Genomic DNA, 288358 nt, shown 5'->3' with positions numbered 1-288358 from the left:
GGATCTGAGTCACCGTGGCCTCTCTTAGGTGTAGAGTATTAGCAAAACCAGTGGTGAATAATCGGAGTTAATAATAATGCTTGCCTAAGGTACTTGGTGCACTTTGCTCCCAAATAGTTGTTGAACGAAAACACCCTGTCTGCTAGGGACATGCAGTGGCTGTGCAGCATTGTGAGATTTAACAACATCTGACAACAGCCAGCCCCCCGGCAAGCTGTGGGTTTCACCCAGTCATTGCTGAGCCCCTTTTTTCCGTGAAAGTGCTGAAAGTCAGCTAAGTAATGCTCTTCCAGCAAATGAATTCCCCCAGCGGCATGCAGACCAGAGTGGTTCCATTCCCTGGGTGCTCACCCAGGAAGTCATTAGCAGCTTGCAGGCAGAGGTCGATCCCATTACCATGGTTTTGTAACGCTTTGCTGGAAAAAATAAGCTGGTGCCTTAGGACTGGAGCTGACCTTGAATGAACAAGAAGGAAAAGCCATTGTATCTGTGGCTTGTCTCTTTGCAGGCTGAAATGTGCTTCTGTTGGGATGCTAATTATGGAGAAAGCAATTTAGGGGAAGAAGGCAAGGTGGGAGCAACATTTTGGTGGTGGAACAATTGTTTCATCAATGTATTGACTGCCCTTAAAGAGCATTTCTGTGACTTCTTGTATCCTCTGCAGTATGACTGTAAGACATCTGGAAAAGGACCTGATTAGCTAAGGCCTCGTTCATTGTTGTGATGATCTCTGTGCAGATGTTCTGGCTGTGAGCAGGTAGCAGTCAGTTGCCTATATGGACAGCCCCCATTTCTCATCTTGACATCTCATTTTGATGTCTTTCCTCTAGGATGAAAAGAGCTCTTTCCGTGAATGGAAAGTAGATTCTTTCCACCAGTAGATCCTGGATAGATGACAAGTACCCAGACAAAAAGAATGAATCCAAAAGAAGTCAGGTAGAGCATCCAGCTACACGGGTTGCACATTAATCCATGCTTCTTCTCAGTTGGATTTTCCGGCTCTCTGCAGTTTTAGTTTTCAGAGTACAAGTGTTGGGCACTGGAGGTGTTTGTGGAGAGGGAGAAGGCTAAGACGCCTCTTGCTGTGGGCCCATTTGCCCTTTTCTGTGGTTTAAGCAGATCGGGGGAGCTCCAGCCCAGATAGCTACGTGATGTGCAAGGGGATCTGAAGAAAGAAACATGCTGTGGTTGATACTTGCACAGCTTTGGAGATGGCTCCTGGTGTCACTAGCTGCTTTCTCATCCAGATCTGGACTTCCTCTGTTCTGCCTAACAGGCTCTTCTCTGCGATGGCCTCTATTAGATGAGTCAAAGCATACCATTGACTTTGATGCAATAATACAAGTATAAGCTGCTTCCTGCTTAATGTGGGTCCATTTGCTTCCATTTATGATGAATTAATATTTTCTTCTGTGCCGTGAATGGTAGTACTAAGCATACAGCAGGTAGCTGCTAATTTTGTCAGCAAAGCTGTTTAGGGAAGGAGGTAAGAGGGGAAATAATGACTCACTGAAGGGAGTAGCTGGCTCAGGCACTGCCATGTTATCATCATGACTGCACAGCAGTGTCTGTGCCCACTCACCCACCTGGCATGAGGTCCATTTGGACCCGCAGAGACACACTGTGATATTAAACTGTCTCGCCTTTAAGCTTCCCAGCAAGCGCTGGGCTCAAATGAGCTGTCAAAGAGGTAGCTCGGTCCTGATCTCCAACCACTGGGAACCCTCAGAGCATTCCTGACAGCCAAGTACTGCTTAATCCAGTAGACAGAAGCAAATATAATGGCTGGAACCAGATGTGAAGCAGGTTAAGAAAAGACAGGAGATACCTGGTTTTATTACCTGGGAAGGAAATGAAATCCTGCGACAGCTCATTCAGTAGATTCTCTGAAGAGAAGTCTGTGCCCTGCGAGGAGGTATCACTTTCTACATAATCGCATCAGATGAGATTTGTCTGAAGATGCACACTGATATGGGTGAGGGGAGAATGGGGTTTGAGCAGCTGACCAAAATGGGAAGAAAATTAAATGCTATTTGGTAGTTCTGGATGGCCAAAGACCTCTGTAATATGAAGGTGAATAAGTTGTAGTAGAGTCCTTGCTCTCTGACCTTAACACTTCCTAGTGCTACTACTGTTGGGTCCTTCTGGCTCCTCAAATTGCGGTATTAGACATTGCAGGTATCACAGTGGGGCTCACATGTTGCCATGGCTTTGACTGTGTAAAACTCCCTTTGCAAGGCAGAAAGAAAGGGACAGGACAAACAAACCCTTCAGCTCACTTTGCTCTTGTGTACAGCAGCAGATAACAGGTGATACCAACCCAGGTCCACGTCCAACACCTCCAAGCTCATCTGTAAAACACCTTGAATTGCTGCAGAAGTGCAAAGTGTTGTTTGTTTTTGATTAAACAACAGGGGAAGTTTCCTTCTTCTTCATTTTTCTTCCCCCTTCTCATCCACAAGTAAAAAAATCAAGGAGGATAAAAAGAGCATCCTAAGGGGCAGAGTTGCCACATGCAGCTCTCAGTGTTAGGAAAACAGTATTGAGTCACACAAATAATTTTAGATGATTCTAAATACACTGTGCTCTCAGCAGGCAGCCTTTCCAGCTATAATCTTGCCTGCTGCCCCTAATTCTGAGCACACAGTATACTCTGCTTCCTTCCTTGTTGCAAATGAGTCAGAATTTCGCTATGTCACTCACCTGAGCCAGAAGTTCACCAGCTTGGCACTAATACATAAGTAGAGGATGTATTCCCTCTTCTTGTAAAAAAAAGCCCTCGCAACCCTAAACAAAAAACGCAAGGTACAGTTGTGATTCTCGACTGAAACGCCATAGCTGGGGAATGGTTTTGGCTCTATTGGTGTGGTAGGATGGGACAGCTGGTGGGGCAGCCTGCTATAAAATTTTGCTTGCTAAGTTTAGGAGGTGTCAGCTCCCAATGGAGGCTACAGGTGGTCATCAGACCCGCACCCCCCCCCCCCCCCGAAATTCAAGCCACATAGCTCTCACTAGCTGCATACAGAAGTGAGGAACAGAGCTCTGGAAAAAAAGGAAGTGGAAGAAGGAAAGGCTCGGTCTGGGAGCCAGGATGATTTTAGGAATCTCAGGAGACTGGTTCAGCTTTGCATACCGCTGTCTGGATGATAGCAGTGCTGGGAGGGTAAGAGGAGATGTGTCTTACATTTCATAGTCAGGGTTTTTCTGTAAGAGGGAGCAGAGCAGAGATCAGCCCGGTTTCAGGAGCCCCTCTACTGACGACGCATTTATTTTGCATGCTGCCTGCTAGAAAGGACAGGGCTGCAGAAGTAACCTGCAGCCCAAGTACAGTACCCACGCTTCAGCAAAAACCATAGCACATACCATGACTAGACCACAACTTACATCTTGAACATATAAAGCCCAGAAGAGCCACAGGCTAGTGAACATCCCCTTCAGAGCCTCCTGGATCGTCAGGGAAAGCTGTCTCCTGCGATACTACAGGTATGACATCCTTGATGCATTGATGCACTTGGGCAACGGCAGCCCAACAGCCCCTCTGCAAACAAAGCAACAGCCTCCAAGGGATGGCTTTTGCATACAGCAAGCAAAATAGTTTTAGGAGTCTGTTGTGACTTCTTGCTTCAAAGTACTGAAATATCAAGCAGACCACAAACAGTGCGCTGGTACCAAGAAAAAATTACCTGGGAGAGAAGGAAGGATAGCAAAGGACCATGGTGGCCAAGGGTCTGCACTCTGGTAATACCTGCCTAGGGAAAGTCCCTTGCTGCTCTGAGAAGAACTGGTGATGAAAGAAGAAAGGATAAGAAGAGGTAGGACATGGAAGAGGAGACATCTCTCTTTGGAGTCACCAAAGGAAACCATGGAAGCTGAGCAGACAGCTCAGAAATGCTGCCGAGCTCCTCTGTAGGCTTCCCTTTGGTGTTTCCCTCAACACTTTGCATTTTCATCTCCAGTAACCAATAACTCAGTCTGGAATTTTCAGAGCAAAATCTTGGTTTAGGAGGTGAAGTGAGACTGCTGCTGTAAAGCAAATTCCAGCATTGCTACCTTTTGCAGTATTAGTTTGAGCCTTGTGCTTGAAGTCTTTCTTCAAGCTTCAGCTTTAGCAGGCATGTGATGGAGGAAATCTGAGCTTCTTTTTTTTTTTTTTTTTTAAATATTTTAAAGGAAATTTGAAAAATTCTGTTAATCCCCACATGGAAAAGACAGACAAAAATCAGTTTTAGGTGAAGTGATACATTTGCCCAATTCTGTATTTTTATCAGATTAGAAGAACTTTGCTTTATTTTCGCCTGTAGAAGTTGGCTAAGTGAAAGCACTCTGATTTTGCATTCATTTCCTGCTCTTCTCTCCTCTGTGCATTGCCTTAAATATAATCTTGTCCACCTGTTCCAATTATTTAACAGAGATGAATCTTCAGGTTTATTCATATTTGTCCCTTTCTGTGTTCGGTATCCACAAATCCTTTTTATTGTCTCAAACAAAACTGATAAAAGTTTAATTAGAAAAAATAATATTTTTTAATCTTTTATTATCTTTGTTTTTCAAAGGCAAAAGAAAAGGGAGTACCAGAAGTAAAGATGTGAAGTGAAATTCAAGGAATGAAATGGAGATTTCATGCAAAAAGAATGCAAATGAGAAAAGAGCAGTGCTAAGGTGCTAAGGGGAAAAGTAATCTTGGGTAGTAGTAAGCGTTCTCCAGAAGAACAGGATCATGGCTGAGGGGTTGTTCTGTCATCAAATTGGACTGATGAAATGGCAAGGGGGCAGGCGAACATGAAGCCATGGTAATACCCAGAAAGAGCAAGAGGTCACCAAAGGAGACGGAAGTGCCTCCAAGGGATATAAAGAGCAATTTATTATCAAAAGATGTTGAACTTACTTAAAAAACCAACACTACTAAATGAAACATTGTCCAAATGTTCTCAGGGGAAGGAGAAAGACAGATGGCAAACAGACCCAATAGCTCCTCCGGGAAGGCTGGAAATTGCTAATGGAAATGACAGTGATGAAGGAGCAGGTGATGAAAAAGTAGTGCATCTGAAGACAGGCTGAGCTCCATGAGCAGATGGGACATTGGGCATCTGCTGGCAGAGACTGAAGACACACTTTCAGCAACTGTTTCCCAAGGAAAGTGGATCAGATCTTGCCCACTTTGTGCAGGGAGTAAACAGGGAATGTCCTTATGGTGGCCACCTGTTCTGTGGTCCTGTACGGAGAGCAGTGGCTGGCCATGAGCTCCAAATGGTGTGGGGGTCATGCAGTCAGCCTGGGTTACTGAGAGCTGGCCTGCTTTTTAAATTCCTTCTCATTAAATTGCCACCTTGGAAAAAATACTTTATGTCTTTTCAAAGAAAAAAAGATACCAACAGCCCCCAAAAGAGTTTTTTACTAAAATAGGAAAGCCAAAAACCCCCTAAATTTGGTGGCAAGAGCTGGAACCCCTCTGATCACCTCAAGTGCATGACAGGGGTGTGGAAGGCATAGGTATGAGCTGGATACTTCATATAAGCAGTGGCTTATGTGGGGAAGTGTTCAATGCCAACCCCGCTCCTCTACCACTGTGATGACTCAGTTTTCCCATTGCCGTAGGAACCCTGACATCAGGATAACAGGCTTTTTAGGAAGCAGCACCAGAGACCCTTTCAGCATCTCCCACCCCACAGGGCTCACTTTGAATGCAGCTTCTGCCTGGAAAAGCTCTGAGCAGCAGAAGACAGGGGTAGTGTTCAGGTAGCTCCCTGTGCATTGCAGCTTCTTCTTTCTCTTTGAGACTTGAGCATCAGAGCGAATCAAGTTGGAATTAATTTTCTTTTAATTATCTGCATACTAACAGCTTCCCACACCTCCCTGAATCTATAGGAAAATGGAAAAAGCTAGTTCACAGAACAGGACTAGAAACCACTTCCCCCTGTGCTTTAATTAATATCGTAAAAATGGAAAACACTTGTAAATTTTATTTTCTGAGAAGTGCCTCTCAGTGCAATTGATGCCTCTGTCTTGGAGTGGTTTGTGCATTTTCAGGGCAGTATCACTCACTGACAGATGGAAACATAGGAATTGTTTCCATTTGTGATGGGAAAGAAAAGTCTTTTTGCCTTTAAATGGTGCAGCAGAAGAAAATACCCAAACTTTTTTTTTTTTTTTTTTTTTTTGTTTCCAGGTGTATTTTTGGCATGGATTTTGATGTGAGATTAAAGAATGTTGTGATGGGAAGCACTGTGCTCCTGTAGTGGCCACAGATGTTGTAAAGGAGAGCTGAACACTTTGCTGTGGGGACACCCTTGCTGGTGGCCTCTGGGATGGTGAGCAAGTAGGAGTGGGTGTCATGTGGGTGACCAAGATGCATAATCTGTTTTTCTTTGGCTCTGTCATACCATTTAATGAATTATATACTGAATATGGTCAAAATCAAAACCTGTGCTTCCACTGAAGCATTTACTGAAAAGCAGCCTGATTGTCAAGAGCCTTCAACAGCAAATGTTGCATGAAATGAAAATTCTATGGAAACATTTCAGTGCTGCCAATACATTTATGGTTGGTATGGGAGATTATACCAAGTTAACCTAATGTTCTCGTATGGTAGGTCAGCTGGCCTTGAAACCAGGGCAGGTTATAAGTGTGATGCGTCTTGACAGAAGATGTTTCAAGGTTGCCCCAGGTGGCAGTCTCAGGATCAAGTCAGGAATTATAGCACAGGTTAGACTCTTGTTAAAAGTATAGAATAGCATAGAATAGATCAGAACAGAACAGAATAGTTCAGTTGGAAGGGACTGATGATGATCATCTAGTCCAGCTGCCTTCAGGGCGGACCACAAGTTAAAGCATATTAAAGCATTGTCCAAATGCCTCTTCAACATTGACAGGTCTGGGACATCAACCACCTCTCTAGGAAGGCAGCTGTAGTGTTTGACCATCCTCTTGGTACAGAAGTGCCTCCTAATGTCAAGTCTAAACCTTCCCTGATGCAACTTTGAGCCATTGCTGTGTGTCCTGTCACTGGATACCAGGGGGAAGAGCTCAGCATCTCCCTCTCCACCTCCCCTCCTCAGGGAGCTGCAGAGAGCAACGAGATCGCCCCTCAGTCTCCTTCTCTCCAAACTAGACAGGCCCAAAGTCCTCACCTGCTCCTCACCAGGCATGCCTTCTATATGCATCCTTATTTAAAACAGAGGAAAAAAAGTAGTTACCAGCAGTTTGCTGGTAACTGTCAAACTGGAAGAATTTTACAGATACACCTTCAACAGATGTGCCACAGCCTAGATGCCATTTCAAATTTCTGTTAATAATTTGGACAAAAGACTAAGGGGCATGTATTTAATTTGTGGGGCCAGATCACAAAAATTTTGACAGCAAGGATTAGAAGTCCAGCACGATCAGTTTAACTGCAGAGGTCTGAAATCAGTGAGAAAAGAATTTAATAAAAGACAGGTGTAGCACTTTGTACTTCAGAAGAAATTAAATTCCCAATGCCATGCTAGCTGGATGGAATTAAAGACCTTGTGAGTGTGTGAGCTATGATTTTTTTATGAATGGAAAATAACTGTCTGAGCAGTACTTCAGAAAAGCATCTGGGGGTTGTAGAGGAATACACACCAAATGTGAGCTGTGAGTGTCATTCTGCTGTAAAAATCAAGGCAGGGCTCAGGGACGCACTAGCAGCGTTGTTGTCTGCCTTTCAGCTTGTGATCCTGAAGAGTCAAAAGAAAAAGAAAATGAAACTTTGATTCAGGAGGAAGAATGTAATATGCTGCCTGGACAATGTGTCCTCTTGTCTCCATTAAACAGAAAATTTCCCTCCTCCCAAGGTGAGATGATGATGGGGTTTCTTTGGCTAACAGAGGTTGGACTAGGTAAATGAAGCTGTCATCATACCTCTCCAATCCTGTGAAATAAAATCACAAGAAATCTTACAAAGTAAATCATTTGCACAATACAAATAAATGCAAGCCTGCATCTTTAACAGCACAGATGTTTAATTACTCACAGGAACAGCACACCTCTACAGTTTGAAGGACCCTTTGCCCTGTGGACTTCTTGAGTCAAGACCAGACAGTCATTATCTTCAGCTCCAGCAGGAATTTCTATCCTATGGAAACCACCATGTTAACTGAACAAAAGCGCTCCCTTCTTGCTTCAGAACTGGGAGCAAGGATAACAGCTTGTGCTGTGTGCACCTTTCCTAGCAGATCAAACTGCTCTGTGTAGGAAAAAAGACACTTTTGTGGTGCTTCAGTTGCAAGGTCACATTTTTATCTGGATCACTGTGCTAAAGAAGATGTGTTTTTTGGTTGGCCTTGGATAGATAAAACAATGAGATGGAGCAGGAATTGCTGTAACACTGACATTGTGCATTTTGGGGAAAAGATGCATTGCAAGCCCATTACCTTCTGGTTTATTTGACTGGACACATAGAGTTTGCCTCTTTTGATGACAGTAATAAACCTTAAAAAAACCCACAGCCTCCTTTGTACAAGAGGCTGTAGAAGAGTAAGATGCACACCTGTGTTTTGGAGTGGAAGGAGAACTATGAATTGTCATCTTCCTTGAGAATTAGACCTGAGAGGCTCTTAGGCATGGTGCAGGAGCAGTAGGATGCTATCAGTGACATCCACCTGTCCCACTGTTCAGTATTACTGTGGTGACAGCTCCAGAAGCCACATGATGTGAGCCTCCTGGGTCTATTTTTCACCTGAGATATGGTCTACCATATCTCAGGTAGGCTCTGGGTGAAAATCTGAGGTGAAGTTTAGGTTAATCTCTGGCTGAACTTTGAGTCCTGGTTGGCTGCGGTCACATGTAGGTTAACCTGGAAATGCACCCAATCCAGATTTAGCAGATGAGGCATTTCTGTTAAAATCTGTGAGCCTCCTTAAGCTCCCAACGCATTCAAAATTACTGTGTTGCCTGATACTGGAAGCATCAGCTAGAACTTCTTCCCTGGCAAACTGAGAGAAGGACAGCAACAAATATTGGGAACAGAAGACTGTTTGGGGTTTTGCATCAATTGGTCTGTGGTGTAAACGTTCCTGTTCCGGCCAAGCAGAGATGTCTGCTGAGGTCAGCTCTGAGTTCCGTCCTTGGTGTGCATTGCAGGATGGCAAAACCCATCCAGGGCACCTCCCCAAATCCTCTTGTCTTTCAGGGATACAAGGGCCTTTACTTGGCTCTCATTGCCACAAGAGGGCTCTGGAAGAGCAGCCCAGCAACCCTCAACGAGCAACTGTGCCCTCCAGTTTGGACCTTAAACTGAGCTACACAATTGCAAAAGTCTGTAGAAAGGCAGGTGAGACCAGCTTAGCTCGGAGCAATAGGTTGGAAAGGGTCTGGAACAGTCCACCAGTTTTGAACTTGCTATGTGTCCACACAGCTGTTGTTTGTTAGGAGAACAGAAGAATCAGAGTGGCATGAGTCAGACAGGGGAGTCAAAAAGATGTGTTAGCACCTGCAAGCAGGGGCTTTGCACAGGAAACCTAGAAGAAACCATCCAACGTGAAATCCTGCCTTCTTAGGCTTGATGCTACTTGTTCTGCAGCAGGTTGGCTGCAGATCTCCACTTGGAAATTTTGTGGGTACAGCCTGGACAGCAAGATCCCTGCTGGGCTTTGACTACCCTGATGCTTTTGCTGCTAGAGGCTGATTTCCCAGAGCAGCCAATGCACAGACCGATACCTGGCTGAAATGGGCTTCCTCCTCACGGCAGGGCAACATGCTGAATCATGGCTTACGCACCCACGGAGAAGAAGCTTCCACTGAGGTGACAGTAGGATGGGCTAGGGCAAGAGGAAAAATGTACACCAGATGCCATTTTAACAGTATGCATTTGGGAGAGAAAAATATATCTTTTATTTTGCAACCTTCCCACTCCAAAATTAGCAGAAGGTTTGATTAGATAAGTGGTTTAAAGCATATGCATGTCCCTCTTCTTCCTGTTTCTTGAACACATCAGAAGATGTAATGAGGTAGTAAATTTGGGACTTAGGTGGGGTATTGAAATGGAAGACAGCAAGACCGTTTTCTCCCCTCTCTCCATTGTTATTTAGCTCAATTCACTTATTGTATAGTAATTTAAGTAAATGGCTGGGAAATTATAAACTCTTTGCTGCACACCATGTTGTGATGATGAATCCATTCAGCTTCTTCTTAAATGTCACAGATGGTTACAGATGCAAGCCCAGAATGAGGGGACTCACTCACCAGAGATGCAGGCTGGAGTGGAGACGAAGAATTCCCCTCACAGTAGAAGTTCCTCTTCACTCAGCAGACTTAAATTATTCTCAAACCCTTTAAGCGGATGTATTTGAGGGAAATACCAACAACATAGGATGATGTGACCAAAGATGACTGTGGATGCAGGGTTGTATAAGAAAAAGCTCTCGTCATGTCCCAAACCAGTATCATGATAAAGCCATGAGATGGAGGCAAGGGGAAGAAGGCAGGAGCCTTGCACACAAGGCATGCTGTTGTCTAGATGTGGATCTTAAGGCAGCAGAAGGTGTTTGGGGCAGCAGAGGGACAGACCATGTCTCAGGAGCGGCATCTCAGGAAGGTCAGCAACGGAATGAGGCCTCTTTCAATTGCCATGGAAGTGGACGGGAAGCTTTCCATTGAGTAATACTGCTTGGTTTTGTCGTCTGTTGAATAAAACTTGCAAGGTGGAAGGAAGCCAGACTCATGACTTGGAAAACTAACCCCCAAATCACCATCTGTCCTGGAGATGGGACCTTTCCCTTCAGAGGGATGGCCTCTGGGACAGAAGAAGGGACAAGTTTGACTCTTCAGAATTGCAGCATCCTGTGTCATTCTGAGAGCTGTGTTAAATTGTTCCCTTCTCTCTTCTCTGAGGTTTTCCTGTGGCTAATTAATTACAGAGAGAATTCAGAGGCCTTTGTGGCTAGTTTGTCAACTTTGTGCTATGAGTCAAGAGGAGTGAACCTCAACCAGGCTTGGAATGTGGGCTGGGCTCCACAAGGCATTCCCAGATTTGGTAGTTTATCTGGATTTGTCTGGGACATTTTGCATCCTTTCTTTATGGCCAGTCCATCTTGCTCTCGAGGCAGCGCATGGCATGGAGCAAGCAAAGAGAGTGGTGGCAGCCATCAAGTCCCAGGGGCCTTGGGTTGTTTCCATATTCATCAAACCGATGGAATATTGCAACGCCTCTTCTCTGGCTTGCCCTTGATGTGGTAAAGAGCAGCAATGCAGAGGGAACGTCAGTATGCAATTCTTCTTTTCCTATGATTTATATATATATATATATATATATAATAACAACAACAGTGACAAGAATATGAACATCCAGACTTGACATAAATATTCTTCTTCCTTCCTATTAAGCAGAAGAATGAAGGGGCAGCTAAGCATAAACATCCCTTTGATCTCCAGAATTCACTGTTAAGCCCAAACCTATATCAAATATTAGCCCAGGAAAAGCCATGTCCTTCCAAAAAACTGGGGCATTTTCTGGCATGACAGGGGTTCGTCTCCTTACCATCTCTTCAGAGGCCACTTCTCCAGAAAGAGTTTCCTCCTGCTTCTTTATAATCTTGTGGCGGAGGCTTATGGCATTACTGCTGTGGAAATTGAAAATACTTGGTGTTCAGCTTGCAGAGGTTTGATCATAACTTGTCAAGTATCCCCCGGGGAAAGGCTGTCTTATTTAAGAACCTCAGGTCTGTGGGCAAGCTCAGGTTGTTTCAGCAGGAACTGGTCTTATTTGTGGTTTATTATTATGCAGTGAGCTGGAAGAAATGATAGGTGACATCAGTGACCAGTCACACAGTCTAAATAACAAATGCAGTCGCACTCAGATGAAGATGAGGGTCCACTGGCTGATACACACCTAGCAGATATTGGGCTGGAGAAAAAATAGGCTTCCAGGTAATTCAGAAGCAGTAAATTGGCGAAATTATGCCAGAAAGAATGCAACAAGCCCCATTCCTTGTCTACCCGACTACTTGAACGGTGCAGTCTATGTTACATGTGTTTGTTTGTCTTCTGTCCTGCTTATACCACTGTGAAATCCAGCCATGTGAAACAGTCTTAAAAAAAGGAAGGAAAAAGATTAATAAGAAATGCAAATGAAATAGCCCGTGTGTGAAGAAAAGAAGGATGTTTAAGGATCAGTATTAGAGTCTCAGGAGCAATGGCTATTTGGGGGTTTCTGTGGTTTTTTGGTACTGTATATCTTTTATCTGTGAGCTTTTTGGAAATGTTCCCATGTTACAATTGTTGGTCTTGGACCTCAAGATCACAAACAGGAAAAAGTGGTAGTAGGAGGACCTTAGTAACCACAGGCTTAAAACAAGAAAGAAACTGGGCTTATTTCTACCAGCTGTCAGCTTCCAGGCTATCAGAGTGACACGGATTCAGCCAAACCCTGACCAGGTATCTGAGCAGACTTCATTTGTCAGTCACAACAGATTTGAGCTAGTTGTGGCTGTACTGTTAGCACACAGCAGGGCTCAAATAAAATCCCAGGTCTTTGTATCCTCTTGGCTGCCCTTTCACCATGACTGAGCCCTCTCACCAGAAGGCAGAACTTTTCGATCTTTTCTAGACTTGATTCACGGCGGGATCCTGAAGTCTGCAAGACGGATTCCTGGGACTTCTTGCTTGAGAATGAGTGTGTGACAGTCACTGGGGAAACAGGAGAACAAGACTTGGGCTGAAACACCAGCAAGAGCTGGTGACACTGGTGTGCGTGGAATGGTGGCTGTTATTTGAACGTATGAGTATAGAAGCTCATGTCTGAACCTTGAACCTACCACCCAGTTTTGTTTCCAGGATGATTTTCCAAAGCCTTTGAATTGAGTGGCATTGTCAGAGGGCCATTTCATCAGTGTGGCTGCATATTTTTAGATGCTTTTCCTAAGCTGCCAAGAAGATGGGATGGGAACTTGAATGTGCAAACAACCCATATGTTAGGGGAAGGTTGTGAACATGTGTTGGGCTTACTTTCCTGGGGCATAATTATTACAGATACTTAGTAGCAGAGTGGTTGCACAACACTTTAATTACTGTGTTTAGATGAAGCCTGTTCATTGTAGGAGTCATACTCCGTGGCTCTACTTTCTCTTCAAGGTGTAATTTGACCAGTCATTGCTGAGATACATGGGTGGCCAGCATGCACTGAAGTTTTCTGTATGGTTTATATAGTTCATAAATGGACATTCTTTACCCAACATTTCAAGGCACAGCACTTTGTGAACTTGTGGCCTGTTGTGTAAAAGGTGCCAGTCCTCTGAAGTAGAAAGAAACTAAATTAAAATACACGTGCAATCGGGATATGATGATTACTCTTACAGGCACCTTTTCATTGTTCCCTCTTTGTATCTGAAACATATGTGCATCTGCACGTACCTGTACTACCGAATCTGACTGGTCTCTGAATTGTTAGGGCAGCAGAAGGAAGTTTTCAGATTAATCTGAGCAAAAATCTGGGATGATGCACTCCAAATACAACTGGTACCTGGTACACGTGTGTCCACTGTTTGTTTTTCCTTTGGAATCCTGAATGAAACTTAAATGAAACAAAAAAAAAAAAAAGAGAGAGAAAGAAAAGAGATGGCTTCAGTTTCACATAAACCCCATGATGCAGACCCAGGACAGGGGGTCATTCTGCCTGGCTTCAGCGGTCTGCAATCTAAAACTGCTGCTTGTGCTTGGTGCCAACATAGCTAGTGATGAGAAGCAGGCATTGTAGGAAAAAAACAACAAACTTCTTCAGGGACTTGTCTCACCCCATCAGCAAATCTGTTGGCTGGAGAGGAGTCTGCAGTCCTTGTTCTTTCTTATCACAGTCTTCGGTAAATTAAACCAAGGAACTTCATCCCTGTTTCAATTCCCTAACAGAGCACTAAGGGTGAAGAAACATCTGAGGATGCCTGAAGAGGATATCTGAAAATGGAAGATTGTCAGGTGGTTGCTCACTTCTCAACTTTGGAAAGCAACTGGCCAGAGCCATGTCATAGAAGATAAGGAATTTGGGCAGGGGATTAGTAGACAAAACAGAATAACAGTACACAAAAATGACTGACAAATACTTCCTGATAGAGGCACCCATGACTGGAGTACCTGTGTTGGACCTCAAGGACTTATTTCAGCTTCTTTCAGACACGTCAATGCTGTCAGCCACAAGTAGATTCACTCTGCCGTACCTTAGGCTTATTCAGAGGAGCTTAACACCTACAGATTTGGTGCTTTCTCTGGAGCCAGTCCATGCTCAGTATCCCAAAACGGGCCATTTCTTAAACCATAGATAGGTTGGTTAGGAGCGCTTCCCTTTGGGGCCCTTCACTGGGGACACGTCTTCTGGATCCTGCTGCATGGCACAGGCCTGAACAAAGTATTAGTGTCTCACCTCATCTCATGCTGTTTGCTCAGCTGGCTCTTCCCCCAGCTATTTCTTTCTAGCTGAATGAGTAAACACAGCCACCCAGTTTAAATGCCTGTGTTACAATTTTTATCTGAGCAAGAGAACATTTCCCAGTAGCTATAGCCACGTGCACAGGAGTAAGGACCTGTGGCAATTAGCAAGTGCGGGGAGAGAATAGTGGGTCATGTTGAGGCAGGTTTTTCAGTAATTGTATAGGGGCAACAATTAGAAGAGGCAGGAGACTCATTAGATACGCTAATCCCCCTAGAGTAGGCAGTGGATTGCAGAACAGCCATCCAGTCCAAATGATTGCTCATAGCTCATGGTGTGCCTGAAGTACAGTGAGAAAACCTCATCCTCTTCTGAGAGGCAACTGGTATGGATGAACACCAGTGATGGGGCTCGGGAAGCAGTTCGGAGCAGAGCGGGTTCTCTGCCTCTTCTAGTCACAGCCCTCAGCTTCTGCAAAGCGAAGGGATCCTGGTGCAAAGACTGACATCAGTGCTTCATTGGTGACTTCATTTGCTCCTCGTCCCCCTAGCCCCCAGCTCTTTGCCCTGCGGTGGCATTCACAAACTGCAGTGGTGGCAGCTCTCACAAGTAGGACAGATGCAGTCAGCTGGGATATGAGGAGAAGCTCATGATGTACATGGAGATGCTGAGGGAGCTGGGTATGCTCAGCCTGGAGAAGAGCAAGATGTGTGTGTAGGGGTGGAATCTAGCTGCTGTCTGCTTCTGCCAAACAGGGGATTATAGGGACGATAGAGTCAGAGTCTTCTTCATGCTTAACAAGGACAAGTCCTTCAGCTTCTGTCCTCATATGCCGTGTGCTCCAGGTCCTGACCATCTCGGTGGCCTCTGCCAGACTTGTTCCAGTTTGTTGATACCTCTCTTGCATTGAAGGGACTCAAAACTGGACACAACCCTTCAGAGGCAGCCTCATCAGTGTGAAACAGGAATAATAATTTCTTTCACTCTGCTGGCTGTGTTTTTGCTAACGTTAACTGAGACGCAGTTGAGCTTCATGGTTGTGTAGGCACACTGCTGACTCATGTTCAACTTCTTGTCTACCAAGATCCTCAGGCCTTTTTCTGCAGAGCTGCTTCCCAGTCAGCCAGCCCCCAGTCTGTCCTGGTGTGAGGGGTTGCTTCACCCCAGGCTAAACTTCCTAAGATTCTTGCTGGCACGGTACTCCAGCCCATTGCAGTACCCCTGGATCACAGCCCTGCCTGCCTGCCAGTGTATCAGCTGCTCCTCCCAGTCTGGTGTCATCCTTGAAACTGGAAAGAGTAAGCTCAGTCTCACAAATCCAGCTGATGAACAAGGTGGTTTATGTCTTGCCAGCCCCTAAAACCTCACAAGATCTAAAACAGGTAATAAATGCCTTTAGAACAAACTCAAGTTTTTCCACAAGGTGGGAAATAAATTTCTATCTTCTGGAGGTATTTTAAATAAAATACTGAGATTTTCTCAGATCCACAGGGGCCTCGGGGCTTCAGAGATTGTAGGAAATACCACGAGACCTCATTACATGTTAACACTTAAGTTTCTGGTTTAACTACATGCTTTTTGGTGTTTTGTAGTTTTATAGTCACCTGTTCTTTGTGGGATTATTATATACCCCTAATACATTGCACATGGGCTACAGTGATGTGCAGTAGAGTCACAGAAAGGTGAAAGTTGCTTACTATGCCTCTACTCTGCCCAGAACTGGTTCCTGTGATTTTCACAGGACAGGCTGTTTTTTGTCAGTGCTGCTGTTTTGAAGCTCCAGTTCTCTGGGATCTTTGGTCTCTTTTTGTCCTGAAAGTGGCTAGTATCACCAATGGCATTGTTTGTATCCCTCTGCAAGAGCAAGATGCTGGTTCATCATGAAGCCAGTGATGGGTACCCTACCAAGGACACTCCAAAAAGAGTTGTCTTTGCATGTCCTGAGATAGACTTTGTCAGTGCCTGAGGCAGTTGCCACAGCTAGGACTGCCACATGAAAAAGGCAAGCAGAAATCGTGCTTGACAGAAAGACTCGAAACGAACCTTGCTTGAACATTGGAGATTGACCTCAGCTAAGTATGGAGGAGGATGCTGCATCTATGGATGCTAGTGAGCTTGCCAAGTGCCTGGCTGGCATGTTTTGCCCAGAGTTCAACAGACCATCAAATCTGGAATCAGGAAGGAATTTAAAATCAAATTGGCTAGTAAAAGCAGGGTTGGGTTAGTTGTTTTGCTGTCTGTTACATGGGAACTTCAGTTACAAAATTCCTCTCCCTTGCAGGTACTGAGGACATTGGCAATAACCTTCAACTCTCTTGCTGTCTTTCTGGAGTAGGCTTTTTTGTTGCTTTTGGGGGAGGGTTTTGTTTGGGGGGGGGGGGGGGGGCAGGGGGAGGAAAGAATCTTAAGCTTGCTTAAGAGTGTTAGAACTGCTCTATAGCTTATGGAGCGCAACCCTGTGTCCCTATCAGGACTGAATGACTACTCAGTGGTTGCCTCTGACTGCAGGAGGCTGGATTAGACAGCCTGAGATCTCCTGCTGTATGTTCCACGTCAAGCCAAGCAGAGCATATCACACTCTTGTATAACGGACAAGTGCTGCTTTTCTGAACCAAGTTCCAGCAGGAAAAGTTGTGTCTTAGGGAGTTCTCAAGACCAAACTACCAACATCCGCTGACTAACCCTTGCTGAATTGCTGTAACAGGAACAAGAAGTACTGTTCATGCCCTCTTTACAGACATATAACCTCTTAGCAAAGTTTTGCCCTCAGCTGTTTGCTGTGTGATTGGAATGAAAATTTTAAGGGCTTCTAGAACCGATCTCACAGATTTGGTCCAGATGGAGTAAAAAATAACCTAGAGCCTGTGTAAGCTCCCTGTGTATCAGAAGAGAAACAGGTATGCCACCAAGCTGCCAGACTGACTGTTCCGAGGCTGTCTACACATTCTCATTGCCACAGAAAAAGCCCAGATGCTTCTTTGAAAGGCAAGCAGGTATATGGCAGACTCCATCTTGTGTAATACCTAATAGAAAGTCTGAGCCACCTCCCAAAAGATGAGTGTCATGTCTCCCCACCTTTGATAAAACATTGTTGACAAATAGCAGGTTTGCCATAATTAGAAGCATAATAACTAGGAAGTGCAGCTCAGAACCCATTCAGGCATCTAACTCTCTCCAGCTGCTATTAAAGCTGATGTCTCAGGCAATCAGCTGCAAATGGGTATTATTTTCTAATTGAATCCACAGCTCCCTACATGTGAGATGTGAATGAATGAGGTAAACACACGTGCAGCCAGCAAAACTCACAGCTGGCTGTCATCCCTTCAGTGCCGCTAACATGGCCCTCATTCATCCCAGAAGCTGTGGGGACCTTACTGCAGTTTTCCAGAGTCCTCAGGGTCCAGCACAGCTAGCTAGAGAAATTACGTCTGCTTTGCTTCGGATGTTTTGATCAAGGGCCTGCTTAAAGCTGCACAGACACTGTGCAGGCACAGGGAACCTTCACACACCCAGGGTGAGTATCTGCAAGCCAGGCAAAAGGGCTGAGCTGGGAAATATGAAATAGCTATTCCAGCACGATAAATCACTCCACCTGCTTTAGCTGGCTTTGGCTCAGCCTCCATTCTGGTGGAGGTTATCCTGTCTGCCAAAACCTTCTCCGAAAGGAGCTTGCAAGAGACATACATCACTGTGTTTGAGTCCCAGATCGAGCACTGCGGGGAGATGAGCAGCACCCGCCTGGCCTTTCCGAGTTGGAGTGCCCTGAACATATCCCACGGGAGGTCTGCCAGGGCATCCTGTACATGTGAATGGATAGTGTTTTTCTTCTTCACTCCTGGTAGAGCTGCAATGCCTGCAGGGATGAAGGAGGGGGGGGGCTGTAGGGTTAGTGTACCCTGAGTCTTGCAAGGGTCTCACCCCTTTTGGGAGTGGTTTGGAGCAAAGGTACCATATCTCTGGCCTTTACTGACATAATATGGTAAAGTTTGACCAGAACACAAGGAAGGACTAAGATTTCACTAGAAGCACATAGCAGGGCTGCTTCTGAGATTTCATATATAGTGTGCCTTTCTCCCTTCCATGACAAGTACTTACTTGAGATGTTAAATAATGGAGGGCTCTCCACGCTCCCCAGGTACTCTGCTACCTTGTATAGAAAACATTTGGCTTTGCTTTCAGCCTACATTCATCTGGTATCCATGTCCAGCCTCTAGATTCGGTTTTGTGTTTGCCTATAAATTAGAAACCTCATCTGTCAGAAACTTTCCTTCCATATGGATGCACACAAAGGCGTGAGGGCTTTTTCTAAACTAAACAGATGAGCCTCATTCACCTCCCATTGGGAGAGAAGCTATCAGAGAGAGGCTATCCAGCCTGCATCCTACTATTCTTGCCACTTTTCACGTGAATGCTCTCTGTGAGTCAGCAAGCACTGTGTGACTCAATGAAAGTACACATAGGGCAAAACAGCCATGAACTAAAGTCAGTGCTTGCTAAAGAACATGCAGGTATTATTCTGGGGATCAACGAACCTTCTAATGATGATACTGGATGGATTCTGGCCAGAAAGGTGTGCTGTGCTGAAGGAAGGTGGGAGGAGGGCCTGGGAGCAATGCAGCAGGATTTGGAAACAAGATCTGGCTCCACGGAGGGACGACTTTACAGGACTCACAGCAGAGCAACAAGAAGAGCTGCTAAAGGAGGACTGAGTCTGTGGGTAACCCTAAAGGGACAGCTGCATGTTGTGGGGGCACCAGATGCACTAACTTGCCCCTTGGAGTTGTCTTCTCCAGCTCAGCTGTGAGGTGCTACCATTGCTCTGAAATGGTCAGAGATACCTAGAAGCAGACCAGCTCCCCTAGTACCACAGGGCTTGGCAGGCTTGTTGAAGGGAGAGCACAAGGTGCCTCATGAACAGGGAGAAAGGCCTGAGGAAAACAGGAAAACCCTCCTCATTTTGAGAGAAGCAGGTCAAGGTAGAGAAAGAGGTACTGAAATGGCTGGGATGGTGAGATACTGATGCAAAGGACCTGATGCAATCACCTCAGCACAGTTCCTGTTCCTCCTGGCTTGTGTGAGTGTTTCCTCAATGCATGAGACATACATTGAAGAGGGCGACACCACTCCTTTCTCTACCCTTCCCATGCCCAGGAGCACTTCTGACCGTGAGAAAGTTCTGACATGTAAAGAAGACTCCTGTAACAACGCCTTGCTTGCTGTCAGCTGAAAGCAAGTGACACCCTCTCTAATGACTAGTTTCAGAAAGAAAGCAAATACACAGGGATGCGCTCACCTGTCCCAGGTGATCACTGCTGTCTCCCATGGGTGGAACTGGTGGGGCTTTTCAGTGCCTGTGTTGCTAGCTGTACCACCAAGGTGAGGACACATCCTAGCTGGGGGATCAGAGGGGCCTTAGAGACCATCATCCTGGCAGATGCTGCTCTGAATATTACGCATCTGGACACTGCTTGTGTAGTGCAGGCGTATTTCCCTGAGACTTCCCAGTTCTTTGGTATGAAGGTGCAAAATCCCTTCAAGACCATTCACTGGTGGGAAATGGAGGAAAAAGTAGCTCCAAAGCTTGCTTTCTGCATATTTTTGGAGGTTGCTGCCCCATAGACTAGAGCCAATGCACATGCTGAAGACCCTAATGCCACCTTTGCTTCCCGTCCCTCCCTGTACTTGGCAAATCGCCCCATGGGAGCTTCTGGCTGGCAGAAGGTGAGAAAGCCACGTTGCACATGTGAGGGTGGTTTGGGAGCCTGGTTCACAGCATCCAGAGGGAGTGTCTGCCACCGTCGATAGCATTTCCAAAGAAAGGAGCCAAATCCACCCACATGGGTCACGGAGACTGTGTCTTTCTGCCACACACCTTCCCTCTTGCTCAGCCCTGGCAGGGCCCTGTCACTCCTCACGTGTTGCCCTGTGTGCTGAGAAGACCCACCAATATCTGCTGGGCTCCCTCGCCTGTGGATCTGTCTTCGGATCCAAAACATCTCTCCAATACAGGCATTTTGGGGGAAGGACTGGGATTTGGGCTTTGATTTGGTTTGACAGGAGGAGTAGAAGTTGTAAGGTCAATCAAAAATCTGCAGATCCCCATAATGTGGTTGACAGCATATTTTTTTTTTTTTAAAATCAGTAATATGTAGCGTTGTGGTTCATGGAAAACACAGAATAAAAGAGGGCTTTCTGGTCCAATTCTGTGATTATTTTTTTCTGTTCTCTAGACATTGCATGTTTGTTTTCCCCATGGCACAGCTTCGTGATTCTCTGCAGAAGCAAAATCTTCATTATTTCAGCATCGCCTCCAGATGCACCAGCCTTTGTTCCAGCCTCAGAGGCCAGCAGGCACTTACAGGACACAGAGAGAGCCCAGAGTGAATCCCAAGCAGCTCGGCTTCCATGTTTATTCATCTTCTCAAACCTGAGTCTTTTAAAGAGGTCTTCCTTCAGCTCCATTCAGGGATATTCATTCAGAGATCCCCATGTGGCTTCTCTCGCTCTGGGTATGAACACGAAACTCTTCTTTTAGGCAGGGTGTATGTGCTTTTTAAGCTAAAATAAGAATTATCTTAAAGTTTTAAACTGCTGGTCTTCTTTCTGCAGAGGGGGCCACACGTGCATACAAAGGCAGTCAAGAAGTTTGGCAGAAACAGACACCATGGGAGCAGCCAGGAGAAGCCGTGGTGTTGCTCACTGCACCAACCTCGCCCTCAGAAATTTAGATCCAGATCCAGCAATGTCCTTAACTACAAGTTTAAATTCAAACATGCTCACGATGCAGTCTCTGACACCAGCTTGTCCTCTCCTGTTTGGTGAGAGGGAGGCGAAACAACATACCAGACCAGGGTTTAGCCTTCTTGATGGGCAGAGAAGAACTGCTCCCACAGGTGAAGAAGTGATCTCCTCTCTGTCTATTTGCATCACTCAAAACCTAGAAGTCCTTCCATTATCCCACATTAAGCAGCATCCCCTGGTTTTGTTTTGGAAGGTCCTTTCTTCTTAGGTACCTTGTCCTTGCAGGGCATTAGCTGACACCCTGCACTGCTGCTGATTTACTAGACAACATTTTGAAGCTGAATCACTGGCTCTGTGCTGCCCTGCCAGCAGCACGGTGGCACTGAGCAGTGCTTGCTTGCAGGATGGCACTATTTTTTTTTTTAATTATTCTGGCTTTAAGTTTTGCCTGAATGTATTCAGAACAAGGATGCTGTTACCTGTCCTGAATGCTGCCTGGCAAAGCAAACTGGCTGCACAGACCTGGCACCTCTCTGCTTCCTAGGGAACGTGATCTGGCAGTGGTGATGCTTAAAGAGCATCAGCCAGAGAAAAGGCAATGCAAGAGACAGCTTTCATAAAACAGCCTGTGACCCACATTGCAGCCTGCTACAGAGCTGGAAGGTGTCCAGCATCACCACGGTTAAGCTCACATTTCTTTTCTTTCACAGACACACTAGTGCACACACAGAAACTTGTTTATAGGAACAATGTCCCTGGCATTTTCAGACCTGCCTCTGCCACCAAATGACAACACAGATGACATACACACACACACAATCCCATGCCTGCAATTCCAAAAAAACCCCAAATATTTTCAGTGGGAAGGAAATATTGATGCTTCAGATGACATGCCTGAGGTATTTTGGACAGAAAAAGGAGCATTTCAGAGCTGGGTAGAATTATCCCGTGGAAAAGTCATCAATTTTGACACACACACCCCCTACCTTATTTTGACAGAAAATACCCCAACGAAGGCCATGTTGAACAATGCCTTCAGCTGGTACCACATTTCTCAGCAGGCCTCAGTATTTCCAGCCCTGGACTTCATTTTGAGAACTCAGCCAGGTGACAGCATGCTGCAGCTGACATTGCCAGATAAAATAAAGAGGTGGCCGTACACCCCAGCATCGACAGCCACTCCAGAGATCTGAAAAAAGGCGGTGGAAAGTAATGCTGTATGGTGGATACTAACTTGACAAGGATGCTAGTCTAGCTCAGAGGTGGGCCTAGAGATAAAATTTACTGATGCATCCAAAGACAGTGCTGGACTTGGAAAAGATTTTCAAGTAAATTGGCCCTGAGTTCTTTTATTTTGCTTGTACCTGGAATGGGGGTAGTCACTGCAGGTGTAGTCTCCTAGGGATTCATGAGGTGCAAACCTTTCTGTGACCAGTTTCTCAGCTGCATTCAACCAAGCAAAAATAAAGATGTGGAGCTCAGCCAGGAGCCCTTTAAAAATACTTCTCCCCCTTCAACTGAAAACCCATTCTCCTTAGTTGTTGCACACTGCTGAGCATCCACCCATCTCCCTGCCTCAGCACTGATTTGGTCTACGTTGACCAAATTCTGTGCAAAATTTTGAGTCAGATTTGTGTTTTTTTTCTCAGCTCCCCCCACCCTGTGGCCACTTTTGAGTTGAACCCTGGTTTTAAGCACCTGTTGTTCAGAAGGCAACCCAGCTGTTGTCCAGGTGTCTAGATGAACTGAAATGTCTTAACCAAAATGAAAAAGAACTTTTTCATTAAGAAGACATGCCATATTTTCGTTAAGACTTTCATATAGCACCAACTTATTGGTGCTACATGAAATTACCAGCCCACCATATCCATCTTCTTTGTCTCATTTTGCATGTTAGGATCTTGAATCTTATCAGGAGAGCAATTCGTGACAAAAGTCTCAAGAATAGGGTGACAGAGCATGTCACTGGAGTCCTACTGAAAAAAAAAACCCAGCAAGGCTTCATGTTTAGGGGAAACATGATTCTTTTGACAGGTAATTTTGGTATAAATCTGAGCAAACAATTTAATTTTTTTTCCTGATTTTTCCTTTTAACTGTCCCTTGCCTTCCTTGCAGGATTTCTTCTGTGCACATTTCCCCCAAAGGCAGAGATCTGGCAGTGATTTCCAAGGATTCTGATCATGGGCTAACTCTACTTTGGATTTGGTGAAACTTTTGTGAACATTTCAGATTTTTCAGTGAACATACATTTTTCAAAGAAGCCAAATAGCTCTCTACCTATACCTGAGGTGTCATCAGCACACACAAACATAACCGTGCACACCGATAATGCACGGGTACTCATACAGTAATTAGAGAGAGCTATTTTCAGATGCACAGAGGTTTATTACTAACAGTGGAAAATAAAATAAACAACTATTAAGAGTAAGAGCTCTATTAACTCCGCAGGAAATATTTGTCCTTTCTGACAGAATGATAGGTTTATACTAATGCTCAAGCCAGTCTTCTAATACAGTCATTTTGTTTCCACAGCTCATTTCCATGAAAATTTTAAGGCCAAAGTTTTGCTGCTTAGATGTCATTTTCTGGTGCATTCAACCCCATCCTTTGGGGCAGATGTGGGCGGCTCACGGGTTTGTAAAATTACAGAAGTGTTTAGGTGGGAAGGGTGCTCTAGGGGTGTCTCTGCTTCTCCTCTCCCCAACACCCTCACAGCCAGGTCAGGTCTGATAGTGGATGGTCCCCAAGGATGGAGATGCCACCATGCCTCTGGACCCTGATCCAGGGCTGCCCTGCTCTCCTGCGACAGATTTCTTTCCTCCTACCCCATCAGTGTTTGTCTTACTTTATGTCTTTGCCCTGATCTCAGCTGGCCTCTCGAGCATGGGCTGTTCCTTATTCTTCTAGATCAAACAGCTCTGGTTGGGCTGTCTACCACCTCCTTTCTCTTGGCTTTGGGGAGAGGAATTATGGGGTTGTCCTAGCACAAGAAAAGAAACAAGGAATGGCAGAGACACCACATTGAAATCTAGCGAGCAGTGTGAAGATCTGAACCTGAGATGCATTAAATGTTCCACTTGTATCCAGGCATACTGTATGTCCCATTTGGACAGCTCTGTATATAGCCTGATTTTTCTAGTATGTGAATCATCTAGGTATGCTCGTTAAAAATGAGGTCATTTAATTGAAATGCTAAATATGGCCTAGGATTCAATTTCTATTTTTACCACATCTGTGTTTAGCACAAATAACATTTTTCTCTTTCTTGACGGTGAGCAGAAAGGTGTTCAAGACATATCACATGGGAATTTTTCTGTCACTTAATAGTGAGCACTGATAGAAAATTCACCACATCAGTTTTGTGTAAGCTCTCCACTACTATGCTGGGGTTTTTTCAACATTTCAGGCACAGGATTCACGTTTGAATGTAAAAGAAACCAAATTGTATTATTAAAAAATAGAAGAGCACCTCAAACTGCATACAGTTGTGCACACTCCAACATGCCTGCTTGGCTGGACAGGTTGTACTTGGCAAATGGTGACTGAGGAATCTGTGAAACCCATGTTGGGAAAGGAAGTTTGGTGACTATTTTTATGTGACTCCTTTCTGGCGAACCCAGTGAAAACACAATGTTCTCCTGATGCAGAAAATCTGCCTTGCCATCAGGAACAGGTATTCATTGCTCACGTTTTAGGGATAGGCTCTGTGCCCGGGGAGGGGTGGATACCAGCTAGGCTAATGTCAGACGTGCTTGTTGGCTGGGTGGGACAAGTGCCTGCTGACTTTTAAGAAAGAACAAACAAGAGATCAATAAAAGCAACAGACATCTAACCTGGTGCACAAGGCGCATGGGGAGAGAAGGGTACTATCAAAATTAACATTTCCAGCCCAGATTCTCAGCACTTTACTGAGACATTTGAGATCTCTCTAGATCACTGGCAAGACCAAGACTCTGCCATAGCAGGTGCCAGGCTGGGATTAAAAACATTACCCTCCAGGAGGAGTTGGTCAACAGGGTCCTTCTGTCAGATACAGACAGATTTTGCATTCAGCAACAGGAGAGTCTTAAATTCAATGAAGGTCAAACCCAGACAGTGGCACTGGAGGAGTCACAGACCAAATGTTGGAGAGGGGCTTGCATAAAACTTAGTGTCTGGAGCATGTCCAGCTTGCTCCCGCAGCTGAATATTCTGGAATCAAACCAAGCTCTGTTACTCAGGTAACACCTGAGCATCTCATCTACTTGCTTCTGTGTGTCAGAGTGCAGACAGACAATGGAGGGGGATAAGACAATGTGGACTTCACTCCTGCCTGGGTCTGCAGGGTTGCTTCCCTTTAACCAGGCTAGTTCCCTCTGCTCTGCTCAACGGGGATCTCTCAGATAAAGGTGATTAAGAGAAGGTGCTAAGTAAAGAAACAGCTTGAATCGGTAGAAGGACTGAAAGACCAAAGTGTTGGAGATATCTTCTCAGGTTCTAGAAGTGACACGTGGGCACCCAATCTCATCATGACAAACCTCATCTCTTGTGCAGGAGCCATGATAAGCCCTCTTTTATGGAAAGAAGAGCCACAAAAACTGGATCATGATGCATTTCTTCTCATTCTCCTGCTCTGTGCATATTTATCCCTTATCTCTATACCCTGTCATCACAGGCATCTGTAAATGTGCAGATGCAGAGCAAATCCAGCCCTGCTGCAGGTAACAGGAATTTCCACCCCAACAACAGCAACTTAATATTAATTTGTGGAATCACATTGGCTCAGGATAAATTATGCAAACCATGATAGCGCACACGGGCTCTACGAGCTTGTTAGTGACTCATGTGTGTTTTAGCCCCTGGGAAGAAAAAATCAACAGGAGGCAGATGGTGCCTTCAAATCAGAGGGGCTGTTGAGGCAAAATGGCATAGCTTTCTTCTCTGCCTCCTCACATTAGCAACAGATCTTGCTCCTGAGGACTGCTCCCTAGGGTTCACAGATTTGGTCCAAAATAAGAAGAAAAGTGGTTTGGTTTTTTTTCTGGGAAGTTTTGTTTGTAGTCTTGCTTGAATATTGCTGCTTGGAGTTGAAGAGAATTTGCCTCATAGGCAGGAAGCTCTGTGCAGGTCTGTGCTATTCCCAGGTCAACGTCCCATGGGCGCATATTGACGCCAGACCAGCAATACTCAGCTCATCCATCCTCTCTCTACTAAGGGCCAGGAAGAAAAATGCCCAACAAGAAGTAAAAGCATGTTCTGATACTACCCCAGGGTACTGTCCTGCCCTCCAGGCATGTGGGACCGAGGGAATTCCTGAAGCAGAGACTCTGTCTTTGCAATTAATAGACCTCAATGGATTTTTCTGTCATGAATTTGTCTAATTGCTCTTTGAACCTGTGTGAGCTTTTACCGTGCACAACATCCTGTGGTTCAGTGTGTCTATGCTTTACCTATGTACTGTGCAAAGACGTCTCTTCTTTGGAAACTGTCACTTCGTGTCAGTTGCTTCTTCCAGCCCCTGTGCCGCCCTGGCTTACCAACATGCAAGCCAGACAGCACAGCCTGGGTGCACTTCCCTCGGCGACGCTCCTCCTGCCCACTCTCCTTGAAGAAATTAACCACAAGCACACACAAAAGACAAGATGCTGGATCCAAAGCGGCAGGGAAAGTCAACGTATTTTTAGGACAATTGATCAGTTTTGCAGCTTGGAGCTGGACATCACTGTGGGTGTGATTCAGCCACGTGCTAAGAGTGTGCATGGCTCTGCGTCTAAAACTTTTCCTTTTGTAGTCCTACTGTCTAAGTCAGCTTTAGTAACAGCTTGTGGAATGAGCAAGTCCAGGATAGGATCACAGGAATATTCATAGATACTAGAGAAGACAATCTTTGAACCATGAAGGAAACTGAACTGCAATGAGACATTTTATTCAGAACAATCTCTTCTGAAGGGAGCCCAACTCCTGGCTCACGAGTCTGGGAGAGAGCCTTAGTAGGTTACTTCACTTACAACCTCCGTAACAATACCTGTAGCATCAGTCAGAGTCCTCACATCCAGGGTTTGCTGATGGCAGATTGAAAAGGTACATGGTAGGTGATTGGAGATCACTGATAAGAGTAATGACTGTGGCTTAATCCTCTTTTTGCAAACTAAACCTCTCACCTTGTTGGTGCCATCAGCTTCAAGCAACCCCCGTACACTAGCTGCAATGCACTGCATGGTAGTAATGGGGCAAGTGCAAAGCTGAGCTGCTGCAATACTCTGTCCTGTTCTCATCAGGTTAAGAGCAGGATCAGGCAAGGAGAAAGACTCACCTTAGAAGGACGTTTGTCAACAAGCCTAAATATCCATCCTCTTTAGAAAGGTGATTTTCTGGTGTAGTTAAAAACGATCAGCCTGGCTGAAGGTGGAATTTTTTCTGTTCCACAGGTAACCTTCATTAAATACACCGATGTCCTCCATGTCCCCGGCTTCCTTTCCACCTGGTTTCTCTGTCCTTTCATTATCTTATAAACTGTTGCATAGTTTTGCAGAAAACTTGTTGTAACTCCTAATCCATTTGGAGAATTCAGGAGGCTTTACCATGTTGCTGAAGGTGATTCATACATCAAATAAGCTTTTGGGGCTTTCTGGGGACACCTTCAAGGATCATGCCTATTGACCTGCACTGTTTATTTCTCTTATTTGTAGAGGAAAGAATGGACCACTTTTGCTGAATGTGTCTATAGTGGCTCCAAAGATCAATGTCTTGGAAGTGGCGCGAAACTTCTGTGATGTTTTCTAGCTGGCTGCATTATGTCTGTAGCAGCTTCTCTGCATTTTCTTCACATCCTGCATGGCCAATCTGACTTGCCTGCTAAATCTGATGCACTGAGGGCCCTTTACCAAAGTCTGAGAGAGCTGAGCAAGGATAACTGCATTTTGTGGGCTTGGATTTTAGGGGTTTAGGTTCTGTTTTTAATGATTCAGTTGTTTTTCCAATAGGTTTGCAAATGCTGTGCTGACTAAGCAATGTCACAGGTGGGATGAGCTATGCTAGGGAGAACAGGAGATGTTTTGGGATTACCTCTTCCTGTTCCCTGGCCAGGCTGGTGTGGCCACCTCAACCCGAGCTCCTGCCTAACTTCCACAGAAGTTCAAGAACAGGGTTTTGAAAAGTGTTCTTACTAAGGACAGGTCAAAGGACATTCCTCATGTGAGAACAGCCCTCAGCTTCTGTGCATTTCTGAAGCTGGAGCAGTTACCCTTATTGGACAGATGGGGAAAGTCAGGTAAAGTCATGACAAAAAAAAAGACTTACCTGAAATTACCCAACAAGCCAGAGTGCTGGCCTCAAACAAGCCAAGACTTCTCATTTGAGCCAGCTCTGGTTATTTATATTGGTGTCTGACCCAAAGCAACATAGACCAGTGGTAGAGGTGCTCCAGCTGTAGCCAAAGAAGCCAGTTCAATTGCATTAATAATGAACCTTCAAAGAAGACTTGCATGGAAAGCGAAGTGTTGGTTAATAGGGTGAGTTTTCTACTGGTCTGAAGAATGCTAAATTAGCCACCTCCTCCTTTTTTGTCTTCCCTGGCAGGCCACTGTGGCTTGTAACTTGAGTGACACCTCCAGCCTGGGTGCCATCCATAATGCAAGCCTCTTCGACTGAAGTGTGGTGGTGCTTAACAGTGACAGCTAAAGGCTAGCCTCCAGCTAAGGTGTTTAACATCACAAACCCACTGTCCCAGCCCAGGGCTCAACACCCTTACACTGGTGTGAAGGCCTGTGTGGAAGATCAAGTCTCAGTAGCTCCTCAGAGTCTTGGGTCAATCTAGACTTAATCTTGCTAAAGGTCTCACATGAGACGGGTAACACCAAAGAGCCAATGTCTCAAAGCAGGACAGCCAAAATCCTGTTGTGGCTGGTGCAGAGGAGCAGACATCTACATCAGATGATTCATCTGAAGTATCTTAGGAAGGATGAATCACTGGCTGGTGGTGGCTGGGTCTCTCTCTTGCCTATGACGTGTGAGATGGCAATCGCAGCCTGGGACTTCAATGTCCCCCATGTCTGCAGATGGACTTTCGCTCACCTCCTGGGACACAGGCTGAGCTACCTGTGCTTTGCTGTCCTGGGAGACAGCAGCAGCCTATGGGTCCCAGCCATGACTTATTTCTGGGTACTGCCTTGAGGAGATCTCTGCCCATGCTGGGTTTTCCATCCTAGGGTACAGAAGGATAGCACACCCCAGGATTTGAAGCGATGGAAGGATAAAACCAGAGAGGAATTGACCGCTGGATGAACAGCTCGTAGGATTGAGCGGGCTCTCTGTCCTGCAGACCTTTACCAGAGCCTGCACATCTCTAGACATGGTGAGCAGTCTTGCCATCACATGCCAAGTACTTCTCTGCCTCACTGGGGTAACAGGAGGCGTCCTGAGTGCTCTGAACAGAGGATGCCCTTCCTAAAGTACTGGTTATTTGCCAGTGATGGGTATTGTCTAGCAACAGCTGACATTTAATACCAAGGCTGAGCCACTGCCTGCCTGGGAAGTACAGAGCTGGGTTCCTGTCAGGTTGTGCTGGTTCTTTCAATTTTATTTTCCTTAATTAGGTGAGCAGTAAGTCTCCAGTGCCTTTTTCCTGATGTCTGAATTAATTACCTACACGTGTGTAAAAAGAGTGTCTTGCCTGAGTTTGATGAGTGGCTGGATGTAAGCAAACGTTGGTAGGAGCCCTGTCCCTTCACTCATTCACTCGTTTAGCTTTGAGTCAATGCCGTGGCAGGGTCTGACTCTGCCTGTGCTTGATCCTAAGCTGAATCAACTCATTTTATATTTCTTCATCACCTCCTCTTTCTTCTCTCTTCTTCCATCTTTCTTCTTAGCTTCACGCTCATCTGTGAAGAGTCATGCATCGTTTTGTGGCTCCATGCTGCATAAGGAGCTGGCAGATGCAGTCCTGGTTCATTTGGCCCATTATCTCATTACAGGTTCCTTTTATGGTCCTCATGTCATCTAGCCTACAGAGAAGCACTCCCATCATCTCGATGAGACGACAGTGACTAGCATACCGGTGATATTTATCATTACTCTTCAATTATTTTTCCTTGGATAGGAACGGCTGTGGCAGCAAATTCCTCTGAAAGCTCCGTTTCCTCCCTGTGCATGCATTTCGGGCACATCCTACCTTGTCATACCGGCACACCAGAGCCCAGGCACTGGCATATTCAAGAAAGTTGTGAAGGCACGCCTGCAGCAAACAGCTCTGGGGGCTTAGACCACTTATGCTGCAAGGGTTTGGTGCTTATTGAAGGGCAGGATGAGGCAAAGTCAAAGGAAAATCAAACTTCCGTATCGTCCAGAGGAGGAGGAAGATGGAACACATAGAAAAGGAGGGTGTCAGAACACACTTTGGACCGTAACCTAGAGCAGCGATAGAAAACAGACTAAATACTATGGCACCTGGAAAAGAGTGCTTGTTTCACATTTTAAGTGACTCTTGAATAACATTACCAACACATCAGTGCAAAGGAAACTAGAAGCCACATCCAAGGGCTAGAGAGATGTTTGCGCTGTCTCATGACAGCAGTGCAGAGCAGTGAGCTGCAGCACTGTGTCAGCCCAGGTTCCCCCCTCACTTTCTCTCGGTTCGCCTCCATCTCTCTGCTCCAGTGCCTTGAGGTGCATTGTTTCAAAGGATGATTTAACTCTCAGTGTTTTTCTGCTTGCAAAAAGCACATCTTGTCTCCTCGGGTCAAAACAGACCCTTGCCTGTTGATGGTGAAGGTGTCAAGGTTACAAAGACATCTTATGTGTCAAGACAAGACAGGACAGGATGTCTCCATCTGACTTCAAAATGGGGTTGACTGTCAAAGGGAAGTGGCGACATAGGACACTTCGGCCTTTGAAGGGTGCAGTACACAAGGACACAGCATTGTGCAGGAGCATGAGTGCCATGTAACTCCTCTCAGTTCTCCCCTCTTCTCAGAACCTTTAAATCGGTTGCACATATCAATTAAGCACAGCTCCCACACCCTATGAGGCAACTAAGAGCTGTTTTACTTATTTTATTACAGATGGGGAAACAAATGTGTAGGAAGACCTTCTGACACGTGGCTTCAAAGCCTCTGGCAGGACAGTTTGCTCGCCTTTGCTGCATCCCCTGGGTTACCCCCGTCCCCTGTTGCTCCTCCAGGTGAGACAGGCTCAGTCCAGCACCTTCCCACTGCAGAAGTGCCCATCTCCATGAGTGCTCTAGGTCCTTCTTACACAGCCCTGGCTGAGCTAAGGGTGAGCCCCGCACGGCTCGGGCACTGCTTTCCTCGGGCAGCAGAGCATCACGCACCGGCCCAGCAGCCTGTGCCTGGGTCTGCACCGGACCGTGAGGGCACCGGGCACACGGCTGTTATTGCTAGGGGCAGGATAATTGCTTGTACTGATTAACTCTGGGCCTAGTGGGGGTCACATATCAACAATAAACTGGAAATGCCAACTGGGCTGCCTTCGTGCTTGATTGATGTGGCTTGACTTAATTAACCCAGGCTTACATTTGAGCATTGCCCATTAGCACCTGGTATTAAAAACTCTCCAAACTGTCTGAGCTTAGCAGCTACCTTAAGAAAGTCATTTGACATCTATTCAGGAGATTTAATTGTGCCATTATGTGCCTATGTATGGTACCGAGTGCCATTTAGCCATTGCCCTTGCCAGTTGATTAATTACTAAGCCCGAGCGAATAAGTGTGAGAGCTCTCTGCGCGGCTGTCCGTGGCTGAAGCAGAGACAACACCACATCCAAGACAAACACCAGCCTGGCTGTGGCATGCAATGGATAAGTTGGGATCTGCAGGCAAAACCTGTTTGTTTTACTGGAGAGGCAGAAAGTATTAAGAACTGGCATAAGCCAGACAGCAGTGCATGCGGTAACCCAAGAAGCTTTCCAGCTCCAGGGCTTTTTGGAGAAAGAGGCCAGCACTTAAAATAGCTAATGCAAATTAATTTCAACACCAATAGACTATCCCCAGGGAGGGGGAACATTTTAAACCGCATACTATGGACGCCTGTGAGCCTTAGACTGTCAGGATGTCTCCTCCTCCTTTGCTTTCTAGTGCTGCGCTCCCAGGGCTAATGAGACAGCTTCATTCAGTGGCCACCGCTGGGACTGGAAGATGCTGTGGTGGCATCCCCACTTGGGGAGCCAGGCAGAGGCTTAGCGGGCATGGCCATGGCAGAGGGGCGCTCCAGCCTGCAAGCTGGGTGCTTTCTTAACAGCCAAGGCTGTTATTTCTGCAGGCAGTCCCGCTCTCTGTGTTTCACCCTTAAGCAATGCACCTGTAGGAGTCTGTCGAGGCGGTGACCTCGGCAGGTCTCCCGGCATCACCAGCTGACTGACGCCCACCGCAGGGCAGAACCAGCTCCCAAGCATCCCTGCCAAACGTGAGCAGGTCCTGCCCCGCGCACGTGGAGGAGCCCAGGCAGCTGCATGGGCTGTGGGCGACGGGTGGGAGTGGGGTGCAGCGCCTTGGGGCTGGGGCCAGCCGTGGAGGTGCTGGATGGCACTGAGAGCCTCCCTCTTTGGGAATCTGACCCAGCACCTAATGAAGGTGCACAGGCTGGAGTTGCCATGTGTACGATAGAGGCCTGAAATTTAGCAGGCTTCTGCAAAAGGAGGTACATGTGCACGTGCCTCTGCTGGGCTGGACAACTTCTGCCCATGTGCATTCAACTTTCCTCCTCAGATAACGTTACTCCTCTCTTAATTTTTCTGGAAGGAAGCAGATAGCAATTTGGCAGGTCACAAGAGAGCCCAGCATCTCTCCAAGCCCTCAGCAGCCCGTTTCCGGCTGCGGTTTGATCAGGTTTCTATATTCATCACTGTATTTCCTGTGGGGGCATTTCTGATAAGCTTTGCATTTTGCATCCTGTGGTCCCCCCCCTCGCCTCTGGTGCTCACAGGATGTTCGCTGCACTATGAGCAACTCGAGGCTCCTAAATAGGTTGCAAAAAATGAGTAATCGCTGGGTGCTATGGGCATTGTCCCAAGGATGGGGTGAGCTGAGGCACTGGCAGGCAGGGTGGGCTCCAGGGGCTGGGGGCTGGAGGCTGTGCTGAGGCAGTGCTGGGTACTTAACAGCTATGCCCTATGGACTGAGGAGGGTCCCAGGAAATGGTGACTTCAGCCCAGATTTTGCTCAGTCCCTCTTGGGTGTCCCTTTGACTTGTCTCTGCGGAGGCCCCCCGCTCCTGCTGCAATCAGGGACATGCTGAGCTGAAGGTTTCAACCCGGACTACCAATGTACAAAGGCAGAGGCGGAGAAGTGCAGGAAGCAGGGAAATAATGCAAAGAGAAGAATTACGACCACATTTTCAGATGAACCCCATTCTCTCCTGGCAGGTCCATATATCAGTGAATACCACTGACTTCCTCTCATTGCAATTCCAGCAGTGATATTTAACAGCGGAGCTAAAAGTCATCGCCAAAGGGAGATTTAGGGAATTGATGTGATTCCCAAATTGAAGACCGTGGAAAAGCATACTACTTGCTTAATTGACTTTCAGTACAAATTTTTATTCCTCACCACTGGAAAAACATCATCTTCCTTTGACACCTATTACATTTACATGGGATTTCCTTGACTTCTTTCTTTTTTAACCAAAGCCTGAATTCTGTTCTCTCATGCTGGTATAAGCCCAGGCAAGCTTCACCAGTGCTCCCAGACTTGGCTGAGTGCAGTGGCTTGTATGTCAGTGACGCTAGGCATGTCTGCACCCTCCTGCAAATACTTTGCGATGTACTTTCAGGGTCTGAAATGAGGAGTGGGTTTTATCTTTGTGAGACGGCTGGGAAGAAGTTTCCCAGATGGGGACCTTAGCAATGGGGTGCGGTGCTAGGCTGTCGGGAAGGAAATCTGGTCAGCAGTTTGGGTGCCCTGCTCTGGTGAGAAACGGAGCTTACTAGGATGGATGTGAGCAGACTCTGCCACGGGCTGCTCTCAAGGGCAGAGGAAAGGGCATGCAAAGGACCTGGCATTTTTTGTTTTATGAGGCTACACGTAGCTGCCATCCATCATAGGTACTACGGTCATGGGCTCATAGGAGAAAAGTCATGTCAGACGTTGTAGTTCCCATTGAAAACGGAAGAAAAGCCTCATTAAACAGCTTCTAATTTGTCAGAGGAGATCAGGGGAAAAGCCAAATAAACAACCCCTGATTTCCAAACAAATGCAGTCTCCCACTTTTCCAGGGTGTAACGAATAGCTGTCACACCACCCAAAATCTTGGCGCAGAGAGCCAGGGACTTAGCAAGTGCCAAATATTGTAAGCATTTGTGGAGGAGTGCGCCTTGGCCAAGGGAGCCACCTCTTCGGATGGGAGCCAGGGTGTGACCAGCTCCAACACAGCCGTGACTGCGAGGGCTTAGCCACAGCCCTGCCTTCATCAGCATGTTCCCAGCCCAGGCAAACCCCTTGCACCCCAAACCTGCCCAAGATCTGGGAGGCAGGGCCTGGCATAACCCTCAGGCTGGCTCTGGGCAGGTTCCTGCTGGGCAGCATGACTCCGGTCCATGGGGTGGGGACACAGCTGGGCACGGGCAGAGGCTGGGTGCCTCACATGCCTGGAGCACGGGCACCTCACTGTCCTGCTGGACCCTGCCAGCTCTCCGGGCTGGGTCCCACACACCGGGCAGGTGTGCCCAGCCTTGCCTTCTGGCTTGCCCGCAGAGCATGGATTACTGCACAGACACCAGTAATTAGGGTCATGTGCACTGAAAACAAACAGCCCGTTTCATCAGCACCCGGCCCCCAGCCCTGGCTGTGGTCAGATGCCCAGGAAGCTGCTCGCTGGGATGCATGGCCTCCTTCTCCCACGTTTTACAGCCCGTGGGCAGGGACCATGCTATTTGTTTCCTGGCTCCATTGCTCGCAGGGTTTGCCAGGCACTGCAGAGCCAAAAGGAGGTGCCACTTTACCACTGCCCTGCTGCAGCGGGCTGTGAGCATCTTTGGGGTACACAACGGGCAGTGCATGGACATGGACCTTGTACAGCTGTCGGCAGCCAGCTAGCAGAGGTTTTTAAGGTGAACACTATGTGTCCTCCATTCAGCACGAGTGGACCTGGAGCAAGGTCTGGGTTAACCTGGATGTTGCCCTGCATGAGGCAGGTACTGAGCCAAAGTGGGTTTTCGCAGCCCTAAATAGTCCTCGTACTTCTAGCAGCCAAAGAAGCGCAACCTTCCCCTTCTCTGCCCCTCTTCAGGAGTGAGTTTCTCCTGAGAATCCTGCGATGCCCTGGGGATACACTTGGGCTTTTTTGCTGCCCTACACCCAAGCCATGAGAGCCATAGCCACTGGCCTGAGGTGTTGAGACACTTATCTGAATTTGGGATCCTAAGCAAGAGACTGCAACAAAGCAGGCTTAAGCCAGGGACTGGCTGCAGGTGACAGAGGCCAGGCAAGGGCTCTTTCGGGCAGGCACAGAGATAATGATCCAGGAGCCAGAGAGTGAGGCGGGCACGCAGTTATAGCTGGGGACAGAAGAACAAGCCCTGCCTCACTGGCCAGCAAAGGGAGGAGAAAGCAAGGCACGGTCTGGTTGCAAGGCAAGTCCCCTGTAACATCCTTCAAGATGTGACGGCTGAGCAAATAGGAAATACAATGAGTTGGACATGGAAAATACAATTGGGATGGACATTTCACCTTGGGTGATGGAAAAAAACCCATGACACCACCATGCACAAAAAGGAGCAAGTGCGTGTCTATTTATGCTGCTGCCCAGGGCTGTTCCTGTGCCTGGGATGCCATTTCTGCTTTCTGCCACTAATCTGTGTTTCTCAGCTAACCGTTTCAACTGTGTTTCAAAACAGTGCTGTGCCTGGTTTTGGAAAAGACGAGGTCCATGCCAGCCATAGCACTGAAGAGGTGAACAGGCACCTGGTGGGCACAGTCATCTGAGCACCTCTGAGCAGGTTTTTCCTTTGGGCTTCGCTAGCATCCTGACTCATGGCAGCACCTTTCCACAGACAGGAGCGATGCAAATTAGGAGCAGCCTGCTGAAAACCATTAGCAGGCGAGCAGAACAAGCTGTCCCATCTGCTGTTTATTCCTTTCAGCTTCCCCAGGGGGAAACCTAACCATGGGATAATGGCTTCACAGCCCCGGACCCCCAGGCTCAGGCTGGAACTGCTGGGGGTCAAACCTCCCTGTAGCAGCTGCACAGAGTTCAGGCAAAACCCCCAGGGCCTTCCCACTGGAGCCTGGACGATGGTGGCCTGGGATGGTCATCATTTTGTGCCTTCAAGGGAAGCCCAGGGCTGAAAAGTTTCCCTGCTTCCAGGTTATTTCACGCAGGAGAAGCCCAAAGCATCGCAGCTCCATAGCCGTGCGTATGTGCATCCTAGAAACAAAAGCTCTGCAGTCAGACAAGCCAAAAGTGGGTCAGGTGGAAATGCGGGAGACCAGTGACTCATCTTGTGGTTGACTGGGCAATTTGGGAGGAGGAAAAAGCGGATGCCTTTAGGAAATGGGAGCACATTTCCAGTCCTTTCTTTCCTCTGCCCCTAATCCTAACATCTCTTCCACCAACAAAATTATAAGGCTAGGGAGTCAGCTCTTAATGCCAAAGAGCACTGGCCCTCAGAGGGAGCATCTAAGGGCCCAAACATGGCAGCAAGGCTGAATGTCTGTTTGAGTGGAAGGGTCTGGGACCCCACCACCCCACACTTGAGTGAGATGGGCGTTAAATTGGTCTGGGTGGCTGAGTATCTGGGCTTAAACACATGCATCCCTACACCATCACATGCTGGGGGGATTTGAGAAGCATGCAATAGGCATAATAACTGCTCTAGCCCAGAAGTTGCAGGGCCAAGGGAAAAGGGCCACAGTGGCTGATGCAGCTCTGGAGAGCATCTCTGCTGGTCCCAGGTTGCAAGCACATGGAGTGGCAAGGAGGGAGACATCTGCCCTGACATTGCCTCTGTGCGTGGAAGCAGGGAGGGCACAAAGCCAGGAGATTACAGCTGCTTGTTAACACTATTTGCTCATTACATCGAGCAAGCAGCAGTCATTCCTGAGCCTGGCCAGCCTTCCCTGCTGGGACCTTGTGTCTCATGGCCAGTGGCCACAGCAGCTACCCAACCTCCCTGCCAGCACCTGCAGTCACGCCAGAAAACTTCCTGCTGAGCGATGGACAATGCAGGATGGCATGGTCTCTGGAGAAAGAAGGGACAAAGAGGACATTTTTCCTGCCAGGGATTTCAAACTAAGGAAGGGATGCTGTGGGAAGGCAAGTCTGCAGCCAGCATCGCTGGGCAGCGAGGAGCTGTCTGTGCTGCTGTGACAGTTAGATGAGGATGAAGAGGGTGTGTTGCAGACAGGACTGACGCTTGGCAGTGTAAAGGCAGGTTAAAAGCTTTAAGCAGATTGCCGTGGCAAAGTGGGCCCCCTCTGCTCCCTCCCCTCTGGCCCCGAGGCCCCCTTTACCGGGGACGGCTTTCAGAGAAGGGGATGTGGCCACCACCCACTTCTTCCTTCCCAAGTGGGTAGGAAACAACACTAATGCAAGACAAGTTTCTCCTGTGTCAGGGAAAAGGAAATGGGCTCATACAAAACCAATTCATGCCAGCTAAGCATGAATCGCTTTGCTCCCCGTGCAACAGGCACTGGCAATGCTTAGGCATGTGTGTGCCCCAGAATACTCAGCATTTAATGGGTAAGACTGTAGCAAAAATTCATGTGTACAATTAAAACCACTGGTTCATCCCAGCCCCTTTCCCCATGAGACCCTGACACGACGGGCACATGCACATCAGAGCTTGCCACATGCCCTGGTTGCACTTTCCTGGGGAGGAAGGATGCTCTGCCCTCACGGTTTTGGTGTTTCCATGCTCTTTACAGATCCCAGTGCTTTGGCATAGCTATTTTTTTCCCGCAGGCTCAATCAAGGAAGTTCAGAAAAAGAAAGCGTGGTACAAGAAATGGACTCTTTCCCCACCGCCCTTTCCTGGTGGACAGGATAGGGTAGGGTGAGATGGGACATCTCAGTGATGCAGGGTGGGCTTCCTCAGTTGTCCAGCAACAAAGCTGACAGGGACATGTGTAACACAGGGAGGGAAGGGTGAAAACTGTCACAACAGATTTGATGAGAATTAGAAAGCGCAGCTTTGTCCTGAGACCTCTGCGGTTTCCCCCAAGCACGCGGAAAGAGGCAGGCCAGCCTCACGCAAGGAAGCAAAAGCACATCCCTGCCTTCTGCAGAGCAGTTGTGTGGCCACATTTACAGACATTTTCCTTGCAGACAAAGCGAGCTTTTACACAAGGTGAAACAAATGCAATGGACAGCTCTGAAAAACCTTTCTGTTGGAAATTTTCCTTTCCTCTTCTGTCTTATACCACACACTTAAGCCCAGGAGAAGTTTTGGGTGGAACTGAAGCCAACGCGAGGTGCAAAGGGGGTGCAGGGACTGCCAGGGGTTGCAATTGCACCTCTGGCTTTGACCTCAGGGGGAGATCCCAGGCACTAACCCTGATTAACGAGGTTCCCTTAATGTGGTGGTAACTCTGTTGAGGTCCTTTCTGGGTATATTTTCTCAGTTTCCCTTCTTCAAACAAAGCCTCCTGTTGGCATCACTGATGCTGGCAGATGGGCCACCCCTCTCCCCTGCCACCAAAAATGTCTGTGAGCCCCTCTTTGTATTGGGATAGTCTCAAGGCTACTTCTGTTAAATAGTGTCTGGCCATCTTTTTAAGGCAGCATTTGGAATTGTAGTTCAGATTAACTTCTCTGAGAGGTGCGTTCACACTCAGGTCAGATCCACCAGTCCTCTATTCAGGAGAGCCCCACGGATGCTGAGAAGTTGTAGGATGCAAGGCAGCAGCTGGCGCTGACTTTCCCAGAAGGGGTGCCAGGTCCCTTCTCTGCATGGAGAAGCCTAGCAAATATCGGGAAGGAGGTGGCCATACCCAGGGGAACAATGTGGCTATGACAGCCCCTCCCCCCCTTGCAGCACTGCGTGGGATCAGCGCTAGGCATATGGGGCTCAGGTTTGTGGTACTAGCAAGGGCAGTGCCTCCCGAAAAGACTCCCAGAGCTGGCACAGAAGGGCTGGAGCAGGCAGGTTGGGAGGGCCCCAGCCACCAGCTGGCCACACATTGCTGGATAACGCACTCTGGGGACTTGGACTTGCACACCTTCCCCAGGGGATGCCCAACTGACAGTTCTGCATTTTTTTTCTTCTGCTTCCTCTTTTGTGCACTTTGTCATCGTTGCTCTGCCCTTTTGAGAGCCTGCGGGGCTGCACCGTCTGCGCCCCTTCCTCCTCGCTGCATTTTCCTATGTCAGTCTTTCCTCATGCCCAGCACTGTTACTCACCATGCTCTCCCTCAGCCACTGAGTAATGGTCACACCATGGATACTGAAAGAGAGAGAAGGGGAAATGCTTCATTTTTCAAAAGAAAATAAAAAAGAAAACAACAACCCAAAGATCAAAACCGGGGAAAGTCCACCCAGAGAGAACAGGCCTACCATAGCTTCTCCTTGCTAAAATGCAGAGGTGAAAAGAGATGTCACCAGGGACCTCCCCTTGGAGCACAAGAGGGATGCGGCGTCCGGTGCTGTGGTGCCCACACGTCCTGTGCCTCTGACCGGGGCTGCAGGTGGCTTTCATCTGGCATGGCTGAAATTGCTTTTCTTAGCAAGTTTGGCGGTACGCTGGCTGCAAAGAAGGCGGACTATTCATGCTGGCCTCTGCTAGCTGCCAGCTGTCATGGCAAAACAGATGGCTTTGTCACTGGAGCTGTGTACTGGGGGCTTACAGCCAGAGATACTGAAAACAGGCAAGAGCAACCCCCTGATCTGACATACCTATTTGTGTGCGTGCGTGACATGTCCCACCCATACATTTTGCCTCCTATGCAAAGCTTGTGGAGACTGTTCATTCCTCTTTGCCTTCAGAGCTGGTTGTTTGACCACTTCTCCCTTTATGGTCAGCCACTGGTGAGCGTGTGCTGGCAGCGCAGACCAGCACGAATGTGTGTGAGCTCCCATGTCACGCCAAACTCTGCGAAAACACAGCTTCCTCTCTGCTAACCACGTTACACTCCATGAGCTCACTGAGCTGGAGCTCAGAACCCAGAACCACAGGGCCTGAATAGCCAGTAACCTGGGGAGCCCTCACCTCATAGAAAGACTTTCATTAATTGTTTTCACCCCCCTGAGAAGAGCATGGTGCTGAGGACGATCATCCTCAGAAGATGATGTCCTGACAAAATTACTTAGTGAGTTTTGATGGTGAAGAGCAGCCTACAAATGCTGAGTAGAAACTTATCTACACATCCTTTGTGTGACAAAGCAAATGAGCTGTGAGAAGGGCAATGTTTTCCTGAATTAGTTGGGCAGAATTACACCCTTCTCTTATTAGTTAATTCAGGGCAACACTGTTAGGTCCCCAAATAAAGCAGCAAGTAAGATGCCATTTCTTCTGCTCCCATAGCTGGAGGGAGATTGGTTTGAGATGACCACCTCTTCCAGGACAGACACGGAGAGGAGCAGTGAAACAAGGAGGTGGCAGGTTCAAAGCAAGCCCAAGGAAGTGGCTCTGGCATAATGAAGCAGTGGAACTCCTTGCTGCAGGATGCTGTAGATGCTGAACATTTGCATGAGTTCAAAAACCACCTGGGCCTATTCATGGAGCAAAAATCTCTCAGAGGTTATTAGGGGCACAAATCCCAGCGCTGGCTCAGGAAGTCCCCCAGGCACATTGCAGGAGACGGGAAGAGTCACCTGGGAAGCACTGGCTCACTCGCCCCAGGTTCATGCTGTTTCCAAGGTGCCCGAAGCAGGTTAGTTGCACTTGCAGCCAGGTCATTGATCTGGCTGGACCTTTTCCATCTCTGTATTATGGTTGGAGTACAAACATCCTCTGAGTGCTCCCAGTGCTGTTGGACTGGCTGGGATGTCTACTAAAAGCATCCAAATAGCACATAGTTTTACTTTTTCTGTTGTTCCCGCTGTTCTACTGTTTACTGGTTTTTTTCCTGATTTCTGCTGAGCCAGCACTGCTGGAGCTTGACACCACTTGTGAAGTTAAGCCCTCCAGTTTGGGGGTTGCTGCTTTGAGAGCCATCGGATCCGTGGTGGGCTTTGGCTGGCCTGTACATCAAGGAATCTTTGGAAGTGTTTCCTGTTCTGTTAGGGGTTTTCTTTTCCCTTTAATGAACAAACTCATTGGGCAAAGCGGAGTGCAGAAAGTGTGAGCTCCTGGGAGAGATTTTCAAGGGCATGAACTCCTGCCAGCCAGGCTGTGGTATGAGCCTACCCGTCTGCAAGCCAGCCTCTGCAGAGGTTGATTTCAGCTGCCCGAGCATCTGTTTGGCAGCAGCCTGAAAGTCTGAGGTCTCTGCTGCTTCCCTCTGTCCCTGCTGCAGTTACCAAGCGCCTTGTCATGGCTGCAAAGGCAGCAGAATCAGGCCTTTCTCAGACTGGATCTTTTTTTTTTGTGCAAGAGACCTCGCACTGGCGTCAGGAATCACTAAGAAGCAAACTGCAGGGGGCTGGGACAGTTGTCCAGCCTCGTTTCACGTTCCTGCAGAGACACAGGCCATTTGCCAGCAAAGGTCTCCCCTCCGCCTCCCCCCTGAAAGGTGGCCCAGCGTCAGGGCGCAGGGGGGGCGCTTGGGGCAGCGCCCAGGAACCCTTCACCAACACAACCGTCTGACGCATCTTGGGTGTGAGTCAACGCCTGATGCACCAGGACATGAGGTGAATCAGTCACAGGGCTCTGCTGGGGGTGTCTAGGAGAACACCACCGCGGCTGCCATCACTTCTGACCCCCTGGGCCATCCACACTTGACCCCACGTCTCCTTCATCTCTGGCGGGGGACAGCAGGGCCACATAACCCTGATGGATTTGTGTGATCAGGCCGCAGCAGGAGCTGAGATCATCTGGGAAGCAGGGAAGGAAGACTAGCTGGAGGCACAACGGAGCACCACAGGGATTTCAGAGTTTTTCTTCTTGCGGCAGCCTTGCGCAGACGGCTGTGATGCTCAGGTCTCTGGGGCCCATGGCTGCCGGCACAGGGGCCGTGAGAGGCACCCTGGGAGAAGCAGAGATGTGCAAGTGTTTGCCAGTTGCAATGAGACAGTGCCCAAGGCAGAGCTCAGACTGGGAGGCGATGGAGAAGCAAAAAGCCGGGCTTTAAACTTGAACCCGATTTGGGGTTTTATCTTGTCACAGTTATGATGACTGCTTCTCTGTGCCTCAGAGGTAGTTTCTGGGTTTGAATCTTCATTTGATTTCTTTTATATACAGTTACCATTGTCTTGATCCCAGGCAGGCATCAGGCCACGCCAGCCAAGTCAGACCCACACAGCTAGGGTCTGCATTCTGGTTCAGACCGCACTGCTCAGCAGCACCAATGGTGGGGACAGATATACAGAAGCAGGGCAAGTGTATGCCGTAAAGGTTCCCAGCTACACTTCTAGCCTCTGGACATTTCTGATTCACCAAACTCCTTGTGTTTAGTAACCCCTGATGAGCTTTGATTCCAGGAATTTAACATTTTGGTTTGGAAACCCTGTAAACTCTGAGCACAGACAGGGTCCTGCAGCACAGCGTTCCCCTGGTTAACAGTCCATGTGAGCTGGTGCTCCTGATGCTGGTTTGACCCTGCTAGCTGACACTTTCGGTTCCCTTGCCCTGACACCTGTCAGCACCTCCATGCCTCATAACAGGGCACAGTCCTGTAGAAAGAGCCAGCTCCCACCTGGCCCACTGCTTGAGGGACAAGAGCCCAGGCTCATCGCAGGAAAGGTGGGAGGTTTCCCTTCCTCTGCTCCCTGCCGTTTGGGCCTTGGGATCAGGAATAGGTGCAAGGGAGATCCCTGAAGCCAACTGCACCCACTGTGGCTGTATAAGAAGTGCCAGACACAAGCCACCCCTCCCTCAGTATAATCTGGAGGGGAGTCCCAGTTGCTGCTGACACAGAACAGCACGCATTTCCACTGCTGTTTCAAAATTCAGATAGGTACCACTGTTATATTCATAGAAATTAGTGGGAGATTTGTCATTCATAGCCTGATTGTATGAGTCTGACACGATGTATAAATAGGTTATAGTCACACTTATATAACACTGCCTTATTTATGATCTTAAGCCCAAGGGAGAAATGCCTCTTCCCCAGCCCTTTCTTCCAAGCAAAAAACGTCATTCAAAGCTCAGCTTCAATCCTATCACTGAAGCCGGATGCTTAACCAAACACTGGGAAATTCAAGTGAGGCATTTCTCTTTCAACTTGCAAACAGCAATGTCCCCAAAGGCAGCAGCTGCTAGGATCTGCATGCCTGCAATTAAATACAGCACTGGGGCTTGAGAGCTTCCAGGGGTGGTCTCTGGCTTCACAACCATGTAGGACCCAGCGTGTGTTAGAGGCAAAACGTCACATGTTATGTTAAAGGTTAAAATGCCACATCCCTTACTGCCTTCAATCTAGTTTCCAAAGCAGAACCCTTACCCTGAGTCTGTCTTACAGCAAATGGAGAGGAGGCAATCAGCTTGCCTCCACAGATTCACTTCTCTGTCTCTGCTGCATCCCCAAATCCTGCAGCCAAAGATATTAATCTAATCCCCATGGCACTTGAAATTTGGGGATTAAGGGTCCCATGTGTTTGTTTTATCCGCCTCACTTACACATCTGCTTTATAATCCGTGGTTGTAATAACATGATCAGAGACCGTGTGTGTCCTGACACCCGGAGTGGGGAAAGTTTCTGGGCTTCTGAAGAAGGCAGAAGAGTGAAGGATACAAGGTAGTGATGGGATCTGGCAGCCAGCACAGCACCACAGTTGTATCAAAAATAACATAATGTCAAGGACAGCTCACATAGACTCTTATGTCAGGAAGCAGCTTACCAGTGTGGCTTGCCCTCGTCTGCCAAGGCTGTAGAAGCATTTGGCAATGACCTTGCATTCAGCTGGCCACCACTCAAGCTGGACACACGTGCTGGAAGATGCTCTGCCTATGGGACAGCCAGAGTGGTTTTGCACCTGCTGGGCCCCATGTCAGGGCTAGTCTCCGGTCCTGGTGATATCGAGGGGCAAGCCTGCCACATATATAGGGCCACTGGGCTCTTAAGTCCTTCAGAGCTGGAGAGATGCATCAGATCCGTGGGCCCTTACCCACCATATAGTCCTCGGAATGCCACCAGCAGCTGACCTCCAAACCCTGCCGTTTGTCCTCTCACACTTCCCCCCGAAAACCAGCCCGGTCAAAAAGAAACAGCCCCGGGAATTTTGGAGAGAGACCCTCTCTGTTTCCACAGGTGGCATTTAGGCCTGTTGCAGAACACCCCTCCCCACACGGCCAGCCCTAATTAACTGCCTGAGCTAACCACCTAGCAGAAGCCATAGATCTTACTAAAATCCTGATCACTGACCATCCTGGATCAGACCTCACATTTCTCTCCCAGTGTAGTTTGAGCCACATTGACTTTCACAGGCAGAGATGAGGCAGTGGCAGAAGGCAGGGGCATGAGAGAGAGAGGAAACCAAACCTGCAGCAGAAAATGGCCGGGCCACTTTGCATCCTGCTAATTTGAGTGGGTCCTGCCCCGATGACATTTGCATGAGCACAAAACAGCTGCAGCTCTTGAGGTCGGTGGAGTGCCCCATTGCTGTTCTGAAGAAGGGCTGCTTTGCTTTCAGGGATAAAGGCTGGTTTTCCCATCTCCTAATCTAGATCACATCAGGGGCCAGTAACTAGTCTCCTATCTAGTGATTTATACCTGATTTCCCCATGTCTATAAACCCTCGCTCTATCTGCTGTTGCAGGGCAAAAGCAACATATTATTTGTCCCTCTGGAGATAAAATCTGTAGGGCAGTCCACTGGAGTGGGGTTTATAAACTGAGGTCTCAGCAGATAGCAGAGAAAGCAGACCTGGCAAAGCTCCTGGCATCTTTCATGAGCTGCCAGAGGCTTTGGGGCTAGCCTGTGGGGCTGCTGGGGTTTGAGGCAACAAAGGTTCTGGCAGGGTTCAAGCATGTGCTGCAGTTACTTGCAGCCTGGTGTGAAGGAGTAGGGATGGGAAAGGGAGGTCCTTCAGCCCAGCCTGGGTCAAGTCTCCTTCCCTGGCTCCATTGCCCCCTGCACCAAACACAAGGGCTGCTGAAAAGCCCTGAGAGATCCTCTGCTGCAGGTGAGTTATGGATGAACTGCTCTGCTGACAGGCCACCAAGAGCGACATTTCATCTGAATTTCTGGGAGGACAGGGCAATGATCTGGGACATGCTTGCTGAAATCCACTGTTGTGGCCCCGGGATTAACATAATGTCTGGGGCAATGTGAAGCTTAGCCGTGAGAAGCCAGCGCAGGAGGGATGCAGGTGGGTCTCTGAATAGCTACCTGCACTCAGGTACTCCCTTCTCTCCCAGGGTGTCCCAGGCTTGGCCATGCACTGCCCTGGGGCTCAGGGTGCTCACGTGCTTTTGCAGCTGAGGGGTTAGAAGACACTGGAAATGAACATTTTCCCCTCCTCCACCTTCTCAGCCAACCTTGCATAATTTTCCCTTTAGCCTCCCTAGACAGGTTCGTTACAATTCCCCTGCATTAATATGCAAATATGCCCTAGAGGAAAAGAGAGCCTGAATTTATTAACATGAATCTGTTAACTCTTTCACTGCCGCGCTGCCCTTCATGGACAAGAGGATGCTTTTCCCCAGCCTGGAAAGCTGTGAGAGAGATGCCATGAAAGCAGAACTGTAAGGTGCTGCATGAGGACAGGAGCAACGACCCTGCGGTACTCCAGGAAGGCCAGGTTTTGTGGCTAAGGGCAGACTTGCAAGTTGTTAAGACCTTGATTCTGCCTTTCATTTCTGCCAAAGGCTTCCTGCGCATGCCAGGGCAAATCACTCAACCCTTCAGCTAACTGCTGGGGGAAGGTGGCAGCATCCTTACACTGCAACCCCTGCCACGTGCTGAGAGCAGCGGGGGTACAGGTCTGTGCTTTGTCCATCTGCAGCCGTACAGCTGGCTGACCAGGAGGATGGAGGGAATCAAGCTTTTGGGAGAGCTCCAGCGTATCAAACCCTGGCCCGTGTTCCAGCACAGGTGGCACAGAGGCAGGCACATCTGCCAGGTAGTTGAGACCCGTGGCGTGACGCAGCACGCCAGGACCCCACATGTGCACGCCAGGGCCAGGAGCCGGGGAGAGCAGAGCCAGGAAAGCCTGGAGGAGCCCAGAGGGCTCGCTGAGCTCAGCAGTGTACCAGCTGCCCACGGCAGCCATTTGCCCACCCAGGGGGACTCGGGCATCTGCATTTCTTTGGGCAGGAAAAGCCTGTAGATAGGCAAACAAATCGGTATCTATCGGAAGCAAATTTACAGCCGGGCTCTAATTTGGTTTTTGTTGCCACAGTGAGATGAGGCGTAAATTCCTTTTCCTTAATTCAAGGTACATATTGACATTTAATCATCCAAATATGTGCCTTCTTTGACAATTCATTTCCCTCCAGCCTCATTCAACTATTGCCTCTTCTGGCCAGGGCCCTGTAAAAGACGATCCTTTGACTCTGTTGGGAAGGAAAGGAATGTCTCTTGCTCTCTCTCCCTTTTCCTTTGGCTGTTTGTTTTCCAGCAGGGTATACTTCAGTCTGTGCCATACGGATGCCGTTTGACAGGAATATTAGATTTCATGTTTCTCCAGGTTGCAAAGTCAGGCCATGAAGCCGTATGGCCTTCTCCCATCCCTCTCCCTTTCCCCAGTCCTTTCTGCAGCCCCTGCTCCACCACCCCAAGTAATTGCGTTGCTTCTTTTGGCTTGTGGCTTCTGCCACCATTTCAGGTGGCTCTCGCTTGTCCCGCCATAGCACCTCCACAGACAAATTTAACTTTTAAGCTCACTGCAGTGAGGGACATCCCTCTTCTCCTCCAGTGGTGGATCCTGGCTGGGCAGCATTTACTTGGACTGGTTTGGGCACTCTCACCTTCGGATTCAATTTCCCCACTGCCAGCTGTCTGTGAGCCACCATCCTCACCACAGCATCGGCTCCAGAAGTGACCAGCCGGGATCACAGCCGTGAGAATGGCTGGTGTGGGTGCGCAATGGCATTTCCAGCAGCCTGGCTGGGTGCAGTTTATTTTCCAGGAAAAAAGATCCAAGAACCTGCCACCTTCACACAGATTGCAGGAAGGGATGCACAGCATGGAGAGGAGGGTTCAGGCAGTGGAAACACTTGGAAATCTCTGTCAGATGCATGTATATGCACATCCATCCATGCTCCATCCTCAAATAATGTCCTCCGTCAATGCTCATGCAAACATCCAGGGACAGCAGCCCAAATCCCCGCTCCTGCACCCATGACAATGTTGCCTCACTCTTCCACCTCAGGCCGGTTTGGACCTGAAAGGGAAAAATTAGGATGTTAGGCCCTGCCTCCAAGAATATATAATCTGTGCCCTTGGTCATCCAGTTTTAGTGTAAACCCTGGAGTGAATAATGCAGAAAGCATTGAAGACGGCAGGCTAGCTCATCACTTGGTAGCGGCCAATACCTCCTGCCCAAGAAGAGCAAAGAAAATGGCTTATTTTGGCATCAGGTCTTGAGTAAAACTTCCTAAGATGTTTTTGATGCTCCAACTTGAGTTCAAGGTGTGCTGCTATGAGAGCATAATTTTAAATTAGCTTGACAGCAGATTCTCTGTTTGAGGTTTTTGGTGTCTGGCAGGATTCTGCAAAGGAAGAAAGCATGTCCCTGGCATGTTTCTGGCCAGCCAGCATCTGCTTTACTTCAAGTAGAAATAGGTTTTCTTCTTTCCTTGTGTCTGATGTAGTTTGGAACAGGAGAAAATCAGCCTTCTGTCCCTGTTATGTTAGGCAATAGGCACAAATACGTTTGTGTGTTACACAAATGGCAGCTGCGTTACCCCGATAGCTAACCTGATTCAGCTTGGCTGGCAAAGGGTTGGCACCACAGACAAAAGCCAGTGATGCAAAGATCAGGCTGACGAAGACAGAGGGAAGAACCCAGCAGTGGCCAGAGAGCAGAGTGCAGGGGAGAGGCAGCGGCAGGACACAGGAGTGTCACCAGCTGTAGGCTTTGGACGTGGCAGGCAGGCACAGCAAGGTGTCACCCTGCCTTACCCAAACAAACGCCACAGCAAGGTGTCACCCTGCCTTACCCAAACAAACGGCTGCCAGGCACGCAGGGGAGGGGAGGACAGGCAACTGCAACCCCTGGCAGTCCCTGCACCCCCTTTGCACCTCGCGTTGGCTTCAGTTCCACCCAAAACTTCTCCTGGGCTTAAGTGTGTGGTATAAGACAGAAGAGGAAAGGAAAATTTCCAACAGAAAGGTTTTTCAGAGCTGTCCATTGCATTTGTTTCACCTTGTGTAAAAGCTCGCTTTGTCTGCAAGGAAAATGTCTGTAAATGTGGCCACACAACTGCTCTGCAGAAGGCAGGGATGTGCTTTTGCTTCCTTGCGTGAGGCTGGCCTGCCTCTTTCCGCGTGCTTGGGGGAAACCGCAGAGGTCTCAGGACAAAGCTGCGCTTTCTAATTCTCATCAAATCTGTTGTGGAAAGCAGTAGCTGGGGCAGGTGGGCTTGGGTGACCACTGAGCCCTTAAGCTTACTGCCACCATATCTGGGTCTCCAGTGGGGTGGCTGAGCACCCTGAGGCCCCTGAAGCAGAGTCACCCGGGGCCGGGCATCGCCCATTTGCAGGAGCTGCCCTGCCCTGAGCACACCTGCTGGCACCCGGGTTTGTGGCATTGCTTTAGTTGGAGAGCAGTCGAAAAGGGGACTTCTGGGGGAAATGGCGGCCTGGTGTTTGGGTGGTGGTTATGGGGAAACCCTCTCGGGGTCACTTCAGGACAGTGTGAATTTGCTCCTTCGGCTTTTAGCCGAAAAAGCCTTCCTCCACGTGAGGAACCAAACCGAGGAGCCTCCCAGGGGGCTGCTTCCCTGGCAGGGGGCTGTGGCGTTTGTAAGGCTCTGCGGCCAACGAGCTGTCACTCACCGACGGGGAGAACGTGGCGGCGGCGGCGGCCGGGCCCCCGGAGGGACCCCGCGGAGCCCTCGGTACGCCCCGCTCCCGGCCCCGCTCCCGGCCCGAGCGGGCGCTCAGGGACAAAGGAGGGGGAGGAGCGCGTGCACGTGCGCGTGCCCGGTGGGGGGTGGGGGATGGGGGGCAGGGGTGCGCTCGACCGCGTACGGGTGTGTGCCCCGCAGCGGCCGGCTGTGTGTATGCCGGTGCCCGCGCGGCGGGGGTGACACGGCGCCGGGGGGAGGGGGGGAGGCCGAGGCGCCGCCCGCCCGCCCGCCGCCCCATTCACGAGACGCTGCGAACATGGCCGGCCGGCGGCCAGGCCGGATTTTTTGTGAATGGAGGCGGTGACGTCGCCCGCGCCCGCCCGCCGCCTTCCGTCCATTCATGCGGCCGCGGCGCGGGATGAATGGGCGGGGCGGGGCGGGGGGCGGGGGCACGCGCCGGCCGCCGCCGGGTAGTAAAGGCGCCGCGGCGCGCGCGGGGGTGCGCGATCGGTACCGGCACCGGGGTCCGGCCCGGCCGCCTCCTCCTTCTCCTCTCCCCCGCCCGCCCCCGCCATGGTGGCCACCGAGGGGCTGCGGGAGATGGAGGGCAGCGCGCTGCGGCGCCTGGTGTGCCGCGACGAGGCCGGCGGCCCCGGGCGCTGCCTGGTGCTGGACTGCCGCCCCTTCCTGGCGCACAGCGCCGGCCACATCCGCGGGGCGCTCAACGTGCGCTGCAACACGATCGTGCGGCGGCGGGCTAAGGGCGCCGTCAGCCTGGAGCAGATCCTGCCGGCCGAGGGCGAGGTGCGGGCGCGGCTGCGCGCCGGGCTCTACGCCGCCGTGGTGGTGTACGACGAGCGCAGCCCGCGCGCCGAGGCCCTGCGCGACGACAGCACCGTGGCGCTGGTGGTGCGCGCGCTCCGCCGCGACACGGCGCGAGCCGACATCCGCCTCCTGGCAGGTACCGCCGGGGGGGAGGAGCGGGCGGGACGTGGCCGCGGGCAGCAACCCCCTCACCCCCCGGGGCTCCCGGCGGCGGGCGCCCCCGCCCGGGGCTGCGGTCTGGCCCCGCTGCGTCCCCGGCCCCGCTGCGCCCCTCCCGGCCGCCCGGGCAGCAGCTGGGAGCCGGCGGCGGGGCTGTGTCCCGGGGCGGGGGTCCTGGGGCGGCCGGCAGCGCCGAGGCTGGGCGGGGGGCGGGGGGGCCGCCCCTGTGCCCCGGGCCCGGCCGGGACACCTGGCGGCGCGAAGCCGGGGGGCAGCGGGGCAGGGACCCCCGCTCTGCGCCCGTGGTCACCCCCCGCCCCGCGGCGGCGACGGCTCGCTCGGGACCCCTTAGCCGCTGTCAGGCGGGTGCCCCGGTGCGGCGGGCGGGACCCCTGTGGTGCCCCGGTGCCGCTGTCGCGGCAGCCCCGGCTCGGCCGCCCCGCTCAGCCGTCGGCGGGTGTTAAAAGAGGCGCTGCGGGCGGCTGGGCCTGGGAAGGGCCGGGAGGTGATTTAGGGCGGCGGGATGCTCGGCTGGGGCTCCTGGATGCGCTCTGTGGGCTCTTCCTTTTTTTTTTTTTTTTTTTTTTATACAGCCCGAGAGTTAATTTATTCCTTGGTTTACTTACAGCAGGGGCGAGGATGCTTATGCAGAGTAGCAAATCCATTAAGGGGCTTGATAGATGGAGGAGCTAGCACTCCTGTTGTACTAGCTACAGTAAAAACAGCGGGAGCCGCTCCGAGGATGCGATAGATGCGATATGATGCTGCGCTGTGGGAGCACCCGCACAGTGAGGGCTCGCTCGGGAACGTGCAATCGGGTCCTTTGCCATGAGCCGTTGCGGTGCCGGGAGCTGCGGATGTGGCAGAAAACGCAGCTGTGCTGCAGGGGTGGCCTTTATCAGCAGCTGAGGGCTTCTGGTGCCCCTGTGGCTCTCGTGGGAGGTTGTTGGGGGTTTCCAGTCCCTTACTTCTAAGGAATGGGCTCCTGCGGACACGGTCTTGGCACTGGAGACTTTTTCCTCGCTTTACCACAGAGCTACTCAAATGGTTCGGCTCGCTCAGATTCCACAAGAGCCCTGCTAACCCAGCACTGTGCGTGTCCAAGTGCAAATGTAATGGCTGCAGGTCACGATGGAAGACCTGGCTCTGTTTTGTGCAGATGGGGCTGCTGCCAGGTTCCCGGCGAAATGGTTCGGCTGGGCGCCGCTTGGCGATGTCTCCTGCCCAGGCTGGCTCCCGTGCCAGGCCCTGCGCGCACAGCCAGGAGCCGCACAGCGCCGGATGGAGGTGCTGGATGTGGTGCTGGGCTGAGCAGGCGTTAGATCTGACGGGATACACTGAAGAGAAATGACTTTGACCGTTTGAAAGGGTTGATCCGCTTTGCCAAGGAGCGAGCCCGTTTCTGTGCATCACCCCGGGCAGCTTCTCCCTCTCAGGATGGCCACCAGGGCGGGATGTGGTAGGTCCAGGGATTTTGGGATCAGACCTCCTGAAGATGTCTAACAGGCACTTTGTTTTGGGTGCTCTTCCAGATCAAACCGGTAGGACGCAAAGGGATGTCAGGCCCTGGAAACCACAGCCTCTGCAAACTGTCCTGCTCACGTGGGAGGGACAGTGCAAATCTAGCGATGTGTGTGCACGCTTCTGCATTGAGGTGTTAGAGCCCTTCCTTGCGTAGGAGAAGGAGACCATAAAGGATGCCTGAGATGCTGGCAATATTGGTCTCTAGCTGCCTATGGTTTCCTGAGCTGCTTTGCTGGAGGTGATGGCATCCACTGGTCTTTTGAACATCTAGCATTGTTCAGGGCAGCCTCAGAGCTAAGGCTGGATGAGGAATAGGTGTCCTGCTGTGTGTGCTCTGGCACAGCCAAATCTGCAGACACAGGTTGTGCAGCTGGGGCGAGTCTTCCAGGATAACTCCTGGAGTCAGGGCTTGGTCTACCTAGATTCCTGTGGTGGTAGTAAAAAACCCGATTTCTGTTGGTTTTAAGGTTCAAGGTCAGACTCTACAAGGACGTCGGGTTTGTTGATTTGATGTGAATGAGAGAAGGAAATCTCACCAGAAGTGTTTATGTGCAGCCAACACCTCGGTTTCCCTGTCTGGGAAGTTGATGGGGTTTGCTTTTCTTTTGCCTGCCACTAGAAAGACCTGAGGTCACCTTGGCTTGTCCTCCTGGCAGCAGGTCAGAGGAGCAAGCCACTCACCTCCACGTGCAGCTGAGACCCATGTCCTTGAGAAGCAGTGGACACCTCTCTCTGGAGAGCAGCTTTGCTGTGGGATTAGCTTCACTGTACCTGGCCAGTGCCAGGGCTTCCCTGCCCTGTTGTTTTGGGAGCTCTGGGTTGGGGGGTCAGGCTGGGAGAGTGGGAGACCACCCTGGGCTTTGTGGCAGGATGATGTGTGAGGAGGCTGGGAACCAAACGGTCTTTGGCCTGGGAGCAGCTTTTCCTGTTAAAGTCGAAGGATGCTGGCAACAAATCCTTTCTCCGTCATCTTAGAGAGCAACCTTGCCCTCGGTCCAGGGTTTTGGCTGACAGCGCGTAGGGGACTAAACCCTGGACCAGAGACTTTGGGCAGCCAAGAGCGTTACAGGGGGTTTGCTCCAAGGGAGTGGTGGGAGCTCAAGGATCTCCCCTCTTGCTACCAGGAGCCTGGTTGCTCGTCCTGGGGCAGGAGACCACTCTTCATCACTGTAGCATCATCTAGTGGCGAAGGGCACAGTGAGATGCGTCAGCTCCAGCTATAGGTAGCCTGGCATAACGCTTTGTGCCTCTCCTCTTGCAGGAGGTTACGAGCGCTTCTCCTCGGAGTACCCTGAATTCTGTGCAAAAACCAAGTCCCTGAGCAACGTGTCGCCCCCCACCAGCGCCGAGCCCCTGGATTTGGGCTGCAGTTCCTGTGGGACCCCCCTTCATGACCAGGTACATCTAGAAGCCCAGTGCTCAGCTGTTTTTTTTGACCGCTTCTTCCAGCATTGCAACCTGCTCCTGCTGGAGTCTTTCCGCTGTCCCCTGGCTGAGGACTGCAGAGCCAGAGCCCTGCTTCCTTTCCTCTTGTGGGAGAGCACGGTGGTCCTCCTGGTCCCAGGGTCTCTGCGCTCCCTGGGGAGCAGACAAGCCCAAATCCTGTTAACTACACCTGCCTGTTCCTGCATGGGATGCAGGGGGGGGGACGGACTGACTGCTGAGATGGGTTGAACAGCTCCAAAAGGCAGCCTCTGCTCCCTCTTTTGAGGGCCCTGGATCAGCTGCCAGGTTCCTGCACTGCTCAGGGCATCCGAGCCATCTGTATTTGTGTCCTGCCTACTGCTGTCCCCTGGTCACCCCCATATCTGTTCTTTTTCTCTGGAACAGGGTGGCCCTGTGGAAATCCTCCCCTTCCTCTACCTTGGCAGTGCCTACCACGCTGCCCGGCGGGACATGCTTGATGCGCTGGGCATCACAGCCCTGCTGAACGTCTCCTCAGACTGCCCCAACCACTTTGAGGGGCACTACCAGTACAAGTGTATCCCCGTGGAGGATAACCACAAAGCTGACATCAGCTCCTGGTTCATGGAGGCAATTGAGTACATTGGTGAGTGCCTGAGCAGGGAGCTGCGTCCCTGCATGTTTCACTAGGTGGGGGGAAGCTTCCCCCCTCAAAGACCCAGAGCCTTTGACTCAGAGGGGATGGGGTCCCACAGGGGCCGGGGCTGTTTGTTGCACTGGTGGGAGGGAGGTCAGTCCCCACCAGTGGGTTTGGTGAGGGGTCAGCCTTTGCTGGAAGGGTGCCGGTCTCACATCTCATCCCCTGTTGCCCTCCAGACTCTGTGAAGGAGTGTTGTGGCCGGGTCCTAGTCCACTGCCAGGCTGGGATCTCCCGCTCAGCCACCATCTGCTTGGCTTACCTGATGATGAAGAAGCGTGTCAAGCTGGAGGAGGCCTTTGAGTTTGTCAAGCAGCGCCGGAGCATCATCTCCCCTAACTTCAGCTTCATGGGGCAGCTGCTGCAGTTCGAGTCGCAGGTGTTGGCCACCTCCTACGCAGTGGAAGCTGTCAGCCCCTCGGGGACACTGCGGGAAAGGGGCAAGGCCACCTCCACCCCCACCTCCCAGTTCGTCTTCAGCTTCCCAGTCTCGGTTGGTGTCCATGCCACCCCCAGCAGCCTCCCATACCTGCACAGCCCCATCACCACGTCGCCCAGCTGTTAGCTCAGGGGCTGGGGCCAGCCAGGCAGCTAGTGCCAGGTGTGGAGGGAGCAGGCAGGCACGGAGCCCCGGTAAGTTAAGCAATAGTGCCGGACACTGCCATTCACCCTGGACTCAACATCTTTTTCGTAGAGAAATTTCTTACCTCATCTTGGGTTTTTTGCTTTTTAATTTTATGTTTTGAAAGCATGAAAGTTGTAAAAGCCACAAACCCTGACACTGTCCAGGCTCTTTGGGGGAGAAAAAAAATAATAGTATACTGGGTTTCCTCAAGTGCCTGGTCTTCATCTCTTTCCATTCCTGTATTATTGTCGTGTTTTTTAAAAAAACCCGCAAGATACACCTCCCCTTCTCCCTGTATTTCTGCCTCTAGCTCACCTGGGTTGAAAAGGGAGCATGCCCTGGGTTCATTGTGCAGCAGCCTTCCCCACGGGGAGGGTGTGGGGTGAGTGCTGCTTGCCTGAGCCCAGTTATGGGGGCCACCAGCAGAGCTGCAGGCAGGGCCTCGGGGCAAGCAGGACACTGCACAGGGCTGCCTGCACTCAGCCTCACCCTGCCACTGCCTGGGGAGGTGACACAGGAGCTGGGAGGTACCTGCCAAGTGACCAGCTGAGCCCATTCCGGGGCGGGGGGGGGGGGGGGGGGGGGGGGGGGGGGAGAGCAATCTCTGGCTGGGGAGATGCCATCCTAAATCCCCTTTTTCTTGCCCCCGTGGTTCCTGCAAAGCTTAGGTCCAACCTCCTGTGGCTTAAGAGAAAGAAGGGGTGGGGGCAGCAGTCCAGGCTGCTTTTGAGTACTCTGTTCAAGTTTTCTCTCCACCAGCCCAGGGCTGTTGCTCTTCCAGAAGGAGCAGGATGGGATGTGGGGGGGGCTGTAATGGAAGAAAGCAGCAGTCGGGTGGAGGAGAGGCTGGCCCAAAGAGGTCATCTGCGTGATGCTGCTGCAGCTTTTCATCCAAGCCTAGAAAAGGCCTCATCATGGACATACCCGGAACCTTATTTCCCACCCTACCTCTCTCCTTCCCCCCAGTCCAATCCAACACACAAGATGCCTGTGTGGCTGATGTACATATGTATGGTTTTGTTCCTTTAATTTTTTATTTTTAGAAATTAACTTTTTATTTATTGCCTGAGGGAGGGAGAAAACAGATTGTTTGGAGAAAATAAAAAGAAACCTGTTTTCAACAGTTGTGGCTGCAGCAGGTTTGTCCTAAGACCAAGACGGAAGAGCAGGTTGTGCAAACACTCTCCCTTTCACAGAGCTACTGTTAAAAATGTATTTATTGAATTTTAAACTATTACAAGTATTGCAGATCAGACATTTAGCCAAGCACATTTATAGATCAAACTTGGTTGTTACAGAGATGTTACCTAAAGTCCACCGTGTAGGTAGGCTGAGAACCTGCCCATCATCATCTTTGAGAGAGAGAGGGTAAAGGAAGAAATAAATAAATGGTATTCCAGCTCCAGGTAATTGGCAACCAAGAGAGGAAACATACAGGGCTAGTTATGAAAACAAGTTACACAAAAAAAAGTCTAAAAAGTCAAACCCCAGGTACCTTGCCATCTGGGTTGGCAGAGAAAGCAATCAGGAGTGAAGATGCACAAGCTCATGGGACTGGCACAGAAAAAAATCCCCATTTCAATTTCCAAAGCTGAAGCAAGTTCTACAGATGTTAAGAAATTGTCAAAATCACCTTGTAATACAGAGACTCTTAACCATCTACATTACTAATTAATGTAACCATCACTAAAACTTGCCACCAACAGGTTCAGTAAGACAGAAATAGATCGATCAAAACCAGTCGGACAATAGAACCTGACAGGCATGTGTGTTAGTGTAATGGGAAATGCGTCTGCTTCTCGTGTTCCCTACTGATTCATGGGCTCTTCCACGTTGCTTCAGAAATTTTAATGTGCATATGCTGTCTCCCAAAGTGGGAACACTGCCATTCCATCTCTGCATGTGTCCTGCTGCCCTCTGACTGATCAGGAGAGCATGCCCTGGACTGTGCCGAAGCCACCACCTCTGATCATCCATGGATCCAAGTCTATGGAGGTTCACAAGGCACCCCCTACCTGAGGCTAGAACTGAATCTGCACTTTCCCATGCCTCCCCCAGCAGCACTGCAGCATAGCTTAAAGTGACTGAAGTATGCGTTAGATGCATCTCCTTTTAGATTTCTGTGCTAGATTTTCTGTGGCAAAGCGGCATGGAAAGGGAGAAATCCCACTAAAAATAATTCCACACATTTCCTGACCTTCAGCTTCTGAGAATCATTAGCAATGTTCAAAATAATCTGCTTTGGGGTTGGACTCTTCCTTTTACCCATCTTTTGAAAAAAATCCGTTTTAGGTAATTTCTGTTAACAGTCCCATATGAAAATTCTAGGTCGTGCATGCACTGTGTAGGAGCTCAGACTTCACTGCAGGGATGCAGGACTATTTTTGACAAGATCTGCCACCGTCCAAAGCAGTTCCCACAGGCCACACAGTGGCACAAAATGTTAGCATCCCTCAGCACTTCACACATTCACAGGGAACAGACATCTCTCACCTACAACAAGCTGTCAGATCAGCTGGTTTCCAGAGGTAAGGAAGCACCCTCCTTCAGGAGCTACTCTGACCACATGCCTCCTCTGTGCCTGCTGCCCACCAAAGCCAGCAGTGCAGAACATTTTGCAGGGCTTTCCTTTTGCTTCAGTACAGAATTTTGCTTTGTTATAAACAAGCAAAGTACAAAAGTTTGCAGGCAAAATAAATTCCTGCTGCATAATGCGGTAGGATACTATCGCATCACATGCCAACGTTCAAAACAGAGGTTAGAAAAACCACATTGCTTGTTCCTTGGACTACAGACCAATAGTGACTGCAAAATGGTGGAAGTAGTACAAGAGGTTTGTAACAGTCTCCATGGAGCTGGGATCAAAACGGATTGGCAGATAAAAACAAGGATGAGACAGTAAGACATACCTTATTAAGGTACTATACTCTACTTTTTATCCTAACAGAAGTTTTGTTGACAGCATTCAGACTGCAATGTCACTCTGCACCAGGTACCTAATTCATCTGTCCCATGGAAACAATTTCCGCAATGGAGAGCAGAACCCTCCCTTCTTTGCTACATGGTAAAGTTTCTTTTTGTTTTGCCTATGAAGGTCATGTCGCAAACTGCGCAGACGTTTCAAAATGCTGCCTCAAAGGGACATGGACAAAAATCAACAGGCCTGACAGGCAACTGTCCCTTTCCCCAGCAGACACCACGTTGTGTCCCAGTGGGAATAGCTCTTTCTGGAGCCAGTGAGAGGCTCTGAACCTGAGGCAGCTCAGCCCAGTGTGTTGCATCCTCAGCTCCTACTGTGCTTCCATTGGTGACCCAATGCTGCAAAGGGGCATCCCATTATCAGGAGACTGCTCTTCGCAGGATGTTGAAAAGCGTCATTTCTCAGTAGGCAGCAGCTGCCTGGTTACGGGGGTGTGCTATTTTTTGAGGTCCCGTTCTCCAGAATTCAGAGGCATCAAGTTAACTCCCCCAGCTAAAGCAGCATCATCTGTACCGTTAACAACCTGCCAAATGCAGCTCTACCACCAAAACCACAACCAGCTTTTCATGGGTAACTTTAATATTGATGGGCAGATCCTCACTTGGTTTTAAACTGTAAGAGGAGCTACAACAACATACACCAGGAGAGGCAGACGCCACTCCTGCACAGGTTTCTACAACACACAGATGCATCATCATCATCAGGCCTGGGTATTCCTCTGTGTCTGGCCACAAATGGATACAAGATCACACCATCACGAGACAAAAACCACTGCAAAATGATTTCCTCACACAGCACCTTTACTCTGCACAGAACATCAGATACGTTAACACTGGCAGTTCAAAGATACCGGACAATCTTTTTTATCTTCTAGAAGTTCAAGGCTGCAGAAGAAATCCAGACTAGCCATGAGTTCAATCAGCACACAGGAAACAACAAGCAAGAACAGAATCTGGTGTGGGCTCGGTGGGGATTTTGGTTTTAGGTTTGTTCTTGTTTTTGAAAGATGTAAAACTTTTTAACTTCCACACCCACATTAACCATTTTGCTCACCTAAGCAGCACAACTGTTTTACCATTTAAAACTATGTCTAACTGGGGATGGTGAGCAACACTCACTCTCACTGCTATTTGAAACCCTAGTGTAGATAGGCACATCCCCCCGCTCTGTTATTAACTAAGCTAAAAACAAACGCCAAACTTAAATGATGAATACAAAGTTTCAAAGCCTAGTGTTGATCTTTGCAATCCTAACACTATTAAACAAGTAGCCAAAATACAAGCACCCAATTTTATCAATGAGATTTGATTAAAAGGACAACTAGGCTAGAGGCTGGCTTGGACTTTGAAGCTACATATTTAATCAGGTCACAAAATGAAGCAAGAACCATATATCCACTGCCAGCTCAAGAAAAATAAAACCCGACGTTCAAGATCTGTTGCAGTATTGCTATTTCTAAGGTTTTCTTTACAAAACAGATGATGTGCAGGTAGCCAGATTGCATCAAATGACTGATTTTACAGTGGGTGAAATTCCTCTGTGAGGATAACGTGCTTCAACATTAGTGTCTTAATGTTACAAATGAAAATGTTGTGTCTTAATGCTGAAAGTGAAAAGCTCTTCAGGTTTAAGTTTGTTTTATCCAAAGATGTCAGCAAAATCCCACTTTTGTGGGGAGCACATATAATTTTATATACTAAAAGCACACTATTCTGTCATTTCCTTGCTTTAAGGGGGATAAAATCTGAACGCATGAACTGCATCATCAGACACTAAATAGTGCTGATTGACAGGGAAATGTACAGCATGTTGTGTTGAAAGGAACATTATTTTTTTTTCCACATCTTTTTTTCTCCAGTCATTACATGCTCAGCACTGGAGCATATCTCCTGGTATTGGTTAATACCAACTACAACCATTTGCTGTAAAAAATCACCATGGTTCGATTTTCAACTTTCTCTGAAGCTGTAAAAAACCCACAAATCCTCCATGAGGGGGACTTGTGAAATTGTTTGATGTTGTGCCATAGTGTGCCATTCTCCTACCCACTGAAATAAAACTGGGAACTTGCAGGGAAGGGGAGTAGAGTGAATAAATCCTAACTTTGTTCTCTGGTATACCTGCAAACAAATCCATTGGCCAACTGATGTTTTAAAAGTTCATTCTCATCAAAATGTTGAATTGATATTTTAAAAAAATAGTATTATTTTTGTAAATCCCTTAAGCTCTTCAACTGTGATGCCACACACAAAGATGTGACATGAAACTGCTATAACACACTCTCCCTTACCAGTCTGAAACCCGTTTACTGGGTCTTGTATTACAGAGGGACATGAACCAGATATGCCCTCGTGTGTGCAATCTTCTGACTTTTCACCTGCTACCTCCCAGCAAAACCATATGCCACTGTAACCGGAGAACGTTTCACAAACTGCATGTACTTAATAGGAGCTTTATAAAAATGTTCTTTTAGAGATGCCAGCAGAGGGCATCAACCTGCTTTTTTAAGTTCTTCCAAGCACAGGACCTGGTTTTACCCTTGTGAACACCTCCTAGGGCTTCCCCCAGAAAACTCACACAGACAAAGCAGCAAACTGATGCAATTTGTTTCCACTCTAAAGTTACGCTCACTCATATTACCCTTTGCTCAGAGGTGTGCAAAAAACCCCTATATTGAAGAACTGGACCTAGCCCCTTCTCAGATGAAATTAATGTTGCATTGTTAATGATTTTAGTCAACTCGACTTTGTGCAAAATTCTTTAAGAAGGTTCTGGCTCAACTTCAGAATACAAAAGGAAAATAAATAGTTGGCTAAGATCTCTTGAAAACATTAAATGCATGGTGTATGCTGAAAAGGAAATTATGGGCTTAATGCAATTTATTTGCGAATAAAATAACTAGAATAGTAGTGTCTGAAATTTTAGCATGTGAGATGGCACTGAAAGATTTCTGTTTGCACAATAATGTTCCTGAAGTCTAGATCAAAACAACATTATTTTACATGTTAACTGCAGACACTAGGAGCCTGAGATATGTTATTAAAAGGCAGTCCCTTGTAAACTTCCCTCAAAAGGAACAGTAGCAGTTGAGTATGCAAGAGTTACTCATATCATATTCATGAAGACAGCAATGCTTTATAAAAGACATACAGCTTATTTCCAGGTTGTTAAGAATTTTATATGATACTGATTTTCTGAAACACATGTCCATCCAGTCCAAGATTAAAGTCACATCCTTCTTCACTGCTCTGTAGCTACTAGGTCTTTTGCTCTGCTGCTGTTGCTGTCTGTGAGGGAGCTTCTGGTTTCACAATCTGGTATGTAATGAGATATTCTGGGTATGCCTGAAAGTAAGTCAAGAAAAAAAAAACACATTGCTTTATGCAAGGGTATGCTTAGCAAGTTTACATTTTGGATTTCACTCAACAGTGACCAGAAAGGACAGTGCAAGAATCAGATCTGTGTTCACAGAATGCAAAAGAAAAAGCAGATTTCAAACTTATCCAGCACTAATTAGAAACCGTTCGATATAATGAATACCTTCGTTAACAACTACTAGAAAGAAAGATGTTCATTCCATGCAGACACTGCCAGAAATTGTGTGCACAACAGGAATTCAGAGTTACCCTCCTTGTTAGCTAATCCCACAGATCAGCCAGTTATTAAAAAAAACCCCTCAGATGACCAGTGTAGCCTGACCCTAAAATGCTCACTGACTTGCCATGTGATCTGCAAATAATGCTTTTACTGGCAGTAAAATAACTTGGCACACCCAAAGCACATAACCCAGTGTTTTCCTGAGGACAGGTAGGAGGTTTCGTCCCAGAACAAAGCTAAAGTTGCTGGAGGGCAGGGGAACCCAGACAGATCAGAGGAGGCTGGGCTAAAAGAAGCCTAATGAAATCCAGCAAGAGCAAATGCACCTGGGCTGAATTCCTTGTAACACTGCAGGACAGGAAGCAGCTCCGCTGCCAAGGTGCTGGGGGTCCCTGGGTGATGGCAAGCTACAGCAGAATCAAGCATTCCCAGCAGCAATAAAGGCTACCAGCATCCTGTGGTACATCACCAGCAGTGCAGTTAACTGAGGACAGCAATGACTGCCGTTTATTCAATACTCACTCGACCGCATCTAGACAACCACATACAACTTTGGGGTCCTCAAATACAAGAATGATGCCAACAAGCTGAAGCCAAGTTCAGCAAAGGGCCACTAAGAACTGGGGGAGAGAACACAGGATAAACGGGAAGAGGCTGAGGGAGAAGGGCTTGTTCAGTTCAGAAAACAGAAGGCTTTGTGGAACCTCGTAGCAATTGTCCATTATGTATGGAAGGCTATCGAAAAAACAGAGCCAGACTCTTTTTCTGAGCTGCACAGCAGGAGAATGAAATTAATAAAAACAGAGGAATTTCCTATTGGATGCCAAGAATGTATCTTTTACTCTGGGGATAATTAAACGAAGGAGCAAGCTGCTGAAAGAGACTGTGAAGCATCATTCTCTGAGGCCTTCAAGACCTGCCTGGTCAAAGAAAGTCCTCAGCAATCTGGTCTGAATTCAGTGTGAACAAGAGGCTGGCCTAGGTGGCCTCCCCAAGGTTCCTTCCTTCCATCATGGACTTACTTTATAATCTTGGAGCCATCCAGCATAGTAAGCAAACCACTTTTCTAGAGTAAGGGTCTAGCTGAGTTACTCAGATTAAAAATCAGCTCCTAAAGATTGCTGTGCTGCTTCAGCTGCCATTTAAGGGTAGTCTCTGGCAGACAGTTACACTGTCACTGTGGGGAATCTACAGGTAAAAAGCCCAGAATCCTCAACATGTACGAGAGCACCAGAAATGCATGTGTCCTTGTTACTGCAGTAATGTCAGTAAAATGCGAGGGAAGAAACAATGCCCACTGAGAGAAACAACAACTCTTAACAGACTCTAGCAATGCTGCACAGGGGGAATTAGGCAATTCTGCATGGTTTAAATCAGAGCAGCTCAGTGGATAGGAATAGCATTTGCTGGCTTGAAGCAGTTCACCGTTTATTTCTACATTTAAACAAAACAAAACAAAAAATGTGTCTGATCAACCAGGTTATCACAGCAGACTCTGTATGGAAGCCAGTCACATCTCTCCAGCTCTAAGCTCTGTCCTTCCAGAAAACCAGTCCTTGCTAACCCACATACCTGTTCTCCTCTATAGATAACATATTCAGCGTATGCGAGTCCATTCACGCTTGGCCTGCCAATAACAGAATGGTGCCCCGGAGGGGCATGAGCCATTTTCATTGTGCTGAACTGAAGAAAGGATTTTCCAAGGGTCACTCTACAGAAGAGCATTTGTCTAAAAGGAAGGAAAAAAAAAGTAACATAATTTTCAAATACCTTACTAGGAGTTGTATGCTTCCAGAATGATTTCAGACTTCTGGGTTTATTTTGTTACAATTAATTTCTTGAGGCTTTTTGGAGAAACACCTTTAGAAACTAGTTCTAAAACTGTACAAAACCTGTCACAAAAAAAAAGTAAAATCTTTCTTGGCATGCAGAAGGGAAAACACACACTTTGTTTAGCCCTCACATGGAGGCCTGTCCTAGTTCATTTTATATAAAGCTGTTGAAAGAAGCTGAAACTCTCTCTGTGTTCCTACCAGCAGGGTACAGACAGGTGTCAAAGTGCGAAAAGCACATTGATCTACTCCAGCACAAAACAAAGCCATGATTAAGTCCTGTTCATTACCTCCAAAATTATCTGATCCATAGTCCAACACTGTACTGCTGACCACCACTTTGCATTGCAGATTTGTTCTGATAGTGCCTGGAATTTAACTGCTATTTTCCCCTGACTCTCCATTTTCAAACTTGCTGTTTTAAGCCTCTTTCCTGAGCCACAATTACTTTGATTTATACTCACTGTATGCTTAGATGTAATTTTTGAGCTTTCTGTGGGACTCGCTGCATTTATATCCTTTTTTGTTCAGCCTTGAAAAATGGAAAACTGCATTTTTCCTGCCACAGCCAAGCTCAAGTGGGTATTCTTTCCCTGCAAATCATCCTGTGCCAGGATCGTAAAAAACAGGACAGCCAGAATTACACAGAGGGTACTCTGCTGGACTCATACCTGTGGCAGATATAACAGGACCTGTCTTTGTGTGTGGGACAGCCTGTTCCTCCTCCTATCCCATACACATATTGGTTGCTTTTTGAGGAGTTTTCAGCAAAGTAAATTCCAGCTCCAAACATTCCTCCAATGTATGCATGCCTTTCATCAAATCCTTTGTGAATGATAGCATTAATAAAAGGAGACCCTAGAACAGAATGACACAAAATTATACATACTTGTTAAGCTCTATAGTAATACAGGACTATGTCAAGAGGAGCTTGTCTGCCTCAGACAGACCATTAAATACCAGAAAGTGTGCTCAGTCAGCTGGAAGGGGGCGATACCCAGCAGGATGTAGTGATGTGTGGGATTTATCGTTATATACCAAGATCCTACGTGTGACTCATGTCTCTTACTCATTTCACAAATCTCATTAAATGGCTTTCCCCCCACTCACATTTCAGTGCAGTTTATCTTGTCAATGCACACCTTCTCCAGCAATCAGTATTGGTTAAGATGGGGCGAGATGTCAGGACAATCATACCCAAACCCAACTTCCTATGCATAATCATAGAAGGATCTAGGGCAGAAGGACCCTCAGGCAACTGTCATTTGTAGGCCCTTCTGGATGCTTCTAGAGAACACCTTGCTGAAACTCATGGTTGGTTGTGGCTCCTTTCCCTGAGGATTGCCTGAAGCACGAGAGCAGAACACTGTGCTACTCCCCTGTTTCAGAAGATACTCTGTCTTTTTCACAGCTACGTAACATCCTCCCAGAAGCTTTACTGGAAATGACTAAGATACGGCTTAGCAAAAAAACCCTTTTTTTAAAAAAAAAATATTTTTTTTATCTACTGTAGCTTTTTGGATTGCAGTAACCACACAGACTAACTCCACCACCCTCACACACCTGCATTTCCAGTGTAGAAATAAAATTACTGTACAGGATGAAGACATAGCAACATTAACATTGCCTGTGGGTCCTTGTAAGCTTTTTTCTTTTTTTGTTAAAAATAGAGATCACTTCCTTACCATGAAACAACATGCGTTCATTGTGATGATTATGATTCTCCTCTGAGACCTCTTTCTGTCTGTGACAGAATCTCTCTCGCAACTTCTTGTTCACAACCTTTTGAATCTGCAGTGGTACAACAGGTCCAACCACACTTGAATTGGCATTGAAATAGAATACAGTTTCACAGAGTTTGCATAAATTGGACAGGGAAACTGAGAGTAAGGCATATGAATGGTATGAAGAAACCTCATGGCTGTTCTGTATGCGAGGCTGAAGTCTTTCAAACAAGCTGGTAGCACACACAGATGGTTAAATTGCAGCTTAAGATCTCAGGTTTAAGGAAGACTTTCAGGTTTCTTCCCTCTGAGCTTGTAATACCACCAAGAACTACAAACTGGAACACCCTCCCTCTCTGCTTTGAGTTCTGTTGAAACAATCTGTGCTAGCTTTTTGAAGCTTGCTGTCTGGTTTAGGTTGAAATTTTATGAAAAGAAACAACTTCTGAGGAAAGAAATAAGATGATGTGCTGTTTAATCTATACTGAGATATCATTCCAGCCACATGCTCTAATATCACTGTGGCTTCTGTATAGGACTTCACCTTTGGTTGGGAGTAGGATGGAAGCAGAGTTTGCTTCAGGACATGTATCTACTGGGCCAAGTTGCAAAGGCTCTGCACAGGCTTACTTTTCCAACAGACAGGCTGCAGGGGTTTGCTGGAGCTCAGGAACAGAGTTCTGCTCTGATACCCTCCATTTCCTCCTCGCCCCTCCCCCCCCCCCCACCCCCCCCCCCAAAAAAAAGAATCAGAAAAGTGTACTTTCCCTCAGAAAGATGACACTCCATTTTCTGATATGCCAGAACCTGTAAAAGGTATTTTTCTAGTTGGCAGCATCAAAGAATGAGCTGTCAAGATCCAAAGCAGCATAGGGAGATAGAAACTTTTAATAAAAATTAATGCTCATCCTTTTCCCCTGCCAAAAATCCCCTTTCAAAAGGCAAGAAAAGACTAACACCAGGAAAAAGAAATCTGTGCTGCAAAATCAAATACAGAAGTTATAGACCTCTGAAATTAAATTGGGTTGTGAAACGTAAGTCAGGCTCTTCACCACCTCTGTCTTCAGTATCAGTTCTTCAGATTCCTTTAAGAACACAAGTGGACGCTTCTCCCTCATTGTGTGCAGTGCACATGATCAGTCTAATTTTAACATTTAGCACTTGCTTTAATTCTGTTCCTGAATACTATTTCAAGGAAGAACTTTAAATATAAAAGGATGATCCATTAAACCAATTCTGCCTGCTTGCATAAGTATCAACTTATTTTACCACATAGGATTAAGAGGTTTTAAAACTTACCCTGATGACATTGTACCTGTTGAAGATCCCACCAGCATTTCCACCATCCCGATGCTCCCGGATTGTACTTTGCATCTACATAAACGAACACAACCGAATGTTCAGCACACAAAGCTTGCTAGCAAGGCAAAGTATTCATGTAATATCTTAGCTTATCACTGGCAACAACAGACAGTCTTGATTGAAAATTAATTGTCAAAAAAACCCAAAATATCTCAATTTTAAAGTGAGATAACACTCTTATTTCTCAGGCACCCAACATGCTATGCTGCTCCCCACCAGAGAAGGTGGATGATACAATTATCCAATCTTGTAATAAAAACCTGCGCAGGAAAAAAAATAGTGGCACTTGCTACCAAAATTATACACAACTAGAAAACCTGCTTTAGATGAGAAAAAAACAATCTTTGAAAATGAATATACAAAACCATAATTTTGAAGTAATAACAAATGTGTTTCTAATGAGTACAGTTTGTATTTCTTAGTGACAGGAAAATGCTTGCACTGTAGATTTTCCTATGTCATTAGCAGCCCCTGAGAATTTCAATGGTTTCATTGTGTCTTTTCCAGAGTTGTTTATGGCTACAACAACAACATTTAGTAACAGCTCAAATAAATATCCCAATTTACTGTGGCAGACAAGTGACCCTTTCTGTCAGAAGTTTATTAAAACAATCTGCACAACCTCCAGTTCACAGCGTTAATAATAAAAAATATTCCAGGCTCAGCTGGCAGCAACCCTGAATATCTAGACTTTTTAAAGAAGTCTCCAAACACTTCTGTGCTACAGTGTGGGAACACTACACAAATAGCAAATGCACAGTAAAATGGAGTTTCTTCCCAACACAACTCTTCAGAAAGTCTCTGTTATGATTTTTCTTTCAAAATGGTATCTGCTTGTAGTTTACTTAAATAAAAGAGCATGTGTGTGTGGGAGGCAAAATTACAGTCAATTCTCAATTATCCGAGAGCTGTTTATCTGGGTTACAGATTAACTAAGCCACTGAGACAAGAGAAAACAAGCTGGTTCACATGCAGAAACAGCCCGAGCACAGAGAATGGCTACAGACTCGCAAGGCCTCGGATCCTTGGTCTCCACTCACCGCCTTTGATTTTCACAGGTCCACCTATCTACGGAAAGCTGTGGCAACCCTTGCTATGAGATAACATCCAAGACACAAAACAAAGCAAAACTGGGATAACACTAAGCGAGCAAACATACTACTTATTAAAAAAAAATCGGCAGGACACAGCAAAATTATTTCCATCATTGCTCTATATAAAAAGACAAAGGAAGAGCCCTAAACGACATGTCAGATGTACGCAGTTTGTACACCTATGTGTTGCACGCTTTAGCTCTGAGGGGTTATAAGTGAAAAGAAAAACACACTGTCACCACAGCATCAAAAAAGGTACTTGCAATACCTCCTCTTCTACAGACTGATACTCCTTATCGTCAGGAGCAAGGTCAAGGAGAATAGTCCCCTGACTCACACAGTGGAAAGTTAAATAAGGATTGGTGCCTGCAAAGAGAAAGAAACAAAGAAGTGAAAATCAACAGGAGGAAACAACATCAGCTCTATTTGTATCCAGCACCCTCACTGTTCTTAAATAACCCCAGTATGGCAGGAAATGCAAAATTAACACAAGGCAGAAGCACAACCTTGAAAAAATAAAAGTGCTTTTGTTAGCAGCAGAGGCTTTAAAAGAGAAAAGGAAAACGCACGTGGGACATAATTGCATTTTATTGATTCTGCTTTCAAGAGAAGGATCTGAGAAGTGTGGGGCAGCAAAAAACTCCATCAGATTCACCCTTCAGGATACAACTGGCCTGCGGGCAGATACATAGGGCAAATCAATCTAAAAGCTCTTGCCTGGGTGAAAGAGTCCTGGGAAATGGGCACAGCTGTCTCAGGGGTGTCCACTCTCTGGAAAGGCAAGTGATCACTCAGTCCTGTATCTCCACAATATTTTCTTTTCATGTCATGACCCACCCAGCCACCACGTCTGCCAGCAAGTACATTTCCTTGATATCCAGATTCTTTCAAGTCCTGGTGACAATGTCTACATTTACAGAAGGTGACCTCTGGGAGCCTGCTGTATACAACATGTAAGATTAACCGTAAGCATCATATTTACCTTGCTGCCCTCCTAGAAGTCTCTCCACACCTTTTATTAATTTGTGACGGTGTCCATATGCATTGATCCCAATTTCTTTAAGCTCCTCATGCCCCATGTCTGCCAACACATCCAGGGTTATCTGGAAAGGTGAAAGACCACAAGAATCACTTGCCAAACCCAGCCTGATTCCCAAGGCTGAAGATCCATCAGTTTCAAAAAGGGAACATATTCATGGTGCAACCAAGAGTATGTATTTTTTTTTTTTATCTTTTGCTGCACTTCTAATTGCTGCCATCTTCTGGCAAGCCTCTCCCTACCACAGGACCATCCCCAGTGGCTACAGCCTGAAGCTGTGCAAAACTTTTACTTCTCTTACAGGACTCAACAAGAGTTGGTTCTCAAAAACATTTTTACTTTATGTAGGAGGAGGATGCATGGAAATGCTGGGACAAAGCTTGGAGTATTTTTAAAGCATTCCAAGTCTCACATTGCACACCATTGTGCAATTCATTGTTTTCATTACACAAACTGAAATGAATATTCTGTAAGCTTACTAATAAATGTTAAGTGTGTTTCCCATCAACATTATGCTGTGTGCTTATACTCTGTGTGTGTATCCATGTGTGCAATCAAACCAGTGGGTCAGCTATGCTAAGTCATGCTCAACCAACCCCCTATTTTTGGAAATAATTAACATTGTGAGGACACATACAACTAACTATTAGTTATTCATATTGCAATATATGAATACATCTACAATCACCTGACAAGGTTTTAAATCTCAAGCTCATGGAGATTACTAATGGAAGCAGAAAGGTAATAAAACATCATGTCAAATAATTTTTTTAAAAAACAGGAGATAAAGGCTAAATAAAGTACACATTTTTATTGCTATAAAGCAATTATGCACTGAGGTGATTCTGTGAAAAACAGAGATTTCATCTGGAGGTGATAATTACATAAAAATCTTATTTCCACATTTACACACTGAACTATAATGGGAAGCTCAGCAAATAATGGGAAACCATACAATTTGATTCAAAAGAAGCTGTATTGTTAGCACAACTGGACTTGCAGGTATGAAACTCCGTCTACTACAAACTGAATATCATTAATTCAAAAGAAAGCAACTCAAGCAAGGAATTAATGGCTACACTGAACATCTGTCCAACTGAGCAGAAAACAACCCTACTGGGATTGCTGTGGAAAAGCCACTGAAGACATCAATAATGTGCAGTGTGACATTAAAAAAAATACAGAGGAAACCCAGATATTATAAAGCATAAGGAGGAGGTAATACCCAAGGGGTTAAAAGTGCACATGAAAGTACTGCAGTGATTGGAAAAAGCAGCTTAAAACAATAAGCTTAAAGGAAGATGAGCTTGTTTTCACTAGAAAAACTTACAAGAGGAGCTAAACAGTTTCAAAATGATGAATGAATACAGTGAATCTGATCTGCATTATTAAATCTTATTAGCAGGGGAAGATCTTAAAAGCAGGTTAGGAGTTAAGGCAGCAAAAGCAGAAAAAAACCAGCATGGTAACAGGAAGGTGTGAAAAATAGTAAGACAAAAAGAAATGTGAATAGGATACACCTTGGTTTGAGATTGGTTTGCTGCTTATTAAGAAGCAGCTCTAAATTAAAGAAAAGAGCTTATGTTTCATATATAAGAAAGATTATACAGCATTTTAACTCTGGGGAGATACCTCCTGTAACATTTCATGGAAACAGCTGGAATTTTTTCTGTAAGCAACACATTATATTTCAAACATTTGTTTTCCTGACCACCCCTTATAAAAGATTAGCAGCAGAGGTCTGGGGAAAAAATAACCATCAAATCCCATCTGTTGCACTTGTACCTTTTACTTCCACCAATGTGCCCATCTCACGTGAACAAATAATCTATTTAACTTTATCTCATTAAATTCAAGAAACAGTAGATAAAAAGTCTACAAATACATTAGAGGTACTTCTGATCTAAATAGTCATGTAAGCTTGAGAAGCTGTTAAAGTGGCAATATTCTTTTCATATATTGTGAACTAATGATAAGTCCATGGGATTTTTTCCCCCATCTCTCAATTCCATTTGAAACTCATTAGCCCTGCAAAACCCAATTAATGCTATAGTCCTAACCTACTAGGAAACAGTTTCTGCATTCTCTAATGTGACTACACCCTGGTAAACTACATTTTTATTTCAGCTTATAGTCAAACTGGAGGGTTTCCTAGATCTAACCAACGTATACGTGCAGCACTACAGGTGGTGAAAGGCTTGTTTAGATATCAGACGGCTGAAGGCCAAGTGCACGTGACAAACCTAACTTTGTTATAGCCATCATGTTCAAAGTTCACAGGGACCAATGTAACTCTCAGAATACAAGCCAAGTTGGCAATCATCATGTATGTATAAGAAAGTGAAAGACACTGGATATCTGAATCAAACAACAAAAGAGATTTTCAGATTCCTCAACTTCACCACGAAGTATCTGGCAACTCATATGCAGTTTTCCTGGTCATACTTGTCTTTCTGTACATGTGAAGTTGTAGTTTTTTGTTTCCCTTTTTCAATTAGAAAATGAAAAAGTCCCTCTAATTAGATTAGTTTATCTTTTAAGCATGCAAAGAAAAATGAGGCTTGCTACTTACCTGTTCTGTCTCAAAAATGTCTCGAAGGTGTTCAAGACCCAGGCTTTTCAGAAACTGGGTAATATTCATGTCAAGACCTGAGACTGTAAGAGAAAAAACAAGTCATTGTATCCTATGCACCCAAATTAAAAAAAACCAAACAACAAAACAAACCAAAAAAACACACGCAAACCTCTCTTAAAAAAAAAAAGTATAAATACCGCTGATTCTCTCAAAATTCCAAACTCTTGATTCTTTTTACAATCAATTTGTCTACGTCTATAATAAACAATCTAGTTCCATTGTGTGAAATATCATTGTAAAGTCCATCGCTGTTTCCTTCTCAGAATCAACTATTAAAAAGCATAAATGTTCTGTGGCAAACACAGGCTCATATTGCAAAGAGAAGGAAAGGAAGGGTGGGTGTATTTTTGCTATGGATGCTGACATAAAGCATGCATTCCAGATACTAATCAAAGAGTTTAAAAAGCCTTAGCAAAATCCCCCAGCCATCACAATCATAAGAATTCTCATTGGATTTTCTGTATAAAATCAACAATGAACATCTGGGCACCTAATCAGATCTGCCTTTTAGTCAGACCTAATCATACATTTGATAGCAAACATAAATGAAAAGCTAACAACGCTCCTAGGCAGAGCACATGAAAACAGAGCAAGCATCGGGCACTTTAAGATGCAGATAACAGTTCAAGCTCTATGACATTTTCTAGCTAGTCAGAAATGTTTTCCAGATAAAAGTAAGGCCTATTGTGATACTAAGCTACTGTACTTCTGGCAATGTAAACTTGTCCAGCAGCAAATGCACCTTCTCCTTCCTTCCTTTCAGTTCCTGCTGCTCCATCACCAGCATTTGATGCCCCTCCTACGGCTAGTTCTGCCAGTGGCCCAGTGAGGTTATCTATACTGCTGGCAGCGGAGAGGCAGGACGGCGTAGATGCTGGTGAGATCACAGAGGCACTAACGACAGTAGCTTGAGGCTTAAAGCACGTAGGCAAAGCTTCTGGAGGCATCGCATCTATCAGCAAAGCTCGGATATCATCAGCCTGAAAAACAGAAATAACATTCAACATGAGGTTCTATTATCACAAGTCACCGATCTCTGGAAAGAATGTTTCTTTGAATTAGTTTTAATTGATTGCTCCATTTCCCCATTAAAAAGAAACTGCCAAATTCTGGAACACAGAAGGTTGCAAGAACCTTCTGATTTAATGCTCAGGCACAGGTGAATGGGGTTCTCTGCATTTCTAAAAGTATTTGAGAAGGTACATCCAACTTCATTTTGTGGCAAAATGACTTTATGGATGTTAAAAGCCAGGAAGAGCGATGCAGCAACTTTATCTGACACAACCTAGGCCAGGCAATGGCACCTCGTAATTTCTGTCAGACAACTTCTAGTGAAGCATTTTGCACCGGATCAAGATTTCATGAAACACTACCACTGCCTTTGCTATAATCACATCTTGCCATATTACAATAGAGAAAAAAAAAACAGCAGCTACAGGAGAAGTATGAACTTTGCTAACAATTGGATTTAGCCTCTGTTCACTAAATCAATCAGGCCCCTCATTTTCAAGAATTTTCTCCTTGCATGTTCTTGTAGGACATGATTAAGACTTCCTTTTTTCCCCTCAGAGAAATTATATAGTTTTCATATCCCTCATCACAATGTAAGTTTTTAATAGCTCAGATTATTCTGGAGAATATTTCTTGAACTCTCCATAAATCAATCAGTAGCCTTAAAAGACACCCACACTATACAGACAGAGCATCCAATTTGGTTGCATTATCTATTCCATCAAGATTGGCTAACCTGGGACACAGAGGTTCTTGTAACCTTATTAGGCTTTTTTAACCAGCCACCACTGCCACCATTAACAAGAATGTTTCTGGATGCTAGTTTTAGAAAAAGTTTGATAGCCACCTGCAAATCTTAGAGTGTTGTTTTAGAGTTAGACTTAAAAGAACGAAGGTAATATGCAGGCACCGAGCATAATTATCCTATCCTCTAAATGATCCTGTTCCTCTAAAGGTCCATCTGATTTTCCTCCTAGGTTCAAAGAAATGGTCACTAACAGTACACAGGTTGATCATCGTCAAGGACGTTTCAGAGAGGTTTATTTCTGGCAATGAGGAGATTGATCCCAGAAGTGAATCCTTAAGCAGAAGGAAACCTTAAATCACAAGCCATGTTAAGTTCTCAGCCAAAGGAAAAAGCCTGGACCCACAGGTAAAACGTTACAAACGGGCACCCTGGAGATGCTCATCTCCCTCTACCTCAGCACAGAAAAAGCTGAGGACTGCTGATGCCATGGAGCCATAGAAAGTCATTTAATATGCAGAGCAAATCCTCCAGAGCAGCCCGTGGCTGGCATGCCAACACGAACTTACTGTTGCCAGGTCTAGTGGTGTCTGACCCTCTTGATTCTTCATGGTTGGATCTGCTCCATGAGCTAACAGCAGAGCACAGAGCTGCGTCCTTCCTTTTTGCGCAGCTTCATGCAGCGGTGTGAACGCCCATTTATCTGTTGCGTTTACGCATGTATTGTATTTGATCAACAGCGCTGCTATATCCACATGCTGGAAAACACAAGAACATCTTAATCAACATGACACTGGTAAAACAGATAACTCCTTTTCATGCCGGAGGTAATGGTGCTTAGAAACCCCTGAAATTTCTCTTTCCTTTAACTTACTTCTCTGCCTCCTGTGTCTACACAGCAGCACACCTCTTCAGATAGCACTTTACACTGCAGCTCCACAGTCAGATGATCCACCAGCACACGTATAACTTGGATCAGACACAGGATTATATTTCTGTCAAATCACCCCAAGTACATAGCACGAAGTCTGTGTCAGCTACAGGAGCAGCCATGATGCTTGATCCAGCATAAAACTGATAAGAGTTAACTATCAAAATATTTGTAGACAAATTTGAACTGGCGATATGAATTCACAGGGCTGCAACTTTTGTGATACAGTATTAGAAGTTCTAAAGACCAATGTGTTGTACTGCTGAGCCACCACTTAAATGTCTGTACACAGAAGTCTTTGTCATACTTTCATTGCTTTCTTTCAAGACTTTGAACCCATCCGTGCCAGAACAAATGTGCTCCTTCTCCAATGAGACAACTGTAATTGATAAAAAGCATTGAGTGTCATAAGGGACAACTGTTTTACATGGGCTATAAAAGCAATGATCTTCTATGCCCACACTTCCATCAATATCCCATCCTTGAAGTCTGCCAAGTTAAAAATAACAGAACAGAAAACTGGCAAAGAAATTTTTTGGCTGCCTCTGACCATATAGGTTACTTGTGCAATACAGCTAAGAAATAAAAAAGCTGGTAGTCAAAATGAGTAGGTAGGAGCATGAAACACTGAAACTGTAAGAAGTGCAAATATTTGCCAATAGATTTCATTTTTCCTCCTGATGGCAATTAAGTGACTCTCAGCACCTCTCGCCAAAGGGCCTGCTCTCTGAATAAGCATGGTTTGGAAAGGCTGCTGAGCTTACCTTTCCTCTCTGCCAAACTCTTAGAGCAATTGCTGTTTCTGTGACTTTTCTGCCACATGAAACCCTACCGAGGGACACGCAGCATGAAGTGCTAGCTGAAAGAACTGAAGACACTGTGAGGAAAAGGTTGAGCCCATGAAACCTGCCAGCTATGAACCTGTGAAACCAGCACTCATCTCCTCTTTACCTCCCATCACAGAGATCTGAACAGCCCGATGACAGCTCAGAGAGAAGCGTGGGCCATCACGGGAAAGTATACAACAAGTCTTAACTTATAAGCTGGTGGAAAAGCACCGAACAGTGCTCTGTCAACCTTCCCTAGAGAAAGTAAAGCAACCAGACTGGATTGACATTACAGTTTTTAGAAGTGATAATCAGCTTGAACCAATCTCTGACATTTTCCTGTGCCAGTAAGGAATGTTTGCCTTTGTGTAAAATGTGTGTTCTGGTTTCTCATGCTTGAAAAGAACAAATGCAATCTTTGCAGCAGAATATCTCTCTAGATTTAAGCAATGTCCTGGGAATTTAATGTTTATGGCAGATGCTGATGAATAATATTGCTTGGTATTAGGACCCAGTATCATTCAAGATTTCTGTGTTGCAATTATAAACAAATCCAACAGGATTTGGAGCTTTTTGCTCTTCAGGACACTGGGATCCCAGACTGACATAGAAAACCAATGTAAGCAATGCAGGTTGAGTGTCTCCTTAAAATCAAGGTGAACGCTGTACTAATTTCATTTCACTCTCAAACAAAAGCAATTGTGGTTCTATTATGAACACCTCTCCCAGATTTTGCTCTTCTTGTGCCAGGACCAGGCAGTACCAGACAAAACATATCATGAGACCATCAAAAATATTACTTCGAGTTTCATGTCCTCTGCCTGACCGTAAGCACACTGCTAGGAGCTTCTCAAGAACAGTCTCTGTACAACTATTTGCAGATTTCTTTCTCATCTCATCCACACTTAACAGCTGCTTATAAGCAATCAGGCACCTGTACAACTGGTATGCACACAGATGCTTCCTCCTACATGGAGGAAGGAGGGCCTGCCTCATCCAAAATGCTCTGAATCAGCCACTGCACCCCACTGCAGTAGATAGCTTGACCAGAAGGTCACCCATACTACAAACTCAGTAGCCCTCCAACACTTTAGCTTTAGCAATAGCTCCCTGCCAGAGACCAGCTGTAACAGACAACCACTTTCCTGTCATCACCTGGGATGACATCACCAGGGACATGACCCCCTGGTATTATTCTCTTCCTTCCATCCAAGTCTTTCAGCAAGAACTTGAGATCTTTTGTTTCAACAGTCGCCCCAAATTTAACACTGTTCAATACTGTGCCTCTGCTTACCTGCATAAAAGCTATGTTCTAGTGATTTTTCTAAAAACCGCAGCCTTTAACTGCTACAGCACACCCAAATCTGTGTCCTATTTAGATCTGTATGGCTGCAAACAGGACTCAACAGCAACTTAGCCCAACAAGTATTTCACGCCATGAAAACCTGATCTATGTTCACAGCAAGACAGCTGCAAAATAACTGGCTTTGGATATGACTAGGGAGTTTCTTGTTGGTCTATTCATGGCAAGAATGCCTGCACCTACCCCATAGGATGCTGCATTGTGCAGGGGGATTAATCCTCCTTTGTCCTGGGCATTAACATCAGCACCATGTTCCAGAAGGTATTCAGCTACTTCCAAGTTGTTGTAACCGGCTGTAGGAAAGGCACAGGAGAAGAGATCAGGTATTAGGAGAGCTAAAAATGAAGAAAAACTATTAGACAGAAAAGCTAAAGCAATTTTTTGACTGCAAAACCTCCTCTTTCCTAGCAACCGTACTACCTCCTGCAACACAGCTGCCATGGTTAACAACTCTCTGTACAGGACAATACTCTGTGAAACTCTTGCTATACGAATTCTGGTTTTAGCAATTAACTTATGCAGCCCTATCATAAAAAAAAGCCCTCAAAACCTCGTGAGTCACCTACCTGCAAGATGTAGTGGTGTTGAATTTCTTCCCTGGGTGTCTCTACAATTGATATTTTCTTGAGTACATAGCTTCTGCACTCGTGCCAGGCACCCCTTCTTGGCAGCATCTAGCAAGGCAGCATCTCCTCGCAATAAATCCTGAATATCTGTGTCTCCTTCTTTCACCAAATCTAGAGGAGTGTTCCCATCTCTATTCTTTTTTGTTGGATCAGCTCCGTGCTGCAAAGAGCAAAGCGGAATGCTACTGTCACAACCGTGAGCAGATCAGCGCGCGTAAGCGTGTCACTATTTTATAGCACAAGCTAGGCAATGGGCGATTTTGACGACCTGCCGTCATGAAGTAGCAACTGTATCGATTAGTAGGCACATGAGAATAAATCCAGGAGGCTGAGGCCTAAAGCACTAGTCTGCAACACAGCTACACGAATCTCAACTCCACAGGCAAGAACAGCTGGCCTCTGCAAGAGCTGCCACTGCTCTACTTGCAACTGAAGTAGGTTCAGGAACATATATCCTGCATATAGCTATACCCTACCGCCACAGCAGGTGCTAAAGAAAAGCCAACTGCAAATACCTTGCCAGCTAATCTTTCCCTTCTCCTGCAAACCAGAGGTGTTTCCTCAGCACACCTTTCTGAGCTGGTGAAACCAGGTCCCAAGTCTCACTAAATGCCACGCTGCTATTGAAAGACACCTGTTTCAGAAGGGAACTAGAAAAATACTCATTTCTACGCTTCCCAATAGGTAACAGCACCATCTTCAGCTGTTTACAGGTCCTGGAAAGCAGTAAAGAAAACATGTTGGTCAGAAAGTGGATTTGGATGACTGCTGGAGTGTATCTGTGCTGATAAAATACACAGATCAGCCAGCGATAAGAACAGAGCACAGCGTGAGGGAAACATATGTCTACATACAGCATACGGAGTGAGTCACGTCCACATCACAGCTTTGTGGGAGGACAGCTCCTTCCCTGTTCACTCTCAGCAGCGGCAGGAAAACAGAAAGATAGATAAGGCAGAGGCAGCTGCTGGCACTAGAGTTCTCTGCCTGGCCCCTTCAGATGAATCAAACGCAGCGGTCTAACCCCTGTCAGCATGCCTACCCCACCATTGCTCACTGGGGACACCGGCAAAGCTGCGTGAGCGTGAGCCGCAGGGAATGAGCTAGGCGTGGGGGGAGCAGAAGGAATTAACAGCCTTGTGTTTGGAAGCAGTACAGCAAAGCCCAGGGCGTAAAGGGTAAACAGCAAGGGACAGAGTATTGATTACACAGAACCAGTTCCACATCTGTGGGGCTTCTGTGAAGAGAGCATTCTTTGCACAAAACCTTTTAAACTGCAATCACTTCTCCAAGATATGACCTTAGATACCTTAATTTAAAACTCACAAAAACTGGAACTGTTCAGATAGTCTCCGGAATATCTAAATGAAGAGGCAGTGCCTTCTGAGACCCCTTCAAAGGCACAGAAACAAAATGAAGGAGGTAATTTTAAAGAAAGGTGATGAAAAAAAGAAGGTCTCTCCAAAATGCCTGTACATTTTTGCTTCTTCCTCCAAGCAGACCAGGATAGAAAGAGTGCAAGTCAGGAGTTGTCAAGCTCAACACCCATGGCTCAGCAGAACTGACAGCACTGCCAGCTGGCATAAGAGACACAGCAAGAGAAGCTGTGAGCAAACTGCAGTGTGAGCACATATCCACGGACACCCAGAGCCTCTACAAAACTGTGTCACCTTATGGGCCTATTTAGCTCTTGTGCAAGAGTATTTCAAAAAGACAGATTTCAGCCCTTTCCTATTTCCCGTTGTATGTCCATTCAGGATGGATGCAAAAAATGGCTACATTCCCAGTGGAATGATCAGAAAACTCCACAAACCTCCGGTGTCTATAAAGTAACAGTGTGCTTGAAAGATTACGAGTGCCTCTATAGCTTGAGCTAATATCTGTATTCAGGCATCACTACCAGGGCCATCATCATGCCTACTCTATAGACATGTCTGAACATCTTCTGGTTTCTACTGCAGATGTGTTTTGAACTGATGTGCTACCCCCTCTGAATGCTTTTTTGGTAATCAAGTGAAATAATAAGATAGGAGGGAAACAGCAGGGCTTTGCAGCAGCAAATTAAGAGAAGTGGACAGGGAAAAGCCTCATAACTTTTTAAGACTACCCATATTCTGATTTATTTTAAATGTTGTGCTTCAGCGGGACGTGAAGTAGGCAAGGCTAGAACAGGAAATCGGATTGGCAAGAAATTTCCCTCTAGCACAGCAGGATACGACCTTATGTCAAGAAGTCTCTCAAACTCATGTTTCTTACTGGAAACATGCTGGCATTACCTCATGCTTTTTACAGGTTCTTCCACTAATTATAATGAATATTTATTCCACAGTATATAAGCATTTTCTCCAGGCACTTGAAAAATTATACATTAATATAACAGTTTTAAATTTCTAACATGCCAGACCCATTTAGGATCCACCCTCAGTTATTGCTCTGTAACACACTCCTGTGTAAGTATTTACAAAGGTTTACCTAACTGTAGTAGCTGTTCCAGAAAGATATGAATAGGATAAGGTGGGTTTTTTAGTATTTTTACACAAATCCAGCTGCTTTTTCCAGTTGGAGAGTCTTGTTCTACTTGGCTAATAGTATTAACACACATACTGGAAAAAGTAATGATTCTTTGTAAGTGAACTGACATTACACAAGAAATCATCTGACAACTGTAAAAGGAAAATAGATTCAAAGGCACCATAAAGAATTCACTGAATGCAATTAACTTTGCATTAATTAATCTTCAGCAAAACCAAACATATACACATGTAAAGACACATCTGAACTCCAGCACATACTTTTAAAAGCAGCTTGCAGATTTCGTATTTTCCTTTTGCTGCTGCTTCATGTAGAGGAGTGAATTTCCACAGGTCTGCCACGTTGACAGAAGCACCGTGCCTCACTAAGAGTTCAGCTACTTCGTAGTGTCCGTAAGAACAAGCATTGTGCAGGGGTACTAAGCCACTAATCAAAGAGAAAGTATTAATAGCTACAGAAAATAAAATCCAATATGCAATCATACAAAGTTCCAGTAGATAAAGCTCCCACTTTCACCAGACATTATTGGTATCTTTCAGCCTTTCCAATTTTCACGGCTTTATTTCCCTGCTATTAAAACACCAATGAAAACTTCAGTTCACATCCAGGAGACTTTTAAATGCTTAGCCAGCACCAATGGTACTACTTCCAAAAGCAAGTAACTTCAATGCTGTTAGCAGTAGCCAAAAACTAAATTTTAAAAATCACTGACGGTCTGACTTTGCATATTTGAGTGTACATTTCAGAAAAGGTGTAATACTAGACAATGGGTTTGAAGTACAGTTATTAGTAAGCACTGCACACCTGATAGATACCGAAGGATACCCAAACATTTCTCTCAGGGGGAGCCTGAAAATTCAGTATCAGAAATGTTTTAGCATTGAAAATAAATTATCTCCCACCCTAAACCAATATATTGGAGTGAAGGATCAAAGATAATCATGCTATCCTGCATGACTGCTTTGCAAATAATGAAAAACCTGTAACTAGTTTGTACCATTTAACTGAATAAATAACTAACTTAATAATTAACAAACTTAGAAAAATGACCAGAGATAACCCTGGTATTTTACCCCATGCAATTCAAAACTAATTTTAGATCTTAAAGGCTGCTTTTAAGCACAAAGTCTCCAAAATGGGCAAGAGGAGGAGGAAAAGAAAGATCATGTATTACAGTGCCAGATACATACTTGACAACGGCTTTGCCAGAAAGCTAAGTATGCTTTAATGGCCTATAATCTCCCTACAGTGATGTCAGGAACAATGCAGAACAAAAAGAAGGAAAAGAGAAAAGTTTTCAAGAGAAAAAACATAATGGCTACTGAAATCTGAAACGTAATGAACAGAGGGGGGTAGAAGTCTCACACTAATGGAAAACATCAGAGTGTATCATGGAATGAAACGTACCCTTTATCTTTAGCATGCACATCTGCCCCATGGTGCAACAGATACTCCACCACTGATACACGGTTATATCCTGCAGCAAAGTGCAGTGGTGTTGAATGACGGCCTTCCAAATCTCTACAATTCACATTCTGAGGGCTGCAAAGTTGCTGCAAAAACAAAAGAAGAAACCAAAATTCTAGCATGGAACTAAACCAAGTAACACACACACAGACACACCCACCCCAAACCAAACACAACCACAACAACAGCAACACAAAAGAAAAGCCCCAAAATACCACCTCCAAACATCCCAGCACAAAACTTGATCCATTTACTATTATATACAAATGAAGTTAGGTTTCGGGAAATCATCTTCCTCTTAGGCAAAGTTAAAAAAACAGCTGCTCTGAATTTATGGCTGAAAGTACTTCTATAACTAACAATTTAAATGATGGAAGCAGTACGAAGACATTCCTAATGTATTAGAAAGGGTGAGCCTCTATATCATCAAGCACCAGGTTCAAAGCCACGTAACTTTCTCCAGACATTACCATTTCCAGCTTATGTTGCCTTCAGAAATCTAGAAATATTGAGCTTGGCAGTCAAAGGAGCTACTGGTGCCCAAAACTGCTGCTGTTTGAATATGAATAGGTATGATGTTGGAGTTCAAGGTGAGAATGCATGCAGAATGGTCTACCTCTCGGCTATTTTGCCTACAGACCAAGCCTGAAAGACAAGATCAAACCTTCCCATGATGCTGGGATTCCATGGCCTGACCCTTCACCTTCAGATTAAGGATGGCTTAAAATGTGACATATGCTACCTGTTAACAGTTTTGTTTGCATGCCTTCTGATTGACTCATGCACCTGAAGCTTGTTTCTACTAAACCGTTACTCTGAGGATCACAGCATCTGCTTCAAAGAATTATGGCTGCATCTGTGTCCACTGAAGACATGGCTATGTGAAGGACTGGGAGAACAAACAGCCAAAAACTCAAGCGAAACACCTCAGCACATCTTAATGCACTAGCTTCTAGAAAGAAGAAGGAGAAAAAAAGAAAAAAAAAAAAAAAAAGAAAGAGATTTGCCTTCCCATTTCTTATGATTTACCATCCACTGGGCACCACTTCCACAAGTCTTGTAGCAAAGGCTTCCACAAGCCTTGCACAGCAAGGCAAAATGGAAAGTTAACATGAATTGCTCAAACCTACCTTCACAGTTTCCAAGTCTCCAGCTTTGGATGCTTCTAACAACCGGTAATCCACATCGGATGTGCGCACAGGTGTACTTTCTAAACAAGGAAAAAGATGGTTTAGGATTACTTAGTATTATTAAATTATATTAACTTGTGTCCAGCGTATTTTCCAAATCTGTGTGTGTTGTCATTTGTGAAAACACAGCTGGAGTTGTGATGTTCAAGTTCATATTGCCTGAACTGCTGAATGAAGAGCCTTAGTTTCAGTGTGCACCAGCCAGATTTAGACTCTAGAGCTGACATTATTCTGCCAAATGGAATTTCACTGCTTTGTTAATCCTACTGTACGGTAAAAATTACATTTTAAGAAACCTACATGCACCCTGGGACAAAATCAAAGTTTTGCTGAAGATTAAAAGCACTTTTCTCAACAATTTCATCAAACTGTATGAGGTGCCAGTGCACAGCCAGGGTTAAATGTGCCCAATTCTGCAGTGAATTAACAGCCTTCGCACTCTGCACTTGGGATGTGTCTCATACTACTAAGTAGTGACAAGGGGATGGGATTTTTAAGACGGCCCTGACCACATGGTGACTGCCTGCTTTATGATGCTCCAGCTGTGTACTGCATTTCACAGCAACTGTCCCTAGTTGCAGACATGGGGTGGTTAAAAATAGAATCCGAAAGATGACATAGTGATTAAAAGGAGATCTTTAGAGAGACACCATTTTTCCTCTTTAAATTAAGAATGACAAGTTTTGGCCTCAAAACTTTTCTTTTTAACCACGCTTCTCATCAGAAACATGGCTGTGAGAAAGCAAGCATGCTCCGAGGGAAGTAGTAGTAGTGGCTGGAAAGAAGCAGTGGATTAGTTGTCCCTACAGCTCTTCAGTCTTGCTCAAAAGGGACCTGAAAAGGCAGTCTTGATCACTTCTTTGTTCATACAAACTACTTTCTCTTGTAGAAGCCACTCCTCTCAAGTTCAAGGATTTATGGAACAGATGTTTTGGCAGCATGTTGCCTGATCAGCTGTCCTGAGTTCGGACGGAAATGACTGCCTAGTGCAAAACAAATGGGGCAAGAGGAACTCGGGAGTTGCAATCCTCTGTAAGAATGCTGTTAAGAAAGTCAGAGTGTTACAGCAGGCTAAACTCATTCTAGATGGGCATGCAAATTTATCAAAAAGTGGGTACACTTCAAAACAGTCCTTCCTTGCACTGCTGTAAAATGCCTCTCTCCTTTTTTTCACCTGTTTTAAGGCATCATTGTTGAAAACGCTGAAGGAAATGGAGCTTCAAGCTATCACAGGCCTTCTCATCTGTTTGGGTATCTGCCTTTCTTTGACTACATGCAGATCCCACTGAAAGATGCATTACTTGCTCTGTAGTAGCTATTGATGCAATTCTCCCTACTCGCAAAAATTCAAATGTAACATGAGGATATGCGAACCCTCAAGCACATACATGAAAAACAGTGGCATCCTCTTCAAACATCTATTCATCTTTTTAATGCAAGATATAAACAAACTTATCAACAGTATTCAGAGCATTTTCACAATAAAATCTTTGCTGGAGGAGCAAGATATTTGAAGTAAAAGTTCAAACAGTTTAGCAGTTATCAGTATTTTTCTGCCAATAACGCTCTGCTTGTGACTGCTGAAGTATGGAGTACCAAACAGGGTAGCTCATGAGAGGAAAAAGGTTTCTCACATGTTCAGCAATAATCCAGTTGCCTTGAGACTTGTTATCAAAAACCCCCAGCTTCCCACATCCATCCTCCTACAATCTCCCTGTGCAGCAGCATGCTCTAAATCCACAAGATGTTTATTTTCTTCACGATTTGCACAAAATCATTGAATTGAGCAGGGATTTGTTTTGCTTTGCTGTGGGGTTTTTTTGTAGGGTTTTTTTTTTTTTTTACCCTGAAAAGCATCACACTGCAGATGTGCACACATGATGGAGGTAGAGAGGGGTGAGAAAACTACTCTGAGCCTCTTGCACTGAAAAAGAAGATCTACAACTGTAAAGGGAGAAGCTGAAGTTCAAATGCACAAACCTTTATTTTTACCCACCACTTAGAATCTGTTGCACTGCTTCATTTCCCATCTGTGCTGCTGTGAAGCCTTGTAAAGAGATGATGGAGGGATCAGAGCCATAATTCAGCAAGAGCCGGCAGGTCTGCAAGTGACCTGCTAATGCAGCCCTGTGCAAAGCTGTTTGACCAAGTGTGTCCAGTGCATTCATCTGAAAAATCAGCAGCAATATAAAATAAAGCATTATTATAATTAAAAGCCTGCACGTGTCAGTGCTCTTAATAAGAGCAATAACAAGAATTTTCCAGCATACAAATTCATCTATTAATCCCTCTGCATTGCAACTAAACAAAACTAAATGACAAAACTGGTCAACATTCCAACGTAAAGACAATTTACTGCAGACACTTTCCTGTCTTTTAACAATGTAGGTTATTTGCTTGCATGCCTAAGAGACAACACAGGATCCCCCAAACCATACATAAAATAGCGATCAAACTTTTGACAAAGATCAACCTTGTGGCAAGAAAAGCAAAACTCTCACAGAAGAGCAGAAAGAGGTAAATAATTAACCAAACAGTTCTAAAATCTTCCAGCTCTAAGTAAATTACCATCTGTCATCCTCGGAAAGGGAATTAACTCAATTTTACTTACTACCAAGAATTAAAGCAAAACAAAGATGTCAGATTTGGAGTTGGGGGGGGGCGGGGGTGTTGGATACAAACAGTCAATTTTCTCCTCATTTTTTGTACTCTTACAGAAATGTTAAGTATAACTGGATATAATTCTACTCAATACAAGACTGTATAAACAGGCAAAATGGAGTTTGCTTTCAAAGAGTATGATATAATGGAAACCCATCTGTCTGTCAGGATCGAACAGAGTATCTAAATAACTAGAAGCATCTCCACAGGTTCACTATCAGAGAACAGAAGAGAATAATAGAGAGCTTTAAAAAGAAAAAACCTTCATGAAAATAACCTTTCAATAAGATACTCCGCACCTAGCAGCGATTCATGACAAATTTATATGCAAATATCCAACAGCTTTTTTTTTACTGCTTTATGAAATACAGAACTGCTCAATATTCTCTGCAAGCAACTCAGAACCTGTTATCTGTTTCCAAGCCTACAGATTGCAGGCTGTGAACTGCATGCGTAACAGACGCTGTTACTGTAAAAACCCACCCTTTTACCTTCTCATAATCTTTGTGGTGGCAGTGAACAAAGGTTTTGCTTGTTATTTCCCACCTGAAATGCAACCTGCAAATCCTACTACCTTTCCATGAAAACTACTGAAAAAACTTTTTGGGTAAGACACATACGCTGTAACTAAATGAAATTTAATTAGGGTAACTATGTAGAAAATACCTACTACTAGATAGGGTGAAAAATAATTAAGTAAAATAGCTGCAATGCAACAAAACATCAAGCCACAGGAAAGAACAAAGAACCACCACATAAATAAGTGCAGCATGATTTGATAATGCCTAAATTTTTTCTATATCCCTGAACAATCCTACAGACTGATAAAGCAGGAATTTCTCAGATTACAAACCTCTCTTGCAGGAAGATGTAAAGGAGAACAGTTCTGCTTTCTTCTAACCATACTCAGGCTCATGCCACTCCAACGGGATTTCCCTAGAAGTTTTGTTTTAAAAAAAACACTTTCTGCTATCATAAATATTAACTAGATGGTGAATGTCCCAAATCCATCATTTTGTTCAGATGACGATCCTAATCTGTTTCAGGACACCAGATACCTTTCACCACTGATAAGGACACAGAGAAAAGCAGAAGTCTGAGGCTATACAGGTTTAGTGATGGTAAAGGCAGAACGAAATGAGACTTATGGATTCTGGAAGTAGCTGATAAGATTCTGTTTGCCCAAGAAAGAGAATCATAACTAATGTCTTCTGTAACACTGAATTCCTGTGTTAAACAGGCCAGTACTGAACAAACTATTGAAGAACAGCAGGGAGGCATTCACAATTCCATACTGACTATGTACCTGGAAAAAATGTTAATATTCATTTGGAAAGAACACTGTCAGTGTCATCAGATCCATCATCTCATATGTCTTATGCAGGTCTCCTTTCACCTCCGAATCATTATCTGTGCCAACAATCAATACTTGTGGCAGAAGAATGCCAGCCATTTGAAGAACTGCCTGCTTACTTCTGGGAGAGGCTGTAACTGACAGAGGGATATAGGCACCAAATACGGCTGTTCCTCTTCTCAGAAGCAGAAATAGGTTTTGCAGGGCAATTTCACAGGGAATATGTTCACTTTGAGGCAAATCTGCTCTCACCAATCAAGCAGCACTTGTCTAAAACCAGCCCAAGAACGTACTGCACTAAGGCTGAAAGCCACAGGATTTATTTCCAAATGAAAATCAATTTGAGCACGACAAACTGAAATACAAACTGAGGTTAAACTCTCAAAAATCAGAACCTGGTAAGACATATGCCTGGGTTAACCACTGCTCAATACTAGGTCTAAAAACACATGCCCTTTCAAATTCAAAGCTAAAGTTTAAACTCTGTCTGACAAAATGTAGAACATCCAAGGTGTGCTGCCTTATTGGTGTGGTGAGAATGCAGATTGTTCCCAGCTGCACTAACAAAAAAAAAAAAAAAAAAAAAGAGAAATATTCAGTTGGTCCCCTTTATAAGGGGTCTGAAACTAGAAGGCTGCAGCTCTGAATTACTTTACAGCCAAGTTTTCTGCAAGGAGTTTAAAATGACAGATTTGATGGCTTTTTTTTTTTTTTTTTTTTTTTAATTTTATTCCACAGCACACTGGCTCTGGCTTCTTCACCTTTTAGTATGAAAGCAGTCACTCTACTGCTCAAACCGCAACCTAAAAGCAGAATGCAGTTATCAATTGAAAAGTATTTTTAAGGTTTTTCACGAAACGATATCATCCTATACAGTATTTCCCAATAAAGATTTCTTTCTGTTCTTTCCTTTTTCCTATCCTGGATAGATGCTGTAGAGAAACAGAAATGGTCATGTACCATCAGACACTGAAAAGATTTTTCCTCCCTGCACTCATGCTGTCTTGGAGCAGCCCACATCTACCGCAATACTCCTTTGGCTGCCAGTCACTTGTGGCAGGTCAACAGCTGGGACCTGTTAAAGAAACTTTTTTTGCAAGATTTCCTAAGCATAGCAGCTTTCTGTTACTATCAAATGCCCTTAAATATCCTCCTACTCCTTGATACTACAGCAGCACAAAATGCAATAGCTTCCAAGCACTTTGATTTTTGTTCTAAAAGAGGTACATTCTAAAACACACACATGAAACTCATACTCTGCCAGCAGTTCCAGCATCATATCCTTCCCTGCAATGCAAGTGTTCTAACTGCTCTCCTGCTGCATTTATTCTCAAGGCAACTTGCAGTAGGTCGTATGACTTTGTGCATCACTAACAATAAACATGATAGGAGCGAAGAGGTGCTGGTGGCAACTTCAAGCTCTGTCAGAAGAAAAAAAAAAACAAAACAGAAAATAGGTCTAGTTTCACTCTGAAAGCTCCTACATGATCCAGCCATATGTTCCACAGTTGTCCCTTTGCATAGAAGCTTAAGATTAATGTCACTACGTTTGGATGTCTAAGCAGTGAGAAAAGTTGAACCACGCAATTGCAACAGATCATACAGTTCTTCGTGTTGCCCACCACCATGGTCCAGAACCTGCTGCATTTCTGAAAGGATATTTCATTTTTCAATGCTTATTCTTTCCTGAGAAAATCATATATCTACCTGGAATGTTGGAAGCAAATGCATCACACAAGAAGGTTATTCACAACCATTTGAGTCTGTAGTGTGGACCTGGAGAAATGGTGATTATTTTCAAATCCATGATCACAAAAGGCTGGCAACATGCTACTCAGAAATAATTGTATTATGCAAAGATCATAAAGCAAGATCCTTTTAGCAGAGCAGAACAAAGACATTTCTGCTCCCATCGTCAATAGGCACTATCTGTCTAACATGACCTTAGAAAGGCTCATTTTCCCTTGCAGAAGAACAGCTTCAACAGTATGCTTTAGAAACTTAACACAGTTCAACAGCATTCACGACATCTCTACACTTGCCCAAGATACCAGTGAACTTGCATGCTTGCAGGTCTGTCATTCCAACAGTCATTCCAGTTCAGAAAAGACTTTAATCCTTCCCTTCTGCACTGCTAGAAAGCAGATTGTCTTTCTGAACATATTAAATTTCCCATGTATCTGTAAATTCAGACAAGGAGCTAGTTATAAGAGGTATCCAACTATCCAGCAATACAACAGAACAGGATGAAAGCCACTTTTCCATTAGTTCACCACCTTCAAATTATTTTCTTCTTAAACAAAGGATTTTGACCATTTTCAAAGATACAACAGTGGTATTTGAAGATTTGCTCATGGGTCTAATAAAAAAAAAAAAGTTTAAGTTTGAGGATTCTTTAAAAGATGCTCCACTTTTATTTCTCCTAAGATACTTTGAGGATATTCAACACCAAATAAGCAGTGGCATGAAAATGCTGTTTCACGCTGCAGTTCAGACAAATAAGTAAAAACTGGGTATGGCATTTAAACCCAGAGATATTTATGATCAACAGTCTTGAAGAAAATTTTAAGAAACCCAAAGGTTTCTCACCTGTACTTTAGATGTATAGCTGACACTCAACTGCAAACTCAGGTAACAAGCTAATGAAAATATCTTCGCTAACCATGGAGTATTGCTTAGACAGAACATGCTGACGTGCAAGTGATAGGCACCAAGGACTACTTCACAGTGTAAATTACAAATCTAGTCTGTGTTGTCAGGAAGGGCCAGCAAAGCACACCAAAATAAACAATTTCTGTATATGGCTTAACTCATGCCAATGCTAATTGTCTTAGATATATTTCTGTTAAGTAAATTTTAATCAAGCACAGGTTATTCAAGCGGTCCTTCACTGTTTATTATAATATAACATACTTACATTTACACAGTGATAAAATTAAGGATAATTAAATCCAGCTCCAAGACCACAAACCACTTTTTGTTCATGCCAAGCAAATTCCCTAAGGCATGCTTCAGGCCATTTCGCAAACCAAGCAAAGCCTACTCAAACCTAGGTACTTCATGTTACCTCACTTTTGTTGTCTGACACAGATCACGGCTGCTACTCGTGAAAACAGCACTTTCCTCTCTGCTACTGAAACTATCACAAATGATTTTACATCTACAAAACTTTACATGGCTTTGTCTCCTAAATCCGTTACTGGATTATTATTATTATTATTTTTGTGGATCAGCTGTCTGCCTTTCGGCACTGTATTTCAGAAGAATAAAGTTCCACTTTCTTTGAAGCCCCAGTTACTCATCTTTTTCAAATTGTTACTCTCCTTATAATCAGTAGTGGTTTCCAGAAGGTAGATTAAAGCTGACTTATAGAGTACCTTCCCTTTGACAGAAGACATGGTTGCAAAGTAAAGAAAATATGGTCGGTGTCATCCATCCACACTTCAGTAAGCATTTGATATGGGACTACACAGGATATTTTTATGTATTTTATATGGAAAAATAGAGATTAGTTGAAGAACTGAACGTATTGAAAGAAGGAGGGCTGCTCAGGGATCAGCTGTGGGATAATTTTGTTTTAATATATTTTCATTATGATGTTGGCACAGGAGAACTGTGTTGAAGGGCATGAGCAAGAAAAAAATCAAGATTCTGTGTGTACTACAAGACTACAGAAAGGGTCTGAGTACTACTGTGTCCTGTTTATTAAAAAGGCAGACACAATCCCAGTATACTTTAGTCCAGAATTTACATTAGAGATATGGAAGTGCCATCGTGTACGTTGGTGGGGGAATTAATTCTGCTGTCATTGCCTGAGCTCCAAGATTTCCTCTGGTGCTAGTAAAGTGAAGGGTTATAAGGATTGATTAGGAAATGGCAATGTTCCCTTATGGGGAAGATTAAGTGTTTGAGGCTTTTAGCCTACCAAAACAAAGGCTAAGAAGAATCTTTTCACTGCAAATACCTCAGCAAAGGAAGCATCAAAATGGAAAAGAGGTGTTTAAATTGCAGGAGAGTGCTGATCGAAGAACAAATGGATATTCAACTGAGAGGCTGCTATTGCAGGGAGAACTAGATTCACCAGTTCAGGAAAACTCTCTCTTGTAAAATACGACTAGTCAGGATCAAAGAGCTTAGTACATCTGACTACGTCATATGAAGTAACTAAAATTCAAAACACACAAAGAGTAAACAGGAAGAAAAAGCTTCTAGAAAAACAACAAATGGGCGTGTATGTGTGTGAAAAACCTGTATCATGCTTCAGCAATTAAAGCTGCCATGTCCTGATAATCCAAAACAAAGAAATGGCAATGTTGAGTGTCTGATGAACTAAATGCCTACAGTCAAAGCATGAGCAAGAGGTCAAATGATAATACACAAGCAAGACAGAGTGATTAACTATACCTAGTTAACTAATTAATACTCTAGAGCATATCCCATCTGGGAACTTCAAAGTGCTTCATAAGCCTTAATGACCTATCTCTCTTGAAGAACCATGATTGCATTACTCACTGTTTTACAGCTAAGGAACTTTGGATACTGATAAAGAAGAACCTGATCCATTGCGGTATGGAAATACGTGCTTAATTTTAACTACGAGTGGTCTCCTGCCATGCAACTTAAGCGCTTTGCTAGATCACAAATGTGAACGACTATCCTCAGAATAACATAGCATGCATACACCAGGATACGAACAAAAAATGAGTTTTAACGATTACCATGTACCTCTATTTGCATACTGTCAGTAGAAAAAACAACCAAATACACCACTCAATCATTCTGTAGATAACTGTGGGCCACTCATAACCATCACTCAGTCCACAAGTGACTCAGATCATGATTTAGGAACCCCTGCTTCAGGATATAGAAGAACCACAAGCTATCATCAGAATGTGCTACTGACACAAACTATAAAATTGGGCCATTCCAGTAAGGATGACAGCTTTGAGCTTACTCCTAACCTGGCTACACAGAGCTAGATTTTCAAGGGAGCATTAACTTAAATACCTACAGTATAGCAGCAAGCTTTCCAGACACCCTCAGCACACAGAAACTCTTTGTATTTCAAAGCAGGTAGTACTTGGGTATCAATACACCTGGAACTCCAGCACGTCCAGTTTGGTGCCTACCCAAAGACCATCAGTACTGAATTCCTGTGCAAACTCAGATCCATAAAGCCATGAAGTATCTATTCTTATGGCAAAATAATTTTTTTTCCCCACTTTCAGTGCATAGGTACACTACTAAGAGTGAATGTCAGAAAATAATAGTGGTTTTAATGCCTATAACTGAGACCTCTGGCCCTGCTTTCCCTTCCCCCAAGAAAATCTTGGTGTGTCATCACTGCATCAGGATTCACTAGTGCAATAAACTCTGTCATGGTATCATTGTTAAGCTATTTTATGATGCCATTAAGGTACCATGGAAGTGAATCAGACACTGAAATCTGGCAACGAGCTCTCATACAGGCTTATAAATTACAATTCACTGTTTGAAATGAAGATGACTTAGTATTAACTATGCATACAATTACATTGTTCGCACCTCCTAGCACATCAAGAGCGACACTGTAGATTGTTATTACAGGTATATTTCTTCATTTCTAGCTACCTGAATAAAGATGAAGATCCAAAGAGAACAACGTAAGCCCCCTTAAAAGCAAAAATAAAGAGATCATTTATATTTTAACCAATGCAAAGAAAATTCCCATCAGGAATGTTTCTGAGAAAATTAAGTAGCTAAGTATATAATAACTATGAATGTCAAGTAAAACGCAGAGAAAGATGACCATCCTGAAATACTTCTGAAAGATGCTTAAACCACTTCCTAAACAAAGCTATACTATCCTCTGCCTCTAACTAATAACTTGCTGAACCATGTGCTTCTAAGCAAGCTTCACCGTAGGCTCACAAATCACTTTGGTTAGCATATATCAGTGGCTAAAGGGCATGACAAAACAATCTGGCAAAGAAAATAAGCAGCAAACAAGGGCTAAGGGATGCCCAGCATTAGACTACTAAACTTGGTGTCAGCAAACTCAGGCATTGGATATTTTAAAATCAACAAGATAAAGCATCAAGAGGCACCTAGATGACCACAGCTGTTAGAAATTATAGCAAGATTCATTAAAAAAGAGTAAGCTGGACTCCTAAAGCCTGTATTCGGTTATCTGGAGAGAAGACCTGATTTTCAAATGGGATTCCTGAACATCCTGTACTGGTTTAAGATAAACACATTTAAGGTTAACCTGAGAAGCACAAGACGTACAGAAAAAAAAAAGCAACCACTATCATAAAAATTAACACTGTATTTAACCAATATAACCCTTCTTCTTGCCTCTGCCTTAAATAAAAGATATGTAAGTATATTTACCTTTGCTCCATGTTTATGCAGAACTTCCATGACATCGTTATGAGCTTTTTCAGCTGCAACATGCAAAGGTGTCATGAAACTGGGGGAGGGGGGGAGAAAGGAAGACATTAGTTTATAAGGAAGATATTAGTTTTATATTCCAAGTAGGACAGAGTCCTTTGGAAAACACAAAAATTTCAGAAACCTACTCTTTGTTTTTCTCATTAACATTTGCTCCCTTCCTGAGCAGTAGTTCCGTAACTTGCTTCCGCTTGGGATGCACAGCAGCCACAGCACAGTGCTGCAAAAAAGTAAATATAAATTATATTTCAACTACATAGATGATAGAGAGCTTTAAGATCCATGACTTCATCTCTTGATTACTCTGCTAAACATCAGGCTCCAAAACTTACTAACAGAATCCATCATATTTCTGCCAAAACATATAACATATTGAACAAAATACAAACTAGTGATCAATGATAAATTATTCTACTCATAAAAACAATTTTGATTTTAAGGCTATTCATCACACAAAAAGCAGTACGTTCCCAGCCACATTAACTATCAGCTGTCAGGATAAAACCAGCAGACAACGCAAGGAGGTAAAGACAAAGGGTTTGAAACAACCTTTCTACAGAGGGACTCCAAAGGGGTACATTAGGATCCTGCTGTGGTTGTCAGATTAATATGACTTTTGAACGTTGCTTAGTTTCTTTTATTTCAACATGTACTGAACTTTTTAACCTCACGGCAATTGTATTATACACCCAACTACCAATTAAGTAGGAAGCAAATGGGCTGTAAAGTTCTCTGAGAGTATCTTCTTTTCCACGCTATGAGAAAGATACATCTTTCGCACAGGGCTTTTCAAAGCTCAAGCCTGCCTGTGTGGGAACACCATACAGGCCTTTGCTAGTTGTAAGTATTTTCCTGAATGTGGTTGGGGTCTGCCTGCTGGTTTGTCTGTGGATTTGGCACCTAGAAGTGAGCACTTTGTTTCCCCCCTCTTTTTTCATTGATCCTCTGCAGAGCCTAGACTCAATTTGGCGTTTTCTCAACAGTGGATCTATCAATGCACCCCTGTGGCCTGAAATTACAAGCACAGTTCCAGATAAGCTGAACATCAGGCTTGACAGTCCGTCCAGAAATGCTTGTCTCAAGTTTCAATGTCTCAAGATGGCAGACTACCAGAAAGAAGAAATACTTCTGAAGTTTATAATGTTTACCCATGTTTTAAACCAGTAACACGTAAGAACCAGACAGTTGCCTGGATCAGACTTCTCAAAACTTTCCATTAGCAAAACAGTAGTAGCCTTTACAATGAGATAGGCCCCAAAAAGAATGCCAGTAACAACAGTACTGAAAAACATCTTTTGCTCAGTTTCAGCCTTCACTACGAAGTAACTGCCACTCAAGCTTCCGCACTGCTGTTAGCAGACCATGTCAAAGTTTTGCAAAGGGAAGCTTTGTAAATAAACATTAAGATCAATTTTGCTCCGAAGAGTGGCAGCATTTTTGAGGCTTTGCAGATAATAGCCTATCTGTATTTCCTGCCAATATGATAAACCAGCACTAGCAACACAAATACCAAAATATTGCCGAACCTCTGAGTAACACTGAGACATAGACCCGGTGAGGCAACAGGGCACAGACCCCAGTGCGCCATGGTGACAGATGCCATGCTTAGGACAGGAATAGCTCAGTTAGAGGGTACATAACCCCATCTGATCCTGGAAGCTAAGTCCTGCCACTTGGAAATCTCAAGTACAAGAGGCAAAACCTGAGAAATCACAGTCTGAACAGTGAACAAAACACTTCAATAGAGCTAAAATACCCCATTTCTTCTATCTGTCTCTGCTCCTCTCTGCCTGCTCGCTCTACAAAGAGCGCCACAGGACTACCAAATGATCATTACACAGCTGAAGAGATGCCACATATCAGCAGCTGATAAACTCAGGAAGACAAGGGTAACATCATTCCAAATTTCATACTGTCTTCATGTTCAGTCTCAAAGTATCTCTTCTCTGTCTTGCTTTGAAGTTCAGGCTAGGATGCAGAGTCCTCCATGGAGAGAACAGAGCATATGTATGCTCGGTACTTCACACGATGTTCTGATCACATTCACACTGTTTATAACACTAAAGATGCAGTTGTACGCCTGCAGCTCAGACCTACTACTGTGAAGAAAATGTTCCATTGGAATAAAGTATCATAACTATAATGGTTTTAATAATACCATCACTCCCTCTCAACTTCAAAATCTTTCTTCACTGCATCTGGATACCGGCTGTGTTCTTGGCCTTCACTATTTCTTCAAACAACGAAGAGCAGGAAACTGCCAAGAAAGTCTCAAAGACCCCTGTTTCCATAGCTAACGTGGCATTGTCAGTACAATTCCAATTCTGTAAGACCCTGTGATATACACCTAGCATCTATTTTCACCACAGTTTTACATACCCTATGAAGAAAATTTGCAATCCAAGCTTGCCCACATAAAACATGAAGGAAGAAGTGGGCCACTAAAATAGAATTTAACCTCAGAAAAAACTGCAACTGACCAACAGGGAAGGAGAAAAAAACCAAACAAAAAAAAGAGGGTGATGGGAAATAAGCAAAGGAGAAGTGCAAAATAAACATGTGAGGAGCGGCTGGAGGATTTCTGTAATCTACCAGGAAGAACAAACAAATTTATTTAAAAATTACAGTGTTTTTTCTACAATGGTGATTTAATATACAAAGTGTTTGATGGCAAATCCTCAGTCTCAGATGATTAATGTATTTTCATAGCGTAGAAATAAAACTCTCAACTAGCACTACACCACATTTATCATAAAACAAATGGATTGGCTGTATAATCTCACCAGTGCAGTCTCATGTGACTGTGGCTGCTTAAAATTAATGATCTCCAAAGCAAGTGTCTTTTTCACTTTGGCTAGGTCTGCCTCTCTGGCTGCTTGCAGTAAAGAGTGTCCTTTGAATTCATCTGTTAGAGGAAAAAGATGCATTTAATATTCAGCAACATCACATTTATAAATGTTATTGCAGAAAGGTAGCTATACTCAATTAAGAGGAAATAAGAGTATTTCTGTATGTCTTCAGAAAGTAGCTGACCTGGGACACAGAACATGAAACATGGTTTACTGAAATGAATAAAAGAGAGGGGAAGTGACTCACTGTGTAAAATTTTTATAGCTTTTCTGCATCTTATCCTCCACCCACCTGACATTAAAAGCCTATCTGACCTCTAAATTAGCTAGGTATGTGTTTAAGTGAGCAAAATGCTATTACATGCTCTTCAGAAAAAAGCATTACAGTTGCTCTTCAAGAACCTTATTGCATTTACAATGACAAATAATTCAAGGTAAAGCCTGAATAAATATAATTTATATATACAATTTATAATTTAAAGATAAAATATTAAACTATCAGTCTTAAAAGCTAACTGGCTAAGTATCTGAAGCTGGTCTGCAACAAAGATGAAAGAGGTTTTGATAGCAGCTATATCTTGTCAAGTGCGGAGAGGTAATTTTGTTTTTTTCAATGTCACATTTTGTTCAGTTCAGCAAACTAGTTTTAGTTTTAAATCCTTTTGAATTTGAAAAGGACTAAAAGTGTTTCTCTTAAAATGTACAAATGGAAGGTAGGTTAGCAAGAACGATGTGTGAGCCTGGAAACCAGAAAAGAAACTCAAACTCAGTAAATTTTTCTTTCATAAGCAAGTTTGAAATGCTGAGCTTGTTAAGAGGAGCTTTCTTCTCCCACTCTTGTTTTAATCTGGTGCATTTTTTTGATTTAGAAATAAAAATAAATAACAACTTAAGTTTTGATTTTAAATAGATTTAAAATTTCTTTGTAAACAAAGCATTACTCAAAGCACAATTTGTAATCACAAATAAATCTTGAAATAACAAATAAATGTATTATTCCTAAGGTATAAAACCAAAGAACTCAAGAGAATATACTAAATATGTTATTTTGGGTATGCAAATACAGAATGTCCCATCAAAGTACTGTTAAAATTTGCCATAATGCTCACATTTGTGTACACATGTCAGTGGATAGTAATGGACATGAATCTTTCCCCACTCCTCTCCAGGAACTATAAATACAGAAGTAAACCAAAGTTTAAATAGATTTTATTTTTTGCTTGCTAATTTAAACAAGTGGTAAATTAACCTGCCTCAAAGCCAGAAGCATCTCCAAAGTCAGCCCAGAATAGTGAAGTAACTAAAAGATACTAATGCGCCCCTCTTTTCTCCTAGAGCAAATTTTTATGCTGTATATGATCTCACCACCTTCACATGTAAAGAATAGTGACAGTAACAACCCGGCCAGCTGTGATTGAGTAGTGCAGGATTACATTCTTACCGCATCAGGGGGCTTCTGCTACCAGAACCTAGTTCTCAAGGAGTTTTCTGTAACTTCATAACGCTTTGTTTTCATACTTGTCTCATTTAAGTATCTTTCACAGTTTATAACAATGAGAAAACAAAACTCCAGAAGAGGATAAAGGAAAAAATTCAAATTAGAGCTGAAACATTGTTTTCTAAACAGCATAAGGACTGCAAAGACTACAAAAGAAGGTGCTGGAATTTCCATCTCCAAGTTTGCACACTGAAGCTACCCCAAGTGTGATACAGAGCCTCAGTATAGAGGCTCCTACGTGACTTAACTGGACTTCAAACATAAACCCCACCCCTCTCCCCGGTCACTGATTTAGCAGTGCCTTAAACATTTTACATGTCAGAAACCCAGGCAATACCACAGACAGTGTATTAGAGGTATCTGTGTACTTCCAAGTGAGAGGCAGAGCTGCAGTGACTCTGCTGCTTTGCATCGGCTTACGAAGTAGGCACCCTTTACACCCACCACCAACTGTTTCCAGCCTGAAAACACTCACAGGTCAGTCTCTCCCTCAGCTCAGGCGTCGGAGCCATATCGACAGCACTCTTGCCGTGACAGTTGACTAACGTGGGATCTGCACCGTGACTCAGCAGGAGGGAGCAAACCTCTACACGGTTCTTGGAAGCAGCCTCGTGCAAGGGGGTAAATTGCCAGAGGTCCATAGCATTCACACAGGCGCCATGCTAGCACAGCAAAGAAAGCCTTATATTAATAAGAAATCATCTTCAACAATTAAAAGCGTTAAAACTTTCATTTCATTATAAAAATTGGTTTCATTCTTTCATATACAAATACACACAAAATTAATTACAAAAACACCTGTATACACAAAAATACTGTTGAATCCTCAAAAAAAATAATTCTGTATGAGCTACTTTTTCAGTAGAACAGATTTTCCACAGAAAAATTCAAACAAGTGAAATGCTACTATCTGCCCAAAGAAATTAGGTGGGGGATAAAACCCACATATACTATACCACAAAAAGACTTAAAGTTGCAGGCTTCTGAAATGACAGACAGAATGTCTGAAACCTGTTACTACAGGAAAAAAAAAATAATCATCCTTTTCAACTCTGGCATAAACAGAGTTTATACCTAACATATCTAAACACCTAACGTATCTAAATCTACAGGAATTACTTTCTATCCTTCTGCTTACCTTAAGCAACAGCTCTGTAACCTCATAGTGTCCATACGAACATGCATTATGAAGAGGCACAAGACCACTGTATGAAAGAAGGCAAATGAAAAATTTATTTAACTAGCATTTTTAAAGGAGAAGGAACAATTTTCTCTCTACCGAGAGATGAACAAAGATCAAATTATATCTAAAATAACTTTAAAATATTCAAATATTTAAAAATTAACATTCACAAACTAATGGAAAAATCTAACCTTCCCAAACATGTTACTTAAGAGTAGCATTAAAACTTATTTTGTCCTAACAGGCCAAATGTGTTTAATCTGCCATTAAGATTAGCATTAATTGGCTTTGAAATTATCTGTCTTGAAGCTGGGCGGGGGGGGAAGTCCCATTCCACATTCAATTTGCTCAAGAGAAGTCAGTGTTCTGTTTCTGCCTAAATATGAACTCTTGTTTATTTAAAATACTATGTGAAAGGCAAAACTCCCCAGATAACACTACTGTAACGCCTGGGTATATTATGAAGATATACAAATATCCATAGAAAGCAGACTGAAATTGCTGCTCCAGACTGTGGAATGACCTGGGTTTACTCTATTTTTTTAGAGTAGAACCTATTTAAGCATGCAAGATACTTTGAAGAGAGTCCCTGTAATTTTTGTACAGCTATATTTCTGGAGACCATACTTAAAAATGACACTAGCCCAGTAAGTAACAGGTATCTAGTCATAAGCAAAAGCCATGCATTGAAAAGGAGATGCAAAGAGGACAATTATTACAGAGGACAAAATTAGTTTAATTCAAGCCAAGCAAGACAGGCTAGTTATGGCTCAACAAATCAGGATGCATAATACAATGAAAACAATAATTAACCCTTTACCATTTATGAAAAATTCATGGGATGATTCCCAGAATTGCAAAATCAACTCAAAGAGCGTTAGGACAACAAATGTTGTTGTACTACACAACAGGGTAAACTTAATTTTAAGGTAGATGTTCTCAGAAGCAGCATTGCACTTGTCACAGGAGAGGGAAATTTGTTTTGGGGAAATTTTTCAAACTGTTATTTTCCTTGTTACTTTTCTGAATTATAAATGATGGGTGTATGTGTGTGGCAGAGACAGCATTCAGTCCACAGAGCACTCAAAAAACCTTGCCCTCTCCCCAAATGCTGGTCATCTAAGAGGACTGAGGCCTTTCTTCAAGGTCTTATCAGCAAAGAGTCACCAAAGCAATCCACCTGGCCACTTCTGCAGCATACCCTCCCCTTCTCCTTTCCAGCAGGTTGTGACTTTGTACACAACAGTAGTAAGGCAAAGAAAGGACCGGTGGAAAAAGCTGCTTCCTTGGCTGTGGTTTTCTTTGGGAGGAACTAGAAGTGATGATCATTTTGAAGATGCAGCACAGTTCCTCAGGACTGTCTCTGAAGTGATCTCATTGAAGAGAACCTAACAGATCTATAAAATCAATACAACCTAATTTAGCCCCATAACTGATAAATTACATTTATTTTATAGCCTATTTACTTATAAATTATGTATAAATAAGAAACAGCAAGGAAAAAACCCACCACACTGTAAATGTGTGACGACGCTAAATGAAGTGGGAGCTTACTGGGATGTCAGACATTTCTGAGTATGTTTGGGTTGTTTTTAAATGTAATACAATGTAAGAGCATCACTTTTCTTTCCTTCCCCTCCCTCTTCCCTGCTCAAGTTTAACTTCATTACTTTTCACACTTTTCATACTTTCCAAGTAGATCATTCAAACCTCCTTAAAGCATCTACACTGGAATTTTCTACCAAGCGATACTGAAATTTTGGAAAGGTGTGAAACACCTAAAATTTGCTTAACAACGCTGGATCTACCTGAACAAGTATTGCATGCAACTCTACAGTAGGTTTTTTTGGACTTGCACAATTTGTCATCATACATTTCACAATTCTCATCAAAAAAAGTCATTAGGGTGAAATGTATAGACAACAGTACTATAATTAAGTCAATCTTCAAGAGTTTAAGTATGCTTGGAACTGGTTTTGGAATTTTTTTTTCTTTTAACACTAGGCTGGACTTAGCAGAAAATGAAGACACAGCAGGTGCCTCAAGTTTGCTGATGGAGACAGAACACGCACATTAGTATCTTACCTCGATGCACTTTGAATACAGAATGCAAGCCTTTAACCAGGGGACCAATTTCTACTACGTTAGGACTAAGCCTTCCTATCAGACTACTACAAGAATCATCACTTTAGATTCAGAAACATATGGCTAAGAACAACGTACAACATGTACCATTCCACATTTCTGACTGCTGCACACTTTTTGTTGGTACCTTATGTAACTACCCTCCTTATTGCAAAAACGGTAGTTCAGCTTCTACTATATCTCGATATTTGCTGGCAGCATCAATCAAGATAGATCTCTGAGGACCAATAGTTGTGAGCACATGAGTGATATTGGAATTACATCCATATATATTGCGACAAGATAATGAGACTATAGATACATTTTTCAATGCACATTTTTGCACTAAGCCCACATATCTTCTCCCCATCGTCTTCCCTAAAATAAAAATATCAGTCCCTAATTTCACAGAGTAGTTTGTGCATGGAAGTAAAGAACAGGTTCAGAAAAAATTTTTTAAAGGTGTAATAGAAGACTTCAAACAAGCACAATCACAGCTAATCTGTTACTGAGGCTCTAACAAAAGTTTATTTATGACAAACCACACTCAAGATTTTGGAAGCAAATGTTACATTCTCAGCCAACTACTTGAGATTATGCTGCAACATGAAACAGAAATAATTCTTCATCTTGATTAATACAAAACCACTGCTGCAGACAGATAATAAATAATTCATTTTACATACCCTTTGTCCTTTGCGTGCACGTCTGCACCATGCTGAAGCAGAAGTTGGACTATTCGAACTCTGTTGTAGCCTGCTGCTAGATGTAAAGGAGTGGACTGCAAAGTAAAACAAAACAAGATGAAGAATGGGCATCACATAAATTTTAAGTCCTGCACTTTCTGCTGTTTAAGAACTCTTTGTTTCTCTTATGCACTGGATCTTCCCTTCTGTAATTAGCCAAATTAACAAATACATAGCACATGTATGCCCTTCCTGTTGTCAAACCAAATAAATGTTCCTTAAGGTGGGGAAGAATCCAGGTTTCTCCTAAGGCAGTAACAAGCTTATCGTCTAAAAAATAACAGCCCAACTTCATTTTGTTTGAGGTTTTTTTTGTTGACTGGTTTTTTTCAATGCTATAATTAATTTTAAAACATTAGATGCTTTTTAAAATTCATGAGCAAATTTATGCAGTTCAGGCTGTATACTCAGGTTACAAAACTGCTTGCCTGTACACTTGTTGCAACAAGTGCACAAGAGGCGACCGCAGAACAAGAAAGAATGCATTTATCCCGTAGCAGGTATACTTGTCTTCAACTCCACACCAAAAAAATAACTATGTGTGTTCTCTGCTGTAGTCTCGTAAGAGATATGGAACAAACTATGCTATTTGTAGTTCCCTGCAAAATTCACATCTCTAGCAGTAACGCACCTTGCTGCGTAACAACTAACACCTCCACCATTTTCCAAAGCTACCTTGTATGAATTTTAACTGAAAGGTGAAGTTTACAACAGTAATTCCCCTCAAAGTTTATTTTAAAAACTTTCTATTATGAAACAAATGTTGTGTTCTGTCTCAGTCCAAAGGAACTGATTTCTTACAGGCATAAGTGATGCTGTTTCCTCCTTCCCAAGGCTGAGAAGCAGAGGATTTTAAAGTGATCTTTGGTGCAATTTATTTTGTGGCATGCGACCAAACAACACGATTTTATTACAGTAAAACCTCATACATAAACACATGGGAAGACTTACATGTCTCACAGCATTAAGCCAAGTACAAATTCACAGTCAGCATTAAAACATTATTATATGGTATTACAGGTGAGATGAGATTTCACTATTATCAAGATTTAAAACAAAAAAATCTAGACAAATGGTCTCATCTGTGGTGAACAGCAGCAGATGCCATATTTCCATAAACGGTACAGATTTCCAGGAATACATATTTAGTATGATCATAACTTGGAGTAGCCTGTATTATATTTTACCACAGTTTCAACACTTTGCTGCTGTGCTCCAGAAAGGGTAACTACTTTGACATCTACACCAAGAGTCCTACGTACCACAGAGAGAACACAGCTTGTACTGTCAGAAATGACAGCACAGGGCATCTCTAAGACAGACATCTGGGTAACTCAGTTTTAGGGAAGCAGTTATTCAAGTTTGTCTAAGACCCCGCTTTGGAATTATCTATAGTCAAGATATGGACCTCCAACATTCCTAACCTGAAGGTCCCTAAAGGGCCTGCAAAGTACAAAGTGCCACTGCCAACAAAATGGGTCACATTTTTTTAAGTGTTTGGCCATTCAAATCATTAAGATCTACTCTGTTTCAGAAAGGCTTCTACTACTGAATTACTAATTTGTACTGATCTAGAAGGTATTATATTCTTTTTGTATCTGCCCCTATTATAAAATAGCTGGCTTCTGCGTAAACTCTAATGAAAACATGGATAAAGATGCTGCTGCTATTAACATTAGCAGAATACTTCAGTACTGTTTATTCTGACAATTGCTTTCATTTGGTTACTAAATTCAGTTTTATCAACTGAATTAATAAACTCAGAAAACCTGAAAGCAATTTGAAATTAACTGTGGAAAAGTCAGTCTATTGAAAGGTCTAAACTCCAAAAGAAATTTGAGCAAACACTAAATCTCTGAACCCCTGCAGGATCCTTTAACCTTACTCAAACTACATCCATTCTTGTCTGCATGCTACTTCTAAAACAATGACTGCAAACTTCCAAGATTATGTTTCACTCACATTAAGCTTTAATAGGGATGTTCTCAATAAAGATACCTCAACCCTGAAGTCTTGTTCACAGCTTAAAATTAAAAGAACTCTTATGACTTAAGCTGGGACTGTGTATTTCGTGTTTCTAGGATTATGAGACTTACATATGCCAAATAACTTCATTAGAGAAAGAATCCAAAACATTTCAAGCTTATCGTTGCAAGACAAATGACGTAAGTGAAGCAAAACAGCGTCATCCCAAATCTTCACACAACTTATATCCCCACCGTTTCGAAAGATGAGCTACTTTCTTCTCCCCAAGCAAGGCCACACAGACACCACGGTCTCATGAACGACCACAGAACACCCCATCTTCCCCCAGCACACGAGGAATTAGTTATTTAGCTGCAGCCAGGTGCCTGATGTTTGCCATACTTGCTTTCTGATCCACAGCAGCTTCGAAGCTGTGTGCTGTGCTGCACGTGCATCTCCAAGAAGCAGCTGACTGTTGCATTCCTGGAAATAGGGCTGAGATCCCTGACAGCCTGCATGCTTCAACTCTGCCACTGAACCATGTCACCTGGAGGATGACAGTGCTGGAGACACAGGCAGTCAGACACGCAGAGAGGCCACTTGACTGAGGGGCAAAGAGAATTGAACACACAGCCAGGGCATGCAGCAGCAGTGATCTCCGAGGGCTGCTCCCCCGGTACGGTACCCAGGCTGGTGTATCAGAGCCCACAAGCTAGCACCAGCTGCTCTTTACTTTGGCTAGAAGATCCTTAGAAATACTGCACTTACATATGCTTCAGGAAGGAGGAAGCAGGAGGGCCCTGCCTCAATGATTTTTTTTAAGGATTCGCGAATGCTTTTTCTCATGAGAAAGAACATTCATTAATGTTACAGACTTGATAGTTAAAAATACTAATCTGGCATTACAAACGTTCATGCTAATTACAGAAACTAAGTACCTAAAAGATAACGTTGTGCTACACGAAACATTCACTATATGGTATTATTAGCCCTCAAAAAAAAAAAAATCAACTGAATGATGGCAGTAAAGAGACTAACGTTTAAGATTAACACGCTGTTTATATAGCACTAAAAAAGTAGAAACTAGCTATCACAAACAGCAGTATTACAGACTGCACCTGCAAGGTATATCAAACTAATCACTTTAATATTAAGAAAAGACATTTAAATGAGCTATCAATTAACCCCTCCTCCCATGTCTTGCAATAACCAGCAAGAGACTTGCTAAGCAGAATCCCTAGAGGGCACTTACCTTCCAAGACTCACATTCACAGTTACCAATCCAATCACACTGCCTCACTTGCTAGTGTAATTAAAAACAGTGCAACTCCACTTTTCTTAAGCAAAGTAGACCCTCATGTGAGATGCTTACATTATTTTAAAGTTTTATGGCAGCTGTAACTGCGGCAAAGCAGGTACCATGCATTTCAAGGAAGATCACTGTACACAAGGTGGCAATCACTGTCAACCTGTATACCTACAATTTATACTAAAGCAAGAATTTTTGCCTGCAGCCTTTTTGAAAATGTGTTGCCAGGGAATACGAGAAATGCATTTTTTAGATTTAAAAACATACATACAGCAGTTTGATACTATTTTCATTGAGCCTTAGGTATTTTCACGCTGCTTTGTTTCCAACAGCTGATTTAATGATCTCTGTTCAAGGTCAGCCGCCTTGGACTTGCTGTTCCCTGTTCACCTGCATCGAAGAAAAGCTGCCCCAAGGAATTGCCAGAGCTGCAGGCTGCTGAGCTGCTTCTACTGAAACCAGAAAATTCGTTTTAACAAATTGTCCACAGGCAACAGGGGAGTGCTAGCTCCAAGCACCATCCGTTGCCCTTCCTTCCTACCTTGCTAAAGCGTCTTCAGCAGCTCTTACACGGCAACACTGCCACAGCCTCAGAAGAAAGCGGCATTTTCAGATTCAAACCATGAACTGCCCATTTTACAGGCAACTTTCAACTGTGGCATCTTATATTATGTATTATCTGCATGACCAGTAACAGCTGCAGGAACTGTTTTAAGAACTAATATTGCCTATTCTTGCTTTCTACTACCAAAATATCTCTATAATGCTATCTGTTAACAATCTTAACCAATGTGTTTCTCTCATTCTCAAGTTGTCCTCCCAAAGGCTATTAAATATCTAAGGACACTTGTATTTTATCGTCAACTCTCCTACAATACCCTGCTGACAAAGGATGTCAAAAACCAAAAAAAAAAAAAAAAGGGGGGGGGGGAAGGGAAGTTTCATGTAGACTTTAATATACAAGAGTTTTGTATCTTGTCTACAATTATCTTCAGGTTTGGTAGATTTGGAAATTGCAGGTATGCAGCAAACTTTCATCTAACTTTTGTCAAACAAAACCTTTATTCTAATCAAACCATACTGCCTACAGAGAGCAGGAGCAATAAAAATAATACCACTTTTATAGTTTGTCTTACAAGCTCCCTTCAAAACAGTGTTTCATCTCCTCTGAATTAAGGGAAGAGCAGAGAGATTTCCAATCACAGAAGGGACCATTGTTTCACAGTTTTGCATAAAACTGTTTTGAAAGATGTCCTGATTCCTGGCAAGATAAGTATTTGAATCTGGCATACTAAGGAAAAAACCCTCTAAGCAGGCAAACAACTCTCTCTTCACTGGGTTAGAATTTATGACTGAATTTTTCCTTCCAACTGCAAGTCTGTCTGCTTGATGCTGCTCTCTTACAGACTTCTCTAAAATGAACTGCATCAATTGTGAGCGCACATCAGGAAGACATTTCAGATGCAAGTGGAATACCTCCTGTCATCACTTTATTATTCTGATTAATGGGGTAAGAAAACAAGTTTCAACAGCCTGGAAGAGACATTCCTGAACTTTTCCCCCGTGGAAATGATCTGGCTTTTCCTTTGCTGCTCAGATACCAAGTTGCATTGTAGTTTTAAGCAGTGTGTCCATCTTACACCTTTATTCTTAGACTCAGTTGTAAGATCCTTGGTAAAATCTCACTGATGTTTATTTGTACAGTGCCAAGACTAGACGTATCATCACTTACAAAAAAAATTCCTTCTAGAAACACATATTTCAAATAAAATAATTATTTTATATTCATGCTACAAAGCTCTTGCATACTAGGCTCTACAGAAATAAAGGTTCCTAACCTCAGCTAGAGAATGATGCTCTTCATGAGCAGGAAAGGGGCTGTCCTTCTGTTCATCAGCCACATGGCTTGTCAACTTCAGCCACCTAAATTATGCAGCTTCCTTGGTCATTTTACAGCAGCATTGAATTATTTAATTTCATGGTCAACAATTATGCTTTAGAGACAAACTTACAGATGGCTCCTCCAGGAAAACAAGTTATGACAGACTGCTGACTGTAGATGAGCTAGCTGCAACAAGTTTAAACCCTAGAGATAAATAAGCACAGAGATGAAGAGTTTAAACTACTTTTCTTATGTAGAAAACAAAACCTAAAAACACCCAAACCACAAAAAACAATTCCTAAGGACAAGGATTACAAGGTATGTAAGGAAGACATTTCTCACTTGACCGCATTTCCAGTGGTAATTTAACTGCTCCAACTTCAGAACACTTAACTGGACTGTTGAACAGGACACACTTATTAGAATAAAATTCAGAAAAACATCATGTCACAAATTTCATAGTGCTTTCTAACTAATGACAGGGAAAATTAACCTAAAAGCTCACCAATTTATAATCTGCAAGTCACACAGCATCTTAATTCAGAGCTCTAGTATATCAGATGATCTCTTTAAGGGAGGAAAAAAAATATCTACTGTTTCAAGCTGTAAACCAGCAAAGACAAAACCAGCTTAATTCCACATACACAGTAGTGCTAGGGCAGAGCATCATTGGGTGAGAGTGAGGTTTTCATGAAGAGCAAGAGAGAAATGCTTGCATTCCTTTTCATTCTGTCACTTGGCAGGAGAATAAAGAAGTAGTCTGCATGAAAAAAATCTTCCTTGTAACTGAATACCTTTCAGACATTTATTCAGGTATTGTACCACCGAAGTTATGGTATAAAGACCAGAGCAGGTCAGATATCAGGAATGGCATACCTCCTAGAAGCATTTAGAAATGTCTACCAGCTACCAAGCATTGCTTTGTGGATCACAGATCGAAGGAAAATTTCTCTCTGTATTCAACTGTGGTTTCTGCACAGTTAGAATGTTATTTTCAAATTAAGAGTTGGACACCTCCAGATCAGGCATAAACTGGAGGAAAAGTTAAGAATATAAATATAAAAGCGAAATGGAAAAATTAATAAAATGGCTGGAGTTAAAAAGAACAGGGAAAGCAGAATAAAAACACGGCAAAATACACTGACAGAATAAACCCTCATTTGGAAAAGGTTTACTTAGGTGACAGACAAGGACTCTTCTGCTCCTAATCCCCCTAATCTGTTCCTTCTCAGAGGGCTGTAATGTCCAATCTGGCCTTTGAGGGCCAATCCAAATTTCTGACCGTACCTCTGAACCTCAAGACTGCATGACAAGGTTTGGCATCAGTTCTACAGATTAACACAGTGACCCTGTTGTGTGGCAAGGTGGCTAAGTGTTGGCAAATAAGGCAGGAGATTTATGAGAGAAGAGCTTTTTCAATCACACAGATGCCTGGAACAGGGAAGGACAGAGAAGACAACAGCATCATCTTGCACAGGGGTAGAGAAAGAAACAACCAGAGAGTCTCTGTCTCTTAGAGGTTAAAAGAACGAAGAAAAGGAAATGAGTGTTTTCACATTTCTGCTCAGGAACTCCTCCTGCTAGTCTAGGAACAGTGCCACCACAGAGAAGGTAGGTACGTGGAGGCAAACAAGATATGCCCAAAAGCAGGAGATGGTAAAGGGCAAAAGATACCTTTTCTGACAGGACAGAAAATGTGCAAGCACTGCAGGATCACAGAAGAGAAGAACATTTTGTCTGCAGAGGCAAGCATAAGAGGGATTCTTGAAGATGACCATGCAAAAACTTTATTGAATCCCAGAAGAAAACCCCAGTCTACCTGCCCAGCAGGTTTTGCCAATGACACTTGCCTTTCAAAATTATGTACATTGTACCTTTGACACCAGGAAGACAAATCCTTAATCCACGTAGATAGCTCTGAAAGCTATTCTTTTAACAGTAGCTATATATAAAAAGAAAGTAACTAAAATTGATTACTTCAGAGAAAAGGAAACAAAGTCAAACCTGAAAGAGCATCATGACCTGGCAGAAAGAGAGCTAGAAGAAAGGCCAGAAGAAAAAGAGACACTGTGAGACAGAAGGCAAGCAACCATGTTTGGAATGAACTTTAAAAGCAAATACCAATCTGATTCCAAGAAAAAGCAGGTATGGCAAAAGGATAAAAGTGATCTCAGCTCCCCAGATACTAATTAGGAAGCTTAGTTCCCTAAGTTGTTAAGTTCCATACTAAATTGCTGCAGCGACTGACCTAGAAGCAGAGACTAAGAGAGAAATGGTAAAGGGCTGGGAGAGACACGTAAATCTTTAAGTGGGAACACCACCTTGTCCTTTGATCTTAGGGTTTCACAAACAGTAGGTACCATAAACAGGGTACTAGTGATCCTTGACCTCTTCCTAACCAGGAATGAAAACACTACAGCCGCCCCAAACTCTTCCCTGTTTTACTTACATGTATCTTAACCTACCACCCATTTGGTAAAACAGTTCCACAGAGCATGTGTCAGAAAAGCTGAGCAGCATCCCTCAAAAAACTGTTCCTTACAAAAATCTCTTCCATTTCTACATGGAAGTGATGAAGGCTTGGCTAGGGGTGGAATTGCAATATGAAAAAGAAATTCTGGAGCTTCTACCATTAAGCAACATTTGCAGTTTTCCCAGATTCAGAAGCACAGACTAGATTAGATCTCTGGCAGCACTCTGACATGGAGATACAGACTCTGAGATGGATTATCAGAGAAGCAGGGGAGTATATGTTGTTTCTTTGGCTATAGATGCTGGCAGTTGAGGGAGCAGTGGGCTTGCTGAGCTACATAAAGATGAAATGACAGTAAAGACCCACTCTCTTCTCCTAAAGGAATGTTATTTAACACTGAAAGGAGATGTATATTGCCTTACAGATATGGCAGAACACTACAGAGGAATTACAGTATTATTGTGTCCAGGACGGCTATTTTTGTTGCTTCTTTCATCACCCGGAATCTGTCAGAAATACAAGTCAAAAATGGACAAGTCTAGGGTGAGGCACTGAAGCACGACCGGCTCTTGCGGAGGCAAAGGCAAGAAGAATAAACTGCCCTGCAATGCTGTTAACTGAAGTCAAAGGGTATTCAAACCTCCAGCACTCCAAGCAGCAGCTAGCAACCCCTGCTAGCTGGGCTGGTGGACTGAGCTCACAGGCACGCAGGATCTTCTCATGTCAACAGCTGGAACTTTTATTTGCTAAATCATGCAAGTTCAGCGCATGGGGAAGAATAGATGCTACCGTAGCTGTTGGTCTGAGCAACGGGGCACAGACAGCCAAGGTTCTGCGGTGTTCTTGAGAGCACCTCAGTGCCAAGCCAGCACAGTCTGCAGCCCAAATCTCAACCTGTCAATCCTGTCAAATTGCAAGCTGCAAACGCTTATCGCTCCAGGAAAGTAGGACAAGACAACTTTCTCCCCTCTTCCAGGACAGATACATACACTTTTATCTGTCCTGACGGCCAGTGTCAGAAGCTATAGAATCCTGTTCTTTAATAATTTGCTCAGGCTGCTGTTCCTCTTTTCAATAAAATATTTTGGTGTTGCTCTGGCAGCACAAGTGTTAACAGTTAAGGCTCCTCTCCAACCAGTGGTGCCAGACAACTGGGGAAGGCCTGCATATAACATTAAAATAATTTGAAGAGGATGCAGACTGGAATAGAGAACCAAAGCTCCACTGTTTTGTTTTGGGTTTTTTTTGCTGTTTCAGTCTCTTTCCATTTGCTATCAAAATCTTGTTCCTACTACAGTCAACTAAATCTTTTACTCCCTTTTGATACCTCTTACTATTTTTACTACTTCTCCTACTCCATGTTCATATATTTACTTCGCTTCTCCTCCTTCCCCTTCCAACTAGAAACTTCCCAGGCTTTAGTTCTTAAGATTTTCACATTGAGAGAGAAGAAAAGGTTCTCTGAATATATTAATTTGACTGTTCCCTTTACTAACATGACATTCAAACCAGCACTTCACTCACTTTATTGAAAGTGGGGTCAAAAACTCTGTTAAGAGCAACACTTGCAAACCGATAGCATTTCAGCTCCAGTGCTTAGTGTGAAATAAATATTTATGCCTTATATTTTGGAATTAAATTAAAACATGAAATATAAAATAATTCATAAAATCAAATATACAAAATGGTTTTTTTGTATTACAGTCATAATTGGCAAATTTTAGAATTTAATGTCTTTATAATCCAGTCAAGAAGACTTCATTGTTCCTTTGAAGTAGAGCCTTGCAAAATACTGGAAAAAAGGCAGAAAATTTATCTTGTACTTCCTTTTAGTATGTTCCAAAATTGAAAAGTTATGGTTATTAGAATATGAATATTCTAAAAGAATTTCATCTGTAAGAAATAAGTCTTTTGTAAGTAGAAGTGTATTATATTACTTAGAAAAGATTAACCAAATAACCTCAGTTTTCTTGTTCATCAATGACATATCCGTCATCAATTACAACGCCCTATTTTGGCATTTTCCTCCCTTTTTATTGTGCATATGCTGCCTGCTCAGTCAACTTACACACCAGTTTTATAAATGGTTATGTAAATACACCTCTCCTTGCACGTAAGTATTTGTAGTCGCTTCCATTTAGAACTAAACCGATCACTAAATTACCCACATAACCTACGAAGTCAATGATGGGTTGTATTAGCAAGTGATAACTGATGTGCTGAGAGAAATCAAGAGGCAGCAAGGACAGAGAACAGAAGCGCTTTGGGTGACTTAACAGGTAAAATGTTTGGATGCTATCGGTGACTGTTGTACAGAGAAGTCGGCTAGGGAGGCCACAGGAGTAAATGCAGCTACTGAGCTAGTACCAAGTAACAAGAAATACCTGGTGCAAAAACCTCACAAAAACCTTGCAGCAGAAGATGCTCTTTAACAGTGACTGTAACATACTTGGTTTCAACTTATCTCCAGGGGAAATGCATAAATAATCCAGCACGACTGCGCTAACCTTCAGAGAGTGGAGCTATGAAAAAATTGGCAAGTTTTTTAATGATAAGGTAAAAGTGGTAGCTAAAAGAATTAAGCCCTTATAGACAGCATAAAGACTACTAAAGGAGACAGTAGGGGAAACGCTGTGCTAACGCATCTCTTCTGTTAGGAAGAGCCTGATGAAGTGAAAGAAGCCAGTGAGTATGACTACCAGCAAACTAAAAGATTAGAAATAAGAAGGCATCATTCAAAAAGCCAAATGTACAAGCTGAAGAAAACCACATGGACCATAAACTCCTGCAGGTTAGAGGTAAAAATACAGTTAGACAGGCAAAAACAGTTTAAGCAGTAACTAGTGAAAAGAATTCAAGCCAGCCACAAATCCTTCTTTCAACCCCCCAGAAGCACAAAAACCACCAGACAGTCCAGTGGGGCAAGGTGATACTAAAGCAAGAAATGGAGCTTTTGCAGGTGAGAATTCATTGTGGAGGAACTAAAAGGAACTCTTTGCATGGTATACATCTTAGAAGAAAGAAATAATTACCATACCAGGACCCTGACAAGTAAGCACATGCATATTTTAGAGCATGGTGAAACTTCACAAGAGATCTGTATGAAACCAAATTAAGCATAAAAGAGGTAGTGGTACCTGTAATCAAAATGAACATCAATAAGTTGTCAGAACAGGACCGCATTCACCCAAGAGAGCACTGGAGAATGGAACAGGTGAATTACTAGTGGTACCTGACCTTCACTTAAGGTTATCTTGGTACATGAAGACCTGAAAGTTGCAAACCAATCATTAAAACGTGTTTGGGGAAACTACAGGCTGTAATCTTGATATCTGCACCAGGAAAACAACAATCTAGTAAGCCAGAATTAGTTGGACACCTGGATAAACACGATCTGCTTGGGAAGAGCCAAACCGTGTTAAGGCAAGTTTCACTTGTAAAACTCTGGGGAGTTTTCTGAAGCAGTCAACAAGCACATGCATAAGGGTAATCCAGCTCACGCAGTCTCTGTGGCCACTCCACAGGTTTTTAACTAAATCCTCACCAATAGTTTTTAAGGAAGATGATGTTAGGACCTGAGACAGTTGCACCATAGCATGCAGAGATGGCAAACAGAGAATACAGCAAAGAATACAACTAAATGATAGGTCTAACAATAGAGGGAGGCCACAAAGTACCCTAGTATCACATTCAAAAATGAAAAGCAACAAGAAAGCAGAGTTGTTTAACCTCTCAGTATCTCTCATACTATTTTGAGATTTTGAGAGGGAAGTAACACCAAAGGATAGAAATAGCACCTACAGTATTCACTACAGTCAACCATGTAAAGAAATCAAATGCGTGTAGTTCACAGATTGAGTTGCAACATTTCAAATCAAACAGAACCTCAGCAAACTGTGGAGGAAAGGATTCCACTCAAGATCACAGCAGAAGAAACATTATCAGTACTTGACTTCTGGATGCTCTGTGAGCTAACAGAACCAAATCCAGACCACAGCATTTAGTTAATGTGCATAAAATATTAAATGGCAGTTCTGCCCAAATCTGCCAGTTTGACTTGTTTTCTCGTGACAGTAGATAGGTAATAGAGTAATGCAAGAAGCCATCCCCTGCGTGAAGCTAATCTTCAAGGAGAAACAGTTCAGGTATAAAAACCTCACAAACCTTTAATACATTTGAATGTTTCCTGAAGAGCACATTGATTAAGACCTAACAAATGAGATTTCCTGATTTTTAGAGAACAACACAGAGAGAATGACTACAGAGTAAACAATTCCTTTCCAGTCCTTCAAGAGCACAATTTCTATTTGTGGACAGGATAGACTTCACTTCAAATAATTTCTGAAGAAAATGAAAACAGGTGAAGGGATATTCCCTGAAACTTTTGGAGGAAAATATTTAAGAAGTCATAATAGAAACTTAGAGCGGGTAGATCAGTTTTACATTTTATTAAAAAGGTACCATCATTGGCTATAGAGGGTCTTAAGTGACACCAGGGACAGAAATTAAGCCAAGTCATCCATGCTGTACAAAGTCAGGGGAAGGATCAGGCTTGGCTGATGAAGTAAGATGGGAGCACAGCACAGGAAAGAGCTTAACCTGTCACCATTTCAGACATGCATGACTCAGAACTATCTCTTTAAACAAACAAAATGGTGTTTTAAAGGCAAAATTATGGCCATTTTTAAAATGTTCTCTTTATGTGTGTACTGCATTGGCCACTTCCACCCCAGACACATCACAGACATTATAGCATTTGCTTTGTAACTTTTTTGCAGTGTTGGAAATGTCATCTTCTTCACAGTGCTCCATTACCTAAATCCAGGAGAGACCTTTAATTTTGCATGCAGACTTCGATGTGAAGTATTTAACTCAATTACACAGAAGTATAGCTATAACTGAAAAGAGTACAAAAATGTCTGTATCCGATCTACAATCCTTATCATGCCCACTGAGGCACGTATTAACTAAGGGAAGAGTTGCTTAGGAGGACTTTAGTCCATCTTCTTCCCTCCATGAGCCCTCCTAATTACAGCGCACACAGGGACAGGCTATAAGGTTGTCAAGCTCTTCATCCAAACCAAACCTGGGAGTATGGACCATACAAATACAGTACTGTGGGGCACCAAGGTATGAGCTCTGGAGATCAAACCCCAGCTGCTCTTTTTCACTCAGTTCACTCAGGTACTGTGAATGACTTTATATCTGAGGTGGGATAACAGCATATATAGGTCAGTTGCCATGGAGAAGCTGGCATCTGATGACAAGTTCTCCCATGACTGCATACAATGCCCATATCCATATGGGTCACCACTGAGGCTGCAGAATAACACAAATAATTGTAGCACCTGCAGAATGCAGCCGTCACGTGAACACAGCAAACAAGGATTTTAAATTTCAGATTTTTAAAACAATAAGCTCTCAGAATAACATTTTTGGTTTAAACAGGATTAGCTGTGCTTTCTGCCCTCCCTCAAAGCCCAGAAAATCAGCTTGCAGAAACAGGGGAGCGCTGACACATGTCTTCCCCTAGCCAAGTGCGTTAACTAGCTGTACCTTTGAGACAGACACATACAGACGTAAATATACACAGCTCGGTATATATAAAGGTAGTAGATGAATACATATGTAAGTATATATAGGCATATATATACACACCTATATACTTTTAAATTTATATATATATATATGCAAATATACATATTCACACCCCTAGATATACCTTTGATACACACGCGTTTCATGAAAAACATTCAAGATCAGTGTCAAAAACTACAGTATTTAGAAGCCATCAGACAGGGCCAACTTTATGTTAAAAAACATTAGCTAACAAAGCACACTGTTATTGCTTATTTTGATAACTGCAGTTTCAGAAAGCTGTTATCATGCATCATGAAACTTCTGGCTAATCTTTGCAGGACCACAAATGAAGAGCCCCAAATCCGCACTTTTCCTACCCACAAAAGTAGGTTTATATATGGTACTTCAAAACCAGACTAACATTCCATGCTAGAAAGTGGCAAGCAAGCACATTCAGCAAGGGCTTATTTCCCCAGTTATTCTGGAATAGCTGTTTTGGATTTACTCTAAGTGGAGCTGTCTTTTCCTGAAATAAAATGACATTTTCTAGTTAAACAATTCTTTATATTCTTTTATTTTAATTTTATTAGACTAATCAAAGAGAAAGCACTTGTTCTGAGCAAAGAGTATATGCAGTCAACTGTTAATCTGGTTTCAGTGTATGATTCCTTTGCTCTTCTCTGCACAAGTTATTTTTTGTTGTAGATAAGCCTTGAGACTAGAGACTTTTGATATATCTACAAATACCACAAACAAACAATGCATACCAGCAGAAAAAGCTCATAAAATTTTGTGGAAGATAAAATGCAAATTGTGACACTAGATAATATGAGTCCGCACTGAGATTCAGACATACCCTTGCAATGACAAAAATGCATCACTTATCTCTTCACCTCTATTGCTCAAATAGGCAGCTTTTGTCTGTAGAAAAGTACTTTCACAACACTTAAACACTTACTATATTTGAAAAAATTTCTTCAAAGATGTTCTATACTCATCTGAATATAATCTGTATGCCATAAATTTATAGAACAGACCTAAAGGTTTACGTGGTATTAGTTTTCATTTTTATTACTGTAGCACAAGAGAAATGCACAGAATTGTAAAGGTTTATATAGTGTCACTAGCACACAATTTGTTCACAAGTCTTGCAACACACAGCATTTTTCTTCAACCCCCAGCTCCTAGAGCCAAGATGAGTACAAGAGAATCTAAACCTCTACTCAAGTTTGTAGGTTTAGTAACTGTAAAGAAAAAAACTTGTGAAAACATGGATTGATTGCTCCATAAAGACTCAGAAATTGAAAGGCATACCAATTTTCTTTTGAACTGCAAGAATTTTCATTAAAATGGTTGAGAACAACCAGAAATCTGGAACACAGGCTGGAAAATCCACTTACCAGCAGCAAATTGGAGACTCCCTGGTAAGAGAGAACATAACTCACCTCCTCTTGCTACAATTCAATTCCTGTATCTTACCCCTTTGTTTACAGGCTGACCCCTCAACAGAGAGAAAGAAGCAGAGGAAGCAAGAGAAGGAATCTGCAGCCCCATCCAACAGAATATTACTTAATTTACTTGGTATCAGGGATGTCCCCTAGCAGCGGGGCACAACACCCTCTCCACAACACGCACGCACGATCTTGTGCTGTGGTTGCTTCAGGCCAAGGATGCTGGTACTCAGCACTGCATTGCAGACCTTTGCAGAGTTGGATTTCTTACATGTTTATCCTGCATCCATGAATCTGGATGATGCTGTGCACAAGAAAAAAATGAATGTCTGTACGGGAGAAGAGAATGGGCTGAAGAAACAGCTTCAATCAAAACCAAGAGGCAAGTACGTCTCCTGCAACTCACAGTTTAATGCAAAGGCCTGCTGCTGGTATTCTGGATCCAGGGTTGTCTACATTTGGTTTGGAAAGGTGTAACAACAAAGGTGTAAGAGAGGCAGAATACCAAGTAATAAGGACTGTTACTGGGAGCTGTTAAGGACCAAAACATGGGAATAAACAAAGAAAGGGACACTAGGAGCCAGAAGACTACAGTGAAATAAAATGAAGTAGGACTGCATGCACGTTAGAAACTGTCTTTTAATAAATAATTGCCTGTTAGTTTTTTCCATGGCATCACTGCTTCATGCACAGTGCTGGACGGTCCTGCACTAGGAAAGGATGGAGGTACCTTGTTTGCAGGAACGCCTGTTCACCTCTTGTAGAAACTCCTGAGTTTCTAGTTTCTAAGGAGCAACACAGGGAGGGAAGGTGCAGGAAGGAAAACAATGTAGCTGTAGAGCAATTACATCCTGTGTTGCCCCCTGGTAGTAATTCTTGCTTGGTGTTGAACAAGTACCCAAGACCAAGCTGTCCACAGGTAATGCCATGGTATTCTCCATTTTTCATATGGTTCATAGAAAAATGTAAATACAAATGTAGCTGCAACAGATCAACGGAAACTATTTTCAACACATGAAGCATGTAATGAAGCATGCATTTTATTTTCCTGAAAAATAATTGTTCTGTGCTCCAAAGAGCTCAGAATCTCATATATGTGCTCTACTTTGAAAGAGACGAACCTTGAGAAAAGGAGCAAAACAAACTGGTTTTTGAGTAACTCCTGACCAGAGGAGTTGGGTTCCCTTGCATGAAGAAAAAGTTTTATTCAACTGACACCTGAGTATTTTAGCAGTGCCATGATCTGAGCATGTGTAATATAGTATAAGACCAGGATATTAGATGCCAGCAAAAATCCAACAGCAAAACAAAAATCGAACCTGCCATTGCTAATGGCTACCACGTCAGCTGGAAGCAGTTCACTTTGCAAAGCTGTCAAGAAGTGATGTGAGAAGTCAGACTTGCAGAGAAGAGTTCTCATCTGAATTACTAAACCCAATGCTTCCTTATTAGCTCAGATACTTCTGAATTTTAAAAATGGAGGCAACATCGATTTCTTCCTGAAACACCTTTGAAGCGTCCGCAGCAGCTTTCCAAAGGAAATGAGAGCCTAAGGGCTTCAACTCAACCTGCGACCATGATACGTTCTATTTTAAGCCTGTCTCTTGCCACTAACTACTGGATTTGGTAAACTGTGACTGTCATAAGTCAAAAATCCAGCTCCCGTGACAAAATTCAGCTGTAGCTTCCAGTAGCAGACAGCAACCTGTTGTTTTAATGCAGTTAAAAACATGTTTTGAAAATTCATCCACAACTGAGTACTGAAAAGGGCAACCCCACAAAAAAAAAAAAAAGTTGAGGGAAAACAACAGAGGTTGCAAAGCAAGTCTCCAGAGCCTACTTAATTTACGTAAATAGACATGTAAATAGGTGGCTTGTCTTTTTAACAGTGTTAGAAGTTCAATACCACCTGTTAACTTCAGTACTGTAGCCTGTCTTCTTAAAGTCATTACTCCTATAGATTACATAAAGACCAAACAGCCTGGCAGAACTCAGAGGCTGGACACAGTGAAATCTCAGATCCATTGGGAATATGCAGGTGCCGTGCATTTTGTCTAAGTTCTGTTTTGACAGAGCAAATACTTTGCAAATCAGTCTAAACAGAAGTGATGTAACACATGAATTTTAGGTTACATACAACACTGCATCCTAACAATTCTGTGACTTGTCACTCTATTAAAAAAAAAAATCAAAGCAAGATTAATTGGCATGGAAAATCACTATTATATTTCATCTCAGGCATTGTTTTTTAAAAAACAAACAAACAGAGCAGTTTCCAAAAAAAACAATAAACAAAAAACCAATAAACAACCCCAACCACAAAAACAGTTCTTGTGAAATTTTACCCCTGTGTAACACTAACTTGCATACACTGCACCATATAGCTCTGCACTGTATAGTCACTACTTGTGCACTATTATTTGTGCCCTCATATATATTCAGCAGGCACATAAGCCAATATTTACTGAAAAATCAACCATTACTTAGCTCAATGAAATAGCTGTTTCTCTGAGATGTTATTGTTGATTTTCCTTGGTCATCAAAAAAACCTTCCCATAAGTTACCTAGATCCTTGGTATGCAGGAATGCTCTAGCTCCTGTAAAATTTGCTCTTTTGCACCAGTTCTTAATTTTTCACTCCAGAAAATAATTGCAAGACTAGCAACAGAGAATGACTTTCCTCTTCAGGCAACAGCTGAAGAGCTTCAGCAATGTGAACATTTCAACAGTGCTCATAATCTATATAAACTGTGAGCTGGAGGGGAAGAAGCAAGTTCAGCTCTTACTCCTATTCAGTCTTTGACCTCTAGGCTAAGTAAACAGATGGAGTGATGGTTATCAGCACCAGCTATAACTGTTGTAGCAGCATGGACTGCTGTCCAGTAAGAACCAGACTCTGGCTATCAATACTTTTCAAAAGGCTGCAAGCAGTGCACAGAATGCACCAAGTCTTTGTTATGTCCAACCAGACCTGGTTTCAAACCAGTGAGCTAATGCTGGCATTTTCCATCCTTTCTATCCGTTCTGTGAAGCACAATCCCACAGCAGATGTAGTGTTTGGGAAATCCAGGAACTCCAGATGTTAATATGCATGGGACACAGAAGAGATCCCCAGGAAAAAAGGAAAGTTAAACTGCATACAGCAATGAAATAAGCAATACTGTGATTCACAATTTCCTGACTACCCTGCTATTCAGTTCTAGTGCAATGGGTGTTAGATGACAACTGCTGGAAAGCCACACTCCAAAGCACGAAAAACACACTACTATCATCTGCTATACAGAAAAAATATAATTACCCATTCAGTACTGGGACTCTATTTCCTCATCTACAAAGCTAAATGTTTCTCTTATCAGAGCAGTGCTGGACATCTCAAATGTGCAAAGCCGAGGAATGCACAAACTGGAGAAACGCATACACAAGAGTTTGTGGTTGTAGCTGTACTGCAGAGTACGAACGATGCTGACAATCTCAGGCTGCTCCGCAGAGCCTGCGCTTCCTGGCCCAGACAGCTGCATTAAGCCTGTGACCTTACACTGTGGTAAATTCGAAGCCTGAAAACTCAAAGCATCTGCAAAAAAAAAACAACCCACCCTACAAAAAGCATCGAGGAATGCAAAAATCACCTTCCAAAACGGACAAATTCTCAGCTAGCTTAAATCAGCATAGGTCAACTGGAGGCAGCTACACCAGCAGAGACTTTCATCTGCAAGAATGCTGTGCTGTAGGCTGAAAAGTTCACTTAATTTGCAGCACAGCTTCGAATAATTAAACTGCAAGTGATCTTGCACTAGTACAAGGACCTGAAAGCTTTGCATTACAAATGAAATATTTAAGTTATACAACACACTTACCTCACCTTGAACAATCTGTACACATATGGTGGTGGTGGGGAAAATACATCTGGTAGACATCATTAAAAAACTAATTAATACCAATGGCAAGCCATCTTAAAAGGAGTTTTAATAATCAGTGTGTTTACAAATATCCAAACACATGTATTATCAAAGCGTCCACATTTATTAGCTTTAACTGCCATATGCTTTCTGAGCTTTGGGCATAAATTTTCAAAATAATTCAGAGGCTGCAATAATACATAAATATTTTCTGCTAGCTTAAATTTAATTTTAATAGCTTTTCAATTTTTTAGTTTTTATTTTAGAGTGATTAATATTCTAGATAATGTATCTGCAAGGGTTTATTCCTCTCCCTATTGACAGAAATCACAGCTCTGCCTTTGGCCTTAAATCAATAGTGATGGGGACTCAATTACTCAGTAATGCACTGCTGTATACCACCATGCTTAATCATAAAACCACAGTGCACTATTAATACCTAAATACGATCTCACTTGAATGGTAAAGTCTTTTAAAAAAAAAAGGGGGGGCGGGGGGGGGGGGGGGGGAACTAAAAACTATGGACAACGTATTTTATCTTAAAATATGGGGAGTATTTCATCAGTTCCAACACAGCTGAAAGAAATAAAGACCTTGTTCATTTGCCCATCCTAAGACCATAAAATCAGCTGTTTCAAAAACCTTGAAGATTCATAAACTACCTAATCAGTGTAAATGCAAATAAGTGAAAAACTGGCTGGGTTTTCTTTCACATAGTAGGTAACAGACATCACAACTGAGAAAATATTTTAAAATATGTATTAAAAATAGGAATGTTTTCACAATGGAGCTACATTTTTTTGTAATCAATATCATGTCTTTTAATGAAAAGGCAGTGTACACTGGCCTATCTCCATTGATTTCAGTGGAATGGCACTGCTTCACAACAGCTTCAGAATGGGCAGAGGTTTATACTACGCTCTACCACACTCCACCAAGATTAAAGAAAACTATAAAGGAAAACACTCCCATGCTTTCCTTTTCAGGAGTGAGACGTACTGTTACATGTGAGAGACATTTCTAAAAGATGCAGATTAAGAACATTCTAGTACACACTAAAAAAAACCCAAACCCAACGTTTGTAAATCCACTAGTCTAGACAGACCATCATTTTGGTGTCTAAAACATCAAAAAATCATAGGATCTACTTCTCACTCCGTATGTTCTTCCCTCCTCCAGTTTCAGCCTAATCCTTAGTTTAACTCAAACACTCCTGCCAGAGAAAGTCAGATGTCAAACTTAAAACGCAGAAGATATTAAGCATGTGAATACAGTGCCACTCTACATGGTCAAGCATTAGGACCTAAGCTGAATAACAACCACATCACACAGACAATGTCCAAATACAAATAACAACTTTCTTCCCTTAGTTATTTTATTCATCTGCAACTGTACATTTTGTTTTTCTTATGAAAGATCTTAAGATTTTGCTTTACACGTACACCAGTACACACAAAATGCATGTCTGCCAACTGCTGGTCCATCACAACTGCCACTGTCAAGTACTACATCATTTAATTTTATGGTGAAAAGATATCATGGGTTTCCCCCCCATACAGTCTCTTGGTTTATACATCTATGCTTCCTAGTATGGTTAAATGGGCCTTTCTTGAATAACAGAAATATAAAGCAGGTATTAACTTACCTTACGCCCATCACTTGCATGGCAGTTCACATTTAAAGGAGTCAATAAAGCCATCAGTTTTTCTTCATTACCACTCCTGTAAATGGAGAGGAGAGGATTACAGAAAGGGGGGAGAAAAGACAGAGCTCCTTGCAAAACATTTGCTAAGGAGCTGGGTGTATCAAAGTATAGTATATTGCAATCTGTACTCTGCTAGGGAGAATATCAGATAGCTAAAGGATCTTCTTAACATTTCAAAACCAAGGGTAAATACAGAAGATAATACCAATTTTGCAGTTAAGCATATTACAAACGATCACGCAAAACCACCTACTAATTTCTCTATTTAACCTCACCTTAGATTTCCTTTATCTAATTTTACAGATCCTCTAAAAGCCATCTGCCAAATTAAATACATTTTCCTAGCATATGGCCCATAACATTTGAAACAACCACGTAACAATATCCAGCAAATTTTTAGAAGGGTTAACAGTCTATATAAAATGGTCCTGTGACATCAGAGGAAAGGATGAAAGCATCTTCGGAATATATGACTGAAGTTTACACGTTTTGCATAGGCTTCCTTATGCTCTGTTCTGATAAAGCCTATTTTCAAAATGTATCTTAAGGTAGCAGTACAAATCGAAAGAAAACAGAAATTCCTGTATTTAAATTGCCCCTAAAAAGAACAGTCACAAAATGATAAAGAGGATTTAAGCAGCTTAAAGCAAAAACTCAATATTAACCTTATAACCACCATAGTAGGGGATTTCAATTACATAAACAGGCTTTTCCATTTGTACTAGACTGTAAAGTCCAAAGAGATTTATGCTAATGAAGTGGTTTGTTTGCATCATTTCGTGGAAAGGCAATGACAAAACATTACTGTTTTAAAATTCCCTTTTCCTCTACTCCTTCCACCCCCAAAATATGCTTTATATTCTAAGCAGCACTCACCTAGCAGCTTCCAGGAGTTCGTCCTTCTTGTATTCACCTAAATGATTGCAAAATATCATGCTGTTAGCATTTGGCAGAAGACAGATTAAGAAATGCAGTAGGAAGCAAATACAGAATTAAAACAGAGAAGAGGAGGAAAAAAGCCCACACCCCGCTGGGTGATGGAGCTGTGACGTTAGCCAGCTTGTGGAGGCAGCATCACCAGTACCTTGGAGACGGGCAGCAAATTGACGCATCTTCTTGTCCAATCCTCAGATGGAAAGGCTTTCTTCGGACAACCAATGACTGCGAAATCTTGTGTCCAGAAACACAGTCCCGCTGATAACAGCATGTCAGCTGAAGACAATGTCCCCACCCCCTGCCCTATTCAGTATGTCACATTATACTTGGGAAGCATAATAAATTCCGAGACAAAAGCGAGGCAGTGCGGCTTTTTAAAAGGTACAAATTACCAGTCTCCAAAGCTCTCACCTGTCTATTTGAATGGTAATTAGACTTCAGCAAGTTCTTCAGAAAAGCAGTGATTATTTTAAAAAATCCAAATATTATATCATCAGCCGCTTTCCAAGAAAATCCACATTTGAAATAAAAAGCGTAGACAAAAGAGCATGAACTCTCCGAGAGATTTTGTTACGAGACTCAGATCAGAGATAACCGCAAGTAATGTTAAAGCAACATTTACATTTGAAATTGAGTTACAATAGACAACTCAGAAGGGTTGTTGCATCACAGGGTTAAAATTACATGTGAATATCTTAAAAAGAGCATAGGACAAGACAACCTGTGGAAATCAGACTGTATTCTCAAAGCTGAATCGTGACAACATCGTGCAATACAAATAAGGGAATTTCAATTCAGAAATTAGAAAAGTGGCTTTTTAGCAGCTTTATAAAGTCACAGAGCAGAAGGTATCCTAAGACCCAAAAGATGCAGGGCTTGAAAAACATACTGTATACCACCTGCCAGAGAATTAAAGCCTCTAACCACAATGCTATAAGAAAAAAAAGAAAGATGAAGCTGTCCTGAAAAAAAAAAAAAAAAAAAAAAACAACCAAAAAAACCCCAAAAAAACCAACCAACTAAAACCACACACACATCTTTGTGCTGCCTCCTATGTGTAGTTGTAATAAGTGTCCAGTGAAACTGTCATCAGAGGTGAGGAAAGCCATCGGGCCATGGGAAATACCAGGCTGGACTGCAGGTACACTGGAAGGTTCCTCTGGAAACAACATTGTTCAACAAAGAGCTTCTCTAGGCTGCAGAAGGAGAGTTACAGTCCTCATCCATCACATCTGATACTCCCCCCACCATAGCTCCTCCAGTTATCAGCAGAGGGGGACAAAATCCACAGCAAACTCAGCCCTTTCCAGGGCCTTAAGGAGCCCAGTTCAGTTGAGCATCCTGCCTTCACCAAGGGTAAGGAGGAAGAGGGTGAGCACACACCGACATGCACCCCCCATCCCATCCCCTTGGCTGCAGCTGAGAAATTCTCAAGGGCAGTACCTGCATCTCATCACACCGGCAAGTTTTCCTTTCACAAGTGTGTTTAATTGCTTTCTGAAGCACATTCAGCTTTGGGAATTCACAACACCCTGCAGCAAGGAGTTCCACCACGCAACTGCCTCTCAAATGATGGGTCTCTTAACAGAGGGGTCCTGTGTTGCTGAACCCTAGTGATGGAGCAGATGAGTTCAATGCCAAGACAAAGAAGTGAAATTGTTGTTTCAAATATAAGCCATGAAAGTTAATTCAGCTTTTGAAGAATTTATACAGCAGTCCTAAAAACTTGATCATGAAACAAGTCAAATGATAGAAAAATACGATCACCTTTGTCTTTACACTGCTCTCCAACTTCAGAGAGGGTTCCTGTCCACCGTAGGTGTCCACCTTTTCAAGCCAAGGCACGGCACATGTTCCCTCCACCTCACTCACCCATCCACCCTCTTTTTTTTTTTTTTTTTTTTTTTTTAAAGTGAAGATAATGGGTACAGTTGTGAGTGCTTCAAGTCAACACTGACTGAAAAGCTCTGGCCAAGAGGTGAGGAAGGAAAAAAAAAAAAGAAAAAGAAAAAAGAAAAACATTCACTTTATTACTTCTGCGTTATTTGTGCAACAATCTTAAACAGCTGGATTTCCTGCAGGAGAGTTACTGGCCTTTATTATATCAACACTTTAGACACCTAATCAGATTAAAAGACCTGTTTGCACATTCTGGTTTGGCAGTGCATCTAGCAGTCCTAACCAGGCTTTTGAATACTATTAGGTTAGACAAGCGTAATAATTTTCTGTTGTGCTCAGTAAGCTGGTACTTTAAAATGCAAAGGCCCTTTCCTCAAGTATCTTGATTAGCAAAAGCATTACTGACCAACAGAAATGGAAGGCTGTGGCTCTTGATTTAGAAACATCCCACTGTATGCCTAAGTAAATCAGTTACTTTTATTAAGTGGTACTTTGAAAAAAAGATATTTACAGACACCACTGAAATTCACACAAGTAATTTTGAAATTCATCACAGCTCTCCCACACTGTTATGGATTAGGAAAATATTACCTTGTAACTGGCTGACTTTATTATTCTCAAAGTGCCATTGTATTTTGCAAAGCATCACCTAAAATGAGACAGACACTTACAGCACACCATCAGGTTTGCTAAAAAAGGCCAAGTGCTCTTCACAGGGCTCTGCTCTCCCGGCTTGGGATGGGAAAGGGGAACCCCTCAGCCACCCAACAGCTGGTGGGATGCCACTGAGCCCAGGGAGGGCTGGCTGATAGCATTCAGGAGAAGTGGGTGGCACTGTCCACAGGACAGGCTGCTGCTGGCACAGGCTGTGCTCCCACCAGAGGGCTCTGCCAACACAGCTAAAGCCACTTGGCTACGAAGCGTATCAAAGGCCATCCTGCAGCATTTGGCCACAGCCACCCAATAAAATATTCATTTGCAAAGCATTTGAAAACAAACCATGCGTGCTTGTGGCACGGATGAATTTCAAGTTCTGAGCTGAAATACAGGAATACGGGCCATCAACTTTCACATAATACTTCTGATCAAAGAATGTCAAACTGTTTTACTTGAACCAAGCTAATAACATCACTTAAAGAGCTCCTTTGGGCAGGTTAGGATTTATCGTTTTGCAAAAGGGCATCTGCAGAACAACACAGGCAACAGCCTGAATTTTCCAAATCTCTTAGCAGTTGCTAGCTTTGAGAGAAAAACATCTTTCCAATCGCAGCATCAATACAGAGGATTTTTGGCAGCAATATTTTGGACAGCACAAAGCCTGTCTGCCAGGGGTGTGAAACAGACCCTGCCACAGAAGACCAAAACTGAAATATGAGGTTGCAAACAATTTTCGTCTATTTGCTGTCCAGCCTTTCCACCGTATCTCAGCTCAACCCCTCCTTTCTGTATTTCATGGCAAGCCCAAACACACAGCCACACCACCAGACACATTCTGCCTCACTAGGTAGGTGAGAACTTGCCAGGCATGCCTCCCTTCTCCATACAAGAGAGCCAGAGCAACAGCCCCAGAAGTTTGCCACTTCTTGGTCCAGCAGCCCAGGAGGAGGGTACGGACTTGCTCACCTCTGCAGGCCTGAAGGTGAGGACAGAAAGGGTGTGAACTGAGAAGGAGAGAAAGCTATACCAAAGCAGTGTCCCTGTTCCTATCTTGTCAGACAAAAGCTGGTAGGTAAGCAGAAACTGCTCAGGGTCTGGTGTTCACTGCATCTGATCAAGTTCATTGCTTACAGCTTGCTCAGCATCCTCTAAACCATGAGGTTGCCTACTTGCTCCCAGCTCCAGATCACACCACTGCTTCTCCATTTATGCTGGAACTAGGTGGTCACCACCGATAAGCACAGATAACCAGTGTTTCAAAGCTACCACCAGGCAGCTAACTAGCCCTATCTCTGGCCCCTCCCAGGAGAAAACCAGTTACCTCCAAGACCTCTGGTCAGCTGCTACAAACTACAGTGACCACAGCTCCACATGCTATGTAGCCACTGCTGTACCTGGCCCTAGCTGCATTTTGCAGTAGCTGATTAGCAGCAAATGCTTATTAACTATGAGGCATCAAAGGCTGCTTGCACCCTGCAGTTAAGCAGATCAGTAGTTGGAAGCTCAACTGAGATCTCAGTGGAAGACCGGAGACCTTGCCTTGCGCTGAGACAACACGCTGATCAGCAGCCACTTTGAATCCAATGGCAGCAGATGAAAGTAACTGAAGAAGAGTACTGGACTGGAGATATACAGACATATAGAGGAACATTTTATTTGGGAGAATGACAGACAGGCATGCACCAACAGTGACAGGCCGATACCTTTATGGACTCCTAATGTACTCCCTTCGTTTGTGCTTTCCAGCTTAATGATAGAAGTTGCAGACAGTAAAGCACAACCAGCCTGTTGCACCTAGTCTCCAACAAACCCTCCTCTACCATCAACCTGTTCTTCCTGCTTCCCATCTTCAGGGGTGCCACCTTCCTATTTTTGTGGTTATTCATGCCAGATGATTAGGTGGCGTTACACTGGGTCACGCTGGAAAGCTAAGTGTAGCATAAATCAATTCCGTTATTAAAGAGTTACAAGGAGTAACAGTCACTCCACTTCTAGCTTTAGCTGACTAAAAACCTTTATTTTAAACTTACTAGACGAGTCTGTGAAACACAACCATCATATATGCATGCGTTCGAGACAAAAGAAAAAATCTGAAATTCTGGAAAAAACTAACATAATGAAGCAATCCTACAGCATACTTTACAGACAAATAACCCTATTTCACCCTCCCCCAAAAGCGCTGAAATTTTATCTGAACACTGCAAGCTGAAAAACCTATCCGAATACATGGCATAAACTAACAGTGCTTTTTCAATGCATCTACACTAAGAAACAAGGTGAATTGCTCTCCTTTCTCTCTTTCCCCCCGTACACGTCAGGTAATACAGAAACCAGCCGGAGCTAAAGTATCAACTTGGACAAAGCATTTTTTTGCATCATCAAACTATCACGTGCCAGTTTTCCACAGTGAGGACAATTCCCTAAAAATTAATCCCACGCAGATCAAACCAAGCCATTATTATCCAAAATTAACAGCAGAAAATAATGGGCGGGAAATGGATGAAACTATTTGCTATCAAATCTAAAAACTAAAGAGGATTAACAAGTTGCACATCATACGGAATCACAGTTGCAATTTAAATCCCCAGACGACTGATAAACGGTGAAAAAAATTTACACTAGCCAACAGTACCCTGCTTCTGAGACATGGACAAAAGGATGTGGGCCTGATGAATGTTCAACTGTGGCCACAGGCTGGGGAGAGAAGATTCATGAGCATCACAAAATGGTTGAGGTTGAGAGGACCTCCAGAGGATCTTCTACTCAAGCAGAACCACCTAAAGCAGCCTGCCCAGAACTGTGTCCAGGCAGCTTCTGAATCTCTCCAAGGACAGACACTCTACAACCACTCTGGGCAAGCGTACCAGTGCTCAGTCCCACTGAGCTTGACTCACTTTCCAGGTGACAATCTCTTCAGGACATCCTGTTTCTTTCTTGGAAGCTGCAGGCCTAGCAGCACTGGAAGTCTGGGGTGAAAACCTGCTCCGTTACAAAACATGGCAGCTCTACATTTGACTTCGACCACAGACCACCTACCCTGAAAACCTGAAGTACCACTTCTGAAAATCAATGTCCCACACAAAGATTGACAAAGTACTTGTGAACAGCCCTGCAGATACTTTCCAAGTAAGTATTCAGAATTACCCAGCAACACAGTTGACATGGGCTCCCCAGAACAACAGCAGAAACAGTGGGTATCAGAATCTCTCCTTTTTCCTCATTTAAGTGTTTCTAGTGCCTTTGCAACTGGGTACTCTGTTAACACGGGAACGCATGGGTCTGCTGGGAAATCAGCATCAGAGCCCTGATGCAGCTGGGGGCACTGAGAACTTGTTTTTACATCAGATTCATTGCTTCATCCAGCTCAGCCTCTGGCCATCCACGCAGGTCCCCGAGAATGAAGAGCCTGGGCAAGATGGTGCAAAGAGGGAAGGGAAGCAGATTCTGCATTTGGGTTGGCACTGCTACAAAGAAAGCAACCTATGGCTCAGAATCCAGAGTTTACTAAAAAAATAAACATCATAGAAATAAATTCCAATATACCTTTTCTAAGACTCTCCAGGACTTCACAGATGTATGAGCAAGCAATGAGCGCACATCCACACATGCCATCCTTTTTAATGCACTGCGATCTTATTTAAGTATTTTAAAAAAATATTCAAGTTCTATTGCTTGTGGCAGAAGACTAGGGTTTGGGTTGGGGTGGGTTTTTTTGCAAGTGGTGTTTGAGGTTTTTGGTTTTGTTTTCTTTTTTGCTTGTTTTTTTAAACACACTTTTTTTTAAGCAAACTCAAATTTATTTTCAACGTGGCTGTTTTTGAAAGGGTCCAATCACACCATTAAAATACTCACCAGTTCCTTCTCATTTAGCTTCTAAGTAAAGCAACAGGTGAGCCTAAAACATGGAGTTAAATCAGAGCAAGGTACTTTTACCATACAAAAAGCACAAGGTTGTTGGAGTAACTGCCTGACAGCAAAAAAAATTCAACAATATAAAAAAGAAGTATGTTGAAATAATATCATTTGGGAAAAGGCATTTATACCTAAGAAGTACAACACATGAGAAGGATAAGGAACAAAAATAATAATTTCAGGTTTTATTATTATACTCCTTCCCACTTTTTTGGCTTTAATTTCTTTATGCCTCTTGCACTTCTCCACTCAGCTGTTTCTCTCAAGTGAATGGGCTGATTTTATAAACTGTCTTGACAAATAGGCTTGACCAGGAACACAGCAACACCCTAATTTTAAGCTCATCACAGATAAAAACCACCAAAGCAACTCTACTATATGCAAGAGTGACAGAAAACCAACTCAGGAGATTGTGTCTTCACTAACAAGTTGCAGACAAGGGGAAATGTTACCAAGGAGGAAAGGTTTGGTACCCTGCCTCTGCCTCTTCTCCTGAAGGTGAGTCATGGCTGTGCATGCAGATTCAAAGCAGTCATTTTGGTTTTGGCCACAACTCTACCAAACCAGAGAGCTAGCAGCATTCTACCTGGAATAACTTTCAGTTACGTGGACAGAGCTCAAATCCAGAGCATTCCTGATTTAGTCTTCTAGAAACGGAAAGCTGGATCTCTTCTAAGGCCTTGCAGGAAGCAGCACATCAGGAAAACTGCAGCTTTGTATAGCAGAGATTGGCAAAACCTCTGCTAATGTCTTAGGTGATGGAAAAGGTCCTTATCATCAACTCAAAGCATATATATTACATAAGTCTATATAAGATACAGTGACTATTAGATGCTGTTTTCATCTCTAAGTATATATCGCACACGTACATTATGGGGGTTTTGTCACTAGGAAGAATTAGGTGCTATATCAAAATGGGTCTTTGTTGCACGTGCAATTATCACAGAATGATTGGGGTTGGAAGAGACCTCTGGAGATCATCTAGTCCAACCTCGTGCTAAAGCAGGTTCTCCTAGAGCAGGTTGCACAGGATCGTGTCCAGGTAGGTTCTGAATGTCTCCAGAGAAGGAGACGCCACAGCCTCCCTGGGCAGCCTGTCCCAGGGCTCTGTCACCCCCAAGGTAAAGACGTTTTCCCTCATATTCAGACGGAACTGCCTGTGCTGCAGTTTGTGCCCATTGCCCCTTGTCCTGTCGCTGGGCACCTCTGAAAAGAGCCTGGCCCCGTCCTCTCGACACTCGCCCTTAAGGTATGTGTAGCCACCGATGAGATCCCTCTCAGCCTTCTCCAGGCTGAGCAGGCCCAGCTCCCTCAGCCCTTCCCCGTAAGGGGGATGCCCCGGTCCCCTCATCACCCTCGCAGCCTCCGCTGGGCCCTCTCCAGCAGTTCCCTGTCTCTCTTGACCTGGGGAGCCCAGAACTGGACCCAGTACTCCAGGTGTGGCCTCACCAGGGGGCAGGTAGAGGGGCAGGACAACCTCCCTCGACCTGCTGGCCACGCTCCTCCTAATGCACCCCAGGATGCCACTGGCACCTTGGCCACCAGGGCACCCTGCTGGCTCATGGGCAACTTGCTGCCCACCAGAACTCCCAGGTCCTTCTCCACAGAGCTGCCCCCCAGCAGGTCAGCCCCAGCCTGTACTGGCTGTACTTGCTGTCCAGGCTCTAGCCTGTCTAGGTCTCACCAAGTGGCAGTGCAACTTTCTGGTGTATCAGCCACTCCTCCCAGTTTTGTATCTTCAGCAAAGTTAACAGGGGTACCCTCTGTCCCTTCAGCCATGTCACTGATGATTAAGTTGAAGAGGATCGGACCCAGCACTGACCCCTGGGGAACACCACCAGCTACAGGCCTCCAGCCAGACTCTGCGCCGCTGATCACAACCCTCCGAGCTCTGCCATTCAGCCAGTTCTCGATCCACCTCGCTGTCCACCCATCTAACCCACACCTCCTGAGCTTACCTGTGAGTATGTTATGGGAGATGGTGTCAAAAGCCTTGCTGAGGTCAAGGAGACAACACCCATGGCTCTCCCCTTGTCTACTCAGCCAGTCATTCCATCATAGAAGGCTATTAGGTTGGTCAGGCATGATTTCCCCTTGGTGAATCCATGTTGACCACTCCTGATAACCTTCTTTTCCTCCCCATGCTTTGAGATGACCTCCAGGATGAGCTGTTCCATCACCTTTCCAGGGATGGAGATGAGACCGATCAGCCTGTAGGTTCCTGGGTCCTCCTTTTTGCCCTTTTTGAAGGCTGGAGTGACACTGACTTTCCTCCAGTCCTCAGGCACCTGTCCCGTCCACCATGACCTTTCAAAGATGATGGAGAATGGCTTGGCAATAACATCTGCCAGCTCCCTCAGCACCCAGGGGTGCATCCCATTGGGACCCATGGATTTGTGGGTGTTAGGTTTGCCTAAATTATCTCTAACCTGAACCTCCTCAACCAAGGAAAAGTCTTCCTTTCTCCAGACTTCCTCTCTTGCCTCCAGGGTCTGGATTCCTGAGGACTGGCCTTAGCAGTAAAGACTGAAGCAAAGGAAGTATTCAGTAATTCAATTATAGCACCATTAAGTTTACAGTTGGCACATAACATACCTCTGTTTCTCAGAGGAGCTCTTTTCAGTGGTGCTGACCTATTTGTTAAAAAATGCTATCAGATTTCCTTCACCATACAGCAGCAGGAAGATGAAAAAGTCCCTTTGTCAGAGGGTTTCAAATGCCTTAACTCTTAAATTGTAAGATACAAAGATGAAGCTATGTCAGTCATAGCAGTCAAACAGGATTCTTCCTGAACGTGCAGGGAAAGGACAACACACAACACTGCAAGACCACAGCAACAGTAAAAAAACCCAACCCAATAAAGCAACAAAAAAACCCTAAAACCATCTATCATGTAGTGATCCATATAATAATCTTACCTTCAACAATACTACCATACCCTACAATATAATTTCTTCTGAAATAAATCTTGACAAATCTTCTAAAACTCATTCTCTTTAGTGTACCTGTACAAGTAGTTTCAATTTCTTCATATTAGTGCATTCTACCCATATAAACACCATGGACACATCCATTTCTTATTCGTAGTGTGAAAAACATTATTTTCAATACAACTGCTATTTCATAATACTGTACTTTTCTTGAGGGCATACCACCACTCTCATCTGTCATGTCTTCAGGCAGATTGGAAGAGGAAAAAGAATTGCAGAATTTCAAGAGACTGGGAAGAAAATCCAAACCTTCTGCACATCAAAACACACTGGTGAGGGGGAAAAACCAAAGGGCTTCAGGCTCATCTTTTCACCGAAGTTCAACACTCATGAGATCTCTTGTGAAATACATGTGGAAAAGGAAATTTGACTGTGTTTTTCCAGAGCTGTTGAGCCTTCCCCACCACTCACCCCTTTGTGCCTCATGCAAAGGAACATTCCTATGGCTCTCCCTCTTCCCTTCATTTCTTGTATTAATTCCAGTTATCAGCAAACAAACCTCCACTGCAATTCCCACTACTCCAGCCATGCTCTATATTAATAATGAATAAACTGTCCTATTCCATTTTTCCAGCAACTATCTCTTTCTCATTTCTGTGATATGTCTGCATATGTATTTTCTCCCCAAGATTTCTAGGAAATCTGTCCAGACAAAGACAAAGGACTAAGAAACTCTCTTTGTCAGAGACTTCAGTACAGTAGATGTGGACAGATAGCCAAGTAGTACATCCATAACTGAGCAGGAAAAATAAGCTGCTTTCAGATCGGTGCATCCTTTTCAAAAGCCAGCTCCCTCCCCTGTCTTTTCAAACAATCTCCTCAAACAAGGAAATTACTTGATTCCCCAGAATATTCTCCAAAAAGAAACCACAGAAATGCCTGTTTATAACTGACACAAAGCATGGAAGAAACCCAGCAGCAAATACATACATATAACCCTCAGGAAAGCCATATTGTACAAAAGCAAGCTCCAAAATTATTCTCCATCATCTAATCTTTCTCTGAAAAGAACTCCAGAGTGAACATGAGCAGACTAGCATTTGCAATGTCTCCAATTTTCCCCTTGTAGATATAACATGCTAGCAAGCTGAGGACACTGTCTGAAAATCTACAGCTGGATTCAAAACTGAAGCATTTATTTTAACCAAAAAATCTATACTCTCTTAGATACAGCAAACACGATGGATTTTGTACTAACAATTTGTACAGATTTAAAGGAGTGGGTTTTTTTTAATGTTTGCTAGGAAATGAATACGAGAGACATAAAACGTACATATATGCCAAATCATTTTTTTACTGACTTACGGAGTTTTTTACTCAACAGTACAATCCCTCCTCTGTACACCTGAAGCTGCCCCATGTATTCAGACTTACTCTACAAGCCTGAGAAAACAGAGACTGCCACCTTGTAAAAACACACACATATTGCCACGCTTGCCCTGCAGCACATACCCTGGAAGGAACTCAAATCCAGTTAAATCACTTCTGTACCTCCTAGACAAAAACCCAAAACATTTCCTATGCCTCCTGGGCCACAGAGCTGTGAGCAGAAGCAAGGAACTCCTTTGAAACTGGAGGAAACACAGGGCAAACCTGTCAAACACACAGCAATGAAACCACCTAGCTGTATTTTGGAAGTTAAAGAAAATAATGCTGCAACATTGCTTTTACTATCAAGAGCAGACATATCACTAAAGGGAAGAGAGTTAACATATTTTTATGCAATGCTTAAAGTACAGCAAATAAACCCTTACTGAAAGTAAATAAAAGAAGACGTAATAGATCTTGTTATAATGAACAATTTTGTCATGCCAAACAGGAAACGAATCTGTCAATTCTGTTTAAATATTTTGAAAAGTATGCATTTCCCCACAACAAAAAAAAAGGTAACAAAATAACCCAACTGCTTTTCCACTTATATTAAATCCATAACTCGATTTTATCTCACTGTTGTGGGCAAATTTCCCCTCCCCATGGATTTTTATTTGCCAGTTAAGAGTCAAAAGACAGTTGGAAAATAAGGAAAAGCTTGGTACAATTTGAGCGAGAGAGGAGACAGCAGCATGGCTGGAAACAGGGTATGTGGATCGATATGAAAGACTTGTGCTAGCACCTGAGAGTAAAGAAAAGCTGTGTTTGACTTGCAACGTCCCTACCCTCCCTTATCCTTCCTATTAGGTCTTATGATACAGGGAATAGATACTTAAAAGCAATGGTTCCCTTTGTCTCACTTCTAAAAATTATCTTTAACTCTTTTTCTGAACACACATTTGCACTAGCAGCGATCAGTCACAGTAACTCTGCTCAAGCTTTGCCAGATCTAAGCAGTGGTGTGGTCTCTCTGTACCCACTTGGGCAAAGATCTCTGTGCCCCACATGGGGCTAGGGGTGTGCTGTTAAGAGGAAAGAAAGTTCGGATTTAACCAGAAGTGTTCAGAATTAAATCTGCAAACCGTTGTCCCTTACTAAAAAGTATCTATTAAAATACCAGCTGGGGGAAAATGAATTTGTTATTTACATTCAGGCAATTTTTGCTACTCCTATTGGAATAACATACCACAAGAAGGAAATATAGCAATAATATCTACTGCCAATATGCAGGAGGTCTACCTGTGAAGGGTTACATTATTTACCAACAACGAAAGAATAACAAACTACTACATACAGCTCAAGTTTTGTAAACATTTTCAGTCCCTTACATCCACCTCATTGTTTTAAATGCTTTGCTAGTCAAATGTCTGATAGAACAGTTCAGGTGGAAGGGACTGACAATAACCATGCAGTCCAACTGCTTGACAAGTTAAAGCACACTAAGGGCATTGCCCAAAAGCCTCAAACACTGACAGGCTTGGGGCATCAACCACCTCTCCAGGAAGCCAGTCTGCCTTTGACCACCCTCTTGGTAAAGAAATGCTTCCTAATGTCAGGTTTTCCCTGATGCAGCTTCGAGCCATTGCCGTGTGTCCTGTCACTGGATACCAGGGGGAAGAGCTCAGCATCTCTCCCTCTCCACCTCCCCCCCTCAGGGAGCTGCAGAGAGCAACGAGGTCGCCCCTCAGCCTCCTCTCCAAACCAGACAAGCCCAAAGTCCTCAGCTGCTCCTCATAGGCAACAGGATTACACATATGACTTCTTCAAAAATAACCCTCATTGCCACAAAATGACAATATAGTTCATTACAAAGACTGGAAACAGAATAGCACCGCAGAAAAAAACTAAGAAGGCTTATTGCAGGAAAGACATACTAACATTACTTAAAGACAATGAGAGCAGCCTGGGGAACTGAAGCTCTTATGTTTCATCTCCGAAGGAGAGTATTTGTTTTTCAATTTTTCATTTATGCACAGAAAGTTTCATCTGATGCAACAGAGGGCTGCCTGTTCAAGAGTTACCCTACACAAGCTGGCTCTACAGAAACCAGTCAGCAGTCATGTCCAGGTTGACACTGTTGACAGAACACGTGCGCTGTCACAGGTATGTCCATGAATAAAGCACCTTCCAAACCAGATGATCCCCCTTCATTGCAGGCCAGAATGGAAATATATAAATTGTGTGTACCCTCAGCACAACAGCTCTGCAGGTTTCTGTGCAATTAGACTACCTGAAAGGTAGTTAAATTACGTTCTGCATGAAGTAAGGCAAAATACTGCTTTCCATTCTCAGTTACTTCCAGTAATTCTCATTTTTAAAGACTCTGCTTACCTCAAATAGTTCAAAATATAATTGGCCAAAAAGTATTTCTGTATTCCTCATTCATCATAACCACTGATGATCTTAAATATCCCCAAGAAAATACATTTAAATGATCCTCTTAAAAGGTAATAGGATTACCAGCAGCTCCTAAAACAGCCTATTTTGCCAGTGGCTTTATTTCAAAGTTATTCTGAAGTATGCTTCATTTTTAACCTCCAAAAAAGTGGTATTTCAAACCTCCATTTGACCTAAAATAAAAAGAGGACCATGCAAGAATTAACACAGGTTTTCTCTACTATGTTCTAGGTGTATTAGTTCACCATGAGCTCAGTATTACCACTCCTTCCAGAAAGCGCGTACCATCAAGGAGAAATAATACTGTACTTTCCCCGCCACTAGCTTAGAATTCTTGCTTATCCATTTCTGTTAAAGCCTAGTTACTGATGCAGGAGATGGTGAGATCCATTACTGAGAGACGTTGCTTCCTGACATGGACTCCTTTTTGCCATCCTCCAAGCACATCTCAGCAGAACAGAGCAAAGACAGGTTATAAGAGAACTGGGTCAGTCCTCAGAGCACTGGACAATGAAAACTGCAGGGAGGACGAACAAAGTCCCAGAGAAAAGACAGTTCTCGCTAGATCACATTGTGCCATTAAAATAGTTCTCACATATATATAAAGCATAACGACCTTTAGTACAATCAAAATGGGTTTGGATTTAGATGAAGGACGCAAGGCTGAAAAGAAACAGGTAACAGGTAAGGCAATATGCAAAGGGAGGGAGTAATAAAAGTTTTCATTTCCCTTTTTCTATTCAACAGTCACTCCAGCAGTCTTGACCCCTGGCAGTGAGCTACCTAGGAGTCACAAAACAGTCTGAGACATCCACCTCTGATTTTTGTCAAGACAGTTTTTACATTTACCATTTTGGTCCAAACAGAAGACTATGCTTACATACAGAGGCTGTCATCATCTTGAACACGCAGATGGTGCTTCACAAGAAAGTTCTGATCTAAGAATCAGTGGTGACCTCTGGCGACTTGAGCCATACTTGGAAGCATGATACTTTCAGCTTTTAGGGGGGGATTCTCAGCCAGCAGCTAAGCAGCAGGGTTTCAGCATTCACACTCCTCTTTCCCCCTTTTCTCACCTTTTTCAAGGTGCTGCTCCTAACCATAGCAAAGAGAGAATATCCTATATGGGAAGGTACAGCCACATATAGTAAGGAGCCACAATGCACACAAGTCGTAAATTATTTTCCCTCTGACTTGATAGCTCTGCAGGAGAAAAACCACTCATCTACCATGTTGCAGTAGTGCAGACAGACAAAAGTGCAGATTCTCAAGATAGAGCTACATTTTCCCTGCCAATGATCAGGAACAGGTTTCCCTGGATAGCTCAACGTTATTTCAAGAGGAAAAAATAATTCCATAAAAGGCAAGATTTACCAAGTAATTAGATGAACAATTTCTAGAACACTGATTAAAGTTCTCATCTAGCTCCCTGAAGATACTGCATCATTTGAAAAGTGAACACTTAGAATACCTGTCTTTTAGATTTGCAGGGAAGATCAACAATGCAAATGCAGAGATGTTATTCTCTCCATTCTTAGGCAAGTATCAGATTTAATACATTAACATGCTGCTGATTTTTTTAATGTGTGGTTTGTGGGTTGTTTTTTTTTTTTTTTACATAGAAGAAAGATTGCCTTTTATCTACTGGAAACTGGAAAAGTTGTTCACAAAAGATTTTTTTGCTATGATTGTGTCCTGGTTTGGGCTGGGATAGAGTTAATTTTCTTCTTAGTAGCTGGTACAGCGCTGTGTGAGAATAGCGTTAATATCATACTTATGCTTTTAGTTGTTGTTAAGTAACATTTATACTATGTCAAGGACTTTTCAGTTTCTTGGGCCAGTGAGAGGGCTGAAGGGGCACAAGAAATTGGGAGCACAGTCAAAACCACTGACATGAACTAGCTAAAGGGATATTCCATGCCATTAAAAAAAATAAAAATTGGAGTAGTAATTATTATTACTACTATAATAAAGTAGCAAGAGTAATATGACCATCAAGAAAAGGCTTTTATAAAAATATTAGTAAAGGCTGGACATTATTTTTTTAAAAAACAGATTAAAATATAGTCAGTTCTTAGCTATTCACAGGGAAGGTTCTAAAGGCTCTGCTTTCCTTCACCACTGCTGGTAGGAACTGAGCTCTTGATGCAAAACGCGTATTTTACTGAGTCCACCTCTCTGCACAATTTATTCAAAAGCTTTTCAGAAATGAATAGCCCAATTTCCCTGGATTCAATGACATCCCATGTTTGCTTTTTGTTACTTCTGTCCCCTCCCACATTACCTTCCCACAAGCAAAAGCAGACTCCTTCTAGAAGCTTCATGGATTCTGCACAGAATCAGTCATTTGTCGTGAGAAGCAGCTGTTCTACGGCTGGCAGTGGTAGATGTGAGGATTGAGAGGTATTCAAAAGTAGTGACATGCATCACAGGGGTTTTTTCTGCTGTCTTCACAACAGTCATACTGACATGGTCCTCCACCTACAGTCATACTAGGCTTATTTCCCAGAACAGCTGGCAGCCTTGTCAGCCACTTGCATCATCTGGCTTGGCTTACATCAGACACAGAAGCATAGCAAGAGGTGATGATTTTGTCAAAGATGGCAGTCAGGTGAAAGCTGCTAGTAATGCTGCAACTCCGTGAGTCTGCTGCTGGTGTAAGGACAGAGCTACTTCCCTGCCCAAACTGAAAGAATAAACCGAATTCTGAATCTATGCAAAAATATTCTTGCCATTACACAAAATAAAGTTCAAACAGACAAGAACAACGTTGTATTCTTTAAAGGCAAGCAAAAACAAATATGCAGAGCACAGAAGGAGGTGGACCATAATGCTCTGTGGCCAATAAATAGTCAAATAAATTTATGTGCTGAAAATGCTACTGAAACAGCAGAAAACACAGAAGGTTTCATTTCAAAACACAAGAGAATGCCCTCTAAAGAGTAAAGCGCTCACTTCTTAGTGACCCAAGGAAAATATAACACCATAGAAAGGAAACATGCCATTCAAAAATCTGCACCCTACAGAGTAGGCAACTATTTCTAAACATGTTATGATGACAACACTTCAAAATACATGCTTGAAAGTGCTAGAGCAACAGTCCTCTTAATGCAGCATGCAGTGCAGTCCTGGACTATATATAGCTTATATTCAAAGACAAAAAAGAATGTTATCTATGAATAACAGTCTCCTGGAGGTATTTTTCCAAGTACTTTTTTTGTTTGCAAGTTGTTTTAAATAGTCCTTATGTATTAAGACATTTATATTACCAATCCCCTTCCCTGAATCCTCCAAAAAGCCTCAAATCATCGCTTGTACTCCTTGCAAAGCAAAATTTTGTGCTTGTCTTTCCTCAACACCTGAAAAATGATACTGTTCTCTCTGGAATGTAACACTTGGCTCTTCTGCCAACAAAGAAGCTATCAACCACCAGTCAGTTTTTCAGCTTCTCTTGGCTCGTTCACTGACTCTAGGACTGGTACCTCACCATCTTAATTTCGCTCTTGAAAGATGCTACATCTGTGAAATACTACAGACATTTCATTGCTGCAGACAGCTAGCTGCAATTTATGGATAGAAAAGACAAGCTCCTTTGTAAAGAAATAATGTGTTTTTAATGTTTTACTGATTCTTGCCTTCAACGCTAGCTGAAGACAGAACACCCTTCTCCACTTGGCAGCACTGGTTTTCTTCCCACCAGCTTTGCCTCAGTTTTTAATCAGTTTAGCAATATAGAACATGGAGACAAAAGAAAGATAGCAGTAAGTATGTAAAAATGGAAACTGCACGTCATAGAAGGGAAACAAGAGCTGAATGTACTCTATCTGTGCACCATCCAAGAACGCTGATGGAAGAAGCACATGCTTTTTTTTTTTGAAGTTCTGGTAAGATATTGTCATAAACTTACCAAGATGGCTGGCACTGCTAGTTCAGGGCCTCCTTTTAAGGCGAGATCGATGCTTGACCTCAACAGCAAGTACAGGTCAAAAACAATTTGCAGGGAAAGATGACAGAACACAGTATGTGACAGCATCAGAAAGGTAAATTACCCCAAACAAATCTTTGATGCAATTACCGATGATTAAAAGAAAAACACAGGATACCTTATCCATACAGATACACAGGGAATTACTAGTTCAGGTATCGCAGCAATGCTGAAGAACCTGAAGAGAATACAAATCAGGTTATCCCTGAAAAGAAAACCACTGGGCTAGAAGTAGGGGGGCAGCCTGCCCTGTGGCTTGAATAATTTATTCCTAATACCTTCAGTTCAGTAGGAATACCTTCAATCCATGCAGTGATCTGGCAGGGTTGATCACTGCATTAGCCACAGCTGTGTCAAGGCTGCCATTCGACCGAATTACCAATTGAAATACAACAGCAAGGTTAAAAAAAACCTCATTATGATCCCAACCAAACCCCACAAAACTGTGACATGACAAAAGAGAGACAAATAATCCAGAACAACCAACATCCACATTGTCTGTCCCCATGGGACAAACTGAATGAGGCCAGAAAAGGTTAGGGGATTCTGCTCCAGTGGTCACATTACTGTAACATTAATTTTACTTCCAACACTGCAGCCTGTCAGGAAGCCTTTAATTGAAAAGCCACCTTCTTTCCCCTTACTGGACTTTCATCCTTAACTGTGCAACCCACTGCAATAGCAGTATGCCATTAACTCTGTGACTATTATTTGCACGTAATTTAAAAGAAAACAACCAAAAAACAATAAAACCAAGCACCATTTGTGATATGCTTTCACAAATTTTGCTGAACATTCAAGCTCAAGTTACAAGGTGAGGCATTTCGTATGCTCCCCTACTTTGACTCAAGGCCACTTATCACTTATCTGTCTTTATTTCACAGTCACATTTAAGCCTCCTTCTAAATCAGCGGAGAGAGAGAGAGGACTGGAAGATCTCTGTACATTAGGTGTCATTGCTGCCACTGGATCTAATAACCATTACATGGCCATGAATACCTTTAGGCTGGAAATACAAGTTCAAAGCTAGCACAGGAATGATTTCTGAACTGGGCTCTCAGCAGATTTTTGTTGTCCTCAGCACTCTTAACATCTGCATGCTAGAGCACGGTCTGTATATTAAGCAAATTATATATCATGATCATCTGTAACGACACAAGTCTTAGACTTGATGATACAGAAAGTTTCGTGGGGTTTAAACTCCTCTGCTTCGATTTTAAAAATTGTCCTTCATTTCCCCAGTTTCACAGATCTGATTCTCAAATGAACAAAGACTCATTTACTCTGCTCTGGCAGCGTAAAGCAATTTTGAAGGCCAGATCTGATGATCCTTTAGGCCACCAAAAGTAGTAACAAAGTAACTTTAAACAAATGAATGAATAATCAATTCACTCTGTATTTACTTACACATTTTATCTTCAGACTTTTAAGTTTAATTCAGCTTTCTTCATCTGAACTTCTCAAGATTTATGTATATTTTTCCACTACTGAGAAGCTGTGGATTATAAAATGCCTATTCCAAGTGCCAAAAATAGTATGGTTAGGGCACACTAAGCTATGTTTAACTTTAAGCATGCATGTGAGCAGCCCTACTGACCTTGATATTCTCATGTCTAATATGCTTTGTTGAACTGCAGCTCCAAGAAAGGCTATCACATTTCTTAAAAAAAAAAAAATAAAATAAAAATCTCTTAGTCTCTTGCTCTTCAGCTCAAACCTGCACTGTAATGAATTCTGGCCTGCTGCCCTGCACTGTGCTGCCACGCTCCACTGCAAGCACACACCTATTTCAATAAACATCAGATTATCATTGCTCTCAAGGAAGACGGTACTACCTGCCTACAGTATCTCTAGAACTCTTTTTGCATAACCCTCTTGCTTTTTTCAGAATGAAGAAACCAAGTCAGTGTACTACTTCATTAATCTGTTGTTCAACTCATTTTGTCTTTTCAGCAAGGCTGACCGAGCAACAAATGCCAAATAAAAGACACCACTGCAGCCACATAATCAACTGTTCTACCTGATGCCATTATCACAGCCAACCTTCCTTCCTAAAATGATTTACATATGCACTGTGTAATGGTGTGGCAGCACAGTAATAATACTTACCAGTCTATCTAAAGCGCTCGGCACTCTATAGAAACAAAAGCAACTGTGAGTACTGAATTATGAAAATCTGGACATTGCATGGATTGCCAAATCTTCTTCAAGTCAGACAAGCTATGACAAGCACTTCTTTCAACCTCCACATGATGCAGACTCAACTCCGTTGGGCAGTTTCACTCTAAATCTCTCTAACCTCTCCTTGTTTGCCAAGCAGGAAGAGATGTACTTCAACCCTCTGGAGACTACTGGAAGAGGAGGAAAACACGGAAAAAATAAGGACTTGTTTCAGACATTACTCAAAGCACATAGGTACCCAGACACATAGAAAGAAGCCATTCTAGAGGTAAGTAGGACAAGCGGGGAAAAGAAACAGAACAGTTCAGAGACAGAGGTGGTGCAGGACAAGAGAAAGAAGGGTTACAGACAGGAATAATTTTAATATCGAAAGAGACATTAAGAATCCTCCAAGTGAATTAATGTGTACAAATATCTCCTTGGTGAGTAGCAAACCTCACTGACTACCACCTGCATATACACCAACAGAATAAAATAGTAAGCATAGTGACTTTGCATCCAAATTCATTCCAAACAACACTCTGGACTGTGTTCATAAAACATTTACCATTGGTAAGTGCATAATTACAGGTAAAGTTCTCCTACCTACCTTCACCAACAGTAAGACTGTGCTCAAAGCAGTCTTTCTCTCACAAGCCTCTATTTGAGAAGCAGGACTTTTAAACCCTATTGATCTGACTGCTATGATATATATAAACATATACTCATTTGGCAATGGCAACGTTACAAGGTGGTGTTGATGTATTTGGGATCTGGTGACATTCCTCAAAATCTCCACCTCTGTAAAGAATAACAAGATTCATTGCACCTGCGAGACTTTAAAAAACTGGAATTGTTCACAGGAGAGACAAAGGCTCTAAGACTTTGTATTTCCAAATCAGGGAACTGGACGTCACTGTTGCTAAGTCTATTTGACAATATACAAATCCAGTATACTAAAAGCCTAACTTGAAAAAAACCAAATATAACAGAGGAGGAAATGGAAAGTATATGAAGGATGAAGGCACATGAATTAAGGAAAAAGTACAGAAAATAGATACCTGGTATGTTAATATGACAGCAATGACCATCTCTACACAAAGGAAGAGCTGTAATTGGAAACTTTTCGGTAAAGCAGCAACAAAAAGACATAGAGCTCTTTGGTATTTTATATAATCCCATCCTATAACAGAAACAGTTGCTTTCTTAGGAGAGGAGGCAAAAACTAAAATTTCACCCGTATATAGAGGAGAGGGATGCTATTGCTTACTCAAGACCAGTTGTTCTGACATGCCCAAGTGGGCCAACAGCAAAGTATGCGAAGGGACTGTTTCAAATCTGTCTTCTAGTTAATCTTAGTTAATCCTAACTCTTAACCTTTATCCCACCTTCTTCCATGGTATACCTCCACTCAGCACATCAGAGAAGTCTGACAGTATTTAGCTGCCTTCCCTGCCCATTCCGATACAGTTCAACATGCCTCCTGGAGCAATCATTGAGAAGATAGTTATGCTTCCAAATACTGAAATAGCATTTCAAAATGGAAATGCCTGGGACAAAGGCAGGAGCCTTGGCATTGCAAAAACCTTTGTCAATACTGTATTTATTTAATCGGTTTGGTTACTTAAAAACAGAGTTGATGCTTCCCACCTTACATCTTATTCCTGCTGTATCTTAAATCAAAGTGCAAATCCTACAACTTACCATTCACCAGCTGACTTCTGCTCTAGATCTGATTCTACCCCAATGAAGATCTGCAGCTATAAGCATATTAGGAGCACCAATTACCGACTAGGACAGAAAAAAACCAACATCCCAGAGACCTGGGCTCAGGTTCCCCATACAACTTCAATTTTTAAATTTCTGATCACGTTCGTGTCCGACTTCCAGCCTTCATGTATTTCTACAATTTCCCCTCCCCACCCCCCCATCCCTACATGCACTTCCATAAGATTTTGATGTGGTTTAATTAAAGCAAAACTACAGGCAAACAGACACATTTTTGATCATACACTTTCCCAACAGCATTTCACTTGTGCTACAAGAAGTAGCACTCTTGGGTAAGTGCTACTAAATGCTGTGATTGACCAAACGTCATTTGCAAAATCTGGTGGTTTTCCTTGGTAAGTGGTAGAATCAAGAAATGGCACAAATGTATCAGCTTAGGTTTTTTTCAACAGAAAAGCTGCTAGCTGATGTCAGGGAAGAAATGCAAAGCAAATGCAACTAAACCACTGTTTGAGCCTAAACAGCACATGAAACAGTAACTTCAAATTAATTGCTTCCCTCATGTCAACTGAGCATCCCTCAGACAACAGCAAGTTTTTAGAAGTCATCCTTGTCAACTGTTTTAGTGCTCAAAGCACTTCACTAAAGATTACATAACTATTTACATTGAATGACAGCATATTTTGAACAAGTCTTTTAACAACTCATGGCCAAGCTGAAGCATTCCAATGCAATTTGCTTTCAAAAGTTTGGTAAACATCATTTAGGCTGAAAGCCTGTTGGTGTGTACTTGCATGGTTTCCTCAATCACTCACCATTTCCACACCTGGTAGCATAGTCTGGTGCTTAACTGGTACCTTAAGGAAGTAAACTGGAACAAATACTCCCTACTGGAAGTATCTAACTTTCAGCTGTAACCTGACAGCAAGTTCTTTGGAGGTTTTGCCACAGAAAACATTCAGAAACTTACAGTTTGGCCAAATTGGGGTGGACTTCCATAGGAGTAGCTAAAGGCACACCTCTGAACCAAGTGCAAATGCCTGCCAAAGTTGAAGTTCCTGCTTCAACTATGAAATATTTTGTTTCAGACACTGAGAAAATACTAGATGGGGATTTTTGGGGGTTTTTTTGGTTTTTTTTTTACCGTAAGGATGATCAAACACCAGATCAGGCTGCCCTGAGGAGTTGTGGAATCTCCATCCTTGGAGCTTTTCAAAACCTGACTGGACATGGTCCTGGGGCAATCTGCTCCAGCTGACCTTGCTTTGAGCAGGTGGGCTGGACTAGACTATCTCCAGAAGTCCCTTCCAACTTGAGAGCTTCTGCTATTCAGTGACACCAAACCAGTTTTTAATCTCAGGTCTCTAAACTGTAAAATGAAAAAAGACATAAATCCATTAATTTTGATGGTAGGCTTAAACAAAATGTCAATAAATGATTCTCAGACACTTCTGGTTCTCGGGCAGTTCAATTTCTATTTTAAATGCAAAGGCAAGTGACAAGAAGGAAGAAAGGAGATCAAGCAGAATTGTTGAACTAAATAATTTCAGTGCTTCTATTGAAGCACCGTTACCTGAACAGACCCACAGCTAATTCCGATTTAAAAAGCATGGCCTAAAGACACTTCCTTGCTTTTGCTATCAAGTATGGGAAACCAGGACAATCATTTATGGGGTCAACAATCAGAAAACACAATAAGAACGCTGCAGCAACAAGAAAGACAGGCTCAAATGGAGAAGACATTTTCCAGAAGCCTTTCAAAAACATATCTTTGTAGATCACATAGCATGCTGGCATGAATCTGATACAGCAGCTTCATGCCAAATAATGTCTTTTAGATGCCCACAATGTTCTCAGAAAGACCACCTTGGGCAAGAGTTAGCTCACCTAAGGCTCACTAAAAAAATTGACTCCAATTGTCTTGTAGCAAGTTTTCAAATGTACAGGTTTGCACAGCTGGCCTATAAAAATTACCTACAAGGCTAAAATATCTACACCTGGTGTATCTACACCAGGCTGTACAAGTCTTCTAGACTTAACGCTTTTGATTATCTTTGAAGTAAGTTTACCAGACTGAATACATGATGCATGGGATACTATTAACACAGAGGGGAAAAGAAGTGATCTACCGGTAACAGTATGCCACTCTGCAGAAAAAAAAGTGTAAGATACACTGGTGCAAAAGAAAAATATAAGCAGTAGCACCAGCCTGAGCCCCAGGAGTTAGACCTGCAAAATAAACCTCTTTCAGTAGTCTTGATGGTACCTCAAGGTACCATCAGAGGCACTTCAGAGGACAACTTGCTTCTCGGGTCAAGATGGATTTTAGCACACCAGTAACTATTAACTGGTCTCATCTCCGCTGCAAATACACTGGTGTCTGCTCCCTGCAATCTGGTTCCCTTCTTGCACCAGAAAAAGCCACAGGCAGCTCCCTCTGTGCTTTCTGCATCACAACATACACCCATTATGAATGGCTCTATAGAGCCTTTTTTTCAAGACCCCTCTTCTACTTTAAAAAACAGAACGGCCATGGAAGAGTCACAATCATAGATCAGAAACTACACACTTAGGAATTTGCCATGGAGAAAGAGGGAGCAGTGGGACATTTTAGAAGCATGTTCGTGGACTTCTAAATTATTATTCTGGCTGTGATGCCAAAATCCAAAAATTATTATCTAAAGTACTAGCTCTGAAGCCTCTGGAAAATGTTAGAGACTTATTAGGGCAGGAAGAACGCCAGGAAATAAAATTTCTGGTAAGCAGTCACACAGCATGACATTTTCCTTACCCATTAAATGCAGTACTTAATATCCTCAGTTTTATTTATGTTTGTACTATATGGAGGAGTAGATGCTTTCTTTAAAGTAGAAAGTGTTATCTTAATTAGCATAAAATTTTGGTTTTAACATTATAGAGGCTTTTGTCTAGATAAATACTAACCACCATCAGCGCTGCAATGCCAAGTAAAATCAACACACATTTTTTAAATGCTTACCTGACTTGTAGCCGGCACTGTAAAGCAAAATGCAATAGAAATGAATAAAATTCACAGCAGCCAACTATACCAAAAATGATACCTGCTCTTTATACAGACTAACAAATTACTACTACATTCTGCATTCATGTCATCTTTGAGGAGCAGGAAGATCATGCTAATTACAATGGCACAGACTTAGACTTTAATTACAGCTAAAACTCAAGCAAATCTTATTAATTACTACAGAAGTGAGATATTTAAATTTTTTAGATTAGTATACACTTCTTCCAAGGACAGATATGGCTTGAGAAAACAGTAGCATTACTCACAATCAGAAATAATTCTTTTGAGGGCTCAAATCACAAAATATTTTGATAATCTTTCATGTCTAACTTCCGAATGAACAAAATATTTTCCAGGATAGGTAACAATGTAAAACAGAAAATACAATATCCTCATTTTTAAAAAAACTACATGTAAAATGGGAAAAGGTAAGTTACACAGTTTTGAGCCAGAGCAGGTGTATTCATTTTTACACTGTCCCCAGTTATGGTAAGTTTCAATACAAAGATAGCCATTTGCAAATTCAGACTCTTTTACAGTGAGAAAAGAAAAAAAAAAAAAAAAAAAAAAGGGATGAAAACTTTTCTTCAGGTACAAGCATTTGTTTTTTTGGTTGGGGTTTTTTGTGGTGTTTTATTATGTTATTTTTAAAGGTGACAAATACACTGCAGACAAAATTGAATGTGGGATGAAGCAGAACAACTGATACATTCATACCATGGATCCAAAGGGCTTTCTAGTATGGGCAAAGTTAAATAACAGAGGTTAAACTCCAGACGCCTATATTTTCAAATTAGCCTGGCAGCACTGTATATGTGTGTATATATATACACATACATACACATACATATATATACATATACACACGGTACACAGCAGACATCAATCATTACAAGTGAGGCTCATTTTTGAGAGCTGAAGTTAACACTGCTTTTAACAAATTTGAGTTTCAGTGTGGCCCAAAGGCTACTTCATCTCTCCAGCTTTCAAGTGGGTGCAGAAGTTAAGGTTTTGGTAGCAGGAGGTGCTGCTGGGGTGGCCTGTGCTGGACACAGCCCCTTACAGCTGGCTCCAACAGATCCACCACTGGCCAAAGCTGAGCCCATCAGTGATGCCGGTGGTGACTCTGTGGTAACATACTTAAGAAAGGGTAAAAACCAGTGTGCAGCAGCTGTGAGAGAAGAGTGAGAAAATGTGAAGGCAACAGCCCTGCAGATACCCAGGCCAGTGAAGGAGGGGGAGGAGGTGCTCCAGCCACTGGAGCAAATATTCCCCCTGCAGCCCATGGAGGAGGCCACAGTGGCATGGGCTGTCCCCCTGCCAGTCCATGGAGGACCATGCCAGAACAGGTATCCACACTGCAGCCCATGGAGAGCCTGACACCATAGCAGGTGCCCTGAAGGAAGCTGCAGCCTATGGGGAGCCCACACAGAAGCAGATTTTCTGGCAGCTGTGGCCCACAGAGGATCCACACTGGAGCAGTCTGCTCCCAAAGGACTGTACCCTGTGGGGAGGAAACCCATGCTAAAGCAGTAAACAGGTTACTAAAGGATGACTAACGGGTCTTGGTCAATCTTTCAGATATGCAGGAAACACTGAAACAAAGAGCATCAACCCATAGCTACATACAAAGCTGAGGGTACTGGACCAATTCAACAATTCTCTTTAAAAAGGAGCATACCCAGTTCTTTTAGCCTCCTTTTAACTTTAGGATTAATAAACATCTGAATAGTTCACTAGCTACTACAACTCCACATCAAACAAACGTAAGACTTGATCTTCAAACCACTGGCAATACAAAGAAAAAAAAAAAAAATCTACGCATCGGTTAGTGCTGTGTAGGTTTTCCTCAGGTCTACTACGTATTTGCATCTCTATTTCCAAAAAGACTCTTCGTTCACCATTCTGACAAACAGCACAGAATATATTAATTCCTGTGCTGGTTAATATAATTATTCAAGACAATACAGACTTTTTGATTGGTCAGAAGACCATCAAGTTTCCTATGTTCAATGGCGCACTCTTTTTTTCAGGAGCGTGGAGAATATTGTTTCTTTCTACCAGAAAAAGTGACTGTCTCTGTCTAAAATTGTATTTTTCTGAAACTTCAAGATAGCAGTAATGTCTAGCGATTCTCATTAAACCCGCCGCTACTTCGCTGTAAATAACATGCTCATCAAAACATGTACTTCATAAATCTTGGGCAAGACCCGTATTGTTCTCTTCTGGCTTGTCAGGTCTGCCTGCCTTTTCCATATGTCAGCAAATAAAATGAAAGAGACACCTCATTTTTAGAGGCACCTCATCCAGGAGCAAGGTGAATCAAATAGAACTGGGAGAAGAGAATAAGGAGGAGGAATGCAGGGAATAGCCTCAGGGCCCTCATGCCTTTTCCAACAAAGTCAAGTCTGTGGAAAGAATAAAGGCACTGCAGGGAAACAAGGAAGGTGCAGGAGGAGAGACCTGGTAACATGAACTTTGCTGTCAGTTCACTGCTTGCATGGAGCCAACCACCCACGTCTTCCAAGGTCTGGACTTTGCTATTATGATCAAATGCTTGCAAGTTTTAATTACTGTGGGCATAACTTTTTAGTCACTACTGACAAGGAGAGCTTTGTAGAAACTTGCTTGAAATAACCGTATAAATTATAATTGACCTGAGGTTTTTAATAAGGGAAGTTTCAGCTGATTTGTGGAGGTGGACCATTACACCCATAGGTCTATTAAAACCCAGTGCCATTTTATTTCTACTTCTAGAGACTTTGTCCAGACTTAACACATACGACGCTGCCCTATGTTCTGTAGGGCCTAGGGCATCCCTCCCACACACCCGCGCTGTCCTAAACTCTCTCAACTACAGCTATATAAATTGCCATTTCCAAAGGAATAAGCTCCGGGATATGAAAACAATTTCCCAAGTTCCCACAAAAAGTACTACAAGGAGACAGTTAAAAACAGCTTGTTCATCAACACAGTCCTCTTCAACCTGCAAAGCATCTATACATGCATAGAAGCAAGGGAAATCACAAGAGGAAAGAATTAACAGGTTTTCTTCCACATCCTCAAAAAGAGAGGGAAACTATTTTTGTGCTCCTTTTATCCACTTGGTAAATCTGAGGGGATTTATTTATTTTTTTAATAAAACAATTCTTGTCCACTGAGATAGCTCATGTTTCTTACTGCTAGTCTAGGCCCTAACTCTGCAACTTGCTTCTTGTGATCAGCCCTCAAAGATCAAATTCAGCTGACCACAGAATTTCTCCTACCACTAGTCAGCTCCTAAGTTGTTTAAAAGAACTAATGCATGCAACAATGAAAAATACATGAGTCATGTACAGCCTACAAGTTCTTAAAATTATGGTAACACTTTTATCACCCAAAGCAGCAAGATCTGGGGAGTCTGGAACAAAGCAGCAGAGAAATAAGCTTATCATCCGTGAAGAGGAAAGCCTAATCTTAAAACATTTCAGACTAATAAAATTCAGGGGCACAGCCTGCTTTTGTTATAAAAAGGAAATTATTAGACTACAGGAGTCACAACAGAGGATAAATCCTCTTTTGTCCGAGTTTTGGGCCTGTAAGCAGCTCCAAGGAAATGCAAAATGACACATTATAATACATAGACATTTGGTATCTGCACCAAGCCTCTGCTACATGGTCTCTAAATTAGCACTGAAAACTCTTTATTCCACTCTGAACAAAATGTAGCTACCTTTGTGGGGCAGAAGTAGAAAAAGCATCATGGTAAACACAAGTTTCTGGTACTTACTATTCATGAAAGATAATCAATAGCCTAGAATACACACATTCATACTTTATAGTCTACTGGTTTTTAATTCTGGTTCTCTAAGTGTTGCAACAAAACTGAGCGTGATTTATCAACGCATTTCCAAAGCACCAAAAGACTTTTGCTTAGTATATGTTATAGCATGCCAGATGCATGAGAATTTGCCATTAATAATGTGCTACTGATCCAAAATTTTGCATCTTCTTGCAAGATCAACAACAGGTTTACTATTATGTTAAAATTAGAAGCCATTCAATGCCACCAACCAAGTAAAGAACTTAATCTTATAGCTCTTTTAAGCATAAGAACAGTCCCATTGCACCACAGGGGAAAGTTATAAAACATATGATTAAATGCAACTAAATTAGGTACAAATCACAAAGATTTAATTTTAAAAGAACTCTAAAGCATACTGGAAACAAACAGGTTTGTGAGACATGGAAGGCTGAATCTTGCCAGAGTTTCTCTATCAAGTATGAAATAAGGAATGACGAAGACCACAGCTGATGTACTTTCAAAGGCATAGATGACTCCTTACCTCCCAATGAGGTCATGCTTTTTAATATCACCTCCAAATGGTTACATAGAGGTTTTGCATAAGATTTAATATAAAGTTAGGTTTTGCTGTATTATAAATAAGTCTTCAAACCTTCATGACAGATAAAAAGCCACGTACAAATGACATTCAATCTAATTTCAGAGAAAACTCTTATAGCCTGGAAGAGTCTCCACATAGTACATCCACAAGAGACTGACAATAGCTCTGGTACACAGTAAAATCCTTTTCCTCCCCTCCCCTCCCCTCAGAAAAGCAGTATAAACCAAAAAAACCCAAACCTAAAACCAAACAAAAAAGCAGCAATTTGCTATGGATGAATAGTAAAGTATGAGAAGAGTCCACCATCTAGAAAACACAACTCTAGTCATGAAATCAGAAGGGAAAAAAAAAAAAAAAAGTGTTTAAGAAGAAAAAGCAAAAGGGGACCACAGATCCAGTTAGAAAAAAGGGTATCTTTCTGTCTCCCTTGTACTGCATGCAGTAAAAAAAATCAATGTAGGAAGATTTCCAAAGCTGCTTGTACGCTCTTGAATTACCAGAGGTTCCTATCAATGCCACCATGAAGAACCACATTCCAAAGTGGAAGACTGCACTGCAGCAACCTGCGGGACAGCGCTACGGATCTGGTATCAATCCCAGGACTAAAGGCATTTGAACTGTGAGGCCCCATTTCTACCAAGAGCACCAAGACAGAATCTTGCAGCCAGGAATATGCTGGCCAGACACAAAAAGGGCTGACTCACACAGACACAGCAGGTTTGAAGGACAAGTCCTGCCTTTTCATAACTGAACACAAGAGTTTCATAAATAGCCATCAGGGACAGTGCTCAGAGAGTTACGAAAAACTTCAAATATTTAAAGAGAAAAAACCCACCTGTGTTCCCTTGTCCACGAATACAATAGAAAATGCAAAACAATGGGTCTACCTGATTATTACTGTGATGGGAAATACTGCTTTGACCAGTATTATTCCTTTATACCCACATATTATGCTTCTCCTAAAATAACTACATGCAGAAAAAAAAAAATACTTTAAACAAATTACTTGCTTTATTTCATAATATCTGGAACAAGGCTTTATTTGCCTACTCACAAGACGCAGACTACAGCCACCCACAGTACCCCAGAGCAGAACAGCACCCAGCCCCACCTTCATTGGAATGGCCTCCATCTTCGCGCTAGAGATGGTGAAAATTGTGGGCCCACTTCAGCAAACAACATTTAAATGTCTGAAGAAACCCCAGGCTAAACCCAGATCTTTCCTGAGTCACAAGGAGAGTGGCTCAGCATCTGGCAGGATTGAGCCCTAAGGACATAAGCAAAAGGAAATTAGCAATTTCAATTTAAATGCTAATACATATCCTTCCTAGTGAAAATTGAAGTATAACAAGTGATGTCTCATCATACAGAAACAGCCTTGATTGTTATTTAACGATCACAACAAACAGTTAGAAAGCATGAAATGAAGCTAATAAATCTTCTGTTGAGTCTGAAATTTTCAACAAACAGAAGTACTCAAAGTTCTCAAAAACAGTTCAGTCTGATTTTCTTCATCTTAAACAAAACTTGCCATGTTTTTCAGTCACAGACCCACATACTGCCACCACAATTAACTTTCAAAATTGAAACGCCCAGCTACAAATTTAAGGTTGGTTTGTTTGGGGTTTTTTTATTGCTACCTAAACAGTCTAAAACACATCATATTCTATGAAATTCAAGTTCATGCATCAGCAGTGTTCACCACAGGATCTGTCTGCCTTCCAGTGATAAATAAAGAAATAAGACAAACCCGATGGAAGTAGTTTTTCTCCTTTCTTACTCCAGCCTCCTGGGAGAATATAAATACAGTTTGATTTGTTTGGGGTTTAGCACATCTAAGGTATGTTTTGTTTTAAGTGAGGGCAAGTTCAGAATGATTTTTGACAAATAATTTTAACAATAATTAAACAATTTAGTAAATTCTTAAAAAACAGTCATCAAGACTGCTTCCCCCCCTCCCCAGCAAACAGATGAAACAAACAAGCTCACGAGACTCCAAACTCCAGGCCTTCTGAATCTGAGCAGTCAATACTTACATTATTTGTGATAGTTTGAATAAATTAGTCACCACTGAAATCACTACACAGTTTAGTAGAAACATTATTCAGAAACTCATAAGAGTAAAGTATCCATTCTAGAAGCCTCTTCACATACCAATGGAAAACAACACTTCTGACAGTAACTTCAGCTACGTAAAAACAATACTGTCATTACCTTAAATGTGAGAACTGTCTCATTTTTGTTCATAACGTACATGTGAATGTGTGTGTATGCATGAGAATTAAACGCTCATCACACACTACACCCCCAGTATAAGACAACATTCTCCATAATTAAAAAGCATGTGTAAAATAAAACAAAAGCAATGCAGTCCTATTTTGATCTTAGATGCCATATACTCTAAGTAGAGACACACGCGCTAACCACATTCAGACTCCAAATGGTGCTACAGTCAACCGCAGAGGGACATCCGGATTATTTCTAGAAAGAAAACTGAGCCTCTTACAAACTCAAACTATTTTTTGCAACCTGTCCAATAAAGAAGAGGCTAGAGGTATTTGCTTTAGGTTACCTTCCTCCCCTTCTCCTCAGTTCACCGTCCCTTCAACAGAACAAGTCAGGTGGATGGCCTCAGTGGTTGGGTACTGAGCTGGTGTCAGGGCACAGAAGATGCACCACATCAGACCTGCGGCCCTTGGCCTGTCAATACAGGCCAGCCAAAGCAACAGCGCAAGTTACACGATATTAAGTATAAGCTTCTTCTATCTCCTCATTCATCTCTGGAGTGTTCGTACAGCACAAAGAACTAATCCATGGCCACACGAAACGTAAACTGCATCTGAGCCTGCTGCGTCAGATCACTTCAAATAAGTTAGGTGAGTTCCATTTCCATTACGTGTTTCTACAATTATAAAAGCCCCTATGCCATCGAGTTCATTTTAAAAGACTTCAAGGTGGGTGGCCTAAGCTCAGAAGGACATGAAAGCAAAACAAGCTGCATCCAAGAAATCTGACTCCTCAATATACTAATTGTAGACAGAGCTGGTAGCAATTCTGATAGCTGCTAGGAAACTAAAGGTTACTTCACTATGATTTAAAGACTAGTTTCCGCTGTAATTCTGCCAACTTTGAATCCTTCAGGCTGAAATCTTTCTTGCCTAGCTCAATGCAACTTTAAAAATTATACTAAAAGAACTATACCACATCTACAACACAGAGCGTTCACGCTGCCCACAAACTCATATATAACACTTCATATATTTGAACAAAACATAGAACCTCTTCTAATCTCTTTGAGAAGAAACTTTAATATCTAGATATTTCAGAGTGAAGACCTGAAATATGACAGAACATTTGGGTCATCCGAAGTTAGAAGAAATGACTAGCATGGCCAATCTGAAAAATCTAACCTCATTTGTTTAAACTGTAGGTTGCTGAAAACTGCAGCTTTGATTAAACAGGTCAGGGGGAAAGCAAGACGACACCTAGGCAAATCAGGGCCAGGAGAAAAGGAGAACGCTGGGCCAAGTCTGAAAAAGGTGACGCTGCAGGAGTATATTCAAACACACACCCCTTCAGTATCTGGTTGACTTCCTGTGCACACTAAACTCCGCTTGCACGTACATGCATTCTGCTGTGACCATACCACGCTCTCCCTCTCACAGGATCCCTGACTCGCACTCTACAGTCAGGATATGAGTAAGGACGGCACAACAAACTACATCTTACCTGAAGGACATCTGCTTTATTTACTGCATAAATGGGAAAGCACATAGGAACTGCTGGAAGCAGCAAACGCAGCAGAGTCCAGCGCACATCCCCGTTCAGTTGATGATCAAGCATCCCAGGGTGAAATGGGGTATCAGAGACAAACACACACGCTGTGCTTCAAACCCTGCTACCCTGAGAATGGCATCAGCAGCAAAAGGGCAACACAAAACCTGGGGCATGGAAGTTTCAAAGAGCTGCAAATACACTCACAGAGAATGGTCATAACCTTAGGTATAAATTGTCTAAAACAGAATTTTCAAACATATTGTTAAAAATGGATTCCCTATTACATGAGAGCAATCACAATCTTAAATCCTAATTTAATGAAGCCATAGGGACTTATAAATTGTCACAACAGTTTTAAAAGAAATAGAAGTTACACAAGCAGTAGATGAAGATATTTTTAAATAAATTCATACAAAAATTCTTTTAGACATTTAATGTCTCATAAAGAAACAATGGACACAAAAACCAATTTTATTTCTCCTTTCTAAACATTACCCTAAAAACACTAGACCATTTACATTAAAAAAATGTAAGTCAGAAAACCAAGTCCCTTTAAATTTCAGGAGTATTAACTACTTTTTAAAATCTTATCCTTGAACTCAAAATACATCTAGCACATGTGTAGTAAACTTGGGGCGGGGCGGAGCCTCTGACCCAGCCAGGCGCCCTGCGCTGCATAGAACTTGGGTGCACCCTGCACCCACCACTCACCAAAGCAGGAGCACTTCTCAGCTGGCAAGAATAAGCCCTCTCTCACCAGAACAAACCTGACACATCAGCTCTGTAGAAAAAGAGTGTCCAACACAGCCACAGCACATAAAAGCTCTCGGTTTGGTCACGTTGCTATTATAAGGGCTTACTTTCAGCTCTTTTTCACTTTGAAAGAACTGGAAGAAACCTTCCCCTAGGCTGACATATTCCTACCAATCAGAAAAACTTAGGGATTTACTTTGAGCGATATCATTAAATTTGGTATACATGCATAGAAAATCTTCCTTAAACGCATACTTTCAAGTCTGACAAAGCTTCTTACTAGAAGACCTCAGCTGAGTAAGGGCTTGCAAGTAGGGCACCAGAAACAGGCTTCTTACTGAGATTGTTGCAGTATGACCTTTCAAGCCACATGCATCTGGTTAGGTTGGTTATTTTAAAAGAAACAGATCCTGTAAAGTAAAATAATTTCAAATTTGCATCTCCTTCAAGCTCAAACATGGCTCCTGTGGAAATAAAGTAAGGAAAAACAGAAAGTGACAGGCCTCATAGAGGGAGGTTAGAAAGCTACAACAATTAACAATCTGAAACATAACGCAATCTCAACATAGTATTAAAATTCTTTTTAAATCTGGGCATTTATTAAACACTCCCAAAGGAGTTATTTTGCTGGCTCAGGAAAAGAAGAATAAAAGTCATACCAGAAACCGACTGGGAGTATGTAGGTAAAGGGAAGAAGAAGAGAATGAGATGTAGAGTCAGGAAGATAGCCAGACCGAGGGGGTGAAGTGATCCTGGATTCTATACGAAGAATTAGAAGACAACCAGGATTAGGAGCCATGGGGAAGAAAGAAAGAAAGAAAGAAAGAAAGAAAAAAAAAAAAGAACACACAACCCCCCAAAACCCCCAACATACACCACAAAAAACCTACAGAGGTGGGATTTTTACTACAACCAAAGAGGCAGAATAAAGGATGGAGATCTGAAGTAAGGGGGGTGCATAGCATGCATGTGAATGTGTTGGCAGGAACTGGAGATAAAGATAAGAAGCTTAAGGAGGACAAGCCTGGGTGCTGGAACTGGCACCAGAAGTTGGATAGCATTGGGTATGAGCCTGAGCCCGTATCACCAAGTTTAGAAAGAACAGGGAAAACCACCTATTACTTCTACCACATGCTACCTTTTATAACAGCGCGTCCTTGTCTGGGAGGCAGTTAAGCAACACAAGCCACTTCAAACCTATGTGCTTTATAGCAGGATGCAATGAATCTTTACTTGGTTGCTAACAGAGGAGAACTAGAGCAGCAAAAATCACTAGTTTTCAGCATGTTAGAATGACACTCCAGACAATGTGGAAATACTGGTCAGAATCAAGAAGAAAATCCTATTTCCAAAGGAAATATTTAGCTGCCCTAACCACATAATGCAACCTTTTCAACTGTCATGCACCATTCACTCTTGCTTTCAGCTTTTGCAGCAAATGAAGCAGGAGCCATACAGCCAACATTGTACTGCACTGTGCAGTCTTGATTCCTTCCTTGCACACAGCCATCCATCCTGTCGAAAAAGCCAGTGGGGAACAGTAAGCAGTCTCATAAGCAGTCCATGTCCTAATATGTGCACAGAAAGGTAATATTAAGATTGCCTGCCTCTCCCACTTCCCATCAGTATATTTTCCTTATGCAACATCAACATTCTTTGATACTAATCTGTTCAGCCTAGAAAAGATAGTCTTAAATGTTTTGTCCACACATCCACAGACTCCACAGATTTCAGTTGTGACTTATCATTTTCAAAATTTATGTGTGGCTTCACTTTCAGAAGAAAGCAGCCCAAGTATAAAAAACTGTTCCTGAAGTTACAGTACAAGAGATAAAAGCAATGGCAGCTTTTGTTTGCAGGAATTACCCAGATACCTAAAAAAATTTTTTTTCAAGGAAGTTCCATGCTTGCATACAGGCTAGATCACAAATTAGAATCAAAAATAATATGCAAAAATGACATTAAAATAGTTACAACTGCATCATGGCTATCCTACTCAGAAACAGAACCAAACAAATGAGAAGCTACATCATATAACATTCTCCATCCACTCATTCCTTACCGCTGCACCTTGGCTTACTATCCCATGCAGTATATATTGTAAAAAGGCTGTTTGGGTACAACAGTCCAGAAGAAAAGCTATCCATGGACAATGGAAAAATGTAGTAGAGATCAAAGTAGCATTTTGTCTCAAGACTGGCATAAATTGCTATTAATAACCCGAAATGTACAACATTGACTATGTAAAAAAAAATAATCCTGAACTTAAACAAAATTATCTAATCAACAGAGAGAAGAAAAGATTTCAGTGAAGTATAAGGTTGGTGAGTGCTCAAGGGAAAGAAACCAAAAAAAGGAGTGCTCTGATGCACTATGGAAATAGAAATGCTTATTTATTTCTGCAATTATTTTTCCTAGGGCAGCATGGAAAATACATTTTGGGGTCTTTACTTACAAGGTTGAGAGACCTTATCTGTTATTCTGTCCACCTGAATAACAACAAATCTTTGAAAGAAAAGTTTCTTTTGAGTTTGATATTGTTAAATTTTAGTGTGTAGTATAGGCTAAATAAATTTGTGTACATCCAGTTTCCAAAAGCTTTCAAAGCATCCAAAACTCTGCTATAGCAGAGCTGAGAATCAGAGAACTGTAAGACAACACTTAGGTGCTTCATATAAAAGCTTTGAAAGGATAATTCCTTTCACAAGTTAAGAGTTTGATTCCATTCAAACAGCTCTTATGAAATATTCCTAAATGGATATCACTGTAAAAAAGAAAGGTCAAAGAATGAAAAACCTGGCCAAGGGGATGGTATAAATCAAACCCATGCTTTTCTTAAAGGCATCAATCCTGAATCCCACGCTGCCCCTTCTTACTTGACTACCTACACAACAGATTACAGATTTTTATCTCCTGCCTAAATAGAGGATATGAACAAGAAGGAAAAGTCATCTGATCTTCCAGCCAGCCATGTTCCAAAGAAGCCACTTGAAGACACACAGCTAAGTTTAAACAAAAGATGAGGATGTCATTGCTGTCATGGCTGGTCTCTAAAATAAGGAGCAGGGGGAAAGAGAGGAGAACCTCTCATGATCCTAAAACTAAGCCCCATGAAACAAGCATCCAGAGCTAAATTTACACTAGGAAGAAGTCCAAGCCCATTAAGGCATGGAAATGGAAAATTTAGGCAGCAGAACATACATACCAGCTCACATAAATCCTTGCACAAGTCCTTCAGTAAGAGATTAAAGAAATTATGTAGTTACGGAATTAGAACCAGAGTACTTCCAAGCAGGAGTAACTTGTTTCCTTTACGATAAAATACACTGGCACTTGCGTTAAGTAATCTACCACATTGAAGGAAACATTTAAATTACTCAATTACCAGAGAAAACTGAAGAAATGAGAAGGACCCAAGACAAACAGCGCAATGGGCAATAAAATAGGTAGACCAAAGGAGTACTGACAAATTAAAACAATAATCATTGCATGCATAATATAAATCATCTGGAATTATACTGGAATCTAAGCCACAAACTCAAGAATTCAGAATTTCTTTACAGGCTCCCACAGAATAGTTAGCTTTTCCACCATCACTGAGGTAATAAAGAAAACACCAAACTTAGCCTGAATAAAACTTGAAATAAAAAAAATGCCATGAAAGCTATTAAATCATCATGACAGAAGTCAGCTGGACGTTAATACCAGAGCACAGTGCTCAAATCAAGATGTGCTATCTTGAAATAATAATGCAGTGCTGGGAAGTGGAAAAAGAATTGTGGCAGTGCCACCAAAGTGCAACTCTATTTTCACTGAAGTGAAACTTTTTATGTAGACAGTCTTAAAGAACAAGAACTGCTCTTCTTGAAGGGGAAACATAGAAGTGCACACAATGTGTGGCATGGCATCTAGAACAAAAAGAGGACTGTTTCTTCCTCTTTCTTCTCAATGTGAAAACAAGGAAATGAGAAATGCAACTGAAACGTGATCATGCCAGAACTGCAAAAGGAAAGCATTTCGCTCCTGGCCTGCCAAGCAACCTGTACACTTCCTTCAAAGAGGAAAGGGGGAACTAGACCACACACCAAATTATAATTGTAACTATCTTATTAGATTTGTAAATGTATACTTCTTAAAATTCTCATGTTCTCTAAAAACAGAAGATTTACATATTCGTATAGTTAGAGCTTCTAGATGAGGGCCACCTAAATGGTACACTTGACATTAGGTCTGTGCCACAAGGACATTTTGCCCGCATCTTTCCAAAGACTGGAAAAGCAATGCCCCAGCATTCCTGAAGATATGCTGATATTCCTCAGAGTTCTCCAGAAAGCAGATGTCAAGTGTCCCCATGGAGTCCAAACATAAAAGCATCACATGATATCCATACCACTGAACTGGGAAGGCTATGGTAAAAATGAGGAGAGTAAACCTACCTGAACACTAAACAAGTCACAATCCCAAAAACATACATTCAAAGCACAAAAAAAGGGCTGGAAAAGGTCCTTCAGACCTCTTGGTTCAAGGCATGTGCCAACAGCCTATACATAATAAAGTTAAAGTCTTCTGCAGGGCAAGGATATTCCTCAGCTGCTGGATTTCTCTAAGGCAACATACCTTGGTGTCACCATCCAAAAGGACAAAGACCCAGATAAACAGATGGCTCAAGCCATTCTAGCAGCACCTGCCCTCCTTAACATTAAAACACTTCTCCTTTTGCACTGACTTTTATTATACTGTTCCTTAAAGACAGAAGCTACACCTTGTCCAAATGACCTGATTTCAGAGTAAACTATGTAAGAATTAGATGGTGCTTCCCAAAATGAAGTGCTAGTGTCTATCCAGAATGCCTTTAAAATCCTAAGAGTACCTGAAAGGAAATAATACCAGCTCAGAAGGAAAGAGTTTGGGATTAGAGACTGTCAAGCTGTAAAGGCACCACAGTACAAATAAAACTAACCCAAACTAAAACAGTTTCTTCACTTTCTGCCAATTTTAAAATGCATGAATTGTACCTAGGAACCATTTTGCATTCTGTAAAGTTCAGTACACTTTTTGTAGTAAAATATCAGATTTCTCCCTTCCTTGCAGACAAATTATGCCTAGACGGCACTTCACTTTGAAATATATTTGCACAATTTTTTTTAATAAATGGACTATGTTCCCCACTTAAATTAAAAAGTTGACATGACAAAGAGATGAAAACATGAATCCTCATTAACACCTTTGGTAACCTCAGCCCAACTGTACTTTCACTCATCCAGCTGTCCTTCACATCCAAACTGTGAGAGCTGAGAAATGCTCAATAGGACCTAATCACTTTGTTTGTAAAAGACATCATTTCTATAGTAAGCAGAAAGATCAGAGTCTTGTTTAACTTTGAAAACCAATTCTATTAACAAACAAGACATTATTTTGTACCCAAGAAATCTTCCTTTAATCTGGAGATGCAGCAGACTTTTTCATTTTCACCTGTTTCAAGGGAGTAATTCTTGAAATCAACCAAAGTCAACCTTGCAAAACGGTGGCATGGAGTAGTCAAGATCATATCATCCAATGAAAGTGCCTTCAGCTCCTGCTAACAGCTTTGGAAACCGCTGAAGTACAAAGAATGACCATTAATCTAGAGAAAGCATCTCCAAATAGCAGATAACATGGGGAAGTGACAAAAAGCATCAGCATGTGAAAAATCAAAATAAATCTTTCACATAAATCATTAACAATACTGCTGGCTCTTCATACAGTGTACAGGAAAGATATAAAAAGATATTAATGTTTAAAGAGTCAATAAGCAGGATAAGAGAATAATGAAGACTAATATGACTTGTAGTGCAAAAGCTCCCAAAGGCCCTGTTCTGGACAGGAGTCCTACAGTGCTTTGTGTGGCAACAAAGATGAGTCCCCATCTCAGAAACCACACACCCCAAAGGCAATTCAACTAAAATAAAATTAACTAGGATAATCAATCTGATGTAACAGTTCTGGTTTTTAGATGCAATATGTTTTTGGAATCTGTACTACCACTTCAGCCTAGAGAGAGAGAAGATTACAATACGTTTCTGACAACCCATTCAGGAACAGTAAGGGATGCTAAGGAAGAAGAAACCAAAAATAATATTTACCCTCTCAATCATTAAGTGTTTGGATCACACAAATGCAAATGCTGCTTATTCTGCAGAAGGGGGGAAAAAAAAAGACTGCTTTCCTGTTTAAATGATAAAAAACAGAACCCCCAATTACATAACCTTTTCTCTCTCTCTTTTTTTTTTTTTTTTTTTTTTTTTTTAAAGAAGCTGGAACTGGGTGTTTAATTTCTATAAAATTCACTTTAATCTCCAAAGAAATTTTCAACACCCATTTCCATCAAAATATTAGCCTTTCATTTGCATTATGTGTCCTTTATAAAACACACACTTTAAGAGAACATTGCAAGAAAATGGCTGGAAGTCATCCCAGAAACTACTGCATTATATATCCTTTCTGTAATTCAGGAGAAAAAGATACTATAAATTATTCTAGACTGGGAGACAGAAAAGAACGAATCATTGTGGAATCAGCATTTGCTGCCAGAACACCAGAAATGCTTTTTACCCAGCAGGAATGTCCCTTTCAAAACACATACTGGATTCTTTGTCAAATTAAAAGATTTAATCAATTACCAACAGTTTTCTGTTCACTCTTGCTAAACTGGAGGTCAAAGAGAGACTATAATGACAGTTCATTCGCAAAGCGATTAACATCAATGCATGAACTTATGCAAATACTTGGGTCAAAAAAGCAGTAAGAGGAGCCTTGTTCTCCAACAAGCAGTACAGCAGCAATGTGGAAAAGTATATTATGGTCATAGACACTGACAGAAAAAGGAACCCAAAATAACATTGCGAGAACAGCCTTGACATGCACGCTCTTTAAAAATGCAAATACATTAACAATTACAGATTGTGCTTTCAGGATCACTCCACTTTTAAAAGCTCTAAACACGAGCATTCTAAAATCCCATCATTCACCACTAAATACTGAAAACTAAGTTAATATATCCTACTCATCCTTAATCCAGTAATACCTTTAAGTTCTGATGCCCCTAATTGCAAAGCATTGCTGTAGCTAAAGATTATCCCAAGCCAGATAGAACCTAAGAAATCCCCTAAGCCCCCTTCTTCCAGAGGGATGAAGCAAGACCTGAAGGTAACAACATATGGAAAAATGCACCAGAATGTAGCAGCCTAACAGAGATAATAGAAAGCAGGGCAGCATCCAGAAAATTTAAGCTCTTAATAGAAAACTTCCATTTAAATGGCATCCAGTGTCATCTTTTTCACTTACTGTGCATCACACATCAGCTACAGCCCGATTCAAACCCGACTTACACAGCTTGGAGCTCAGGTGCACAACACAGGGAGAGCCCAGCATAGCCAAGAGCCACCTTGAGGACAAAGCTGATAAAACCAGAAGCTGATTTTCTTGCTAGGAAGAATAAACACATACAAAAAATTGCGTCTTTTTATGAACAATAAAACACCTAAATAGCAGAAGTGGCTCTTGACATGTGCGTTTATATGTACAACCTGACAACATCCATGGTTGCAGAAGCTGGCAGTCACTGGATGCTTTTGTGTGAGGCATTAGGGGCGAGGCCAGGGACACAGGGTCTTGCTACACTGGACAGCACATTCTCAGAGGGCTGCTTCTAATCCATCTCCACTTGTTCACTATGACACATTGCCCCCTCAGTTCCCTAAGGCGCAAGGTGGTGATTTAGTGCCCAGAGAACTCAGTGTAACAGACACGAAGTTACCATCACAGACCTTCCTAAATCCTTTAATATCCTCTGAGGTTGATCTTCCAGCATAACCTGGAGAGCAGCTTGGAGCCTGGAAGCCCCAAGCTGTACGTATACCAGGTTCCCCATAACTAAATGCCAAATACTCATCAACACCTTTGAGGTACCTTGACTCCCTGGTGCCCTTTCCATCCTCAATGTCTGTACAACTGTACCCTTTAACAGCCAAATGTCAGATTAACCTGCTAGGAACAGCGAGCACTGTTAACACTGTCGGAACATGTTTAAATTTGACACTGAGTAATTAAACTAAATCATATGTATTTAAAGTGCACTGTTCCAAAGGCACTGCAAAGCTGTAGATAATTATGTATAGCAGTCAGCGCACTAGAAAAAGATGAGGAAATGTTCCTGACAAAGTGAAGGGAGCTGGTGTGCTCTGAACGGAATCTGGAGGAAGAATAACATTGTTGCATAGCACATAACCTACAAATTAAGCTGTCAATAAAAAGAGAGAAAGAATAGGGGAAATAAAGGCAAAAGAAGGAAAATAGCTATTTCTTCAAATGATGCTCAGCTGCTAAATCCCTTTTTATAAATCTAATTGTATGTATTTTAAAATCCAAGATTACTTTGTTCTAAACATTATTTCCTATATGTCAAAATCAGCACAGATGACCATGTATTTCTTGATACAGATTTGACAGGCTACTAATAATATACTTTCAATGCTTACTGGTACGCTACAATAGTTAATTTATAAAGACCAAAGCTGTGTAAAAACAAAGTTGTATCTGTAGAATATTTTCATGAAACATATTGTTTGGTAACTAATTGCCTCTAAAAAGGAAAAAAAAAAAAATTGTGGGCAAGAAAGTTCTACCTAAAATGACTAATGAGGAAGAGGAAAGAAAGGGTAGCATGGGAATCTGCAGCAAAATATAACGTAACTATTGATCTCTGCAATCGGTAGGTTGTCTTTCAGATCACAGGTACTTTTAGTTATACAAACGTCCTTGCTTGCTCAACAGTGAAGGTCTTAAAACAATTGACCTGATTTTTTTCTTCTTTTTTGCAGGGGTTAGGGGCTCCTATTCAATCTATATATTGAGTAGCATTTAAAAAGAAAAAAAAACCAACCAACCACTCACACAGTGAATAATGAATGATGTTAGAAAATTACAGCATTATTTTAAGTAGAATAAGCAAACCTATAGCATCACAGCAGATTAACGACAGTTACATCAATATGAAATCTGGTAAAAGACAGTTTTAAAATGCTCTTACACAACAGAAAATCTCAAAAGGCAGAAGGCTCTTATGATACTGAAGTTATACACACAAAATGAACTACAGGTAATGCTGCTGAGAGATGCATGCATCTTACCCGTGAGTACAGCTTTTGCTGAAGGGTCTGCCAGATCCAGCGCAGATTTCCCATCGGTGTTCCGAATGTTTGGATCAGCTCCGTGCTGCAGCAGCACTGTGCAGGGAAAGCAGAAACAGTATCTTAGCTCAGGTATACACAGATCATTCACTGTTAGGTGTCTCCTCGGCATGATGTAGGCATAAACACACATTGCACAATTTTCTTTATTTTTCCTTCTGCTTGCCCCCCCCCCCCCCTTTTTTTTTTTGTTAAGCACTGCAGCAAAGGATCTTCTCCTGAGTAAGGCTAAGTTGGCAAGTTAAGATATAGTAAGATCATGTGACTTCACATGATAAACATGAACCCTGAATCTCTTGCAATACTCAATTTTGGGTTCCTCCTGACTGCTAGCTGGGAAGCTGTGCATTCACTGACTCACGCTGGGAAATCAGCTGTGGAACCTGCTCCTGCCTTTACTACCACTACTGCTGCTTGTTACCACTCCTGTTCCTTTTCCTGCCGAATATCCCAAGTCACCCTGCCTCTGTAAATCAGCAATACTCCAGCCTTTCAGTGGCTCGGCACTTGCACACAAGATTTTAACCACAGAGCATACCAGCTTGCCTTCAAGAAGTGTAAGAAACAGGGCAAGGTGTGCAACCTGGTACCCTGCAGTCTGGACGTTGAGAGGCTATGATTCTCACTGGTATTTCTTTTCTCTACTAAGCCTATTAACATGAAAAAAATAAAGTACATGGGAATACTTAGAATGCATTATGCAATCACATGGTTACGAATGCATTGATACAGAAAATTGTCATCTAGGGAAGCTTATCAAAAAAAAGGAAAACACTATTTCACCTGTAAATTCTTTTGATCAGAAACAACATTATAACAATACAATTCAGACCACCCCCTCTCAAGATCAAGGCATTTTCTTTAGAATTGGAAAACAAAGCCCACAGCAATGTTAGAGATCTGACAAAAAGGACCCCAATTCTCCATTTCCCCAAATGATGGGCAAAATGAGCACAACATATTACAATTTCAGAGCAACAGTTACACACTTACTTTGCACAAGTGTGAACAAGAGAACAGCGTACAGAAGTGCACATACTCAGTATCAAGGAGGCCAATATTAAAAATTGGCAAATGTTTATGGTTGATTATGTAATCATGTCTGTTGAAATACAGCTGAACTGAAGGAGTCAAGGCAAAGAAATACAAACATTTTTTGTAATTAACAGTGCAAAAGTACTTCATAGACAGGATTCTTCAGGAAAAAAACATAACCCAATCCTGAACAAGAGTAGTTACTGATATTATATTGCATGTATCGCTTTAACCAGCAAAAGACTTTTCAGAAATAGACTTTTTCTAAATTAAAATTTTAACTGGTAGTATTGGTTTTATTCAAATCTTTTTTACCTTATACAGTTCTGATTTAAAATGCTTTTAACATTGCCAAATTACATATATTTCAGCTTACAGGATGCTATGCTACATGCTTGCCCTAACAAGATTTTTTGCAGAAGTTTGGTGCTTTAATAATTTGACTTATTTTATGCTTTGCCAAGAAGGTACAATTGTCCTGTGTTTTTGAAAGAAGATTCAAGTAGGCAGATTGGGCTTTTCCTAGGGTTTTTTTGGTTTGATGGGGTGGAGGTTTCCCCCCTATGTCAAGACAAAGACACCAAAATAATAATAATAATAAAAAAAAAAAAGTTATTCAGCTAGCACGTGCTCACAGAAGCTTGTTAAGATCTGGCACCTATGATTCTGAAGATGCCATCTGTGCCATACATACTACCACCCCCTTAGAGATCTTACTCACAGACAGGTTTGACTCTGAGCCAGCCTCCCAAGCCAGTCAGGCACACTCCAGCAGGAAGCAGTATGTGGAAAAAAAACCAGGTCTTACTGCAGATTTGTTAACACAGTGGGCAGTACAGAAAGTAAGCATGGAGGGACACAGTGTGTCATGTCTCTGTTCTCTTAGATCCTGCTAATGATCTGTATTCCAGGAGAGGGAAGCTGCTTGTCCCAGTAGGCATCAGGGTAAAAGTGGGACCCTAAAAGAGGGAACCAGCAACTAAGCATCTATCAAGAGAAAGCAGGCAGTACAAAATGATGAAACAGCACGGACTGGATGAGAAGACAATGAAGGATTCACATAGCAAAATGCCTGGAACAAAGAGCCAGGAGACAAAACTGAACAGGAAGATGTGGCAGGGAAATAGATAACAACTCAGATAAGTCCAAGAAGAAAAACCAGGCGAGAGCAATGATTGGGATTTGACTGAAGTTTGGACTACCATGCAATGCCAGGCTGAGGCAGGTTAGGGTGCAAGAAAGGTGACTTTGAAAAATGAGAGGCAACAGGTGTAGAGATGTCAAAGGGATCTGCAACTATCTGAGCCAAATGTTAAAGCAGAAGCACAGATTTTTAAGTCTCTTAATTCTTTAGTCCTGTGCAAACGAACCAAGAGCACTTTTCCTGCTACTTCTGCCGGCGCACACAGAAGATGACACCACCGTACTGCCTTCAGCTCCTCTCCTGGCTAAAATGACAAAGGATTATGCAGCGTATCTAACCTGTTCAGTCATGCTAATGAACCATGAAGGGGTTTGGCATGGCTTACAACATACAATTACTATGTCAGGGTTTTAGTTTTTTAAAAATGTAGGGAAATACGTTAAAAATTTACTAACGGTGCTTAAGATAGTTGCCTGCAAAAATACCGAATTAGTGACTGGCTGTGGAACAAGCACTTGAAGTGGCCAAACCAGGCTCAGAAAAACCTGTCAGCACTCAATCGCTGTAACCATAAGACTTATCCTTGTCTCTGCAATCACTCATCCCGTTTGTCATAAACCTTTCAGCCTCTCTAACAGTCAAGGGTATGGTTCTGCAAATAGCTCCCTTACTCAGTCCTAGAAACTGATCTAGCCTGTGAAATGAATGCAGTAGCATCTTGGGAAAAGAAACCAATTATATAAATAAAGACTATATTAGAATACAGATGAATAAAGGAAGCAAATTCAGGTCACAAAGGCAATCTTATTCTTAATTTCCTCTATCGACTATTTGATTCTATCCTCTCCATACTTTTTTAGTACATATTCTCACAATAAGATATCCAAGTGAGCAATGTCGTCATCAATGTGAGTTAACAAAAGAAATCCAGCATTTGATGTTTAGCCTATCTACGTAATGTAGCTGTACTTTTATACCCAGCAAGCCACAGGCAGCTTCTAATTGAATGTTCTCCTGTTTGTTCAAAACCTTTAACACTTCAGCACAACACAATGTCTCTTCTAACCACAGGGTATTCAAGATCTAGACACAGTGTGTCTCTCTAAATTTCCTTGTCAGGGATGTGTAAAAGCGTCAAGATAGATCTCCTGTTTGAGGAAAAACATTCCCTTTATAATGAAACACAACAGAATAAGCCATTCTAGCTAACTGTAGCTATCTTGGATTTCAAACATTGCAATCAGTTTCAGAGGATGCTTTTCAAGTAGCCTGAAAAGGAAGCATTGCAATAGTTTCTGTCAAGAGACAAGTGTAAGGTTGGTGTGCTCATAAATTTACTCCTGGAACTTAGCATATTTTGATATGTTGGTTTATTTCCTCTGGACAGTGGGGACTCTGTACTGCAAACAGAGCCCTTAATCTAGTGATACCACTACCTGTTTACCCTTGCATCTCCTACAAACCATATTGTACAATGTAAAGAAGCTCTTGTTTTAATTGAATCTTCATGTTGTATATGGTTAAAGTCCCGTAAGCTTAACTATAGAACAAACATAGACCAATATGGAGTTATATTTTTACCCTCACTGCAACTGCTACAATATGTAAGTATCTGATCTTCACATACTACCTGAAATGCTTTATTTAACTACACTGCTATTACACCAGATCAATCCTAGAGATAAGAAAGGCCACATTCTTCCCACCAAATAAAAAAAGTTACAGCATGGCACAGAGCGTGAACTACAACCACTAATAATTTCAGATTACTGCCAACTTGCCACAGCAGGATGAATCCTAAAATTAAACACTTGGCACACAGCCTCCTGGCATAGGTATTTTGAACTGTGAGGCTATCCAACACTACCTCATTTGGCTATCAAATTAAAAAGCTACCAAGAACAAACATTTTTTTACTTTTCGCAATTTCAGTCTTCACATTTGCACCACCAAGGGATGGCAAAAACTTCAGCAACAAGGGAGAAGTTCTGTTAGAAGAAAAAAAGTGAGTTTCTCTACACACAAACCATCACCCATGTACTTAGTCCTTCCTCCTTCATATTGCCTCAGTTAAAAGTGCACCAAAGGAATTTACTTTTGATTGAAAGACAGAAATGCAATGTAAATAGAATGGGAATAAATATCAATTTGGTTGTTCTAATATTAGGCACAATCAAAGATCAGAATATTTCCATTATAGTTTGTCTAGGCCCAACACCCACAACCTTCCCCAGTATAGTTACAGAAATGCTGATGGGGGAGTTCACATTTGATTTCAAATTTGATGTACATAAGTACAAAAAAAGGACACATCCAAACTTTTGACTGTTGAGTGAAAAATGCAAGAAACAGGCAGAGCTTCCAGAAGTATCTGTACTTAAAGCTGCCTACTGCTTTTAATTACATTTCCAGGGTTCCTCACAGGTCTACCGCTGCCTCCCCTCCCCACCAGTTTACCACCATGTCCCACTGCCTTGTGCTTGCAAATCCCTTCCAGCTACCCCAGCTTCAGTACGTATCCTTTCTTCCCCCTTTCAACTACACCTTCTGGAGATGATCTCCAAAGGCCCTTCCAAACCAAAGTAGCTTTACCTACTTACTCCCAAGTATCAAGGTACAGAGAAAACAACTTAAAAAGCTCTTTTTGACTCACAACATACTCATTATTGTTTATCTCTCTAAAGGAGATCTTTAAAGCTCATCAGTCTCTCTGTAACCTTAGATCCCAGGTACACACACACTCAGTACTAGTCCCATGCAGGACACTTTTCCAAATTATATTTGACAAGAAACATAATGTGCTTATTTACCTCCACATTCTGAAAACATCTGGACAACAGACTGGAATCCAAACTATTAATTTTTTTCAGCCAATGCTAAATGCATCTTCTCCCCTAACTACTTCTACATGTAAATCAAACTACTGAGGTTTTGAAGCTTTTTTCATGTTATAAGAACAAGAAGTTCTTGCCTAGATCTCAATCACAGAAGTGTAATTTCTAATAATCTCATTTTGGCAATTTACCAGATACATAAGCCTTTTTGTTAAATGACCCCACATAATAAAACTTGTAGCACCCAAACACAGTTGATACAGCTAATAACATTAATCACAGCTGCATCACTGATTAAACTTCCACCTCTGTGAGCAATCCCAGTCTCGGCTGCATGATTAAGAGAAAGGCTATAATCATCAGCCATTGGAATTACAAGGTGAAAACATGAGAGGCAGTATCACTACAGAGGCTACACAGAGCTCTAAATGCTTGACTACTTGACCTGATGACATCCATGGCCTCAAACACCACTGCCAGCTCAGATAAAAGGAGTTAGAAAAAAGAAGCAGCGCAGGTCCTATGCCCTTGACTGCTCCTCTACAGTGAAAGCCATCAAAGCTGACCAAAGACAGGATTATGAAGCAGAGAGGCTAAGCACACCAAAGGATTTAGTTTGGACTCAGGTTAGGATAGAGGCAATAACCAGACATATCTGGGAGCACTGCAGGTGGTTCATTGGTAGGAATAGATGATAACCAGGTGGCAGTTCAGGGACAGGAATGCATTTGGTAGAAGACAGACAAACATGAAAGCATGCAGAAGCAGCAAAAAAAGGAAGAATAAAAGCAGAGTAAGCAATTAAATCCCTAAGGGAATCCAAAGAGAAATACAGTAGAAGTCCCCACGGGTACAGGTTGGACAAGTAAGGAAAAGTTGCAGAAGACTAGAGCTCCAGCAACAAAGGTGTCTGCAAACAGTTTGCTGCTGAAGACTTTAAATACCTGCATTACTGCTGCTGCTTTGTAGGGTTTTATTGCTCAGATGGCAGACTGGAGAGAATTCTTCCAGGTTGAGAGTTGCTTTATCTCAGGCAAGGGCTAAGGACCTCACTAAGCTGAGAAATCATGTCCAGCCTGTCTCAACACACCAGGACTAAGGGGCCACACAGACCAGTGCTTAGCTTGATGGGGAAAAGGGAAGGTCCAAACACCAAGCTCCAGTGGAATAAGGAACACCTCTAGTAGGTTAAGACCAGACCACACTTCAAGGCAGAAAGTAGAAGAGCATGCAGCCTTTACCCCTTCTCCCAATTTAATAAAATAATTTAAAAAAATACTAAATTTTTGAAGGACTGCAAAGATTTGTAAAGCTGACCTCTGCAAAACAGCACTATACCAGGCTACAGTTTCACCTAGACCAGGCTGGCAGAATCTCCCCCCCCCCAGCCCTATGCTGCCCACCCTGCTTTGGGTGGCTGCCCACATTTGATCAGGCAACAGGGCAGATTAGTAAAGCAGTCACTTGCCCAATCCAGTTCATCAAGCAACAACATGACATGCTCTGGTTGGCACAAGAAAGGACAGTACAGGGACACGTGCCAGTGACAGGACTCGTAACTGGAACAACGAAATGATCCTTTGCGAGTATATCTAACATTACCAGCCAAAGTCCTGGTGGGTCTATGTCAGCTGCAAGCACTTCCCATCATTTTGCCTTCCCTACTGTCCTTGTACAGGACATCCCAGTTTCCCAGACAACGGTTTTATTCCCAATGAACCACCGTGTTGGTTTTGTTCTTTGTTGGGGACAGACAGAGCAAGAGACAAATATGCCAGCCACAGTAGTATGAAATAGATGAACAGCAGCTTACAAAAGCGACACGAGGCCCCGCTATGCTTAAACAGAAAATTGTAAAGGGAGGTAGAACAGTGCTCTCCAACAGCATAGACAGAAACAAGAGTTTTGACAGCAGGAGAAAGCAGCAGACAAGTAGCGCAGGGAAGTGATGGAGTTTTGAGCAACAGAGACAAGATGGGGACTGCTGACAAATTAGGAACCAATAGGGGAAACATCCGTGAAATGCCTCAAAGGAATTATGGCATGTTCCTCTAAAAAGGTGAAACAGTTGATGACCCAGCTAAAGTGCCTCTGTGCCAATGCAAACAGCAGGACTCGGAAGCCACTGTGCAGCTAGAAAGCTATGATCTAATCAACTGTCATGGAAATATCCTGGGAAGGATCACACAAACTGCAAGTGATGACTAGAAACCATTTAGAAGGGACAGGCAAGGAAGGAGGAGCAAGCAAAACAATGTATTGTAAAACAATAGACTGACTCCACAAAGCCACTTTGAAAAACAGCAATAAACAAGTTGAGAGCTTACGGGTAAAAATTAGGGGCCAAAACAACAAAGGAAACTTCACGGCTGGTGTTTACTACAGGCTGCCCAACTAAGGGGAGCTTGTTGATGAAGAGTTCCGACTCCAGCTACAGGAGGCATCATGCTCACAGACTATGATCCTCCTGAGGGACTTCAATCGCCTTGACATCTGCTGGAAAAGTGGTACAGCAAACTGTAAGCAGTCCAGGAGACTCTTGGAATGCACCAAGGATGATTATTATTCCAGATGACAGCACAGCCACAGGAGAAGTATTACTAGGCCTGTCACCTACCAACACAGATGAACTAATTAGGGGTGTCAAGACTAGTAGCAGCCTGAGCTGCAGTGGCCATACCCTGGTAGAATTCACAGTCTTGAAGGATATGGGCAGGGTAAAGAATAGAGTCAGGACTCTGAGTTTTAGGAAAGCAAACTTTCAGTTGTTTAAGGAATTAATGGATAGGAGCCCCTGGGAAACTGTCCTCCGGAACAAAGGAACCGAACAGAGCTGGCAACTCTTTAAGGACATCTTCCTTAGAGTGCAAGAGCTCTCAGTCCCTGCATGTAAGAAGTCAGGCAAGGAAGTCAGGAGACAAAACAAGGACCTCCTAGTCAAACTAAGTGTAAGAAGGAAATGCACAAGCAGTGGAAGCAGAGATGTGTATCCCGGGAAGAATACAGGGATGCTGCCTAGATGTGTAGGGATGGGACCAGGAAAGCTAAGGCACAGTTGGAACTGAATTTTGCACAGGATGCAAATAATAAGAAGGGCTTCTACAGAAACATTGGCTAGAAAATGAAGATTGAAGAAAACACACTCTCCCTTGCTAAGTAAGACATGAGAACTAGTGATGACTGATATAAAGAAGGCTGAGGTACTCAACAATTTTTCTACCTCAGTTTTCAATGGTAATCTCTCTTCCCACATCTCTCAAGCCCCTGAACAATTCTGCAGTCCCTGCCTTGATAAGTCCCTCCCACTGCAGGTAAAGATCAGGTTCAAGACAACCCAGGGAATCTGAACATAGGTAAGTCCATGGGACCCTGTGAGATGTATCCCAGGGTCCTGGGGGAATTGGCTGATATAGTTGCCAAGTCATTCTCAATCATATTCAAAGAGTCATGGCAGTCAGGCAAATCACCAGTGACTAGGAAAAGGGAAACATTACACCCATTTTTAAAAAAGGTTAAAAAAAAAAAAAAAAAAGTACCCTGGGAATTGCCAGTCCTCACCTTATCAGCCTCACCTCTGTGCCCAGTAAGATCGTGGTACAGATCCTCCTGGAAGACATGTCAAAACACATGGAAGGCCAGGAGCAAATCAGAGATGCCAAGGGCAAATCACGCCTAACTTGGTAGCCTTCTACGATGGAGCGATTGCATTAGTCAAAGGAAAAGCTACAGACATCATCCACCCAAACTTCTCTGGGCAACCTGTTCCAGCCTTACAGATGTTGTGGATGCCCCATCACTGGAAGTATTCAAGGTCAGGTTGCACAGGGCTTTGAGCAGCCTCATCTAGTGAAAGCTATCCTTGCCCATGGCAGGGGAGTTGGACCATGATCTTTAAAGGTCCCTTCTAACTCAAACCATTCTATAATTATCATCCTGCAGGCCACTTCCTAGAGATATGAATTTTTAAATTTATATGAACACATGGTCTTAAACAGTTGGTTTCAAGTAAAAGAAAGCTACGTCTAGCAAAGAAATCGTACTTTGGCCAAATGTGATGTAATCTTGATAACACAGTACCTGTTTGCATGTTTCTTTTACTACCTTGTCATTAGATAAGCAATAACAGCAACTGCTGGGGGTATCAATACATGCTAGGAGACTATACGTACAGAAAGCTTGGAGTATGGCTCTTAGCAGAGGCATTTCTTGCTTTACAGCTGAAATGACCATTCAGTCCATCAGAGACAGAGGACAGCCATATCAAACATCTCACTTTCCTAACACAGATCTGCTCTTTGAAAAGCAGGTTCTCATGCATCCATTCACTGCAGAAACTGCACCAGCTCCTACAGTAACAGGATGCAACTACCAAATTGAGCAGAGGCCCAGTTAAACATGGTATGGAAAACAATGCTTAGAGATCTGAGCTTCCTTTCACTTAGATGAACAATTCACAGAAAGAGGCTTCAAGGCAGCAATAAGAAATCAAAGCAGCAGCATGAACAAGGTCTCCCAGTATCTTTTGTTGTTGTTGTTTTAAGGGTAGGATCTAGATAAAAAGAATATTACAAAGCATTGCTTTAAAGGGACTTCAACTTATTTTCATGCAAGCTCTAGTTTTTCAGAAAGACGCTTTTGTCTCAGCCTTTTCATTGCTTGCCCCAGCAGTACTTTTGGACTTTGCTTAGTTAAGTTTCAACCTCTCAGCAAGACAGCCTGACTCCTGGTGTATATATACATACCATAAACCTCACTTCCCAAAGCACTACTTAATACTTCAGTGTATTCTAGAATTAAGTTTGTGCTAGATGTTCCAGAGATCAGATTTATCTAACCAAAGTAAGGTAGGGGAAAAGAATCTACACCAGACAATCAAAATCACCAACACTCCAACGAAGTCTTGCAGCAGGGCAAGAAGATACCTTTCAAAAAGACTCCCTCCTCCCTCAGTGACTGCCTACAACTATTTCCTCATAAGCAGATGCATCTTATCTATGATTACTTTCCTATATGTAGAAAGCACTACAAAAAACACTCCCTGGTATGTCAGTTCTGCCTACCAGTGATTAAATACGCACAGGGAGAGAGAACAAGCAGAAAGTTCCAGAGGCTGTAGGCAGCACAGCAGGCTGATAATATCCTTCTGCCCTCACAGAAAGAGCCGGAATTGGTAGTTTGCTCAGCCTACTGGAACAGCAGTTCAGAGCCTTGATCTTGCCTGGACTTCAATGCAAGGAAATATTCCTGTTTCCTTTTTTTTGGATAGAATACTTTCCAAGCTAAGATTTTCCATTTCAGCTAACAGTGAGAAAACAGAAGTACACGCAGGTTATACAGAATACAGTCTTCTAGCAAGCAAACTCGAAACCTTACTGTCACTGCAGTTTGGTGGGGGGGGTGGGGGGGGTGGGGGTGTTGCATCACGCAAGAGATGGCTCCATCATCCGAGAACACTCCCCCCCAGGCACACAATCTACATCAAAAGCTGCGTAAAGAAAGCTTTGAGGCTTCCACAATGAACCTGCAAAAACGTAAGAACTCTAGAAACTTAAGTTACAGGGGGGGAAAAGCAAAACAAAAAACAAACAAACAAAAAAAAACCCCAGAAAAACCAAAGCCACCTTTCTTTGAGCTAACAAGCAATAAAGGACAGTACACTAAGCATTTATTTAATTCTGTTTATTTGCAGTAATGCACATGCACTCCTTTTTCACAGAATGGTTGAGGTCAAAGGAACTTCTGTTGGTCACCTGAAACAGCCACCCAGCTAAAGCAAGGCCACCAACAGCCAGCTGCCCAGGACTGTGTTCAAATGGCTTTTCAGTATCTCCAAGGAAGGAGACTCCAAAACCTCTCTGGGCAACCTGTAGTGGTGGCTGGTCACCCTGACAGTAAGAAGTGTTTCCTGATATTCAGAGGGAACTTCCCACATTTCAGTTTGTCCCCATTTCACACAGGGACTTAAAAGATCACATTTAAGTGTGTTCCAGTAGTCATCTAGAACATATATGCTACTAGTGTACAAAATGGAATAGAAGACCATTCAATCAGAAGAGTTTTAAAAAAAAACATTTAGCCCATTTGTAGATGGTACACGCTGAGGTCTCACTATGCCACAACTAAATCACACCCCTTTTCCTTGTTGGAAGCAACAATTCTGCAACTACTTGGTTTCTAAGCATTTGTTTTATGGGTTTTTTTATTTTTAGTATATTATTGAACAGCCAGAAATCTTAACTGCTGCCCTACTGACTGAGCAATTTCTGTTTTCATCTGTATCCCAAGCTGAAAGCTGCTTTAAGGACAAGTCTTCATTGCTTGGTTCCAATTTCACTTTTCTCTGAAGAAATTCACTTTTCTACTTTAATTTTTATTTAAATAAATCTAGTCTCAGCTCTAATCCCGATATCCCACTTGACAGATTAAAAGCCCTGCTTTCAGTATTCTTGAAAAGCAAAAGCAGCCACTAAGGCAAATCAGGTCAACAAGTAGCATCCTAAGAGGAAAAGGAACTGAGGAGAGTTAAAAGAAACCCAAGACTAATGCCAGTTCCCTTCTGCATTTGCTGCTTATTTCTTCCAGATGAAGTTGGGGGAAAAAATAACACATGGTAGAAGTCAGGTGATAGATTGCATGTGGAATTAGCTATGTGGCTATCAGAATGGATTATTTGCCAGTGCACTAAAATCTAGCACAGCAACAAACTGAGGAGTCTTAGAAGTTTCCTAGAACCTGCCCTGGATCTACCATTTTTCTGAAACAGAAAGGGTGCATGCATACTCAAAAACAGTTTATCTTTTTAGCACCAGAAGAAATAGGTATTGAAGACATTCAAATCCTAGCAGCAGCTGCTCGGTGAGCATAAGGAAAACAAAAAAACGTGCCTTTTCCAGAGGTGAACTTCAGCGCCTACCAGCTTTCAACAGCATGCAACTTGGGGATGGTATCTTAAGTCACACACCCTATGGAACACCCAGAGTAACATTTTGATGTGATTAACAGCTGAAACTCTTAAGATTAAAGAGGCCCCAAAATAAAACTTGAAATTTGTGCCAATTTTGTAAACTTAACATTAGTCCACAGTATAGTTACCAAATATTTAAAAAAAAACACAAGTAGTACATGAATTCTTAGGAATATCAAACTGATCAGTCCATGCAATCATGGCTAAAGCTACAGGTTGGCCAGAAGACATGGGTATTCTCAAAAATTCTATTTCTGAAGTAAACATTAGGAAGCTAAGTTCAAGCAGATATATCAGTCTTGGAAACTTCCCTCGGCCACTATCTTAGATCACATTATTATGTAAAACAGTCACGCTGCTTTCCATTCTTAAAGGACAGAGCTATATCCATTTGTTCTCCAGTCCCAGAACTGCTCACTGCCATGCCCTGTTGATACAGAGCAGTGCAAGTCTTATCCTATTTAGCATTAGGTCCTTGACAAGCAAATACTCTACACTGAAAAAAAAAAAAAATCTCATAGTCTGTCAGGTAAGATAACATCACTATCATGGGGTCTCACGCTGGGGAAGGGTGCCTGTTAGATACATCTGAGGGGGTTCCTCTCCTGGGTCACAACTGTATTGTGTGCCATCCTTATATTACCCCAACCAAACCAGAAAATAAAAGCAAACTGTAGCAGCCAGATCTTCTTGGCTCCCTCGTCATGTAAGTTCAGTATCCACTACCATAGCTAGGTCAAGAACTCTGTGCCCAGCCAAGGAATTACTCAGTACTGCTTGCATGGACAAAGCATCAGCAAAACATGAAGACTACACACAGCAGCATGAACAGCAGGATTCAAATCAGAGATTTCAGCCTTCCCTAGAAAGGAATAGCTTTGTCCAAGCAGCATGGTGCATTCATATAAACGTGGAAAAATGATGTATTACTCGAACATGGGAGTCTGTGTTCATCATGAGCCCTAGCTGCATGGAAACTGAAGACCAGACAGCGCTTGCTTCTTGTTCTGTATTTTTACTAGGCTTCTATCACCCATAGTTCTTTTTGTATACTTGTTTTACACTGTGGAAAGACCAAGTCATTAAGAGACACCTTCCTTTGCTCACATTACATGACAAATATTTAATTGCCTGCACATTTTTACAAGCAAGACCTTTATAGCCTGTAGTAATACGTTAATCAATGTTCTCCAACTAGGCTAAGAAAACAGCCAAGAACTCTTCTAGAATTGGCCCCACTCATTCATGCCTAACAGCTACACATGATTGTTTTTAAACCAGGGATGAATTGCATTAAGACCATATGGTTGCTCTGAGAAGCTAAAAACAGATATTGCTACAGCAATCAGAAGCATAGTCCCATAAGATTAAATATTCCTGCAAGGTATTTAGAAAGCCACTGTAAACTGGGATTGGACATCTGAAAGTAGTTTCAGTGTCTGTTCCATTACTCAGTTCTGGATAATATACAACTTCCTCTTCCCCTCCCTCTCAATTTGCTAATAGTTAATGTCAGTACTTCTGAAAACCTTACTTCCCAGAAATGCCCTACAGCAGGTTTTCCAACAGTGTCTTGCTTACTATTGTACCACCTCCTTTGCTGCAAATAACCAGACTCCGATTTAAACAACACTTTTAAAGAAACATCAAAAAACAAATGACACTTCTTGTCCTCCACAAATCCTCCTATGCCAAGCAGCCCAACAAGGCAAAAAGACCAGTTTTCTTGAAACCTGAATTTTAGGAAAGAAGAGACAGAACTGGAAAAAAGTCTGAAGCCCACAGATGCATTGTAACATACTGTCAATACATTCCAAACCTAACAGAAAGACCAAGGGCTTCCAAAATACAGTGTATGAAACCCCAGACAAGGCAACCCTTCTCAGCCTATTTTCATGAAGTTGAATGTCAATCAACTTTTAGCAATACCAATACCATAATATAAACAATAGCCTTCAGAACTGTAAGCAACACAGTAACGTGACAGGTTTTACAAGCCTGCAACACCCCTGGTTCCAGATATGAAAACAAGAAGTCATTTTATTGGCATACTTATATTTAACACTGCATACAAGTCTTCCTCACCTGAAGTAAGGCTCATTTTCGCTTGATTTCTACAAAGCATCCGCCTCCGTGCTATCAAGTTTAGTGTTGATTTTGCTTCTGAAGAGGATTTAACCTCAGGATTAATCCAGCTCAATGCTTGGTCCTCTCCCAAAACCGTTGTGGCAGGGCACTTTGACCTTGCCTCAATGACCCACTCATTTCAAGGCTCCTGGCACTCCCCGACCTTTGCCAGGCACACATGGGTAACCGACACCGCTCTCAGCCATCTTCTTCATAAAGCATCGATCACAGCTACACATGCACAGATACAAAATGCCAACAGAAAGGATTCCCTGGAGCCCTCACAGCTAACAACCGCATCTCATTTTGGTAGCTTTTCCCATAAAAGTAACTCCTGTAGACTGCAGGACATTAACACGCCGGTCTGCACATAGTTCTGAAGAGGTATCCTTCATATACAAGAAATGATCATCAACCTCCCTCCTGTCCTTCTGCCAAAGCCCACCAGAGAGGACGGCAATTGTATATGCCACATAGAGTGCCCCAAACCATTTTCCATAGTCCCCTTTGACAAAAGCCCCCACGTCTTGCACAACAGTCCATTCTAACTATGACAAGAGTATTACAATGCCTCCAAATTACTGGTGTATGATTTCAACTATGGATTCCTCCACCACCACCAGCTCGCAGAAAGGCGGCCATATTCTCAGCTCCCTTTCAATAAGGGGAGTCTGAACTACAGATTTATGGGAAATGCAGTTAAGATTCAGCCCAAGGAGCTCTCATTTCTGTGATGAACATTAACGTTTAGAAGATGACACAGCTTAAACAAGTGGTTAGAAGACATGAAACATTTAAAACCACGAAAAAGTACTCCAGCAAGAAAGCAAAAGCATTCTTCCACTCAACCTAAAACATGGGGTTTTTTATCCTATGGTTGCTATCACACAAGGTTCATTTGAGAAAGACCTCATGAAGGACAAGGAGACAAGCATATTGGGTTTTTGAGCCACTATGTACGCACAAGACTTAGAATCATTTGCTACTCAAAGAAACAAGGTTCCACACACATGCTATCATTCACAGAGCAGAAACAGACCAGAATAATTCATAACCTGAACAGTCTGATGAGCCTAGCTCCACAATAAACAAACTGGCTTTGATCAGTTAGTATCTAAGTAATAAATACTAATAACAGCCAAGATTTCTCTTGCATTATCTGGACAAATAATAGATGCTGTTAATGAGGACTGCTTGGCCTTAAGCATGTCAAATCATGAGGTACCTTTGCTCTGTATGTCAACATTAACTACAACCAATAGGCAGGATAGCTCCCTCATGGTAGGAATTAACTTATGTCCTCCTAATGGAGCAAAACTCATGTTTCTGGTATACAAGGACAGGTTCTTTACACAGTCCTGCAGCTTAAAATTTTAAATACAAGTCACTGTCTTTCCACTGCACACTCAGCAGTCAGTACAAGTAGTACTTCAACTCTGTAGTTCAAAAGTCAAAGCAGGAATATTAACAATATTGAAGAACCTTATGATATAAACAGCACCAATAATTACACTTTTTACATAAAGTATTTGGAAGTACTCACTTGAAAGCATTTTCCAGTGATTTTGCAAGCCTCTGAACATCAGATTCCTGGGACACCTCTGTGAATCTAAGCTTCCCTCTAAAACACCAGTTCTCCAAGAGAATCTTTGGAAATTCATTACTCCTCTCCAACAAACAACAGGCATAACCAGCTCTCAATGCACCTCAATTACCAATATCCCCCTCTAACTTCTTAAAAAGCTACTATTCTTCTTACAAGCTTCTTCAGTCCAGTAGCTAAATCTATAATCCTTGTAATAATTTTTCAGTTAAGATGCTAAAGCTTCTCCCCTCACGCCACCCCCAAAATTAACTGGCTACTGCACAATTTTGCTCTTTGATAGCACTTTCTGAAAATTTTTAAAAATATATAAATCACAGGTAGTAAAATCAGACATAGCTTTAACTTTTAGAGAGTAATTTTAACAAACTTTTACGATTTAGTACAGTATTGAAGGGAGCTTTTCAGTAGCTAGAATTTTTTATTTCCCTAAAATTACTGAAGTACCCTGTATATTCAGAGCCATAAATCATGGCATCACCATAGAAGATGCTCATGGTTTGCATATTTGTGAAGGCTGCCCTCAAAAGCCAAGCAGGTGTATGACACCCGAGATCACTTTTAGGCTACCAACCCTGTAGTTCTCACAACAGCTAACTGGAAAACCACCCGAAAGGGGTGGGAAAAAAAAGAGCACAAGAAACTCTGCAGGAACAGCTACAGCCTCTGCAGAAACACACACAGTGGAGGACAAAGCAAGCCCAGACAGACTGCATAAGCACAGCTTCTCTAACCTTACTTTTAGCCTAGTTTTTTTTAAATAAAAAAGCTAAACAGCTGTGTGTTGCACACACGCAGTTCTAAAGCAACTGTTAACCACCCAGGAAATACCTTGGAGCTACTCCTATGCAGTGCTCAGCAACCACAAAACCAAAACAGAAAGAACATTAATTTACCATTTAAGTCTACTACACTCAGTTTTGATGTCTGTACCCCCCATACCAACCCCTCATCCTTAACAACAAAAAAAACACAACACACAAACAAAAAAACCCCTGCAAACAAACAAAAAGACTACGTTTTTCAACAACATTTGAAGGAAGAAAAGAGAGAAGTCTATAGAATCACAAAGAACATGCAGAGTGCAAATAGAAATTATTGTTGATTATTTCTCACAGAAGTCCTGAATGACTTACAGTAAAAGCCATCAAGAATAACATTTTAAAGAAAACAAAGGATTGTTTTCTTCCTGCAAGACTATTAAACTGTAAAATTTTCTTATTACAGACCAATTTCAAAGCCAAAAGGATACCAGCATTTAAGAAGTGATTAGATCTATCTTTCAAGAATTTTGTATACCAATGGCTATGAAACACAGTCCAGATGCAGCCTCTACTTTATCAAGTTCCTAAACTGCCAACTGCCATGACAAACCAGGATACACTCAAACCATGCATAGTCTCCGAGCATCTGCTACAAGTCATTGTTGGAGAATGGAGAGCTAAGTGGATCTTTGGTCTGACCACAGTATAGACTTAGTGATGAAGAAATACATCACCCTTTCTCCCCAGTCCAACTTGCAGAACAGTCATTACCCTGACGTTGCAGCGTTCCTCCAAACACACTTTGCAGAGTTCACCATTCATTCATTATTCCATGAGCCAATGCGACTAAGGAACAAACCCCATTTTTTGATTAACACTAGAAGCAGTCCAGACACTGAAAATCCATCTATGTGACAGATAAAAGCAATCCTAGAAGCCATAAATACTGGAGAACACTAACTAACAATTGGTTTTAATACTTCAATACATTTAGTCCAAAAATTGATTATATATATAGCAAGCAATGCTTTCAAGTGGATTTTATTACTTAGCAACTAAACAAATCTATAGTGGCTAAATATATTGTAAGAGATGGCCAGCAAGTCAGCTGAGCACTGCTTATCATCCTTCAAGATCTCCTACACTTCTAGAACCAGGACACAAAAGCAACTGCCACATAAAAGAGCCACAGTCCATATTCCTCCCAAACTCGGCACATTTGCATTATCTACCTTTAAGTTCCTACACTGTCCTATCGCTGTTAATATGCGACCGGTAAAACACAAGAACAAGAAACAGCACCAGTCATTTGCTGTCTTACAGTTTCCTGGAGCAGAAGTTTATGCACAGTCTGATGAGTTTTCATCTGTCTATGTACACTTCTTATTTCCACATAAGCTTCCCAGCGGCAGGGTTTGTACCTATTAGTCTGAACTCAGCTGTAGAGCTGCGCACTCACAGTGCTTTTAGCAGAGACACAACAGCATTCTATAGCTGCAGTGCAATCACTGCCTAGCTTTTGCTGGTCTTCCCACTCTGCTTCAATGCCCTGAGTTTTCCTCTGAAAAACCATTATTCACAAAAGTGCTGCACCTCCGCACTCTGTTCAATTATCACTTTGTCCCATTTTGACCTGTAAAGCAGCCAAAAGAACAGCATTCCATGCTAGATATGATAAAGAAAAGATGCAGACTGAGGTGGCACAAAAGAAGGGAAGGAAAAAAGATAAATTGGAAAATTCTCTCCCATTCCATCATTTGGAAGAAGGTGCCAAGAACTGGTAGCCAAAAGTGATGCTAGATGACTCATTCCTACACAGTCTATTGCTTTTCAGACAGTTATCTAAATTAGGCAATAAATCCTAGGTTATGCCAGGATTTCCAGAAACTGTTCTTCAATTAATGCTTTTTTAAGAAGCATGTCTTGCTTGTTTAAAAAGGAACATTCTAAGAATCTGATACTTTTTTTCCCTCCACAGACTAATTTCTTCCATCATATCTGCTGTTAACAGTCTACACTTAAGGTGTATATAACAGTATTGTACACTATATTCCCAGAAAGCTATTCAACTACTCCTAGTCAGAATTCATGCCCTAAGTACTCACTGTTCCTTATTTCTGTTTATGTGTTCTTCAAAAAACTTTGAGATAAAAGCTGAAGACCTTAATATAAAAACTATATATAAAACCATTGACAAGAAATGGGAACTTGCCAAAGACAGCAAAACATGTTAGCTCACTAGATAAAAATGGCAAACTCTCTGTAAACAAGAAATAATAGACTTACTTGTCTATACTTATGTCCTAGCAGTTTTATGGAATCAACTAAATCCCAAAGAAGCATCACACTACAGTACATATTTAATCTAGTGACCGGTGACATTGCCTTCGGTAATAACGCTCAAATCAAATATCTGACTGAAATATGATATACATGGATATCCGTAACTAAACCGAGCACAACAGCAATGTGCTTGCTGGTTTAATATAAAAAAATTTTTTACAAAAATTCCCAGGCTCCAACCTGCCTGCAAGTAGCATCATAAAGAGAACTGCATCTAGACCTGCAGCCTTGCTCAGTGCTTCCAAGGAACCCTACAACTGCAGAGGACAGCTGAAAAGATTTGGGATTTGATCAGTACTCAGAGCTGCCTATTTTTTATATATACATCATTCCCTTAGTCTAACAATTTAGTCACAGATCTAATCTGTGCATGGAACACAGAATGAAGTTCTGTCTAATACAAGCCTTAAATTTGACTCTGTACTTCCTTTCACAAAGCCCACAACTTCTTGCTGAATTAGAGTACACCTTTAAAGGTATCATCCATTCTTTGATTGTGGAAATTAGGTTTAAATGATCTCAAATTACTGCCAGCATTATAACATCAAAATTGGGGTACCACATAACCTACCACCTTGATCTAACCTGTTCAATCGCATTCAAGGAGTACCACAGTCTTCAGACAGACCACCCAAAACGACACCATCCATACCACACCGCCAAAACCTAAAATCTTCTGCTGCAACCATCTTTCATCCTATCACCTATGACCACAAAAGGTGTGCTGCTGCACCACCCACCCACCCCCCGCTTTATAACAACGTTTTAAAAGACTGAGCAAAACCGATCTTTTCCAAAGCAAACAAACCCAGTCCTCCTTTATAGGTCACTTCTCAGCCTCTTACTGTTAACCTCCTATTTAATTTGTATTTTCAGTCAGCAGTTCCCAAAGCCAGGCAGACTTCAGCACTGAACAGACCAAAGTAATTACTTCCTTTAAGTCACATACAAAACCCCAGTTACTGACTGGAATTAAGCTTACTTGTCCATTCACCATTGTCACAATAGGCTGTTGTTGGCAACTACTGTATCAATGGATCCCTTCCCACAGTACTGCTATATAGTCAACTATACTCAGTTAACTTCTGTAGAATACTCTCCATATGTTTTACCTCACATGCAGAGATGAAATTAGTGAATACAGCACATCCCTCGTAAAAAGAAAAAATACACTGAAAAATTGTATTTTGGTGTTTCTTCCAATTTTCTTTCCCTCATTTTTTTGTGTTTTTTTAAGTCATTACATAAGTATTGCAATAAAGCTAATGCAAGAACTTCTCCTATAAGTTTTCCAGCAAAGAAAGCTGTAATTTTGTCTTTCAGCAAATAGACATTATAAGAAATTCTGAAATTTGTGTCTTATCTGGATAACATACAGAACAAATCTTATGTTCATAATCTTAGCTGCTGTTCCTATAAATCAAACTTAACTTTCCATGTTTGACAAAAAACACAATGTTGAGCAGACCATTTTATTCAAGTTAGGAGATGTGAAAAGAACCAGAATTGATAAGTAAGTTCAAGGAACTGATATGAGTGTAAAAAAAATAAAAATAGAAGTTCCCATTTAGAAAAAAGTAACACTAACTACACTGAGAAAAAAACATAAAAGTTAAAGACACCCGGACTGAAAAGCTCTTTGTATGTTCTAGACACATTTAAAATGACTGAAGTGTCCAATTTCATTTGAAATTGCTTTGGCTCCATTCTACAATACGCACACTGAAGATACACCCACTGTGAACAACCATGTTCTGTAACTTGTATGGAAAAGCTCCAAAGGACTATTAAGATGTTTTCCCATACTGTATAGAATGAAAGGTTAACCATCTTCCTAACCAACCTAAGACAACATATCAGCCCAAAAAGCAAAGACTTTACCTAGTAAATCTAGTCTTCTTGGGAGCATCCAAGACAAATTTCCATATTCAGATTTTGAATTCTGTAATTTAATGCGCGAGACTTCACCCAACCTCCCCAGGTTAGTTTTTCAGATCCAAGTTCAGCAAAGCTTGTATTATTACAGATCATAAAAAACAGTCTTAAATGACTATCACTACACCTATCTGCTAGTTTGAAAGAAGTTAGCTTTTAAGAACAAGCAATATCTTTAGTCTCAAGTCCAGCACATTAACAACTGCAATTGCACAAAACATATCTGGTAAAGTTTCAATATAAGAAGTGACAGACACTTACCAATACACACATCTATCTTGCCCTTGATAGCAGCTTCATGCAAAGGAGTGTAGTTCCAGTTGTCTCTAGCATTTGGGTCTGCCCCTTGACACAGTAACAGACTAACCACTTCAGCATGACCAAAAGAGCAGGCGTTGTGAAGGGGTATCAGCCCTCCATCGTCACGAGCATGAACGTTGGCTCCTGTCTGCAGCAAGTGCTCTACAACATCCTTCCTTCCAAAACCTGTAAGAAAACATATTTCTGTTCATTTGTCTGGTAAAACAACATGATTTAATATTTAAAACTTTTCACTTATTCCAATGTACAGACTTCAAATGCTATTAGTCACATCCCTCTTCCACTGCTTAGTTCATGTCACCATAAAATGAGACTATATTCACCTGCTCAAACAACAGTTAGAAGATTCACGTACAGTCACGACAGAGGTGAGCAGTGCTGTATTATAATTAGCCTGACTGGCTGCCACTGTTTCATGAAGAAGTTCTGCAAAAGACTTCCCATTTTTTTTCAAGAAAAACTTATTACGAATTTTAAATTTTTGAAATTTAAATGAATCTTAAACATTAAGTATAATCTGCACATACCTAAAGCAAACATCTTACATGCTACCTCTTGATATAGGTCTTCATCTTGGAGAAGACATCATATTAATAAACACTGAAGGACACTGTCAGTGGTCAAGCAGAACAACCTTATCTCAATCCAAACTACATTCTTGCTCTTTACAAGGATCCTGATTACCTCCAACTGACAAACTGATAGACTAAGTCACAGATAAGCAGAACTGAGACCTCAGCTGGAAAATAATGCCTCGGGAAGGTCTCAGCCTACAAACACAGCCTCTGTTACAGCCAGGGAAAATGTCACCATAAAGCCAGCATCATTAAACTAATACGCTTCAAAATCCTGCGTCAGCATGCCAGGCCCTAATATCTTTAGCTTGTTGTCCACAATGAACCCTGAAAGGTTTTAGTGCCCAAATGTACCTCCTATTGCTCCAAATACCTTACAGCAGTCTCCAAAATTTGACTGTGCACCCTGTCAATAAAAAAATTTTTGAGCATGCACCCCCAAATATATGTTTAAGTCATATACATGCACTACTATCTAGATTATAAAGCTACACAAAAATAGAAATTTAAAAAGGCTAAGATAAAAGATGAAATAAACACTGTTTTAACATTTCTATTTATTAATGGTACAAAACATATTTTATTCCTGCAGCCCAATGAAATATTTCGTACACCACTTCGGAGACCACTCCCTTAGAGGACAGGAACAGAAATCAGGCTTAAGAGGGACAGTTCGAAGTAAACCACAAGTGTTCATTTTTGTACAAGGTTGCATCTCAAAGGTTGGGTTGCATTTCTTAGAAACCTCAGGGTTAAAGGCAGTTATCACTAGAGGTTTTAAGAGACTGTCACTTCAAGTTATTATGTCTTCTGGTAATCATGGATACCAGCTAGCTTAAGTATGAAGAATTCCACGTACATGAACTATGTTTATCAAACAGCTGAATTAAATGCTGCAGCAAGTGAAATCCAATCACAGTTCTAATTCTCAGCTTATAGTGTTATTAACTCCACAGATCAAGGATCAAAAACATAACTAAAGACATTATTTCCCCTCTAGAAGGCAAATATAAAGCTCAAGGGAAGCAACAAAGACACTGTCAGCTCTCCTCCAGGTGATCATGTAACTTAGCTGCAGCAAAATGCTGCTGAAACAGTGACAGATGTGGTTCTCAAAGTCTGCACCCTCTACGGAGAGCAACAACTCACGCACAAAGACTTCTCACACCTCAAAGTTTTACCCGAGAGTTACAGTCCCTGGACAGGACCTTCATTTCAACGAATTAAGCCCCCTTTCTGCCAGAGTAGTGCACTACTTACAGCTATGCAGACTTACAGCATCAAATTAACATGCTTTTCCCAGACAGCCCGTACAGTGAGATCTCTAAGCCAGACCTAGCACCTTTCATCCACACCAGCTTATCCAATTAAGGCTAATGTACTAACTTGACATTCAGCCTTCAGTCAAGCTGCAGGCTAGTGTTCTGCAGGAATTTACACTGTCTCCTCAGTGGAGTCCTTAAACACCTTTTCTTGAACAACTTAAGTTTTCTAGAAACCAACTGATGCTATAGTTAAGGCAGGCAGGGCCAAAACAAAAAGCCCCTTCATCAAGGCTTACGATGGTCTGAGAGTTTGGATGACAGTTTAACAATATCTTTATTTCTGGCTGAAGTAGTATTCTTCTATGAGTCACAAGCAAGCAGGTGGAAGAACAAGCAGGTGGAGGAACATGAGACTGTAGCAGCTCACACCTAGGTTAATCCTGTACGGTAACACAGCTCAAGGGCTCCAGTTACCAACTACAGCCTGGTTCCTTTTGGATAGTTGTAAGGATTCCCCCATCCCCACCGCACAGAGCATTCACTGCTTGCAGCACAGGTGCTGGCCTGCTACAAATTACAAGTTAGTGTACTGAACAGGTACCAAAGTGGGTTTTCTTTAATACATGGGGCTAAACAGCAGTTCAACAGCTGCTCCACAAGCTGCCGAGTCATACCAGCTGCAGGAAGGGGCCCCCAGCCAGACTGGCAACCCACTCAGCAGTCCAATTCTAGTCCATCACTGCAGATGAGTCAACGCTTTCTGGTACATTATATACTGATCAGTTCACATTGGAGATTACACTACAGAAATGGAAGTGTGCAAATCAAAACTGGTATTATTAAGCGTGACACTCATTTGTCATGACAAAACTGCTACCAAAAGACACAATTTTATTAACTGAACTGTCAGCAAGGCCACTGCTACTGTAAATCACTGCAGCTTCCCGCATGAAAACAGATTTGTTTGTCTCCTTACAGAAGAGTCCAGGAACATCGCCTGTAAGTCTTCAAATAGAAAATGACAGCTTAAATGGGTACAACAGCAAATTAAGGGTATCTGGTCCCACAGCAAAGCTAACAGGCCTGCAGCACAAATACCAAGAAGTAAGCCCTCAAGGTTCCCACGTTTATATTGTTCATTTGACTGACAAAGGAAAATTGAGCAAAACAAGAATTAGAAAAGGATGCTTTCAACTAAACAGTAGATCAACAGATTTCATTAGCCTTTAGTTTTTATAGACGAAGCTACTAAAAACAGCGTTTAAACTTCATCAGTGTTCGCTTTACATGTACATCTCGTCTCTCAAGGAAAGACAACCTGACAGTGACTGAAACCTCAGGTTCCTTTTCAAATTATCCAGTCTTGTGATTTTCAGGACTACACACATACTTCAAGGTATTGCTGGATGTGAGGTCATTGAAACAGGTATCTTAAATATTTATGGCTGGCATTCCTAAACAGTTTTTGGTGAATTAGCTTTTCTGGTCAGTCCTCAAAAAGCACAGTTGCAGTTGCTGTGATTTTATCCCACCAGACCACCCATCTTTCAGAGAAAAAGTAACCAATTATGGGAACGGCTTCCCCCACCACCACACCTGTAAGAACTTGAATTGACAAAGTGCCAGAAAGTTTTTTAAATCATCACACAACCCAATCTGACAAAGCAGTTGTAATTACTGAAACTCCAGCAGTGTCACCTTTTGTAAAGAACAGACACGTTAAGCCATTTGTGACAGATGAATCACATATAATTCAGTTTAAACTGAAGAAACTGATGTGATGCCATTTAAGCTGACTTTAAAAATCCTACTCTTGTATATTTCCAGTACAACTTTAATTTACAAAGTTTAAGGAAGAGTTCCCAAGAAAGAGCCTGTAACCAAAGACCCCAAAAGACAATCAAATAGAAGGTTCCTACAGAAAATATCCAAACCCAAGGTAACTACGGAGGAATGCAACATGTAATGGCCCAGTATGCAAGCTTGCTTTGATGAGATTCACCTGCCAGCTTCCAAAGCATGCTCATGGGCAGAGTCCCTTACAAGCTTCGGCTTTACACAAGTAAAATGCACAAGCTTGGTCCTCATTTTAGCTTCTTTATGCAATTTAGAAGTTTCAGGCAAGTCACAGTACCTCAGAGAACATATTGTAGAGGAGTGAAAGGAAGCAGTAATCACATTACAAAAAGGCAGTAGCAAGAGAATGCCTGAAATGTAAGGGTGAAACATTTATCAGTCAGACCAAAGAAAAGGCAAAAATTCAGACTGACTGACAGGCTCTTCATTTCTCCAGTCATCTCACAGAAACAACTCAAGACTAAGGCTTGGCAAAAGCCAGGAGATGGACACAGTTGTGATAGCTTTACATAAATCAAAAGACAGGCAGTCAATTCAGAGAAAGTCCCACTTAACTAGTTCTTTGCCAATGACATATTCTTGCCTTTTTCCAATTTATACCTGTCACTTTAGGCTGAGAGTGAGAAGAAAGACTCTAGGTAGCAAACTGGCAGCCTGACAAGACAGTACACAGAGACACCACCAAATGCTTACTACTACTGCCAAGACCGCCTGTCCTACTCCCCGCTCACATCCTGCTCCCAGCCCACAAGCTTGTCCGTCCCATCTCTTCTTGTGGCATTGAGTCTAATTAACAAGAGGCAACAGGGTGAGCAGACTGAGTGACTGATGAGAAAGCAATGCAAGGAAAGCAACAGGAGCATCAGTGGATACCCTCTGTTACGTGCTCCAGTTAAGAGCTTCCACGTTAAACCTGTGTTCAGTTAGTCACAGACTTTCACACAGTAACAGTTTACAATTACTAACACTCCCAGAAGTCACATAATTCATTGCTCAATTTCAAGACTCATTCTCAGAAAATTTGGTAAAAAAACCCCCACCAAATAAATATATGGAGTTCCCACTAGAACTGGAAAAATGTTTTACCCTGTGAACGTAATACATCAAGCGGTCAGTTTGATCAGCTTAAGTACAGCTGTACGGTTCTAACTGCTGCCCAGTTAATGTCACTTGATCACAACATAGCATGAACTCCGACTTCTGCCAACTCCAACTTCTGCAAGGCTACTGTTAGGTGTAGAGTCTAATTTATCACATGGAGACTTCTAACTCACTAGGCATTTTTCTGCCTCCTTCCACTTGCTTGCTCTTAAGAACACATTGACTCCAAAAGGAGTTACATTTTACAAAAGTGTATAATCACAGCTTAAGCACACCTGCAGGTATTACCCTGATCTTAGACAAGGCAGCAAAGATGCTCTTATTAAATGTAATCCACTTGTTAGTGCCCTAAACATAGCTTATATGATAATACAAGCCCTTGAAGTAGAGAAGCACATGTCTTAGGGACACACAACCTTTTGAGAATGTTTTAAACTGTAGGCAAAGGATGGAAGAAAGAAAGAAAGCTAAGTCACTGTACATCTCTTTGCTTTAGTACTGCACATTCTGGGACCAGGTTTTTCCCCAAGACAGGTCTTCCAAAAGCTACCAGCACTTCCCCCACTTCACTAGGCAGAACAAAGTTGAACTGGGTGATTTAACTAAGTAAACTGAAGATCCTTCAAGCTGGGAAAACAGACACCTGGCTCAGTATTACTGAAGAGCTGAGATTTTGCATGTATATCCTCTTGTAAACTCCTTCAAAGGATTTTAAATGGGAAGGAGGTAGAATCCATTGCACAAAGTACTGCAAGGCCACCAGAGAGAAGTAGTTAGCATTCACAAAGAAAGCACGCTGAAACTTCCTAGAAAGCCATACACTTGTGACAATAACAGAGTTCACGTACTATAAACGCTACCAAAAGAAAGAATTCCAAAGTCAAGGCCAGTAGTTTATCAATTCATCTTGTTACATAAAAAAAAGCCTGCATTTTGCAGTCTGGTAGCCTGTAAGGCTGTCAGGGTGTTTCTTCATTCACTACACAATCAGCACTCTTCATTCTATCCATGAATCCAGCAGAAAATTGTTATTACCCCTGCTTTAAGTTGCACAAGGCACAATTAATCAGTAACTTAGCATTCTTGAACTACTCCAACTCATTTTGTTGCAATTGTCCAATGTATCCTGGTCATAGAAGAGACAGCTTTATAAACAACCCTTTGAGTAAGCTCAGACATCTCAAGCAAGACTCTCCAGAACCATTTAAGCTAACTTACACCACAGGTGAAGTGGTTGATTCAGATGTCTCTGCATAGAGTGGAAGCGTGTAATAAGTTACCAACTACTTCTTCCCATTTCCTGGCTTTCCCTGAAGGAACATTCAGTAGCCAGTTATGTTGGTTCTCCCGTCTCAGTTCCTTATCTCGCTTACACATGTTGATGCAGCTTGCATTTTTATGATTAACAGCTTAATACTTGACAAATAAACTTGACCATCTCTCTTCTTAAACTCTGACCACTGACTGTTTTCCTAGCCAAGTGAAATCCCTTTGCCTTCAGGATTGAAGTTGTGTACTCCATAAATTTTCAAAAGAATAATTATATATGTGTAGCCTTCATAAAAAATTTGTCTTCCAACAGTTATTACTAATGATATCCAAAGCATGCTTACAGAAAACGACTTTCCCCAAACAGCTTTTTACCATTACTATAGACCCAAGCAGAAAGAAAACAAGGAGTATCACTGACATTCTAACAAGTCACCTTAAATCAGGTTTCTCCAAGCCTGAGTGTGGGCTAATACCAAGAGCACTTCACCCTGTGATCCTGACTTCATGTCTTCCAAAAGCCACTCTGAAACCTCTGCCTCACCTCTTCCTCAGTACAGAAGTGGGCATTAAGCTACAGTTAGCAGTTACTACTAGTACACTCCATACCCCTGGGTTAAACCTAGGAGTAACTGTAAAGCTACAAGAATGCATTGCCTAAGAACTTGGGCTAGCTCCATAATCAAAAAACCAAGTTAAACTTAATGGGTGTCAAACTGGAAAAGCTTATGACTGTGGTTATACGAAGAAATCGGCTAGGACTCAGCTTATTTCTATCAGGTCCATCTACCCAGTAATTTTTGAAAGAGGTGCTATTACTAATGACTTACCAGCAACGACTAGGCCTAAAAACACATGAATCTATGTATCCGCAGCAAATACATACATATCCTTCTGTAAGACTAGACCCTGTTTCAGAAGGGAAGCAGCAAATCTATTACCAAGCTGGTGCTTGTAAGTTGTAGCTAGCTCTGGGAAAAAGCTGGGATTTCAGACAAAAGGTCGCAACAGTCCTCCCCATCTAGGAATATTAAAGGTCAAAAAGTTTTGGAAAGCCAACCTTGGTATGCAAGTACTGTAAGTGGAAGATGAATATAAAAAAAAAAAAAAAAAAAGCCATTCAAGTATCACTGCCAACATGCTTCAAACACGATGGACCAATACAGGCACACAACCACCACCACCACCCCCCACAACCACATCATGATTAACAGGAAAAATACGTAGGCTGACACACACACACCCACAAAGTATACCTAAGATGTGATAAGCTATCCCATAGACTGAAATCATCCAACCATTAAAAAAATAGTCAGTCAATAGCATACCCCAAAGAGGGAAAAAAAAAAATAATCTACCTTTCACAGGCAGAACAATCAATGCATTTGGTTATGCTGGCAAAAAAGGTGCTTTGTCAACTATGTGACAACATCGCCAGATGCAGAACTATCAAGCCAATTTACATGAACAGACAGCACAGGCATAACAAAATTTTTCAACTAGTGAATGACTTACAATACAGTAAAGACATTCATTATCTGGTGTGGTGAAATCAACAACGACAATTAAGATCTTTCCCAAAGAAAAGAGGTAACACATCTTTAGATTGAAGGAGTGTAGTGGCAAGGTAAAGGAATGGAATAGTTTCTCTGTTTCAGTGCAGTCTGAAAAAGAGAAGCATTGGCAGAACACAGGATATTCCAGCGAAAACAGTGGGAAATACAGGAGGAAGCAAATTACTTTTAATACAAGTTACAGTCCAGTTTTTTAGTGAACTCCTTACTACAGGATGAGCTTCTACTAACATGTAGAAACTGTGTCTTGCTCAAATAGTTGCTGAGCTACAGGAACTGCAGGAAGAGTACTCTGAAATTATCATACAATAAAAGGGCAAGTGTGTAACTCTTTCCTAAACATTTGCTTTTTGCCACCAGTACAGATAAAACCTGGACCCAAACACATCTTTGTTTGTGCCTAGCACAGTTGCTTTTTCAGTTTGTTGGTGGGGTTTTTTAGTTATAAACAAGCTAGTTTTCATTGAAAAAAAAAATGAATGCAAAAGCTATGAATAGATTAATACTGCCACTTAATTTCTTTTTTGTATTTTAGTCAATGACTCTGAAGTCTTCAGAATCTGCTTCTTGGGTGCTGCTGGACAATATCCAAAGCCTGCACTGCTACCAAAGACCCAAATATCCTGCAATCCCCACAGCAGCTGAGAAACCACTGAGTTTTTCTCTTTCCAGTTATGTGTACCTCTATAGATGAATCCCTCAAAATCACTTGCAAAGGAAAAGCTGAACACCACACATCCTGAAAGACATTCAGAATTTCAAGAGATGCTCTGCTAGAGTAACAGTCCAGTTTGAGGATGAAAGGAAAACGATCCTTTGTTCAATATCTTCCTGCTTGCAAGAGAAGTCTCTATCACCCTGATATGGGCTCAGTATTAATCTTGGCTTTATTAACAGCTAACCAAAGCAGGTCAGATTTGTTCAGCGTACTAGATGACATTTCAACACAGAGCTGAAGAACTGATTCCCCTTCATTCAGATCAACTGACAATTCAAACATCTCAGATAAAAAAAGATCTGGATAACACTGTTGCTTCAACTTGATATGGTTGTGCACATTTTATGTGGAAGTGGATAACAGACAGATGACTGCAATTTCTAGAAACAGATTTAGAACTATCTCCAGCTTTTTCAATAATTGATTACAGAGATTTCAGTTCTTACCTTATCCCCAGCTTACATATGTGCTGAGGATTCTGAATGCCCTCAGAAGTCACTCCTTTTATCCTCCTTCTGCCATAAGAAAGGAGATAAAGGTGATCTTGAAACTAGAAACCTCAAAAAGCTTAAGGAAACATAAACCTAGTATTTTTTACAAGAAACTAGAACTAGGGAAATTGTACTTCTCTGTTACAGTAAAAGTACCTTAACTGCCTGGCATTGCTGCCAAAAAAAAACCCAACCAACCCCCCAAAAAAAGAGACACCTGCAAAACCCAGGCTGAGCTAGGGAGAAGTCAAGTACCAGGGCCTAGAGGGGGAAAGTGGGGTGCAGAAACCCAGCTATCCAAAATTGGGAAATGAAAAAATTAGAAGAATTCCTCTATCACAGATCACAAGGTCAGAAGTAGAACTCTCTCTCTTGTCATTTAAGAGTTTCGCTTCAAGAGGTTTGAAAAGAGCAGTTTAAAACACTGTATATTGCACTCTCCAACTCCCATTCTCCCATTCCCCTTGTGAAGGCCATACTATTCATGCTTAGGTATGACATGTAAAACGTGAGCTATTACCCGTAACACAACTTCATGTACGTAGCAGACTCCTATGCTCATAAGCAAACAAGTTTTATTTCTCCTTTTACCCACAAAGGAGAAGGAGATCAAGTCAACATACTACATCACTAGCAGATACACACTGCCTAAGATCAGTTGCATTCAAACATGCTCTTTTTTTTTTTTTTTTTTTTTGATTACAGGCCTCTCCAAAATGCAAGACCCCAAGACCTCTCTAATAAGAAATCCACCTAATGCTATTATATGTCAAGTTACATGACCTACTGCAGTGATTTGAGACTGAGTACATATAGTAGCTAAGGAAAATCCTTAAATCTAGAAAAATAGATATAGGAATTTGTTAGGTACAAGAACTTCACCTGCTGTTTTCCTCATGCTACAAGAAAGCATCTTCCATTGCTATTACAGTAACATCACATTGACACTATCAACTTTCAAAGCCTTAAGTAAATTTTGTCCATTTCTTCTCTAACCAAAGTAGAACTTACCACCGCAGCTTCAGCACTAGTTTGTACTAGCACTGAAGTTACAACGTGAGATATCAGAGTTTAAGGGGAACATCAAGGTCTAATTTTGCATCTGAATCCAAAGCAAGCAGAGCAGACTTAAGATGAACCTTCCAAGACATTCAGAACTTCGTGCATGCACATGCATTTGTACCAGCATTATGTTCCACAGTTCACTAAAATCAAATCCAACTCCATACCCCAGAAGTTCACTATGCTTTAAAGCCCGCTTGCCTTAGGTGATGCTTTACTGGTAGAGCTCAGGGATCAGAGAAGAATGAAAAGGAAACAGCTCAGGGCCAAAATTTCACTTAGGTGAAATGCCACTTGTTCTTTGAAAATGAAAACAAACCCAGTACAGTCTCAGAGAGTATCATCTGACTGATAAATTGAACACCACTATTCAAGTTCCAGGCAACGTGGTGACATAAAACATTCATTTTTATTATCAATTTCAACACAGTGCTTTAGAGCCACACTCCAACACTTAAATACTGACCGCTCAATACAGTCTCATTAATTACCTTAATTTATGTGCACTAGTGCACCACTTAAAGCTCAAACAAGTGCCCTTTACTACATAAGGACTGGTCCCGTAACACTGTGGCGTATGTCACAAAGTCCTCAGCCTGACCACAGACCTAACAATTGTGCAAGTCCTCAGTTAGGGCTGATGATTTAAAACATCTTCGTTTTACTCTTACGAGCTTCATGTACCCTGCACACCCAGTGAAGACTACAACCTGTACAAAATACTCTCTTTAGGGACTACTCTTAATCTGTAGCAGCTGTACTTGGCTAGAAGGTAACATTTACTTCCAGCTAACGTAAACTGTTGGACTTCAGTGTCATAAAAGCAGTTAACATCATTTCTGATCACAATGACATCTCTTCTCTGCACTAAGAAGCATATTCTCTCCTGGATATATCTGTAACTTCTGGTAAGTTCAGTGGTTCCACTTCACCTCTTTCCCCAGTCCACTCACAACCACAAGAGATGCAGAGATCAATCAGCAGCTACACACACCCCTCCCCCCAAAAAAAGTTACAAAGTACAAGGCATCGGCTTTGTTTCCTATCAAGTCTACACGCATCACAGGGGTCCCTGACTTTCAAGGGCTACTACAATACAGGTGAAATCCTTAACTTCAAGCCAGCTCTGTCCCGATTGCGTTTCTCACTTCCTAAGCACACATGCACAAGTACGCTGCAGCCCACGAGTCAAATACAGAGAAAAACGCCCATACATCTCCCTTACGCCTCCAGGATCTCCTCTCCCACTTGTTTCACCCAAAGGAAGGATCTTCTGTCATTTTATGAGGGGGGAAAAAAGGAGACTTAGCAGCTGTCCCCCCACAACCTGCAGCAAAAGGCCGCCAGGGAAGCGGGCTCACAAGCCTCCTCTCAGCTTAGGCTCGAGTTCTCCCGACCCACCGAGGTGCTGGAGGGCCGCTCCCCGAAGCCAGGGAAGCTACTCCTGGGGAGCCAGGCGGGGAGCTGTACCCTCCCTGTCCCGACGCACTCGCTGTCACTTGCCCTCGCCGGGAACAGGAGGCCGGACCTGACCCGGCCCCTCCCCGGTCCCGGGGCACCCACCGGCGGCGAAGTGGAGCGGCGTGGACTTGCGGCCCGCCATGTCCTTGGCGTTCACGTTGCCCGTGTCCACCAGGCGCTTCACGCGCGTCACGTCCCCATTGCGGCAGGCCTCCAGCAGCTCGCGGAAGGCCCCGTTCGCCGCGCCCGGGCCCGCCGCCTCGGGACTCTCCGCCGTCGGGCTCGACGCGACCGACGACGATGCGGACGAAGAGGAGGAGGAGCTGCTGGAGCTGCTGCCCGAGCCCGGCGGGGGACCCGGGGCGGCGGCGCCCGCACCCTCCGAGCACTCCAGGGCCGGAGGCCGCTCCACGTCGGGGGGAGCCTCGCCTTCGGGGCCGGCCAGGCTGTGGCGCTGCGCGGCAGGGGCGAGGTCGGCCGGTGCCAGGCTGGGGCTACGCGGCGGCGAGGCGGCGGCCGGTGGCGAGGCCGGCCCGGGCGGCGGCGGCGGGTGGTGATGGTGGTGATGGTGGTGGTGCTGGGAGCGACGCGGCGCCGCCATCTTCGCGCTCCGCCGCCACCCCCCCTCTCGGCCCCCGTCACTGCGGCAACGGCGGCAACCCCCGCCCACACTTCCGTCCGCACCCGGCCAATCCCAACGCGCGGGGCGCGGACGTGACGACACCGGCGGGGCGGGGCGGGGTGGGGCGGACGGGGGCGCGGCCTCACCGAGACGCGCCCCACGGCGGGGCAGCGGCTCGTGCCTGCCCCCTGGGGGCCGTCACTGCGGCCCTCGCCGGCACGGGGCGGGGAATTGGGCGGGGCACGAGGCAGGGAATGGGATGGGGAATGGGGCGGGGAATTGGGCGGGGCACGGGGCGGGGAATGGGATGTGAATGGGGCGGGGCGAGGGGCGGGGCGGGAACTGAAATTCCGCCGCGACTGCCGGTTCCGGGAGAGAGGCGTCTTGGGCTGGGCCAGCCGGGCCCCGGAGCCTCGGCTTCCCCCGGAGGTCTGGTCCCCCCGGAGTGCCCTGTTGCCGCCGGGAAGCGGCGGTGGGGCAGCCCTCTTCCGCCTCCGTGCACGGCGGGTGGCACAAGCCGGGCGTGCCCGCGGTCGTTGAGCTCTCGGCCTGGAGAGCCAGCACTCGCCCAGGCGCTCACCACCCCTGCAGCCTCGCCAGCAGGCAGTAGCGTGGCTTCATTCCAGTACAGCTTCTTTCCTAAAGCTCGAAAACGATGGAGCAAGACTGGCGGGAGAGCAAGGTGGTGGAGAAGCCTAAATCACGTCTGGTGGTTGTTTGACAGTTTCAGGGAGGAAAGCAGCTTTGACTCAGACTCCATTCTCCGGTGTAAGGCAGCCACAAGAAGAGAAGGCTGCTTCCATGAAAGTGGGGGATGCGCCCTCCGCATCAGAAATAGCAAAGTGCGGAGGAACAGGAGGTGGAAGGGCAGCAAGGAGGGGAGTGGCTGTTAGGGCTGGGGGTAAGAAAGAGAAACCCAGGGATGCCAGGGACAGAAACAGCCCCATAAGGCCCTCTGTGGAATAAGGAGATCCAAACTGCATGGGAGTGAGCAGGAGTATTTAAATAAGCATTTGGGTTTGGATTTGGAAAGCAGCGGGAAGGTGAGACCAAAGTGCTTCTGACTTAACAGTATGTAGGGGGGGATATTCACACCAATTGCAGATAAACTGCTTAAGTTGGAAAGCCCCAAGAGATCTCCAGTTCACTCACCTTAACTTCACTCTGCAAGCCCAGGGGAGATCCCATGGATGGGAAAGATATCAACAGCAACAATTCCTAGTGACTTCCTACTACACCAGGTACCAGGGCTCCCAGTGCTGGTGGGGCAGCAGCCGTAGGTCAGAATGGTAACAGCAATGAGGAATTCCCATTAAAGGGAGTAAATATGGCTAATGCCAGCCAGTCTCATCCTGGCAAACAGATCTGATGTAGTTATTTGGTAGGTAAGTGTTTGCATAGCTATGGGATGTGCTGGAGAAGCACGGACCAGGTCTAACGCTCGGAGCACAGGTAATCAGAAAACAGGAATTTAGAAGAAATCAGGATCTGGCCTAGTGCCTTTCTGCTGCTGAGGAGGAGGTAGGCATGACACCAATCCCCATGACTGCTGGAGCAGTAAATGAAGATCCACTTAAATGTGCCCAGTTCAATTCTCGTTCATGACTTTGAAGCCATGGGTCAAGACCAGGTACTGAGAGACCTTGCCAGGACTTCCTTGACATCTGAATTGAGATAGCTGCTGCTTCACAGCAGTCTTTTTTTCAATTCAGAACTCCCAAAAGGACTTTGCAAGCTAATTACAATATCCCCTTTGTCAGGCTCAAGATTTGCAAGACATAGGTCAGAGCATCAGTATGCACTGGTTCAGCTTACCACTGCAGTCTATATTTCACCCAGACAGTTGCTTTTGGAGCATCAGTGGCAAACAAATCACATCCCTTTAACCCTCACTGTACTTCCCATAAACCTATGTTAGACAGCACCGCTTTCATGAAATGTATCAGTACACAAACATTTCTTCTAATTCTTGAAATATTTTCAAATATACAAGTAATATTTTTAAAGATTTGGGATTCACAGTGACCTTAAAAATCCTTTGTTGGTTGTAGGATTGAGTAAGAAATGCTGCACTCTGGGTCTGCCTTTCCTTAAAGCCCTGTGGAGAAGGACTTGAGGGTACTGGTAGATGAAAACTTGGATATGAACCAGAAATGTGCACTCGCAGCCCAGAAAGCCAGCCATATCCTGGGCTACATAAAATAAAGCACGGCCAGCAGCTCAAGGGAGGTGATTCTGCCCCTCTACTCCACTCTGATGAGACTTCACCTGGAGCACTATGTTCAGCTCTGGGGTCCTCAGTACAAGATGGACATGGACCTGTTGGAGTGGGTCCAGAGGAGGTCCACAAAAATGATCCAAGGGCTGGAGCATCTCTTCTATGAAGAAAGGCTGGAAGAGTCGGGGTTGTTCAGCCTGGAGAAGAAAAGGCTCCAGGGAGACCTTATTGAGGCCTTTCAATATTTAAAGAGGGCTTATAAGAAAGATGGAGAGAGACTTTTCACCAGGGCCTGTAGTGACAGGACAAGGGACGACGGTTTTAAACAGAAAGAGGGTAGGTTTGGATTGGACGGAAGGAAGAATTTTTTTACAATGAGGGTGGTGAGACACTGGAACAGGTTGCCCAGAGAAGTTCTGGATGCCTCATCATCAGAAGTGTTCAAGGTCAGGCTGGATGGGGCATTGATTAACCTGATCTAGTTGAAGATGTTCCTGCCCATGGCAAGGGGGTTGGACTGTATGGCCTTTAAAGGTGCCTTCCAACCCAAAGATTTCTGCAATCCAATGAAACCTGTGCCTGGGAAGGAACAAGTACAGGGATTAGGATTCACAGTACGAGACCTGCCCATGGGGAAGTGAGTCCTGGCCCCAGTTTTCACAGGGTGTTATACTAAGTAGCTCTGGGCATGCACCTCCTCTTCAGACCCCCACCTTTGGGTGGAGGTCCCTATCCCATTGCAGCCTGCAATTTCCCCAAGCCTCCACCTTCCTGCCCCACATGTACAGCAACACTGCTCCTCTCCAGAGAGATGAGACAAGTAGCAGTACTGTCCACCCCAGCACGCCTAAAGCATGTCCAGGATCCCTTCGAAACAGGATCCCTTCAAGTGCTGCCCTCACCATTTCTGTATGGCTTGTGTGCCTTGAGGTAGATTCATATCACTCCTGCAGAAATGGTGGACAAAACAGTGATGGGAATGCAGTTCTGAGCAAAATTTCCTCATCCTTACAGGATCTCTGCTTAAGGTCAAGGATGAACGAGGAGGATCTTTGAAAGCATTCAGTCAACCCATTGCTTGTGCCTTGGCCAGCCACCCGAGCCCTTGGAAACATGGCTCCTTCAATTGCTGCCGAAGCGGGAACCTGGGTTTTTTACTGTCTGGGCTGTATGTCTGGTGGTGTGGAAGGCAAGCAGTCTCTCAATGGGATGCCAGCCTTGCTGGTGCCAGAGCCCATGAGATTTGCAGTGGCCCACAGTACTCTCGGCATTTTGCTGCAGCAGCTTGATGGTTCTGTTGAGCTGATTTAGATTCACATCCAGTCACAAGTGGCTGATTGCATTTGCACCTCCTGTCCCACAAAACCCAGAGTCAGGCTCTAAATACCTTTGATAACGCAGTGTGTTTTACCTGACCCAGGAGGGATGTGCTTTAGATAGAAATCTTATTAGTGATGCAGCTGCAGGGCTCAGTAAAGTGGAGGAACCTCAGATTTCAGCTGAATAATTAAACCCCATCAATAGAACTTTCCAGGGCCGCTATTTAAAATTAATAACTCCAAATGCAATTCTGGTATATAATGGAATCCACTAAAACAGGATTAATTTCTTTTTCTTTTTTTTTTTTTTTAAAAAAACAAAATGCCTTATAGTATTGCTGGCAATTTTACAGCCACCTGCCTCTCAGCCCTAGCTGCTGACAGCTAGGAGAGGGGCTTGAAGAGGGGGAGCGGGTTGTGTGTGTCTGAATATTTTTAAGTTCCAAAAAAGAAGAAATTACTCCAAACTCAGCATCCAGCATGCTGGTGCTCATGTTTAAGAGACTTCTAGTATGCTGGTAAGTAAATTGAGGAAGTCCTATTTGGAGAAACATATATCCCCTGCCTAAGCAGATGGGAAAATAAGGGATCGTCTAGGTCTGTAGCAAAAGCTATGTTTCTGAGAAACAAAACCTACTCTTTCCCCAGAAAGTACCTATCTCACTCACAACCGGCAGCCTTAACCATGGTGAAAGTGATGAAGAAGCCAAGAGACACCATCCCTGGCTGTTTGAAGTTACTCACAGATTTACACACCCATGCAGGTATAGTAGGATAAAATGTAAGGTCCATGGGAAAGCACGAGAGCTTTCCTCATTGGACAACCTCCAAGTAGCACTGGGGATGTCTTTATGGCAGCATGCTGTTCATCATGTTTTCTTCTGGCTTAATTTCGTTCACCGCCTACAGGAGCTCATCAAAGTCTGACTAGTGTTGCATGACTTTTCTCCCCTTCATCATTACCTTGGGGAGGCATTCAGCTCCTGCTGCTTTGCATATTTTGTGACAGTCAAAACTTTCCATGCTTAGGCCAGCTCATCCCTGGCTATCCTTGAATGGTGTCAGGAAGACATGTTTAATGCAGGCCATGACCTCTAATAGCGGGCAAACAGAGGTAAGTGCTTCCCTCCCTGGTATTTTTCAGCTGGCTGAATCAAGCAGCTGCTTGAAGCATCCCTGGTGGATTGGTTTGTCCAGTTTTCCTGTGGGAAGCAAGAGGAGAGTGCAGAGTGGAAACCTTTTGGGTTTCGCTTGCTGAAGATGATAGAGCAACTGGGAGCCTGCCCCAGCTTCAGAGAGGATCTGCAGTGCCCACGGGTGTCATGGGGTGGGTGGCTCCCGATAACAATGCCACTTTCTCTCTCTTTACCTCTTTACCTGCACAAGGCACAGGGAGGAAGAAAATTAGCTGTGAATTTGATGCCAGGGTTAATTTTCCCTCCAGAGATCTTTTCTTTCTAGAAGCATCATCTTAGTTCAAAAAAGTGATTTTGATGGCAACAGACTGAGCAGCTTTGGTGAGGGGAGTTGGAAATGAAACCATCCACTTGGTATCACAAGAGCAACTGGGCAAGAGGGTGGGAGAAGAGAATTACTCCTCCAGAAGGAATTGAATATGCTACTTTTGAAGTGGGGAAGGAGAGTGCTCCTTTCGGCACACAGAAAAGGGCTACTTCCCAAGCGATCTTCAGAAAAAGCAAAGACACAAAAACAGGGTTAGCCCAAATAAAAGATGTACGGAGCCAGTGCGGGGATGCTCTGAAAATAAACAAGTGCAAGCCTGGAAACTAGCTCTAGATGGCCGCAGTTTAGCAAGAGGCCATGAAGCACCTCTGTTTCCCAGGGTCAGGATCTGACACCAGCCACGCAGGAAGGGTGGGAAGAGTTTTATCCCCAGGTTTAGTCCCTCTCAGCAGAGTCTCCTGGATCATGAGTATCCCTGCATAACCTGTTCCCCCCGAGGCTGAGTGGTGGCCCTGGAGCCAAACCACGGGCCCAGATGCCAGGACTGCCCCTGCTGCCTTTGGGAAGCTCCTGAACCCTGCTTGAAGCTGGGTCTTGCCTTCACACAGCCCTGCTTTCTCCCAGGTCTGTGGATTTTCCTCCTTGTCGTTCGCACCCAGTTTGGCTTTACCAGCCAACACTGCAGTTTTTTCCCCGCCCAGGGTGACCTCATGCTCAGAAAGGCATTTAGCAAAAACCTAGTGGTTTGTTAGGACTGAGAGGGCCTGAAAAGATGGTTTTCCCCTGCTTGCCTGTTACTGATGGAAAGATGGCAACCGAACCTAAGCCTTTGTGATCTGTAGTTTCAGTAATAAGTAAATTCAGTAATTCAGTGCAGTGACTATGGCTCTGCACCAGGTCGGTCCAGCTCTCTCCTCTCCAAGCGGGAGCACGCTTGGATGTGCGGCGTCATCCAAAAGAGAAGACATCGTTCTTCTGAGGGCTCTCCACAATAAAGAAGAGAAGAAAGGCTGTGAAACCAGTTGCCCTGTAGCCTGCTTTTCATTTCAAATGCTTTTCTTTCTGCCCGTGGCTCTGAAGCCATAGCTTACCGGGTGCTTCAATGGCAGCTGTTAGGACATGACAAGGTGGGAGGAAGTGACAGTTCTCGAGCCCCTGAACACACGCTGGCACATTCAGTGCTGTACAAAGACGGTGACATTGTAAAACCTCTAAACCTTCGGGCACGGTGTGTCACCGGCATTTCTAAGGGTCACACAGCTCGGGAGATGGGGGTCCGCCAGCCTCGCGTTCCCGTGCCAAAAGGGTCCCTTTACCCCCTGCAGCATCGGTGGAAATTTCCAGGCCTGTTCCTCAGAGCCCGGGGAGCAAAGCTTGGCCGAGGATCCTCAAGAAGGCAGTGTTTCGGCTCTGGCCAGATGTATGCAGCAAAGGAAACAAAGCACGGCAGGAAGGTGGCAGAGCTGCTCTGACTAACCAGAGGCTCTGGGGCTCTCGCACCCCCCGACACGGAAACTCCCTATTTAACGGGGAGGGAGGTTAATCTCGCCTTCGTGCAGGCCTGGATGAAAAATCAGCCTTTGCCCGGCGCAGAAGTGACGCGGCCAGATCCCTCCGCTTTCGCGGTTACTCCGCGGGGGAGCCGAGCGGCTCCGGCCCCCGCAGCAAGCCCCGGGGCAGGGTGGGACCCCGGGCCGGTGGCTGCTGCCGCGCCCCGGGGAAGCGCCGGCCGGGCACGGCTGGGCGCACCGCCGCCTGCCACCGCCACCCGGGGAGGGGTCGCTCTCCCGGCCGTGTCGGACGGTGCAGGGGGCAGGAGCCGCCGGCTGGGAGGCCCAGGCCGGAGGCGGGGACCCGTCGCCCCCGGGAGGAGCGGCGGGTGCCCGGCGGGCGGGGTGCCCGGCTCTCCCCGGCGTGGGGGCGGTGCGGCGCCGGCCGGGCAGGCTGCCCCCGCCGGCGGTGCGGAGCGGGGCGGGCCGGGCCCGCGTCCCGCCCCCGGCGGGGCGGTGGCAGCGGCGGCGGCGGTTACGTGCGCGGGGCGGCCGGCACTGGCGGCGCGGAGCCGCGGGGAGCCCCGACCCCGCCGCGGTGGCGGCGACGCGCAGCGCGGCCGCGCCCATGGCGAGCAGCAGCGGCGGCGGCAGGTAGGGTCGGGCGGGGCGGGCCCGCTCCCCCGGCCATGGCGCAGACGGAGCCCCCGAAGGCGGTGCGGCTGTGGCGCGACGCCGCCTTGCGCGCACGGAAGCTGCGGGGCGGCCCCGGCGAGCCCGAGCCCGAGCCGGACGCGGGGCCGCCGGGGGGGCCGCCGCCGCCCCCCGCCGCCGCCTCGGCTCGCCGCCCGCCCCCGGCGGCGGCCCTGGGGGAGCTGGAGGCGCTGAACCTGAGCGGGCGGGGGCTGGAGGAGCTGCCCGAGGAGGTGGGCGCCGCCCTGAGCGGGCTGCGGGTGCTCAGCCTGCGGCGCAACCGGCTGGGCCGCCTGCCCGCCGCCGCCCTGCGCCACCTGGGCCGCCTGGCCGAGCTCGACCTCAGCCACAACCGGCTGCGGGGCCTGGGGGACGGCGCGGCGCTGGCGGGGCTGCGGGGCCTGCGCAAGCTGAGCCTCAGCCACAACGAGCTGGGCGCCGAGGGCCCGGGCCTGCCCCCCCGCCTCGCCGAGCTGGGCCGCCTCGAGGAGCTCGACCTCAGCTTCAACCGCCTGTGCTGCCTGCCCGAGGGGCTGGGTCGCCTGCGGCACCTCCGTGCCCTCGACGTCGACCACAACCTGCTGCCCTCCTTCCCCGCCCCGCTGCTGGAGCTGGGCGCCCTGGAGGAGCTGGACTGCTCCGGCAACCGACACCTCGGGGCCCTGCCCGAGGGCATCGCCGCCCTCCGCCGCCTCAAGATCCTCTGGCTGAGCGGGACAGGGCTGGCGGCCCTGCCCGAGGGCCTGTGCCAGCTGAGCGCCCTGGAGAGCCTCATGCTGGATGGCAACCGGCTGCAGGCCCTGCCCGCTGGCTTTGGCAGCCTGCAGCGTCTCAAGATGCTGAACCTCTCCTCCAATCTGCTGGGGGAGTTCCCCGCCGCCATCTTGGCGCTGCCCAGTCTGGAGGAGCTCTACCTGAGCCGCAACCAGCTCGCCCTGCTGCCCCCTCGCCTCTGCCAGCTCCGCCAGCTCCGCACCCTCTGGCTGGACAACAACCGCATCCGCTACCTGCCCGACTCCATTGTGCTCCTCCACAGCCTGGAGGAGCTGGTCCTGCAAGGCAACCAGATTGCCATCCTGCCCGAGGGCTTTGGGCAGCTTTCCCGCATCACTCTGTGGAAGATCAAAGACAACCCCCTCATCCAGCCCCCCTATGAGGTGTGCATGAAGGGCATCCCCTACATCGCAGCCTACCAGCAGGAGCTGGCCCACTCCCAGCCTGCCCTCAAACCCCGTCTCAAGCTTGTCCTCATGGGCTTAAAGGATGCGGGAAAGACACTGCTGCGACGATGCCTCATGGAGGAGGATGGGCAGAGGGAGGACATGGGAAGTCTGGAGGCAGGGAGCACCCAACCCAGAGGGTGCCCTGGGCAGCAGCAGGACGTTAGGAGAATGCCAGTTGCATGTTGCCCCTTCCCGGAGCCTCAGGATGCTTGCTCGGCACGGGCACCTGTCATGCAGCAGCCAGAACATCTGCCCATTGATCGGCAGGACAGCCCTTCTCATGTGCCCTCTCACCGAGCCAAAGGGGAAACATCGTGTTCTGCGCTGCTGCTGCCACCGAATGCCCCCCATGTACCGTCAGGACTGGGACTGTTGGGAGGCAGCAAAGGCATTGAGGTGATGGACTGGACAGCAGATGCAGAGAGAGGCCTGACATTCATTGTGTACGAGCTGGCGGGGGACCCGAGCTATGATGTGATCCAGTCTTTCTTCCTGTCTCCCGGAGCCCTGTATGTGCTGGTGGTGAATTTGAGTGCCTACGTTCCTCAGCGCTTCTACCCCTCTGTGGGCTATTTCTTGCACTGGCTCGGTTCCAAGGTACCCCATGCCGTGGTATGCATGGTGGGAACCCATGCTGACCTCTGTGCAGAGCGGGAGTTGGAAGAGAAGTGCCTGGACATCCATCACCAGATTGCTCAGCAGGAGAAAAGGGATGCTGAGGGACTCCAGAGCTTGGTCCAGCAGGTGGATGAGGCTCTGGGACAGGACTTTGACCTGCGCTGCTCCAGCCCGCACGCTGCCTTTTATGGGGTCTCTGACAAGAATTTGCGGCGAAAGAAAGCCCAGTTTCAGTACCTTCTCAACCACCGCCCACAGATCCTCTCTCCAGTGCTGCCTTTTAGCTGCCGGGACCGTTGCCAGGTGCGTCGCCTGCGGGACAAGCTCCTCTCGGTGGCTGAGCACCGGGATATCTTCCCGAACCTGCACCGGGTATTGCCCAAATCCTGGCAAGTGCTGGAGGAGCTGCACTTCCAGCCACAGGCTCAGCAGCTGTGGCTTAGCTGGTGGGACTCAGCCCGGTTGGGCTTGCAGGCAGGCCTGACAGAGGATCGGCTCCAGAGCGCCCTGTCCTACCTGCACGAGAGTGGGAAGCTGCTCTACTTTGAGGAGCACCTCACCTTGCGGGAGTACGTGTTCCACAACCTGCCACGGCTCATTGACATCCTCAACGTCTTCTGCCAGCGGGATGCCACCGTGCTGCTCCAGAAACTGCTCAGCGACACCCAGATTGATGAATTGAGGGCCACTCAGCTCCATCATTACGTGGAGGGCTTCTTGCTGCATGGCCTCCTCCCTGCCCACGTTATACGTCTCCTTCTTAAGCCACACATCCAGAGCCGGGAGGATCTGCAGCTCATCCTGGAGCTGCTGGAGAAGATGGGGCTCTGTTACTGTGTCAACAAACCCAAATGCAAGCCCCTAAATGGGGCGGCTGCTTGGTATAAGTTTCCCTGCTACGTGAAAAACGAGGTGCCCCATGCAGAGGCGTGGATCAACGGCGCCAATCTGAGTGGACAGTCCTTTGTGGTTGAGCAGCTGCAGATTGAGTATAGCTTTCCATTCATTTTCCCACCCGGCTTGTTTGCACGCTACAGTGTCCAGATTAACAGCCATGTGGTTCAGCGGTCGGATGGCAAATATCAGATCTATGCCTACCGGGGAAAGGTGCCAGTGGTGGTGAGTTACCGGCCTGCCAGGGGAACTCTACAGCCAGATACTCTGTCTATCGCTAGTCACGCATCCCTACCAAATATCTGGACAGCTTGGCAAGCTATTACCCCTTTAGTGGAAGAACTGAATGTCCTGCTCCAGGAATGGCCAGGCCTGTACTACACTGTGCACGTCCTCTGTTCAAAGTGCCTTAAAAGAGGGTCACCCAACCCACACGCTTTTCCAGGTAAGGCACAGCCTAGCTTGCCTTTCATATCTTCTGGGGCTTTGCCCCTTCTAGAAGGGAGTCTGACTGTATTAGTCTTAGCTCTGTCTTTTCCACCCCCACCCCATCCCCCCGCTCTAACTGCTTTCCCTAGTGACTTGAGTCATAAGAGAAAATATTAGGGTAGCTCCAAGGAGACAGGCTTAAAATAACCCCATTCTGAGACTAGGGGAGTGTTATGTCCCCCTTTTGTCTGTGCCTTTTCTCTCTTGCTTTTTGGGTTTTGGCTCTGAGCATTGGCAGTGCCATTTTTATAAAACCCTGACCTGTCCTTGTTTTGATTCTTTTGAATGGCACCTGGCGTTTTTTTTCCTAATTGCCTTTACCCTGCAGCTCCCCATTCCTTGGGGCTATTTGTAAATGTAGATGGAGATACCAAAAAGACCGCAGGTGTCTCCGATCTGCCCCCTTCAATCCTCCACCCCCTAAACCTGGCCTGTGCTGCAGCCTCTCTGAATGCTGGTAGGCAATGGGTGTGTTGGTCTCCATAGCCCTGCATATAAAGGGCTTTCTTGTGTCTGAGCCCTGTTTCTAGCTCAGACAATTTCTGAAGCTAATAGGAAGCATTTCTCTCTGAAAAGAGAGGGTTACTCCATCTTCTTTGTTTAAGTGTCTCACCTAGAAGTGATTCCCAGACTGTGTCTTTTGGAGCTATTCTTGAAAGCAATTATTTTTGTTCTTCTCTGCCCCTTCATCAAATGAAAAAAGCTTAATCTCTCTCTCTTCTGGAGTGTGACTAGTTGTGGTGCTTTTTAAAGCTGTCGCCTCTGAAGTCGTGATTTTATTGGTGGTGTTTTCCAGCAGCATCTGTTTTACTTTGTATGTATGCAGGTACTGCCTCCTACCCAATTTCCTCCGTTCTCCATTTGGGTTTGCTATAGGGCTTGTGGGGGCTGTGGGAAAGGTGCTTGGGTGTGTAAATATGCATGAAACTAAAACCATACTCTGGACTGTAAGCAGCACTCCAGAAATGTGCGGGTTTTTTATGCACACACCTCCTACCCATGTTGCAAGAATGTTGGAACATTTATTACAGGTAGCCTGAAATTGTGGGGGAAGTGGAATATGATTTGATTTAAAGGAAGCAGTGGTGCTGAATTGGTTCGTAGGCAAATGTGAATACTAAGATGTGTTTTGGGGGGTTGTTGGGGGGTGGTGGAGTTCTTATTTGTTGGGGTTTTTTTTCCTCTGGACCTTGAAAATAAGGAGATGCTGTTTGCTCCTCAGCCTGCTGTCCTGGCTCTGTCACTTGTGTCTCCCTCTAACTGTGCTAGCTTATGTAAGAGCCACTGGACTGGGGCGGCGGGGGGGGGACGGACAGTGAACCCATACTGTGTGAGTTGCTGAGTGATATCCCAATGCTGGGTCTTGCTGCAGACATGGTGCTTGGGACAGTGTGAGCTGCTTTCAAAAAAAAAACCCCTGAAAACTAAAAAAACCCAACAAACCAACAATAAAAAACACCAAAACCCCAACAAAACAAAAACCCTAAAAAAAAAACCCCAAAACAAACAAAACAAAACCACCAAAATCAGCCAAGACAGCAAACTGCAGGTGTGATGAGTGGCTGGTGAAGGTTTAGCCTGTGAATAATTCAGGTCTGCAGTCACATGTCATCTGTTTTTTTCTTTTATGTGAATGTGTTGTGGCTGACCCCTTTTTCCCAGGTGAGTAGATGATGCTTTAAAAGTGAAATGCAAAGAGGAGCTCAACTGTCTGCGGGCAATTGGCATCTTTGCTGACCAGTGACAGTCAGAGCAGGTCTGGAAGCATAAGGGGACATTGAAATTGAAGGGCCTTTTCCTTTGGATTTGTCTGTACCTTATATTATGCCTTATTTGGCTTATGCCTTGGTTTCCTTAGAGGTGGGAAAAGCTTGCTCTCACCTGGGAGCCAGGCTGGGTGTGCTGGGAAGGGGAGGCACAGGTAAGCACTGGGTTGCTGGGCGTAGGAGTGGTGCTGCTTGTGGAAAGGGGGTTGCAGTGTTCCTGTGCTCTCCAGGGGAAAAGCCAGGCCTTACTGCCAGGAGCACGGGGCTTAGCATCTGAAGTGACCCTGCCTTGGGTCAGGGAACGACTGTCCTGACCCAAATACTACGCGAGCCTAACTGGGGGAAAAGCATGTTCAGAAGACAGACCTGTTTCAGAGGCAGGGCTGCTCAGTGGAAGTGCTGAAGAGCGATTAAAGGCTGCAGTTTATCAAGAAACCTGCTTGTCATCTTAGATGGTACTTAAATCTAGCCCAGCTATGACCTGGATTGCATGAAAAATGTGAACCATGGTTTGGCTTGGGGAGGCCTGTATGTCTGCTTTTAATGTAATTTGCTGCGTATCTGGTCTATGAACAAAAGACTGTTTAGGAGCCCTTAAATGGCAATCGGGAAGATGAAAACTTTTTTTTCTTCCCCTCCTGATTTTGTTGATCAGGAGGTGTGTATGTTTAAAGTCACGCTGCCAAGCTTGCTTTCATGCAAGTGAATTATGGTTGGCATCATTTTTGACAGGGTGTAGGACAGAGATGGGTCTAATATTACAAAAATATGTAGTGAGGGAGATGGCTGTGTTTCTTTCCGAGCTCTTGCAGTGGAAATCCCTGGCAATTACAACACTGCTAATTCTTAAATAGGGCTGTGATCTTTTTAGGACTGCATTGAAGAACTGCTTTGCAGCCTGTTGACCTTAATAAGGGAAATACTTTTGTGGAGACACTGCCAAATTTGTGCTCAAAAATGGAAGTGCAGTCTGGATCTGTGTCTGGTTGCGCAATTTGTGTCGTCATTCATGAAACCAATGTTTCATTCTTTGGTCATCCAAAACTGTCATTGGAATCCCCTTCAAAGAGGGGAGTTGGTTGTTCATAAATTGAGGATTAATCCTGGCTTTTCCTCTCCATCCCTTCCCTCTCTGTCCTGCATGTGCACACTGTAACTTCCATTGGTAATACACACAGAAATTCTCTTAAGAACAAGCCAGTGTGCATAGAAATGTTAATAACAATTGAGATTCTTCATTAAATCTTCTGAGGGTTTATTGCAAACTGACAGTGAATGAAAGTGATATAAAAATGTCTTGATAGGGTCCTTTTAAGGAAGTTTTTGTGTTTGAAACTGTTTTGTAGCTGGTTGAAATAGTAACCGAATTGGCATCTGAGCTGGGATCTCAGTGTGCTTTGAGGCTGCAGCCATCCACTCAGCTGATAAGTGGTGTGTTGATTTTTTTTTTTTTTTACATTTGCACTACATATAAATAAAAGCATCCCTGCTAGACTAAGAAAGGCATATCCCTGCTTGGAGTGACCAACAGGATTGGTTTCTCACTCCAAGATAATGAGACTTCAGTTGGGTTGTCACAGGCATTCTGAAATGCTGTGATTTTGTGTGTAATGTTCTTTCAGCCCCTGGACTGAAGGGCTTTTATGTTATTCATGTCCCATAAGCTATTAAATGTCTTTGGTTTGGGGGATGGAGGTGGTTTGCTGTCTGTCTGATAGCAGGTGTGTGCTTTGTTTGGATAAATGTGGCTGGATTTTCCAAGCTTGCCTTCACGTGCACCTGTGAACCGCTCTGCTGTTGTCTCTTGCCCTGTGCGACGCTGGGTCTGGGCCACCCTGGGCTCTGTGAGGCTGTGGTCTGCATGTGATGTCCTGATGTCCAATACATGATCTTTTTGGTGTTTGGGGTGGGGGGAATTGTGTTTGACCAGTGGTTTTCCTTTATTGCTGCCAGTGAAGTTGCCTGTATGAATGCAGACATAAGAAAGCCGGGGGCTGTGTCCGTTGCAGAAAATGGGCAAACTGCTGTCGCAAGCAAGACACGATGATCTGGGTTTTCACAGAATAAAAATGTGATGACAGAAGCTATGGGTGAAGATACTATGTGTGAGCTGAACAGGCCCTTTTCAGAAGGATGCTGCAAAGCTCTTGGGTTGGGGAGCTTTGAGAGATGCTGAAAGACTAGCAAGAGGTCTCCTGTGGAGAGGAAGTGCTTATCTTACTTCTGGCTTGCTGCTGCCTTCCACGGGTATCGGAACGGGGAGGGGATCACAAGCCTCTACTTTGCCAGTCTCCCAGATCAAAGGTGAGCAGAAGCAGGACTTATGTGCCAGACACCTTAAGGGGTACAGATGGAGGTATTATAGTGTAGTTTCTCTGTGAGACACTGCCATGCCCAGAGCAGGGCTGGCTTTAGGCCACTTTATGATGAGTGTGATTTAAAGGCAACCATGCTTACTGTCCCTGCACTGGAGTCAAAAGCAAGCATGAACTTCCTTGGTGGCTGGATGGAGTCAGGAGATGGAGAGGTGGAAGATCCCGTGATGTGTCATGCTGTCAAGTCACCTGTGCAAAGTGAGGTGGGAGCAGGTGGGGCTGGTTCTGTCAGAAGGGCTCAGAAGTTGCTCGAAAATCTGAGCTGCTTCTCATGAAAGACTGATGTCAGGTATCTAATTGTGCTTTGCAATTAAATTGTAAGTGGCTGGGGTGTTTTTTCACAGACAATTGCAATAGAGCAACACCTGCTTGTTATAGAGCCTGATGCTCCTATGATGCATTTGACAGCCTCTTATTTTCCCCATTTGAGGGTGGAGCCGTTTTTGCCTGACTTTGAAAGTAGATGCTGCAGCTGTTTTGAGACCGCTCTTCTGAAGGTTGTGGCTTCAGCAGAGTACTGTGGCATAATCAGATAGTGGGGCAAGACGTCAGCAGAGTGTGAGCACTGGGCATGGGTGATCTGGGTGGCAGGGTAAAGCTGAACGTGGCCCTGTGATTATGGATGAGGAGAGAACAGATTGGTTGTGGGTCTTGAGAAAGCCAGTGTGATTCTGTAGCTCTAGCACTGATTATTTAGTTTACCAACTAGAGCTGATTTCTGTGCTGCTGAAGCACCAACCTTGAGTGGTGTGACTTGCTGTACATAATGGTGTAGAAATACAGTTGATTTGCCACAAGGGATTTTTAGAGATTTCTTTCATGTTAAGATGTGTGTTGCTTGGTGAGTATTTGAGGTCCTCTTGCTTGGTGGCTGTGGTGGGGCATCCTCTAATTTAAAGAACACATTCAGGAAAGAGACAACAAATGTTTTGTCATCATGGAGGAGGCAGAAGAATTGCCAGAGGAAGAGTGTGGGGTGCAGTGTCAATAGCTGTCATGGGACCGTGCCTGGAGGGGTGTAGGTGTGGGAGCCAGTCCTTGGGACGAACTGGAGTAGCCAGTGCAGAGCTAGGCTCATGCCTGATGATCTGGCTCAGGAGGACACAGGAGCAGGAGGGACAAACTCAAATGTTGATGCCAGAAGAGAGGCTGAGGGTTTGAATTGCCTTCTGAAAGCTGTCCTGCTGCCTGCAGTGTCTGGTTACCTTGTATTGCTTGCGTTACTTTCTGTGTGTTTGGGGTTTTTTTGTTGTTTTTTAAGGCTTCTAATGCAGAACTTGCAAAGATTATTTGAAATTAGGATGACAACATGTATGTGTAACGCTGTTTAAAGGAATCCTCTTCTACATGCAGAAAGTTTCTGTGCATGTCTGCGAAAGGAGAAGTTTCCTGGTATGTCAGCTCTGGTACAAAAAAGCGCTTCTCATTTGTTCCTTAACAGCTTGTCTTGCCCTGCCCCATTCCCCATGGCAGTTTGCTCTGGCTTTGGGCCTCTGGACTTCCAGCTTCCTTCATTGAACCAGGGAAGCACGAGATTTGGTTGAGTGGATCTTTTTGGTTTGGTTAGTGAAGCAAGGCAGAGTTCTTGGCCTTCAGTGCATTACCTTTTTTTTGTTTGTTTGTTTGTGGTTTTTATTTTCACAGTCGCTGAAATTGGCCTTTGCAGAAAGTGACCTATAAAAGAGATGCTCAGTACCAAGTGATTCTTTGTTTCGTTGCATGAGAACCATTTAAAAGCTACTGACTGTGAGGGTGAGAAAAAAGGTTGATGTAGGTTTTCCCGTCTCTAGTCAGTTGGTTATATGAAGACTGATTTGTGCTCTGCTTCAGCATGCTGTGGGCACAGATGTCATGAAATGTGCTTTACTTCCTGCTGTGTGCACAGGCTTCTGGTAGCGTGGTGCCTCTTTCTAAAAGCACTGAAGTGTGAAAAGTTTTCTCATCTAAGTTTGGTTGAGACGTATCATGTGCATGATCCACATGCAGATATATTCTAAGGTCTTACTCCTTTTGCATCTCAGGAGAGGATGGTGGGAAATCACCAACAGAGTTGAATCTCTGACGTCCTTTGGTGATGTTTTGAACATGTTACTTGACATTGGGATAGAGCTGTGAAAAAACAAGTTATCAATTTAAAAGCAAAATATGGGTGCATATGGTAGGTAATTCTGTATGCTGTGGTGTCTTGTTGCATTTGCAGTATTAATCAGGTAACTGTTGTAGACTAGCATGCTCTCCAACTAGTGAATCGCTAATAATAGTGCCAGCTACTTTTAGCTCTTGAAAAAAAATTTCCAGGGGAAAAGGGAAAAAACATATTTAATGAAAAATTCGATGTCAGTTTTGGATTCTTGGAAGCCAGCAAAATACATTTTTTTTTTTTTTCCCCCTCTTCATTTTCCCCTGGCCTGAGTCAAGGAACAATAGCCTCTTGAGATGAGTAAAGAAAACTGTGGTCTGGGGGGTGAATACATGATAATCAGTTACGTCCCTTTTATCTTCCCTCTCCTTGTTTGTGATACTTGCGCTGGCTGCACAGATGTGGATGACACTGAGAGTAAGCAAGTTGGCTGGTGCTGAATAAGGTCACTTCTTCTCAGGTGAGCTTGTGGGATGCCAAATTAAGGATGTGCTATTTCAGGAAGCATCTTGTAGTGATGAGGAATGAGGAGGCAGTGCTTAAAAGTACCGTGTCAATTATAACAACCAAACTCCTGCTGCTGCAAACAAAATTTGTTGGTGCTTTTTGTTAGCTAAGGACATATCTGGGGCTGAGGAGGCAATGCAGCTGGGTTGTAGAGTCTCAGCCTGCCTTCTTGGAGCTATAGCAATCTCTTTGCCTACAGCAGGAGAGGTGATGGGATTCTGGTGACCATAGTGTGAAGGAGCTGCGTCTCATACAGACGGTGCCTTGGTGTTTTTAGAAGCAGATGAGTGGATGCAGTTTACAGCCTGTAATGGGAAGATCACCTGTGTGGATGTGGCCTTTGTTCAGCTGAGGAGCTGGGAGAGGTTTTTCCTCTAATGGTTTCTTTCTTGGAAGCCAGATGTAAGAACTGGGGCTGGGGGGTTCAAGACCCGTAAAACAACTGGCTGGTTGGCTTTGGGGGAAATTTACTTTGGGGTGTTCTGCTGGACCGTTTTTGAGGGCTTATGGTTCTGCCCCAGCAAGCTTCTGGAGGCTGAAGTCATACTGTGTTTTGGGTATTTTCCTGGCTAAAGCTTGGTCCTGAACGCACTGATTGGGTTGCCAGCATGGTCAGTGGCAGTGTGGTTTAGGACTGATGCAGGCTCCGTGGTTAGGAGTGACTTGTCTGTGGCCAGTGGATGGAGGCTGTGTTCAGACTGAGCTGTGACTGCTTGAGTTGGTTGTGGTTTAAAGTGAAACCTTAATTTCAGATTTGGTTTTTTCCCAGTGGTCATTTTCAAGAGCTCTTTGCTTCTTCCAAAGGTGTACTGAGTACGCTTACTTAGTAGTTTTAGTTGTGGCTAGGTTGGACTCTTGGGGGCGGGTGTGAAACTGGCCTAGGACTTACAAATTTTACGAGGTAGCATTAATTTTGAATTGACAGTTCAGCATGGCACGCTCTGCATGAACCAGACGACAGCTTTGAGGTGAGCTAGGCGCTTCTGTGGGGACGTTCATTAAACTTAAAGCTTTGTGAGGATCAGACTAAACTGAACTGTGGAGGCAAGTAACCTTCAGAGTAAAACAAAGCTGCATCTCAAATCCTGTTCAGACCTGCCCTGTTTTGCCACATGCTGACTTGGAGGTGATGCTTGAATACTCCAGGAAGGAGCTGTATTGTTGCTGATTTAGGTTTCGTTGAATTGTGCTTATGAGATGACTGGAGTCTTCTGCTGGGGTTTTGTTGGCAATTTCACAAGCTTGGCAAAGTGTGCCTCTGTAAGGCCTTTTATGAAAGCAATACCAAGTTATCTTCCCCTTTGCCTGGTTTTAGGGTGATGCTTGCCAAGCATCCAGTTTAGATAAGCATTTTTATTTGTGTTACATGAGAGGGAACCCACATGTCCCAGATCAGTTCTGGGAGAGGTCCCCCCTCCTTTGCATTATACCCATCACTTTCTGTAGCGTTTTCAGGGTCTCCCTGTTCTGGTATAACAGGAAGGAAACAAAGGTACAACAATGCTAGGAGAGGGATTTGTGGGCCTTATGCTGTGACTGATGATAAAATCAATATTGTAGGTTTTTGTCCTAGCAGAATGCGAGATCATGGCGTGTTTCACTCAAGACTTGTCTCTTGAATGATCTGTGCGTAGTAACTCTCCAGTTTCTGTGTTGAATTCCTCTTGGAGCACGTTCTCTGCATTTTTAGCAGGTGTTTTCCTCTGCAGCAATACAGTGAGCAGTGGCCTGTGACAAGGGACAGATCCTGCCCTCTAACAGGGTAGCATTGTTGATGAGCTTCCTAAAAAACGAGTTTGCTGTAGTTTCCACTGCACCAAAATCTCCAGGGTTTGGCTTGAGACAGAGGTACTTGACCTAATTTGCTTCCAGTGTATCTAGCTGCTGTTTCTGCCACATGAAACCACACAGTGGAAAAATACTGAAGGTGAACACAGTGATTGGGTCTTGCTTGATGTTGAGAGACATGTGCAGCACATCTGGTGCCTTTGTATTGGTGCAAAGCTGGCAGCAGAGGGCTGCTAGAGAGGCTGATTTGTCCCAAACCTACCCCAAAACAAGTGTCCTCACATCTAATAAGGCCCTCTGCCATGTGGTCAACAAGCAGAGGGTGAGCTTCTCGCAGTAGATGATGTGTGTCTGTCATGTGGCCTCTGAAACATTATGGTAGACACAGCAGAACTGCAAAATTGTCCTGCAGCACAGACCATGAGTGCTGCATGTTGCAGCAACACCCTGCTGCATCTCTAGCTGTTGGTGTGGAGCTCTGTTGCTGGCCATTTAATACCTTTCTCCCCTCACTGTGGCCCGTTTCTTAGATGCAGCAGCTGGGTATGGATGGCAAGCAATTTTTCTCTGAACAGATAAAATTAGAAAGCAAAGACTTAGCGATGTGCAGAGCTGAAATGCACAGGTACAGGATGTACAGTATAGAGGATGGAGAGAGAGGAACCTCTCAGGCTGGCTGCCTGACGTTAGTCTTCTACTGTAAGTAAAACACTGTTGCCTGTGTCTGAACAGTCACATTTTCATCTCTCATTAAAATTCTTGGATAAATCAAGATCAATCAAGAATGAAGGACCCAAAAATGGGGTAATGGCTGGGGCTAGTGATGGGTTCTGAAAAGCAGTCATCTCATTGACCATCCTGATATTTGCTTTTGTATCTTTCCACCCTCTCTCTGTGTTTATACTGTGGATAGCTTCACTAGTCTGTACACATGTTCTCCTCTGCCACGTTATGGGGAAAAATAGCATAATTGTCTGTCAGATTGCTAACCTTTGCACTTTTCATTATTACATCCTCAACAGATAGTGAGATGCAGCTGTATTTATTGCAGTGTGTGATAGGGAATGTTTTATTTCCTTGAAAATTGCTGAGCAGCTGGGCCCTGTCTATATGGGAGCAAAAGGGACTTGGGGCAGCTACATAAATTAGGTGTCCCCTTCCTCATCCTTTTCTCTATTTGTGTAGCAAGGAGAGGCTTATAGGAGCAATGACCTTCCTTAGCAGGGAGTTTTAGTCATGCTGGGACTCGCAGGAGGAGAGGAGATGGTAAGGAGGCAGCTGAGCTGTGCAGCACATGTCTGTCAGAAGCTATGTAACTTGGAAAGAGTTCTGCAAATTGCAGACTCACCTGGGAGTTGCCCAAGGGCATGGGGAATTGTAAATCCAGACAAACTGGTGTCAGACTGAGCAACAACTGTATGGTGCCAAACTTTTTCTTAATGATGGGGAGCTGTTCTTGGGCCTGAACTGGTTTCAAAGAGCACTGTAGGTTGGGGGTACAGCTGCTGGCTTGGCCTCCACTGTGTTAATGTGGGCTCAGAGGTAGCCAGTCTCTGTCCCACCATTATCCATTTTGGATGACTCCATCTTGCACTGTCATACTGCTGAGCCACCCAACCAGGAGCAAGCAGTGAGAGCTGGGATAATCAGTGCTTGCTCAAAGTAATCACTCAGCAGTCCTCCGGATGGGTTGACTTTCCTGGGGAAGCGTGGTGTGGGCTGTATCTTCAGGAAGCCAGCATGCTGTGTCCAGAGAGGAGCAAGCAGGTGGGCGTCTCTCCATGCTGCTGGGGCATCCCAGGTGGGGAGGGAGCCACAGACTTACCCTGTTGCTAAGTCTGTGCTGCTGCAATGAGAGGAGGAGATGGAGGGTTTTACGTGTGTTTCTTCTCCTGGTCTGCATGGTGCTTCTTGCCCCCTTGCTGTGTGTGGCTGTATTTTTTGTATTGGTTTTGCATGGCAGAGTTTTGGTAGTGGCAGGGCTATAGGAGTGGCTTCTGTAAGAAGCTGCTAGAAGCTTCCTCTGTGTCTGATAGACCCAATTCCAGCTGGTTCCGAGTCAGACCTGTGGCTGCATAAGGTCAAGCCAACAAGCGATGGCAGTAGCACCTTTAGAGTAACATATTTAAGAAGGAGGGGGAAAACCAAACTAACAAACCCTGTACAACAGCAGTTGCAGCCAGAGTAGGTGGATGCCCAAAGGAGGCCGTGACCCCATGAGAAGCCCATGCTGGAGCAACTCCTGGCAGGACCTGTGACCCCATGGAGAGAAGCCCTGGAGCAGGTTTGCTGGCAGGACTTGTGACCCTGTAGGGGACCCGTGCTGGAGCAGTCCATTCCTGGACTGCACCCTGCGGAAGGGATCCATGCGGGAGCAGTTTGTGAAGAACTGCAGCCTGTGGGAAGGGCTCACATTGGACAAGTTAATGAAGGACTGTCTGCCTTGGGAGGGACCCATTCTGAAGCAGGGGAAGAGTGTGAGGAGCCCTCCCTCTGAGGAGGAAGGAGCAGCAGAAACAACATGTGATGAACTGATCACAACCCCCATTCTCCGTCCCCCTGCAGTGCTCAGGGGGAGGAGGTTGAGCAAATAAGGAGTAAAGTTAAGCCCAGGAAGAATAGAGGCGGGGGGGGAAGTGTTTTAAGATTTGGTTTTATTTCTCATTACCCTTCTATGATTTAATTGGTAATAAATTAAACTTTTGCCCATGACAGCAGTTGGTGAGTGATCTCTCTCTGTCCTTATCTTGGCCCATGAGCCTTTAGTTGTATCTTTTCTCCCCTGTCCAGCTGAGGAGGGGAGTGATAGAGCAGCTTTGGTGGGCACCTGGCATCCAGCCAGGGTCAACCCACCACAATGTTACAGGCAGAACTGCTGGATGAGGTTGAATGTGCTGAAGCAGAGGGTGCTTGGTGGCAGGTTTCCAAACCAGGGAGTCGGCAGCAAGCACCAGCCCTACTTACATGCATTGCATAACCGGATGAGTTTTCAGCTCCCTGTGCATTTCTCTAAATCTTCCTTTTGAGCGGGCTCTTTCTTTGTCTGAGAGAGATTTTCATGCTTTTAGTTCACATAACGATGCACACGCTGGGAAAGTCTCATGTGCATATGACTGGCTTATCAAAGTGGCTAAATTCAGGAAATCTATTAAAGAAGAGCTTCCCCTTCCTGTGATCTGACATAGCATTTCTTGGTCACCATTGTTTTTACTATGAAACAGCTTAAATCTATTTTGGTTGGGCACTAAGTGATGGCTACGGTGTGAAAGGAGAAAATTGTTTTGGTGAAGTAAGACGGCCGTGCTGCAGCTTCAGGGCTCTCGGGGCTGGCTGCTCACACGGAGCTCATGCCAGCGCTGGGTCAGGGCCCCCCAGCATTCCTGCACAGCTCTCGGAGCCCTGTCCCCTTGGCAGAGGGTCGCTGGGCCTCCCCACCTTGCTCTGGGCTAAGAGCTGTTGAAAAAGGTAGCTGTAAGCACTTCACTCTGATACCAGTTAAATACACACATGTCATCATCGTGTCCCTGTCCTCCCCCTGCAAATTCTAGGAGGACAGCTTAGGGAAGATGGTTCCACTGGGGCCAAAGTAGGGATACAGCTGCATGCAGTGGGAGTTCATGTGGGAACCAGTCATGCCTCTGGTTTCACAGGTCTCTTCAGTACGTGGACTTTCTTTTGCTGTACCCTGTTAGGGACCAGGGCTGAGCAATCCCAGGCTTGAAAATGCATTGCTGGAATCATGCCCTGCAGAGGCACCTTGAGCTCTTGGTGTGAGGAATATATAATTTGAGCTTTCAAACCTTTTTACTGTGTGTGTTTGTTTGTTTGTTTTAAGCTAGCTCCTTTGTTAAAACTAGCTCTGTGGAACTTTAGCTCATATTTTAATATAGCTGACTGCTCTGCTTCCGCTGCCTTCTGACTTGTTTCCGAACATCCCACGCCTGCTTTCCCATTGAGATGGGAGTGAAGACAGATAACTGGGACATTGCAAAGACGTGGCATTGCTTGCTGACTGCCATATCCCTGAGGTCTGCTGAGCAAGAATTTATTGCTTACTATTTTTTTTTTTAAGCTTCTGGTGGACAGTTGTGCAGAAACGTTCAGTGGCTGAAAATGGAGGCAATGTGAGTCTTGCTTTGGAATTTTGGTCATCTCTAGGTGCTTTTGCTCAGTTCTGATGGGGCCAGAGACTATGTAGGGAATGAAGCTCCTGTATGCTTTCTCCTCACTAACAGGTCCAGTCAGGTCTGTGTACCTGAACCTGTACTGTCAGGGGTTTGGGGCAAGGAGTCTTGCTCATGCTGGTGAAGAAGCTTGTGACCTACCATTGGTGATGTTTTCATGCCAGCTTTAGTAAGGAGAGAAGTTTGTCATTTCCCAGAGGAGCGTGCGTATGCCCAGAGGGAGCCCATTGGACTCTGAGGGGATCATTACTGGATTTTGGCAAGATCTTAACCAGTGCTTGCATGGACAAATAATTCAGCGAGTGGCTGCTGTGGTCAGCTTGGAGCCTTCCTAGGATGAGATGCTGAAATGATTTAAGAGTTGAGTCTTGCGTGTGTCTTTTCCCAAGCAATGTATTTGTGCCTCAAAGGCTCAGCCAAAGTAAAGACTTTTTTGGATGAAAGGGAAGTTTGAGAACCCTCCGTTGGGACTTGGGGGGGGGAAGTAGCTTTTTCTTTCTTTTGTAACGGAAAGCTACCACAAAGCTTTTGAAGCTGCCTATTGTTTTTAACTTGTTCCGTGTCCTTCTTTGAAATAAATCATATCTTTCTTCTGCACCAAAAGAGAGCCTAGCATGTTACGTAAATACACACATACACATCTTTGAGTGCCTGCAGTGAAGCTAAGCACTGTGTTAAGATGATGTTGCCAAACAAGGCAAGACCATGCTCAAGTTGGTGATTCACACGGGGATCGGAGTTTTTTAAAAAAAACAAACACCAGCCCACAACAAAAAAACCAACCCAGAAGAGGGTGAGAGGAGAGGAGGTGCTTGATGGGTGGGTTTGGGGAGTGCAGTAGGCTGACTGAATCTGTGACTTGGATTTCTGCCACACACTTTGCAGGTGCTAAAAATGTGCTTCATGTTAAAAGCTGGCAGTTGCAAGTGTGGCTGAGTGTCTTCAGCCAGGGGAAGCTGAGCAGCGTGGCTGTTCGCTTAGTGCATGGCTGCTCATCCCCCGGGGTACCAGGGTGGATGCTGGCAGGGTGGGTGCTGGCAACGTGGTCCTTGTAGGGAGATCGGGCAGCTTGAGTGCAGTTCTTGCCCAGCCTTTAGTTTGTTGCCAATAAGGCGTGACAAGTTGCTGTGTTTTATGGCAGACCCGTGGCCAGGCTCCAGGTCAGAGGCTTGTCACCCTTACCTGCTTTTCCTGAAGTATTTAATGGCAGTGTTCCCCTGAGACAGCACCTCTGGTTGAAAGCCATGTTGCAAATCAGCCTCTGCAGCTGCTGTGTCATATAAGTCTTGCACATTATTCTGCTTCTGTGGGATATACCAGGTGTGCCCAGGCCCACCTAAGCCTTGCAGGTGACTGTTTGAGCTGGGAGCTGCCCACAAAGTTGTGGCTCTGTTGGAGATGACGTTTTTGCTGCTTGCTCTGTGCTGCTTTATCCCCAGTTGCATAGTGCAGCGTGATGTGGATAATCCGGTCATCATTACAAAAGGATTTTAAACTCCTTTTTAATCAGAAGTCATTTTTAATAAAGCTTTGCCTTGCTTGGAGGACTGTTCTCTTGGCTTGTGTGTTTAAGGAAAATGCAGGAGGCTGAGGGAGGTGGGAGGGAACGCTATTAGGGAGACACATATGTGGGACACAGGTGCCTCTGGCTTCCAGGTGGCTGCTGGTGAAGTCCAAAGCTGTGGGACACATTTCCACTAGCATCAAGCATACAAAATCCTTACATGTGCAGATAGAAGCGGTCAGTAGGTCTGTGCTTTCTCTGAATTTTTCCCTCACAGAGCAAAGTTTTAGTGGTGATGAAGGGAAGAAAGGCTTTTTCTAGTCCGGTCTGGCTCATGCTGCCCCTTTAAACTTTGTATGTCCGAAACACTAGTGGTCCTCCAGTGCCTCTTGCATCTCAGAACAAACTGGGATCCTGGATGATGTGCAATGAGTAGGGGATGCTCTTTGCTTCTCTTGTAATGGCCTTTTGTGTGAGTTTCTTGTAATTGATCTTATTTCTTTGGCTGTTGCTCTGCCATTGTCTTGTGGAAAGTGCATTGTATAAAATAACATGTGATCTCTGAGTAGCTCGGAAATGTGCAGTCTTCTCCAGTATGCCAGTGTCCTGCCAGTTTTTCGGGCAGAAGCCATCTCATGAGCTGCTACATCAGCTTCAGCTCCCCTCAGAGCAAGCCTGGCTGGAGCCTGAACTCAGTGCGAATGGAGTTTGAGAGTGAGCATCCTGCTGGTTCCTGTTTTGCAGTCCTCCTCACTCTTGAGGTATCTTGACCATATGCTTAAGATCTCCTTGAGTCTCTCCTCTTTGATAAGTACAAGTAAATGTCTGGGAAGTTTTAAGGTTATTTCTTCCTGAGGCAGATCCCTCTGAGGGGATCGGTGCTGGGCACATCCAGAGGAGAGCCAGCTAGCTTGCAGTTCAGGTTGGCTAGAGAAACGTCTGAAGGAGGGGGGGCCACAGCTGTGTTATAATGACACTGGTGAGTTAACCTCAGTTATCCACCTGTTGGAAAGCTGCCTGTAGAAAATCTGAAAGAAAGACAGGTTTGCAGCACATATAGGGGACCAGGAAGGAGCTGAGCTTTGTCCCGGAGTCCCATGGTGGAGCAGGCAGCTCCTGGAAAGGTGCAGAGGAGACTGCGATGTGAAATGTTCTCCTGGCAATGGTGCTGCCTCCCCGGGAGGATGATGAGTTCTTTACAGCCCCCAGCGCTCCTGCCTGTTTCCGTAGCAAACGTAACTGCCATAGAAGCAATTTTTAAACGGCAAAGACTGATGCTGCAGTTTATTTTTGGGCACTGAGAATCCCAGACCAGATGGCATTTAGCAGGCAATGAACTCTGCAGGAGTTAAGTAGCAAAGCTATTGTTTATGAACTCGCATGACTTACCGTTGGAAGGCGTTCCAGTGGCAGAACAAAAAGTATTAAGGATTTGTTTCAGCAGCAGTAGTAAAACAATCAATAATGTTAAGTCCATAAAAAAATCACTTTCCCTTGGCGAAAAGGTGTTCGTAAGCAAAAGCTAGATATTGCCTTGATTTACAGCTGTTATTTGTCACCTGTTTGGGTATTAGGGAATGAGAGGGTTCAAAGAAGAATGGTTAAATGATTGGAAATGATGAGGAATCACCACCAAAAAAAAAAAAAAAAAAAAAAAAGATTTGAAAGATTCATTCTCATCCTCTCTGGAAAAGGGGACAAGTGAAAGCTCTTAATAGTAAAAGGACAGACAGAGCTTTGTTCTTGACCATTGAACAGTGCTAAGCCAGCAGCTCACTCAGACTTCAAAGACAGCAATTTTGGTAATTACAAAAGTACAAAAGTAAACCAACAAATGGAGAAGATTTGAGACAGAATCAGTTCTCCACCTCTGCTGGCATAAGGAAACTAATGCTCTGAGCCCTGTGGAGTGCTGCTTGGGCACTGCCATGTGCACCAGCAATGCTTTTATAGAGAACACCAGCCTTAGTCATGAGACCAAGAGGAGAGGTAGCCACTGGTCCTGGTGCTCTGCTCCTCTGATTTCAATCATATAGCTTCATGCAAATCTACATCACACTCATGTCTGTCAAGGAACAAACACTTGACCTAAGGATGTACTCATGAAACTTAAGTGTAAAGGAAAAAAATACATGCAGAGAAGCAAGTTAGATCTGATGCCCTTGTAGATAAGGAAACTTCTGTGATCCTTCAGGTTCCTACTCAGCTAAAGCTATACCTGTCGTCAGCGTGTAGCGTGGTGTTAGTTATTAACTAGCAGGAAGAAGGTAGCTTTGTAGGATAAGCACCAAGGAAGCATTTTTCTCCAATTAAGTGTGAGCCTAGAATAAATTCTGTGATGTAGATGCATAGACTGAATTCCACAGTAAAGTGGCTTCAATACAAGGTCACGTTAATACATTAAAACAGGAATGAGTTCAGGTTGGTTCAATTAAGAGGTAAAACATTTACTTGATTTAACATTTGAGCCTGAGTGGGACTTAGAGTGTTTAGACTTTGCTCCTTAGATCAGTCAGTGATGAAGGGAAAAAAAAAATTTGTTCCTTTCCTTAAGTGGGTTCTGTGGTTGTCCTGCTGAACAGCAAGGGGTTTAGAGTGACCAAAATCTGTTTACAGAGGAGTATTGCACATGCATCTCACCTTAAATGAGCTGGAAGAGAGTACTTACCATGCAGGTTTGAAAATACAGCTCCCTCCGACTCAGTTTGCAGAACACACTGAAGCCTTGGAATGGCCCTCAGGCAACAGCAACTCATGGAGGCAAGTTACTTTTACCCAGGAAGGAGTTTATTTAATCTCAGGGAAAACTGTTGGGCAGCACATGTACATGCATGTCTTGCGTGTGTGTTTTGATTTATACTTTTTCTTGGCTGGCAAAAGGCAGGTAAATTGAAAAAAAGAAAAAAGAGGGTTGTGGCAGAATGTAAAAGGCTACTACAAGGGAAACGGCAGGTCTTTTACTCCCCAGCTGGACTTTGCTGAACTTGCAGAAGAGGGGCTGCACAGCCTACCTTCAGCCATGGCATGCATGGGTGTCTTATGGGGAAGGAGCAAGCCAAATGGGGAAAAAATCTCATTCCAAGTGCTCTCCCAGCCTTTGTCTATCTTCAGCACAGGGATTCGTCTCTTTAGTAATGCTTAAAGGCACCTTGCTGGTCTCTTTGTGAACCCTTGTGAGCTTCTTGAATTTACAGCCTGCTGCGGGAGGGAGTTCTGCAGCCTGTGTCAGGTGCTCAGCTGCTTTCTTTGGTTTTCTTCAAGTGCACCTTGCAGTACCCACATTGAGGCTTCCTCGTTTTTTCATTGGAGCAGGCAGAAAAACAATCATCCAGTTCTGGGTGCAGTACTGTAGCCAAACTATTGTGAGGAAAAATGTCTTGCAGGCTTGCCTAATTCTCTAAATTTAGCAGAAGGACAGGCTGAGACTTGGCCCTGCCTCATCAGTTGCATAAGGCTGGAAGTCCATGGGACTGAGTCTTGTAAGCCCCACTCCAGAGGGTTGGCTTTTCACATGGCCAGCTATTAACGTGTTGCGACCCAAACACAGAGAGACAGAACTAGCAGGATGCTAATCAGTCCTGATAGCTCCCTGCAGACTTCAGTGAACCCTGCCTGTTAACTTTATTATATCATAGCAATGGCTTTGGGAACTCCTTTAGACTCCTTTTTTTTTCCTTTAGTGGGACCTGCAGCAGTAATGGAGCCAGTTAGAAGGCTCAGCATCTCCTCTGTGATGGGCCTGTAATAGCTTTGGAACTACTGATTGGAAAGGTGGGCTCACAGCTGGTGGGAATGTTATCATTTGGACTGGCTGCGGCTGGTGGTGTCTAGCGTTCTGGTGGATGCTCTGCATGCAGTCGTGCCTTGCTGTTACTGGGTGAGGACAGACAGGTTGGGGCTGGCTGCAGCTTTCTCTCCAGCTGGTGCCTTCCTTGCCTTGGCAGAATGCAAAAGTGCTCATGACAGATAGGTCTGAAGGGGTGGAATTAAAAATAACCAAAAGGTAGATTCTGGGCTTGGTTACTCAGTGACAGCCCTGTTTCTATTCTGGGACGAGGATAATTCGCACTGAGCTCATTACACCATGACTCTGCCTTAAAATGCCTTGACAGTCAATTTTGTTCCAGCTAATAAGGTTCTAAAATGTTAATGAAGCAAATCAATTCTTCATGGCTTTATATTGCAGTCATCTGAAATTGCTGTGTTGCAACCTGCCAATTCAAGGAGCTTTTTAGATATTAGAAGGGCAGCAAAATACTCATCAATTTGGAGGATGCTTTGTTTCCTATTTCAGCTTTTCCCCAGTGCCCCCTCATTTTCCTAAGCCTTTATGCTGTGCTGTTTATTTGTACCCTTTGGTCGCTTCCTTTCTCCAGTGTCTGCTCTGGTCAGTCACATGCAGAGGTGGCTTGCTCCCACCTTCCCCATTGCACAAGGAGAAGGATGGACTGCCCAACAGGACAGGCAGAGATGAAGCTGGGCAAGGGAGGCTACTCATGCTGAAATACTATTTGAAATAGATTGAGTTTGACAGGACAGAGTGGAGAAATGGCATCATGTTCACACACCCACCTCATCTTTTTGGAGGGGGCAATGGTGTCAAAAGTCACAGCCTTCTCTCCTCATGCCGAGTCTCTTGCTGCCACGTCAGTGTTACCTGGCATAAAGTCTCTCTGTGCTCAGTATTTCATGAGTTGCAGAAATAGGAGAGAGATGTTGCATGTATCATGTAGCCGCACTGATGGTAGACCAGTTACCTGCACTGGCTTAGGAATATATTAGATATCAACCCTCCTTTATTTCTCTGAGCTGTTTATTTCATACTGTGAGAAGGAAACAGAAGGGTTCAAACCTTCATGACTACTGCTGGCGTTATTTTGATGGAGCTGTTTTGATGAGTTCCTACTCTTTCCGTCCTGGTTTATGGGTGTGGAGATAGGAAGTACCAAATCATGTGGTTTGGGGAACATGTGGGTTTTTTTGTTTTGCTTTTAATTGAATTCCAGTTCTAACCATAGTTAGCATCTGTGTGCCCGAGAAAAAGATAACTAATGTTTTGGAAACCTTGTACTGCCACACTGGTAAGGGATGATCTCAAATAACTCATGTTGGGGAAATTAGTGGGTGAGATGTAAATTGGCGTTTTGAATAATTACCCTCCTGTAGCTGCCGAGTTGAGCATCCAGCATGCTTTCCACTCAAGTTGTCCACCCAGAGGTATGCTCCGTCCAGTGCCAAAGGCCTCCCCAGAGCTTTTGTAACCACTGAGGTGTGTCAATGTCCTCTTCTGCTGTGGCAGTGAGGGGTTATAAGCTAGCTGACTCTGTCGACTGGGGAAGGAGGAGGGTATTTAACCCCGTTAAGCCTTCCAGTCTCTAGCTGGTGTTTGTGTGACGTCTCCCCTTCCCCGAGTGGCTAAATTTAGAGACAGTGGTTGCCAGTATGTGTCTCCCTGTGTCTCCTGGGCAGGCCTTGCAGACCACCTTACCCTTTGGGATGTCCCCTGGCTTCCTGCCAGGGTGAGGAGCTCGGTAGCTCCTTGGGCAAGAAGTAATGTGCAGGGTGATATCAGCTGCGTGGGGGAAGCTGCTGGGGCTTGAGCTCAGCAGAGCACAGCTTCTGCAGAGGGTCTGGCGTTCCTGGCCCAGGGGTCTGCAGCTTTAGGTCCTGAAGCTTGACCCAGACCTATCAGCTCCAAGCTGCAAAGCACTCCTGCCTGTTTCCAGAGATCTATCACGGAGGTCGTTTCATGTTTCTGTCATGTGGCATGAATTAAGAGCCTTGGAAAAACATTCTCCTGTGCAGCCAGCTGGGGGAAATACTCAGGGTGAGCCATACACATGTCCACAGCGAGAGCTGTGAGGCTAGAGATGAGGTGCTGGTTCAAGAGGCAGCTGGTGCTGTGAATGCAGAAGCTGGAAAGCTCTGTGGTGCTTGGGTCAGCCAGCAGCCCCAAGGCTGAGCCAGCCTCTCTGGCACTTGCGATGCTCCGGAGCAGAGCTGAGCACCCACAAAAGACTACTCTGTGTTCAAGGAAGGTGTCACTGCTGACATTTTTAGTCTTGAACCTTTCAAAGGAGAAATGGCAAATTGCTGTCTGTTCCTTTTGCATATTTCGCAAAAAAACGTTTTCCATTGCTCTCCACATCCTTTTTTCTGTGCTCTCAGCTTCTGGTCTTGGGGACTCACCTTTGCAGGATGGTCCTTTGCCTTGCAACTGACCACCTTTCCCATTCCACCTTTCCAGAGCAATCTTTGCTTTTTGTTTTCAAGCCTTCCTTTTCTCTTTTTAACTATATCTTTTTAACTATCTCAGGCAGATGTGTTCCTGAGCATGTGCTGTACCTGATGCGTGGCTCTGCTGACAAGCTTGCTGTTGTGATTGGTGCTTAGTAACAGATTTTTCTTCTCTGTTGCTTTTTTCCACAGAGATCTCTCCCACTGGGGCCCTCTTACAGGCCGGGATTTTTGTTGGGTTTTTTTGCTAGTTTTAAGCTTCTTTAATCGGGACTGCAATGTGAGGCTCATGAAACTTCCGTTCATAATGTGGATTTCACCCTGGTCTGCTCCCTTTTGTAATGTCTCTGCTTTCAGCTTCTTTAATTTTGTTGTTTGCAGCCAGAATAGCCTCCAGTGAGAAAAAATTAAGTTCGAACTTGAAGGTCTCTATCCCACACATCACCTCAAGCAGGCCAGGTAGATAAGGTCACTCAGGACTTCAGAAATAAATCAAAGGAAGTGCAGAGTTGTAACTTTCTGGGTAATATTTTTGTGCGTGACATGCAGGCAGTGCTGTGAGGAGCATATTAAAAATTCATACCGATACAGAGCAGTATTTTCTGTGTGCAGTGCTTGAGAATAAGCTTGTGCATCATACACAGCAACATTTGCAGGAAGCAACTAATTCATTTCATCCAAGCAGGGAGTGGTGAAGACAAGATTTAAATGGCATGGAGTAGGAGCAGGCTTGGTGTGAGACACCATCTCCTTCCCCCTCTTTCTGCCTCCTGTCAGATTTCTCGTCTACTGTAGAGCTGGCTGCAAAGTCCCAGTGTATGAGAGTGTTGCCTGTGCTTACAGCAGAGGGGGAAATCTCTGCATGTGGCTATTCAACTCATCCTGCCTCTGTGATGGGTTTGATCTAATTGTGTAAGTACTCCAGCTGTTGAATCTCAAAACAGCTAACAGCCAGGCAGAGAAGCTGTAGCTTCTCCAACCCCAATCTCTTTGCAGTTGTATGGGTGAAAGGGGGTAGGACTGCATGTGAAGCAGAGGGGTGTTCTGGGACCTGAGGCTCTCTTGTGAGCTCTGCTTTGTGACTACTGTTGGAAACCGAGAATGGGACATGTGCTTTTGGTATGCAGGCAGTGCTGAAGTGTTCTATTCTCTAATTTTCTGAAGGCATGACTGCTAGGTGCTGTGCTGAGAGATCTCAGCAAGCAAGGATTGGTCAAGGGAGGCTTGACAGAGAAGCAGTTGAGGCTGAGATGTGAACTGTATCTCCTGCCAACGCCACTTGCAGTGGTTGGTGTCTGAAGACCTTCAAGCAAGCAGGAAGAGCGAGAATGGGTTTGGGTTAGGAGAGCAAATGAGCAGTGGGGCTGGGAAAAACAGCAGCTCTGGGGAATGGGGTGGAGTGAGTGGGTCAGTGCTGAGGCTGGGCAGGATGTAGATGCAGCTTGGTTTTGGCTGTCTGGTGCCCCTGTCATGAAGCATGGGTGATGTATCTTCAAGGTCCCAAGCAGACTGAAGAGAGAGAAGCAGCACCAGAGCCAGGGCCAGGGTCCTGCTCATCCACTGCTGGCTGGTTGTGCCAATGGAACCCAGACCCTGACAGCAGGAATGACAGCATGAAAGTGCGAAACACCATCAGGCTGGAACTTTGCAAATGTGTTCTCTTGGGAGCTCTGAGAGAAAGGAGATGGCATGGCAGGCTGGAGCAGAGTCTCTCACCCCTGTGCCCTTGCTGCTTATTGTTGACACATGCACAGGGAACCTTGTGCCGCTTAGCACCGCTGTGGCAGTGGGAACTGTGTGAAGGCAAATGGTCCGGGTGGGATTTTCCTCCTTGCATGCAAACCCCTTCTCTCTGTTAGGCAGCCAGGTAGGCTTACAGCTGGCCTTGTCTGGCTGCCAGAGTGGAGTAATCGAACACTCCAGCAAGTACTTGCTTTTCTTGCTGTCAGCCTCCCTCCTAGCTCTCTGATTTGTCATGAGTATCTGGCATTTCATGGGTATTTCCTAAAGGCCAGTGAAGTGTGCTTTGCAGCATGCCTGGGTCTGATCACTGGCATGGGTTCCAAGGGAGGCATCCCTCCCCAAATCAATGCAAAGAAATAACATGAATAACTGTACCTGACCAAAAAGTGTACACTGGTGCTTTTTCTGTGTTCCTGGGCATGTATGGCAGTAGAAATGTCTTCCTTGTGCACTGAGTGTCGATACATGGTTGAGCTCAATCTGGCACATGCAGTTATCCTCACAGGCTGCAGGTGTTGGCCTGGCCCAGGAACCCAGCACAAGTGGCTCAGAGCTGGTCATGCCTGTGTCTGTTCTGGGATAAAACAGTGGCAGTGAAGACGATCTTGCTGACATAGAAATACTTGCTTTGGGTGAGGTGGCTAGGACTGAGAGGAAACAGGCCTTTCTGGTAGAGCTTTGGGCATTGCTGAAGGTTTGTTCCTACCTTTACCTGTGACTGACTGTGTGTGTAGCAGGTTTCTTTTAAATGGTGTGGGGCAGCATGACTGGCTCATCCCATCTGCCTGGAGGAGTTTACAAACCGGCTTAATGCTGCAGCCAAAACCGACCATGGTAGTTTCATGACAGGGTCTCTGTTTGTGTCTCAGCCTTAGATTGCTGTACAGCACATTTTTCCCAGTTGTGGAGACCCGTTTCTGTGTCAAAATGCCAGGATGGTGGCCATGGGACAGATGCAACTTCTTTGCATCATTTGTGCCATTGTAAATGGAGAGGCAGCAAAGAAGCATCTTCTGTCTTGTTTGCAGGTGCTTTTAACCAGACTTGGTGGGCGCCTGTCTGCTGTCAGCTGCACTGGGACTTAGACACATCTAAAAATCAGGCCTTGGTCAGCAGGTACCCAGCATTAAAGTGCTTTTGCAATAGGGCTCATGTGTCTAAATCAGCTGAATTATCTTAGTGATGCTCATTTGTCTCGTGGAAGATGGGATTGTACTTCAAAAACTGTGTTAGTCTTTAGCCTTAAGACAAAGTAGTTGGAGTTTTGGTTAAAACCTTAGTGGCTTCGGTGGAAGTTAGCGTCAAAACCAAGGCCACGTCAAGACTAAGCTTTGTGGTTTGTGTGTGTGCTATTGCAGGGCAAGCTTTCAGAGGGGGCAGGCAGAACTGAGGTTTCCAGGAAAATTTGTGACATGCTTATGAAGGAATGTGCAATCAAAATACAGACTGGCTGGTCTGTACGTAGGGGCAGAACAAGCACTGCAGATAGGGGCAGCTCCAGCTACATTTAAACTTAACAGTTAAACCAAGGAAACACCACTGCACGCCAGGCACTTGGCTTTTTTGTTTTGCATGAGTGCAATACTTCATTTGATCTCTTTCCCACCCTGCCGCAGCCTTGAAGACTTTTATTTCTGATCTCTTGCAGTTTGGATAATTTCTGAATAGAAACATGAGATTCTGGGGGGGGGGAGTTGCGTCCAAGCAGTGTCTCAATTCTAGTTTGTTACAGCTCTGAAAAATGCGTGTTGCAGTGAGATTTGTACAGGCTTGTATTTAGCAGTCATGTGAAGCATGGTTTAGATAGTTACGCCTGGTTTAGTACTGTGATGAGTTTGTGCAGCAAAGATGAGCCGTTTGCAAAGACAAGGGGACAAGGATGCTATGGTGGGAAGGCAGCAGGACACCCCTTAGGTGAGAGCGGGAGGAATAGGAAGGATGCCCAGGTGACCTTCTGGCCACTTGGTGTGTGATGTATCTCATGCAGTAACTGAGTAACTCTGAGAAAATTCTTTCTTCTGGGGAGCAGCCTGTATGTCAGCAGGACATGGGAATAGGGCTGGAGAAGGTGTGGATGGGGCTGGGGACAGAGTGAGGTGACCTTTAGCCCAGAGGCAGCCCTGAGGGGAGGGTAAAGCCATAAAGAAAAGGAGCCTTGACTGAAGAGCTGTGGGAAGGGGTTTGCCTGCAAATCAGGCATCTGTTTTATCCTGCAGCAATCTCCTCTGTTTTAGAAATCTCCATCTAAGGATTCCTGAAGTGGAGAGATGGAAATGGGGATGAAGGCTCAGGCAGACAGACCAGTCTTACTGTGCTCCTCTGGTTTAAGATCTAATGGATATTAGCCCTGTTGTTAAAGCGCATAATGGTGCACTGATTTTATGACTCATCTTTCAGAACCAGTGTTTTCAGTAATTTTAGCAATACCACAGTTTGGAAGTCAGCCTGGGGTTTGAAACCTGGGAATCATGGTGACACGGAGCCCTGTGGCATACGTGCTTGATGGGATGCTATGCTGCTTTCAGTGTGTGACAGCTCACGTAATTGAGGATGCTGCCTTGCAGATATAACTTTGAATTGCAAATACCATCACGATTCTTCTGTTTTGGGAGACATGTCTGTGTGGCTTAAAAGCTGCTCTGCCACTTCAGGTTTGAGTGTGGGTGTGAGACAAGGGTAAATATTCAAATTGAATGTGAATTCAAATTGTGAACCATGGGGGCAAACTGGAATTACGAGCCCCTGAGAGTGGAGTATTTTTGCAGAGGAACTGTGTGTATATGTGTATGTTCCCTGCTAAGCCCTCACCTCTGCTTTCATGATACCAAATGATGTGTTCTTGCTTTGGAAAAAACAAGGGGGTTTAGACCTGCTTTTTCATGAAAGTGAGAAAACAGCATGGGGAGGAGAGGAAGGAAGAGGCATGTAGCAGGCTTCAGGTATGGTGGAATTGACTGTTGTGCCATTGCTACACAGGTTGGGCAGTAGTTCTGCAAAGCATGGTTTCTTTTCCAGTTTTCCTGGGGTGTCTGGCCATCGCAGCTAGGCACAGGGAAACATTTTTCTGATGTTCTTTATTGTAACAGCAGAGGAAGTTATTGCAAGTGTATTTCAAATAAGGGAGTCCAAGGAGTGTCTGTCTTGAGTGTTTTAGTGGAAGTGGGAACAGCTCACCGTGGCTGCTTGATTGATGGGTACAGAGAATTTTGTGTGGACCTGTGACAGCAGCCTCCTTACAGGCAGCCTGCCTCTGTAGAAGAAGTCACTGATCTAGCTGGCACAAGCCAGTTGTGGCCTGGTGCCTCTGCCTCAGGTAGGTCTGTTCAGCACCAATGTGGGCTTGCTCAGCAGAAGAATTGAACCCCTGCTGCGCATGGATGCTGCCATCCCATACTGCCTTTGAGAGCAGAGCCTGCCTGCCAGCCTGTTAGCAAGAGGTGCTTCTGGTGCTCTTGGGTGTCTAAGCTGTGGCTGGACTACGCTGAGGAGATGGCATGCTGATGGCTGGGGAATCTGTCCTCCTGGAGCCAGTCATGTGTGGAGCAGAGCCAGGAGGAAACTTGTCTTGCTCTGAGCAAGCTGCTGGGGAAGCGTTCCTCAGAGCTGGGCACATCTCGGCACCTGGCTTTCCCCCCTCACTGTGCTGACCTGCATCTTGCCCTGGACTACATGCTGCAAGGGTGCCAGCAGCGGGGAGCTGCCAACTTGGCATTTGAACAGTGGAGCTGACGTAACTCATTTAGCAGAGGGATACCATGCAGTGTGAGAGCCCCACGCTGCTACTGACTCAGTGCAGAGCTGGTATTGCCTCCGTTAGGGAAGAGCTAACGGCTGGGAGTTGTGATCTGCATGCTCAGCAGAGTGCAGTGTGGCCCAGAGCCCTGACAGGACACTGCAGCGGTCCCCATGGCGGCTGTGGCAAGTACACCCAGGGAGAGGGGCATTAGGGAATCCTCTTTCAGTATTTCTGCCTGCTTCTAAATATCGTCTGGCAGCTGGGAGAGGCACCCCACAGTTGACCAACCATCACAGAACAGCTGGGTTTCTGCAGCTCCTGGGCAGCTCCAGCTTAGAAATTGCAGTACTGGAGCAACAGCTAGACAGCTGCAATGGTCAGGGTTGCTCAGGGAAAGAACAGGAGGTGACATACATGTTCAGGAAAGGTCAAGCACACTTACCTGGTTGGTTTGAGGGCCCCCCCTAGAATTTCTTAGAGGAGAAACACTGAAGTGATGCAAATATCATATCTGTGGCAGTTCTTTCAAACCGTCTTTCTGGTTCATACTAAAGGTGGTGGTCTTGGCAGGGTCCTTGTAGCATCATTCTGCTTGAACTGAAAGACAGCTGCTTTTTTGGGTAGCTTTGTGGGTGTGGATGGCTGTAGTATGCAGATGTGAATAATAAGGCTTGTATCTGTAGCTTTCTCTGTCTGCCAATTTCCTGCTGATGCTACAGGTCAGCTTCCTCTCTTTCATGAAGATTGAAGGTAAACTTCTGGATCCCATCTGCCTCCAAAGCCTAATTAAGAAACCTGCAGCTCATTAGGCTCCGTCTAGAGGCTGTGAGTCCCTAAGGAGCCTTCAAGTCTGTGTGCAGTGATTCAAAGCAGGGACAGGAAAGATGGCAGATGTTACATTTGTGTGGAGCAGCACGTCTTCAAGCTGTATTCACCAGGATGTTCACCATGGTTACAGGAATAAGACCTGCTTGGGTTGCAGGACCAGTAAGCCCTCTTACAGTGCTCACTTGCATCGGTCATGGATGTTTACTTGGTGACGGGGAGTGGAAAGGCATGCTAAAAGAAAAAATTGCAAAAACTGCCTTGCTAATGCTTCAATGTTTTAATTGTTTTCCTTTATTCACAGGAGAACTGCTGAGTCAGCCGAGACCAGAGGGACTGACGGAGATCATCTGTCCCAAGAATGGCAGCGAGCGAGTTAATGTTGCCTTGGTTTACCCCCCAACTCCTACTGTGATCAGCCCTTGTTCCAAGTGAGACCTGAAAGTAGACCCCCATTCCCCTGTCCGTAGACATCAGAAAGCCTACGTAAAACATGCCCTGACTAAGCATTTTTTCTGGAAGGTAGCAGCCCCACAGCCTGGATACTGTTCTAATTATTTGTGGGTATAGGCAGCCCACTCTAAGGATAAGAGGTACAGTAAAAAGGGTTGAAGTGTTCCCTGATCTGTGTTGTGGCAGATGCAAGACATATAGTGGGCAGGACAGATCAGGAGATAATAGAATCATGGGCAGGTTTAGGTAGCACAGGACCTCAGGAGGTCTCTGTTCACCCCCTGCTCCAAGCAGAGCCACCCTTACAGCTGAGTCAGGTTGCTTGGGACTTTGTATAGGCGAGGGTTGATGACTGCCAAGGATGGAGGTGCCACCACCTCTCTGAACTCTAGAGTTACACTGTTCTCCTGGGACAGAACTTCTTTCCTTCTGTCCCATCTGAGTCTCCCTTATTGCAGCTTGGCTTTCATTGCCATGAAGATGCACTGCTGGCTTGTGTTCAACATGTTCTCCACCAGATCCCAAGCCAACTGGGCCCCAGGCTACGGTGGTGCATGGGGTTGTCCTGTTCCAGGTGTAGGGCTATGCACTTGTCCTTGTTGAATTTCACAACACTATTGTTGACCCAATCCTCTAACTTGGTGAGGTCCCTCTGGACAGAAGCCCTGCACCCTGCACTCGTGTATCCGTAGCCTATATGTCCTTCACTCCACAGAGTGGGGATGTGCTTGGAGAACATAGCTCTGTTGTGGTGGGAACAAATGTGGGACAACACTCACAAGAACAGCCTTGGCTTTTTGATGCATAGGTTTTCTTGCAGAACAGAAATGCAGCTGTGGTCTGCTCTCCTTGGAGCGGCGCAAGGGAATTTGGCAGGGAGCTTAGAGGAGCAGGCCAAATATATTGCCTGCTGCCTCTGCTGTGCTGCGTGTGAATGCCTGTTACTTTCACTTCAGTATCTGAAAGTAGGTTTGGATGCTGTTCTCCCTGTTCAGTGCCCTTCCACCCCAAAATACACTCATCCTGCTGGAGAATAGCTTTGGTGATGGGTGGCTGTTGACCTGTGTGTGAAATTGAAGTGCCCACCTGGGGCAGCAAACAAGGTAGCCGCCCTGATACTGAGCCACAGGTCACCACTGTCTTCATTTGGTCCTCCTCTGTGTGTACTTGGCACAGTACATTTCTAACCTGAGGCTGCAATTTTTGTTGTACTGTACTGTCCAGCTGTGCCTGTGCACTTGTCCTCATGTCCTCCAGCATACCTTCTACAACATCTGACAGCTGAGTCCCAGTTTCACAGTCACTCTGCTGGCAGGGAACTTGGGTTCTTAAAAAGGCCTGTGTTACATTTAAAAGACCCCACCCTCCTTATTTAGAAACCTAGAGAAAATTGTGTGTCTTAGGTCATTCATTACAAGCACTGTGAACCCTGCTGCTTATGTGACATGACTTTTTCTTTATCCTTTCCTCTTCTAGATAAATCGTCAGTGCTGGTGCCAAAGGTTTTCCACCGGGCAGAACATGGCTGATGCTCTGCAGTGCTCCCATCTCTCCAGTCGTGGAGTTGCATGCTGACAGGATTCGATGAGACTATGGACTCTGAAACGCTGTGGGGCGGGGGCAGCTCCCAGGTGGGGCCTCACGGCTGGAGTGGATGTGGTCACCTGGAGGTTGGGGACGACAACAAGGCATGAAGCAAAATGATTGCTGCAGGTGGCAGGGCACTGGCCAGAGGGAAAGCACTGGGGATAGGATTCTGTGGACCCATTGATCACTTGTTGAAAACCCATTTGGATCTCATGATGAATGTAAAAATGTTCTTGGTACCATTTAATTCAGACCTGCTTGGAGGAAAGTCTCTTGAAATGAGCTGTAGCGGGATTCCCTGGATTTGTTCCTGGACAAGTGAGTTTTGTGGCAGTTGGCCAAGGCTTTGTTGGGGAGGGGGTTGATGCTGTGAAGCCTTTAAAATTGCTCCATTGTAAAACAGTTTGCTGTGTCCCACACAGCAGGCTTGGGCAGTGGCTGGCAGAGTGGGAGGAGCAGGCTGGGAAATGTTTCCTGCCTTGTGTGTTCAATTGCCCTGTGCCATGAAGTGGTAAGAATGTGCTGTAGTCACGCAGGGATGGGAGAAGGGCAGTCAGTGCGGCCCCAGCGCTGGCCATTTCTTCCCTATGGTCTGCCATGTCTGCATGCTGCGGAGTTGCCATTGCAGTACTCTACGTGCACTGCAGCCGCTAGAGCAGTAGAAATCTAGATCTGGGTCTTCCTCCTAGCAAAGCCACTCATCCTCGTGCAGAGATCTAGTGGAACAGTGTGTGGATGTGTTGTACAAACTGCCCTGATCCCCTTGGGCTCACCCTGGCAGCCATGCTTCATGAGTAGCCATTCTCCCTGGGCCAGATGTCAGGAAGGGCAGGTCGAGCACTGGCACCACAGTGCTGGTTTCAGTCCTGACTAGGTGGTTTTGAGGACTTCTAAGGTGCTGCTGTCAGTTTGTGCCCTGCAGCTGAGCCCTGATAACTGGGCTGTATGAGTCCTGCTCCATGCAATACTAGATTTTGTTTAAATCAAATAGGAGACTGGCATTTCCAGAGCCAGGATCCCAGGGTGGAGGTCTGTGAGAGAGGGCCTTAGAATGCTTAAATTAACGTAACTCTCTTAACCCTTCTGGCTGTGATGGCAGACATGGGATGGGTGATACTGGTCGGCAGGCTGTCTCCACCGGGATGCAGGCTGGCCAGGCCTGCAACTAGTGCAAGACAGTGATGTGCATCCTACTGGGACCTGATGCTGTTGTATGGGTGACGGTTCCCCTGGCTTCTGGGCCTTCAAATACCAGCCTTGTGTACAGGGCTGCAAATATCCCATTGGCAGGAACTTGACACTGGGAAATGCAGGGCAGAATCCACTCTAGCAGGAGATTGTGGAGGCCAGGTGGAAGAAATTAAGCCACTGTGTCTCACTTCACGGGGGGGAGAGCTGCCAAATAAAAGCTGGCAGCTCAGTCAGCTCTGCATTTCTTCAGGGTATCATTCCAGCTGGGCAGAGAGCATGGCTCAGATTTCATGTGTTGACCTGTCATCTCTGGCAGTGGGCATTTGAACCTTTCATATGTCAGTGAGAAGCATAATTGATTGTGCTTCTGGGTCGCTGTAGATAAATTGGGGACTAGAAATTGCCTATGGTGGCTGGAAGGAGTGAAAGGGCGGTGAGATTTTTGAGTGGTGTCAGGAGTAGCGCTGGGAAACTCCCTTGTCCTGAGTCTTGCTGCCCATGAGTCATGAAGGGCCCTGATACAGTCAGAACTTGTGTTAGAGCATTCCCTACTGTCACCTCCCATGCTGGGCGGCCTTCTCTCTTTGCTGCTACTCACCTCTCTCTTTTTCCATTCTCCATAGGAAGAAACTAGCAATTTGTTGCTGTGACGTTGCGTGGAAACTACATTGTAAAGAAACCACAAACTGGAATCCTTTTCCAGCCTAAGGCCTGTTTCCCAGTGCACCCATCTGGTCTGGGATGCATGAGCATTGAAGGAGTGAGAGGACAGAGAAGATGTCTTACAGCCTGCTCCTTGGGACCGCAGCCCTCCTGCTGGGGCATGTCACCTCAGCGCGTACCTGGCCTTTGCAGGCACTCGGTCTGCTCTGTGCACTGAAGCCGTAATGCTGGGAGTGTGGCAGTATGGAGATCAATCTAGTTGGGTCTATTTAATATGAAATGGTGGTCACTCATCCGCCCACTGTTTAGTAACTGGTGTAACTGTGTTTTCATCTGTATTTTTTTAATATGCAAAAGCCATTTAATTTTCTATGCAGTTCAGAAACATCTCCTCTTTGCAACTGCCAGGTGGGAGATCTGTGCAGGAGAACCAAGCCAAGTGGCTGATAGTCCTTTTGATTTTGCTGTCGCTCTCTTTTAAGGATGCATCCTGGAATCCTCTGCACACAGTGTCCCTTTGCTGAGCTCCTGCCTCTTAGACCCCATTTAATATCCCTGAGCCCCAGGGATGAGGGCCTTGTATTTTTGAAGGATATGTAATTTTTCATGAGTCAAGCCACAAGGAAAGAGGGCTTGAAGGCAGTGCCCTAAGAGCAGAGGTAGCTGAGTTCAGAGCATGTATTATATTCCTGTTCTTTTCCCTGCTTGGAGAGTTACTGAACTGTTAGAAATGACTAAGACCTCTGCAGAGCACCCTGCAACCTTTACTTGAAAGTGTGTTATGAAGAGGGCAGAGAGGACTGGGGCATCGGTTGTCTCCCTGTGGAGCTGACAGTGCATTTAACCCCTTTGGAACAGGAGGAGAATCTCCTGGTACTACATGCCTACTTCACACAAGAGGACTGTGCTGGTTTTGCTCATTGGTTTGCAGACCCCTTACTTGTTGACCAGTTGATTTCCTGCTGAAACAGGTGCAGACAGGTTTGGAAGCAGAGCTGGCAAGTTGCTGTGCACTGCAGGACTTTCAGCAGCTGGAACATGTCCTGGAATACCTTGTATTATGCTCTGAAGCAAAGCCTGGGATTCAAACCTGCATCCGTCCAAGTGAAACTCCCAGGAGAGCAGCTTTGCCTTCTGCTGGGTCTGTGTAACGTGACAAATTGCACGTCCCTAAGCAGCACACAAATCTGTTGAGGTAGAGGGAGACCGATGGGTGATGCTAGCTCATCCTGGGGCTTGCAGGGGTACTTGGAGGCCTCTGGCAACTGCAGAGGCTCCTGGGTGATGGGACATCTCTGCTTTAACTGTGCCAAAGGCAGAAAGCTCAGAGAAGTAAGATTGTTTCCAGCCTGCCACAAGGCCAGGATGCATTTGACTAGTCTTTTGTGGCAATGCTGTTCTTTCTGCATTGTCTCTGCTCTGAGCTTGGGGAATTCAGCTTTAAAGTTAAACAGTAATAGAGGCCAGACTGGGATTTAACCTGCCTTGTGGCCTCTCGAGTCAGATGGAAGAGGCTGGGGGCTGCAGAAGCACGGGTCATTTCCCTTGCAGCATCCCCCATGCTACAGTTCCATGGTGGCTGTGGAAACTCAGTAGCGTATTTGGGTGCTGCTTTCCCAGGAACCCAAGACACGCTTGGCTGTGCTGTAGTACCAGAGCTTACATGGGGTCCATGTTCTCTTCCCTTTGTACCTCTGAGGTAGTTGAAGTTTGTCAGAGCAGTAGGGGCTCCTCACTGTGAGGAGACATTTATGGTTGCGTTAAAGGGAACTGCAAATGGTATTTAAGAGCTCACTAAGTGAGGTGAAAACCCACCGGCTCACTCCTGCAGAGCCAGATCCTGGAGCTCAGCTCCTCCTGCACCCTTTGGATGGGATCTTGGGCTGGCGTCCTTGGAATGGCAGTGCGGGGAGGTGGAGATGCTGCACTGCAGTAAGCACAAGAAGAGGCTAGCAAGTGGGCCTCAGTGTAGCACCCATCACGCACTTCATGGCTCAGTTCATGGACTGTAATTGCAGGTATTCATATAATCTACATCACTGGGCAGGACTCTGCGCACACACACATGCATGCCCAGACGTACGCGCACCACACCCACACTTGCCCACACATCCTCGCCAAAACAACTGAAAATAAAAGTGATCTCGATCTCAAGGAGAGGCCTGGCTGTTTGATTTGTTTTTCCTCTTCCAGTGCCTCCTTGGGACCTGCCTCTGGAAGGGGCTGCGCTTAACCATAGATCCGGGGTTTTCTAAATCCAGGAGCCAGAGTTTTTAGGAGCAGTTAGCAGATGACTCACAAAATGGTCAAGATTTGGCATTGAGTGAATCTGAGTGTGCAGCCCCTTGTTTGCACCAATATCTGTGAACCATTGCCCAATCCAGTAAGACAGATGATTTCTGGGGAACAGCATTTTCCCTACTGTGTTTAGGGTGTTTTGTGGGTTTGTGAGGCCAGCTCAGTGGTTCTTACTGGTACCATGTTTGCTTTCTTGTCAAGCTTGGTTCCCTGTGAACTCTGCTCAAGCGCCATGTTGTTCACAGGAGAGTGCAGTCAGGCAGATGGCCCTCTGCATGCCAACATGGGTGTTAGTGCCAGGAGGGTGAACTAAAAGTAGGGAGCAAGTCCCCTTCCACACAGCCCTGAGTAGCTGTGTAACCCCATTTCCATCACCACTCTTGTCTGGAGGAGCAGACAAGACAGACCCCCGTGGCAGCCCCGCTGAGCACAGCGATTGTGCTGTGCTCAATTCCTAGGAGAAGGAATGGCAGCATCTGCAACAAGACGGGAGGCAAGGCTGAGTGCAGGTGGCTGGGCCCTGGCCACGGCAGGGCAGTCGAGAAGATGCCAGGCTGTTACGTGGCTGGCCGATGTGGAGGTGTTGGGGTGGTTGCATCAGTCAGGTGGGTGCCATGTATGTGTTGGCCTCCATCACTGAGGGACAGAAGGGAAATTTCTGAGGATGTGCCTGGACTGTGCGCCAGGGCTTTGGGAAGCACCAGCAGAAAATTAACTGGCCCCGGATGGACAGAGGCCCTCCTCGCTTTAGCCTGTGCCTGCTGGCTGAGGAGACCCGCAGGGCTCACAGGTGTCTGGGGGCATCCAGCCCTCCCCGCCTGGGTGCCGCACTAAGGGATCAGGGAAGGGTGTGGGGGGGCAGCTTCCCGGGGCAGGGAGGGACAGGCGGCTGCATGGCCCCAGCTGGCTCGGGTGGGCTGCATGGCCCCGGTGGGCTGCATGGTCCGGCCGGCTGCAGGGCCCCGGAGGGCTGCAGGGCCCCGGAAGGCTGCAGGGGCCCGGAAGGCTGCAGGGGCCCGGAGGGCTGCAGGGGCCCGGCCCCCGCCTGCCCCCGCGGGGCCGTGCGTAGGGAGCCCTGCGCGCTCAGCCTTCTCCCACAAGGTGGCTGCCCGGTGCGGTTCCCACATAACGCGGCCAGAGCTTCCAGAGCGCTGCCGTGACCCGGCGGGAGGCTGCAAGCCCCGGCGGGAAGGGGCAGGACCGGGCCCCGGGGCTGCCGTGAGCCCGCCGGCACGGGCAGGGGCGAGGCGGCGCGGGCACCTGCAGCATCGCCATACCCCGCGGAGGGCAGGCGGCAGCCGGCGCCCGGCGGCACCTGAGCCCCCCGCAGCGCAGCGGCCCGCCGAGGGGGCAGGCGGCGGTGGCCGGGCCGCCCTCCGCCCAGGGGCGGGCCCCGCGCTCTCCCCGCCCCCCGAGGGGCCGCCGTTCCTGCCGCCGCCGCCATGGAGGAGCAGAAGGAGAACCGCCCGCAGGCTGCCCCCTACGAGGCGCCGGCGCCGCCCGCCCCCGCCGCCTGCCCGCCGGTGAGTACGCCGCGGCGGCGGGAGGCGCCAGGCGGCCGAGCCGGAGCCGGAGCCGGGCGGCGGTGGCCGCGCCAGGCATGCGCCAGCGCCCCCGGCCCGCCGCCGCCTCCTCCCCGCGCATGCGCAGGGCCCGCCCGCGGCGCCCATGGCGGCCCGGAGCCCGCGCTGCTGGGGCCGCGCCTCGCCCCCGCCCTGCCCCGGGCTCGGCGGTTCCCGGTGCGGGGGCGGCGCTGCGCGGCCTGCCCGGGCGGGCCGGGGGCGGGGGGCGGGGGGCCACAGGCCCTTCCGTCTGCGCCCCGGGCCGGGGGGGACGCGGCGGCGGGCCCGGGGTGGGGGGGCCGGGCTGGGCCGCCGTGCGCTCGCCCCGCCAATGCTGCGAGTAACCGTTTAGCGCCAGAGCGCCCGTGGGTTTTCCTCTTCCTGTTCTTTGCTCTACGCGTGTTGGGCGTCTGTCCGTGTGTGTGTGTCAGAATCGGTACCGATTTGCGTTAACGAACGTGTCGAGAGAAATCTTGGCACTGGTCAAGGCCCCGCCAACTCAGACCAGACAACTTCCCCGTGGCAACGGGGACACACGTTCGGTTTTTGTCTCAGAGCCGCTGTTTGGCGTGACTTGGGGTGTGTGTGCTTGTACCCCTTTTAGTCTGTCTCGATTTTTGGGAAAACCGTGTTCCAGGGCAGGCTGCGGCAGGCATTTGCTTACGCAGCTCTACCCCGGTTTGCTCAGTTTGGTCACCAGATGTGATGCTTCACTGCGTTTTGGTGCCGAAAAAATGTGTACGTTTTAATGCTCTGGCTTCTTGTTTTGACCTTCTTAAATGACTTCCAGATTTCTCTTTTTAGGGTAGGCAGCATTGTAGAATCGGTGATCAAGAAACTAATGGGAAAAACTCAACTGCCGGTTCGCATGACTTCAGTGATCCAGTTTACAAAGAAATTGCCATAACCAATGGTTGTATCAACAGAATGACCAGAGATGAGCTCAGAAGTAAACTTGCAGAGTTCAAGCTTGAAACCAGGTTAGGCTTATTTGTAAACCTTCTGATTTATTTTTGAGAGCAGTAGAGCCGTAAGGGATGATTAGTTTAAAATTCCAATGCACACGCCAAACCAAAAAGCAGATACGCCATCAAATGCCAGTTGTTTTATGTTGGGCTTTTGTTGTAGGATTAGTGCATGTGATACTGGTTAATGTGTCATCAGAAATGTATCAGAAATGTTACCAGAAGTGCTGTCTCAACTGGTAGCACAAAGAAACAAAATAGTGTGTGACTGTAGGGTGCTTCTCCACATGTTTTTGGTCAAGGGGGGGAAAAAACTGCTTGGGTTCTCGGGCGGTGTTGCAGACCTTCGGTGTACAGAAACTCGCTTCAGGACATAGGTATTTTTATTTACTGTATCCAGTGCAGGTTGGATATGGGCCAGAACCCCTATGGTGATAGGGCTCAGAATTTAATTAATGCAGAGGACAGGTACCTTTAGATGGGAGAGTTTGTTAATCTGAACGGATGTGATAGAATAATATGAACAGGTGAGTGTATTATAAACTGGATTTGTGCTCACTGAGTAGGAAGGTGCTAGGAATATAGAGAGTGGCTCCTGCTCTACCAGAAATGACCTGCAAGGCCTTTAGATATTGCTGCGGCCAGACAAATTTGAGATGTTGAGAAGAAAGTCAGTTGGGAAGAATAAAGCGTGGTGTTTCTGTTGGAAGTAGCAGTGGCAGGGAGTTACCAAAGTGAGAAGCTACCGCTCTGGAAGAAGCGGGAACATGAAAGGTGAGATGGAGTCTGAAAGGAGAAATATATCTTTCTAGAGAAGACTGCTGTAGGAGAGAGGATGTTCAGAGCGGGGGAAAAAAAAGAAAGGAACAAAGATTCATTTGAACAGAATGAAATAAAAAAAAGAAATTGAGGGTAGGAAGTGCAGCCTGCTACCTCCGCCTCATCTGTCTGTATAGTTAATTCCTCCTCTGGTTCAATGAATTTAGCTCCTCGGGAAGAAAAAGTTTTATCATTGCCCAATAAAATTTTTGGTAAAAGAGGTTAGATTTGTACAGCTATGCAGCAGTAACTGATTTAAAAATAAAAAGCAAAATTCAAATAGTAAATGATGTGTGTTTGTGGCTTTTTCCTAGGTTATTAATTTTCTATTTGTGTTTTTTATTCAGCTGTGAATGCAGAAAGCTTTAAACTTTTTTTTTTTTTTTAAGCTAAGCTAGACTTTTGTCAATGTATTCAGTGAAGTTGGTCGGAATATGCCTCACGTGTAAACAAATAGTGCATTGCCTCTAATGTAGTGACTTGAGCAGATTGCCACACACCGCCCTTTCTCTTGGTTATTTTGATAGCAAGTCATCTCCTCTTTCAACTTCTGTTAGAGGTTTGATGAAGAAAAAGGTGATTTTCCCCTCTATCAGCTCCCATACTGTCTCAACTTTGAATGAACTGGTCATTGAATTAAACTAGATTAATAAACCAGAGTGAAAAAGTTGTCTGTGTTTGCAGAAGAAAGTGATATTCTCAAATGCAGGCTTAGCAGCCTGATACCAGTTTTTCCTTGTGGATCAGTGGGCTGCTTTTCTGATAATGCAGTTTGGTACAGGTAGCTCTTACGGCTCATGTGATTTCATTTGCAATGTGTAATTTAAAAAGTAACTTCCTTCAAAGAGGAAATTATCCTTGTTTATTCAGCTCTGGTTTGGTACGTAGCAGTTCTGGCACCTGTACTTGCATATGGTAAAGTTTGTATTAAAAAGATGCTGAGAGTAACTTGCCTCTGTGAATTTATGTTAGCCACAAACCTCCTGAAAAGCAGGATCTTGATGAGGAAGTTCTTCTGACAACTGAAATCTCTAGTACTTTAATGGAGATATTCAAGATAAATTTTAAATTTAGACTAATTTTAAATGTGGGCGTTTCAGCTGGATTCTGCATTATCTGTGCCACTGATGCAGAAATACTGCGGGCATCAGTCACTTCAGGCAGAGGGCACAGGGAAATACAGGTAAAGCAGTACTGATTCCAGGGACAGAGGTCATCTAGGAGCAATCTACAGGACTGGCCTTTGCAAAGGCTTTGGCTACTGGGCCTTGCAGAGCTGGAGGTGACTGCAGAGTGTCTCTGCGCTGTGCTTCCCAGTCAGTCCCCAAATACGATATTATCTAGATGTGTTAGTTGTCAGGGGCTATCCCGGCCTCTGCATCATCCCAGATAATGGACCATGAACTCTATGGTAAAGTTCAATCCAGACTTCGTAAGTGCTGGTGTTCAAAATGAGATTAATAAATTATGAACTTTAAAATGTTAAATACAGCTTCAGTTCTACAATGGTGAAATAATTAAAGGAGAGTGTGATCTTTGTCACTTTCCTTATCTCTTTAGAGGAGTGAAAGATGTGCTGAGAAAGAGACTGAAAAACTATTACAAGAAACAGAAGCTGATGCAGAAGGAACCTATTAATGGAGGCAGCTGCTATGACTACATCTGTGTTGTTGACTTTGAAGCAACATGTGAAGAAGGAAACCCACCTGAGTTCATACATGAAATAATTGAGTTTCCTATTGTCTTACTAAACACACGTACCTTGGAAATAGTAAGTAATCTAATGACCGTGTTGGTATGCTGTTCTCCACTGTCTTTGCTTTAGAAAGTCTAGATTAGTTTTTAGGTAGATTTTGAACTTCACTTAAAAACAGCTTTGCTTTTTTTTCCATAAAGACCTATCCTCTGTGCCTCTTACATACAAACAAAACTTTTTTTCTATTCTTAAAGCATCTGGAATAGATGATGCTCCTGCTGTTGACTCCCTCTGCTGATATGAGGGACTTTTAGTTTCTCAGTCATCCTTCACACACACACCCCACTTCTTTCCTTGCTTTAAGATCCACAGAGCTATTTCTAGGACTCTAGGGACTCATCATAAACAAGGATTAGCAAATTCTGTAGTCCTGTGTGAGGCAGTCTAGAAGAGACTAATGCAGGGCCCTAGAAAGTAAGGTTAAGTGAACTCTGCTTCTTGGCAGGCTAGACTATTTCCACAACGTACTTGACAGATTGACAGCCGTGTAACCTGATTTTAAACGTACTTAGTAGGCATTTGGCAGCCTCAAGTGCTCTGTTCCCGTACAGCTTTCCTTTAGGAAGAACTACATGCTGTCTAACTGAAACTGAGTGACTCAGCGCACACACCTCTGACTAATGGTTCATTTATGAAGAACTTTTAAGAGGAGGAGGGTTTCCAGTAATCGCTGTGGTGCTACATTAGACTGTAGCTGCATGTGTGACTAATGCAGAAAGAGGATTGTGCAGATTACCAAGGCTGGTTTATGACCTTTAGAGTAGTAGGAAACAGTGTGGGTTTTTTCCTCTACCCAAAGGGGTTTGTATAGCAGCAGGTATTTGGGGCTTTCTTTTTTCCATGGAACTTGCATGTAGTTTTCACTCTTGTACTGCTCAGTTTCCCAGAGTGAGGTTATTCTGTTTATTGCTGGCTGGCTGGCATCCAGAGGTGTATGACTTGCATGCAGCCTCTGAGATGTGCAGCCGGTTGCCATCCTTGAATTACAGGTGAGCCTTCAGAGACACCACCTAAAAACCATCAGGCTTTGCTCGTGCCCCTCACTTCTGTTTTCTCTTTACTCATCCTCTCCTTTTCCCAGATCCTCCCCTTCATTGTAGTCTGTCCTTCTCCCCTCTTATATCTGCCTCTCTGCTCTTTGGTGCCTACTGGCTGAGAGGAAGGATATGTTCTGGTTGGAAAGCCATCCACTCATCCCACTGGGAATCTCATGATGGCCAATGCGGAGGATCATAGTGGCTCAGGAGGTACACACTCCTTTTGCCTCCAGCTGGACAAGTAGCCGCTATTGCCTTTTGGCTATGGGCAAGCCAAAGAAGTTGCCTGGTGGGCTACATAGTGTGCTGCTGCTGAGTGTTTAATTCTTTTATTACAGGAGGATACCTTTCAGCAATACGTCAAGCCAGAGATTAATCCCAAGCTTTCAAAATTCTGTATCAGTCTGACAGGAATCACCCAGGTAATTTGCACTTTTGTTTGTTCAGGAAAAATGTCAAAAAAAAAAAAAAAAAAAAGAAATGTGGTGTTGATGTTTTCAGGCTGGTAATCTTTCATGGCAATTTTTCTGTAAGGCTTGTTCTCTTAATCTTGTTTTTTTTCCCCCTCCCAGTTATCAGAATTGATTTCACTAAATTAGTCATTTAGGTGTCTGTAAGGAGCTGTAGGGAAAAGGATTCACTTTGTAATCCATGTGTAGAAGCATAATCTTTAGCAGAGGAAAGCACCTTTTGAATTGCATCAGTTCCTCTTCCAAGATCTTTATTCTAATTTAGAGTCTTACGACGGGAACGGTTTGTGATTAAGTGACTTGAGCCAGGAGCCTGGGAAACAAGCTCAAAGGTTTTAATCCAAGTTCAACAGCTGACTAACCTCGTTACCTTCATAGTTGCCGTTTGGAGGCTGGCTCTTTTAGTAGTGCTTTTGTGGTGCCTTTTTTTTTTTTCTTTCTTCCCCAGTGTAGAAAAATCTGTCCAATTGTCTGCTTATTTTAATGTGTAATCTATTTCTAAAGATTTTTGTGAAGCCAACTTTGTGAATGATCTAGTGAGTGCCTATATACCAATATAATTCTTACACTTCATGCTGGGTGTTTTTTCTGACAAAATGTTCCTCACTTCTGGTTTTTTTGGTTCTCTTAGGACATTGTTGATAAAGCTGATACATTTCCTCAAGTTCTGCAGAACGTCATAGAGTGGATGAGACAGCGTGAACTGGGAACAAAGTATAGCTATTGCATGTTAACAGATGGGTATGTCCTTATGCAACCTACAGCACAATCTAAAACGGCAAAACAGTGTTTAATCTTTGTGAGAGTATTTTTAAAGGTGGATCACGACGCTGTCATTTTGCCACGTTATTACAATTTTAGCTTTTGGGAAAATTGGAAAAGCTGAACTAAACAATTTGAAACGAAGCTTAAATCCATTAGAGGGCACTGTTTCTTTCCTGGCGCGCTTTATGCAACTAAATGATGTTAAAACAGGCTTTTTATCCTTTGTTGTTGTAATTCTCTGTTTACATCTAGCTTTCATATAGAACACCATACCTGAAAATAGTCTTGTGCAATTTCAGTTCTAAGCAACTCCTGTGCTGTCCTGAATCTGAGGTTTCAGAGATGTGTGGTGGTTGTGTTGTATCCTAAGTGTATTAGTGTTACTGTTAATACACCCGGCATATTTTGCCAGAAAGCAACAATGGATTATGCTGTTTGTCAAGCAAGGAGCAATGGCTGGCACAGAAAGCTCTCTGCTTTGGCTTAGAGGACTGTGGAACTGGTGGGTCCCACCTTTGGCGAGCTTTGTGTGTGAGAGACTGACTAGTCCTTGCACTGCGACCTGACTTTGCTCACTCACAAGGTCTGCGTGGAAAATGAAATCCCCTAATGACTGCAGAGCGAGCAGATCTTGAGATCTAGATACATCTGTGATGCAGCATTGTTCTTGTGATCTTAGCTTTGTTATATGATGAAAGATAACTGTTTGAACCTTATCTTATGTTGCACTGGCCAGGGAATTTTTCTCTGGGTGATGTTTGCCTTTTAGCTGTGAAACATTACTATTCTGTTAACATGTCTGCTTTCGTCCTTCTCTTGGAATGAGGGATTTCAGTAGGAGAGGGAGTATTTAACATTAGCTGTGTGGAGGTGAATGATGCATTTTCGTGTTGCTATGCCTGTTGTTTGCCTGGAGTAGGTCTTCTGCTGTGCTGGATTAAAAAAATGCAACCCTGTGTTGCTCTTTACGATGACTGTGTTGAACCAAAGAGAGATGAACCCCAAAATAAAACTGGAGTTTATGAAAAAAGAGCACGGGGGGTCTTTAGCATGACTTCCTGACACTTCTGTTAAGTAAAACACGTAAATGTTCTAGTGTATAATATGAGTGGTTTGAAAAATAATGGTCATAGGAGATGAACGGATACATAGCAAAAGCATTTTTTTAACTAACCCAACTTAGCAAGTGGGCCAATTGTTTTGGCCATGAGACTTTTTCTTCTCAAAATTCCTGAAGATTTGGATGACGACTATAAATCACAGGTGTTTCTGGTGAAGAACCCATATAATTGAATTGTGGTTGTGTCCAATGTGAACAGTGAAGCCATTTGAAAGCTGTCACACAAGACCTGAGGTGTACAGTTTAGCTCTGTGTACACCTTAAAAATACGGAGTTAAAATAATCACATTCCAACTTTAAGTTAAGGAACTGTGGTAAATACTGCTATTTCACTAATTTTTTACCTATGATTAAGTTTCTATCTTTGGAAGCAACAGTGAATTAAAAAAAGATACTGCTAAAGCAAAACTGGTGCAGGATTGGTTGTATTGAGCCTAGAATGTGCCTGGAATTCCCCTCCAGATGAATCCCTTCAATGAAATTCCTCAAGGAAAATAGGTGCAGTGAAATCTCTGTCATACGGGTGAGATTGTGTAGACAGCTGCCAGAGGAGGGAAAAAAGGCTTTATTTTAGCTTGAAGCTTACAAACTCGTTGGGGTGGTTCCTTTCAGGAAGGTAGGCAAGAAGTATATAGGGTTCTGCTTTCATTTTCTTTCCATAAAGATCTCTTTCCTCCTAAAACTAAGCACAGTCTTGTTTCAATAACCTCCTTTAAGTAGAGAGATGTATGTGCATCCAAGTAATCAGGAAAATTTAAGGTGTTGCTTGCTCTGCCAAGGGCTGTATAAGCATCTAGTTTATCGGCAGGTTTTGGAGTAGATGTGGTAAGTGGAGAAGTTAGCATGCTATTATTAACCATCCTGGACCTGAAACCATCCTAGTGAAAATCTTGCTCGTGTCATTATTTGTTTTCCCCATGATTAAAAAATGCATATTAAAAAATTCTTTACCATGACTATAGCAAAAGCGCTTTTCCTAAACTGTTTTCCTTCTACTGGTCACCAAAGACAAGAGAGCTTTTTGTGCTACAGCTGTGCAATATGGAGAATGCAGGTCATCTGAATTACGTATTGCTAATGTTTTTCTCTTTTGACTTTTTAAGATCTTGGGATATGAGTAAATTTTTGAACATCCAGTGCCGCATTAGCCATATCAAATACCCTTCCTTTGCCAAAAAGTGGATCAATATTCGCAAATCATATGGGAACTTCTATAAGGTTTGTACAAATCGTTGTTTCTCTTGTCAGAAAACTTGGTTTAAAAGTCTAGAATGACCTGTTGTACTTGTCATCTTTACTTCTATAGTATAGAATTATAGTAGCTAAACTAGTTGCCTGGGGCCTGATTTTCAAATGTGCTTCATGCCCAGATCTCACTTTACTCATTGAAGATTATATAATCTACAGCATTTAGATTTCAATCTTGGTTTTAGGAATTAGGAGATGCTCCATGAAGGTTTGTGTAAAAATGTTATACCAGCGCTCTTAGTTCAACTGTGACTTGGAGTGGTTCAGCTGGAAAGGCTGTATTGACTTTTTTCTATCGTTTTTCCCTATTTTCATGTAATACACTACAAAACTAATTTATACCACTACCCTCAGAGAGCTCCGCTTTTGACAGTGTAGTGGGGACAGAGAAAGATTAGGACATACCTACAGTGGAATCAAATTGTCAAGAGAAAAGTAGTACCAGGTTCAGTGCTGGCCCTTATTGCTGCTTTCTTTCACTGTCGGGTTACCGTACACTGGGTTATTGGAAATGGCACTGAATTTCTACTCAGTCTACACTAAATGGTTTGTTTGAATGTGATTTCAGCCTAGTGATGATCTTCTTTTGAAGGATTTTTTTCATACTAAACTAGGAAGAAAGAGGTTAAGATTTAGTAAGAGAAGACCTTCACTTTGTGCTGGGCAAATATTACAGGGTTACTCCATTTCTCCCTCTGTTGTGCCTTCTCTGCATGACTGTTCCTGTTGGAAACGCTAGAGCGCAGAACAGTCTTGTTAGTCCTGTAGCTTTAACCTAGACACATTCTTTTTTCCTACTCTGTTGAGCAGTGAGTGCTTTTTCATCAAAGGCAAAGAAGATTGTAACTTAAAAAGAATCAGTTTGGGGTTTTTTTGTAATTTTTTTTTTAATTATTAAATGCAAATGTAGCGTTTTTAGTCGTTCAGTGCTTCTGCTTGGCTATTGTGCTGCTATTGAGTCTGTTGTTAAGTAATAGATAAAACTAATGTCAAGGAATTGTAACTTTCCTGTGGAATATCCCACAACCTGCAGTGTGTCTCTGCTGCCCTGTGTGTGGATGTTACTGGAGTTGCGTATTGCCAGCTTTTGGCTACCGCGTTGTCACCATTCTGCCTATTAAATCCAGCAGCATGGTGCGGTATCCTGGAACTTGTGATGTTCTGTGTTCCCTCACCCCAACTACCCCAAGTGAGAGAGCAAACTGAAGTTTTCCTCTAACATTACCCTTCTGTTTTTCTTTGACCTTTCCAAAGAATAAATGTATATTTAGTGGTTAATCAAGACAGGACTTGGGGCTTTTGCTGGTGTAGCAGTTTGCATGGCTAAGTCAGTTAAGCTTCCTTGTCTGTTAATGCTGTTGGTCATCCGTGTAGATGTGGGCTGCTGTAGGTGTTGCTGATCTGTTCCCCTGGTGTTCGGAGGCATTCAGAAGCTTGATGTCGGAATCAGGAGCCTGGTGCTTCTTTAATCGCCTAGCATTTAAAAGGAAAACCAAAATCTAATTCCCTTTGCAATGCCACTTTGGGTGGTAATTCCTTTTTATAAGGCTTATTAAACCTAGCTAGGCCATGGCTTCCGCTGTTGCCAGCGCTGGCGCATCTTGGGCTGGTGCTGGTTATGGCGAGAGGCTCTTGACGTTACCCTGAGTCTAGACAAGCTCCTGTTGACTGTGTCTCTTCTGTAAAAATGAGTGTCTGTCTCACCGAGGTGCTTTGAAGTTAAACTGTTGGTGATCTGACAGACGGCAACATGAAAGTAGTATGTGACTTACGTAGACTTAAATTCTGCATATGTTTCTCCTGCACTGTGTTAGGTTCTGTACCAAGTCCTTTTAACCTAATTCTTGAATGTGGTTCACTTTCTCCATCAGGTTCCTAGGAACCAGACCAAGCTGACAATCATGCTTGAAAAGCTGGGCATGAATTACGATGGGAGACCTCACAGTGGACTTGATGACTCTAAGAACATTGCAAGGATAGCTATAAGGATGCTACAGGATGGCTGTGAACTGCGGGTGAACGAGAGAATGCATGCTGGACAGCTTATGACAGTCTCCTCCTCAGCCCCCTTAGAGGGAGCCCCTGCTCCACAAATGCCCCGCTACAGAAACTAGCAGCTCAGGGGTTCTGCCTTCGCAGCTGCTCTCAGATACCCGCTGAAGACTGCTATGAGCTTATTAAACAGCCACCTCTGCCAATCTGTCTGCAATGCAGAATCTGAAAGCACCTTAACTAATAGTCTCTTGAAATAAAGAGGAGTGTGGAAGCTTTTTGCTCTTTGAAGCCTGTGTTACAGCATCGGGGTTTTTTTATATACTGATGGTTTTGTTGCTGTTGTTTGCAACCTTTCATGCAGTAAGGTTGATATGTGGAATCCAGGCATAGTGTTTAGCCTTTAAAAACATGTAATTTAAACATGCAAAGATTGATTGGGCCTGTGCGCTGCTGTTCCACCCCAGCCTGTGGGTAGTATTTATTCACTATGCCATACTCTAATGATATCTAGCATCTGATTATTCATTGCACACAAGTAAGACATTGCTGGAAGAACTGAAATAGCAAGCAGCTGGGCTGGCCTGTCCTGATTAGGCACTCTTCTAGGAGTTCCTGCTAGTAATTTTGGTTGGGGTTTTTTTTGGTGGGTTGATTTTTTATGAAGTCTAGGAAAAATGGGAGCACATTCAATTCTAAAGCAGTAGAGAAGTACTGTGTTGTTTGGGGTTTGGGTTTTTTGGTTTTGTTTAAGGGATATGTTTGGTTCCACATCAAATAGAAGAGATGTTTATTGAATAAAAATTCCATTAATGCAGTATGATAGTAATTTTTTTTTAACCTGTATATAAAAAGAGAAGGAGGTTTGTTACCTCCTATTTCTGCTACACACATAGCTGCGCTTCATTTAATGTGGCTTTTAGACATTGTCAGCCATTTGGACTTAAAAATAAGTGAAGTAACAAAACGTGCCAGATCCTTAAAAGTTTGTGCTATGTGGTGGTTATGTAAAACAAAACAAGAAGCTTCTAGTTCATAATTAAAAGCACGCTCAACTGTTTTGGTACCTTCCCATGCCTCTGCCACCACGAAACTGTGCCTTTATCTCAAAATCTAACATTGGAAGATTAATATGATTTTCTTAGTAAAGGCCACATCTAATTATTAACAATTTCTGCTTTCTTCCTAGGCCCCAGATAAGATGGTACTCAAAAGAGGCCAAAGTGTTAATTTGCTTTGTCTCTGTGGGCTGTTACAAACTACATTAATGTGATCAGCTTTGCATTAAATAGCTTGTTCTGAAAAGTGATGTACTTTGATTGCTCTTAGTCCAAAAAAAGTTAGTTTGTTAATCCCTGTGTTATAATTCATTCATTCTTTCTTACAACTTACGTTATACAACAAAATAACCAGTTTGTAATAAAGCTTTGTTGAGAACATTCACTGCTTGGCTAATCAAAATCCATCCAGCTCCCCTTGCTCTTCTGACTGTTAAATCCGACCAATGGAAACATGAAAACTTTATTTTAAATTCACGTAAAAGAGCAAAGTATTGGTCAATTCTCACTTCCTTCATATGTAGGAAGGAAGCAGTTTTCTTTCTAGAGTCGCAGATTTGGATAGCCACAAGTACTTTAGAACGACGTTCCTTTTCCTTCTGAAAGTAAATACTTGTCTACTTGTAGAATCTTGTTGAACTTCACAGTTTCCTTTCTTTCTTAGCAATAATTGATGTATTTTCAGAAGGTTAAAATCCAAATCTCTGATATGCTTACTCCGAAAATACCATTTATTTGTCAGCCCATATTTTGTGCAAATTATTATGTTATTTGCTTTTTGCTGTGACACCCTTAGTATCCTCTTTTCTGAAGAACCATGGCAATCTACTTTTTTTGTCTTTGAGTTACTGTCATGCAGGTTTCTATGATAAAACTGAGTCTAGCTCAGCAGATCTCCCCTTGAGGTGCCGGCAGGATCACAGACTTTGTCACTAGTCTTTTATTTACAGGTCTGTAAGTAGGCTCACAGCCCTTATTTGTTACAGATTATACTACAAGTTTCTTAAGTGAAGAGCTGTTGTAATTTTAAATCATATAAGTATGGAGTTGTTTCTTTGTGTTAAATATCTTCAACAATATATTTTGAGCTAAGGGTTAAATAGTAATTGTTTTCTGTTTACTGCTTGAGTATTTTTTTTTATCAATGAGTTGCAGAAATCAGTAGAATCGGTTCCAGATACTATTTTATCTAAGTTGGACTAATGTCAAGCTGTAAGCTGTAACTTGCCTCACAGAATGTTTGATTCTGTGCTTTTCAGATTAAGTGAATTTTATCAGTGTTGGTTTACTTGAAATGTAAACAAACTGACTGAAATAAGTTGGTATTTATTAACATGTCAGGTACTGTATGCACTCTATAAGCATGAGATTACTTCAGCAGCCCATGATTAGTCTTCTGTGGTGGACTAGCAGCATTGCCTTGGCTAGGTAGCTTAAATCTCATGACTAGTTCACAAGTGCTCAGTAAAGAGATTAATTTTCCTGGATGCTGTATCTAAAGGGGAAGGGGACATCTGAGGGAAAAAATAGGTGATTTCAGGAGTGATGCTTGTGTTCAGTCAAACAATGTTTTTCTTGTTTGTTCATCCAGAGAACCTTACTGAGTGGATCTCTGCTGTAATGATTTATTTTTTTTTTAATAGAGGAGTCATCATCCCATGCTGGAAAAATTCATAGACAACTATGTAAGAAACAATCTTCTTTTTATGCAGAAAAAAACCCAACCATACAGACATTATCCTGCTGATATAGCAAGAGGCCGTGTTTTGTTGGGGGTTTTTTATTTCACCTTTCAGGAGCTGTACTTGAGCAATTCTGCTGCTACTGCAAACACTAGCAAACTTTAAGCAGAGGAGTTGCAGACAAATTTCAACATGAGTCCTTTCAAGTAGCTTTCTTAATATGTATTTATGTGAATGCAAGAGGGATTCATAGAATCTTGGGGTTGTGTTAGATGGGAAGAAAGGTTTCTTGGGCAAGTTAAAAAGCAATAATAACCTCTCTGTCTCAATGAGCAAATGTCTGAGCAAATGTTGCTAGCTGTATGGGGAAGAAGTCACAACAGTTTGTGGTTTCCTATCAACCTCCTAGTGAGGCATGGCTGCAGGGGCAAGTGTCGTTTGTCCATAGGAACTGCTTCTGTTTGTGCTTGTCTTACTATAAAGTAATAATTCAGTTTAACAAGGTAGCTGTTGTTGCTTCCATATTCTGTTGAAAATTAACAATGCAGTGAGGAGGGGGCTGCTCCCAGCAGTGGAAATAAGTAAAAAAAAAACAACCCTCGGTTCACCTTGAGCTGAGGCTGTCATGCCCTTGGAGTGCTCTCAGTGCTTCACTGCAGGCCTTCGCTGCTCTTTGGTGACCTTATGGAAGCAGCGTTCTTTCACCACAGCTTTGCTAAGAGACAATTAGTTTCTCTCACCCAGTGGTTCCCCAGGCTGTTTTTTAAGTCCTACCCTTCCCTTTTTCTTCCGTTGGTGAAGTTTTGCCTCCCCTGGAAAGAAGTTGGTGCTAGGCAAGATCTTTGTATGCTCTTTTTAATCTGGGGGACGACAACGACAGCCCTTTAAAAAGAAATTGGAAGTCTTGCCTGTAGAGATGTCAAGAGACCCAGTTGCTGGCTGGAGGCTTTGAAATGGGCTCAATGTATAGAACATCATTCTGTCACAAGCAAGACCATCCATGGCCCCTCAGGGTCTTTGTGTTTGACAGCCCTGTGGGTGACGGTGAGAGCTTACCAGGGTTCCCCTAATGGTGATCAGTGAAGTAGCCAGGTGATGGTCAGTCCATGCTTCTGCTGTGGCTTGTATTGAGCTGTGGCCGAGCCGAACAGCCACGGTAGGGAGCAGGGAACACTTCGTTTTAGAAGACCTTCCTGCTCATCCCATGGAGAATGCGGTGCTGATCTGCAAGTATGGATGCAGACGAGGCTTTGCAGGAGGATAAGTTGCTTCTCTCTTGGGTTCCTTCTAAGTTTGGTCTTTGCACGTTCACAGCCTCCAGCACTGACTTGTCTTTTGCCCTCTTTAAATTGGAGAGCTCTGTGGGAGAAAAGCCCAAGGTAGCTTCAGGGTTGTGCTTCTTAAAGGAGTGTGACTGCTTTGCACCAAGTGGCCTCACATCACACAGAGGAAGAGCTTTTTTGAATGAATGAATTACAGGAGCCTGGGACACCTCTTAATGGCAGAGGTGACCTCTGGGCATGCTCTGATTAGGCACGTGGTTGTATGGCTCAGCTGGCTGTGGCCGCTGTGGCCTCTGTGGCCACTCAATTCAGGGGTGCCCTGTGAGTCGTACGTACCATGCTCCCGTGATCTTAACTTGGTGTCGTCATGACCACACATGCTAATTGTAAATCTTGTGACACTGCTTGTAGATACATGGTGAGGGGGTTTTGCCAACTTTCCTGGCTAAGTTATCGCTAATCATGGTTTTTTGCTGTTTGAAGTGAATGGTAGTAATGATTTTGCATTGGTAAGGTAGTTGCAGGTGATTCTGACCTTCTTTATGCTCCCTGTTTCAGCGATGTTGACTTTTAAAGAGCACACGTAGCCAAATGGATCTCTGTGAGCCAGAGATGTCCCAATAAGCAGGAATTGCTTCATCATGCTTGTGTCCAGCGTTGGGGTGCTGCGCAGGTGCTGGGCTGCAGGCTGGCCACGAAGCGTGACACACCTACCCACCTACCCACACAGTTACATGCTCAGCAAAACACCCTGCTTGGGCATCGCTGATTTTTACTTATGACTGCAATCAGTGTGATCTGGAGGTCTCCTTGCTGTGATCCTTTCTTTATTTTATAATAATTCATAGTTTGAATGGATAAGTAGTTGAAGACCTATGCTCTAGGCAGCATGGAAGTGCTTTATATGTCATTTAGAGACAGGTGTAGCAGCCAGCAGTATGAGACTCAAAGTGCCTCCCTTTCTCATTTGAAAATACTTGAATGTTTGTGATTGATTTCCACGCGTGCAGATATGGACTAAGATGATAGAAACCTAACAAGAAGGGAGAAGTGGTGTTATGAGCTGATCTAGGCAGGGTAGGCCAGGTGTGTGCTTCTAGCTATCCATATAATCTCAGTGTTTAATACAGTTGGTGACCTTTGGGAACAGGCTTTTTGGGATGCCTGATGCCATGTCCTGAGAGGGTACCTGACTGCTTCTGCACTGCTTGGCTGGATTTAAGCACGATCTGAGGAACAGCATGGCCATATACTGCTGTCCCACACAGAGAGGGAAGGTGGAGCCATCACCCGGACCTCACGTTCGTGATAGCTCTGCTCCGAATGGGCAGCTGGAGGAAAGACCTTGCCACTTTCTTTCCAGACAACACTGCTCTGGTTCTGTGAAAACCAGTCAAGGAGGAAAACAAGCTGTAGATTGTCCAGCAGTCTTAGCCTGCTGCTGGGATCACTTAGTTAAACTGGGAATTTTCCATGTGTGTTTGGCCACAGACAGCACCTTCAGACCAGCTGTACTCTTCAGAGGACTCTGTTCCTTGTTACTGCTAGAGAGCTCTTCTTTCCTACCAACGCAGTGTCTTGCGGTGTATTAGTTCAGAAAGTTAAGGCACGTCCTGCGAAGAGTGGTGTCGATAAAGCAAGTCACCGCACTTGGCAGCCTTGGAGTGGACAGGCAGTGGGCAGGCAGCCCTGTAGGTAAGGGGTGTTTATTTGAGTTGAGAAGCCTGGATGGGGCATGGCTGAAAAAGAAGTCAGGCATCCTTAGCCGGCATCAGAGGGAATTGCTGTGGTGCCTGCAGAGCCCATCTGTTAGTGTGCTAGAGACCTTTGGGAGCAGTTTCCTTCGGCTATGCTGGTGCTTTGTTTTCCCCTGTTCATCTGCAGATTCAGACAACACGTTTTTTCTTCAGACCCTTTTCAGACCCATTACATTTGCTGGGTTTTGGGGCTGCTTCTCGGGACTTTACTGGCTCGCTCCTTGTTCTCGCTTGTTTTGCTTACGTGAAGTAGTCCTTCCCTGACCCCACTTGTACCGATTTTCTAACAAGCCATGTCTGGAAGCGGCTGTACTCCGTGCTGTAACCTTGACTGTGCGGCTGGCCAAACTGTTACGAACAGGTTTTACAGAACCCTTATCAGATCACGGACTGCTGCCTTGTTAGGAGCTTGTATAGCGCGGTGTTGTGGCTCCCGAATGCTGCAGCCATTTGACAGACACTAACGGTAGGGAGGACAGTATAAGTAAGTGGAGAATCTCTCTGCTTCCTTCACAAGTCATGGCAAAAAGCTTGTGGCAAATTTTCATGGCTGAATGGCGCTTTCATTCATGTACACTAGCGCATGCACATCTCCTCTGGGGCTGCTGCCACCGTTAGAGATTAAAAACTGTGGCAAGGACAGGGTCACTTTGAAACTGAACGCAATTTAAGTTAGATGTGTGACGTGTATTTGTGTGATGGGTATTTCTTTCTGCACTAGAGCTGCATCGCTAAGTGTAGCATCATGTGGAAGAGGTGCAGTGATGCTTTGCTAGATTCAGCAAGTAAGCCTGTTGAAATGCCTTTGATTTTTCTGACAGATTGTCAGACTTCAAGCATGGAAAACTTGTGCTGGCCTTGAAAGAGGAAAATAATGTTTTCAAACATAAAAATCTTTTAAAAGTTTGTACTTGGGGGATCGGGAAGATGAAAAGATCTACATGTGGTTTCAGGAGGACTGGAAGAAACGATGTTGAGAAAGTGGTTTTGTGCTGTCGAGTACAGGATCTTGTGACAAACAATAGATTTTGTTTGGAGCAAGATGCTCTTGTGATAGTTGTGCAGCATTTAACATTGTGTAGCTGTTTAACACTTCAGAGTGTGGCACCATGGAACTCTGGAGGACCTGAATCAGCCTTTCTGGCTGTTTTTGTGGAGCAATCCCAGCAGGGGTGCAGCTTTTAGCACAGAGCAAGGTATTCCTAGGCTGAGATGGTGGCAGCTCCATAGAGGAAGTCAATTGTATTATAAACACTATGCCGCAACATATGGGCAAGATGTTTTCCTCCATAGTTTACTCTGGGAGATGGTGATGTTCTTGTAAGTATTGGATCAAGACTTCCAAAATGAATGATTCTTAGACAATGCCCTTTCACTATAAAAACCATCTCTGTTAACAGCCTCTGATTTTGCTGCCTTTCAGGCAGAAGAGAGAGATGTCTCCTTCCTGTCCTCCAGCCAAGAGACCTGCCCACCTTGGTGGATACTGATTGACACAGACATGGGAATTTTTTGTTTGTTTAAGGGCGTGATTTGGCAGAGAGTGAATGAATTTCTTTGCTTGGCTGATTCTGTCCGTGCATGAAACCAGTTCTGTAGAGGTTGCAGTGCATGTGTCGTAGTGGATGGAGCTTCTGTCGTGAACTGAGGTAGTCATGCTCAAGGCTGCTGAACTTCTTTCCTGAGCCAAGAGACCACAGACCTAATTCAGGTCCTTGCTGGTAGCTGTGGTAGTGAGCAAAATACTCTGTGATGGAAACATCAGCTTTTGTGTCTGAGAGGTGAAGAACATAGAGCTTGGCTGTGTGCCACTGGGTATATAGTAAGCTTGTCCAACTGTGTTCATGCTGTATGTCAACAGGCTTCACAGCTTAACACCTTGCCATTGCTGTGGGGAACTTTCCATCTGTTCCTCCTCCTCTTTTCTGCCATCTGTATAATCTTGTAAAAATTGCACAGAATCTCCTCAAGCGCATCCTGCAGCTCAGCCAATTCCTTATGCTCTAGAGCTCTTTGTACCTACAGTGGTCTCTCTTTTAGACTATAAATGTGTCAAAAGTGCTTCCCCTGCCCCATTCTTTGAGTTCTGGAGCCCGTGTAGAATGGGCTGAACTGTCTGCATGTACTCTAGATAACCTCTGTTCCTCCATCTGCACCAACCACCCTTCAGCCTCGCAGTCAACCACTGTTCTGTTTATTTGTGGGGTTTTTGGCAGGACTAAGTGTAACATACCTTGAAGCACAACTGACTGCTTTCTGTCCCCCTTTTGATTTCCTGTTCAAGCTTTCCACTGTCCTGCACCGGCTGTGCTGTGCGTGGCTGGGCTAAGGCTTACCTTTTATTTTCCCCTTTCTCCCTCTTATTTTCTTTTCCCTGTGCTGTGGTCCTGACCATGGCATCTTGTATCATAGTTCAGCAGCCCCTCCATATCAAGAATATAATCTCCCAAAGTATGTGCAGTTGGGCTGAGCCCTGTGCTTGCTTTAAGGAGAGGGACAAGCATGGTAAGTTTTATGCAACTTTACAGTGAAGTTATTAGCCTGTTCTACAGAGAATGAAATTCAGGCAGAGCACTAAATTGCTGTTCAAGTTTATACAGTGAGCAAGGATAGTGCTAGAAACGGAAATCAGCTGCCTTGTCTCCTTAGTTGCTGTCTCCCCAAAACCCTCGACTGCTGCTTTCCAGTAGACACCTCTGAGGCTGTGCAACTGCTCTTGTCATTTTGACTGAGCTCTTTTTGGAGACAGGCCTTTGCCTGAATGAATTCTACTCAACCTCCTGATCTCCAAAGCAGCTGGCTCTGCACCTCGCCTCTGGACATGCAGGATGTATCTTCTGCAAATGCTTTATCAGGCAATGGGATTGTAGTCTGCCTGGCCTTGCTGTAGTGCTGAGACTTCCAAGAGCTCTGAGTGCATGCAGTCACTTGGACTGACGGCATAAAACCCTGTAGCCTGTGTTTGTGATGACTGCAGAGGAGCATCAGCAGTCGCTCTTCGGCTCTTTCACGCTATCAGGAGTTCGTGGGATTTGAATTAGACACATTGATATGAATGGAGAAGCAATGGAAGTGTCTAAGAACCACCAGAAGGAAGGTGTTAGAGGTGTATGAGAACGACAGGTGCTGATGGCACGTGTGTTAGCAGGTCATCAAAATCACAGCATGCCTACAGCTCCTTGGGATACCTAGATGGAATGAACAAGGGGCAGCCTAAACCAAGACAAGACCAATCTGAAATCCCAAAGCATAAAAATATGCTGGTTGGATGATAAAAGAATGAGATTGGAACTTATTATGAGTTATTGAGGTAAGGAAACAAAGGAGAGCAAGCGTGTCCTAATGATTCACAGAGGTAGGACAAGATGATCCTAATCACAGGTTGGACTCCTACAGGTACAAAGAGCACATCCAAAACAGGCATATGCTCACCAGCCTGAGAGTTCAGGAGGGTGGGGGGGACATGGCTGGCATCTTTTTTCTACCCTGTCATTGCAAGTAATCCTGGCAAGACCATGGATCCTTGATGCTTGCACGCTGGAAACATGTCATAGCACTTGTGATTATAGGTATGTGAGTATGCATGAATGTAATCAGTTTGGGTCTTTTTTAAACAAAATCCCTTTCTGTAGTCGCACCCTGAACTTTACTGCGTTGTTGCTGTAGTGTGGCTGCAAGAGGAGACATCCATCATTGCATAGGCAGTGCTGGAATGCAAAGTGTTGATTCTTCATCCAGTGTTTTTTGGGGAAAGTCACCTTTTCATGTCACCTTCTTCAGCTGTGTTTTCTCTTTCACTTACAGCTTGATTTTGCTGCTTTAAAAGCAAGCTCCAACACTGTTTTCTGCTCCTTGAGTTCCTGAAACAGGCTGTCTCACTCTTGAAAGCTTTCTGGGAACCAATAGCTGCCAGTGGTTTTAGCGGTAGCACTAGAATGTCTCGCCAAGATTCTCTATTGATCCATGTTGATGGATTTATTTTGGCTTCATGCAAGTGTGAAAAGCTGTCTTGGAGGACTGTTAAGCACACCACTAAGGCACCAATGACTTCCTCGCCTGTTGGGATCCCATGCAGCGTAGAGAGCAATCTGGCTGTGCTTGGAGCCATTCTTTCAGGATCTACCAATATAAGGGCAAACACAAAGGATGGCAGGGACTGCAGCGTCCCACTACAAAACAGCTTTGGCGATCCATTCGGAAGGCTACAACCTCAAATGACAGGCCTTGAAATGGAAAAGGAGTATGTGAGTCTTTCCAGACATAGTCTACAGAACATCTCAAGGAAACATGGTGAACTGAGCATTTTGGCAGAGTTTAATGAGCAAATGGAGCCAGCCAGAAGCTTGTTTTCTCGAGGAGACAGAAGGATGCCTGTTAATTAAAAATGTTTCCCACTTGCTGGGTTTGCCATAGATCTGTAGTTTTCACTCTAGTCCTGTTTCCAATTCCACTTTATTTCTTCCTCTCAGAAAAGCGTGGCACGAGCAGCGCATAATTCACTCTATCTTAAGCTCATTAAGAACTAGACCTATAGGGCCTGCTAGGGGAAAGATTTAGTTACCTAAACATAGCTGTCTGGTGCCCTCTGGTATCTGAGCTGTCTGCACAAAGCTCGCAGATACTGTATGGGACCTGCAGGAGTCCTGTCTTCTGAAGCAGCAGCTGGAGGCCAGACTGGAGACCCGAGATCTCTCCAGTAGCAGTATCGCTCATACCTCTGTGTGGGCACTGGAATGGTGGCCCTGGAGCAAGCGCATGGCTCAGTCAGCTTAAAAGGAAGAGGCAATACCTCCAGAGGATGGATTGTCCCGTTGGTCTTTGTTGCCTTTTAATATGACTTGGCTGGAAGGTAGAAGCTGTGCTGTTGCTGCAGCATACAATTTCCACAGACCCTTTGCAAGAGAGATGGGGATTTCAGGCAGCCAGGGGAGGGAATGCAACTGTGAGGCTGAGACGTCATCTCCTAAACACCAAAGGCTTTGGGAAATGAGGATGTGTTTCTTTTTGGCTCACTCTCTAGCCTTCCCAAAAAGCAAGGGAGGAAGACAGCTAGATTGGGATTTGGTTGTTTTGTTTCTGCACTTCAGCGAGAATGAGTAACGACAGCTGCTGTGCAATTGTTAGGGCTGGGATCTTTTCTGTTATACTGCCTGTTTGCACAGGAGTGGCGGAGGAGCTGGTCTTTGTGGAAACCAATTATTTGCCAAGGTCCTCGGTTGCAGATTGGGGTGCTTAGCCTTCGGCCTTTAGGAAGTCTTGAACTGATTCGAAGTTGGGAAGAGTCTCTGAAGCACTTGGTGAAGTGAGGAAAGAGCGATGCTTATTTTTTGGTAGTGGTTTGGTGCAAGTATTTAAGCTGGGATGAAGGGATTTCAGCTTTTCAGTTTCTTAGAACAAATTGCTGCATTTGGGATGCCTTATCTTGTTGCTTTCAGGGTTAGGTGTCACTCCCTCTCAGGGCAGCTTTTGCCTCCCAGACTCTCTCTTGGCTGTCTGCACAAACCACAGAGCCTGAGACTGTTGTCTCTTTGCTGCTGGCAGAATGTGAAAAGGCATTTTTTGCGTGGGCAGGACAGAGCTGCTTTCTGTGCAACTGCATCAGAGCAAGTGGAGCAAACTAGAGTGCTAGGCAGTGAGCTCAGCCTTGCAAGACATTGAGATGTAGCAGACTATAGGTGAAAGGGGCTGGCAAGAGAACTGGCCCTCCCCTGCAAAAAGAATGCCTAAAAAAAGAGAAGGGGGGGGAGGGAAGACAAAAAATAAAGGAGTGGTCTTGCACTTTATTTTTCCTTTTGTAAGTTTGGAGCAGCCAGTCTTTCTGAGCTGCCTTCAGCCCCATCCTTCCTCTTCCCCAAAAGCGGTTTGCTGTGCTGAAGACCATCTCTGGTAACGGAGCTCTGCCTCTGGAAAGGGTAGTGCAAGGCTTCAAAGGCATGTTCCTGCAACACTGATAGCACAGCGCTAACTTTTTCCACAAGCACGGGAGTGCCTTGGTTTTGATTATTTAGCCAGGAGAGCTGGAAATTGCTTTGAGACTGTTGAAGACAGAAAGGGACAGAGCGCTGGCTGCAAACAGAGAGACAGCAGTGGGAGAAGTGCATCTAATGACGGACTTGGCACAGTCCCCAGTTTGGTCCCTCAGGCAAAAATCCCCCCTGGAGGAAGAGGATAATCTCTAGAGGAAAACAAGAAAGAGTGGAAAATGGATACAAGCAAATACATGTGTAAGCATCTGCAAAAAAGGAAGGTGAAATCTACCCACAAGCTTCACACACAGCATCCTCCTCCTCCCTGGGCTGTGTCTCTCTTCTGCTTACGGGTAGGACTTAACAGGTACTACAGGGAGCAAGGGATACGTACTGCTCTGCCATCTGCAGCGCAGCTCATGGGCGGGGAGTTGCAGAAGTAAAGGGCTGGCAGACAGCTCCTAGGCTGAAATGTGTTTTGCATGAACAGTTCGTCCGCTTCTACATAACAAACACCTGTAAACAGCAAGGCGGTTTGCCTGCAGCCTGTTAACAGGTAGCAGTGCTGAGGCTGGCCAGAGAGTTTGCGTGTTTGCTTGCCGTGGATAATTCAACCGGTCCTGCACCCCTTACATTGAGGTCATAGTGCTGCAGTCAAAGGCTTTTGGAATTTGGCAGCTAACGCTATTGTGGGCTTGTCTCCGTGCTTAGCCTGGGGCCTGCCCTGTTTCACAGGTGACTTTGACCTTGTGTGACAGCATCATAAACTGGTCCCCTTTTGCCTGGCAAATCAGGCACAAATTCTCTCACCGGTTTGCCAGTGCCAAACTTGCAAAGCAGCCGATGTTAGTCTAGAGGAGAAAGAAAACAGGGGGGTGGGGGGTTGCCGGCTTCAGGTCACCATCTGAAACCCCTTCCCAGAGTTCAGCCTGATGGCACTTTTCATACCCCGTCACCACCATAACCAATGGCAGTGGTATTCATTCAGGGTCCAGCGAGAACTTAGTTGGCACCCATTTCTCTGACTCCTCTCAAGATTTCTGTAGGTGCCATCTCCCCTCTTGACCTTTCTGACAACTGTAGAACACCCTCTGTCCACAAAGCTATAGGTTTCATTCCATTTCATCTTAACTCCAGTACTGGCAGGCTCAGGAGAAAAAGCAGTGCTAAGGAACTCAGGGAAACGAGATTGCACAAGATGGAAAAGAAAGGGACTTCTGAACAGGTAACATGCAAATGTAATTCTAGCATAAACTTAACACCCAGGTGCACTGTTGCCATGGGCTTAGCCTCTTCTGCAGCCCATGTTTGGTGGAGTTCGGTGTCTGCAAGAACACTCTCTTTCCTAGCTGCTGCCCTGACCTCTGCAGAGGTTGCCAGCTCTGAGATGCAGCAGTCTCTCATTCAGAATAACCACACCTCTAAGCACAGTTTCAGACAGTGCTCATCCAGCTTCATTCCGATGTTTGGACAAGCCAAAAAATATCCTTGATGTTCTGGACCTACCTCTGTGTCTTCTGTTCTCAGTGGTGACTTCTCCTGCTTAGCTCATACCCAGGTGACAGGAGCAGGGGATATGCTTGGTTTCCCTCTGCTTGGGGTTTGTAGGCTTGTATCAGAAGCATGGTGTCCAGTTTGAGGACCTTCAAAAGAAGGATGTCAACAAATTGGAGTGAGCTAGGCAGTGATTGTGTGTAAACAGGCCCCAAAAAATAATAAGTTGGCAGAAAACCACACTCCTCACTGGTAAGGCGGGAACAGTCCTTGGACAAAGTGGGTTTGGTTATAAATGGTGTACGTGTGACGGACAGAGACATGCCTTTCCCCTGAGCCGTGACTGTCGGGGAGGAGCAGGGTGTGGGGAAATCGTGCTGCTCCCGTCTTCTGCTGAAGGTACTTCTGAGCTCGTGACAGCTGGAGAAATGTCACGTCAGGCAGGGAGGCTCTGAATGTGCTCAGAGAGAGGCAGGACTGAGGAAAGGGTCAAGGCAAGATGTGGAACTTAATGGTTTTGCTTAGTGCCTATAGCTGGCCCTTTTGGGTGTCCAGGGTGACCCCAAGTACATTTCCAAGGTCACCCAACAAGGAATCAGAGGTGAGAAGGAGAGGTGAGAGTCTTTCAAGCCTTGGCCAGTGCTAGTAGCCAGTTCTGCAGAAAAAAGGGGTGGGGGTGGGGGTAGGGGAGGGTGTTGCCATAAGCGTTACTTGAGATGCTCAGACCAATTTTATCTTCTAGCCTTTCCAGAGGATCCTAAAAACCCACCAGTTTTTCCCGAGTTGCTAGTGTGTTTTTCTGCCAGCCCTAGGTTCCTTTCTAAACTTTTCACTGTTTGATACCACAGGCTTTTGATTTATCTGTAGAGCACTCAAACGGAGAATTCTTGCTTTATTAATAACATAAAGTCTTTTGATCTGTAGCGAAGAAAACAGAAAAAAGGTGCCAAAGTAGTATTTACCCTACACATTATTCCAGCATTCAGGTATTTGCTGTCCCCTGAAATGTACTGGTTTTGCAGAGGCATTGTGTTCTTGCTTGTTTACTTTAAAAGAATCAGCTGAAGATAAATTTCCACATTGTGCATGCTCAAAATGTCAAATATCTGAATATGTCCCTGGGGTGGTGAGGGTCTCATCTTGAGAAAGGCCATTGCCTTTTCAGATGTCCTCTTTTCCAGCTCTAACTGAAGCAAAATGTTGGCCAGGTGAGTTCAGACGACCTTTTGTGGAGAGGCAAGCGCAACAAGTAGTGGGAGATGAAAAACACCGATGTATCTGAGGGCAGTAACATCCAGAAAATAGGTCTCACTTGGATGCTTGCACCATTGTAGGCATTTTCACAATGGTTGTCCATCGCTTAAGCCGGCTGCAATAGTTTCTACTCGCACCACTGAAAACACTGTCAGTATAAGGATTGTGCTTAACAGAAAATAACATCCAAGAAGAAAGCTCTGAGTTTCATGGTTGTTGAGAAATTCAGGGCCAGTCCCTCGTCTGTGGTTGTCCAGTACCAAGTCTTCTCCTCTGAGTTTCTTTTCTCGGTGTTGCCACACAAGGCTGTAGGGCTCTAGATATTTTTGAACACTTTTGAGAGCCTTTTCTGCTTGAGAAGGCCTTCCAGTTGCTGGTGAGCTGCTTGCATTCTGGGTTCTGCTTAACATGGTCTACTCAGAGGTGGTCTGTACTCTGCTGGTCTTCAGAGCAACATAGAAAAGGTCTCTGAGCGGGAAAACAGAGCGAGGTCACCTTGCTCAGCTGCTCAGAGTTGAGAGTGGACAGCACTTACTCTGCCAGAGGCAAGTCATTGCTCCTACAGCTGGGACACGTGGTCATGCGTCCATAGCTCCTTCTCAGGGGGTTCATGTTAGGCAATCCTAGTGCCCTATGGTGGCCGTAGGCCTGACCACAGCAGCCCAGCTGTGTCCCACACTGGCATGCTTGCATGTGGTGTTGCTAGCCAGGGTTCACCTACAGCCACTGCGGAGCTCTGGCACTAGGTCACGTCACCTCAGATTTCGCACTGGGACTTCCCTGTCCTGTCCCGTTCCCAGGAATGGGCTGAAAGCTGCTGCCGTGGGCTGTCTGGGTGCCCAGTGGCACAGAGCAACATGGGCATCCTAGTCCTCTGTACTTCCAGCCTGGCTTTTCTGCTCTCTGGAGCCAGCAGCGACAGGGAGTCTCTCCCCACCAGGGGTCCTGCACCAAGTCCCATGAAGTGTGAAGCCCTCAGAGGAGGATTCCCACTGCTGGTATGTTCAGCCTTGATTTTTGCTTTGGAGAAGGAGTTGCATGGATGTTTGCTGCTGCAGCAGATTGAAAGCCTACTGCAGCAGTTCCCTCCTTCCTGCAGACCTCTGACCTTCCTAGGAGCCATGTCTGACCCAAGGCAGATCTGACTGACAGAAAGACTACAGACGGCTCAGTCAGCTGTGCAGTTCCTCTCCCACAGTATCACAGGCTGAGAAACTACCCAGACCTCATGTCCCTGTGCTGCTAGAGGGAGAAGGGAAGGAGAGCTAAGCACAAGTGACCACACTGCATGCTTCTGTCTTCTCTTGGTTGCTTCTGTAAACATAAATTCATGGGAGGCAGTGCTTCTGCAGAAGCAGTGACTGTGAGGGTTTTTTTTCTCATTAATTTTGCAAATGCTGGCTTTGTTCCCATGTTTGCATACTTGTCTCTCTCTCCTAAAGTGCACGTAACTCAAACATACAGGGACGAATCAAACATGGACCGCTGGCTTTTGCTCTTTTGGATGGCAAAGATTTTTTTTGAAGGAAATGCAGTATGCTCACTTAAAAAAAAAAAAAAGTGCAAAGATGTCAGATTTCAGTTAGCTCAGTACTAGTCTACTTAATGACTTTGGGGGCCAAATAATTAAAAAGCATTTGTCTCATTTGGAAGGCACTGGCTGAGAAAGCAACATTCTTGAATGGAGGAGGGGTAATTTTGCAGACATTTTTACTTCTCCTGAGGTCACTGGCTTTCTGCGCTCCAGTTTTGTGGTCTTTTGGTATACACAACTCATGACAAGACTGTTTTGGATAGCAACTGTTCATATGGCTTTCACTAGGGGAGGCTGAACTCAGAAACATCCTATTTTTAAACAGGATTTAGAAATGCAGGAGGGAGGGAGTGACACAAGATTTGATTCCCTGTGTAGAAGGCAATGAGGTTCTGGCTCCAGTGCAGGTCCCTCAGATGACTTCACAGGGAAATTTCCATGTCTGGAAACTGTGTCAACAGGTTTAAAACCTGGTAATCATCACCAAAATGTCCACCTTGGCCTTCATGTCATGTGATTGCCTTTTGCTTTGCAGCATTCCTCTGCAGTCATGTTCAGGTCCATCAGTGTGAACTGGGCTGGGAGCCTGTCACATACTTCCTGCTGCATCATTGACAGTTATCTAAGGAAGCCCTTCTTAACCTACCCTACAAGCAACCTGGAGAAAACTTTGTCTTTCTTTTGGGGTGTTTCCCATGGGCCATCCTTCTGGAGTTGCATATGCTTTAGTAAATTAATTTCAGAGCAATGGGGTTTGGCTCAGCTAAGCCACAAGGTTATTTTGCAGTTTTGTGACCACTGATGTGACTGTGCTGGCTTCTGGTCAGGGTGTGACACACATTTTTCTCCTCCTTTCCTCAGGGGAATCTGCTGGGCAGAGCTGCTTGCTGGGTGGACAAGAAATGCGCATCTTGCCTCACCTTGAGGTGTCCTTGTCTGTGGTTGCTGCTGTGTCTTGGGCAGAGGAGTGACCTCTCAGTAGCTACTCACTCTCCTTGACTGTGGAGCACAGTGGTGGAGTAGGATGGCTGTGGTGAGCCTGGGGAACCTTGCTGTCCTTCCTCAGACCTGTGAAGGCACGCAGTGCGAACAGAAAAGGCTTTACACTGCCATCGCCTTTAGTCTCGGTCTCCTGTCATTGCCATTTGGTGGTGCTAGGGCATCTCCGCCTGCCTTTCTGGCATTGGGGCTCCGTCTCCAGGTCCCTCCTTCCTCCTCCATCCCAAAGGCACACCCTCTCACCGACTGACAGCTGCTTTCCTGGTGGTTTGTGTTGGAAGTGGCAGGAGGCGAGAGCAAAGCCACGGAGGAGGAACAGGGTGGTGGGATTTCTCCACCTTTCCCTATCAGCCTTCTCCAGCTTCTCCCAGGTTGCCCTTCCCGTCCCTCTGCACGGCTGGCCGTTCCTCCCACATCACTGGCCTCTCTCCATCCCCTCTCCATAAAGGGGGAGGTATTTAGCTGTGCCCTGAGGTGTCTGCCCTGCAGCAGAGTACCTTGTCTCAGCAGGGTGGACACATGGATGGAGTCACCCCTGAGGCCATCCCTGCTCTTGCTCTAACACCAGGGCATGGCTCACCTGTGTGGCCAGGGTCCTTGCTGGCCTCTGCCCCTTGGATGGAGAGACCTGACAGTACTGGGGAGTGAGCAGCACTGGAAGCTGTCCTGGAAGATGGTTCCCATGTGGGCAGTGGGGCTTTCCCTGGGGGCTACTCCATGAAAAGTGAGAGGCTGGCTCTCTGTGCAGATGTGTTTGGTCTGAAGGCAGCCTGGCCACCAGCAGATATGCCCCGCTCTTGTTTAACTGTGCCGTGCTCTTCAGCTCTTCAGCTGCGTGCCAAACACCTCTTCAAGTAGATGAAACTAGAGCAGCATCTTCCTCCTGTTCCTGGTCATACCGAAACGTGGGAAGGGAGGATATTTTGGCAAATACTGTGAAATAATTTCACTTCCTAGTAACACAGTGAAATAGAGATCTGCTTTTACTGCTGTAAAGCAGAAGCTAGTTGTGGTTTGCAGAAGAGAAAATACTGCTGAGAAGGAACAGGTCGTTGTCTCTGCATGGTGCTGGCAGGAAAGGGAGACACTTGGACTCCATGGAAGAATGGTTTGTGCTGGGTATAGAATCACCAGAGGTCTGTGAGGTGTTGGATACCAGGCTGGATCCCACAGAAAGAGGGCTGTGGTCTGTGTGCAGAAGTGAGGGTTGTGTAAAGGGGAGTTTGAGACTGCACATCTCATTGGCAGGTGAGGGTGCTCACTTGCAATAACTTTCCAGGATTTTGGATGTGGCATGAAATAACAACCCAAGTTACCCTAGAAAAATTAGGAAGGTGGCCAGAAAACCAGGCAAGGAAAATCCTTGAGGTGCTACCAATAAATGCAGTATATTCTGAGAAAAAAGCATCTGGATCTGCAGTCCTGAGGATGGAGGGAGTTCCACAACAGCGAGGAGCTGCAGGGGAGGGACAGGCAGGTTGCCAGCCTAACACATTGTGTCTACCACGTCCGAGACCCACATGCTGCAGAGGGAAGCCTGACTTGCTGTCTGCTGGATTTGCTGCCTGCTTTGCCCCATCACGCAGCCTCCGTGTGCTCCTGTAGCACCCCGCAGCGTGAGCTGCAACGGAGCCATCGGGAGAGCAATTGCCCAGAGTGAGTCAAAGGCTCTTTTAGTCTGTGTCTAGATGTGGCAGCTCAGCTAAGTGAGGATTAAATACGATGCCTGCCCATCGTGGCATCTTCTGCAGTGGTAGGAGATGGGCATAGGACCAAGTCAAAGCCATTCATAGAATGGAGGAACACTCCTGGGGGTCCTGAGGCATTTCCCAAGAACATCACAAAGCACTGGGATATCCAATGTAAAGGCTGAGTAGCTGCAGGACCGCAGGAGTGAGGGTTACATTTGCCTCCTCGTGAAGGCACGTTGAGTTGCACATACCACACGATGGCCTCACCATCAGGCCCTGTGACATGTGGCATGCAGGTCATGTCCTGCCTGTTATTAATAGCCCCGTCTTGATGTCTCTCCATGATACTCTTGCAAACAATTTTTTTCTCCTCCTTCTTCAAGCCAATTATCGGGCAAGAAGCCAAGCCCTTGAGCAGCGTGGCTGTCACGTTTCTCACGTCACAGCGTGGCTTGCTGCTCAGCCTGCAGGTGCAGCAGGAGCATCCAGATGCTCGGGTACCACTTAGCTGTGGACATCTCAGTAGACACCTGGGGTATGGCTTGGCCCTGACAGAAGTGACTATGATATGATGGGCTCCTCTATCAGCAGTGGGTTTCCAGAGGGAAACTGAGGTAGGGATAGGAGAGCAGGAGGGGAATGTGACACTTGAAATGGGTGTTTCTATCAGGGAGATCATCAGGGTAGCACAAGGCAAGGGGAAGAAAGGAGCATGAGAGAGTGGCCTGGGAGAGGCAGAGATGACCTGAGTTTCTGTCTGGCCAGGAAAGGATTTGTCTTTACCCTGCAAACCTGTCCCTGTCATAGTGCCCTTTAAACGTTCGATTTATTTTTAGGCATGTGCGTTTTCAGTGCCAAACCAGATCAAAAGAAAACAGAATCACACACACTCTCTCTCTCTCTCTCTCTGCTTCCCCTTCAGCTTGATCCCTTCCAATAGACAGGTAGCAGTGACCTTCACCCTCTTGCTCGTCTTTTCATGGAAGGGTGTTAAGCCATATGTCATGCCTGTCAACTTAAAATGTAAATAAGGCTAAGATAAGGGGAAAATTATAGAATCTAGGTCTGACGAAGGACATTGAACCTACCCTTGGAAGTAGGTGATTTTTCCAGCCTCCCAGTGATAAGGCACTGGGTGGAACTCTGTTAATAATTCACCCTGTAGACATTAAATAGTGATATCAGGTTACATTAGAAAGTCAGGTACTGCCAGCTTTTTGTTCCTACATTAATGGACTTTGGCTCCAGTGCAAACTATGCATTGCCTTGTCAAATGCTTTGGGACAGAAATGGTTGTGGCTGTCTCTGCTTCCTGCCAGACTAATTTGCCGAAAACTCATGGTCGTCTTGGGAGATAGAGGCTCTGTCCTTAGCCTTTGCTGGTTAGAAACGTTATCGTCTTACTGCTTAAGCAGTTCTGTGCTAGGAATTATTCGACAGCGTTGTCAGGCCTGTTTTATTACGGGCTGCTCTGGACAACTTGTAAGACCTACAGGGGAGATGGGGAGTTAGGTACCAAAAGGCCTTTGTAGATCAAAAATCACCTACATATAAAAGAGAGTCAGTGAGGAGACCCATGTCATGCCACTCTTTTTGGAGAACTTCCTGCCATACCTGCAGATGGAGATCTTGATCTTAAATTTTTGGCTGCTAATCAGCATGAGCTGGGTCAGAACCTGCACTGGGCTGTGAAACTCCAGCTTGTAATTTCTTTTTCACCCTTGCTTATAATCAAGTTTCTCAGCTCCAGCCAAGCTGTGCTCTGCCAGTGATGACCTTTTGGCTAGATACTCTGGTTTGCACATGCAGAGCTGATATAGGAAATTAGAAAATCACCCAGAATAAAACACCTGCTCTCTTTGCTGGACTGGTTCTTCGTGGATTCAGAGGAGTATCAAGCAATAAGCCCATATGAGAGCCACTAGCCTCAGCAGATCTGGCTTAGATCTCACACAGGGAATTTAATACGTCAGCAAATATAGTTTCACAAAGTAATTTCTCAGAGCTTTAACTTTAAACTGCTTTAACTTTAAACCAGCAGAAAAGCAATTCGAGATTAGAGAAGAGAAAGGGAAGGGAAGAGGGGGGAGGCTACGGAGTAAAGATAAAATTGCTTCCAACAATTCACATAGCTTTGAAACACAAACAGTGAGATAAAATTCATGTTGACATTGCAGAAAATAGCATGATTAACTTCATTGGGTGGGTCAGAGCTTGTATTGCTGCCTGAAGGTACCGGGGAGAGGCAGGCACTCGCTGCCCTGTCTGCTTCAGGTTACTCATCAGCGTGAGGTCAGCAAGTCTCCAAGTAGCTCATCATGCAGATGTCTTGTCCTGGGTGAATTTCTGTCCTTAAGGAGAGTGCCACTCAAAAATATGCTTTAATCTCCGTTGGCTTGGCCTTTGTTCAAAACCAGAGGTACAAATGTGCTCCCTCAGATACCCTCCTTCAGCACGTGGATCGGCTAGGCTCCGGCGTGCCTGTTTGGCTCCATGATCCCAGGTGGGCTGCCGGCACCTCGGCCCTCCCGGCTGCTGTGTGGGCGCTGCAGCAGGAGATTCAGGAATGGTTTGTGCATGTGGCAACGAAAAATGAACGTGGTGCGACCCAGAAGGCCCATGCCCACCACAGGGCCTTGCTTAGTGGTTGTCTCCAACACATGAGTGTTTTGGAGGGGCAGCCAGAAGCAGGGAGACCCCTAGGCCCCATTTTCCATGCGGAGTGGTGATACATGAACACCAGGCCTTTGTGCCATGGGTCTTTCCCTTGACTCTTCCTCCCCTTTTTTCATTGAGTGGATGCTGAAGCTGTTTTCCAGCACTCCAGGAGAGAAGTAATAATTTCCATGTAGGCCGCTGTGCCGGGAGCGTGCTTAGCGCTGGCTTACTCCATCCATCTCTTCTGGGAGTGCTGTAGGCTGGCTGTGCAGGACATACTAAGAAAGCAATTCCAGGAAAATTGGAGTCATCATCAGAGAAAGATGCTCACAAAACTGCATCTTGGCAAGCTAACCAGAGCAGGGAGGGCTGCCTGGCAGGTTAGCCACGAAGTGCTGAGAAGAGAGCTACAGCCCAAGGGACAAGGAGCGGTCAAACAATGGAGCTTTTGCTAACTCTGTGGTGTGGGGCTTGTGGCACCAAGTTGGGGAGAGGTCGGTGAGCCACAATAGAGAAAACAGAAACTGTCCCAAATCTGCTGAATAGGGAAATGCCATCCCAACCATTCAGCAAAGAAAAAAGGAATGAGAAAAGAAATTGGAAGTGCTTTCAGAGTAGCACAATGCTAGAGAAAGCTAGTCCAGAAGGGTCCCAGAGATCTAATTATAGCCTGCAATCAATGCTGCTCTTATCTGTGCTGCTAATGAACACAGGCGAGGCGAGCAGTTTTGCTGCTCTAGGGCTTCTCGCAGTAGAACTAGCAGCTTGGTAATAACTAGCCGCCTTGCTTGATTAGTGCTCGCTTTGCCTTCTCCCGGTTTCCCAGCCTTTGGTGCATGCCCTCTGGAGATGTGGGAGCTGTAGCCAAGGCTGTTGGGGATGGGGTAACCAGGCCAGAGCGTCGGGGGGGTTCCGGTACATGCACGTGTGGCTCCATTACTGGCACACAGAGAGCTGGATGATGAGGGACAGGCTGCCCATAGAGGTGGAAAATGCCATCTTTCAGGATGTGAAAGGACCCCAGATTCCCAGAAACTAATTGCACAGTTGAAGAACCCCTTTCAGGTCCCAAGTTGTGTCCGATAGCTTCTCCATGGTAAGAAAAAGTCAAAGATCGCCCTGCTTCTTCAGGGGATGAAGCACAGAGAAGGGGGGCCAGCACCTCTGTGTTATCAGATCAGCTGTTAAAGTAGATAGCAAAGTGTTTTCTGACATGGGCTGTGCCAGGCAACTGCTTCTCTTTGCATGCTCGACAGAAAATAGATCCTGCATCTATGGCTCTGGTCCAGACAACACCTGCCAAGCGGAAGGAGAGGCTGCTGCTGCCGTGGGGGAGTTGCCTTCATGCACAGATGGGGGAGGCCAGAGGCAGTTCTCCAGCATCTGTTTTTTTCTGCCGTTCATGTTTTTTTCCAAACAAACAAAGCACAAGCTCTGCCTTGGCCTTGAAGGACTTGCAGTCTTTCACTAGGTCGTACAGAAAAGTCAGCACTGGCTGCAGTGGAAATAATGACCAGGGTTGGGAAAGTCCCTGGGACCAGAAGAGGAGGGATTGCTGTGCCAGGGTCTGACCTGGGGACCAGCCTTAAACTCACTCCAGCTTTGTCAAGCACACTTCTCTCAACATCCTAGAAGCATATGGTCTCAATTTTCACATGGTTGGTGACATTTCTTCCCTGCATTGCCTGGAGAAAGCTATTTGGATGATTATTCATCCCCACAGCTCAATAATTACACCAGTTTGGAGTAGTCTGGTTCCCTGGGACTGGGTTTACTGCTTGGTCTGCTGGGCTGTGTAGCGGCTCCGTACCAAACAGCTGAACCTCTGAGAGGGGATCACTCTTTCTAAGATTTGCCAGCCTTGTCTTTTGTCAGGGTCTATACTGCAGCTGGGAGCTCCCCTTGGTCACTGCTCACCCCTTGCTCTTGCTGGGTCATCTGCACCTTGGAAAAATGCAGCTACTAATTCAGGTTCAGATGGGTTTGAGGCTCCTGGCTGTTCTCAGGGTCCCCTTGGTGCAAGATCCTGTAAACTGCATCCTCACTTTTCCTGTAAGACCATATCCAAACTTCTTCAACATTTTTATGGAAACAAAGGCAATCCACCACTGGAATTTGGAAAGGATGAAGCAGCCAAGCATGAACACAAGCAGCAGAACTGAAAAGCAACAGCAGAGCTGAAAATACAGCTCCCAGCTAGCTTATGCCCTCCTGTGTATTTCAGAAGAAAAGAGCCTTTGCTTTTGTCTGGCGGCAGCTAGAGCTGGGTGGAACTTTATTTAGATGAAGCTGTACAGAGCTGGCTTACCAGTCTCTGTATGCAGCTGATGCTGGAAATGTATTCTTTCAAACAGGCAGACTGAATGTCAGAAATGCAAATTCCCTGAGGGTGGAGCTGCAGGGTCCTGCCAGATGGGCACTTTTGCCAGACTTTGGCATATCTCTCATTCTGTTAATTAGAAAGCTGAGCTGAGGTTTTCTTTCTCCCTTGCTTTTCCTACCCGTGGTGGGGGAAGATGCTTGCCATCCCTGGGTGTTGAGCTTCATTGCGATGCCCTGAAGCCATGGCTTCCCACATCCCATTGTTTTGCTTGGGTGGGGGGTTATATGGTTATTTGGAGGTTGGTTGATGCAGCCTCTGGCTTGGCACCCATGAGTCAGTCTAGCAAGCCGTCTTGATAAGAAGGACTGTTTTGACAATTGTAGCTGGTGCTGCTGCTGGACCAGGGGGACCATATGAGAATTACAGCTTCTGCTGAAAGGACCCCGCTGGATTCATCATGCTTTCTGAGACACATCCTACAAGACAGCAACACAGCAGTAAGACAAATTGCAACAAGCACTCAGAAGTAATGCCCTATCTGGTAGACATCCGCAGGTGAATAATCCAGGCTGCAGGAAGGTGAAGGGTTGGCTCTACCACACAGCATGGAGTCAGCCTGGGGAACAGCACAAGACCTGCTAGGGAGGATGTGCACAACATGAAGCACACCAGCCTGAGAGTAACTTCAGCACTGCTTTCTGCCTGTCTGGTTCTGCCTGGCTTTTGGGAGCCGGGTCAATGCTCTGCTTTGGGGACAGGGGACATTCTTGGAGAGGAACAGGCAGTGTTGCTCCCGCATTACCTGAGACCTGATCTGGCATGGAAGGGGACAGGCAGGCTTGGGGGACCACTCTTATATGGTAGCTGCTGGCAGGTAGCACGGGAGCAAGTTACATAGGTCTCATGTAACGAGCTGGTTGCCCCCACAGCCTTAAAAGAGCACCCTGGTTTTAATATAAGCTCACTCACTGGTCATCGGTGTGAATTCCTGTGCCTTCCCTGTGTGACTTCCGCATGATAAGCATGGGCTCTGGTGTCCTCAGCAAGGAAGCTGACAGCAAGTGGTGAGGACGGGGGTATGGGCTGTCCCCTGTCCCCTGCCAGGGCACCTCTGTGCCCTACGGCCATGTGGGCCAACAGGTGCCAAAGGAACTGACCACCAGGCTCCTGTCCCCCAACCTGAGAAATTGCTCCAGGAAGAGGAGAGGACAGGCAAGCAACAAAGGTAGCTGAAGTGGGCAGTGTTCTGCTTCCCCATCCAGTCACCTTAAGGCCAAGCATGGACTTGTCCCAGTACAGCTGAGCTGCTCCATGTTGCCAGTGTGCCAGAGAAGGATTGCCAATGCAAGCTCCTGGTGCCCCAGGGGACAGCTGCATCCTACAGGCATTACTGTGGCCAAGACAAGGCCCTCGGAGACCTTCTTTCCTTGCTAGCATATATTGCTCTGATTTCGGAGGTGGATAACTCTGCTTTCCTTCCCAGCTTCTCCAAGGGAACCTGAGTTGCCAGCTGGAGCCATCTCATGTGGTGCCCAGCTCTAAAGATAGCCCTGGCTTCTGAAGGTCCTAAGCAGCCTGAGGCTGCCATGGGTTTCCCAGGTCTCAGCGTGGGCCACAGCGTCATGTGTGCAGTGCCTGTGTTTGTTGAGCTAAGTGGTTAAACACTAAATCCAGTTTGCTGCAGATAAGTAATGACAAAAGCTTTTTGTACTGAACTGTTAATAAATACACGATTTTAGACTAAAATAGGATACCTATTAGCAGAAATAATAGTCACAAGACAGCTTGCCTGAACAAAAGCCATGTTTCGTCGCAGTAAGACCAAAACTAAAAAAGGGAAAACTGAGTAAAATGCTCAGTCATCCTGCTATTAACCCCCAGGGAGTGCATCCCCGCTGGCTTTACGGCTCACTGTTTACAGCACTGGGCTGTTATTGCAGGGCATTTACAAGCACTGCAAGATTTGTGCGTAGATTCATTGGTTGTCTAAGAAATTTTATTGAACACCAACTTAAAAGTTAGTGCGTGTCTGCTATAATTGCTTGCATGGCTATAAAGCATTCAACTGATAATTGTTCTGGTCTCTGAAGTGAAGTTCTCCTGCAGAAGACACCGTGGAGGAGTGGAGGGTTCGATAGATTTATTTATTTGTAGTTTGCCTCCTATTATGAGTTGATCTGCTTGGAGACAGCTTCTTGGAGAAAGTAAAGCTGGGCTGTGACAGTCCTCAGCCCAAGAGGGAGACCTGTTCCAGCATCCCCTATCCTAGTGACCACGTGTGCTGTCGAGCAAGAGGTGGAAGATCTTTGTCACCACAACACATATAGCTCCCCTGAACCCTGGCTTGCAATGCCATCAAGGACACAGTCAGCTGAGCTGATAGACAAGGAAACACTCTGGATTTCTGATGGCTACCTAGATCAAAGAAATCACAGCAAGTAGGGAAATGCAGGAGACGCAACACCTGCCAGGTGTCCAGGGGAACACTGTGTGAAAACGGAATGGTTGTAAAACCCTGAGTTGAGCTGAAGAGGGCCATTATATTTCTTCCTATAAAAGCCTGTCTCCACAGTCCTGAGTGTCACCACACAAACACTGAGGAATTACACTCCTGATAATGCTCCAGTTTTGTTCTGGCAGGGGCCATAAAGATGGAAAGCAGGTGCAGGAGATCGTGAGTTCCCTACTGCTGAATATTGAGTACTGGGAAGGAAACAGGTCTGGTTTACTGAGACTGACCTTGATTGGTATCATTGAAAGGTGGGCTGTAGGTCAATTTAGGTCTTCAACTCTTGGCAGCAGGGTTTTCCAACAATTGTATTGGGAATATGGCTCTACACTTTACTGCAGGATGTACATCTTGGTGGATGGCCAGTATCTTGCTGCATGCAAACAGCAGTTGCTCCTTTGCCCCAAACTACACATTGGTTAGGACTTGCCAGCCCTGAAATACTTTTGTCCTGCGGCCACTTACCTTGTCCCCTCACATCCATATGTCCTAAATCTGGCCAGGAGCTGGAACAAACAGGGTGTTTCAGCAAGACTGCAACATTGCTTAGAGCTTCTTTGATTCCTGAAGACTGTGCCTTTTCCCTAGGAGAGCAGTGCAGCCCTTAGGGTACAGAGATGTGGTGGCATCTTCGTACTTGAGGTTATCAGCATCCACATGGATGAGGCCTTGAGTGACCTCAGCTAGGTGTGAGAGTGGTCCTGCTTGGAGCAGACATCTAGAGATCTCTTCCCACTTGAACCTGTCTAGGATTCATTAAATATAAAGACAGGCATCACCATGGTCTCAAGAAGACTCCCACACCAGAAATAGCTGGAAGCTATAAAAGCATTTATGGAGATATCCTGAATGTTTCACCCTCTTCTTATGCTCTTTTGGGGAAACTTCTCCTAGTTATGAAGTTTGAGCCTTCCCTCCCCCCAAGACTACATGGCTGCATTGGAGCAGAGGAGATCTGTGACTAATGCATTGGCTGAAAGAGCTTGCCTGTATCCCTGTTCCAGGAGCCAAAGTACTTAACGTGGTGACTGCTCTGACTTATATGTACCAAAGGAACATGCCAGCTGCGATTATTTTTCAACAAAGGCACCCTTTTTCTTTTTTAAGCCTTGTGTAAATGTCAATAGCAAGTCTTTAAGGACAGCTAACTGTCTGGCGCAGAACCCCTCCAAGGGGGAGGATAAAGACAGGCTGGGCAGCTTCTCTGGCTGCAGCATGGCAGAACCTTGCTGAGCCAGAGCAGCTGGTTTAAAGCCTAGTTCCATCAAAAAGAGACAAGGACGTAAATATGTTTTATTGCAATAGTTTAGAGCCAGACAAACTGCCCAGTAGGAGCAAGTCTGTGGAAATACTAGGGGAGTTTGGGAGCATCGCAACCCAGCCCCATGCTGCTGGCTTTATGGCAAAGTTCTGTGCTGTTCCCAGGGGCGCAGGGTGCCCTCAGTGCTGCTGAGAGCTGCGTCCTTAGCGCAGCCCCCTCCCACCGCACACAAGTGCCCTTCCTGCCCCTAGACCACATGCAAGCTTGCGGAAGGCATTGTGAAACCAAGTTCACACTTGACTTCGTGATGGTTACGCTGGCAGCCATGGAAACAGCGTCATGGTGTGTAAGAGAGAGGAGAAAAGGGCAATGCCCTGCTGTAGAGCCCGAGGGAGGTACTACAGAGCAAGAGGAAGCCCCATGGTACGTGACAAAAAGCAAGCACTGCTTGCAGACAAGAGACACACCCCCAAAGACCCAGTCTCTCAATGAGGCTCATTTGTGGAGGGGAAACCAAAGAAGAAACACTGTGGTTAGGAAATGATGCACTCCGTCTTCCCCCTGCTTACGCTCCTGCTGCCCCCCGTTAGCCAGGCAAACACATCTTCCACAGGTCATTCTCCACTTTGAGTGCCTGTAAGAACTACATTTAACACCAGAGATAAATTTGCTCCAGCAGCAAAGCACTAGCTGGATTTACACTCCCATGGTTTGGCAGAGAGATTTTTCCCACCCTCTGTATCATATCCTGCTTGCAGGCAGTTTTTCACCGGAGCATCCCCCATGCTCAGTCTGGCCTGGCAAATATCTAAAGCAAGGATGTGAGGTGCTCATACAGCACCTGTACAGAGACAGATGGTAGGCTGAACCATCCCTGTGGGGCTTGAAAGCAGTCAGCTTCTCTTGGATTTCCCACATTTTTGGTCATCAACTCCCCGCGTTCAGGCTCGTGGCTCAATTGTAGCTCTGCTCACACTGCTGTCTGGTGCTCGGTTAGAAACTGAGCCTCACTTTCTGATTAAGTGTTGAAACCCAAACTCTAGGATCTTCTTCAATACACGAGCAGCCTCAGAATGAACTTTTTCAGCGTGTCACCAGCCCTGCTCTGGAAGCTGGACAAGGCTGGGAACAACTCCGGCTGCCCATATTCCCTAGCAAGAACCCTCTTAGCAAGCATGAGAATGGGAGGAGAGCTGCAAACGCTCACCGGTGCTCTTCCTGGGGCACTTAGATCTACTTTTAGCAAACTTCATGAATATTTTTGACCCTGTTCTGCCAGGATGTGGGTGCAGGGAGCCCACATCCTGCCGTTGTCACAGCATCCAGGACTTGCAATCCAGTGTGCTCTAGATGAGGCTGCCATGGTGGCAGTGGTTCAGCAGAGCTGCTCCCCTGTAGGATACCACCCCTGGGCCAGCGGGAGATTGTGCTTGGCAAAAGGAGCTGGGGATGGATGGACCAGGGGAACGCTGGCCGCCCTCCCCTTTACAGAGCTGTCCGTGGAGCACAGACTTAGGAAACTTGAACCTCCAAATAACCTCGGCAACAGATCAATATGACATCCCAGCTTAATTATCTCTGCCAAGAGGTGGCACCAAAAACCCTCAGGATACAGAGGTTTGGGAACCTCAGAGCAAAGGCTGGGAGGGGATGCCAGGAGCACTCTAAGAAATCTTTGTATACTGAACAGCACGTGCTCATATCTGCCACCAAGGGCTTTATAAATGCAAAAATTGCACTGCCTGCATGCTCTAGCAAGTAACACCGGGGCATTAGGAGAAACCCAAGAACTCTCTTAGCCCTTCTAATGCTTGCACGTCTCCTTGGCTGCCCTGGATGCGAACAGGCTTTGCTTGGACTTCCTTATCTCTCAAACAGAAGCTGTCATCGCACAAGGTTTTCAGCCACAAAACTGTTACAGTAAATGTCTGACTGCAGCTGTCTCACTCATGAGCTTGGGCCAGTGTTCAAATGTGAAAGCAGCCCAGGCCAAGCCACCAAAGTCATCTGAGGATGTGCTGGGGCACAAATAGCTTTTAAAGATAGTTATTTTCCCCACTCACCCCAAACCAGAACAATAATCAGATGGCTTTTTTTCTTTTTTTTAAGAGACCTGTGTTGCGTGTTTGATTAAAAGAAGAACAGTAGTAAAAAAAGATAATAAACCTGAAGCATTTTTAATAGTGCTCAACAGCAGTTGGTTAGATGTAGAAATGACAAAGAACCTGGGGAGAAAAGGGAGTGGTAGATGGTTGCCAAGAAAGTGAAGCCCTTTGCCTCATGCTACTAGTTACAGCATAACTGCTGTCAGGCAAGGGATTACAGGCAGGGTTTCTCTTACCCACCTGCATGTGAAAAATCACACACATATAACTTCCACCTCTAGGCCAATCTGCCACCCCTTGAAGAATCCCACAGCAAAGACACCACCAGAAGGGCCTCTGTGCAGAAACAGCAGTGGGTGACAACCAACGCAGGCTCCCCCGAGCCACGGGGGAGGAAAACATCACAGGCCAGCAAGAACCACCATGCAATACCCTTTTCCCAGGTGCATGCAGATCCCATACTACCTTACCCAGCTGCTGCTGAAAGCAAGACACCCTGGAAAGAGTTCATCTTATGAAAGCGAGAGACTCAGAAATAGCCACAGTCAGAAGGTGCTCAGTTTCATTTCTTTATAAAGCAAAGGCCAAGCTCACTCTCTGCAAGGCTTTGTAGCAGCATGGGAAGTACTGCCTGCATAGCCCCTCAGGCCAGCCCACACAAAGACCATCTTCAAAGACAGTCTTGAGCATTTCCCCCACCCTCTTCCCAGCTTCCCTTCTTACCTTATCTGTAAGTGGCAAAACCCACCCAGCTCAGTAGCTGATTGTTAGAAATACAACACCTTCAGGCCATCACCAAGTCCTGGTCTTTGCGGTCAAAGCCAGGTCAAATCCTGTAACTGGCCCTTGCTGGCATTTACACCAGAGTTGTTCCCCTTCTGCAAAGGGGCATGTTTCCTGCAAGTGCTTTTTAGTGCAGTGACAACAGGAACAAGCAGTGTGAGGTAAAGCAGGGTCTAACATTCACTTGATCCTGGTATTAGAAAAGAGCCTGACCCTTTTACTGCATCACCACTCCTAGCATCTACCACAACCCAGCACCCAGGCAGAGAGAAAGCATTGATTCCAGATCAAGCCAGGTGCAGGGGGAGAACTGAGACTGACCTGAAACAAATGCAGAAAAACCTGAAAAGGCTGTTCCTGGCACTGCAAGCAGGAGAAGAGTGAAGAGTAGCTCAGGAACACAGTGGTTAGTGGAGAAACCTAAAAGCACAGAGACATGAGCCTGGCTCCTCTCCTTCCCACCATGCAGAGGCTCTGGAAGCATCTGTGTTCACAGAAAGGCAGCAGGAATAGGCTGAAATTTCCTGTTTCAAGCAGCAGATTCCTCCACAGATGCGTGCTCCTCCCTGCTAACAGCCACTTGCAGGAAACCGATCCCATGTCTAAATCACCTCCCCAGCCCCATGGGTGTTTAAATAAGATGACTACAAGATACACAGCCAACATTTTGTTCCACCTTTATTTTAACAATCAGATAAAAACAGAACCATAGTTTTAAAAGTCATTACACAGCAATTATAAAGTGCATTTTCCACTTGAATATTGTGTACAAAAATATCTTTTAAAAAACAAACATGCAAAACACCCCACAAGGCACTTCCAGGCATAGAGCAAGGAAAGCAACCCCTCGCTTCTATGTTCACATTAGCAATGGAAAAGGGAAAAAGGGAAAGGCCACAAGTAGTATTTTTAAACCGCTATTGGTCAAATAGTCAGTTCCCATCCTAGCTTTTACTTATGGCATTGCTCTAGCTAATCTTCCACGTTCCTTCCTAAACACACCCCATCCACAACCTAAAACCAAACAGGCTCCATAAGGAGATACCACCATCCACAGTACCCCAGACATACATGCCTTGATTCAGCTCACAAACAACTCTCCATAGGCTTGAGAACATGCTAGGAGAACATGACTTCTCTACAGTCAGTATCTTGCAGTATTAACACCATAAACTTCTTAAAAAAAAAAGTGTCACTCAAGCTTGCTTAAAGTTTAAAACCAGGTTTAAGCCAAGCTAGGCAACAGTCCCTTCAAGAGTGACCAGATGCAGGTTATAAGGGCTGATTCAGGAAGCTGTTTGAACCGAGGAACCAAGCGTGGTGAGCTCTGGACTAGCAAGCAGATTTACCACCTTGACTAAGTGATCAAGCACAGTTATGACATGCATTGGTGTTAGGTTTTTGGAAAAGGAGCAGTTGAAGGGAAGCTATTCTCTCTGGAAGCTCTTGCTCCTTTCAGCATCCAACAGTGATCACAGTATCCTTTCTAAGTTCGGGTAAAATAGTTTTTAAGTATTTTATACAGTAGTCTCCAGAATTAAAAGCTAAGTTTAAGAAGTTAGGTAGGCTAGCCGATTGCTTCTCTCCGGCCCATCCAAAGGCCATTATCAATGCACAAAAAATTATATAAAGCTTATGCACTAGAAAAAAGTAAGATTCCCTTGACTTCTATTTCTACAAACTATTCAGCACTCTCCCTTTGAGCCAAGGGAGTAAGTTACTCTGCTCAGCTGGCACCCAAGCAGCTTTGTGAGGCTGTTCGGCACTGCACAAGCTGGCCACCTCACCTCAGGCCTAGAAGACAAGCTGCCTCTTTGAAGATGGGGATGCTTCACATCTATGATTTGTTTCACATCCAGGTGTCAGGATGACCCATCTCACACTTCTTATGGCTAGTTCTTTGCACAGGTGGAGTGAGCTGCTTCTTATGGACACAGAGATGCAAAGTTCGGGCATTTACAGGTTGAGATGGCAGCTACTGCCACAACAGTGAGGCAGGCCCAGCACATTGATGTTCATCCAGTACAGCCACAGCATCCTCACAGGTGAGGACTGCCATGCCATTAGCTGCCAAGCAGTCCAGGGCACCCAGTAACAAACCATTAGGAGATCTTTTTTAAAAGCAATGTTATTTCCAAAGCCTGTTTATCCCAAAGCATTGCTGGGATTGCATGTTACCACCCCTTCCTCAGTCAAGGCACTTCCACTGCAGCAGGTACACAACAGTCACCTTCTTGTAACAGACACAGCACAGAGCAGCCATGCGGTCCATTTGTATTTAGCTCCTGTAACACCTGAGCACAGCCTCCTGCACAGGACTCTAGGCCCCAGCTGGACAAAACCCTGGTTTACAGTCCATAGGAGGAAGAACTGCATTTTCAGGGCCCAGCACGGCCAACAGCTGACTTCAAATGTCCATTAAGGGGAAAAAAGCATCACCCATCACTTGTGATTAAAGAAACAGGAAGGTTCTGAAGAAGGCAGTCAAGGCTGTTGACCCATGGCTGTGTTACAAGCACCACACAGCTACAGCTAATCTCTATTTTTGGTAACACCAAGGATATAATGAGAGTTTTTTTAAGATCAGCTGATAAAACAACTGGTGACTAAGCAGATCAGATCCTCTTGCACAGGCACACGTCTCCTAATATGGCAGGCTGCAGGGCCATATTTCCTGTCATCACAGTCGCATTCTTTGTCTCCAAAACACCCTTTCTGCCTCCAGCAGGAAGGGCCTCACACTACAAGGATGCGTGCAAGGAGAGGACCCCGTTCCCCACAAGCCCCCTGCTATTACCAGACAGGCATGGGCCAGCTTTGTAAGGACAGCCCACTAAATATAATATTAGAACATTCTGAAAAAGCCTTTTAACACTAGGCAAGCAATACAAACCAGCCACCACTACGCAGCTTCAACAGACGATATAAGCACTGTAGCGTTCCCCTGGAGACTAGCAGCTTTATAGAAGAGGAAGGAGTAGCAGCACTGAGGAGATGCATGAGCAACAGCTCCTGGTCCTCTGAGCATCCAGAGAGCCAGTTATCTGAGCTGGGGCAGGAAAGGCAGCCCGTTTTGCCAGGGACGCTTCCCTGACTACAAGCCCACTGCCAGCAGAGCACTGCACATCTGGTTTTGCTGTGAGGCTTATGCAAAGCTACGTGGAGCCATACTTCTTCCACCTTTCCATACACTCCACCTTCAGACCGGCTTTCAGGCCTGCTGACGCGCCAGCAACAGTCAATCAGGACTTTGTCCTTGGGTCAATAGTAAGGCCCTAGCTTCTCGTAGCCAGAATAGCTGGGCCACTCAGGAATGAGGCCGTAGGAGCATCGAGGGCTCCCAAACTGGTCAAAAGCACTGCCAAAGTCAGGGCCCTGTGGGGGGCTGACAGCTTCCTGGGCAGATTTCAGTTCTGAACGTACAATCCTGTAATTTGTGCCCCTGTTGCTGTCCCAGTACACCTTTCCATTGCACTCAAAGGAGATGGCAAACTCTACTCTTTCATGGGATTGAATTCCCTCAGGCAAGCTGATGTCAAAGGAAAATGTGTCCCGATCTGACCCTCCATACGTATCCTTGACATACTGGCATGGGTGATCCACAAAGTTTTTCCAGGTGTCAAACGTCATCCTGATCTTCACAGTCTTTTCAAAAGCAAGGTTCTTCACCTTCACTGTTCCCACAATGGATCGCTCCTTCAGCATACAGTTTTCAAGGCAGACGCAGTCTGCCTGGAGGCGGTTTCTGAAGTCCAGGTAGTCCACAGAGGGCTGAACAAAATCCAGGACAAAGCTGTCCCTCTCCACTGTTGTCAGACCCACGATGTTGTCTATCAGCTCAGTGATGTTGAAAGGAATATCTAGCGGGTCATCAAACTCCGAGAACACCTTCACCATTGTCAGAGCAAAGCCTCTGCTATCTGCAAAGGACACCCTCTTCTTCACTTTGTTGTGTGTGAAGGTGTTTGCTGCCTCTTCTGGTCCATTCAGCGTAGTCTTGCTACTCAGCTGGATGCAGGGCCGCAGTGGCTTGCTTGGCTTTGGAGCAATTTTGCAGGCACACTTCTCTCTTCGCAGGGGTGAGGAGCACAGGTATAACTGCATTGCTACATCCACAGCCATTGCTTGTTTGTGAGGAAAATAGTCTAGTACTCTAGAAGATAAGAAAGGTCAGTTGATATTAGAAAAGCATTTAAATATGAATTTTATCAGACAATTACTACACCACTTCTCAGCCATCCCAAAGAAACTTGCTTCCACCAACCCCACAAGTCCCTCAAGCTTAAAGGCAGGTACTTGCATGGTGCGATTTACAGACGTGGTGAGAAACTTGCTACATCAGATGTGACAGGACCAGAACCTGTTGTGCTCTTGAACAAGAGGTCTTAAAATTGCTACAGGGACAGAGCCACCATTTGAAAACACACACAAGCACTGCCCTACTAGGCTAGCAACAGCAGGCTCCAGAGCATTTCTGGCCCAAAGCAAAGCCCATGGCTCAATCCTGCTGGTGTCAACAAAACCCAGAGATTATCAAATGTCAATGCTACATAAAGCAGTATTCCTGCTGCACTCACCTCAGAGCATCGGATGCTTTTGTAGGAGCAGGAACTCAGTTTGTCACAAGCTGCTGTATGCAACTGACCTCACCTTTCATAAAACCCCAAAGGTCTGGTATTTTTAGAGGCTAAAAAGCCTCGTTTGGTTGAGCTACAGGTATCGCTCATCACTGCCTCCCTTAACTGCTCCATCTGAAATACCTGCAAGTGGCATTGTAAGGATAGCAACAGTCTGGTACAGCAGCAGGGTAGAGACTCAGCTGACATTGCTCTGCACCGAGAGGAGCCCCTTTCCCCTACTGCACTTTAAAACAGACGTCAGCTCAGATGGCCCAGAAAGTTTTACCTCCAGCACAGAGCTCACACATCAAGCCTCCATCATGCTAGCACCGAGCCCCTCGGAAACACCTACATAGCCACAGGGCTCTGCCAAACACAACCCACCTACTCAAGGCTGACAGAGCCTTTGGAAACAGCCTGTGCCTTTTGGGGCAAGGACTTGTGTGCCCCTCTACCACGGGCTCCCCTCCTCCAGTGCCCAGCCTGTTCTCCAGGGATGTAACACTGTCCGTCTCTGTGCACCCACTCTAGGGAAGCTCCCACCCAGCACCTTGCCAGATGTAGCCCTGGAGTTGCCTCCACAGCCAGGCAGCTCCCAGAACATCATACCTATCGCTCCTGCCCTTACACCAAGGTTAGGCTAGATGCTTTTGGCAGACTTTTTGGCCTGGCTCTGGATAAACCACTGGACAGATTTATCACACTCATCCCCCCTTAAGTCAACTGCATTGCAGCTGACCTTAAACACAAAGTATTACCTTAATAAAAATCCCATCTGGCTGCAAGCCAGGCTCCAAAGCTGCTCCCACCACACAGAATAGGACAAGCCAGGAGCAGTAGCAGCAGCCGCTGGCCATGTGATGCAGCACAGCTCCAGCTGCCAAAGCCACGCACAGCCAGCTCTAGTACTCGATTGCTGCCCCCATGCCAAGAAAAAGCGAGAGCTATGCTCTCCAATTCAGTGCTTTAACTCCCCACCCTGCAACACCAACAGAGCAGCTCTGAGCAGGCTTCCACAGCATCCATTCAGCAAGGGCATCTGTTTATTGATAGCACATGTGCCAAAGCTTGCTTCCCAACACAACTCCTTCTGCATTGCCTCCTTCCAGCTCAAGGGCAGCTGTACAAGACAGACAGTAGATCCACCTGTCCACTAATGCCATTCCGCTCATCTCTACCTGGTTTTGCCAAGTTTTTAATTCACACACACTTTATATAGGTCATTTCTTCCTTTAAATTAATGCAGCCTCCAACACCTCTCTCTTACTTGGGCCAGTTTTATCTGCATTGCATCTTTTCCCAGGGAAATTTATTCAGCTGAATCCCCACAACTGCTGAAAAGTCAGGTTTCTTAGTAAGCCTTGGTTAGTCACATTTTTATAACAAAGAGGCATGAAATAGCCAGCCTGATTTGCATTACTTGGAGCTTTTTTCAAGCTAAGAACTATAGTAAGTGCTTTTCATACCCACTATCAGGCCATGCTCTGTGCTTTTACAAACTTTTTCAGCCGATTTGGTACCCCAGACATACCCTTCTGCACTTGAGAGCCTGCTGATGCCCAACTCACAG

At 44.5% G+C, this 288358-nt stretch overlaps 5 protein-coding genes across 12 annotated transcripts in view; 3 read left to right on the top strand and 2 right to left on the bottom strand.

The window, feature by feature from the left end:
- Positions 1-49564: 49564 nt before the first annotated feature.
- Positions 49565-54584, top strand: DUSP4 (dual specificity phosphatase 4). The gene is made up of 4 exons (XM_037378975.1): positions 49565-50052; positions 52861-52997; positions 53430-53649; positions 53880-54584. Exons 1-4 carry the CDS (start codon positions 49665-49667, stop codon positions 54263-54265), a joined length of 1131 nt encoding a protein of 376 aa, XP_037234872.1. The 5' UTR covers positions 49565-49664; the 3' UTR covers positions 54266-54584.
- Positions 54585-55524: 940 nt separating this feature from the next.
- On the bottom strand, positions 55525-196707 carry TNKS (tankyrase). 3 transcript variants are annotated; one of them, XM_037378948.1, is made up of 27 exons: positions 196154-196705; positions 184619-184843; positions 163549-163644; positions 121265-121301; positions 120329-120404; positions 100068-100162; positions 97213-97279; positions 96550-96736; positions 94511-94632; positions 91856-91947; positions 91668-91746; positions 83277-83448; positions 81221-81300; positions 80031-80176; positions 78884-79049; positions 76032-76251; positions 75649-75758; positions 72914-73102; positions 71295-71568; positions 70526-70608; positions 67897-68017; positions 67183-67280; positions 65758-65832; positions 64420-64525; positions 63406-63592; positions 62475-62631; positions 55525-60649 (listed from the first exon to the last, which is right to left on the bottom strand). In XM_037378948.1, exons 1-27 carry the CDS (start codon positions 196650-196652, stop codon positions 60563-60565), a joined length of 3846 nt encoding a protein of 1281 aa, XP_037234845.1. In that variant the 5' UTR covers positions 196653-196705; the 3' UTR covers positions 55525-60562. The 3 variants fall into 3 exon arrangements, with proteins under 3 accessions (XP_037234845.1, XP_037234853.1, XP_037234861.1); XM_037378956.1 differs by having other exon boundaries at positions 71331-71568; positions 196154-196704; XM_037378964.1 differs by lacking the exons at positions 55525-60649; positions 62475-62631; positions 63406-63592; ... (1 more) ...; positions 65758-65832; positions 67183-67280 and adding an exon at positions 67289-67685 and having other exon boundaries at positions 196154-196707.
- A 6992-nt stretch (positions 196708-203699) lies between these two features.
- On the top strand, positions 203700-239937 carry MFHAS1 (malignant fibrous histiocytoma amplified sequence 1). 2 transcript variants are annotated; one of them, XR_005102955.1, is made up of 4 exons: positions 203700-207037; positions 234191-234317; positions 235816-236244; positions 237741-239937. XR_005102955.1 is itself a non-coding variant. In XM_037378934.1 (3 exons), the coding sequence occupies exons 1-3, from the start codon at positions 203854-203856 to the stop codon at positions 235817-235819; spliced, it is 3315 nt and encodes a 1104-aa protein (XP_037234831.1). In that variant the 5' UTR covers positions 203700-203853; the 3' UTR covers positions 235820-236245. The 2 variants fall into 2 exon arrangements, 1 of the variants encoding a protein (XP_037234831.1); XM_037378934.1 differs by lacking the exon at positions 237741-239937 and having other exon boundaries at positions 235816-236245.
- Positions 239938-241474: 1537 nt separating this feature from the next.
- On the top strand, positions 241475-253255 carry ERI1 (exoribonuclease 1). 3 transcript variants are annotated; one of them, XM_037378894.1, is made up of 7 exons: positions 241475-241601; positions 242445-242620; positions 244985-245195; positions 246556-246639; positions 247319-247428; positions 249676-249790; positions 251692-253255. In XM_037378894.1, the coding sequence occupies exons 1-7, from the start codon at positions 241521-241523 to the stop codon at positions 251932-251934; spliced, it is 1020 nt and encodes a 339-aa protein (XP_037234791.1). In that variant the 5' UTR covers positions 241475-241520; the 3' UTR covers positions 251935-253255. The 3 variants fall into 3 exon arrangements, with proteins under 3 accessions (XP_037234791.1, XP_037234801.1, XP_037234810.1); XM_037378904.1 differs by lacking the exon at positions 241475-241601 and adding an exon at positions 241900-242005 and having other exon boundaries at positions 251692-252103; XM_037378913.1 differs by lacking the exon at positions 241475-241601 and adding an exon at positions 242035-242219 and having other exon boundaries at positions 251692-252103.
- A 29574-nt stretch (positions 253256-282829) lies between these two features.
- Positions 282830-288358, bottom strand: part of PPP1R3B (protein phosphatase 1 regulatory subunit 3B) — a 6427-nt gene continuing 898 nt past the window's right edge. Inside the window, exons 2-3 of one of the 3 annotated variants that reach the window (XM_037378869.1) lie at positions 288320-288358; positions 282830-286322 (exon numbers count right to left, since the gene is read on the bottom strand). The exon at positions 288320-288358 is cut by the window's right edge and continues 280 nt beyond it. In XM_037378869.1, coding sequence (XP_037234766.1) covers positions 285431-286291 — 861 coding nt within the window. In that variant the 5' untranslated portion in view covers positions 286292-286322; positions 288320-288358 and the 3' untranslated portion in view covers positions 282830-285430. The other 2 variants (XM_037378879.1, XM_037378860.1) reach the window with 2 other exon arrangements.

The sequence above is a fragment of the Falco rusticolus genome, chromosome 1, assembly GCF_015220075.1.
Source record: "Falco rusticolus isolate bFalRus1 chromosome 1, bFalRus1.pri, whole genome shotgun sequence".
In the NCBI taxonomy this organism is placed as follows: domain Eukaryota; kingdom Metazoa; phylum Chordata; class Aves; order Falconiformes; family Falconidae; genus Falco; species Falco rusticolus.
This window is presented reverse-complemented; position numbering and strand designations above follow the sequence as displayed.

What these genes read in the sequence shown, in the direction of transcription:
- DUSP4 (XM_037378975.1), top strand. Translation starts at nt 49,665, where the DNA reads ATGGTGGCCACCGAGGGGCTGCGGGAGATGGAGGGCAGCGCGCTGCGG. An exon ending in CGACATCCGCCTCCTGGCAG is followed by an intron (nt 50,053 to 52,860) that starts GTACCGCCGGGG and finishes CTCCTCTTGCAG; the next exon opens with GAGGTTACGAGCGCTTCTCC. An exon ending in GGAGGCAATTGAGTACATTG is followed by an intron (nt 53,650 to 53,879) that starts GTGAGTGCCTGA and finishes GTTGCCCTCCAG; the next exon opens with ACTCTGTGAAGGAGTGTTGT.
- TNKS (XM_037378948.1), bottom strand. Translation starts at nt 196,652, where the DNA reads ATGGCGGCGCCGCGTCGCTCCCAGCACCACCACCATCACCACCATCAC. An exon ending in GTTAATGAGAAAAACAAAGA is followed by an intron (nt 91,747 to 91,855) that starts GTAGGTTTCTGA and finishes CCCCTCCCCCAG; the next exon opens with TTTCATGACACCTTTGCATG. An exon ending in ACAAGTTTACATTGCCAGAA is followed by an intron (nt 70,609 to 71,294) that starts GTACAGTAGCTT and finishes TTTCTCTTACAG; the next exon opens with TCTCAGGTCTTGACATGAAT.
- MFHAS1 (XM_037378934.1), top strand. Translation starts at nt 203,854, where the DNA reads ATGGCGCAGACGGAGCCCCCGAAGGCGGTGCGGCTGTGGCGCGACGCC. An exon ending in CAACCCACACGCTTTTCCAG is followed by an intron (nt 207,038 to 234,190) that starts GTAAGGCACAGC and finishes CTTTATTCACAG; the next exon opens with GAGAACTGCTGAGTCAGCCG.
- ERI1 (XM_037378894.1), top strand. Translation starts at nt 241,521, where the DNA reads ATGGAGGAGCAGAAGGAGAACCGCCCGCAGGCTGCCCCCTACGAGGCG. An exon ending in ACACACGTACCTTGGAAATA is followed by an intron (nt 245,196 to 246,555) that starts GTAAGTAATCTA and finishes CTTTTATTACAG; the next exon opens with GAGGATACCTTTCAGCAATA. An exon ending in CATATGGGAACTTCTATAAG is followed by an intron (nt 249,791 to 251,691) that starts GTTTGTACAAAT and finishes TTTCTCCATCAG; the next exon opens with GTTCCTAGGAACCAGACCAA.